Source organism: Semicossyphus pulcher, unplaced genomic scaffold (assembly GCF_022749685.1).
Source record: "Semicossyphus pulcher isolate SPU_LCO1_2020_fin unplaced genomic scaffold, fSemPul1.0.p SCAF_7, whole genome shotgun sequence".
NCBI classification, from domain to species: Eukaryota; Metazoa; Chordata; class Actinopteri; order Labriformes; family Labridae; genus Semicossyphus; species Semicossyphus pulcher.
In genome coordinates, this window is record NW_027211748.1 from 27,873,822 (window position 1) to 28,127,631 (window position 253,810).

At 42.3% G+C, this 253,810-nt stretch overlaps 5 protein-coding genes across 7 annotated transcripts; 4 read left to right on the forward strand and 1 right to left on the reverse strand.

The window, feature by feature from the left end:
• The first annotated feature begins 7,026 nt into the window (after nucleotides 1-7,026).
• LOC138611307 (neuropilin-1a-like) lies at nucleotides 7,027-105,366 on the forward strand. Of its 2 annotated transcripts, none has more exons than XM_069684332.1 (18): nucleotides 7,027-7,601; nucleotides 8,481-8,655; nucleotides 37,333-37,514; nucleotides 46,226-46,453; nucleotides 53,132-53,302; nucleotides 61,111-61,277; nucleotides 73,682-73,837; nucleotides 75,068-75,212; nucleotides 78,096-78,271; nucleotides 78,399-78,554; nucleotides 84,101-84,245; nucleotides 89,928-90,101; nucleotides 90,393-90,437; nucleotides 95,088-95,225; nucleotides 97,733-98,034; nucleotides 99,372-99,468; nucleotides 99,609-99,653; nucleotides 101,215-105,366. In XM_069684332.1, exons 1-18 carry the CDS (start codon nucleotides 7,511-7,513, stop codon nucleotides 101,487-101,489), a joined length of 2,868 nt encoding a protein of 955 aa, XP_069540433.1. In that variant the 5' UTR covers nucleotides 7,027-7,510; the 3' UTR covers nucleotides 101,490-105,366. The 2 variants fall into 2 exon arrangements, with proteins under 2 accessions (XP_069540433.1, XP_069540434.1); XM_069684333.1 differs by having other exon boundaries at nucleotides 90,396-90,437.
• A 5,938-nt stretch (nucleotides 105,367-111,304) lies between these two features.
• LOC138611219 (integrin beta-1-like) lies at nucleotides 111,305-133,426 on the forward strand. The gene is made up of 16 exons (XM_069684196.1): nucleotides 111,305-111,639; nucleotides 122,375-122,441; nucleotides 122,936-123,021; nucleotides 125,317-125,539; nucleotides 126,004-126,174; nucleotides 126,277-126,515; nucleotides 126,612-126,767; nucleotides 126,933-127,028; nucleotides 127,165-127,254; nucleotides 127,368-127,508; nucleotides 128,583-128,785; nucleotides 129,127-129,365; nucleotides 129,457-129,679; nucleotides 129,950-130,182; nucleotides 130,692-130,858; nucleotides 133,314-133,426. Exons 2-16 carry the CDS (start codon nucleotides 122,375-122,377, stop codon nucleotides 133,377-133,379), a joined length of 2,400 nt encoding a protein of 799 aa, XP_069540297.1. The 5' UTR covers nucleotides 111,305-111,639; the 3' UTR covers nucleotides 133,380-133,426.
• Nucleotides 133,427-141,590: 8,164 nt separating this feature from the next.
• Nucleotides 141,591-168,285, forward strand: LOC138611416 (enhancer of polycomb homolog 1-like). Its single transcript, XM_069684508.1, has 14 exons — nucleotides 141,591-142,019; nucleotides 150,576-150,735; nucleotides 155,612-155,757; nucleotides 155,932-156,135; nucleotides 157,796-157,944; nucleotides 158,132-158,279; nucleotides 158,444-158,608; nucleotides 159,383-159,472; nucleotides 159,885-160,033; nucleotides 160,409-160,845; nucleotides 163,491-163,612; nucleotides 163,698-163,836; nucleotides 164,827-165,208; nucleotides 166,612-168,285. Exons 1-14 carry the CDS (start codon nucleotides 141,867-141,869, stop codon nucleotides 166,682-166,684), a joined length of 2,517 nt encoding a protein of 838 aa, XP_069540609.1. The 5' UTR covers nucleotides 141,591-141,866; the 3' UTR covers nucleotides 166,685-168,285.
• Nucleotides 168,286-181,409: 13,124 nt separating this feature from the next.
• LOC138611477 (arylsulfatase I-like) lies at nucleotides 181,410-190,979 on the reverse strand. Its single transcript, XM_069684620.1, has 11 exons — nucleotides 190,805-190,979; nucleotides 188,792-188,999; nucleotides 188,294-188,433; nucleotides 187,798-187,947; nucleotides 187,107-187,181; nucleotides 186,857-187,031; nucleotides 185,956-186,192; nucleotides 185,381-185,527; nucleotides 184,323-184,470; nucleotides 183,371-183,993; nucleotides 181,410-183,283 (listed from the first exon to the last, which is right to left on the reverse strand). The coding sequence occupies exons 2-11, from the start codon at nucleotides 188,981-188,983 to the stop codon at nucleotides 182,864-182,866; spliced, it is 2,307 nt and encodes a 768-aa protein (XP_069540721.1). The 5' UTR covers nucleotides 188,984-188,999; nucleotides 190,805-190,979; the 3' UTR covers nucleotides 181,410-182,863.
• Nucleotides 190,980-193,857: 2,878 nt separating this feature from the next.
• Nucleotides 193,858-213,292, forward strand: LOC138611055 (neurofilament heavy polypeptide-like). Of its 2 annotated transcripts, none has more exons than XM_069683943.1 (15): nucleotides 193,858-194,012; nucleotides 195,302-195,357; nucleotides 197,312-197,478; nucleotides 197,612-197,757; nucleotides 201,890-202,108; nucleotides 204,000-204,134; nucleotides 204,518-204,608; nucleotides 208,219-208,253; nucleotides 208,430-208,493; nucleotides 208,762-209,460; nucleotides 209,574-209,763; nucleotides 210,985-211,346; nucleotides 211,583-211,647; nucleotides 211,900-211,944; nucleotides 212,946-213,292. In XM_069683943.1, the coding sequence occupies exons 1-14, from the start codon at nucleotides 193,908-193,910 to the stop codon at nucleotides 211,936-211,938; spliced, it is 2,373 nt and encodes a 790-aa protein (XP_069540044.1). In that variant the 5' UTR covers nucleotides 193,858-193,907; the 3' UTR covers nucleotides 211,939-211,944; nucleotides 212,946-213,292. The 2 variants fall into 2 exon arrangements, with proteins under 2 accessions (XP_069540044.1, XP_069540045.1); XM_069683944.1 differs by having other exon boundaries at nucleotides 208,433-208,493.
• The last annotated feature ends 40,518 nt before the right edge of the window (nucleotides 213,293-253,810 follow it).

The following is a 253,810-nucleotide window of genomic DNA, read 5'->3' on the forward strand; positions in this document are numbered from 1 at the left end:
CACTCACTTTACATTTTTGCCCTGGAAAATGTAAACAAAGGCAGCGTGCAGTTAATCGCTTTGGCATATAGCGAGGCACAACAGGCTGTTTGAAAGGAGTGTCGTCACTACTTGTCAACACTGTAGACTGGACCGCATAACCTCTCCCTAAGCTTTCACGAGGCTTTGACACTGTACCTCAGATTTATAGTGGAGGAATGTGTTAATGCACCATTTTATAAAATATTACTCAACATTAAAAAAATAAGACGAGGTCAAAACCTATGTGGCTGACCGCATCAGGTCAATGAGCGCTTTTGTGGGCAATGCGTTACAAGGACTGACAAGGCCGATGACAACATGTTTGAAAGCAGGTACGCGCTGTGGACGTAGGTGAGGACAGCGGACGAGCAGTGGAGGAGCAGCTCCACCTGCTCTCTGAACAAAGTATCCAGAGCCGTATAGACAGAGAGTCGCGTCAGTGGAGGTCCAATGTGAGCCATGATCCACCATTGTGATGTCACAACTCTCTCTCTCTCTACGGCTGTGAAAGTACCTTCACTCACTCAGTCACACACAGCCCCATGTGTAGGGCTGACCCCTGCAGTCAGCCATAAAAACATGTTTGTTTTATGGCCATTAGTTTAAATATCTTAACTTCGTATCTGAAAAAAATTTGATTTTGTCCATCTTGGTGGTTTTGCAGATCAATCCTAATAATTTGACACCTACATGTCTGTGTCAGGAGATGCTTGTTGCTACAATTAAGAATAAAAAAAATGTGACCCATGATTGTAATCATGACTTTTTATTCATTATAAGTAGAAGAATCATTTCTAGTCCAAAGATTTAAGTGCTTCTTGTCGTCATAGTGACGTCTCTCCTGGCATATTTATTCAGACAGGAACATTTTACCTTGAATTGATATTTTTAACACAGTTTCTCAACTTTTGTACAAATGACTCAGCCGGGAGACTTTGTCTCCATCCGAGCTTTGGCAGCACTTCAGGCACCTCAAAGTGTGGGAACATGAGCAGGAAGTGAACTTCTGGAACACTTGACATGCAAAATGACTCCTTTTAAAGTCATGCTTAAAATATGACAGCTGTTAGAATAAAGAAAGGCAGATGCGGATAAGAAAAAGTCTTTACATATTAAGAACATGTAAAAAAAATATCATATCTTTCATTTACAGCCCCTCTTATCTCCACACAAGCCGACTCCACACTCTCTATCTCTCCGCCGTCCTCTCACACTCTCTCGCACGCTGAAGTTCGCCCTAACACAAACACTCTCCCTGTAATTAATGAACATGAGCGAGCATTAAAGTGATTTATTGAGCTGTTATTGGCCTTTTATTAAATCCTGATTAATGGCTCGGAGTACTTGGAAACACTTTGCATAAAAGTGGAAAAATATCAAGATGTGGAACGTTTGCATTAAATCGCAGCTATTAACAGGAGAACAGTGCTGCCATCAGACTTCAGAGCTCTAATCTGTTATCACAACACAAACACACACTGAGATCTGTTCTCGCCTTAGAACGTGCGTCACGAACATGTAACCGAGGCTATTTCCGTCATCCTTGGCAGCGCGATGAGGGTATTTGGAGCCAAAGACTTTTAATTGTCTCCGCTGTGACTCGTGCGAGTGGTGTAAATATAACTTAACACCAAATCTGGAGTATTAATCACAATCCTGTTAGAACTGTGGCCGGAAAGTCTGCCGTGATCTTTATGACACAAAGTGTTTCTGAGAAGCGAGTCGAGTGTCGCCAGATCCACGCTGATGCTCATTTGCTGATCTCTCATTCTGTATTTATGTCACTCATCACTGCTCACTCTGGCTTTCATGTAACTCACTCCATCATCTTCTCTGTTTACAGTCATATTCTCGCACTCAAGCATGGCAGGCGTTTCTCTTTGAGGTCCTTTTATTCGTTTGATTCCATCTGCAGGAAATACATCAGAAGCTTTTCCGATATGTTTTAAATAAGCCGTTTTTCAGAAGGGAAACACAGTCTGACAAAAGAGTCAAATAACTGTAAGTATTGTGGGAGTTTCAGTCATTTCTTGTTGATGTGTGCTGTATTAACTTTTAGAGACCAGCTGCCGGCCTGTCAGCTAGCAAACGCTCCTGTTGCTTTTGTAAACCTTTTGTTCGCTTGTTGGATTTTCACTCAGTTGTCAACAAATCCCTGAAAAAGTACAGTAAGTTATTTCACAACATGGCCTTTATTTGGTTGTGCATGAACAATGACAGACAGACTTTTAGCTGGTTTATACTCTCATAGAAGTTCTGTCAGCAACATGGCAGCCTGGGGTCCCTGAAGAAGTAGAAGGAGAAGACCACAAAGACGAAGAAGACGAAGATGACAAAGACGTAGAAAAGAACAAAGGAGACAATGACATGGGAGAAGACGTAGAAGAAGACGATGAAGAAAAAGACTCAGAAGACATAGAAAATGTAGAAGAAGATAAAGAAGACATAGAAGTGGAAGAAGATGAAGATGACAAATAAGACAAGGAAGAAAAGAAGACGACAAAGACGTAAAAAAGAACAAAGTAGACGACAACATAGAAGAAGATGAAAATTAAGACGTAGAAGTTGTAGAAGACGAAGATGACAAAGACGACGAAGAAGAAATGAAGATGACAAAGACATAGAAAAGAACAAAGAAGATGACGAGGTAGAAGATGACGAAGAAGACATAGAAGTGGAAGAAGTCAAAGATGACAAAGAAGAAGACAAAGACGTAGAAAAGAACAAAGAAGATGACGACATAGAAGAAGACAAAAAAAGAAGATGAAGATGACAAAGAAGACGAAGAACAAGAAGAATAAGACCACAAAGAAGAAGAAGAAGGCGAAGACTAAGGAGAAGACGTAGTTGAAGACAACATACTTTATTAATCCCTGAGGGCAAATTCATTTGTTGCACTCATCCAAACGTACCTCCAGGCCTCTTCCTGTATGTTCAAAGGGTATAAACAAGCGAACCACCGCAATAAGAACCGTTTTCATATGTAGTTGTGCAGTAGCTAAGATAGGTGACATGGCAGCCCTGAGATGCTGCTTGTCAAAGTAACATAAACTTCCTGGCCCAAGAGTTTTCCAGCAGCACAGATTTGTCTTTATAAAACTCAAACAAATAGTGATGTATCTGAGACGGCCTCACGGGACAGGAAGGGTTCACTGAGGTCTCAGAAACATTTGGAAGATTTACACTGTTAAGATTTTTATATTTTCCTTAACTTCTTAAACCAACAGTTGTCATCTTGTATCCAAAGGACTGAGCTCCACACAGGGATTCAGTATCTCGCTTTGGCAGATCACAAGGAGACGGACATCTGTGTGTGTGTCTGCTCTCTGCACCGTCCTTACACTGCTCAAATCCCCCAATTAATACCAAAAAGCCTCCAAATGAATAAAACCTGACGATCAGTTTAATTAGTCTTGTTGCAGTCAGTTTTCTGGGGTAAAAAAAGTCATGGAAACTGGTCGATTTCTGCTTTGTGCTTGCAATGTTTAAATAAAGTACTGGGAAAGTGAGGCGTGCGTCCTCTGCAGAGCTTTGCATGTGCACACTCTGCTGCCCTGTAATGTTCCTGTACCACAGAAACCATATCATATCTCCAAAACATTAGCTTAGCATAAGTTAGCGAGTGAGTGTTGCGTGTAATGGGACACTTTATTTTCCAGATAATCCTGTGAGTTTATTCTAAAAGATTACAATCAGTACATTTGTAGATTTGTGGTTTTCATTGGACAACATTGCCATGCATATTTCTGCCTGTATTTGGCCTCATGTGAAAAACAATTTCCCACTTTATTGTTAAGTTGATGTTTAAATCCTCTCGTGAGACAGCTGCCTTAATCTGAGCATCACGCTGAAGTTAGCAGCAGATCCTCAGTGAGGATACAGACTCCGACATTCAGGGATCTAAACACAACAGCTCTCTTAAAGCTCGAAGCGACACCGAACAACACTTTATAATTACAGAAGCAGCAGGCGGCGGCGGCGGCGGCTCTTATAAGTGTTTAATAATCACATTTTTATCTTTATATAGCCAGGAAAGGTTTGCTGAACATGCAGGCGCTAACTAATTACACAGTTTCACCCGGGAGAGACGGGATTTCACAAATGCTGAGGTCATGGGCCCAACTTCCACCGCTGCATCTTCACTGTCCTGAGACGTTTCTGACAAACAAACACACGGGCCGGTCTGGAGTCGTGGTGAGAGCAGGGCTGAGGGATGGCAGGCTGGAAAAGCACCGAACAGACTGAGCACACGGGATGTTGCACCTGAAGCACAGGTAAAAAAAAAAAACAGGAACAAGCAAAAATACAAGACCAAAATACGCGTATCAGGATTAGTAGGCCGTAGCGCTGGTACCACGTAGGTGACGGAACGATCTGGCGATGAGTGGAAGGAGAGCCGGAGTTCATATACTGCAGTGTTGATGAGATGATGATAAACAGGTGTGCCAGCCAGGTGGAGCAGGAGGGGAGAGTAGCCACGCCCACAGACACACACAGCACAGAGAGAGACAGACAGGGAATCACAGGAGACAAAAAGGAGGGGAAGAACAGGAAAAGAGACAGGTACCGCCTAAACCATGACAATTTCTTTATCGTTGATTAATTCTTTTATTTTTTATAACTTTATTTATGGAATTTTGCATTTACATAACAAATACACATAGACACACATGTACAAACATAATGAAGGCGTACAAACAATAGCCCACATTATACCCTCCTATTATACCCTGAAACCAAGAGTGCACTCTAAAGGAAGACCGATAAATTAGGCTGATTAGAAAAATAGAAAAATAAAAGGAGATAAGCCAAAAAAAAAGGATCATTTACTCATTTTAACCACAAAACTGGGATAATAAATAAATAAAGATCAAAACCTAAAGGCATCATGTGTGCACAATTACAGGATGTAAACTCTTTTACTGGCTCTTTACACTCCCAGCCTGGAGCCAAACCTGAGCACATAAATGTTGCGTTCGAGGACATCTGGTCAAGAGTCGTTTACCGTCCTGAACCAGACCGTCTCGAGGTTTTAACCCAGAAGCATTTGGTGCTTTATGAATTCATGCGATGTTACTTAAAGAATGAGTATCTATAAGTATAATTAAAACCCCAGCGGCTTCAATAAAGACTGACAGGAAATGATTCAGCAACTATTCTCTTGTCGCTGCAACAGTTTTACAGCGAAGCCAGCGATCATAAAATCCATCACAGAGGATCCAATAACTCTTTTTTTCTCTCCACATCCGTTAGTCCCAACGGACCACAATGCATTGCTGTAAACAAACATGTTGTTTCGTGCAACTGTTGCACTTTCATCTCTATCAATATTGCTGTCAAAAAAAAGCTGCACACTAGTGCTGTTCACAGGAAGCCCGGGAGCTCCGTCTTCGTTTGAAAAGTTTGCCTAGTTTTTTATCTCGTTTCTAAATCGCATTCTACGCTGCACCTCTAAATCCTGGCAGTTTGTATCTGCATGTTTCACCTAGTGTAATTGTTTTAGCGATCACGCTCTCCGATCTTTAAACACTGAAGTTCGCCGGTCCGGACAGCCTTCCGAGGCTAGCACTACCGGCTTGTTTTTAGCCGCTTTTAGCTTACACGGTAACAGGGACTACTGACTCACCTGCAAGACGGAACCAACTGTCAACCGCAGACTGAACCGGGAGAAACTCACGGCCACATAACCTGCTTACCGCAGCAGGCCCAGTCTTTGGGCCTGTGCCGGTAAGTCTCGTCTCTGCTAGGACCTCCTGTGTATTACGTTACAAGCCTACTTTCCGCCGTGGGCTCCCGTTGTGGAGCGACTGCGTGTAAGTTTTCGTCTTATGTCACTGCCTTCTACACCAAAAAAGAAAAGCATTTACCCCTGTCACGACTCCTCTACTGGCCATAGCTGTTTCTCTTTCAGGTGTGTTCTCTGGGGCTGCTGGAAAGCTGTCTGGGAGATGTTGGTACAACCTGATTGCACATGACTGTATGAGCGTTAAATGCTTTACATTATAAGTTCTATTCAATGGTTTTTTTTGTCTGTAATGTTTCATAAAAACAATTTTCAAAAGCATCAATCACACGTTCAAGGAAAAAATACAGAATATAAGAATCAAGGGGCCTTCTCATGCAAACAGTAAAAGTGGAATAAGAGAGCACTCAGTTGATTGTCATGTGATCTTTCTTGCTCTGCAGTCAGCTGTTATTTCTGTTCATGTTCAGCTATTGTCAATATAAATACAATCCTATGACCTGAATCTGAAAATAACCCAGTGCTGTACTATCACACATCATCAATATGACGAACAGCTTGTTGATGCTTTGAGTTTAACGCTGATGGAAAACATCAACAGTAACTTAAAATACTATAAATTATGTTTTAATGACACTTCATATTAGTTTTGGAGTAAATCAGCTTTCAGTATCTCTAAAATAAAAGTCTGAATAATTGAATGACTCCCGTTAAAGATGCACTTTGTTGGGTTTTCAGTTTTAATAAATTAATTCAGTGTTTAATTGGTTAAAAAAAAAGTGCTATTTCATGTGTGATCAAACAGGATCCAGCATTTTCCTCCAAACCTGAATGTTTTTGGCCGAGTCTCCGCTGTTGCATCACCAAAACAACCAGAAGCGATGCGTGTGATCAGGCTGATGAACATACTCGGTCAGTGGGACAATCAGATGTAGGTCATCAAAGAAAGAGCGAATACATCTGTCTTAAATCCTCTGCTCCTCTGTGTAACAAAGATCAGATGTGGACGCGCCTCTGCCGGGTGGACACTGCCCACACCTCGCACACACACTCACTCACTCACTCTCTCACTCACATGCCAGCGGGAGTTTGCGTGCGCAGTTTCCCTGCTCGCATGCGTCGGGAGCGCACAGAGGGCGCACCGGTGTCAGTTTGCTCCAGCCCCTTGTAGCGGTCGGTCGCTCAGTCACTGCCGGTTGCGCGCACACTGCCTTCTAGCAGCAGCAGGAATTTGGGGAGTGGAAATTCCGCTGTTACTTTCACGGCTCGCCTCGTATTTCTGACATTTCTGCTGTGACGGTCAGTCAGACGCTGCGAACAGAGAGAGGAGGAGAGAGACAGAGAGCTGGACTGAAATACGGATCTGGAGAGCAGCGCTCCGATGTTCCTCCGGGTTGGTTTTCACTGAAATCTGGTTTTCTCTTTTTGAAATTATCCACTTGGAAGTACGTGTTTCGCTCCTGTTAGCGAGGTTTGACAGAGAATCGAGGCGCGCAGCTGCCCACTTCTGACGGATTTCCCCTTTTTGATTCTTATTTCGAGCATTTGGATTATTATTTTTTGTTTCCAGGAGATGGCAAGTTGTTGCCTGACAGACGCGGGGATCTGGTGTTGAAGCTCGCAGGATGCTGGGGACCCTACAGCAACCAGATCTCCGACTTTGAGACAGATTCTCCGTTATTTTTTTCCCTCTTTTGGACGTAACATCCTCCTGGACGTTTTCTTGTCTTTAATTTCTTCTACAGAATGTCTGTGTTGTACAATCTAAGGATGCGCTGTGGATTGCTATTGTTCCTTTTCACCCAAGTCATCTCGGTTGCTTCGTTGACTCAGACTGGTAGGTGTTGACTGCTTGTATGAATGAATACATGTGGCTCGCCAACAGGCAGTTTGGTTGAATATTGATCCATTTTGCATCATTTTGCAGTTGTTGCGTCTCACCTGTTATGCCTCTGCTTTCCCTGTGAGAGCACGTCCGCAGGGTCCAAGTTAAGCCCCTGTTTTTACAGTATTTACCTCAACAGATGAAAATATTCCGCAACATACCTGTTGTTGAAATGTTCAACAAATATTATGGATACCAAAACATGCATAAAGTGCCCTACAATCACTATATCAGGACAATGTATTATCACATACTTATAATAAGTCATATATATACATTTCCCTTAATAATAATAATATTGAACATTTTCGTTACGGCTTTCTTTGCGCTTCAACGATTCAAATACGCATTTCGGAGATTTTACGCGCGTGCCACGGAAGCTTAATGTAGGCTACAAGCAATTTAATAAATCATTCATTGAGAAAATTTAATTCAATCATGCTGCCTGTTCGCAGGAGCAGCAGCTGCAGCCAGCCCACCTCACCTACATGGGCGTAATCACACCTTATGGCAGGGCTGCAGAGGAAACACTTTACACCACACCTTGCCTCACGTAGTTTGATTTGTGAGACTTATTACCTCCTGACATTGATAGAAACTCCTGTGATATACATGTATGTGGTGGAAATACGTGTTTTTATCTCAACATAAATGTTCCTCTAATGGTGGATTCATGATGATTCCCTGCTGGAGGTCTTTGTATCAACACTCCCACCCTTCATGTTGCACTTTAATCTTTTATTATCAGTCAACACTGAGTGCAGCTAAAGTGCAGGAAAGTCCATTTCTCTCCTCTAACTTAACAACTTTCTGTCTTCTCTTGCGGCGCAGACCAATGCGGGGGGAACATAGAGATCCACACCGCGGACTACCTGACCTCCCCGGGCTACCCCGGCGCCTACTCGCCCTCCCAGCAGTGCGTGTGGGTGATCACGGCCCCCGAGCCCGGTCAGAAGATCCTCATCAACTTCAACCCGCATTTTGATCTTGAGGACAGAGACTGCAAGTAAGAGTTCACTCCTCTCCCTCTCTCTCTCTCTCTCTCTCTCTCTGCTCCTCTCCCACCCCTCCTCTGCTCCTCTCTCCTCCTCAATCCTGCCTGGATACAGTGTGAAACTCTGCCACCTATTGGTCAAGGTGCAGGAGGAAGATATGGCACAGAGGCTACTGGCAGTTACCTCAGAAGAAATTGGGGTGTGATGAGTTTTGTAATTCATACTTGCTAAAGAGGGAGGGTCTCTTATGGCTTGTGCATCTGATGTGTTTTTTGGCAGCGATTTAGAGGAGGGGAAACCCAGTGAAACTCACTGTGCAGCAGGTTTTTATTAATGGAGTTCAGTTTGCTCAGTGGAGAACTGGAGAAATGGTGTGTGCTTTTCATTTGGAGATGGCTAACATGTTTGTCCGGCTCTGCAGGAATAAAAAGTTAAGAAAGTTATTTAACTTCACATAATGTTGGAAGGGATTCTGAAAGGTTTTAAAGGTTAAAGGATGCTGAAAACGACCCCAGAATGAGCTGATTGTCTTCTCCTGAGCCATTTCTGTCTGCAGTTTTGAGCTTGCAGTTACAAGGATAAGCCAATTAATTGATTAGTCATTCACCAAAAATATTAGATGCACAGTTTCGGTCATTCAGGGGGCGTCAAAGCTAACATGTCACATGTTCCAGCTTGTTAAATTCTGCCTTTCGTAAAGTTACTCTCTGCGGTTAGTCAAACAAAACAAGGCTGATTTGATAAGATCATCTGGAGCTCTTAAAACATTTTATTCACATTTTTGTCTTTTATGGACAAAGGATTAATTGACTGAAAGACTTCCCTGCTTCCTGTTGCCGCCCCTGGCCTGCGTTGCTCTGCACAGGCCAGACAAAGGGTCAAAACACACTCAAACGCGCATCGTTCCTGCACACGTCTGATTGTGTTTTTCCTGGCATCACCCAACCAGACCTGTAAACAAACACCCATGCATGTAGACAAACACACACACACACACAACCCCTGCGCCCCCTTCTCTGTAACCCAGAGACACACACTCGATTGTGCGCGTCCGCACAACAGCCCCATGTGTTGCCGCTCTCTTCCATAAATAAGCCTGTTTTTATGTCGGCTCCTCTGTCTCTTTTAAAAGCTCCATAAACGGCTCCTGTGTAAATCACCACTGGCTGTCTCACAGATGGGCTTCCTCCAATACTATTGGATCATGTTGCACCACCAAGGGACTAATAAACCATTAGCTTTCTGGACAGATAGTGGCTATTGTGTGCCTTTCAGTGGATTACACACCTTCTTCAGTGTTTTAAGGCAGCGCCGAGGACGGCTTTCTCAGTCTGCAGTGACCTTATGTTGTGGGATAACCCAGGGAGCAGTATAAGCATGCAATAATGCTGCTTTAGTAATGAAATGTCATAAATCGTGGTGATAAAATTTCAGTAGGTGGTTGGGACTGTGTAGCGCGCCGCCAACAGAGGGTTATTGTCTGTTTTAAATCACTTTCCCACAGGTTAATGTGCTGGAATAAGGCGGTTGTAAAGTATATTATTACGGTTTAATTAGGGGGTAACGTGCTAAATATTTAAGTAATATGTTCTTATCCAATGAGAGCGCAGATAGGCTTCGATAAAGGACAAGAGGAGGGTTTGCGAGAAAGAAATCTGGTTCCATATCAGGCTCTCTTTCTGTGAGATTCTGGCTGCACGTTCCTCTTCTCGGGAAGCCGTCAGTCAGGAGAGCAAACATTTCCACATTCAGATCGACACGCCTCCACAGCCGAAGGATTCAAACCTGCGACCGCCCTGCAGCCGCCGCGACGTGTCGTTTGGCTGTTTTCTTGGGGCCCCTCCGATTTGCTCGATCGGTTTCATTATTTGTTGTGTGAGTTTATGTTGGATGATGATGGGGTGTGTAGCTCGTAGCTCTCTGACTTGGCAGGAGGCGGTGTTGTTTTTGGGAACGATTCAGATGTTCGAAATATGCCCATTGAGCCGGGCCTTAAGCCTTTGGCGAGACCGCGGTCCCACTTAAAAATTTCCTGAGATGAAATTTAAGAGTTTAATTTCACTGTTTGATGCCACCCAGCTCGCCGTCGGCTCCCAAATGTTGCACTTGTTGTAGTGACTCCCTGATTGGAAACAGTCACCGAACATAATGTTTGACTGAATTCTTAAAGTTAATGCTTGAATTTCAGAATATAAAGTCTTCCAATCCAAAGCCATGGATGACAGCAAGCATGAGCAAGAGGCTGAATTCCTATCAGTTCCAGATCTGACCTTTGACCTCTGATGTCTCTTTAGAGAGCAGGAGCAACAGAACTGGGCATTTGTTCCTCAGGATATCCAACGTATACGTTGAGTAGAGCTGAAACAACAGGCCAATTAATCGACTTGTCAGTCAGTAGAAATGGATCTTCAACAGTTTTGACAATCAATTTATTGTTTGTGTGTTATCTAAAGAAGATTGTCATTTAAATAAATGTCTGTCTAGTCACAAGCGGCGCCCAGTTAGTGACGCGTTTTCCATCAGCCAGCAGTGGTTGGTCTGCCAGAGAGGGTAGGCGGAGCTAAGCGGCTGCTTTTCCGCTCTCTGCAAGTGTTGCGAGTAAACAGTAATCTACTATGGCTGAACAAACAAAGAAAAGATGGATGACTACAGATACAACTTCAACAAGAAGTGAAAATCCAAAGAAGAAGAAACAAACTCGACGCTCAGATGAAGCAAACTGTCTGAAAAGGAAAGCGACCGTCAGCCAGGAAAATCAAGAGTTACAACCGGAGCCGACCGTGGACGTCACACATGCAGCACTGTCTGGATATCTTGGAGTTATGCGCCATTAAGTGCTGCCTGAGATCTTTGAGATTATATCTTTAATCTAACATCATTATAGTGTCATTATAGCGTCTGCAGTGTGAGGTTTCTCTGCATTTTAACTGTTACATATAACTGTAAATGAACGATCTTCAGGGTTTGACCTGTTCGGTCGACAGAACCAGACTTGCATTTGTCATTTGTGCATTTTGTGATTATTTACTGATGTGTTCTTCGACACGAGCCAAATGATAAATCAAATAATTGAGAAGGTTTATCTGCTCTTTAATCAAAAAGAAAAGCGAATTGATTGCAGCCTCTTATGGATGTTGTGACGGAAAGTAAGTTTAGCGAACGCAAAAAAACGTTTGTTTGTTAAAAGGGATAGCATCGAGGATTATTAATCAGCTATTGTTTCACTAATACATTTTTTCATCCAAAGAAGCAAATGTTTAACAACCAAAACTCTATAAATCATTCAATTTACAACTAGAAGGAAAGCAGCAAAGCAGGGAAAGCTTGTTAATGTCCTCTTGTTTTCTAGAAGACATGACATGATAAACTGATTGTCCATTAATTAAATTCAAACAACTCTATACATCCCTTTGGGGCAATTGGAGTTTGGAGGCAATTGTTTGGGGCAGCTTGTATATAAAATAAGAAAACACAGCGACGTACAGACTTCAATAAACTATACATAAGACCTAAAATCTGAATATGTCTTCCCCAGACGGACTTTGAGTTCTCTGCAGGGAAATCCAGCCGGTGGTATTTATGTTTCTTATAGGACGCTTTCAAAAACACTCTCCTACCTCACTTCAAATTCCCCCCTCTTACTCAAATGTATTGTTGGCGCGACTCCCCTCCCCCTCCATCATCAGATAGCCAGTCACAGCTTGCCCATCTCTCCCAGTCCCATAATTAAATTACTGGACCAAAATGGAACAAACATGTTCCAGTGCTGCGAGAAACATGTCTGCAGTTAACTAGCCAAACAAAGCAGCCATAGCACCGGAGAGCCAAAAGCAAACGTCGGCTACATTTTCCGACATCTGTGTTACAAAATATCTTCCACCATGCACACACATGACGCAGGGTTTGTAATTATGATCCCTAATTACAGTGTTTTAAAATCGTATTCGATGCTGGGAAATGTTTTCTGCTGGTGTGATTCACGAAGGAGGAAACGTTGGGGGAGTTTTGACTAAAATTAGATGATCCAGCTTGAAACATTTACCACAAATATTATCCCAAATATGCTGGAAGGATCAAATGTAGCATCTTTTAGGATGTCCAAGGTTAAACAGATGAATTTGCAGTTCACAAGAACTTCATGAGCTTCTGTGAAACAGTCCGGCTGGGTGATAATTCCAACAACAACCTTTTACTTCCACAAACTCTCAAGTGACACAATCTGCGCTCAGTGAACAGACGTTGGTTTAGACGAGAACCAGCAACACTTTTGTCCAGACACTCTGAGATCCGCCGGCTCTGCCTCCGTAGCCAATCTGGAGCGGCACCAGAACAAGTCTTGTCTCACGTCCACGTCTGAAATAGCGAGGCCGACAAAGAGGATCCCTGCGGAGCGCGGTAAAATAGAGCAGAGGCATGGATAAGGAACATGCGTCGGTGGCGGGATAATTTGGGACATCTTTTGAGGAGTTGGCTGAACTGCTTCCTCCTACATGCGGCTGCACTGGCACAGTCTGCCCCTCACACATACAGAACACACACACACACACACACACACATACACACACACACACACACACACACACACACACACACACACACACAGGCAACTAAACTTTCTGTCACTTACAGTATGCTTCATGTGCACTCGGAGGTGCAAACACAGCTACAGTATGCATGCTCTGCAAATTCTTTAACACACATTCTTGTGTGGTTATGTGCACACAGGGACACAAAGAGACTGACCCTGACACAGTGAACTCTGAACGGAGGATCTCTTTATCCTGTGTCCTGGATTTAGAGGTTCATACTGGTCAGGAGGGTTCACTCAAACAAGAACAGGTCAAAACCTAGTGAGTGGCTGACCGCATAAGGTCAATGTGCGCTTTTGTGGGCAATGTGTTACAAGGACTGTCCTTATGAGGCCGATGGCGACGTGTTCGAAAGCAGGTGCGCGCTGCGGACGTAGGTGAGGACAGCGGACGGGCAGCGGAGCAGCAGCCCCACCTACTTATCGAACAAAGTATCCAGAGCCGTATAGACAGAGAGTCGCGTCAGTGGAGGTCCAATATGCTCCACGATCCGCCTTTGCGATGTCGCGACTCTCGCTCTCTACAGCTCTGAAAGAACCTTCACTCACTCAGTCAGTCACATACAGACGCATGTGTAGGCGGTCAGCCAAGCATGGCCTTCGAAATCACCAAACTGTAACCCAACTGATCAAGTATGGGAGATTTTGAAGGATGTCTAAGATGTGCTGTCTTTATTGATTGTATATTTACAGTGGGTGTAGCAAACATGACGTCACCCATTGGTTTGAGGAGTGCGGTTTTAGGACTTTTGCCATCTTGTTTTTTGGAGCCAGTTGTTGCCATTTTCGCCCCTTAACAGTCATGAATGGGGAAATGAGTCATAGAGACCAAAACCGTTTTATGTACCAAGCGCTATACATGTTCATTTTTTGTGTACAGTTTCATATGTGGCCTAAAGGATTGTCTGACTTTTAGAGCCTGCCTCAAGTGGCCGCTCAAGGAACGGCAGTTTCCGACACATTTCAGGACTCCGGAGGTCGCCACTTGGCTCTACACCACAACCGAAACAGCAAATTAGCAAATATGCTCTGAAATAACTTCCCATATGAACCACAATCTACAATTTCAAAAAAGGTAATGATGAAAGCAGGGCTTATGACACGGCTGCTTTTCAGAGAGTGGATACAGCTTGGACAGGGGTTCTTACACTTCATCACAGGGCAGCAGATTATCTTGATCATCCCATGATGGAGTATCTAAAACACACTTTATATCTGCTGTATCCTGGCCGAGACTCTAACGAAGGGGGCCTCGTGGGGGGAGAGACGGAACAAGAAAGAGAAAGAAAGAGCGGGAGATGCTATAAATTCCTCTACAGTGTAATGGAAGGACCAGTTGTTCCTTATTGTATGTCCCGAGGCAAAGTGCGCCGCGATGAGTCAAAACATATTTTCCTCAGACAGAGACGGTCACAGGACCGACGTCCCACCGCCTGGAGTTGTCACATGATTGAAAACATTAGTTGGAAAGTCTTCGGTTTGTCTGGTGTATCTGTGTGTGCGGGGGGGGGTTAATCAAGGTTTAGTTTTTTATTCACTACATGTCTTTGAAGTTGATCTTACTTACCCATGATGCCTTTAAGGAACAAATGAAGCATTTAATGAGTATGTGAAATGTACAGTATTTCAGTTGAGGCATGGATGGAAGAAGGGATGAATACACTGTTGGATGGATGTAAGGACTGATGGACGATGGATTAATGGTGTCTATAGGGGGATGGAAGAATGGATGGATGATTCTGATGGATGGATTGACATTGGCTGATTGATTGTTATTTGGATTGATGGCAGGATGGCAGGCTGCAGCGATGGATCAGCTTGTAGATAGATGTTGGATGGATGAATCCATGTATGGACTGCTGGACAATGGATGAAGGTTTACTTTATAAGAAAGGGGTGGAAGGGTGAGTCTGATGGATGGATTATTGGAGGATAATGGATGGATAGATCCATGGATGGATTTATAGGTTGATGGAAGGATGGCTGTCTGCTCTGATGGATCAACTGATGTATTGTGGAGTAACGTTAGATGTTGATGTATACGGACTGCTGTACAGGTTTTTTAGATTATAGGTGACTGGCTTGTGGAGCCTGCCTCAAGTGGCTGCTCAATGAACTGCAGCTTTCGGCACCTTTTTAAAGCTGAGGTGAAATGATCAGATCACATCCCCGGTAATATTGTGCATCTATTTGACAATATAGGACCAAAAAAAATACAGAAAATCAATTTCTTCGTATTCTTATATCAAAATCCGATCATTTTTTCTTCCGGTAAAACTAAATTTCACACGTGCTTACGTAAGTTAGCACCAAACAATTTCAACCAATCAATCTGCAACATTTAGCCGCAGAGCACCAAGAACGCTCGGTCAGTTAGCTAGCTACTGCGCTGTTGAGAACGTCTGTCTACGCCCACTTCTCAACGATCAAATCAAATCCCTCTAATGATATGTCCCGCCTGCACGTCCTGTTTCACTCGGAAATACGTCACGATACGGAAGCTAGGTACTCTCGAGATGCCGCTTCAGCTCGACTTTAAGGCTCTGGCGGTTGTTGCTTGGCTCTACACCACAACCCAAACTACCAAATGCTCAGAAATCTTGTGCTAATCCCTTATACCATCTAAGTATACGGACTGCTGGACAACAGGTCTTTTAGATTATATTTGGATAAACGAATGGATGAATGAGTTTGAAGGACGGATTGTTGGATCACACTGGAAGGATGGCAGGATGGATCAGTAAAACGGGTGGCTTCATGAGTGGATGGTAAGCAGAATGGACGGATGACTCAAAGAGATGAATCCGTGGGTGACCGAATGGAACAATGGATGTGTTGTGTGATGAGAGATTGCTGGACGGATGTATAAATCTTGAGATGGCTGTAAGGATTGTGGGATGGACTGCTGAATGGATGGATATACAGTTGGGTAAACTTTAGTTCCCAGCGCATTCTTTCTGACCTTTTCTCGTAAAAGTGCAAAACAACATCGTCAGTTGTTTAGTCTTGTGTTTTCCAGACAAAAAAAGTGTGCCACAGCGCATATATTCTGTTGATTCTCAGCCTTTTTCATGTGGCTTTTCGACCGAGGCGTTGCTTCACCAGCGGCCCTGTGCCCAGCATTTGCTAGTTTTAAAGAAAATAAAAGCCTCCCCTCCAGATGGTTGTATTTTTCAGTTCCACAGCAGCCGCACAAAACAGGAAGACTTAATGTACTGCTGTCACAGAATGGTTAGCCAGTGGCTCGCTTCCAGGGAAATGTGAGGCGTGAGCCTCCAAAAATTATTTGGTTGTTTGTTCTGTGTTTTGCAGCAATCAGTTCCTTGTATTTGTTACTTGGAAGTACAAAGCAGCCGGGAGAATTAGGTCAATGAGCGATGGATATTGGTGTTGTTTTCCTGCTTGTAGTCTGAATGAGTAATTGTCCTTTTTGTGTGATATGACTTGGTTTTTGTCTCCTGCACTAGACTGACAAGTTTGTCATTTCTCCAGTATATTTAGAGAAACAATTTTAGGTTTGAATTGTGACTGAAAAGTTGGATTATTTCCCATTCCAGTTCCAAAGTGATTTAGACAAACGAGAGGCATTATTAAATATATTCAAATATGCACGGGGCTTTAAAGGCTGAAAGCAAAGAACAACAGATCTAAAGTTTAATGTACCTCTCCCTTTTCACATGCAATCTCCGCTTTATAAAATTACTACATTTCCCACAGTGCAGCGGTGTCTCGGTCCGGGATTGCCTCCCCGCTGAGCCGAAAATTACTCATACAAATAACATTAGTTTCATCATTAAATGCCTCCCAGTCTGTCAGTATGATCTTTACAGAACATAAAATATTAAAGGAAAGGAAGAACCAAAAAAAAAATCAGGATGAAAAAGAAGAGAGGAAAGCCGTCGATGATCAAAACGTTTGTGAAATCTGTTGAGTTAAAAAGAGACTCTGAGATGAAGAGAGGAGAAGACGAGGAGAAGAAGAGAGCGGTAAACAAAGAGAGCCAAGGGTACAGACAGACTCAAAGAGACAGAGGGCTGCAGGCTGGTTGGCATGGTCAGTGTAATACTGACCTCTGTGACAGACCTCTCACTGTTTCTCCTCCTCCACCCTCAGGCTCGTCTGTCGCTTTTTTTCCTCCCATCACTTTCTCTCTCTGTCTGTCTCTCCTCAGACTCCCTGAACTCTGAGTGCACTCTTCATGTCTTCAGCCCATTTCGTCCTTGGCTGTATGCTTCCTCTGTCTCGCAGGGTGTGTTCAGACCGTTAGTAAAGGCTGTCCACTCGTGATCCGATCATGAAAACCACATGCTAATACCAGGTCTGAACGCGCTCATAGATTTGGATAGCTACTGAATGCTCCACTACGCTCATTAGCTAGCTGTGATTTTATCTATCGGTGCTTTTCCACCAAAAGTACCAGAAACGTTTAGTTCCAGGAACTTCTCTTCAAGGAACTAAATGGTTCCTGTGGCCCGTTGTTGTCTGCATGTCCACAGCGGCCTAAAGTCCTGGGAAGATTATGCAAACCAGGCCAATGACGTATGGAGAAGCAATAAAAGTAACTGCACTACACCACCTGTCCATTAGGGGGCAGTAAGAAGAAGATGAAGGCCATACAACAAAGATGATGCCATAAAACAAAACGAACGGGCCGGTATCATCGTTTGTGCGACGCTGCAGTTAGCCTGTTAGCATGGAGGAGATTCAACTTGTGCTGTTTTTGATTGTGCTTTATTGCAAATGGATTCATTGAATCAACACGTGAAAGGCGACGAGCGCTCGTAGCAAAGCGGATTCAAAATGTGCTCGACTTAACACAAGACGACAGATTTTAAAGGCCATTACATTTCTCTTACGCGGTGATAACAGTGAGCTTGCAGCTGCAGCCTTTTAAACATGGCAAGGAACTAAATTTAGACCCTAGAGAGTTCCTCAAAAGGTTCCTGGTTCCTGGAGAAAGTTCCTGCGGTCAAAAAGCACCATATAGCATTTGGACACGTGCTCAGCACAACGTTTTTATTGAAGTTAACTGCAGCTTTGTCTGGAAACGTCGTCAGTAAGAGTGTGAACCGAAAATGTGAAAGTCTGAATTAAAACAGTTTTCTGAACAGAAAGCGTCTGAACCTTCCTGGCCCGAAATACAGCAATCGTTTAGCTGTTAGCCACGAAGCTAGCCAGCAAAGATAAGATGGTCAACAACCAATCTCTATAGCTCTATAGTTTTATTTAGTAAATTCATTTTAGTATTTACTTTAAATTTCCCTTTATGAGGTTGAACATGTTTGATAGAAACATTTTTTATTTAAAGCTTGGGGGAGCCTTATAAAATGTCATCATAAGACACACGTCAGTCAAAATAAACGTACAGCCTTGTGTTAATGCTGATTTAAATAAGGTTGTAGTCGTGGTTTACGGTTTTAAACGCTTATAAAGTTGACATTGTTGCCAGAGATCTTTGTCCCAAAGTTTAGAATGTGTCCATCAATAACTAATTCATGGTTTCCATCATTTATAGATCAGAGTACGAGACGATCATGGCTGGGTTTCAGCAGCCGACTCTCGTCTCTCAGCAGCAAATATTTATCCAGCAGAAGGAAGGATGAACTTTGAATCCTGCTATTGTTTCTCTTACGCAACTGCTCATTGTTTGGATATGACTTTCTAAACAACATGACACATGCACACGTGGAAAATGTATGTGTATGAAAGTGCAACAAAAGTGCACATTGAGCGTAGACACGTAGATAATAATAAAAATAACAAATTGCTTTCTACTTAATCAGACTTGTTGTGGATTCCCTGCTCATCAGTGAGTCACATATAAACAAACACACACACGCACACACACACACACACACACACACACACACACACACACACACACACACACACACACAAACACTGTCACACTTTCGCACACAAATGAAAACACATGTCAGATTAGATCTTTAACGAGCAGATTAACGAGGAGAGAATTTGGCAGGGGGAGAGAGAAGGGGGGATACCCAGTTAGCGACGTCACGCACACACACACACACACACACACACACACACACACGCACAGCTGCAATCCCAGGATTTATAGGACGCACTCAGTGATGCACTCCAGATGTCTCAGCAGCAAAATACACACTTTTAAGCAGGAGAGAGCGGCATTTATCAGAGTAAACAGTCGGATTTCGCCGTGACGATAAAGCTTGTTTTGAACTATTTTTACGCAAAGCTTCCTTTGGTTGTTATCTTCCTTTAAGCTCTGCAAACTTAAACCCTTGGAAAGCTGGATGTACAGTAAGCATGAAAATAATGTCAGTAAACAGCAGGTTTGGTGGACTGCAGAATCGGTTGGCTAAATAAGTTTGAGGGTTTATCTTAAGAGGCGTACGCATCTCGTTTCAGAGGACAGTCAGCGTGGTGATGTTTGGACACGGCTACTTTTAAATCCTCCAGTCCTCGAGCGCTTTCAAGCTCAGGCCTCATCATCTACCGCGAGTCTGTTTTTCATTTATGAGAAGCCTGCCGAGATGTGAATCACAGCACCGTCAGCCATCATCACATCCTTGAAAAATGCTGATTTTTCGCTGAACACAGGCAGGTTCTTTTTTCCCCCCTTAATGTTGCTTTTGTTCTGATGCCACATAAAAGTAAGGGGAATCAGTCATGGCTTAGTGCATGGCCTGTCATACTGCAGCAGCACCTCAAAGGAGAAGGGCATAACAACGCAGCCATTTAGCAGATGTGTATTTTCAATGTGAAGCTTGTTCTTAGAATCAGGGGTGTAATCCTCGAGTTTTGTCAGTCGAATCAGATTTGGTTCGGTTTTCATTCCCTATTTAAGTTCAGCAGCACACCTAACTCTGATAATAACCTTATTTATCATTTAAACAGACTCCTAAGTTCTTTATTTATCAGAGAAACAAGCTAGGCTTAAGTTAGCGCCAGCTGGGCTCATAGCCCCCAAAGCTCCACGAGATTCTGAGAGAAACGTTCACATTAAACTGCTTTATTCAGAGATTGTATCTGTTTTGATCAACAGGTCAGTTTGTTTTGGAGAGAAGGACGACTCTGTGGATAATTTTGCTCTCTGTAAAAACTTGCTAACTGAGAAGACTGAAGGATAACCTAAAAACAAGTGTAGCAGTTAGAAATAAGCTAGCTGCAACTTGGCCCGCAGCCCTTCCAGAGGTCATGTATTTGCCAAGAGCATTGGAGAAACCATGACCATGAGTCTGCTTTATTCAGTGTTTTAATACATTTTTAACCTTTTATGCGTTTATTAAGAGAGCGGACAGTGGATCGTGTCGGAAACAGGGCAAGAGATTGTGGGAATGAAATGCAGCAAGGGGCCGAGGGTGGGAGTCGAGCCCGGGGCCGACGCATCGAGGACTATCAGCCACTGTATGGGACGTGCGATTTAACCGCTGCGTAAACCGGCGCCCCAACTTTATTCAGTGTTTTAACCAGATTTGAGTCTGAGTCCGTCTCTTTTACGAGGAAACCTCTGCAGACAAAAAGTAGATTTGAAGACTCGCCTGTCGTGCTGTTCTCTCAGCATTGCTTTCTTTACAGTGATGTAATTAAAGTGCTTATATATGCTGTGTTTTTTTAATGTACCGAATGATAAACGACCCTGATGTGACACCAATAATGTTATTCAACCTCAATCCTGTGAAGCACTTGGCTCTCACATTTGGTTGGGCTCCATGGGAGTCTGCTTTAGACAGTTTTTTTTTTGGACTGCCGTCCAGCTACAGCAGCTTTCACACCTCAGCACAGCTCTCAGGAAAAACAGCTTCAGGTCCAGAAAAACCTGTCCAATTGGCATAAGTGTGAAAATGGCCTTCCATGAACTTTAATGTGATTAAAATATCTCCAAATGATAGGAATTAGACATGTCTGTACTTGGTTTCAGTTTAAAATGGATAGATAGATTAACAGACTCGCCTTGACCCAGTTTCTCTGTGAAGTTAAAGTTTCTGAAGGTCCCAAAAGTCACAAGACACTATTAAAAAATCTCGTAAACCACCAAACATAAACGGCTGACCCAACTTCAAACCTTCGTGTGAACTTCAAAGGCACGTGAAAACTCAATGTCCCATTTGGGACAGCGTCGGGATATGAGAGTCAGAGGTCAGTTAGAGGGTCAAACTGTGCTTTGACCTTCTCCGGGGACGACGAGCGCCCTGGGAGGCTTTGTCCCTTTTTTAATATGTGCGACGGGACAGCTGCCCCCAATGGAGACTTAGTGGCGGTTCACTAGAAGCACGGACAATAAGGTCTTTTTTCTTCATCAGCCGTTACAGGAATGTGTTGTATCTGTCTGCGTAGAAACGCCCCAGGGTGACCTCCCATTGAGACATGGAGGTGGAAGATCCGCACACAGAAGCATGTTGTGGGCAGAGGATAAACAGATTGAAGTGTGTGGGAGGAACACCCACCCACACACACACACACACACACACACACACACACACACACACACAGAGACACACAGATATGCATACACAAAAAAATACATGAATAAAATGCATACAGACATGAATGTATTCAGTCTGGTGACCCAAATCTTTCAGGTCAGCTCTACTCTAACCTGGGGCTTTTATTTTGGTACTCTGTGTGAGTCTGTGGCTTACTGGTTTTAAGGCCTTGTGTGTACGTCTCTCTTGTGTTTGATTTTATTAACTTTCAGGAACTTTAAGGAATAGAGTGAACACTGGAGTGAACACTGGAGTGACTCAGTGTTCGTCTGTGTCACGAGTTCGGAGTTATTTTTAATCAGAGCTGAAGGAAACTGGGTTTTAAGGCGACGAGCGTGTACGTGAAATCAGCGTGTCACAAAGCTACACTTTGTTCTAGTGCACTCTTAGATAAGTGAGAGTAGTATCCTTAAACCAGTAGTAGATATAGAATTAGTAGTAGTGGTGATGTTAGGTAGAAGTTGACCCAAGTACAAATAGCACATTGTTGCACTTCTCCATTAAAGGGAAACCGCTTTATAAAAGCTCCATATTAACAGCTAAAAGAGGTAAAATCAAGTCTTTAATCTGAGAAAGGGTCCCTGTATGGTGTTTATGCACATTGTAATGTAGTTAAGCAGCATTAACAACATTACATGCATGATGGGTGGTAGACAATATATCACACCTTTGAATTTAGTGTATGAAAGTTATTAATCAATACAGTAAATATTATCTAAGTAGGTGAGTTAATTTTAGACAACTTTCAGCTCTACAAAATTAATGTTCTGTTTTCATTATTTTGCCCCTACATCTACTCATGTTTAAAGTGCAATATTAGCTTAAATAGGCCTATTAGCATAGTTGTGTTTAGCTAGGCTATGTCCTAACTCAGGAACTGTGTCTAAAAAGTTGTTATTATTGACACCTTTATGGACATTTACAAGTTAGTTAGCTAAAAAGAATATGTGTAATATTTAATTTTACATTAAATTGCTAGCTTCCTTATATCACTCATGATGCTAAAGTGTTAGCCTGGTAGCTCTCGTTCTTAGAGTTCTATCCAGCTACAGCACCTTTTATCTAAACAAATACAGGCTAGTTAGCCAAAAAGGAGTGTTATTTTGTGTCATATTTAATTTATTTAAATTGGACATGACACTTAAATGCTAGCTGCCTTATATCGCTCATGTTGCTAAAGTGTTAGCCTGCTTGTTAAAGTAGTGCTCAACAAAGAACACAAGGGTCAGTTTAATGTTTAACGACTTACAAGCTAATTTTGCAAATGTGCTAAAATCTCTCTTAATATTTGATTTATTACATTACGATTTTAAAACCAGCCGGCATTTCTGCTGAATACAATTCTCTGAAATGGAGGCTGTGCAGCTCTTTATCTTTTTATCTGCCTCTCCGTCTGTCTGTCAACCAGACTCCGTCATTGCCAAATCTCAGCAGTCCCTGCTGGGCTTTCTATGTGTGCCTGAATACAGCTAGCTAATTAATGTCACATGTCGTTGGAAACAGGAGAGGCGAATGCGTAGTCAGCCCGGCCTCTCTGTTAATGCAGATGAACTTGTCGAAGGCTAACACATGTCAAAGTGCAGTGGAAGTGACACAGTGTTTATTGCTTTGCCCCTAACTCACTTTAGAGAGGTGTGGATTGAGTGTCGGTTGACAAAGGGCCTTTTTCCTCACAAATCTCTCAGGTACGGACCGAGATGTTTGGCTTTTTTCTCTGAATTCAGGTGCTGAAAGGCCCTTCTGTGTTGTTTAAGTCTTAAAGGGCCAGTTTGCCGATTTTTAACCTCGGTCCTCTCACGCTATTATGGGGCGCTAATGCCGTTATGGTAGGAAAAAAAGAGGCCAGGGAGCTTGCTAAACTACACTTCCTCAATCTAGGACGTCTGCCTCCGATGTCATGTATCGTTCATAATCGTCAGGTTTGAAATGTAGACTGCAGACCTGAACATTTTTTAGACGATCCACCGGTATATTCTTGCCGTATTTTGGATTCTCTACTGCCCTGAGCCATTGCCTGCATAGAAAAGGTAGCATTTCACTCCAGCGTCTCTCGGTGGGCCTTTCAGAGGGAGGGGCGCAATGCATGCTGGGTGTTGTAGGAATGTAGAATGGGCGAACCACGAGCTGTTTGTACGACTTTCTCCACAGCTATGGTGCCGATTTCAAATATAATTGCTTCTATCGATTACAAAGAACACCAGCTTTGACTGTTTTTTTCCAGGGGCGAACTGCTCCTTTAAATTACCCAAACAGACTCAGGATGTAGCGACTAGCTCGCTTTGTTTTCCGTAAAACTCGCACACTTTAACCCTGAGTGAAACTCCTCTTCTCCCCCAAAATGTCGACTTTGACTTTCGTTCTTTTCAACTTTTTCCCATTAAACCCCACTGAGTTTTCACCAAATCTCATTTCATCCTTCAGGGTCCCCAAACAGTCTGTCTAGGAGAGAGTGGGGAAAAAGCGGCGTTCTCCTTCCCCCCCTCTGTCAGATTAAGGCTTCCTAAATGAGAACAAATTCCACCTCCTCCTTCGTCTCCGTTTTTAATTTCCCAGCAGGATTGTGCTGCCGTGGCTTTGTATCTGCACGGCAGAGGTGAAGGATGAGGATATTCATACTTTGGCTGCTTGGCCCAATTTATTTTTTGGGGAAGGGGAGGGGGTCTTTGTGGCTGTGTGTGTGTGTGTATGTGATCTTACTGCTTTTAATAAGATTTGCTCGAGTACATTTCCTCCGTTTTTGGAAGTGTTCTTCTTCATCGTACTGTAAGCACGGGCTTTACTACATAATTCACCATCTAATCAAAGGTTGGACGTTTTGTTTGTTTTGAGTGGTGTGTTTATTAGTTTGGATGAACAGTCGTGGCCATAAAAGGAATCGTGTTTGGGTGGTAGGTGGCACGAGTTGAAGTCATTATTTTTGAGTATGAGCGAGTGGTGCAATGAGGGGTCGTAGCTCTGAGACGGTCTGCTAACATTCATGAGTGTGTTTGTGTTTGCTCTCTTATTTTTGTGAGGACCAATATTTTAATGTTGAGAGTTAGGGTCACTTCAAGCTGGAGATGTACTTGCTTTTAACTACGCATGATGGCTGCCCCGCACTCCCTTCGTCTGTTTGGAGCGTCAGCAGTGCGTGTCCTTAAAAAGTAATGCTACTTGTACGAAAGATGCAGTATGCACACGAACAGTAGGGGCGCTGTTGAGGCAGAGGGGATGTGACCGGGTCGACACAGCAGCAGGGACAACAAGAAAGTTCTGAAAACAAGCTGATAGACCAAGATTATCCACATCTGTACGAGGTGTCATTGCCACTGCACAGAGACAAACATGGCGGTCAGTGTAACCTGTGACAGATGAGTTCCATTTTAGAAGTCGGCGTGGAAACTAAAGCTGAATGGAACGAGTTACGTGGCCGTTACGTGCATGTTGGAGAAACGTAGTGGGGACGGTGCAGACGGTGTGTTCTGTCCACCGAACACACAAAAGCTGTCGTGATCTCAGAATTTGACCCTTTGCAAAGCCCCTCCCACTGTCCAATCCTACGTTAGCAACCGTAACTATGCGCAGGAGGCCTTCAGAACAAGGAGAAATGCTAATGTGCATATGGAATCTGCAAATGTCGCCATGTCTGTTGTTTACATCCCACACATACGTTAGTCACATATGGCCTGAGCTCTCTGGTGTGCCCTCTAGCGGTTGTGTAAGCGAAAGCAAGGTTAAAGAGCGAGTACGTCTCCGGCCTTAAGGTTAGACTAGGTTTAGCAATTACAGTTACTTTCTGGTCTGATTGGGAGCCGCATCACTCTCAGCCCTCGCCCTTTGAATTTAAGTTTATGTCTTAAGTATTTAAGAGCTTTTGCTTGGGAACATAATCACCACCATCAATCATCAATAACAATATACTTCAGGAGACAAATTAAGTGTTAGATAATCCTTATGTGGAGGTGAAATTGTGCTAATTGGCAAATAAGAAACCTGCCAACCTTCCTCGAATGTGTGCGACTTTACCAAGCAGGAGGAGGAGGTAAGCGTCACACCACAGACAAACACTTTCAGTAAATCTCTACAGACCTACTGTTTAATTTCACCTTCATTTCCAAGTGTTAAATATTGCCAACCTTTGACACCCTCCCTTTTCTAAGCATGAGAGCTCAATCCAACACCTCCTGCCTGCTGTCCCATGATGCCCAGAGGAGCAGCTCACTTGTGTCTCAATGAAAATGAGTATCTAACACTGTGAGCGTCGTAGTTCCTCACAAGTGTATGAGTACAAACTTTGCACATGTTTGTTGGCTATGAAAACAAGTGAGTATTTCTACAAATATGCGTGTGAGTGTGTGAGAACAGGAAACTGACTAAGAGTAATATTCGTGGGGAGATGACAGTAGCTGTGAGTACTCCAGTGTGCGCGAGAGAGTGAGTAAGAGAGAGGGAGATGATGTAGATTTTTTGGTGAACACGGAGGAGGTGAGAAATGGGGATGGATGGACTGGTGTGTGTGTGCGTGTGTGATGGCAGGTGGCGTCGTAGTGTGTCTCCTGCTCACACACACACATGTGCCATCTGTAGCCTCCCAGCAGAGCCCGGAACGACTGGTCAGACGCAGTTTGTCGGCACTAAAACGCATTAACCACTCATGTATTACACAATCTGAGCATGGTAGCTCCTCCTGTGTGTGCGTGTCAGTGTGTTGGCACTTGTTTTGCTCACATTGTGGGGACATTGTTTTGCTCGCTGAGTCACAAATCCACTACCTACCTGCCAACTGGAGACAAAAAAACCTGCCACTGATGATTTAAAATTTTAGGGTTCAAACTTTTTAACCATTTAAAACAAAGTAAGCCCTCTAAATAATCTGTCCCTATATGAAGCTTAGGTAGCACCTGTACATGAAAGATTAAGCTACTTCGTGTTATGTGACATCCTGAAAACAATGACTACTGTAACTGTAGGTACCCCTTTAGCATCATTTCTGGAGGCACATCTTAAAGAGCGAGAAAAATCCACTTAGGGAGGAGGTCACATGGCTTTCACAAGGAGACCAGGTTATGTTTCCACTGTGAAACCAGCAGGCAGCACGGACTACTTTTTGACAAAGGTATGTTAAAGTTGTAAGATCTCGTACTCTTTGGCGACACCTGTGGCGATAAGCGGTAATTGCAGGAGCACACTTCCCAGATATCCAGACAGTGCTGCATGTGTGACGTCCAAGGTCGGCTCCGGTTGTAACTCTTGATTTTCCTGGCTGACGGTCGCTTTCCTTTTCAGACTGTTTGCTTCATCTGAGCGTCGAGTTTGTTTCTTTTGTAGTCATCCATCTTTTCTTTGTTTGTTCAGCCATAGTAGATTACTGTTTACTTGCAACGCTCGCAGAGAGCGGAAAAGCAGCCGCTTAGCTCCGCCTACCCTCTCTGGCAGACCAACCACTGCTGAGTGATGGAAAACACGTCATTAACTGGGCGCCGCCAAATCACCACCGTTATCTCAAGACGCAAAAAGAGCAGGTCTAGACCGTGCTCAGATTCGTCTGAGCGAGTGCTTGGCAACATTTGGGAACAGTGGTGAGGAAAACCTTCCTTCTCGAGCAGAACCAGACTCATGGTGAACCATCTGCCTCGACTGGAAGGGCAGAAAGAGACATGGATAGAGAGCATCACAACAAAGGTCACCTGACTTTGTTACCAAGTTACCAAGCTTTATTTTTAAAGTCTTACAAGACGTTGCATATATGTATATTACTGTGGAGCTCTGCACGTGCAGAACTGACGCTATAGGGGCACATTGTGCTTTATAGTTTGAAGCGTAGAGCCACTGATTAGCTGTCGTATAAGACGAGGTGTGAGTGAGATCATAGGCGCTGTCTTTTTAGGTGTGAAACCACTTTCAGGTAACATCATAAATAACAGGAAACAGGAAGTACCAGTAGAGGGGCTGCCTCTGAAACCACAGTTGGCAACGTTTGCTGCATTTTTAATGTAGAGTTGTTTTTCTTTCCATCAATAAGAGATAAACATTTTAAAGTATGTCAGGTTTATGTGTCAGACTCTCAGATTTAATAAGCTCCTTTTTTGAGCCACAGATCGTCCTGACATTCATGATCACGCAGGTCGAAGCACCGGCAGTATCCTGAACTACCTGTTGCACTTTGATAAAGTGGAACGACTCCCGTCTTCTCAACTGGAACAACGCACGCTCTCTGGATGTTATTGGTTCAATCGCTCTCTCTGTCAGCGGCTGAGTGCAACAAGTCGCCACCTCTTTCCTCGGGTTGCTGAAAGCCATTCTGGGTAATGAAGGAAATCACTACATGAGGCAGAGGCAGATGAGGTCTGCTGGGTAAAAAGTGGGCATGCCAAAAAGTTTAATGCAGCACTTGATCAAACTTTAACACCTGAATAGTTTAGTTTGGGTGTATCACAAGTCGAATGGTTCCTTTATAGCCACGCTCGTTTTATGTCTGCAGAGGAGCTGAAGGTGTTTGCGCAAAAAAGATCCAGATGAAGGGAAAGAGAGGCGGATGGAATAAGTGAACGGCGGAGGGAAAAGCTGTGACTCCACTCTGCAGAAACACTGAGTCACTCCCAGCTTCAGCTTTGCAGGAGGTTCATGTAACAACAGCTCAGACGTCGCCCCGTTAATGCTCCCGCGGTACCTTCCAGATGTGCGGTAAGAAGTCGGCCTCGAAGGGCAACACAACGCCACGAGCATGTTAATGAGCTGTAGTGTTCGAGTGTCTGCTTTTAGCTCGGAACTCCGGGAGTTTGGGAAGAAGGCGGGAAGGAATGCAGGGCTGTGTGAAAATTCCCCTCCTGCGTCTGCATCTGGTTTATTTAAAGAGGTTTTCCGCCTCATCCGGGGTTTTATATTTAGCTCCCAGTGTTGCTGCTCAGCGGTCGCTGCTGTGGTCAGTTTGCTTCGTACGATATCACTTATCTTTTCACCTATCAAACTAAGCGAGACATCTTAATAATCAGAGGCTTTCTTGGATTTTCCCTCTCATTAAGTTGATTTATTTTTATCTGTGAGTTTGTGTGGGCGTCCTTTGCGTAGTAGCTGCTGGTGCTACAACCCACTTCTTCTTATCCTAAATAAAGCATCAATAAAGTCACATGAGCAGAACTGAAACTATGAATCAGCTGAACAATATCGACCCAAGCTGCACAAACTCTTAAAGTTTTGAGTGGTCATACTTTTATAAGCTGTGTGAGCTGGTGTGAAAGATATAGCCTGCGACAACGAGGGTGCTTTCAGACAATCTGGTTCGTCTGGACAGGTGAGAACACGCACTCGAACTCAGGTGCAGGCCAAATTGGGACAGGACTCTGATCCGGTTTGATTCAGGTGAGAACATATTGGACTTAAAGTAGGACCTAATATAGGGAGCAAACCAAAACACTGTGCATTGTTGGTTGTTAACGGACACTTGCAGAGACAGACACGCAGCCGGGCAGCAAGATAAGTAGAGGTCAGAGATCAATCACAGAGCAGTTTCCTCGCGCATCAAAACTTCTCGTCCGCTGGTAAAAGCTGCCGTGTGAACACAAACCAAACTCGAGGCAACTTTTTGATTTCGATTCGGACCAAACAAATGGACTTTAAGTGTGAAACCACCCACAAGAACAGAAATATTACCTTTCATAATAATAGTGCAACGATTCTGCATTCAGAATGGTGATGAACCCTGAGCGATCGGCCCTGAGGACCGTCTGCGGAGACTCTGCAGCTTTAACAAGCCCCAATCAGATGGTTATGACATGTAGCCTGCGAGGCAGGACTCGGGGCATAATAAGAAAACGTTGTAACAATTGGGGGCGACCTTGATGAGCGTCTGTATCATCGTGGATGGAGAGACAAAACTGAGCTTGAGAACTGAGCAGCTCATAGTGGAAATCGCAGCCTCGGGTGAAGACCTTCATTAGATTCAATGTTACAAAGGTACAAATGTTACAACATTTAAAAGCTTTCATGGGAAACATCCACCGATTTAGGTGTTTTTGTTCATCAGTTCTTAAATCCACACGTCTCCCAGCTGCAGCAATAATATTCCACACTTCTTGACCTCTCTTTGCTCTTCCTGCTACTGGTCGCTTATTAAGTCTGACACTCCTGTTGTGTGCACCACAGTGTGTTCAGAGGACCAGTTAACAGCATCCAATGTTAATTTTAAACCTCTGCTGTCGGGGCCCCCAGATGGAATGGCCGTTGTTTTGCCCTTGAGCAAGGCATTTGTTCCGGCCAGCTGCGTTTGGAGGGCGTTTGGAGTGGCCGGTGTGGTTAATGAGTGATGTGAGGGGATGGAGAGGAGGCTGCAGGGCTGCCGACTGAGAGCCTCTCTAACTAGAGTGTGAAGAGACAGACCCACTTCATTAAACGGCCCGTCTCGGTAAACACCGCCTGCCTCCAGGACTGGCTGCACTGAGTGAGTGAATGAGTGAGTGTAGCCATCTGCATTTAGACACACACACACACACACACACACACACACACACACACACACACACACACACACGCACTGTTTGTCTCCCTATGGCTCTTTTTTTATGAGCCTCTGTAAGACATGGAGGGAGGAGAGGGAGGGGGAAGTTTGATGCTATGAATAAAAATGCCATCACCTAAATATCACCGTCGGCTCTAAGACTTTACAAGTGCGCACTTAAGTCCTTTTCTCAGCGGGCATGTAAAGCTTTCTGCGAACACATGGAGAGTAAGACGGGGAAACAAAGTCAGAGATGGAGAGAACAGATTTCTGAACACCTACGGCTGAAAAACCTCGATTCAAACACGGAAAACATTGTTTATGCCCTCAGCTGTCAGCACTGCTGCTACATAATGTGTGCAAACAGACTTGTCTGAGAATGACTGGATGTTTGACAGAGTGGAAACTTAACAAATGCTTCTGTACGTGTTAATGTTGGATAATAATCTAGCTGGATATTCATGTTGTAGCTGCAGCAGATCTATGAGGCTGTAGCGTGTTAGTTTAGGACATGGTAAAGTCTGCGCTAAAGCACGTATGGAAATAAGCCGTAATTGCAGGTCAAGTTTCATCGTCTGTATTTGTTTGTTTGGTGGTGGGAACCGTTTACTCACAGCTCAGCGAGGCTCAGATAAAACCAAGTCCACCACTTCTCTCTCTGGAGCTCTAACCGCTGCTGGGTCACGACGGCCGCTTGTAATTCTTTCCAGAACTGTTGACTTACCACCCAACACGAAACAATACTGCAAACGCTCAGGGCTTGCATCCCGCACCAGTGTCAACTCATCTGGGGAAAGAAAGTGGTTTAACAGGCATTTATGTATGAATTTAATGTGTTTCTAAATGTTTATGCTCTCATGCTGCAGCTTTTAAGTTTTGTATTTCAGAATCAGATTTATTGGCCAAGCATGTTTACACATACAAGGAATTATACTCCGGTTTACAAGGCTCCCTGTGCAGACACAAATACACAATAAAACAATGTGTGTGTTCGCTTCCTGCATCTTCTACCCTGTGATAATGCTACTCTCTGTGATGTGAATGGTCTCGTATAAAAGGAAACATGTTTAGTATCAGTGCTGCTGGTTTGATTCAGGCAGGAGACCCCAGGAAGACCCGCTTACAGATGCCGCTAGTCTCTTTTCCCATTGCCAGTGAAGTATCCTCCTGTCGGTCTCTTTTCTGCTGCGTCACCGTCTGACGCCACAAACACGCCGGAGACAGGGTTAGCAAACAGTGAAGACGGTGGTTAGGTCTTTATTGTCTCTATTACTCATTCAGTCTGTTTATCAAACTTGGCGCCGACAAATTTGGAACGATGTTCGGGCGCTGCTCGGACGGAGACGGGGGATCTTGTAGCTGAGATGACAGAAAGGGGGCGGAGTTAACGCGTCAACAAGGGTTTTGTGTTCCCATAAATGCCGATCGGAGCCGAGGCGATAATTACCCGGGTCGACTGCAGAGCCATTTGACCCGGGTCTGAAGCCTTTCCCATTAACCTGGTGTCAGCGGGTGCTAGCGCGTTTTTTGACCAGTGGGCTTGAGCCTCTCTGCCATGGTTCATATCTGCAGGGTAATAGTGTCAAAAGAGAGAAATTAAATTATAGTTTTGAGCTTTAAACCTTTTCAGAAATCTAGTTTTTGAAGTAGATTATTTTAAAAAAATCTTAGACGCATATTTGTGCCTTGTGATAAACCATTGCGGTGTTCGTCTACAGGTTCACCCTGTTTACATAGAGAGACCTAAACCTTTAAATCGAGATGTCTGTGAGAGATCAGAGGGAGAAAAACACATTTCCCATGTCAAACTCATGAAGAGACTCCTTTCAAAGCCGCCACCTAACAAGCTGTCTGTCTGCACGCTAACGCTGTTAGCTGTGAGGAAAATCAGCAGTCAACAGCTGAATTCCTCGAGTCTGAGACGAGCCGACTGTCCGAGCCTCGGTCCAAACATGCTGATGAAGTTTCTCTCCGTGTGGGAACACTGTGGGTCTTCTGCTAGACTCTCCTGCAGATGGTTATTTATCCGGCTCGGTCAGGAGGCCTGTTTCTGCATCTGTATATCTGTCGGCTCTCATTGGACATGCATTCCTGTGATTCCACACATTCTTACCTGAGAGCTTTTTTACTGCTGATCAGCAAGCGGCCAAGCTGAGGGACTATTTTGATACTCTACCCAGAAAGCCCACCTTAGGAAAACTGTGTTCTCTTGTCAGAGAGGTCAGAGGTCAGGCCCCAATTCAAAACAGAGACCCCAGAGCTGGTATGGATTTTCTGTCTTGCTGAAGGACACAGCAGCCGATACGGGCGTTCAGGTCCAGGTTCCTGTTGCACTACTTTTACCCTCCCCGGCTTCAGACTCTCACCATGCAGGCGGAGTTGTTTCCACAGCTGGCTGCAGGAGGAAGAGGCTTGTTATATCACATAACAAGTTCTGCATAATGTGCTTTATTTGTGTAGCACTTATCAAAACAGCCACAAAGTGCTTTCAGAGAGTGCAGCATTACTAAAAGACAAATGTCCAAACTTGAGAATATCAGATGTGGAAGTCACGCTAAAAGAATGTTAACAACACATTAAACGCCAGCTCTGTGACCACTACGAAAATAGATATCACATGTGATGTAAATGTTGATGTATGTTTTCCATGTATGTTCCAGAGGATTAATGCCCGAGGCATCGCAGAGCTACATCCAGTTGATTTCCAGTGGGGGGTTTTTCTTTCCATGTCAGAGGGGAAATCTGAGGCCGGGTCAGATGTGATGGTCAGCACAGATTATCTGTGAGGAATCTTTTCCTGATAGAATCAAACATTTCTGATAAGTGTGACCTGGTATGCAAAGTCCTGAACAAGCTGTAAAGCAAACAGACAGCCGGTGAGTTTACAGAGACGCTTTTGATAACAGCAATGTTACAGAAGTCAGCGTGCCGTCACAGAGACAGGGGAAGTCTGTGTCCCGATGGGCTGAGTGTGTGAGGGCTGACTGTGCACGAAACTTCTTTATCAGTCTGTGAATTACTGAGCGATAAAAGGTTAAAATTAACTTTGTATTTCCTTATGTTGGAGATGACCCGCGGATCTTTATTATTCATGTGTTTCTAGCCTCTCATCCTGCCGTGTCAGCTGCTACTGCAGAGTCATTTTACCACATTTTCCAGAATGATCCTCAGGAAACTATACAACATGTTTCTACTCGAGAAAGTATGTGTTTTAGCTGCATTGCATTGTGGTCTTTTTAGGCCAATGTCCGAGCAGGGGACAGACATTTACTTTGATAACATTTAACAAACTGATGCTGCTAGAAATAACTACTTTAGGCCTTCTGTTGGTTTAAATAGCAGCTCCAGTCATGTTTTAAGACGTATAAAATGCTTTGCTTGAAATAATAAATTGTGTCTGAAATGTTTTTTTCTGCAAAATACGTTTAATTACCTTGTAAAAATCCTCCCAAGGCATCACCTCCTTTTCCCTCATTGAAAATTCCAACTCTACATAGGCCCCGCCCTCTGTGCAAATGTCCAACGGCCCCCTCCGTCGCGAAAACAAAACACGTCTCTGCCATCGTTTAGTGGCAACTTGTTTAAACTTAGCGAGCTTGAAATGTAGTCATTAGCAGTAGTAACGTTAACGTTAGCAGTCAGCAGTGAGTTGGCAAAAATTACGATGACGGTTGCAGCTGGCTCGCACATCGCTGAAGTGGTTGCCATAGGTTACACATAATGGTACACATAGCGTCACCCCTTAACAGGATTGGCTCCTTAGGTTTGTGACGTCACAAACCTCCCAATCTGAAAGCGTGTTGTTCAGCCTGTCCTTGGTACACTGCAGTTTAAAAGCAGACAGGCCCAGCCATGGAGATGACTGCTCATGTTGTCCCTGATATGTCTTGTAGCACATGAAGAACACCACATGGAGATGCTTACAAGGTTAAACACTGGATCTTCACTGGACAGGGTGTCTAAGACAACGATGTAACGCACTTAGAGATTTCAAATCTGTGATAGTTTTCTAAGTTTTTTCAGTGACTGATCACATTTTTGGTCTGGTGCAGAGGTTCAACATCCCACAGATAAATCTGAAGGATTGTAACCTGATTAAAAAGACAGCGAACAACATGAGCTCCTGAGGCTCTAAAGCTCTGCTGCTGTTTCTCAGACCAAAAAAGGGCATTAAATCTTATCAGATGTTTGCTTTATTTTTTGTTGAGTGTTTTTCTTTCCAGGCCCAACAAAGTATTAAAATTAAACAATCTGAAAAAGGGGCCATCACTCTGTGCTTGAACTGTACACAGCCATTGCTGAGCTATGAAGGGTCGCAAGCCAAAAGTGATGGAAAACACGACACTGCGCCAGACTTCAGTGTCCTTTTTGTTTGCCAAGACTGCATTCAGGACTTGACGTATCCCAGCATGCTTTTAAATGCACATGTGAGATGTGAATCCTCTGCAGGCTCGGTGATTCAATCAGCTACAGTGCAGCACAGAGAGGAAGAGGAGGAGGGGAGGTGTTTAGTCCCACACACACATACAAACATGCTCATGTAGACACAAACACACTTAGACTTATTTGAATGCTTTGCAGAACATAGAGGAGCACACACACCGCACAAACACACCGAGTTTGCCTGCAGATGCTGTCTCAGAGTCCAGACTTGAGATGTTGTGCAGCGGGCAGAGGGTGGACAGAGAGGGTGTCAGCTGGCTGGTAAAGGATGAGGTGCAGCAGCGGTGGTGGGAGGTCCGCACAGACAGCAGAGACTGATGAAGTCTCTGAGCGCGCTCAGTGGGATCCTCACAGCCTCCCTGTGCTTCATCCTGCCTGCTGTTCATATTTCTATCGCTGCCTTTCTTTCTCTTTTCTCCCTCGTATCCGCTCTCAGAGGTTCCCAGACTCCGCTCACGCTGCACGTTTTCATTGCCCACATATACAAGAGACAAAGCTGTTGTTTTCTTATCACTGCGGTAAGAAAAACATGCACACAAGGTTATTTTTCACTTCAGATGCAGCTCGGTGGATATGTGGAGCAGAATGTGCGGTCACATATCTTCTTTGTGGGAGAAGATATGATTTTCTCTGAACATGCACACAATCTGGAGACTCACAAATGTTCCTTACACTCTGAGCTACATCTCTTTGAGATTAAACGTGCCTTCCAAACTATCTGTGACATACTTAGGCATGCTGAGATAATATAACGATAAATATTGATCTTCTTACTATGCAAAGGAAGGCAGATGTTCCCCTCCTCCAACAAACATTGAATAATTCACTGTACAGCTGCTGTGTCTGAGATTTGTGCTGCAGAGTGAAAATCTTCCGTCGTTCTTTATAGACAGCTGTCAGGATTTATAGTGTCCCACAGCAGCTCAAGACAAGAAGACAAAACACGCCAAACAAAGCAGATCAGCTTTCAACAGCGGCGTTTTGGGGAAACGCCTCAATTCAGTACAAAATCAGGAAGCATTCAGCGTCAGCAAAACATGTTTGAGAAAATGACATTCATTGTTGTGGTTTCACAGAGTGGGTGTGTCTGTTTAGCTTCACTACAAGTTTGTAACAGAGTGAATAGAGGGTACAGTGGAGAGGAGTTATTTAAAGATCCGTCTCCTTATGGGGAACATTTCAGCTGAAACGTTGTGCTGCCTTTTGCTTTCCGCGTTGGTGTCAAACGATGAATGTTTTCTCTTGCTCACCTCTTTCACCCATTCAGCAGCTACGTACGGAAGCCCTAAGCGGACATGCATCCATACAGTTGTTTTCTTGCGATCTATCTCGAGATAACAACGCCGCACCACAGCAACGTCAGATGATCGTAACTCCACAGAGCTGCAAAAGCACAAAACAAACAGGCTTAACTGACCTCATTAGTGTGTGCAATGTCCTGGTCTGTAACATCACAGTGACCAGCCTGTTGATTTGTTTTCTAGAGCGCCGGAGAATTATCCCGTTATCACGAGAAATCCAGCTTTTACCTCGAGATCACGAGATAAATCAGTCAAGAACTCGAGAAACGGGGGGAAACAGATCAAATGTATGAATGCATGTCTGCTTAGGGCCTCCGTAGCTTCGTGTGTGGTTGTGTAACACAGTACACACAGCAGGTTGTTCAGATCAATAATCACTTCTGTTTAAATTAACGTTTTACAGCATTTTGTCCGGCTGTCACAGAAAGAAAAACACCCAGAAAAAGTTCTCCAGCGAGATAACGTTGGAGGGACTTCCAACGAAAGGAGCAGCGACGTCACACAAGTGGGAGAGATGTTGTTCTGAACATCGTCACGGCTGTGACATGATATTCAGTACAACACCACGACCTCGAGTGTGATGCTGCTTTTATGCAACAGTTTATAGAAGCGGCAGATAGTAGTTAAAAGTAACAATCAACAACTGATTATTTTTTAGTTCCACCAACTTCACTGAAACTGGTCTGTTGTTGCCAGGCAACCCAAACATCCTCCTTTTTATCATGTACATTTATCTGTTTTAATTTATCATCAGCCAATTAAATAAGAGTCTGCTGTGTGATTCAGAGGTACCAGCCTATAGACACACACGGTCTGCTGTAACAGTATTCAGAACACCTGGCTGAGGCGGAGTGATACACAGAGAGTGAAAAGTCCCAGTGATGTTGTCCTCTTTATCAGCACTCATGGAAGGCCTCTTATCCAATCAGACTTGGTCGGAACTAATTGTTGTATAAAGTACGATACTATCTACCTACTTTACAATAAAGTCATTACTATTATTACTTTTAATACTCAAAGTTTAAATCCTACACTTCCCATAATGCAACTTCTTAGAACTTCACTAGAAACTGCATGAAGTCAGTTTACACCTCTGACTTCCTGACTTTCTCATGTCGAATAAGTCTCTTCAAAGTGCATCCTCACTAATCACAAACTCTCACAGCCTAGAAGAGTTCTTCACCAATAACTGAAGCTCTGACGCAGCGATTATTCATACATGTGTTCGGCAGCTGTGTGCGTTCAAGCAAAGACGCATAAAACACTGTGGAAGACACAAACACGGGGCCTGATAATCCGCAGGGACAGATAAACATAAAAATCAATCATGAGCTCATATTCACCCAAGGATCACACCATCTGTTTTCTGCATCGTTTTAAAACCTTTTCTCTCCTCCCTCCTCCTGCAGGTACGACTACGTGGAGGTTTACAACGGCGGGGACGACTTCGCGCCCATGCTGGGGAAGTTTTGCGGGAAGATCGCTCCGTCTCCGATCATCTCCAGCGGCAGCCAGCTCCTCATCAAGTTCGTCTCCGACTACGAGACACACGGGGCGGGATTCTCTGTTCGCTACGAGGTCTTCAAGACAGGTGCGTCCCTTTTACATGTGTATCAGCTTAACCTCCAAATTCATCTGAATGCTTAACTCTTCCACTGCTGGACTCTGCTGGGTTGTGTTTCCAGATCTAAACATTTTTCTTCAGATAAACCGATAAATATGAAGGACAAAACGCAGACAATAAGATCCAAACATCGTAGAAATATATTGATGCACCAGGATTTTCTCACACAGCAACAGCATCTGTTTTCTGTCATGTTAGATAAACCCAAAATAACCTTTCACAGAAGTTCAAAGCTTTCCAAACCTCTGGTACACTGACCTCAAAGCTGCAAGTTAAATAAACTCAAACACCCAGAATTCCATTGGAGGAGCAGTCAGTCCCAGCTGGGGCAGGATGCTAGCAGGATAGACCCACGCAAACACGGCCTGTCGAGGAAGGAACCTCGCTCCCGTGTCCTACATTTGTATTTGCTCTTCTCTCTTGGGTCCACTTGAGACGCCGCCAAACAGCGAGTCTCCTGTGGCCGCGTCAGTTTCCACCAATGGAGACCGGAGATAAATCAGATGAAAAAGGGGACATGCGTTTACGTGACATCCCTCCTCTTTTCTTTCCTTTTTTTTTTTTGTTGTTTGCACCCCAGAGAGCAATAACCATTCACAGAATCACAGGATCCAAGAATAGCAATCCCCAGGTGGGCTGATGATGATAAGTGCTGTGTTGTAACGTGAAAAATGGAAAGTGGAGGGCTTTTTTTTTTTTTGCTCTTAAATGAGGAGTAATACGAGCGGGGTGAGAGCTCCTCCAGGCTCTGCGCTGACGTCTGTTCTCTCCAAACTACAAAGTACGGCCCTACTTCTGATACACCTTTCAAATCTAACTTTATCGACTGTAATTTCAGGGTGCAGAGTGGCTCGGTGACTGACGAATGACAGGATGTTATTAAAGTCGGGGTAATAAATCTTTCAAAGTAGGTCGGCTCAGGAGGAACGCCGGTGCTTTTCCTGGTGGGATTTTATAACATGATGTGGTGTAATGATCGAATTGGGACTTAGGGAACATTTATGGTAACATTTCCTCTCGTACAAAGTCCAACTTTAACCCATTTTATGAAGTAGACACCTGCTATGGTGGTCAGGTTTTTGGCAGCTATTAGAACAAGAATAAATCATCAATTTAAAGACATAAACAGAATGTCAGTTGTCAGTTTTTCCAGTAACAGTCAAATATATATCCAACAACCCAACGTGATCTCATGGGAAAGCATTTAAATAGTAAATAAATAATAAAACTATTTGGTAAGGTTTCAAAAAATACTGTGGTTGGGGTCAAATTATGTAAAAGTTGTAACAAACAGATATTTTTCAGTCCCTCCAGGAAGTTGCAAAGTTGCGCCAATTCATCCTGATTCTACCTCACAATTTTTGCCAGTTGCAGCAACTTTTCCCCAAATTTGACCAATCATACTTTTCCCCTCAAGCGTGAAGTTATTTACCAAAGTCACGTCTTTGATCTACAGATCCCCTGAGCTCTGCATTGTTGTTTAAACGTCTGAGGGCGTCTTTTACGTTATGAATAACTTGTTACAGGTGTTTGTGTCAGCGCTGATTCCAAAGAGTCATTGTGTAGTCAGATAGTAACCCCCCTGTCTCTTATCAGTTGTTTTATGCTGCTGCAGAAGCTGAAGGGAAGAGTAGAGAGTTTTTTTTGATCAATTCTTTATTGGCATTTACAAACATGACACAGCGATGTGGATACAGATCGCATTACATTGCAGCAGTCCTGAGAGATACAACAGAGCAGAACGATGATTGCATTCTCATGCTGTCTCAGGTCAACACAATCAGAGCATAAACAAATAAACAACAATAATAGACATGATGGATAAGTAGTGTCAAAAATCTTCCTCCCCCTCGCGGAGGGAAATGAGCGTTTCATGGCGACTGACTTTAGTGTCGTTCAATATTTACACATTTTATTCAGGGTCCTGTCACTGAAGGGGCAGGAAGTGATGTCAGAATACAAACAGCTTGCTCAGTCTTCAGATGGCTTTATCAGTTGTGTTACACCAAAAAAAAACTGCTGCTAAATCAGGCAATCACAGAAAATGTCCACGCAATCCTGGAGGGACTGGAACAAACGTATCGGCCTGTTATTCCCACAACAATTTGAAGGGAGGCTGAACATGTTTAAAAATAAAGCATCAGTTGGAGTGAGTTGACCTTTAAGCAGAAGCCACAGGATCGACTGTTTATGATTGCTTTGTTAAGAAGAAGAAGAACAAATATTTTGGACCTTTTTGTGGGCAAACTCCATCAGCTGAGGATCATGTGACAATAAGCTGCACAACGGCTTCACCGCTGACCTTTCAGTGAGACCGTGTGAGAGCAGAGCTTTTTCATTTAGGAAATACAGTTGATCCCCGCTCTGACTCAGTTAGTGGATGAATGAAACGAGCGTGTTTGATTTGTTTATGCTGTCAGGTCTGCTGGTGTGAACCTGCAGGGTGTGAACGAGGCGTACACGTGTCCCTGCACGCTGTCCCTCCTCGTGTTTGTCAGAGAAACAGAGCGACCGTTCTCCTGTTGAGCGAGACGGGCTCCTCTCTCCCGGCTACTCCAGCCGCTGGACGAACACTTGGCTGGGATTTTTCCCTGAGTGTGTGGATGAAAGACCATTGTGTCTTTTTCATGTTTCTGTTCGTCTTGTGTTGCTGTGTCTGCAACTGTCTGTCTTTGCATTTCAGTGTTTATATGTGACTGCATTTGCTCCACACACACCCACACACACACAAATACACACACACGCTGACAGGTGCACGGGACCCCAGGCTCATTTAGCTAATGGGCTGTTTGTCCTTGGTGGCAACAGGGGTGACCTGCAGATGAGATGGATGCTCTGGCGTAGAAGAGGGGCGTCGAAACTAGGCCAGCGTGTGTGTGCGTGTGTGTGTGTGTGTTGGCCTCAATATGGGTCCTCTACCCTCTAACAAGTTAAAAACAGCACTTGTACTCACTCAGGTAATCCCCCTGCCACGTTGCTGCCGTCCTCCTCTCCACATTTAAAATCCATTACAGTCAGAGCGGCAGATTGAAGCTGTTGCTAAATGCAGCTGCTGCTCTGCTTACAGACCGACTGCTCGCTCTGCAGAGACCCCCCCCTCTATGTCTCTGTGGTACTATTTATCTCTCTCTGTGATATCTGGACATTATTTCTAACTCAGACCTTTTTTTGTATGTGTTTATTGTAAGTTTGCACATTTAAACAAACAGTAAAAAGATATAACTAAGTAGATTCCTGTGACTCCCCAAATTTGTCATATATCCGCGTTAAACATGGTTGTCCTGATGCAAAACTAGCATGTTTTATGAAAGGGGGATATTGTGTTAATTTCAAGCTTCCTATTTCACCCTGTGGAGCTTAGCATAATTTACAGTTAAAAAAAACTCACACTGGCGCTCTGTGCAGGCCCTCATACAGCCAGTCGGCTCTTTCCCTTTAAGAAACCCCGCCCCTACAAGCCCACTTTCTTCTGATTGGCCCGCTCTCTGAAGCCTGCTGAGGCTGCACTTTGTGACGTCACAAATCGCAGCGTGTAGAAAAAAACAGTGTGAAACCTGCCGTTCAAGGCAGACTGAGCTGAGAAACCTGGGGATTACTCCGACATACTTACCTACTGATCTGAAACTTCACCCACCTTTAGTCTGAACATCCAACATTGTAACATTATATATATGTCTTAAAATGTGAAACAGCTTAATACCCCCTCTTTAACGTAAAATAAAATGACAAAGTAATCAGGGTTTCTTCAAACATTTATACACTGTCTTTCTGTATCTTTCTGTATTAGTTTGTCTCCTCTTTCTTTACCTCTCCTCCTTTCTGTCCGTCTCTCTCCTCCTCGTCTGTCATTACGATGTGAAAACCCCAGAAAGCAGAAACCCTCGTCCCAATGACAAGCTCTGTTGGGCCTTAAAGATAGTGCTCGGCAGCGGCGGGTAAATCTCTGTCTAATGATTGGTGGGCTGTAAAGCTCCGGCACATCCGCCTCTCATAACCATAAAAATATACCCGTAACTCCACCCTCTGCTGACCGCAGACCACATATCAGTTATAACCGACAGCCGAGCGAGTCCTCTGCAGCGTCCTGGAACTATATTTGCCCAAACTCTCGGCTTTTATTGCAGGTTTACAAACCAGGAACACATGTCTGAGCGGGCAGCTCGATTGAAGGCTCGTTGATACAAAGATGAAAGAGAGAGAGATGGATAGACGGATAGAACGAACCAATGAGAGATGAGAGCAATGTACCATGTGTTCTGAGGAAAGTGCAGACAGCTGTCAGTGATTTTAAGAGAACAACAGATGTACTTGAACACACAATTTACCTTATCAGCCTGGCTTATCTTTTTAGGAGCAATTTAGTCTCTTTGAGACATCTCAGATGAGAGGAGGAAACATATTTACACGTTAATTTTACAAGTTTTCTTTGCAGAATAAGTTAAGATAGTTTTTTGTAGACGTAAAAGATATTTTTTAAACCTTTTTTGACGTTTTTTCCTTCTTTTTTCACGATTCTAACTTTTATGATCAAAGTCGTTCCTGTTTGAAGGCATGCAAGTAAATGCTTTCCAGTTTTATCTTCTTTTGATGCAGCGCTTTGCAGGACATCAGCTACTTAAGCCTCTGTCAGTCAAAGCTGGTGTTCTCTGTAATCGATGGAAGCAATAATATTTGAAATGGGCGACATAGCTGTGGAGAAAGTTGTACAAACAGCTCGTGGTTTCACCCATTCTACCTTCCTACAACACCCAGCATGCATTGTGCCCCTCTCTCTTAAGAAACGACCCAGCGAGAGATGCTAAAATGAAATATGACCGTTTTTCGCTTGCGGTACAGAATCCGAAATACAATGAGAATGTGGATCGTCTAAAAAAATCAGGTCTGCAGTCTACATTTCAAACCTGACGATTTTGAACGAGACATGACATCGGAGGCGGCGTCCTAGATTGAGGAAGTGTAGTTCAGTGAGCTTCCTGGCCTCCGCCAGATGACGTGTTAACGTAGTCTATTGGAGGTTTTCCAGGACCCATTGGCGAAGCGGATAGCGTCCTCCAAAGGCACCATAATGGCATTAGCTCCCCGTAACAGCGTGATAGGGCTGAGGTTGAAAATGGTCAAACTTTGTAGAAGTTAAACTTGCTTGTGTTCAGGTTATGAGGAAATCTGTTGCTCTTATCCACACCGTTAAGAAAAGAAACAGCTGGTGACAGCTGTAGAAGTTGACCTACAGTGGCCCATGAGGTTCAGTTCTTAGATTAAAGAATGAAAAAAAATGTGTGAATTATAATTTTTTATAACACGTTTCCAGGTCGTTTGAGCTCTCAAGTATATTTTTGCGCTGAAATCACTTCATTTCTGACCTTGATGGACATAAAGCAGCTAAAAATGCTAATGATCAGATTTACCCAACCCATCTGCACATCTGACACACACACACACACACACACACACACACACACACGATGGCAAGTGTGCCAGCTGAGCAGGATCGAGGCCTGCCTCATCTCCTCCACATCATTCATCATGTCGCCCTTTTAATGACACCACCTGTGTCAACAGCAAGGAGTGTGTGTGTGTGTGTGTGTGTGTGTGTGTGTGTGTGTGTGTGTGTGTGTGTGTGTATGCATTCATGTTTAGAGGCATGCTCACATAACATACAGGTCACATCTGGCCTGGCAACATAAGAGCCCCCTCCCCGGACACACCCACTCACACACACACACACACACACTCTCCAATAATGCCTCTGAGGGATGGTTGACCCTTGTCCGCGCCTCGTGTCGTCTTCCTCCTGCAGAGATCGGTCACTGTCTTGTAAACTCGCTAATGTCACTTTTTGACAGTAGAGGTGTGAGCTGCCAGACGCCGCTTGACTGATGCGAGCGGACGAGGAGATTTTTCTCTAGCAGTATCGACGGTGTTTGTGTGTGTGTGTGTGTGTGTGTGTGTGTGTGTGTGTGTGTGAGACTGTGGAGAAAACAGCTTGTGTACAAGAAGGGACAGTGACATAACAGCTGCAGTGTTCGCCCGCCGCTCTGTTTGAACTTTGATCAGGCGACATTTCTGCGACATGTTGCTCCTGATTAAGTGAACTATTTGTTGATTGTCAGAGGCTTTATTTCTTTATCCTACGTTATCGTATGGTCCTCCCCTCAGCTGCCCTCCTGCTGAACTCTGCAACATCATTAGCAATGCCCCAAAATGCTAACATGGCCTCAACCATGTTATTATCCAAAGGTGCATGGTCAGATGGCACGTACACGCTTTACAAACTGTCCACTGAGGTTGCAGGTTAATGCATGGAAATAAAACCAAATGTCGCTCTGAAAAATAACAATGAATAAATCTATATGCATATCTTAATGTCACATACAGAATATTACAAACAGGGACAATCCAGAGCCGAGAGACAAAGGCAGCAAACAAGTAACATTAGCTGTGAAGGCGATCAAACTAGTTCTTAATCCCAACTTGTCAAATACATCAGCACGGTTGGTTCCCCCGCACTTCAAAATATGACTATCTTGGTTCCCCTCTAGGTTTGCACTTGCACGGCTCTGTGGTCAACCTAGCTAGAATAAATAAACAACTTTGGCTCAATTTAGGGTTAATTATCAAGAGTTTTGGACATGCAACAGTAATTCACTAACAGTAAATGTTCCATACGTTAGATGGTAACTTACCTACGTACGATAAGTAACATATATGTAATGTTGAGTTTCATGTAAATAAATGTCTGTTAAGTCACTATCTATCGCCGAATGAGGTAACACAAGCGGCGCCCAGTTAGTGACACGTTTCCCAGCAGCCAGCAGTGGTTGGTCTGCCAGAGAGGGTAGGCGGAGCTAAGCGGCTGCTTTTCCGCTCTCTGCAAGTGTTGCGAGTAAACAGTAATCTACTATGGCTGAACAAACAAAGAAAAGATGGATGACTACAGATACAACTTCAACAAGAAGTGAAAATCCAAAGAAGAAGAAACAAACTCGACGCTCAGATGAAGCAAACAGTCTGAAAAGGAAAGCGACCGTCAGCCAGGAAAATCAAGAGTTACAACCGGAGCCAACCGTGGACGTCACACATGCAGCACTGTCTGGATATCTGGGAAGTGTGCTCCTGCAGTTACCGTTTATCGAAACTGAGATCTTTGAGATTACAACTTCAAAAACTTTAATTTAACTGTTCTTACGTGGGAATTGAACCCGTGTTTCCTGAATTAAAGAATCATGTTTGTTTGACCCATGCATCACCCCCAACTGCCCCCCTAAGAGGACTCTCCCCCTTCGCATACTGCGTCACCTCATTCATCACCATAGCAAAACAACAAGCTGGAGTAAAGCGTCCTGATATGACACCAGATGGGAACCTACAGCACCATATTTTAAAACGTTTTTTTTCTCATGACCGAGCTGTTGGGACTGCATCAAATCCTTCATGACAACATACCACATTTTAAGTCTCTTCTCATTCAGCGCTGGATTTTAGAGACTGCCTGGCTCACGATCCGACACATCAGCATCACACTACTACAGCACAATGGTGAGATGAATATGAAGAAGGGAGATATGTAAACACAACACAGCTGACGGGTTTATCACCAGAAAGGTGCTACGTGCAAATGCATGAATGAAAGTGTGAGAAATGAAACACCGTCGTCGGAGGGTGCAAAAAAAACAGCAGATGATGTTTGTGGGAGATTTTCTTTTGTGTAAGAAAGAAAGTCAAAGTTAATTATGAGGGGTTTTTTTATTCCCTGTTCCCCACCAAAGAGCACCTTCATCTTCACAGACAGGCAAAGTAAATTCAATATATCACTGATATTAGACTTCAGATCATGAGGTCGTGGTTGGGTGGTCATGTAGGGTAGCATGTGTGTGTCTAATGAGCTAATAGGGTTGTATTTGTCCGTCTCTGAGTGCATCTGTGTGCTGTTGTTGTTTGTTGACCACGATCAGTCAGTAAGCGTTCCCGCCCTCCAGTCACAACACAGACGCAGACGGCTCCGGCAGGGGAGGGGACCAATCGGCCTGATTGGAAGGCGATGACGTGCGTTTTGACAATAAGCTCAACAACAGATTGAATCTTAAAGATTTTTGACGATTTGGTCGTTAAATGTGGATCCAGTGAAGTGGTTTTTCCTTTCCATGCTGCGGTCATGTGCTTCTTCTCAGACAAAAGTGGTGGGATGATGTTGGTTAAAGAAAAAACAGAGGAATTTCCTGTCTTGTGATTTTGCCCTGAATATCCCCGTTGTTTCTGAGAACATTTAGATTTAAGACTCAAGTCAGTCAAAGTAAAACTTTAGTCCAAAGAAGTCACAGCTGCCAAAGTGTTTGGCATCCAGGATGGTCAACAACTGAAGGAATTTCAGTTTCTAAAATGTCTTTTTGCTGCAGGACAGACAAAAATGTCAAACCAAACAGGCAACATTTCAAGGATATTGTTCTGGCCGTTTCAACTTCTTGTTTGCAGGAAACACCATTATTTCTGTTTGAAATTACCAGCCCATTTTGTACCAAGCACAGTGTGCAAAAAACACTGTGATACTCAAAGTGAAAATAACGTGTTGTGACCTCTGACCCCTGAGAGTTCACAGCTCAGTCTGAGCGAGAATCCCTCACTCTGTCCAAACACGTCCTGACACTTTAAGAACTCATCAGTATCTTCTTCTCTCCTCGCAGGTCCAGAATGTTCCAGGAACTTTACAGCTCCCAGAGGCGTCATCAAGACCCCCGGCTTCCCCGAGAAGTACCCCAACAACCTGGACTGCACCTTCATGATCTTCGCCCCAAAGATGTCCGAGATCGTGGTGGAGTTCGACAGCTTCGACATGGAGCCCGACACCACGCCGCCGCCGGGCGCCCTCTGCCGATACGACTGGCTGGAGATCTGGGACGGGTTCCCTGCAGGTGAGGACGGGGTTAGAGAGGGTAACACAAGAGCTCTTCTCTTGATCTGTCACAGTTTGGTATACATTGTGAATAAATGCCTGTAGTTGTTTCTGAAGTTATCTGAGTTTCAGGCTGCAGCAGCAAAATCTGTTGGTGTTTTTGACACTGTTAAAGAAAACATTTAACAGTGGTTTGATTGACTTGAATAGTCAGCTCTTCATATTCCAGCAGATGTAGAAATGCAGCGTAGGGAGGCTAAGGCTGTGGCTGCTTGCGTGCAATGCATCCTGGTACATGTAGGCGCTGCAGGTACGACTCTCCAAGCAGTTGGACTGTTTAGATCAGGAATGTATTGCTTTACCAACAACACTGATCGGATATCCACACCAAGTTCCCTCTTACTGACTGAAATATCCACATGCAAGACTGTGATTAAAGAGAACATATTTCCTTACTAGCTTCCTAAAGAGACTCCAGCTGTGTCCCAACCCAGGGGGCTGTAGCCTTCGAAGGAGGCGGTCCACGGAGGATGTGTAATTCGTAGCCTGCGTAGACCGTTAAAGCCTTACCCTTGCGTCACCAACAGCCGCTCCCGTCGCCTAGCAACAGGTAGCTAGCAGGATAAGTAGCTAGCATAACTAACATCGAGTAAGTTAACCTATTATATTAAAGGTAATTTGTTTCAAGGGCTCTTTCGGCCAGCTATTCGATTGCCTTGACGCCAAAAACGTTAACATTTAAAGTGTATTTCTCGGCCGCGTAAGAGTCTTGGGATACGTTGGGCTGCGAAGGATGCACTCGATGGGTCCTTTGTGGTCCGGGAAAAGGAGGACGCATCTGTCGGCCGCATCTGAAGGAGCCTTGGAAGTGGGACAGCCTTCGACGCACTTCTGTGACACAATCGGCCTTCAAGTACGGCCTTTGAAGGATGCAGCCCCTGGATAAGGACACAGCTTCTTTCACTATTGCCTGCTAACGTTGATTTTATAAGCATGTTATCAACTTTTTACCACTTGGGACCCTGTCTAAGAAAGTAATTCTAATGGCTAAGGTAAACGACATTTAAAAAAGTGAAAAACCGGTGTTTCCTACCACTAAATTCTAAGTTCTATAGCATTGTCTGAGCTCTTCAGTCCTTTCCTACACTTTGAGCCCCTGTCTCTCACAAACAGTGTTAGAAAAATCCCAAATAAGCTATAACAACGGATGCATTACCATGATGGAGCAATGAGAATAAAAAAAAGAGGACGGAGCAATGTCGCACAAACAAAAACATGAAGGTGAAAGAGAAGCTTCTCCACAGGTGCAGGGTAAGAGCAGGGAAAACGGGAGGCAGACGCAGAGGATAAATATGCAGAAGCTCCTGAAGCAGCAGAGACAGAAGAATAAAAGAAACGCTGGAGACGGCCTCCCCCCGCAGAGGCTGACAGAGAACAGACAGAGACACGCAGAGGTGAGGCAGAGGAGGAGAGCGAAGGATGGAGGGTTTCCCTGCAGGTGGGACCGGCTCTGATGGAGGCGATGGAGAGGCGAGAAATAGATGGATAAAGACAAGAGGAAGATGTGGGCTGACGGGAGTGGGAAGAGCAGGAAGGGATATTTTCAATTGTTTTGTTGTGGAGGGACAGCTTTAAACTTTTTGTGCATCTACAGTGGATGTGTTTTACACTTTCATAAGAGTCAGTTTTGAAGCACTCGTCCTTTAAATAATGTTTCGTGAATTTGACACAGTAGGACAATACTTTGCCTCGCTGTACTGATTGGCTTAATATACAATAGGGTCCACTTTAACCAACTGTGGCGCCTAACAAAACACAGCTTATTTAAATGGTTGTGGGTTTTACATTGTTGTGCATGTTGTGTTATGCAAGCACACACAGATAAAAACATGCACTCACCAAAGGAGTAGAAAACGTACCTGAAAGCCCAATGCAGACCCTTTTTAGGAAACATATCGATCTTCATCTTGTCTCTGGAAGTATATTAGCAGAAGATTTGGGGGATTTCCCAGTTTTCAGACGCTTTTAAACATTTAGAAAAGGTTCTTCCAGTCCTTAAAGAATGTTATGGACGGCAATAGTGCATTAAAGATGAATAAAAATGCAAGAACTTGATTTCAAACTAAAATCAAAACCAAATAGTCAATAAGTCAGTGTAGTCTGAAAGAGGAGATTTCTAATGCTTTTCATGGCTTGACTCGGCACACGAGAACAAAATGAAGCCGGTATAATATAATGTCCAGCAAACGTGCAGATCTTCTCTACTTCCACTTAACAAGACTTTACTTCACAAAAACCTGTCAGTCAAAGCTGGTGTTCTCTGTAATCGATAGAAGCAATGATATTTGAAACTGGCGCCATAGCTGTGGAGAATGTTGTGCAAACAGCTCGTGGTTTCGCCCATTCTACATTCCTACAACACCCAGCATGCATTGCGCCCCTCCCTCTGAAAGGAACAGCCCAGATGCTGGAGGGAAATACTACTGTTTTCGCAGCAGGCACCGGCTCAGAGCGGGACAGAATCCCAAATATGACGAGAATATATACCAGTGGATCGGCTAAAAACTCTTCAGGTCTGCAGTCTACATTTCAAACCTGACGATTTTGAACGAGACATGACATCGGAGGCGGGCGTCCTAGATTGAGAAAGTGTAGTTTAGCAAGCTCCCTCCGTCCTCCAAAGGCACAGAGAGAAATAACAATTTTTTCCTACCATAACAACATTAGCTCCCCATAATAGTATGACTGCACTGAGGTTGACAATCAGAAAACCGGCCCTTTAACGCTCCAGGAAAGAGGAAAGCATAACTCCCAGAAACTCCTTTACCTCTGAAATATTAGTATCCCACAGAAGCTTACAGAAGTTAATCATCATTAATGCCTCAGCTCCATTAATTTCTTCTTAAAACTCATCCTCCTGTGCACACATGGAGGCTGGATGTACTGAAAGAGACTCCTCCACAGCTCGCTCATTGTTCCTCCACAAAACCACTTTTGGAATAAACCATCTCTCCGCGTGACGCATGATGGAGACACATCCTGCTCCCCCCTCCGCTCACGCTCCGTCCCCTCGTTTGGACGGCGTTTCCTCAGCTCCCATTGTTGTCTAATTAGCCGTACAGCGTGCAGATAATGGTGGGAGCGACATACCTCGGACAGGCCTGAGCGGTGCTGCCAGGATGCCCACAATACTCGCTGCTGTTGCCCAAAGCTTCGCCTGCTTATTGCCAGGGAGGAGACTGGCATGGGAACACGAGGGACACAAAGACTGGCACAGGTATACAGACAGTGACACACACTTTAAAGACGTGCCAGCATACATAACATGCCAGAGCTCCTCCTGTCAAATGATCTGTGTGTGTGTGTGTGTGTGTGTGTGAAATATGTGAGTGTGTGGTGCCATAAAGCTGTGTTTGCAGACTGAACATGTGTGTCAGTGCAGATAACAAAGCATCTCTGCAGCAGGGTGAAGACCAGGATGTAGTTTTTCATCCCATCAAACGCGCTCGCAGTGTTAGCACAGAGAGACCAAACATTCCCATCATGCACTGCTGCTGTTGCCTTTTCTTTGAAAGCTCTTAATCTGTTCTTCAAAGGAAATAATTTAATATTTATTATGAGCTCCTTTTTTATTTATTCTTCACAAAGAATCCCTTTTTTCTTCCAGATTTGTTCACTAAATAAATAGAAACAAGGATAATAATGAGCCTTATGAATGTCCGATTTCAGAACTTTCAGCCACATTTAATGCCTCAAACAGCAGCTAATAGTTTACTCTCTTACCCTGTACCTGACAGAGGTTACAAGTTGTGGTTTTAAGCTTCAAAAAAGACAAACAAGTGGGTCTAATGATGAGATTTCTTTTGTCTAAAAGCTGTTTTCAAGGTTCAGAAAGAAGCTTGAGGGAACACGTCGCCGTTTATTTCCGATCTGACCATTTCCTAAATAAATGTAAATGCAGTCGTATTGCTTGAAGGCTTTTCCCATTTTTCCAGCAGATAGCATCGACAGCAGACAGCCTCACAGGGAAACCATTTCACACCAACTCTGATAACGCTGAAATAATTCAAAATGTAATCCGTCACAGATTAGCGACCACCTGCTTTAAACTGTAACTGATAAACATAATCCAGCAGATTACCAAAGATCTGCACACCAATGCGACCGCCTCGAGGGAGAAGTCAGATTTTTGTGACGTGCATGTCTTCACTCCGGGCCGCGTGGTTCTTCTGCGAGTCCTCGAGAGGCTGCGGATACAGTATCGCTCTGAAACAGGAGGCAGCACAAGCCTGGCATTGTTTCTCTCAGATAAGAACAGGATGAAACGGCCAGAAAACTGTGGGCAGGCTGCGACGTCAGCGTAGCAGTGCTGAGACATGAGACAGTCTGTTGCTGCGTGTGAGAAAATCATGTAGTTACAGTAGATGTTAGCAGCACTCTGGGTCTCGTGTTTGAGTGTTGCATTAGAGCTCAGGAAGATGAAGACACAGCAGCCTCAAGCCGCTTTCCCACTGGTCAAAAAACCTGCAAACGCGCGCTAACATCTGGCTTTTTTGCTAAGTGGGAAAGGTTACAGTCGGCTTTCAGACCCGGGTCAAATGACTCTGCTGTAGACCCTGTGCCCGTCTTCATCCGAGCAGCGCTCAAACATTGTTCCAAATCTGTCGGCAAGTTTGATAAACAGACTGATGAGAAATAGATACAATAAAGACCTAACCACCGTAATATCCTCCATGCTGCTTACCAAAAAGTTTAATGTAAGTTCTTTGTGCTTCCTTTCTGAAAAACCCGCGTCAACGCACTAATTTTGTTGGGAAAGGTGTTTCAGAAACATCTAGAAGCCTGGTTCTTCCACACTCATCCTCAGAGTTATCTTTCCACTGCACAGCTCACAATTAGCTCAATGTATGTGCCATAAATTAACGTTTCAAATGATCATTACTGGCTGTATAATTATCCATCCATCCATCATCTGTGCCGCTTATCCTGTTGACGGTCGCGGGGGTCTGGAGCCTATCCCAGCTGTCGTAGGGCGAGAGGCGGGGTTACAGCCTGGACTGATCGGCAGCCAATAACACAGAGAGACAGACGACCTTTCACACTCCCATTCACACCTACGAGCAAATCAGAGTCACCATTAAGCATGTTTTTGGACTGTGGGAGGAAGCCGGAGTACCAAGAGGGGACATATGCATGCTTAGGGAGCAACAAGCACACAGAACAGCTCATGTGCATAAAGACAGAAATGCCACTTCTGGCTCAAATCTCTTAAGGATTGTTAAACAGGGTTTGGTTTGGAGAAAAGTTTCCTCATTATGCAGCTTATTTTTGGTAACACTTAAAGTTTTTAGATCAATAATTTGAAAATACAGACAGTTACAATTAGTGTGCTTTTAGTTAATTAATGATGCTGAATGATCATCGCCATCAGTCAGTGCAAGCACCAAACTGTGCGTTCAAAAATGTGAAGTTTGTCTGCAGGCGAACATTTAACAAATGGGGGAAAATACAGGTTACTATTATAAATGAGCAATAAAGGAATATAGATTTTGGTTAAATGAAGGCTTTCTTTAGAAAAAGTGTATTTATTCCCTATAATAAGGACATTATACAGTCCTTTCAGGTCATTTTCTTTAAAGGAGTGTGAAATGTCAGCCTCAAAGCTCAAAGTTTCCTCGTTTCGTCTCCCCGCTGGGCAGAAAAGTTTTGTGGATTCTGACACACCTGCAAAACTGCGGTAAGAGTTGTAAACCACCTTTGGGGGTTTTTCACAGACTGCAGGGATTTATCTCTCTGAAAAATGGAGGCTTAGCTCTGTGACTCGAATGTAATGTTGTGTCGAATGTGTGAGAGGCAGAAACTGGGAGGAAATGTTTGAAGGTCTTGTTGCTGCAGCCTCGAGTGAACTCAGAATAAACAGAAGTTATACAGGTTGTTCTTCGTATGGAAGTAGTCACATTTTAATCTCTGTATTTCCTGTACCTTCTGAGGTACGGAATATGTTTCAGTATCTATCAACACTGCATCTAATAATCTGCGTTCTTGATGAATCTTTATTTAACCTGGACTCACAGGTGTGAGTGTGAGCGCTGACAGGAACATACAGTTTTAACACATTGTCTTGAACTTAACTTCTTTGCTTTGACTTTATACATGCAGTTTTTAAACAGTGTTTATGTAACGCAATATGTCGTTGAAATAAGTGTTTTTGCCACCTGCATTCTCGCCTTTATTCCCGTCTTAAAGAAGCGGCATCACTCCTTAGAAGCGAGAGATTGATGCTGACAGGAGATCATCATCTCATTGTGTTCGTCTGAAGACTCTGAACACAGCAGATAAAAAAAGAAAAGATTTAAATTTCGGGGGCTAGCAACACAAATCTGACATTTCTCGTCTCCAGTTCTGAGAAACGAGTCTCTCGCCTGTGAGTTTTTTCGCTCGAAAGTCACGAAACAATTCCCCGGACGGAGAGGGCAGAAAAGGACACAGTGAATAATAAAAAGCACTCTGCTGTTGATGAGTGATGAAGCTGACGTTTTCTTTTTTCTTCACCTCCCCTGCTCCATCTCTCACTCCCTTTGTCTCTCTGCTGTTTTCTCCCTTTTCTCACACTTTCTCCTTTTATCTCTTCTTCTGTTCCTGACCTCCTTTCTCCTCTCCATCCCCCCCCTCCCCCCCGCTCCTCTTCCTCCCTCAGTGGGTCCCCACATTGGCCGCTATTGTGGCCAGACGTCCCCGGGCCGCGTGATCTCCTACACCGGCATCCTGTCCATGACCATCACCACAGACAACGCCATCGCCAGGGAGGGATTCTCCGCCAACTACACCATCCGCGAGAGGAGCCTCCCCCTGGGACACGAGGATGAGGGTGAGCAGCTGGATTAGTGATGAGGGAGGAGGAGGGGTTGGTGCAGAGGGGAGACATGTCATCTGGCATCAGGAAGGAGCATTTCCATGATGTTTCTGTGTCTCACTGAAAATCTACCGTATGAAAACTACACATTTTAAGTATTGCTCCCTACTGTTGGTAACCCCTCACGGTTAAAGTGTGAATAAATGATTTGTCAGTTTAGCTTCATCCTTTATCCTCTAGCAACACAGTATCTTTCTGCTCTGTAGAAGCTGGTCTGTTTGTGATCTTTGACCTCTGACCTCAATTTTTAAAAGGAAGGCAGCAGTAGAACTTCAGACCTCAGGGTGATATCTGCAAATTGTTGGTTTCTCCAAACAGCGAGGAAAAGAAGAAAAGTCCGCACAATGCCACAAAAAGTTTAATAGGGTGATCACAACGTTTCGACACAGTGGTGATACTTCCATCTCTTTGTGGTGTTGAGCAAGTGTGCGGCCTTTTCCTCTTTGCCTTGCTGCTGATTTTTGATTGCCCTGCACCTACGTGATGTGCGTGTAACAACCCTTCTTCAATTGTCCGAACAACAATCCAAAACCCACAGACGTCAAATTCCCAATCGTATACAACAGAGAAAAATCCCTCACATTTGGGAATCTGTAAACAGTTAAGCATTTTAGTTTGCTTGAAGACTGAAATAAGTAGCAAAACTCTAAGAATTGTGATGGTTAATGGATTTGTTCTGGTTAAATTTAAACATGGAATCAAAACCACTATATCACAAAATTTCTGGCTTGTTACCATTTTAGCCAATTTATAATCGCCACCCTTTGTCACGGTTAAATTTATGCTTTTTTGACGAAATTCAAAATATTTGAGCAATTTAACAAAAACAAACTTCTTTCAGTCCTTATCATCACATAACCTCATGTTGGGAACCCCTTCACCCCTTCACTGCGGTTCCACCACAGCGCCGTAACGAAGCTCCGCCGTCGTGCAGCCTTTGCCATTTTACATTTGGACCAAGCAACACCAGCGTGAAGACGCCCCAGTGTGTGTTTTTACGTAGCGTTCTGGCATGCAGAAGCAAAACGTGCGCGAGGTGTAAACAAACTTGTGCTTCACTCAGCCCTGCCTGCACCGCTGTTTACACAGACGCTGTTTTCCCTCCCATGCCGGCTCAGAGGTGGAACGACTTCCCCACCGTTCCGCCTTAATCCCGTCCTGAACTGGGAGTGTTAAAGAGGCTTATGATGATTGTTTGCTGACTGACAATTATTGCACGAAAACAAAACATCAATAGACTAAAGTTAATCAATCATGTTCATCATATAGTAATATTTTCCCTGTATTGATCCCTGAATGACTTGATCCAGAAAAGTTAAGAGCCCACCCCGTGTTTTTCTGCAGGATAAAAACATCTTTTTTCTGCTGCTGTTTGATTCAAGTATCACAATCTCAATCTGACTTCAAAACAGTATAAAAGCAGTTTTATCTCAGAGGCTCATATTTCCATCAGTTTGGCCCACTTTTAACTCTTTATCTCTTGTTCATCAATACGTTTGGCTGAGTTCAAACATCAGGATAATATCACGAGATGAGAACATGCCTGGTTATAGATAGGGATTTTATTCACGTCCGTGTCCGCATTTTAAAAGCGCCGTCGGTCTGAATCCGTTGACTGTGTGACCTAGTTGGAATGCCTGTAGAGATTTAAGTTATGTTGGCCCGTATGGTTTTTGCACTCTCGTAACCTCCACCCCGGTCCCCCCTGTTTAGGAATGTGAGTGTGTGTACAGAGGTGAGTTTACATAAGGTCCCACAGTAGCTAACATGGGAACATAAAAGTCTACATTTAACTCTCCTAAATTGATATTTAAAGACTTGAAATCAATTGACTGTGAATGGATCCTGTTTTTTGGGTTGGGGTGCAGTTGGCAAATTGAAATTGGCAAAAATCGTATTGGTTTACAACAAATATATATTAAAGACAAGGTAAACAGCACCGGTTTAAACAAACTTAATTTATAAACAATCTCACCTCAGGAAAAAGTTTTTGGAGCTTCCAAACTTCTCCAATAATCTTCATCGGCTGATGGACTTTGCCAGTTGTCATTGGATTTTAACGTTAAAAATCCCTGTCCTTTTATATTTGAGAACTTAAATGTCTTCTCATCCATGTAGGCTGACAAATTTGGTTCAGATATCCAGTTTACACATTGTCAGAACTCACCTAGTGAATTAGAAAAGAAAACACTGACAAATTCTCTCTGTAATTTTTTTTTTAACCCTGTATTTTGTGAAATAGGACGTAGGCTAATTTGCATATTGTATTTGATGCCACATCAAAGCATGCGCTGGACTGGAAAAGATTCCGGAATAACAGGGGGGGGTCATAGTAATTATCTTCTTTTTTCATTGTTTGTTAAAGCCGTGGGCAGAACATATATGGGGGTTGTAGCGCCGCATGTGTGTGTGTGTGCTCTGTGTTGTTGATCGTGAGTGTTCATGACAAGGTGATAAAACATGGATGTCGTCTGCATGTATCGAATATGTCTGCTCCGTATGTAAGTGTGTGTACGAGAGATGAATCAGACTCTCTAGTCTTAACTGGGATGGCTGGGAGCTGCACTGGTGTTAGACAAAGCTCTAATTATGTTAGATTAAGTAGCGCACACACACGTACACACACACTCACAATTACTTTGCCTTCAGACCCTCGTCTAAGCTCAGCAGATTGAATTAAAGCCTCTCGCCAACCAAATCACATTATCTTCTTCTCAAATTTGACAACATCTGATGGCTATAAGCCGGTAATTCACAGCCAAGGGTACTCGTAGGCGACTGTAGCAGTTGCCAGGGGGACTATGGATAAGATTCTAGCTCAACTAATTAGAAAAAGTAGAAACAACGTTTGGGTTAGGAACAATGTCCACAAATGGAGTCTGCTGTAACACCTGAACGCCACTTTGTTGCTACTGACAGTGTATTAATAGTAAGAATACTATATTAGTTTAGTTTAATAGCATAGTTAATAAGTTAGCAGAGAGGTTTATTTAGGTGAAAGTATAGCATACATTAGTTAGGCTAAATGATTAGCTGTCGGTTAAAATAGATACTAAAAATTAAAAAAATAGTTGAAATAATAAGCAAAAAGAAAGGATTAAATGGTTGGTATACAGCTAAAGGTAGCTGTTATGGAAAAGATTTGAGATAGTTATAACATACTTTAGCTAAAACATAGCTAACATGTTAGAATCGTTAGCTAAAAGTAATGGATAAACAATTGGAAAAAAATGCTAGCTTAATGGATGACAAACAGTTAAACAAGTTAATTAAAAGTAATTGATAAAGAGTGGAAATAGAAAGCTAATAGTATGCTAATGGTAATAAGTTGATTTCACAAGCTTAAAGTAATAAATAAAAGGTTGGTAAACGAGGCTAGCTAAATTAGTGCTAAGCAGTCGAAATAGTTAGCTAGTAGTTATGGATAAATGATTGAAATCTTAAGCTTAAAGTCATGCATACATGGTTGGAGTATAAAGCTAGCTAAATGAATGCTAAACAGCTGAAATAGTTAGCTAGTAGTTATGGATAAATTATTGAAATCTTTAGCTTAAAGTAATGGATACATGGTTGGAGTATAAAGCTAGCTAAATGAATGCTTAACAGTTGAAATAGCTGGCTAATAAGGGATGTATGGTTGAAAAGAAATATAACGCTAGCTAAATGATGGCTGAAATAACTAACTTAAAGTAATGGATAAATAGTTGAATTATAAGGCTAGTTAAGTCAGTGCTAACGAATCAATTGAAAAAGTTAGCTAAATGTAATGGATAAACGGTTGTAAGTGTAAGCTAAAAGTTTCAGATAAATGGTTGTAGTAGGAATCTAATCTTATTGCCAAGTAGGTTCACACACACAAGGAATTTGTTTTGTTGTGAAAAACATATTTACACACAAAACAAGACAAAACAATACGCACCAACACACCAAGGGAGGCATCCGTGTCGCCATCTTGGACCTGTCTAAATACGCTATATATGCTATAAAATGCTAAATTTGTGCGAAACAGTTGCAACATTTACCTAAAAGAAATTGATTATATTTACGAAAAGCTAAATTGGATAAACCGCTTAAAATATCAATGTATTGCAGTAGGAAGCTAAAAGACAACTGGTTGCAATTTTGGGGCAAAACTTTGTTCAACTTTAAGAGAAAAGTAGTAGATGTATCATCTCGTTTTCAAGGGGGTCCTAAGAAAAAACTAGTTTAAAATCTATTTAAATTTGGGACCTCAGATGGTGTTGATGAAGGGGCACATGAGTTTATCCGACAGGCCTCGGAGGTTGCATCTGAAAAAAAGAACGGGCTGGAAACCGCTGCTATAAACAACCTTTTATCTACAAGCAGAATCTTTGCTAACAGCCTCTGAGGCATCAACTGTTCGTCTGCAGTGAATTTACAGTTTTCTCTCTTTTTGTCCCAGTCATCACCACTAGAAATGGCCTCCAGCTGAGCCTTTGATCATCTGAATGATCGGTGGGGGCGTAAGCTTACATCCTCTGCTCTCTTCTTGGATGGCGAGGCAGAGGGACAGGGTTGAAGTTTGTCCCTCGTGCCTGCTGTGAGGGAGACACGGAGGTCGTCTCATGAAAAGAAATAAGAATAAGAGAAGTTTTTCAACAGTAGGCTGAGGAGACAGAAAATAGAGGGAATTGAGGAATAAACTGATGTATCAGCTGGCTCAGCTCTAGTGGTGTCTTACAATCTTATTGTCAAGCTGAAGTTTTAAAGCATTTTCTGGAGATACCCTTTTGGGAAATCTCTGAATTGGAAGATTTTGGCCTGAAAACTGTCAAAGAAACAACACTGATGATGAGTGCAATAAAGCAAGTTTTCTGCAGTCCTTTTGGGACGTTGCAAGCAAACTTTCTCCCTAATTTATTTGTGGAACTTGGAATGATGTAAGTGTGTTTGTGTCAGTCTGGCAGACCTTGTGTCTCCAGACAGCCCTCCCACACGCACACAAACACTCAAGTTTCCTTTAGTCCCCCCACTCCCTCTTCCTTCCCCATGCTCCCCTGCTGTGACAGAGTGGACACTGCTGTCTTAGAGATACAGACGTGTACTTTCAGCTTGTTCAAGTGCTGTTTTGAAACGGTTTCGTAAACCCAACAGAGTGCAGAATTCTCCTTATCCACAGAGGAGAGCCTTTTCCTATAGTTACAGTTTTAAATCCACTAAATTGAAGCTGAATCTACTCATGACACCAGCGAACAACCTGTTGAAAAAAGTGAACCCATCCAACATGAAGTCACACATTTCTTTATGGACAAACATTTAATGCCGTTTGGCCGTCACCATCTTGTTTTTCAGCTTGTTGAAGAAGGTTAAAGCCCCCTCCCCCTCCAGTGAAAATCCAGTGTTTAGCCTTGTAAACATCTCCATGTGGTGTTCTTCATGTGCTACAAGACATATCAGGGACAACACCAGCAGTCATCTCCATGGCTGGGCCTGTCTGCTTTTAAACTGCAGCGTACCAAGGACAGGCTGAACAACACGTTTTCAGATTGGCAGGTTTGAGACGTCACAAACCTAAGGAGCCAATCCTGTTAATGGACGGAGTGACGCTATGCATATCATTATGTGTAACCTATGGTAATCAGTAGTAGACAATTGTCAATCACAAGGTGGCCACGCCCTTAAAATAAAGCCTGATTTATCCTCAATTTTACTCTAAATGGGACCATAATGTAATAAATGAACACCATGCTGTACTGAAGAAGACTTTAAACTAACTACTGAGACCTTAAGCCCATTAGGGAAATGATTACTGAGGTTATAAATCAAGCAAGGAGTAGGGTCAATGTCTCAAATAATTCTATACAATCAGACTTCTATTTGCTGCCAGTAGAGTCGCCCCCTGCTGGCCAATATTAAGAATGCACGTTAAAGGCACTTTGACATTCGCTTCACTTTTTAGACCCTTTTCCAGGCATCTTTCCTAAACTTTACTCCAGCCTTAAAGGGTGTTAGAGGGTGTTAACATCCATATTAATATAATAATATTATCATACAAGCCAGCCGGGGCCCTCCCTGAAACAAAACAGCATGTTGTTTTGGAAATTCAAATGTACATCAGTGATGAATGTGCAGCCTTCAGTGGCTTTCAGCTGTAAATGTCTGCACGTAAAAGCGTGTGAATGTATGAATACTGTACAAAAGCCAGTGTCACCAAACAGCCTCTAAAGTGCGTCCACAGGAGCCGTTTGAAACGACTCCTTTACTACTGTGACTGAGCGCCCAGCAGGGAGCAGGGACAGACACTTTACAACGTCTGGGTGACACTTTAATCACAAAGCTCACTTGTTTTCCTGCCTGAGTCAGAGACTTAATGAGCCTTTTCTCCAACACAGACTTATGACTTTTTTCTTTTGAGCCTTTGAGTTTAATGATAAATTCAGCCATTAGTAATGGCGACACAGAGACCAAAATTCAGCTCATTCAGCTAATGATGTGTGTAATAAACCTTTTAGACTCATATTACAGGGGCAGACAGTGTGATTTTGACAACAAACATTTCTCATTCATTATTTTTTGATAAGTTAGACTTAGAAACTTTATTGCGAACCTGTTTAAAGACACGCAGGGATCAGCAATTTCGTTTAGTATAAGTATAAAGAAGATCATGTTTAGATTTAATATCATTTTTTATTGCCAATGTGTGAAGGGATAGTAGAGGAACTGATAAATTGAGACATTCCCCAACTTCCTCCATTACCTCTAACAGCCTGTGAGCTGATTTACATGTAAGCACTCGGGACGGTGTCAAGAGGATGTGACGTATCTGCACGTTCGCAAGTACCTCTGCCGAGAGCTTATTGTTCGCCCCTACAGTCAACAGTGTGCAACGCGAGACAACGCTAGCTGCTAAATGGAGATGTGGATAATGCCAACACAAACTACACACAAGAATTAAAACAAGTTCGTCTGGCCAAACAAGAATGTGATCGACTTCAGGGGGAAAACTAGAGTCATAGAACATCGGCAGGGCATGCGGATCAGACCTTTGATTCATTTTGGGGATCAAAACAGACCCACGACTTATTGTTTCCATAGAAACAAAACCCGCCTGCAGCGTTCTCTCACCGGGTGCAGCGTTTTTTTCTCTCACAGCACAAATGCTTCATCCCAGCTCTCTCCAGTCGCCCTGCCCCGCCTGGCTAATGTTCGCTAATGCTTGTGATGATTTGCTGGCTGGAGTCATGCAGTGTATTTATGTTAGAGTTGGCTAACCTTAGCATGCTCGCTAACATTATGATTACTATCCGAGTGTGAATTTCAGTTGTATAGCTTGACAAATAACTTTGCCAGCTAACATGACAAACGGTGTTGATTTTGGCCAACAGTAAATTATGTAGCAGAAAAAAGCTAATGTGTATAAGTACCGATTGTTTTCTATTTGCCAATATCGTTTATATCTGCCTAGCCGATGAGTTCCGAGATTGAGCATGCTCAGTGTGTCTTCGGCAAAAAACCCAGATGCTCGTTCATGCGTGCGAGTGTCCGCGCGACCGTGTACAAGAAGGTTGACTGCAGTTCAACTGCCGACCGTGTCGCTAGGAATGAGGATTTTCTGAAAGTTACATAAAGCACCTTTTAAAACAAATAAAAAAGATTTTAAAAATACTGTAACACCTTTTTATTCCATCTTCTTTTCAACCACTACATCAGCTGTTGGTCTGCAAAGCTTCATCGAAACAATTACTTCAAATCTGAATGTTTTACTGTAACTTTTGTTAATGCAGTTTTTCTGTCTTTTGCAGAATTCACTTGTATGGAGCCGCTGGGTATGGAGTCGGGGGAAATTTCCTCAGAGCAGATCACCGCCTCCTCCCAGTATAACTCCAACTGGTCCCCCGAACGCTCGCGTCTCAACTACCAGGAGAACGGCTGGACACCTTCAGACGACACCATCAGGGAGTGGATACAGGTCAGTGATGTTTAGAAATCAAGGTTTTTGTTATGAGCATTCAAAACAGAGCAGAAATTATGTCACACTGCACCTAATTTTAGAGACTGACCTCATAGTGCACGTATGCTGACGGTGTTCCTCCGGTTGAACCTGACTGCACCGCTGAGATCTTGCTCACATCTGGTGTGAATATTGTTCACTCATTTGTACCTCTTCTGCACGTTATAGGGACCCAAAAAGCAACAAGAACTAAGCCAGCATGCATTATTTATTGAAATCTGCCTCTCTAGCACAGTTGACATTTCTTATATTCACTGTGAAACCTAACAGCAGCCTGCAATCACTGAATGTGGAAACAGAGCAGCACTGTGTTGAATTTCTTTAAACATATTCAACATCTGTTTGCAGCTTGACGATTTAGTTTGTTCAAATAACTGCTGAACAGCTTTGAGAGGGAAGAATTGTCCTGTTTGGCTTCATAAACAAATCACGGACCCAACAAACTGTGTCTGTTTCAGCCTGCTTTTAAATAATGCAGTTATTTCAGCCCAGGTGTGTTTTCTAATTTGTGCAGGAGGTTGGAAAACAATGTGATTTGTAACTGAAGTGAGAAGCCAACATTGTTTGTTTCTGTCATCTACCGTAACGTGTATGATTAAGTTGTATAGTAGGCGATATTGTTTGCACATTTTGTCTTGTCCTTTAACAAGATTATAGTTTGTAAATCAAAATTATTTATCATTTCAAAAGGTTCGGTAAAACATTCCTCTTTATTTGGTAGATGATAATGTAGTGCTAAAGCAGCCTGTACAAGTCAGAAGCTGTGTCCCAATTCAGGCGCTGCCTCCTTCTAAGGATGTATGAATGCTGACTGCGTCACAGCGGCGTGTTGAGTTGAGCTGTCCAATTTCGAAGGCTCCTTCAGATGCGTCGGACAAATGTGATGCGATGCAAATGTTAAAAAACCAAAGGGGCCTTGAAAGATATTACCTTTAATTTAATAGGTTAAGTTACGTGACGTTACTTATGCTAGCTCTTTAGCCCGCTAGCTATCTGTTGCTAGGGAACAGGAGCAGTGTTTGGTGACGGAAGGATAAGGGTGGGAACAGCTGGTAACGCAAACAGGAAATCCTCCGTAGACCAGACTGTCTCATTTCAGTTCGGCCTTAGCGTCTACACTGGCTATTAATGACCGCGTCCTTTGAAGGATGCAGCCCCCAATTGAGACATAGCTAGAGCCTGAGACAGCAGCTAGCTACACTGTTAAGCTAGGCTAATCACCATTTAACCAAATTAGCTTTGTAAATAGATGTAGCATCTGCTAATGTAGTTGTGTTTGTTAAGAAACTGAAAAACAAATGTCTCTTCATCTAAATGTAAAATTAACTGAGAGAAAGTTAGTTTAGCTTAGCTAAGGCTAGCCGGTGGCTTTCCCTCCAGCGAGTTTTAGCTCTCTTGTATTGGCTGCTAGTTGAAGACATCGCAATGAGGTGTCAGTATGCAATTTGGTCTATTTTTTTTTCTTTTTGTTACTTACCAAAGAAACATAAACTGATGGAAAACGTGGTCCTCAAGATGTGAACACAGTCAAACCAGATACTGACTGAAGCTCATATTTATCAGGTTTTTTCCCTGTTTTTCTTGAACAACCTTGAAGAAGACTACAGCCCATGTTTTGCTAGATTAACAGGAAATGAAACTTCTACTGCTGCAATTTTAGAGACCTGACAGGATGACAAGTCACCACAACTTTAGGTATTTATGAGTCAGTGCTTAAAACAAGCGTGAGCTTTTGCTAATACGTTTTAGAACAAAGAAAATTGAGGCTAACTCTTAGGCAGACGTATAAGTTGCGGCTGGAGTCGTGGGCTGTCCCATTGTCCAGAACAGGAACTCATAGAGGAAGACTCACAATGCCCCTCGAACTAAGAACAGACCCTCACTTCCTTCCTGTGGGGGTTACAACAGGAAGTACACAGGAAGACGACCCCAGTGCCAAATTAGTAGCAGAGGCTCTCTATTGTCTGTCTGGGGACTTGTTTTAGCTACTGGGCCACAGCTGAGCCCTTTGAGATGTAATGAAATGTAGGACAGTATTATGATAGGGGTTAATAGGTTCGTATGTCGAGTGAGCGGTTGTCCAGTTGGCTTAAAATACGGTGGAGTTTGCTGAGAATGGACGGCCCTTCTCTGCTACACTGCATAGTGCTCCAGTGTCTCCCACAACGACACACTGACAGTAGGAGGTGACAACAGTCCTCGTTCTGCTCACCAGTCATGAGATTCGCGACTCCTCACTTGCCCGCGGCGTGAAAGTAGCCAGTGCGTCTGGTTCGTGTGGACAGATTTCTATATGTGAAGCTTTGTTGGCAGCTCTTCCTGAAGAAACAGCCGACCGTCCCCGTGCCACCGTGATTTATAGCCTCAGAACCAGAACCCCAGACTCTGTGTGGCGTTGAATTATGACTGGTTGTTTTTGTGAGAAGAATTTTCCATTTTATTTGATTAAGTGTGGTGCGTGGCTCGCTCCGCACAGCGTGGTTTGCCTTCTGGCTCAACATTCATCTTACTTGAGAAGAAAATTATGACTTAGTTAATTCTTGCACGCCTGCCTCTTCCACTGCAAACACCTCTATTATTCATATAAAGGCATTTATATTAATACTATATACCACTATTGATAGGGTTTCCAGGTTGGTCTTTATAATGTTGTCAGGGAGATATTACCCTGTAGCAATTTGGACGGCAGCACTGTGAGCTCATTATCTAGCGTTATGATAAATCTGTAATCTTATTTCCCACTGTAGTGACTCACTTCATTAGCATGCTTGATTTTAGCAATGAAATGGAAATCTTCTATGTCTGTAAACCAGAATTAACCCAAGCATAGACTAGCAGAGTAATTAACTGTAAAAAAATAACATTTACTTGTGCAGCAATACAATTACCAAAGGTGAAAGTTGTAACAAGTAAAATGAGCTTTTTATGTGAGTTTTAATGGGGGAATTATAGATTAATTAATACTTCAGAGTCGTTTTTTTAAAGAATTTATTCAACAAATTAAGCAGCACAAACAGCAGAAAGTAAAAATCAAAGCTTAAAGCAACCAAATCTCCATCTTTAACAAACACAAGTCAAAATGCAGTCTCTAAAAATGCTCAAAAATCTGATCAGATACACAAACTAGAGCCTTTTGTCTCAGAGGGCCCGTTCGAAGCATTCTTACAGATTGTAGAAAATTGACTTGTTATTGAATCCCATGATGTAAGCCCAGGAAAGGCTTCCTTCCCCTCCTGACTTCAGGTATTTATAGACCCCAAAGCCGTTTGTCTTGAGGATCTGTTTGACGCCACCAGGAAGACCTCAGCGACGCGCATCTGGAGAACACATTTGGGGCCTTGTGTTGTTGAAGCCGGGGCAGGGGGAAACCAAAAGACAAAAGGTCCTCCAGAGAGCGTTAAAGGGTCTCGCTATCCAGAGCAGACCTCTGGAGGAAAGAAATATTGGACTCCCAATTCCCGGAGACGTCAATAACTGAGAGAAAACCTGAACACAAATCAGACTTATAAACATGGAGACGAATGTGTGAGGCCAAGGCTGCTGTGATGAAAGAAGTCCAGTGTTTTTCTGCTTATCGTTAATCTAATTTCTTATGCAATGCGAGCAGAGGGACAAAAAAGTGATGAAATCAGAGTTATATCATTCATCAAAGAACATAAAGCCCCAAAACTAAGTACATCTAATTAGTCTGATGTTCATTTTGCATGGAAACCTCGAGGCTCCTCGAAGAAAGAATGAGAACTAAATTCCTTCTTTTTCATGAATGCCAAGAAGACATTTAGAAAGCAATGAGGTTTTATTGTTGGTTATTAGAGTCACACAGCAGATACACGATTATGTAATCGTCCCAAATAAAAAAACATGTGATCCAGTCTAAATTTAGAGGCCTTACCAAAGTTTGTGCAAGGTTTAGCATTTTAATTAGCTGTGTAGCTGTGTAATTTGTAGGAGATAGGGTTGTCTTATTAGAGTGCGGCATTTTTTAGTGGGATGAAAACCTCAAGGCTGCTCGGAGTTAGAGAAAAAGAAGTTTAACTTTCTTGTTAATGTAAATGTGTCATTGGAGAATTAAGCAATGAGGTCAAGCAGTTTAAAGGTTGGGATTATCCTGCTGGGTTACCAGGGGCGGAGCCAGTCATTTTTGACTGGGGTGGCGAACTGGGGCACTTACTTATGCAGGGGTGGCATGAAGTATGTCGCTTTAATTGGTAATCTTGACGATCTCAGTTTCGTTCTCTTTGGCGCCACCTATGGTAATAAGCGGTAATTGCAGGAGCACACTTCCCAGATATCCAGACAGTGTTACATGTGTGACGTCCACGGTTGGCTCCGGTTGTAACTCTTGATTTTCCTGGCTGATGGTCGCTTTCCTTTTCAGACTGTTTGCCTTCATCGGCTCAATCACCATTGTGTTGCCTCATTCGGCGATAGATAGAGACATAACAGACATTTACATCCATGATATCACTTTAATTAATTCTTCAAGGAAATAAGGAGTAACAATTTAAAGGAAATGTACCACATTGAAATGCAAAGAAAGCTACAAGCAGCCTGTTGCAACACAGCTCAAATTGTTTTAACATAAGTCCCGCCTCTGACTAGGCAAATAGCCAATCATAGTTGGGGTGGCCAATCAGATTTCAATCAGGCCACTCTGGATCCGCCCCTGTTGGTTACTCTAGCTAGCTGCCCTTGCTGGGTGGAGGAAAGGCAGTAATAGAAAAATGGTGGCACATATGAGTAAAGAGCATTTGAATGCACCAGTTACTGTGAGTCAACTAGATTAGACTAATTGTCTAACACGAACACACTTCTGATTATTAGCCTAAAACAATCCTAAATCTGACATGTCTTTATGGTTACTCCTTTGTGAGCCCATAGCAGTTTATAAGTAACAGCATTTTGTAATTCTTTCTTTCCCTATGTGAGCAGCTGCCTCCCCAGAGAATCAGCACTTTCTTAAGCAAACACAAAACCAGATGAGAACTGAGTAACTGAGGCTCTTTCTTTTACTATCAGTGCTAAAGCAGTATCCTGTTTTTGGCAGGAAGTAGCAGTGTTTTTCTGTTCAATCTCATTTAGCCACACTTGACTGAATTATGTCCCCTTCCTGCAGTTTGTTTCCTTCATTAAAAAGCTCTAAGTGTGACTGTTTTCTGTGGCGTAAGTGTAGGCACTGCCAAGTGTTGAGTAATTAGACGATGGTGAAGCAATTAGCCTTCGTCATTTGATGGAGGAAGTCTGGAGAATGGAGCTTTGACCGGCCGCTAAACATGTAACGACTGTAACGGCTGCTCCGTGGTATAAATGCTGAGGCGCTTCCTGTTTAAACCGAGGGAACTACACTGACTCGGTTTGATTCACACTCTTTCATCTTTCAGATTTCCACAATGATTAGCCTACATGTTGGTCGAGTGACATTTAGCTGTTTCCTGTATCCGCACAATTAAAAAAACTGCAGAAAATTGGCTTTTGAAGGCTTTTAAATGTATTTACTTAAATGAATTTGAGCCTTTTCTGTTATTTTCTGAGCTAAACCAGCATTTAAGTAATTTGTAGAAGGAAATAATTAATAATCCAGTCAGGAAATATAATCACCCTGGATCCTGTTAGAGCTGCAACTAACTAGCTATTATTTTCATTAACAATTTAAATGCAACCTCTTTTCTCAATTGATTTTTTTGCACTATAAATGTAAAACACCCTTTTAAATGCCTCTTAAAGTCTCCTCACGCCCAGGGTTATGTCCTCAAAACTGACTGTTTTGTTTCACCAGCACTCAAGGACCAAAAAATAGAGATAACAGATCAGTTTACTGTTGCATAAAATGAAGTGTTTCGCATTTTAACTTGTACCTGTATGATCTTTAAAGACCAACTCCAGTTATGTTTTAAGACAAAATGCTCTGCTTAAAATGATAAATTGTGTCTGTGTTTTATTCTGCAAAATTCGTTTAATTACCTTGTAAAAATCCTCCCAATGCATCTCCTCCTTCTCCCTCATTAAAAAATCCTGAATCTGCATAGGCCCCGCCCACTCTGCAAATTCCCCACCGCCCCCTCTGTCGTGAAAACAAAAACCGTCTCTATCGTTTAGTGGCAACTTGTTGGAACTTAGCTAGCTTGAAATGTAGCAATTAGTAGTAGCGGTAATGTTAGTAGTCAGTAGTGAGTTTGCAAAAATTACGATGAAGTGGTTGCCATAGGTTACACATAATGATATGCATAGCGTCACCCCGTCCATTGACAGGATTGGCTCCTCCCAATCTGAAAGCGTGTTGTTCAGCCTGTCCTTGGTACACTGCAGTTTAAAAGCAGACAGGCCCAGCCATGGAGATGATGCTGATGTTTTCTCTGATATGTCTTGTAGCACATGAAGAACACCACATGGAGATGTTTACAAGGTCAAACACTTGATTTTCACCGGAGGGGGGCTTTAAATTTCTCTTCAACATTGCAGCTCTGAAAAGAAATCCTGTGCCTTTGGATTCTCAGACACTGACATTAAAACGTGTTTCCCAAAGAGAAATGTTGCCCAACAAGAAAGAATCAGGGGTCAAGCAAGACAGAATAATATTAGTGTTACGCTTCATAATGTCTGACTTTTTTATTGTTAAATACTAAATACTTTAACCGAGCGCAAAAGGGCCAGATATGCAGAGCTTGTATCAGGATGCTGGAGCAAAGGCTGGAGAGTGGTTGGGGCTTCGCTGGTCGCTCACTCCAGCGTACACTTAAAATCCCAGGAGTGAAAGGACTGCAGTGCAGAGGAGCCACAAAAATCATCCTGGAGGCCACAGAAAAGGCCTCGCGGTGGCTGTGGATCCCGAGGGGGGGATCCGTGGATAAGTGCGCCACGGGCTGGGTCACGCGGGTGAGAGTATCTGATGATCTAAGACCCGAAACACCCAATGACCCCGGGACTCATCACTGTGTCCAAGTAGCAGCAGTAAATGTAGAACTACCTGTTAAAGCCTCTGAAAACTCTAACCACTTATGTCCACATCACAACCTGTGATAAGGCCTCACACTGCTTTGTTGTCCGTATAGCTGAAACCTCTGGAAGCCACTTTAGTTTTTCTCTCATAAAATAATGAATAGAAATCATCTCGTAGGTTGTTTATCTGATTTTCCCACACATATGTGTAGGTCTTTGTCACTGACATTTATGTGGGATACATCTCGTGGGAATTTCGATCAGAGCGCAGCTGGGAACGCCGGCGAGCGATCCCACCAAACACGGTTTCCCAGTGGTCTCCCTGTCAGTCACATGAGCCCACACAGCCCCAGCCGGAGCTATTTTCTTCCCTTGTCCTGAAAAAGCAACAGTGGGAGAAGTTAAATAATGGCCTCTGGTCCCTTCCCATGTACAATATCACAGAGGCAACGTCTGTATGGCAACATAATTACACACCACACAGTATATTACAGGCATCCCACATACTGCAGCGCTGTGTATTTTGGTATGCAGCTGATAATTCCCAAACTCAACAAACAAGTGATTCTGTTCGTTTTAAGAGGGAAGTCAAATGGAGTGTCACTTCATTTAATACACTGTTATGGAAATGAAACGCTTCCACTTTGTGCTTTAATGCAGTTCAGAGGCAGTTGGAGCTATTTTTAATATTATATCGAAGTATCTTTGGACAGTACACGCATATGTGAATCTAAAAGGACCACTGTAAGGCGTTCTGTTATCACTCTCTTTGATGATAGCTATCTTTTTTTATTAATCTTTTTTCTTATCTTTTTGTCTTTCAAGTGTTTTTTTAACTGCCATGTTTCTGGACGCTTCTTTTCTACAGTGAGATAAAATGCCTCGACCGTCTGAAGGGGCCTTCTTTATCTGTGATGTAGCCCTTAGATCATGATTTCTTTAGAAAACGGGGGAAAAAGTACAGCCAAGAGATGTGATAATGTCACCGTGTAATCTCACTTGGAGTTACTCGTTTTAAGAATTGCTTTGAACAAGTTAAACTGGAGTGAAGAACGGCTGATGAAACTGATTTACTCCTGTGTCCGATTCTGTTTGAAACCAAAAACTGAGTTCAAACACTTGACAGATGTTTCACACGGCTGACTCTACTTTTAGTATTTGGTGAGTTTGTCCTGAGACTTGTTTCTCTGTTAGTCAGTTTATAAAGTAGGAATTCTAACTCAATCAGGAACAAAACAATACGTTGAGTCAGCTGAGTAATGCAATCAGTCTGGGAAATTCCCTTCAGCCACCAGAGCAGAGAAATGTTGGCTATTTAAAGCTGTGACAGCTAATTGCCTTGTTTTCAGCACTGCTTGGAATTGAGGAGCTTGTGTAAAATTGTTATTAGATTATCTCCATCCTTTGAATTTTATACTTGCAGATGTTGTTCTGTTGGAACAGCTTATGTGCACATGTTCACAGACTCCTTAAGGCAGCCATACAGGTCCAGCTAACGGCTAGGAGTAGGCTAACTGATGTGTCCACACGTCTGACAAGGAAACCTTTACATAGTTAGCTTGTTCTGGTTAATTTGTGCGTTTTTATTGTGTTTGTGTTTTTGCCTGAGAGTGTATTCATCTAATTTTGTGTTTTTACAATAATTTTGACTGATTTATAAGCAAAATCATAAGCACGAATCCTTGCTAGTTCTGTGTCGACATTAGCCTGCTAGCAGGTTATAGTAGCTAGCAAAGAGTTTGTATAACCCTGACATTTTGGCCCTAACCTCTGACAAATTGTTTGTTATCCTGCTCAAAGTCAAATGAAGTGGCGTAGATTACAGTTTCATCTCTATTTGACAGAATTTATAAAGATCCAGGATTAAAACTAGCTTAGCACAAAACCTGGAAGCAGGAAGAAACTGCTATCCTTGTTATGTCGTACGCAAATGTTTTGCCAACATGATTTCTTTAGGGTTTGATGTTTTATCGAGTTAGTGAGGTAGCCACTATTACTTCTAAGAATCTCTGTGGATGTAGCTTTAAGTAGTAACCTAGCAACTCAGCTAAAGCTATCAGGACAAGGCTGCAAAGATCCTGCGTGCTGCACATTGTTGCTCATAAAACCACAATGTCTTTTTATGAACATTTTACAGTGAAATAAACATTTAACCTTTTACAGAGTTAAACTCGCAGCTTCCCCCTACTTGCTAAGCTAAGCTAACGTAGACCTCTCTGTACTGCAGAAAAATATGACACATTTTTTTCTTAGTAAAACTAGCATATTTCCTAAAACGTTGGCATGCACTTTGGGAGTAGAAATCAGGGCTAAAGACTGTGCTTGTATCAGTCAGCTACTTTTTTAAGCCCAGTTGTTAAATGTTTAATCCGTATTTACTCTCAGCCTCTCTCATAAAATCTGCTGTCGGCCAAACTCAACCTCTAAATCCAGAAGGTTACAAACACACACACAGACAGGTCACACACTAGTCATTAGTGATGCGTCTGGACAACCGTAAAATTGATCCTCAGCTGGTTACCACACACACACACACACACACACACACACACACACACACACACACTTCCTTGTATGCTTTAAATGAGCCTGATGTCACACACACTCCTCAGTATCTCAGAAAACAGACTCTTCTGGACATTGATCAGCAGCGCGGGGCTCAAACCTCGCATGTATCCCTGACACAACAGGCCTAAATTAAACACATGACCTCAATCCCATGTCACGTTTCGTCACGTTCCAGGAAGAGATTGCTTTGTTGAATATGAGGGAACACAGTTTTCTGATACACAGGATGTTATGTGATAATCCAGAGTGCTGCCTCTTATATTTCGGTGCTCTCCGTGGTGATAAAAGGTTTAAGCAGACCTAAACTCGCCCCAGTGTTTGGGAGGTGATGGGTGCTGGGCAGACACATTATCAGGGCTGTTAAGTGGGCTTTTAAATGTATCCCAAAACCACAGCCCTCTGCATCTACTGAGTCGGCTCACTTTGGAGACAATAATCTCTCTCCGGCCAAAGCTACTGCTTACTCCGATCTGCCCCTTTCGATGCGGCCTTCACGGCCTGGCGTAAGGCTTGTCCGTTTATCTCAAGGGGCCGGTTTCACAACTATGTCTCAGGTCAAACTAATAGTCAGGTTCCAGAAAGACAATGAAATTCTTCTGTTGCTCAATGCTGTCCAGTAAAAAATGATGCATGAGGATTCAACTCTTATGGGAAATTCTGAGGAATAACTGAGCTAGGAAGTGCTTTCGTAATCTTACAGGGCTCATTAATTTTGCTAACATCCCAGTTAGCCTCTAAGGACGTTTTTCCTTATTATTACTTTCTTTCACATTTCGATATATATTCACACGGTGGCCATTTTCCTCTGACATCACCCTCAGAGTGGATGGATCGAATGCTGTTATAATGTCCTAACTGCTGTGTTCAAAGTTGTAAGTTGCATAAAAGTAGGGCATCTGACAATCTGAATCATTTCACCACTTCATGAGTGTTTAGCAACTGAAAACCCTGATAGTTAAAATCTAGAGAGACATATTTCAAGTTAAAAGAACATCAGAAGACAACAGCTAATTCTAGTGTCAAAGGTAGGGCTGGGTGATATGGCAAAATTCCTATATCACGATATAGGAATTTTAATATCTCGATAACGATTTATATCACAATATCATTTTTTTCTGGTAATTTAACAAATAGTTAGTCTGTTTGAAATAACCACATGGTAAAGCCTATTTTTGGATCATCCTGTGTGAATTAAATACTTGGCAAATATATATTGTCATATTACCCAGCCCTAGTTACAGCATAGTTAAGGCGTAAATATACCGTAATGTTTGCTAGGAGTTGGCTGAATGCTATCATTAGCTGGTGTTGCTAATGAGTTATCAAATATGTTGTTTTACCTTAAAATATGGCTCGATGCCCTTCAAAGTGTTCGCTATCCATTGTCTTCTCAGCTGCTGATCAATCAGGAAGCAGTTAACTATTGACGATTTTCAGATTCCCTGTGTTTATACTACTTACAGCTTTGAACACAATAGTGCGACATTATAACAGCATTAGAGCTTTCCAATAATGGCCGTTTTTTTCCATGGATATATTTTAGTTCTGAGTTAGCTTGGAGCTAATTTGGCTAACTTTTTAGGCTTGAAATTTGTCTATGTATGTTTAGGACTTGCATTAGACTACTTTAAGAGCTGATTTAAAACTAGCCTAATGCTACGGACCGATCCGAACTCTCTTTGTAAAACAGGCTTCTTGTTTTCTGCAGACTTTCAGTAGACGTTTTAAAGTCCAGACATTTAACCTCCACTGGGCAGACACTGTCTCCTCAGCCCTGCTGCTCTCTGCTGCACGGTTCGGTCCAGGCAGCATCACCTCAAGTCAACAAAAAGGAAACACCTCAGAAATATATTTGAAAAGTCACCTTTTTATACAATTTTCTCCTTTTTACTGCAACTTTTATATCAGACAAACACTTCAGGGTTTCCACAATGGAAACGATCCAGAGGATTTTGACGCTGTCAGCACCTCATCTCAGCAGGTTTAAGTGGACATGTGAAGAGAAAACGATTAAGGAGGGTACTCATGACTTTCAACGCTTGTCAGCAGTTTAGTAGAGGAGTATATCCTGACTGCATAATGTTCCTGTAAAGGTCTTGTGGTAGGGAGGCGGTTGTCTTAACAGATAGGGCTGCCTGTCTCTTCAGCGTCCTGCTCTGATTTTTCACTGTCTCCTTATGGACGGATCGCAGTATAATTAATGAGATCCGAGCCTCTCGTTTCCCATATGCTTTAAGGGAATAATGGTGCAAGACAGTGTTGAATTTGCAGGATGACACTTTGTGGCTCTTAATGTCTAATCGACACTAAGTAACTTTCTCATTATATTCTGTTTGTAACATCCAAGTTGGAACTCAAGATAATGCTCCTTTTTGCAGAAAATGTGCTTCACACTTTGGCATTTAAACATCTGCCCCGCACAAACAGCCTTTTGCTTGAGCACACTGGGGTTAAATCAGGCTTTAAAAACGTTTGTATCTTCAGGCTTTCATTTTACGTCTAAAGTGCTTTGTGACAAGAGGAGAATGCTTTTCTCATCTGCTGTCTCAATCTGGATCTTCAAGTTCCCATAAACAGCTGGTAGATTGATAATTGATGGTGCATATTTAAGTGTTTCCTTTGAAAACAGGAAGCTAGGGAGGCTTATTGTTGATATGGATTGGTGTTTAGAGTTAGACACAAGTGCTAGCTAGCTTGCAGATGCTGTGCTTCATGGGGGAGGGACATAAAAGTACAAGAAGGCGTCTCATTGGACACAAATTGGTTTACGTCAATCTCTTGCCAGGGGAATCATGCCTGTAATCCTGTTTGATCTTTTCCCCATTAACCTCTCTTTACTGTATTTACTATGTTTCCAGGTGGATTTGGGATTCCTCCGGTTCGTCACAGCCATCGGGACGCAGGGAGCGATCTCCAAAGAGACCAAGAAGCACTACTACGTCCGCTCGTACAAAGTGGACCTGAGCTCCACCGGAGAGGACTGGGTGACCGTGAAGGAGGGCTCGAAGCAGAAGGTAATGACGAGCGTTTTATGCTGAAACAACCCGGAGCTATCTAATATTGATGAGAAAGGAAAGACACTGAATTCTAATCAATGGTAGAGAAGTGTGGGAGGCTGCATCCATGGTTTTCAAGGCTGACAGCATTTGGAAGAATCCTTGAGCCTTGACTGAAATGAGGGCTTTGGATCCAGCTGCTCTCATATAAATAAGGATCACTTTCCCTGGAGGGGACACTGGTCTGAAAGTGACACCAGTCAAGAGATTGATTGAAAGTTTCCAGTAAGAGTTTCTTTTAACCAACTTATTGATAGACGTGGTACAAGTACATACGCTAGCACCAAATCAAATCACTGACAGGTTTTTCCAGCGTGCTAAATTTGGCTTGATTGCCTCATATTGAACAGCCAGTTGCAATCTATCTCACTGTATGTTGGATTCTGCAATAACAAAAAAAGCATAGATTTGTGCCCGAGGAGTTTACTACTTTAATATAACGCAGGCTTTTGTCAGACAGAATGAAAGAAGTCTGTGACACACTTCTGAACAGTGCTGCTTCTATGCATCTATTACTGTAGTCATACAAACTCAATGTCAAGATCAAAGTAGAAAATTTGCCACATAAAATTCTGAGAATCTGACTAGAAAAATGTTTGACTTTTAATTGTAATCTCATAACTTTGCAAAAACTGAAAGAGGAACAAATGTATGTGCATAAAATCCTCTCTGGACACCCACCCAAACGTGTAACACACTAAATATAGCAGTCAGCCACAACCTGGGGGTCTTTGTTTGTTGTTCAAGCCTCCATCCAAGTAGTTTTGTATATTTTTGTCCGTGATGCAGGTTTGTTTAATTACGTCATGAGTGCATAGGCTAACTTTCATGTGTGATGGTAACCCCTGGGGCAAACAGGGAGCATCAATCTTTCTCTGCTATGAAGTCTGCTTCTTATGCGCAGAGAAAATAATAATAATGGACCTAATATGCTGTTGTAAGAAGCATTGACAGTAGTAACGCTCTGTTGATAATGGCAGTGTTAGTTAAAGCGCCGGTAGAAGTCGTTTCAGTGGAGATGTGTTCATAAAAGCAGCAGAAGTAGTAGTAGTAGTTTTAGGTAGTAACATTGTAAAAGTATAGTAAACAGCAGCTCTTAGCAGTTCCAGTAACAGTAACATATCTGTAAACACCAACAGAATAAATTAGTAATACAATTCTTAATTGTTGGTGTTGTCTCATCTTCAGATCTTCGAGGGGAACCGCAACCCGACGGACGAGGTTCACGCCTTCCTCCCCAAACAGACTCTGGCTCGTTACATCCGCATCCGCCCCATGACCTGGGAGCAAGGCATCTGTATGCGCTTTGAGATCTACGGCTGCAGAACCTCAGGTAACGTCAGCGACACTGCACTACAACACGACACAGCAGTTAGATTGTCCTCCAGTTCTGATTTACAAAATATTACTAAGAATGTAAAAAACAGAGACTGAGGAGCGTTTTATCTTCACCCTGCATATTAACGTTTTCTAACAATCAGGGAACTTTCTCAAACACTAACTACTTCTTTGTTAAACTTCTGACTTACTTTCCCAAATGCAAAATCGACTGTCTTCAGCTGATCAATATGTTTTACTTGCGGTGCAAAATCACCCTGCTGCGTGGTCCCAATACACTTTACAATTTAAGAAAACACACAGGACAAAGTCTACTGCAAGGACAAAATAAAAGCAACTACACACATTAAGAAAATCAATGTTAAAGTGGTGTTTGAATATGATAAATAATAAACTTTAAAACAAAAATAATTTAAGAGAAAAGGATCCTGTTTCAGCGATTACATGCACATCTTTAAACCTGGGATGCACTTTTACAAACACTAAGGGTATAAATCTTATTAATCTCAACATTTAAATGTTGTATTTTTGTAACTTTTAAAATGTTTTTATTGCTTTGCTTTGGTTCTTTTCTTTAAAAGAGCACTTTGTGAAATGTCTCTTTTAAAGGTGCTTTACTGAGTCAACTTTTGAAACGGCTCGCACTCGGGAGGAAATAAGTGACAGTCAAAACACTTCTTTAAAAGTTTTACCTGCTCTTGGCTCTGCCCGACTGTTCTTTTTCGTAACATAAACTTTCCCCTTTTAACGACATTTTCTCGCTTTTGCACATCGTGAATCAAACTAACATCTTTTTGGCTGCGGGACGAGAACCTCCTGCTGCTCTCTGTTGATTTAAAATAATCACCGCTTCCAAGGCGAGCCCAAACTCCCACAGAAGGACGCCGTTATTCATTACAGAGCAGGGAAGGGAAATCATGCTGCCTCATTACTCATCCTCTAACATTATATAAACCTCAGTCCTTGATGTGCTACAAGCAACTCTCAGTAGGAGAGCTCCATAAAGTAGATATTAGGCTCTTACTCATAGGAGAACAGGCTGTGGAGTGCTAGACAGGTGATTCAGGTGATATAACGACACAGGCGGGAAACCGGGAAAGTGTGTGTTTGTATGTGTCTGGTGAGCAAGTATTAAGCATGACACTGTACCTTGGATTTTATCCTCATTTCACCTGAATCTCATCCAATTTCTATATTCAAACCTAAACCAAACTCCATTTCAAGAACATGCAATTTAAGGAAGTGAAAGACGAGCTCACTTGCCAATATATCCAATTTTTTCAACCGCTGTGAGGACATTTGGTACTCTTAAGCACAGAAACACAGGAACATACATTACGGTAAGAAGTTTCTCTACGACTGAGTCGCTCCTATAACCTGTGACACTGAATCTGATCCTCATTTTTAACGTGATCTAATCAAATTTCTTTGTTTAATCTCAAACCAAACTCCTGATACAAAACAGGCAATTTAAGAAAGTGATAAAGAACTTGAAAGACAAGCAAACTTTTGCCCGTCAACCATTTTTTTTATGTCACTGAGAGGACACAAGAACACACACAGACGTTACTGTAGGGGGTTTCCATAAACGACGCACAACATATGGCATCAGGAACCTTTACTGGGCGGCTGTGGCTCAGTGGTAGAGTCGGTCGTCTCTCAATCGGAAGGTTGGGGGTTCGACTGCTACAGTCACATGTCGAAGTCACATGTCGAATTGTCCTTGGGCAAGACACTGAACCCCAAATTGCTCCCGAAGGCACAGTTATCGGGTATGAATGTGCATAGATGCTGATTGGAGAATGGCACTTTGCCATCAGTGTGTGAATGAGTGGATGTGACATGTTGTGTAAAAGCAGCTTTGAGTGGCCGGAAGACTAGAAAAGCACTTTGTAAGCAAAGTCCATTTAGGACTTCATTTTAACCTTTAACCTTTTTAACCATTTTAACCTTTAAACCTCGAATTGATCCTCATGTTGACTTTAATTTAAACGCCAACCAAACTCTATATTGAAAGCATTCAATTTAAAGAACCGCTAAAACACATGAAAGACAACCTCAAAGTTGCCCATTTAACCCATTTTTTTCTACCCGCGGTAATCCATTTAACACTCTTAAGCACAGAACACAAGAACACACACAGACATTACTGTAGGGGGTTTCCACGAAGAACACTGAGTTGTTGTAAATTCACATTATGGAGGAATTGACATCCTCGGGAGCTGTGGTAAAGAGCGAGAAATAACTCTGGAAGCATCTGTGTAATACAGACATCACACTGAGACAGGGACTGTCCGAGCCTGGGTATTACATCTAGCTTGTTCTGGATAAGGGATTTAACACCGACCATTGTGTCCACATATTTCAGACTCTCATTCAGTTTTCTTAATCAGAGAAAACCGCACATTAATCCAGTATATTCTCAAGTATATGTCCTAACTGAGCAACATCAGAGGGAGCAGACCGGTCCGCTTGTTCAACAGATTGTCTTCTGACCTCACGTCCCCATGTAGCCTCCCCTCCACCAGGCGAGTCTGTCAGTGTCAAACACCCATGAGACCAGACTTTGAACGTTTTCCAAAGATTCTGCTACCAGCTGCTACTCAACGTGCGACTCTCAGATGGACATGCAAAAAGTACACATTTGAGATTTTAGTGGTATATGTAGATTTAACAGAAGGAATAGCTGAATAGCTCTGCATCATGTTTGTGTAAATGTGAATAAATGACATTAAAGTCACGTCTTTTTAAACACACACAACTGTAACAAATGAGTATCAAGATAAGGATGGCAGTAGCCTTTCTTATCAGACTGTTCACTGCCTTTCAAAAGTTTACTTATCCACCACTGTGTCTCTCTCTCTCTTTCTCCGTACAGACTATCCATGTTCAGGGATGCTGGGGATGGTTTCAGGGCTGATCTCAGATGCTCAGATCAGCGCCTCGTCGTTCGCCGACCGGGGTTGGGTGGCTGAAAACTCTCGACTGTTGACGGGGAGATCAGGCTGGACCGGGCAGCAAACCAAGCAGCCCTTCAGAAACGAGTGGCTACAGGTGGGTTTAATGCTGAATTGTTTAGTGATGACTTGTTACCGTGTTTTTTTTTCAGCCAGATACTGAATTGGGGTTTTGTTTTGTAATCAAACCATCCATTTCCCCCTGTTCTCGTCCTCCCTGGTAGGTTGATCTGGGCCAGGACAAGATGGTGAGCGGCGTGGTGATCCAGGGAGGGAGACACCGGGACAGGAACGTCTTTATGAAGAGGTTCAGGGTGGGTCACAGCCTGGACGGAGAGGACTGGGCTATTGTCAAGGAGGACAACACCACCAGGCCCAAGGTTGGTTCAACATGTGTAGGCATGCTGTCACAGGTAGTTCAAAACATATCTAATGCAAGAATGACACAAAATCACATTTTAAGATAAAAAAAATCTAATTATCATCATTATCAGTTTGTCAGACTTTCTGATTGTGTATTAAGAGTAAATCATTCTGTAGAACTTTTAGACTTACAAAACGTACAAAATCAAGTTACCATCAAAAAGTAAAAAAAAAGCTTCTTAATGTGCAGATTTATTTAAAACGCAAACAGAGATTAAAGCCAATTTGATACGACACGACATGATATGACACGATACGACACGATGCAACACGATACGACACGACACGATACGACACGATGCGATACAATACCACACGATACGGTACGGTATGGTACGGTATGATAGAGTACGGTGCGATACAGTGCAATATGGTACGATATGTTACAGTGCAATACTGTACGATACGGCACTATATGGTACGATATGTTACGGTACAATACGATATTCGATACGGTATGATACAGCATGGTACGATACGGTACGATAAGGTACGGTATGACACGATACGATACGATACGGCATGATACGGTACGATACGGTATGATACAGTACGGTGCGATACAGTGCAATACGGTACGATATACGATACGATATGAAACGATATATGATACGGTATGATACAGCATGGTTAGATAAGGTACGGTATGACACGATACGATACAATACGATACGGTATGATGCGATACTGTACAATACGGCACTATATGGTACGATACGATATAATACGATACGGTACGACAGACTTTTAATATAAACTGTGGGGAAACTTGTCTCGACATAAATGCTGCACACATTTAGTTGTCTCTACAGTTGTATTTATAATTTAAAAACAACATGTAAACAGATAAGCACATACCAATCACACCACAAACTTATGGCCCATTATCATCTTGCACATTTGGTAAATGAGCCATGATGTGAAAGGTCTCATGTGGACTCCACCACTGTTGTTGTTCTACTTTTCCTCCACTTTTAGCCCCCCTCCCGTCCTCTCTTTCTTTCTTTATCATACCGTATCCCTGCTCTCTGTGTCAATCAGCGTCACTGTGGCGATGAAAGCCAACACAGATTAGCAGAAAGTAAATTGCACAGGAGAGGGATAAAATGTTGTTGACATGAAATAAACCTCCTCGTGCTGTAATGTGTAATTCCTGGAAGCCATCAGGCAGGCGCTCGCCCGGCCGCAGCGCCGCTCCTGGAATGAAATGTTTGCCACCCAAATTATAGACTTTGATTCAAACGAGCTGCGACTGTTTGCTGGATGCTTTTGTTTGACGCACTCAACAACACTTCATATGAGAAGCTTTCAAAGGGAAGCGTGGATGTAGGGCACAAACAGAAACGCAGGCTACAAATGAAAACATAAAGGTTTTAGAGGTTTGTTCACATATAGAGTTACTAAACGTCTGTACTGGACGTGATGATGATTCCTTTATAAAACACCTTCTGGTATACAATTGTTTGCCCTTATTACTCATGAAAAAGTACCACAAATATTATAGTATGTAAAATCACAATGTGTTACGATTTAAAGTAAGATTTGTGTGTTAATAACATAACAATTTGCAAAGAAGAACCTGGCCCAGGTGCTAAACCAGCACACAGGAATGTGAAGCACAAACTGTGCTCTCAAACCCCGACAGTCGCTGTGCAGGGGCTGCATCCTTCGAAGGACGTATTTGAAAGCTGATTGCGTCACGGCGGCGCGTCGAAGGCTGTCACATCTCGAGGGCTCCTTCAGATGCGGCCGACAAATGCGTCCTCCTTTTCAGTGATTAAGAGATTCATTCTGAGATTCATTGCGTGCCAGATCAAAGGAGATGGTGGACTCTTAAAGCGCAGAGGAATACACTTTTAAATGTAAAAGTTTTTGGTTTCAGCTCAGTGGAATAGATAGCGATACAAAACGAAAGGTGCCTTGGCAACAGGAGCCACGTTTGGTGACGACGCAAAGGTAAAAGGGGGAACAGCTGGTGACGCACAGGAACAGGAAATCCCGTAGACCAGACCGTCTCATTTCAAGTTCGGCCTTAGCGTCCTACGCAGGCCACAAATGACTCATCCTCTGACAAGGTCCTTCAAAGGATGCAGCCCCCGAATTGAGACACAGCTAGTGTGTTCGTTAGCCGTCTTCACAAGATGCTAGCAACAGCGTTGCAGGCTACCCGAGTCGCAGATTATTTACCCCTTGCCATCAGGGATGAGATATAGAGCCATCAAAGCCCGATCAAACAGACCGAGGAACAGCTTCTCCCCCAGAGTCAACCTCAATCACCTCCCGTAGCTGTAGAGGACCAAGATAGCCTCTCCATCCATCATCTCATTACCATCTCTGTTTGCCCTGTCACTGTTAACCTTGCTCAAGTGCTATATATAGAGGACGCTGTACCTTATCATATTTATTGTATTTTTTAGCTAATACATGAATATTTTCAGTAAGACATCCATTATAATATAGATAACAACCCTTTTAAGAGCCTCCAACACCATTTTAATAAACGCTGAATGCATTATAGTCACTTTAGCCATTAGTGTCACTAAACTGATTATGATCATCCAACTGAAAGCATTTTCACTTCCTGTGTATACAAAATAAATATGCCTTTCTCAGAGCTTGTGTGGTTAAATGACTTTAAAATGGCCACAATGACTAAACAGATGAGGAAATTAGCGCCACCTAAAGATCATAAAACTTCTCCAGAAATGTACAGAAAGCATCGCAGCTCTGCTCTTCTCTGTTTAAAGTTAAAGACAAGATAGAAGAATGTAAAACATCCCAGATTACCCGCAAAGATTTAAAAAAAAAAATCAAATCCCACCCGTCTCAGTCACGCTCTGCATCCCTTCTTGGAGGTTTTAGTGACTTTGTGTCTGATCCTCGAGAGGAAATTCATGTCATTGCTTTCAAGACTCCACTTCCTCCCCTCGGCTCTCGGCCCCGTTGGTGCGACATCCTCCTCTATGCGTTCCAGATGGCGGGGCGGAGGACGGGGTTAGCCGTCAGACTCCTGCTGATTTAGTGCAGACGGAGATCTAGATGCTCCTCTGTCCCCTCGCTCTGCGTCTCTGCTCTGTTTCCTGTGTCTTTTTATAAAACCGCTTCAAAAGACGAGGCAGGAAAGGCTCAGGGAGGCCCCGGCTGGTACATGCATTAATACACGGCTCGGCTTACACATTTACACACTCTACTTACTGTATGTGCTCATGCATTAGAGCATCTTACCTTACACTTGTGTTTCATGTAACAGTTGAACATGCACTGCACAAAACATGCTTCCAGGAAAAGAAAAGATAAGCGTTGGAAAACAATCAGGTTCTTTGATTGAAAGTCGAAGGTACAAAAACTTCCTGGCAACTCCCAGGATGCATTTCAGCAGGCAACATCCAAACACTGAGCTTACACTTTTGTGATGTTTAACGCTAGAGTGGAAGGTTAAAAAAAGCTTAATCCTAAAAAGAAATACAACAGAATATTGTATGAAGTTAGCATGTTAAAAGGAGCATTCAAAAGACAGTACACACAAAACATGTGTTTGGACCATGTTTAATTTCCCAGGGTCCTTAGTTCCCCACCTGAACGTCCTCAATTCAGGTGGGGAACAATTATGACACAATTCGGAGATGTTTCAAATGGTTTTACGTTTTTCACAATGTTTTACTTAATTCATACATTTAAAGCTCCTGTGAGGACCATTCGGTTTGTGTTGATTTTGGCGCCCCCTGTGGACAAAGCCGTACTTCTTATCTCTTTGCTAATTTGTCCCATACATGCGGAAGTGGTGTTTTTAAAAAAAAAAATCTTATCCTGCTTTCACTCACTTTACATGTTTGCCCTGCAAAATGTAAACACAGGCAGCGTGCAGTTAATCACTTCGTCTGACACCTACCCCCCCCCCCCCCCCCCCCCCCCCCACCAGCAGCTTCAGGCATTAAAAATAACTATGTAGAAATAATCAATCTTGTCGCTGATGTTCTGGTTTGCTTTTGTAGCTCATATAGAGTCATCAGAATTAATTTCAGTCTGTTTCGTGACCATCAAAAAACTCCTCACAGTAGCTTTAATGTACATTATGTTCCTTACGGCCTCGTATTTGCAGGAAAGACAGTTTCGTACACCTCCACAGCAGCTGATCTGATCTTACCATTTAAACTGTATTTGAAACTTCCATCTAAATTTGTACTTTGTGAACATGCAAACCAGTGTTAATTTCGTTAACGAAAATTATGACAATAAATGTTCGTCAACGACCATTTTTCTGTGACAAAAACGAGACTAAAGCGAGCTAAAAGTATATCGTTGATAATAAAAACTCTGACAAGATAAGATAATTCTTTATTGATCCGGGAAGATGTTTGTTTTGTTTTCGTTAACGAGACGAGACGGGACTAAAATGTTAGTGGTGGGCTGTCAGACATTCAAGTTCCATGACATTTTAAAGCCTCATGCACCAGTTGGAGATAACAAGTATCTTGAAGGTGGTTGTGAACTCTGCTTCAGACTCGCGCTCACAGAAAAAGGGCGATTTTACGCGTCATTTGACGCTTCGTCTGCACACAAAGGAGCGATCACCGGCTGTCTGCTTCAGTCAGACTGTTTAATTGAGAAGAGATGAAAAGTTAGGATCAAGCATAAAACGTAAACCAGTGTCTTTAGATGATCTGCTGATAATTTAAAGTGATGATTTTACCTGAAGCAAACAGGTAAAAAAGAGAAGAGGGAGACTGCAGGGGGGGTCATATTCTCAAGAGAGAAAACGTGGTGTGTTAAATGAGGCGGATCAAACCTCAGCAGTCCAGACAGCCAGGAGTGCTTTTGGTGTTCCTGTCCCGCCGCTCTGCTCCCAGTGTGACGGAAACCATTTTCATGTGTGGACTCTGAAAGGATGGACTCTGGTTCTGATTTCCTGGCTTCCTTTGTTTCCTGCGTTCGTTTAGTTTCAGCTTCTTATCGAAGTGACAGACGCTTGATCAGAAGCAGGCTTACGGCATTGTTGGTCTTGTTCTTGTCCGGCGACGTGGCTTTACAGAGCAGTCAGACCGGTCCACGTGTCTGTGATTTACAACCTTATCATTGATCTGATTCATCTTGAAGTAGAAAGATTTCAAGGCCGCAGAATTCCTCTTAAAATTACACTGTGGTGTTTTGCTCGTCTCTCTTGAGTTGTTTTTATAGTTTCATGTTCGTTAAATGAATCAAACTCAAATTCCATTCAAAAGGTCTTTGAACATTTTTAGCTTTGATGGAATGTGCAGGCGTCCTGTTTCTCTGATACTCTGAGCAACAGCACTGACTATTTGCAGTTAGAAATTGCACCGACTTGAATCAGAGTTTGCCCACTTTGTTTTAAAGCTCCAGCCATTCATCCTTAAAACCTCCCAAATAACTCAGTTAATGTCGGGTTTATATAAGACACATATTTGGCTCTTGACTTATTCCCTCTCTTTAGTCAAGTTAAATACCATCAGGCCCTGACGTGTCTCTCCCCCGTCTTCCACTTCAGATATTCACCGGGAACCAGAACCAGGACACCCCAGAGCTGAGGTCGGTGGGTCCCCTCCTGACCCGCTTCGTCAGGATCTACCCAGAGAGGGCCACCACGGAGGGCCTGGGCCTCCGCCTGGAGCTGCTGGGCTGCGAACTGGACGGTGAGTGTCGGCCTATAAAACTTGAAGCAAACACGTTTTCTTCCTAGCTGAAAAGATTTATTAATGATCGTGTCTTTAAAAACACTAGGTGAGATTAGAACTCTTGATTTTGTTTATTTGCATGAAGATTGTCTGTTTGATCTAATTTAATCCAGTAGTATAAACTTAGAGTGAACACACAGTTCTACTTTAGGTTTTATTATTACACACGCACACAATCACAAGAAGGGAACGTGCAAACCACCCCCAGGGCACTTTGTCTCATCATATTACATTTTAATATCATAGTATAACAAGGAGGCTGATATTAAAGCAGAACACTCCTGTGGTTTCTGGCTTTGGCAGAGCTCTTCTTGGTTCTTGCTCGGCTCAAGGATTCAGTTACGGCAACAGCATATTCATTTTTAGTTTATCACTGCAGACGTCGAGATGACATCTAATCTAATCCTAGAAGTTTAACCTAATCCAGCAGCTCGGACGCTGCAGGCCATGTCCACACATACATGGGTATTTTTCAAAATGTAGCTTTTTTCTCTGCGTTTTGTCCTTTCGTCCACACAGTTTTAGGTCACTGAAAACTGATCTTCTGTAAACTAGTAGAAGACTTGTAGAAACTCCCTTTCCACGGAGACGTGTAGACGGGGTAAACGGCGTTTTTGGCTCGTGACGTCAGGCTGTGCGCCGTTATCTCCTTTGTGAGACGTCACAAAGGAGGCGACATTCCTTGCAAAATGACGGACGTGACAGAAACAGTGATGCTTGACAGGAGTGTTTACACACAGATGTACAGTTACTCGTCTATTACGATGAGGAACAGAGGCGTCAGGATTGATTTTTTGAGACTTTTGACTGGTCGCGATTCTATGACCGGGTTATATCGCCGCCTGTTGGTGTGGCGTTCTCGTGACAGCGTTTCTGTTGTGTTTTTGCGTTTTTGTTTGGACGAGGATTTTTCTTAATCGTGCTTTGGTGGACGGGATTTTTTTTGGAAACAAAGGATTCTTTGTCTCCTTTTTCTCTTGTGCGCGCTCTTCTGAACCGGTAAAAACTGGCCACTCTGCGTCGGAGCAGCCCTCGGGTGGGGTTTAAAAATGCTGTGATCTCAATTTACACTAAATAAGTTAACTAACTGTAATCAATTACTGCAACTCAAAGTGTTCCAAAAGTTAGCATCACTCAAATTGAATGAGTAAGAACCGCTATAATCATTTCTGAGTTACTGCTAATTCATTGGGACGAGTTACGTCAAATTTCTTTGAGGATTGAGTTCAGTTACTTCTTGTATTAAAATAGCACACTACTACTGTCTTAAAAACATGTTCCCATTGTGAGCTGTAGCTCAAAAACTACGGTGGCCCTTAAGGCTGAAGAACCCTTTTCGTGTATTTTATGTCGAAGCCAAAACATTTCAGGAGAGCGGACCTACACTCCAGTGCAGAAGGAAAACATTCAACATGTAAACAGCACTTTAAGATGCATTTGCATTAATGTGTTGTTGGCCTCAGTCAGCCAACCGATCAGTCATTAACAGTGAACTGCTTACACTTCAAGCTGCTTATCTGCACTTTAATGAGAGGAAGAGAGGGAGGGGAGGGCGAGCTCATGAAGGGCTGACGATGCCATGCAGGCTACTATCTCTACTGCTGCAGTGGTCAGAGCTGGATGGTGTGTGTGTGTGAGAGAGAGAGAGAGAGAGAGCAGGGCTCGACCTCACACAGTAGGTGAGGGAGGAACAGATGAAGGGAAGAGGGAGGCTCTCTGGAGTATCTGGTTGCCCTGTAAGGAGAAGGAGAAAGATCAGCCAAAGCAGGCGAGAGTGCAGAGGAGAAGAGGAGGGAGAGAGGATGGAATGAGGGCAAAGGGACAAGAAGATCAGAGAGTAGAGAAGGAGTGAGGCAGGGGGGAGATAAACTTTAACTCTGTGAGATACAGGAGGCACCTGGAGGTCTTAATTAACTTCAAAGAACCCCTGAAAAGTCTGAAAATCAGGATTTGGGGGTTTCAAAAACTCCAAATCTCTCAGCAGCTAATTATCTCCCCATTCGTCTTTACTGTAAAGTTTATGAGAAATGTTGACAGATGAGAAGCAGCACAGAGAATCTGCAGCTAATGTTCTGCACAGCTGCTGACATGCTGCGTCTGTGCGAGCTTTAAATTAGAGATGTGTATTCAAAATACATATCATGATACGGGGGTTCTGATTCAGTGTATATACGTCAGTACTGTGAGCAAGGTGGTGAACTGTCTGCCTGTTACAGAGACCTGTGCTCTTTGTGTGCTTCTTTCTGAGTGAATTAAGGGTGAAGAGCGATTTTAATACTGCGCGCTGCTGAAACACAACAGAAAGCTGAACCACTGCCATAAAACTTTTCACGTTAAGCATTTATTAAAGATCAACATTGTGTTTTTGATAACCAATACAGACCAGAAGGCATGATATCAGGATACTCAAGTGTCAATCAAAACATCTTACACCCCTACGTTAAACACATTATTAAAATGAACCAGTATCCTCCTCTTAATTAAAAAAAAGTTAACTAATCCATATGCAAAAAAACAAACAAATAAACACTCTTGATAACTCAATGTTAAGGACCTTCTAATTTTAAACATGTTTCATTTTTTAGAATTGTTTTATAATTCTAAGATGAGGCGACTAATGGGCGTGCTGAATCACAGACGGCGCTGCAGTCGCCTGATTATTTTATTGTATTTACTACAGTGAGTTTGAGAAACATTAAAGTGACAATCTCAAACTTTTTAATTGAAGTAAATGTCTGTTAAGTCTCTGTCTATCACCGAATGAGGTAGCCCAGTTAGTGACACGTTTTCCATCAGCCAGCAGTGGTTGGTCTGCCAGAGAGGGTAGGCGGAGCTAAGCGGCTGCTTTTCCGCTCTCTGCAAGTGTTGCGAGTAAACAGTAATCTACTATGGCTGAACAAACAAAGAAAAGATGGATGACTACAGATACAACTTCAACAAGAAGTGAAAATCCAAAGAAAAAGAAACAAACTCGACGCTCAGATGAAGCAAACAGTCTGAAAAGGAAAGCAACCGTGTGCTCCCGTAATTACTGATTATCGCCAGTGGGTGGCGCTTGAGAGCACGAAGCTGAAATATTCGAGATTGTGTCTTTAAGAGTGTGCATGTGTGTCTTTGTATGTGTACATATGGAAGCAGATGAAAGCCAAAGAAATGTGTTGTTTGAAGAAGCGTGTTTGTCCCTGATGAAGCTGATGACACTTTAATCAGACTTCTACGAGCACGTAAACACGTGTGCACTTAAAGACTAACAGATGCATTCTGCACACAGAGACAGACTCTTAAAGATACAGGCAAACCCTCAATAGCAATTAAGTACCAATTATCCAAATCATAGTCTCCTTATATGCGCTGTATATGCTCACTACCAGCAGTCTGAAGTTAATATTAAAAGCCTTTTTGTGTAAGATTCTTCATTTAAGTGACTTAATTAGACTTTTCATTTGGATTAATTGAACAACTCCTAAAAAGTGTTTCTGAGGGCGATGTTGCGAGACAAATCTCCTCCACACAAACATCGAGATGCCAACTGAAGCTGACAAAAACTAACAAGCTTCACGATCTGTTTATCACTTTCAACAGTTTGTTTGTGAGTTTGCTGATGACAGAACTGCTGATACAGCTTCCGGCTACGAGCGAAACCATCTCCTGACATCCACGCTGTCAGAGCAAACCTCCATCCCACTCAAGCATGTTTCCTTCCTACAGAGTTTAATTACATGCAGGCCATCTGTGATTTCCACACAGTCTACATATGCTAATTCAACTTCAATTTGCTGCATTTCCATAAAAGCACATCATCAGACATCAGGTGCATGCTGGAGTTTAACAAGATACAAGAGTTTCTGTCATTATTACTTTGGTCCTTGATGGGGAACAAGAGGCCCCGCTCTTCTTTAGTCCACCGAAAAATGGAGACACTTGAGTTTTTGCAGCAGGATTGTGAATGAGTGTCGAGTTTCATTCTAATATCTCTTTCCCCGAGTGAGTCACAATTCACCTGCAGGGATGATACAAAACCAACGATGTTATAAAGCTTCAGATGTCGTTAAAATGCAGAGATGCCCTTTAAATGTTCTAACTGTCTTTGCTTTTATACGCGTCATGCTTCGTCACAGGCCCCTCTCCTTTTAGTTTCACTGCTACTGCCAATGGATCTTGCCCAACTTCCTCCCTTTCTGCAAATCTTAAGCGTGCTAAACATAGGCACATTTAGATTTACCAGCAAGGAGGATCAAAAATCCCTTTTGCACAGTCCTACATGCATTTCCAGCACATATAAGGAGCTGTGGAGATTCATTTGAGTAAAAGCAACAGCTGTTTTTCTGACATGTTAAGTCTGTTATGGCGTGAAACAAGCAAGAACTGTGTCCATCTGAGCTGCAATGGTTCCCTCATCCCTGTCAAACTGTTTCTTTTATGCATTCCCTCTAAAACTAAGGACCCGTAAATATCAGGTTAATTAGACTGATAACAACTAATAATGAGCAGGTTTAAAGTGCTAATCTTGAAGATTTCAGTTTCGTTCTCCTTGGCGCCACCTGTGGTGATAAGCGGTAATTGCGGGAGCACACTTCCCAGATATCCAGACAGTGCTGCATGTGTGACGTCCACGGTTGGCTCCGGTTGTAACTCTTGATTTTCCTGGCTGACGGTCGCTTTCCTTTTCCGACTGTTTGCTTCATCTGAGCGTCGAGTTTGTTTCTTCTTCTTTGGATTTTCACTTCTTGTTGAAGTTGTATCTGTAGTCATCCATCTTTTCTTTGTTTGTTCAGCCATAGTAGATTACTGTTTACTCGCAACACTTGCAGAGAGCGGAAAAGCAGCCGCTTAGCTCCGCCTACCCTCTCTGGCAGACCAACCACTGCTGGCTGATGGAAAACGCGTCACTAACTGGGCAAAAGTCGCCACAGACAACCAGTCTGTAATACTGCAAATGCAAAGGCTTTCATCAGTGGGCCATAGGCTCAGTCACCATTGTGTTACCTAATTCAGTGATAGATAGAGACTTAACAGACATTTATTCACATGAAAGTCGAGATTATCACTTTAAGACAGTTAAGCAAGCACTGAAAACCCCTGATTTCATGCAGCTTGTTTTTTCCCTTCTGCAGCATTGAGCTGCATTTTTCTGGTTACTATGTGACAGCAAACAGTTGGAAAATAAAGTCAAGTTTTCTTGTTGCACACTCATCGCTGCAAACGCTCTCATATTGCTTATGTCATCAGAAAACACTTCCCCGTTAGCGAGGAATCTGTGGGTGTACCCGCTAAATCCTGGTTCCTCTTTTGGAAGAGGAAGTTCCTGATGTTCTTAAAAGGTTCTGGAAAATCCTTGCAAAAAATCCTTACAGTAGTGGCGACTAAAAATACCTCATAGCTGCAATACTTCACAGACTTCTGATCCAGTTCTCTACTCTGAAGAAAGCCACTCACTTTAACACACACATTGTAAACCGATAGCTTCATGTCTAGTATGTAATGAATGATTGTCCTCTTGCTTACACTGTGTAGTTTAATGTCCTTCTAATACTCTTTGTTGACCTTTCTGTCTGTTTAACTGACTGAAGCATCATGCAGGAAATTCACTGTTTATTCCTTCAAATAACAAACTGTCTTTTAACCGTCTCCCATATTCAGACATCACGACTACAGCCCCTCCCACCACTCCCATCGCCTCCACGCTGCCCATGACCACGTTCGGAGCGACCACCACGGCGCCCATCACCATCCCCGGTACGACCCCGGGTACGAAGTGTGAGGAGGGACAACAGGACTGTGCTGCGGAGACCGACGACTACGACGCAGTGACGGGTAAACCCTTTACTATGTTCCTACCTTTCTTCATGCCTGTATTTATGATTTTATTCATGTAACAGACACATCATCAAACACATGATCTATTTTCTGAAGGATTTACTAAAGATAAAAAGCTGCATCCTTTAGCCTTGTTAGCTTTTGTAATATCTCCCGGACTGCAGTGTAACCCGACACGAAAGCTTGCTATTAATTTCTCATGAACTGAGGTGTTTTATTTATGTGTTGGCATCTGTGACCGAACCACCTGACCTTTGACCTCCCTCTCACTGTCCCATCTGTCTGTAGCAGAAGGCACCACAGTGCCCAACCCCATCTTGGACTTCATACCAGGTGAGGACGTCTTTCGCAATCTGCTTCCATGTTTACTCTCCGTTGATTTATTCCTCTCTTGTCTCCTTTTTTATTCTCTGTCGCCCTTGTTTCCTCTCTCTCTCTCTGCCTTTGTAACATCGTCTCTTCACTGCTGAGCAACTTTAAAGTGGAGCTGAACCATTTTACAGGCAGACATACAAATAATTGTGCCAGTTCTGGGCTGCCAGATCAGGGCATTAATTCAGCCAATGGCCTCATCATTCAGTGTCGCCATCAGTACTGACCGCAGTCACAAAGAACAATGAGGCTGACTTCCATGGGAGCAAATGGCTTTTTCATCGCCCCAGTTCACAAATGAGACTTTAGCTCAGTGCTGCTCGGTCCTGACACTCTGACGGCCGGACTGAAAAGAGAAATGTTGATAGATTTACCCCAAAATGCAGCTGCATTGTTTTTGTTCTCCTCTCATCGGTCACGCCAGTAAATCCAGTTAAAATGAAATTGCAACGGGACGACAGACGGAAAAGAGAGATAAAAACGAAGAGAGAGAAAGAATGAAAGCTTTTTACAGGCAGATGTTCAAACAAATATAACAGAACAAATAAATCTCATGTTTTACAGTTAAAGTAATAAAGCTCAGTGATTTGAAATAATTGGTTATTTCAGTTCCCTCATGTTCCTCTCTGCGATGGCTTGAAGTGCAGCGGCAATGGTCTGGATTAGTTTAAGATTCTCATGTGAGACTTGGATTGAACTTCAGCAGTGGTTACAGATCGTTTCGGCTCGTGACACGTCAGACTAACAGAAGAGCTTCTTCTGTCTCAGATGTTTAAGGCCTAAACAAGTGAGAAGCTCTCATATTTAACAAGAAGAAAGAAAGACACTGGGAGAAAACTGCTTTGCTGTGGCCCCCCTGTGGTGTCACAAAGTACACAAGTGCATATCGTAGTAGGTGTTTTAAAGAGAGAGTGTAGGCTGTTTCACATTTTAAGACATATTTATGCACAACCTTACAATGTTGGATGTTCAGACTAAACATGGGTGAAGTTTCAAATCTGTAGGTAAAAGTATGTTGGAGTAATCCCCTGCTAAAACAGTCTGCAGGCTGCTGTGAATGCTTGCTTTCAGACAGACTTCTCCAGCGGTTCCCTTTGTGATGTCACAAAGTGGAGACAGAGCAGAACTTCCTGCCCCCGGCACAGTTCAAGGACACGCCCACCCAGCAGCTCAGTCTGCATCGGAAATCTTTTCCACTCCGCCACTCTGCTCAACGGCTCTGCTCGCCACGTTTGCCAATCAGAAGCAAGCGTGCTTGTAGGGGCGGGGTTTCTTAAAGGGACAGAGCCGACTGAGTCGCTTCAGGCGGAGGCTGTATGAGGGCCTGCACAGAGCACCAGTGTGAGAAACATGAGGAGCTTTTTAAAACTGTTAATTATGGTATCACAGAGTGAAATATGAAGCTTTAAATTAGCATAACCTTTGACTTTATGACCTTGTGCAAAACTTTCACTGCACTACATGCAGGTGGGTACAGCAGCAGCTGAAGGAAAGGGCGAGATATTAGACACACGTTTCCAAAAACCACCCATAAAAACTGCACAGTTTTGACCAGTTGCTTAAAAACAATAGTTTACGTGGCACTTTTCTTGAAAAAATAAAAAGTGCTGTACGAAACGTTCAAAAATAAGATATAAAAAAACCTTAAATGCACATCATTGTCCCTGCAAAAGCGTACATACTCCTTCAATTAGTCACAGACAGGAGTGTAGGAGGACATATCCAACGAAGCGAGGAGGGAACTCTTTTATTTGCAATAAACTTTATTAGAAATACAATGTTTTGTCCTTAAACCTTCATCATGTAGCGCTCACAAAGAAGAGCTTGCCAGACAGATATAACTTGAAGTCTGTTGCAGATTAAAGAGCCGTGTGCAGGAGTCCTCTCTTCAGCTGTTTGTGTATTGAAAGACATTGTGGTTCGTGTCCCTGCATACTCTCCACACTTAAAGCCAAATGCAGCTCTGTTACCTTATTTTCCTCATGAATATCTCAGCGCCGTGTCACAGTTTATCTTCCCTCGTGAATACGCTGAATTTAATTCATTGCCAACTCAAGGAGGAGAGCGATGAATAGGCGGAAAGGTAGAAAAATAGAAGCGGTGACAGAGACACAAAGAGGGAAAGAGAGCGAGCCAGCAAGGAGGACTGAATAGAGATGAGACGGAAAGGACGGAGGCTGAGGAGGATGAAGAGGCACAAAGAGAAAAGGAGAGTGAAGGTAAAGAGAGGAGCGAGCGAGGTGTATAGTGAGAGAATAAAGGCCTCTTGGGTCTCAATTAGCCGAGAGGAGGCATCGCGTGAAGACAGCTTGGGGTTGCAGGGGGGTTAGCGGCTCCACGGTCATCTCTGCATCCTATTAGCCTCTCAGAAACAACATGTCCAGTGTTCATGGGCTTCTACGTTCGTTTGGATGCTGCGGTGAACCGCTGCCGCCAGCCGCCTGCTGGCACCGGCAGAAAGAAAGAACGCAGGGAGGGAAATGTTGCTTTTTTTTTCTCTGTTTGGGGTTTTTTCAGGAGGCCACATCCGCATGTTGGTGGCACCACGCCTCTCTGTGTGGAAGGCTCCGTCTCTCTCTTGATGTCCTGATCCCAAACATATGTACGTGCTGGCGCTGGTTTCTATCAGCGCTGACGTCTTAGATCCTGTGTTGCACTCTGTGGAGGAAAGAAGTGCCCTGCAGCGAGCGCTGCACGGCCGCTACAATTACAACTGTCTCTCTGTCTCTTTCACCCCGGCCCATCTGCGCGGGGCTTTTGTGCGGTGCGACATGTTCTCCACAAGCTCTACAATTTATACTGTGTGTTCAATCCAGCAGGAACAGCTTTCTAATATTGATGTTACAAGACTTGCAGTTTTTTTTCCTGCAGGCTGCCTGCTCTCCCGCTCTAAGCTGAAGTCAATTTAGTCTGTGAACACGGTGTGGTCATAGATTTTAGCCTGAAAAACAGAGAACTGGTTGCCTTTATAGACTGAGTCCAGCAGCTAATACTTGTTGGAACATTTGATTGGCTTTTTTTTGATGGTTTTAAAGGAATAGAGAAGCTCTGATTAAGGGTTCAGTGTGCTCGAAGCAAACTCCCAAGGTTTTCTAATATTGATGCAATGAATAAAACAAATTGTCGGTCTCACCGCAAAGGCCTTCATGGTTTTTGTGTTCATTTGTTCACAGTAAAAGTAAACATTTTGTGAAGTATGGAAAAAGACAACATAAAAAACGGCCTCCTGATTTAAGGTCAGACAAAGGATCTAGACGAGAGACCGTCTTGTAGTGAAGCCTTTACTGTGACAACTGGTAATAAGATTACAGGCTTCATTGATTAAAGTTATTGGGAATGTGATTCAGTTTGAAGGACACTCGTTCTTCCATAGTTGGTTTTGAAACCTTTGAACTGAATTCAATGCTACAGCTTTATGTCTAAAAAGAAAAAGAACTATTTTTTAAATACATTCTGTACTATAATTCAAACCAATGACTGTATATATAGATGGACGACACGTCTTCATCTGCTCCCATTGTACGAAAGTGATGCCAAAATAGCCCCTGTGATAGGCGCTGCCATCTTGCGATGGTGGCATCATTTGGAGCCAGAGACTGCGCAGTAGAGATCGGCGGGTGGCGCCGCCGTAGCCACTTCTGCTAACCAAAACACACATTTAGCTTAGCAAAAAAACAGCAAGGATCCCGCACACCGGCGTGTTTAACAGCAGAACAGCTTCTTTGTGTTGGTCTGAGGTTAACGTTCACAGGTATGGAAACTGCTACTCGGGAGCACAGGAGCCGTATTTGTTAACAGAGCTGTCAATCATCCTATAATCATCCCATAATTAAAAGTAAACTTGTCAGAAAAATGAACACTTGGACATAAATCAGCATGATAAGAAATAACTATAATGACAGAAACCATGTTTGAGAAAAATGTATTTGACGTGTATTTTGACATTTCATGTCCCATCTGTTAACATGGAGGAGGCGGGCTTTATGAGCTATACTGCAGCCAGTCAGCAGGGGGCGCTAGAGAGGGTTTGGCTTCACTTGTAGGGAGCTGTCATGTCGTCCATCTTTTTATACAGTCTACAGTTTGAACCCAAATGAATCTGTTACTTTTTCAAGGTAACAGTGCGTTAAAACCAGATCCATGCTACTTCACAACGTCAAACTGCGTCTTTTGTTATTGTTTGGTTTTAGAGAGAATTACAAGACGTGTCACTTGTGATGCACAGACCCTTCAACAACTAAAGTTCAAAGGTGGCTGCAGCAGCTTCTGGCCTACAGATAGCACTTAAACAGGGAGTGATGCTGTTCGTACGGCTGCACAGGCTGTGTCCAGGAGAGAAGAAGATCCTGGGTAGATGGCTTGAACCTCCACTAGCTTATGTCTTCATGCTTAAGCTTGTTTATAATAAATGTTTAAATGAAGGAAGGCCAGAACCCCAAGTTGCAAACATTAGTACATAAGCGTTAAGGATATGGTCAGCTGAATCTGCATCTGTTGCTATAAACCTCACAGCTTTGGTTCTCCTAAACGCTCAGCTTACGTAACACAAACATGAAACCTCCGTTAACAAACTCACCTCACACTGCTCCTCTTCTCTCTCTCTGTGTGCAGCGTACCTGTGGTTCGCCTGCAGCTTTGACTACTCGTCGTTCTGCGGCTGGACCAAAGAGACGGGGATGGGGGCCGAGTGGCTCATCCAGACCGACGAGGCTCCTGCCGTCCACAGAGGACCGACCCTGGACCACACAGGTAGGCAGGCGTGCGCTCACCGTTGTGTTGTAGGGCTGTTTTTTGTTTTTAACCTGCACTACTCGGCAGGACAGATGCTTTTGGAGAGCACTCAGTGGCTCTTCATGTAACTATGCAACTGTTGAAAACCTGTCTGAACCTCTTATGATAGAAGCTGGAATATTTTTAACTGCTGTAAGCTTTAAATAACACACTGCAGTCTGTGCTGCCGGGAATCACAACAGTGCTCATAGCCTGAGGCAGGTCCTCCTCCAGGCCGAAGAGTTATACATGATATACATGTGCTATCTACTGTATCTACACTGGGCTAGTTACCTGTGTAGGTAAGGAGGATTATTACACGGCTGTGTTAAGTTCTTGATTCTGATTGGTTAATGATAGCATTCGTTGCTATGAAGAACAGACCGTTGCTAGGGATTCCGATATCATATCTGTCTGCCGAAAGAAGTACGGTAAATTTGACGTCCGTTTGTTTACAGAGGGAACAAGAGAAAAGAGATGAAAACAGCGGAGAGAAAGTAATAAAGGTTAAGAGATACTGTGGCCACGACACGATCTGCAAGAGTAAAGACGGCACATGAAGTAAACATTAAATAGAACACAGAACGGGATACGGCAGAGTTTAAAGAAGGCGATTCCTGCTGTCCTGTTCACCGTGTCTTACTTCACCATCAGTGGAAATGTCTCATTTAATGTGAGTAAAAACAGCTAGGCTAGCTCATTTTAAAGTTAATCAGTAGCTACTGTAATTGCGGGAGCACACTTCCCAGATATCCAGACAGTGCTGCATGTGTGACGTCCACGGTTGGCTCCGGTTGTAACTCTTGATTTTCCTGGCTGACGGTCGCTTTCCTTTTCAGACTGTTTGCTTCATCTGAGCGTCGAGTTTGTTTCTGTTTCTTTGGATTTTCACTTCTTGTTGAAGTTGTATCTGTAGTCATCCATCTTTTCTTTGTTTGTTCAGCCATAGTAGATTACTGTTTACTCGCAACACTTGCAGAGAGCGGAAAAGCAGCCGCTTAGCTCCGCCTACCCCCTCTGGCAGACCAACCACTGCTGGCTGATGGAAAACGCGTCACTAACTGGGCGCCGCTTGTGACGCTCAGTCTGTAATACTGCAAATGCAAAGGCTTTCATCAGTGGGCCACAGGCTGAGTCACCATTGTGTTACCTCATTCAGAGATAGATAGAGACTTAACAGACATTTATTTAGATGAAAATCTTCGAGATTATCACTTTAAGAAGGCTACAGAGTTAACCGTTGCCATGGCCACAGCCATCGCTGTGAGTGTAATGGACTATTTTTAAATGGAAGTATAATCATTTTCAAATTAATAAAATAATCAAATTAATATAATCAAACCAAATCAATATTTTGTGTCAGATTATTGATTGGCCGTGTAATAAGCGGGAGGAACCCCCGTCAGGGTGACTGGGTTTTATGTATGAATGAATCAAAACTCGATCTGAATCTCATGACAACGTCTCGGCACTAAGAAGAAAGGACAGCAATAATTTGAATGTCTTTAAATGTATTTATTGAACTACAGAAACCTCCAGAGTGTCCTGGCACAAACAGACAGACTACAATAATTAAGAGTTACAGACAAACAACACATGAGGGACTTCACAGAATATGCATATAAATCAAAAATGAGCAGAAACATAACAAAAAATAGTGTCATAAAATGTGAAAAACAGTCATTAAAATACCTTTAATGACATCAAGAGCTGCCTAAATATATTAAGATCATAGAATAATACTATAAAAGTAACTTAAAACATCAAGATTACATAACTACGTTTAACCATCAGCAGCAAGAAATGCTGCAACAGAAATCAATACGTGCTGTTTATCTGCATTGAATAGATGAGAGCTGAACTTTTACATGCTTTGATCCCATCAACACTGAACGGAATAAATGGACAGCCTTGAAAAACTTGACTTTTGAAAGGATACGGCGCTCACATTCATCAGCACGCCTCGGCTCTCCGGCCTTCTCTCTCCATTCAAACCTCCCGTGATGGATGTTTCCGTGGAGACGACAGCAGCGCTGAAATGAATGGCTTCACCTTGATTTCTTGACTTAACCAGATCTCAAGTAAAAAATGAGCGCTTTTCGGGATGTCACGTCGAATCTCCTCTTGAAGCAACGCTGATAGAGTCCTTTGAAACCTTGTGAAGTCCTTGAATTTGAGTGTTTGAAGCCTGAGACTAGACGACTGTGCAGATATTATGAAACATACTGAAACGCTTGCAGCATAACAGACAGGTGTTTGTATTAGGCGATCAATTGAATGCAATAGAGTGGATGTATTATGAATGCTTGAGAGTTTTGGAAACATTTTAGTGTCAAAAGAGAGCTCGATATCAATCATTGTGACGCCTATTTTCATAAAAAAATGTGTGTGTTTGGTCAAATTCAAGAGCTAACACATCTGCATACAGGAGCCCTTAAAAGCAGCACACGGCTAATTCTTACCTTGTCTTCTGCTGCCCTCTGCAGGCGGACCAGGGAACTTCATCTACATGCAGCTGGGCGACACAGACATGCCGAGTAAAACCGGCGAGGACGATGATGAAGAGGAGAAGGTGGCGAGCTTGGCCAGCCTGTCCATCACCGCCATGGACACCGACCTGTGCATGTCCTTCTGGTATCACATGTTCGGGGAACACGCCGGAGCGCTGCACATCAAGCAGAGGAGGGAGGCGGAGGCGGGGTACATCCTGTGGACGGTCAGCGGGCACCAGGGCAGCCGGTGGAGGGAGGGGAGAGTGTTGCTGCCACACTCCAGTGTCTCATATCAGGTAATACACATGGTACCTTATCATGCAACTCCTTTATAAGATGCTTTAATCTTAGGAGTTATGTATTTTCTATTTTTAGGCAAAAAAAATGACTTAAAGGTTCTTAAATGTGTAAATGTATTTAACCTAAAACAGACACAAACAACATCTATAAATCCTCTACAAACAGGCATTAAAGAAAGATTGTAATTTGTGTTGAGAATAGACAAAGCACTGATAAGCACAGTGAGGTGAGAGCCACCCTAAGTTTTATATTTGAATAACCATTTTCAGCTGCAGAACAGGAAACTCAAAAATCCCTCTGATGGACGACATCATCTCCTGCCCTGAACAGGATTAGCTTGTATAGAGACTGAAGATTAAGATGAAGATGTACTTTATTAATCCCCAAGGGGAGATTCCATTTTTCACTCTATTATAAGAAACATGCTAGACACATAGGCCCAAAATACACCAAACAGGACCCTATGGAGATGCATTAATGGAGAGATGTCATCGTGAGGGGGCTGCACGCAGACGAGCGCCCCGAGGAGTTGCCCAGTGAATGAACAGAAATAGATACAGTGGTTTATATAGCCCCAAATCATAACCAATCAAGGTATCTCAAAACAAAAAGAGCAGGTCTACAACGTTCTCTTTGTTATATCATTTAGAGAGAGGCCCAACGTGAATCCACCATGAGCAGTGTTGAGCAACATTTGGCACAGTGGCAAGAAAAAATTCCTTTAAAGTCGAGGTGAAATGAAAAATGTCATTTTAATCCTTTTAGATCACATCCCCGGTAATATTGTGCATCTATTTGACAATATAGGCCAAAAAAAATACAGAAAATCAATTTCTTCATATTCTTATATCAAAATCCGATCATTTTTTCTTGCGGTAAAACTAAATTTCACGCGTGCTTACGTAAGTTAGCACCAAACAATTTCAACCATTCAATCTGCAACATTTAGCCGCAGAGCACCAAGAACGCTCGGTCAGTTAGCTAGCTACTGCACTGTGGAGAACGTCTGTCTACGCCCACTTCTCAACGATCAAATCAAATCCCTCTAATGATATGTCCCGCCTGCACGTCCTGTTTCACTCGGAAATACGTCACGATACGGAAGCTAGATACTCTCGAGATGCCGTTTCAGCTCGACTTTAAGAGGCAGAAACCTGGAGCAGAACCAGACCCATGTTGTGGCAGCTGTAACCTCTAGAATACTTCATCATGTTCCTTTATTAGAGGTAATGGTAGAGATGAAATAAAGGAGAGAGAGATAACATCTTAGCTATCAGAGTGACTCTTTCTCGCTTTGCTTTAGTCATGTGATTAAACGTGTTATTGTTTGCAGGTGGTTGTGGAAGGCGTGGCAGACAGACGCAGTGCAGGTCACATAGCCGTGGACGACATCCAGATCCTGGATGGACTCAGTCCTGAGGAGTGCACTGGTCAGTATTGTTTTAACATCACTATTATTATATTAACTTCATACCCATTATACAGTTAATGAACAAATGAGCCGTACCCGTGCTTTTAATGGTGTTCAGGGTATTTCTGTGTTGTATTAACAGTCACTTTTTCCCTCCAGATCCAGAAGCTCCAACGTCTCCACCAACTGAGATCTTCATCCTACGTAAGTACCTGTCAGACTCCAGTTGTGTGGTTAAACTGTCAGTGTGTTGTGTTCAGCTTGTGGTCAAAGTGGTCAGACACATAGTCCTTCTGATGACAGAACACCTTCACAAAAGTATGAATAAAGGTGCATCCTATTAGCTACAGAGGCTACCGTCCCCGGTGTGGCGGCTTCGGCCTCGACTTCCACCCTTGGCACCTTGCCGCGTACCATCCCCCATTCTCCCGTCCCCTGTTTCCAACACTAGCCACTGTCCTCTCTATGAATAAAGGCATAAAGGGCCCAAAAAAGTATGAATAAAGCGTCTTCAGAAGAGGACAGCTCTCTCTGTGCAGCAAACAGCAGTAACAGATCATCAATATCCTTTCTTAGCTGCAGACACAGCTGGAGCACGAAGCACAAAATTGGTGTCTCTGTCTACAAGACATTTAATAAGTGCGGATGCCCACATTGTTATTGTTGTTATCCGCATGATTGTTATTTTTCTTAGTGTGGGCGCCCTTAACTTGTTTTGTTTTCCTTTAAAAGTAATATTAAAGCAGTTAGGAGGGTCTTTGTTGAAGCCTCTCTCCTTGTGGTGCATTCACAGAAGATCTGACATCTAATATTAAAGGGCCAGTTCGCCGATTTTCAACCTCAGCGCTATCATGCTATTATGGGGAGCTAATGCCATTATGGTAGGAAAAAAATGCAGTTTCGCTCTTTGCCTTTGGAGGACGCTATCGGCTTCTCCAATGGGCCCTGGAAAACCTCTGGCAGACTACAGCCTTTTTTACACTGTGGTTCCGCCTCTGCAGTTTACACAGACGCCGTTTTGCCTCTGTTACGCCTCTGTTCCTACCTCCGATGCCGGTTCAGAGGCGGAACAACTTCGCCCCACCATCACACCTCTGTGCGTAGAAGACGAAACGTAACAGAGGCGTTGTGATCCCGCCTTGAACTGGCAGTGTAAAAAGCATAAAACGCGTCATCTGGCGGAGGCCAGGGAGCTTGATAAAAACTACACTTCCTCAATCCAGGAAGCCCGCCTCTGATGTCATGTCTCGTTCAAGATCGTCAGGTTTGAATTGTAGACTGCAGACCTGAAGATTCTTTAGACATTGCCTGCAGCGATCAATGTCCTTGACTGGAAAACGGTAGTATTTCACTCCAGCGTCTCTCGATGGGACGTTCCTTTCAGAGGGAGGGGCGCAATGCACGCTGGGTGTTGTAGGAATGTAGAATGGGCGAGCTGTTTGTACAACTTTCTCCACAGCTATGGCGCCAATTTCAAATATTATTGCTTCTATCGATTACAGAGAACACCAGCTGTGACTGACAGTGGCTTTTTCCAGGAGTGCATTGCTCCTTTAAGAGTCTGCTGACAGACAACACAACGTTCTGAATCTATAATGTGGGGAAATCAAACCAAGCAATAAAGAAACATGGATGTTGTGAAAGTAAAAAGTTTGGTCATGTTGTGAAAAGGCTGCGTTTTGTAGTTTATGATCCAGAACATGTTAAACCACCAGCCTGGTCCTTTCAGCCTGTAATCACACATTACTTTCTCTCTCTCTCGCAGCGATGGACTCCCTCTCGCAGGATAACAACGAGCTCGGCGGCCCGGGTAACATGCTGAAGACCCTGGACCCCATCCTCATCACCATCATCGCCATGTCCGCATTGGGCGTCTTCCTGGGCGCCATCTGCGGCGTGGTGCTGTACTGCGCCTGCTCGCAGGGCAGCATGACGGACAGGAACTTATCCGCCCTGGAGAACTATAACTTTGAGCTGGTGGACGGCGTGAAGCTAAAGAAGGACAAGATGAACGGACAGACTAACTACTCAGAGGCGTGAGGGGAGGGGCGACACGGAGCTGCGCTGGCTCCGCATGGACACGTGATGCAGCCAATCAAGCGGGAGGAACACAGGGCTGAAGCCACCGATGGGACGGACGGCAGGGTGGGCTGAAAGTGAGCCAATGTCATTTTATTTCTCAGGAGCGGCAGTGGAAAGGACTGACCTGCAGGGGGCACTGTGTATAAAGAATCTGTACAGCAAAAAAAGAAGAAGAAAAATAAGGATTCTATTTGTTTTTCGGCGTGTTTTGTTGATTTCATGTAATCACATGCTGGTGTTGAGACCAATTCAGATGAAAGTATCGTTTGTGAACTTTACGGAAAGATAACATTTGTTTGTTTTTGTTGTCTTTTTACGGATGTCATAGTTTCATAGGGGTGAGGAGTTTCTGATATCTGGCTCTTTAGCTGGCCACATGTCCCTGTGAGTGTGTTTTTGTGTGAAAGTGTGTGTGAACGTGTGTGTGTAGATGTGTCACATTCATATACATCTGCATTTAAGGTGTGTATGTGTCTTTAAGTCAAGCTGTATGTGTTTGTATCTCTACAGGAAGTGCAAGCATATTTCTTTGTGTGTGTGTGTGCGTGCGTGTGTGAAGGCGGGTACCATCGTGACCTGTGTCTAGTTCCGACAGTGCCTTTTCTTTTCTCAGATTTTTCTGTTGCCTTGTTTTCTGCTGGTTGTTTTCTCATCGGCTGGCGTTCCGTCCAGGGTTCCTACACAAACACAAACACACGGAAAAGTCCGGAAATTCAAATCTATACTTTTCTAGAACTACAAACGTGTAGTTCTTAGTGTGTACTATCAAATATCAGATGTGTTGGTGTGAATCTGAAGAGCTTGCTTTTATGACAGTTGTACTGACGCAGATTTAAAATGATAAAATCCATGTTACATTGAGGTTTTGGATGTGTAGGAGCCCTGAATGCCTCGTTTTCATGGCACATGACACATCCAACATATTGTACATAGGTTTTAATATATTTGAGCGCCCTTTTCTATATAGTAAAAGACACCAGTGCCGCAGTATCCTTTCTATGTTTGAATCAGAAGTTGTACAGTAAACATTAGTTTTAACAAACGCACACACAAACCTGTCGTGTGTGCTGTTTTATGTGTAATCTGGTCGCCATTTTGTGAGTTTTGTTGTTGTTTGGTTTCCGTTTGTGCTCTGGGAACAGGAAGGTTTTTACAGCGATGGAAACGACTGAGATTATGGAGAGTTGCCTCATGGGAAGTGAAGTTTTTGTACAGGGTAAAACAGACAACCTCAGCACCGCTTAGAAGTTGCATCAAAGGATGGATCGTCAGGAAATCGTTTTCACTGCTAACAGCTAACGGCTAACGTTCCTCACTGGCACACAGAATGACTGTGAAACCCTAAAGTGTGTCCAGCAGTGAGGGAGCTTTCAAAGAGACTTCACGTGTCCCTTTTTTTGGTCCATGATGGAGCTGACAGGAAGTGGAAGCTCTGATTAAAGACTTAATGTTTGCCAGGACAATGCTGTACTCTCTGTCAGTGCATTTTCAGTTGTTTGTATGTTTTTTTTTGCTGCAGCTCAATTTGCATATCATCCCTTAAACATCACTATATTTGGTTAGGAGTTTTCTCACCCTCCGATTTTGTAAAAGGGCCATATTTCCTGTAAGTGATGATGAACAGTGTCCATTTAAAGCTCCTGTGACTTCAGTTTGTGTTGATTTTGGCGCCCCCTGTGGACAAAACCGTACCTCGTATCTCTTTGCTGACTTTGTCTTGTACAAGCTTAAGGTGGTTTTTAACAAAACATCTCATCCTGCTTTCTCTAACAGTCATATGTATCACTTTCAATTTTGCCGTTGATTATGTAAACGAAGGCAGCGTGCAGTTAATCGCCTCGTCTGACACCCCCCCCCACCCCCCCCCCCCCCGCGAGCAGTGTGAGGCTTTTAAAATAACTATATCGAAATAATCAATCTTGTCGCTGATGGTCTGGTTTGCTTTTGTAGCTCATATAGAGACATCTGTATTAATTTCAGTCTGTTTCATAACCAGTGAAAAACTCCTCACAGGAGCTTTAAAGCTGGAATTTTAACCTCTGAGGACATAAAATGCTGGATAAACATCAGTTAAACCTTAATAGTATTTTTGGGCTTAAAATTGGTTTAAAAATTGACAACAATGAGCCTTAATGAATTCTGCAGTCAGCTTACTGCTTTATCTGTATTTTAGCTTTTGAGCTACATGTGTTGTGATACTGGTTACTTGCTCATAGCACTGAATAGGAGGGAGGATTGACTCTAAAAGGGCAACTAGGTATCAATGAACAATACTTTCAACTTCCAAACAGACACTTTATGTTCCCTCTGTGATAAACAGAACAATTCTCATTGAATATTCTTCTATGGTGGGCAAACAGACAGACATTTTACCTAGCTAAGAAAAGAAACATTAAGCAGGTATGAACACATTAGGCATTATTTGGACCAAAAAGTTTTGGAGGTGCTCTGAGAGGAACCGCCCACCAAGGGAGCTTCCACGAGAGCTACACATCTTAAAATGAACTTTGAATTGACGTAAAGCGACCTGCCCTTGGTACAGCAACACAAGATACAAAAACAGCAACGTGAAGGAAGATGCCATGTTTGTTGTGGGTCCCGTGATAATAACACAGTCCATTTGTTTTTGTTCTTTCGGGCTACTGTTACAAGCTTACAGCATTTGCTGAATTGTTCAATCAACATACACTTACACCTCTCAATTCCTCTAGTAGTGGGAGATCACCTACTCTGACGTGAGCTAAAAATGCCACTCTCTTCCGAGTTCTTGCAGGTCGAACATAAAAGTTGTGGGGTACTCTTCCTGTTTTTAGAACACTTAAAAAGTTCCTCTGGTCTGATGTCGCATCATGTTTGCCCCCATGTGGTTCCTGTTGCCCTGCACTGAGGAAGTTAAACCTGCCCATTTTGTATGTAGCATTATGTGAGCTCAAAATGTGAAGTGAGACCGTTTGTCAATATAGCATCAATCAATTCACCTCCTCTCATCACCTCTTTCATTTCACATTTTTCAGTAACTTCCAGGAGAACATTGAAGCGCTCAGATTGTTGAGATGTTTGTTATTAACTCTGAAATATCACACTGGTTCAATCGTCCATGTTTTCTCAGCAAAATATCAGCTACTCTATATGTTTACAGAAACAGAAGCAGACAGGATTATGGGTATCAAGATGTAACTCGAGTCAGACAGAATGCGTTTCTAATGTTTCAGCCTGACAGAAATGAAGCTCCGCCCCCTTTAAACATGAAAGGATGCTGCAGCACTAGCTGTGAAAACAAATGTTGCACTGATATATTTAAAAAAAATCTGTGTTTATGATGTTGATTTATAAAAAGAGAGAGAGAAGGAAGGAGAGGACAGTGTTATTGTTGCTTCTTTTTAACAAAGTACAATTTACAGAGATGTTTTTCATTCTCGAGAAAGCTTATATGCGTCTCTTTGAAGCGTAACAGTTTTATTTACTTGGTATAATATCACCTTGTGTTTTTTGTCACTGATGTATGTGCCATTGTTTTGTTTTTTCTTTGTATGACAAGAAAAACTGTTTTATTTTCAATACTGCTTCTGTAATTTTTGCTGTCTCAGATCCAGAAAAAAAATGACAAAGGAAACAAGGAAGTAAAAAAATGGAAAAGCAGTGAGGCCTTAAGTGACTACAAGTATTGTTTGTACTTTGACTTTCTGGTCAGCACCCAGACTCATCCGTCTCTGTTGTCTCAGACTCTGATCATTGACTATTACATTCCAAAGAATTGGATCAAATAAATGTTTTAAGTAAAAGCTGCTCGCCTGTTTGTTTCCTGACTTTGTCAGAGAGAGGAGTTTGTTTTTAAAGGGACAGTCCGCACAAAAAACAAAGCTCTACTGATGAGTTTATTTGGAACTAAAGACTTTTGTAGAAATGGTCCCTTTCAAATGGCTTGTTCTTGAAATAACCCTCAGAAAATGGGCCTTTTGTCCCTAAAATAGATGCTGCTTTTAAAAATTTTAAGTAATTTTTCAATAAAATGAGCTTCACACCATTTTTTTTCTTTTTTCGGGGTGTTATCTCATGATACAGATGCCTGACAACTGCCTGCATGACTGGATACCTCAAAGAGGTCAATGAGCAGACATGGTGCTTTGCAATTGGGTTTATCAAAGGCACAGGCAAATACATGAGGGGTAACAGTGTAGCACCGTACAGTATTTGCAGTTATTTTAGAAATTAAAGGGCAATTCTGCCATTTTTAAACCTTATCTCTTTCTATTGAGTTAGGATGCAAATCTGTTGTTTTTGCAGCGCTGTCATTTGACAGAGTTAGTGGCCAGGAAACGATACAGTCTATTCCAGCTTGGGTTTCTAGTCTCTGTCTTACCTTGTATTGCAAAGTAGATTCAAAATACACAGCAAACCGCAAAAATGGCCTCCTAAGATGTGAATGCAGAGGTAAGTATGGATAAAGACACTTCTTTGCTTTGGTTGCTCTCATGCACAATGTTTTCATTTATACGAAGGCACTGCAGCACGGCTCACTGAGCTTTATTCTCACGCTCTAAGGTAATTTTGCCTTAAATGACTGCATATATCAATACTGATTGGACATCATGATCAAATCAGGCAAATATAATCTTTAAAGATCACAAAGAGAAGCTAAATGTTGAGATTTAAAGTTCATCCTTGACCTTTCAAACATCAGATGGCTAAACAATCTCACCAAAGGGTCCATTATTATCTGTGCGGATGCTTTTCCATCATAGGATCTGTTCAAACTTCAGAGCAGTTTGAGGGTGAGACACAATTAAAAGCATTAACAGCTACTAATCCTTTTATAAGCAGCCATCTTTTATTGCTTCATTGTTTTCAAATGTCCCAGTGAGCCAGCAGGAACACCACCATGACCCTGAAACGGAAGAGGCTAAATGGAAGTCATTTAGAGATGAAATATCTCTATGGACCTCGTAGAGACTGTTGTTTCAGAGGTCAAGAGTACGGTGGCCAACAAGGACAATCGCGCCACAACGGAAGTCCTCCCGGCCTGTAGGGGCGCACAGGAGTCAACTTTAAAGACCAGCTCCAGTCATGTTTTAAGACAAATTAAATGCTCTGCAAAATATGTTTAATTACCTTGTAAAAATCCTCCTCCATCTCCTCCTTGTCCCTCATTAAAAATTCTACTATCCCACTACGCAACTTCAAACCGGTTCTGGAATGTTCAGCTTCTCCTTTTGTAAAATTTCAGCCGAAAACAAAACACGCCTCGTCCATTGTTTAGTGGCAACTCGTTGAAACTTAGCTAGCTTGAAATGTAGTAATTAGTAGTAGTAACGTTAACGTTAGTAGTGAGTCAAAATTGCAAAAATGACGATGACGGTTACAGCTGGCTCACATATCGCAGAAGTGGTTGCCATAGGTTACACATAATGATATGCATAGCGTCACCCCATCCATTAACGGGATTGGCTCCTTAGGTTTGTGACGTCAAAAACCTGCCAATCTGAAAACGTGTTGTTCAGCCTGTTCTTTAAAAGCAGACAGGCCCAGCCATGGAGATGACTGCTGATGTTGTCCCTGATATGTCTTGTAGCACCTCATGGAGATGTTTACAGGGCATCTCACTCACATGGATGTAGCCTGCACACAGTATACTAAGATTGGTCTATTTTCCAGTGTGAGCTCTACACATTGAACCTGGTTAGAGTGGGACTGGGTGACAGATAAGGATAACTAGGTTACAATCTGCTTATAAATAAAAACAAAACCTAAAAACAGTCATTACATTCATATAAGGTGTGGTAGTGTCTCCTGGTCTTGAACAGTGCAAGCTTCACTGTCTGCATGCCATATCATGCTTTGACCACAGGGTGGCAGCGTGGCCTCTTGAAACATCCACACATAATCGCAGCATGTGTCCAGGAAAAACCCCAACATGCATTACGTTCACCATGAAAAAGTCTGCCTGAGCTGAGTGAAAAAGTTTGGTGATACACACTTAACAGCAACATTCACTCATGTTCACTCATGTGAACTTCAGTGTGTGGCTTTGGTTCAGCTGAGGTTTCCTGTTGCCACTGCACCACTTTCACATACCCTGCTGGTCTCAGAGACTGCAGTTCTGCTTAAAGGCCGTCTTGGTTCTGTCTCACCCTTCTAGCAGGAAAGTGTGTGTGCTGAAGGAGGAAGTAAAACTGCAAACAAACTTTACTGTTCCGTAGCATGTCTCTCTGGGGGTTCTTTAAGAAAAGCAGCCGTCTTCATCAGAGGCCTGGTTGTTTTCCTCTGGTTATGGCTGTGTGTGAAACTGATACTAAAAAAGGTCAGTCAGCAAACTCTCCCTGAGACTATCAGAGTTATGTGGCAGGATGGTTGTGCGGTGATATAAAGATGTGCAATGGAGAGGGTGAATCTGTGAGTCATTTGGCCCGCTGGCAGCACCAGCTGCTGCACACTCACACATTTTAAACAGGCTAAAAGTGGCTACAGGGTTACAAGCTATTTTTTTCGTATGATCACATCTATGCTAATTTATTTTTTGGGCCTTTGATGTCTTTTTTTAAAGAGAGAGGACAGTGGATAGTGTTGGATACAGAGGAAGATAGGGAGGGGATGACACACAGCAAAGGGCCGAGGGTGGGAGTCAAATCCAGCCTCTATAGCCTGAAGCCTCTATATATGGGACGTGTGATATAACCACTGAGCCACACCGATGGGGTAGCCCGATCCTCACACAGCTGGTTCCTTTAATATGCTTTATGATTTATATAGACTTCAGTGAGGATAAAGTCTATTTCTGTCTTACTTAAAGTGTAGATTTATCCTTGTATTCCCCTTAAATACCATCAAGGTTGTTGAAATGATCTTATTCCACACAGAATCGTCCATCCATCCATCACCTGCACCGCTGATCCTGGTCTGGGTCGCGGGAAGGCTAGAGCACTATCCCAGCTGTCATTGGGGCGAGAGGGCGGATTATCACAGGGCTGACACACATAGACGGACAACCTTTCACGCACACATTCACACCGACGGGCAATTTTAGAGCCACCGATGAACTTAATGAGCATGTCTTTGGACTGTAGGAGGAAGCCGGAGTACCCGAAGGGAACTCACGCATGCATGGGAAGAACATGCCCCCTACGTCCGAATCTGGATTCGAACCAGGAACCAGGAGCCTTCTAGCTATGAGGCGACAGCGCCCGCTAACCACTGCGTCACCATGCAGCCTGTGCCAGATTCACTTATACAATATTCAGAATCAGCTTTTTCCAGCTCTTTATTGAAGCTTTATGATATTAACACTGACTGAAAGATGAAAACCCAAAACTCCATGTAGTTACCATTCCATCAAATGGTCATATTCTAGAGGGTTTGTGCATCATTTTATATAAATTTACCTCCAAATCAATACTGACATATTAGTTTTCCTTGTAAATTTCGGGTCCTCGATGTCTGTACACAGTTTGATCGGTTCCAGCGGTTGGTGTTTTGTTGTTGTTGCAGAGGAAAAATTGACACCCCAACTAACTGAAACTGAAGTTAGCATCAGAGATGGTATTCTCAGTTCACAAAGGAAGTGGAGGAGATGGGTATCTGCCCGCAGCCCTGCTGAAAAAGCACCACAGATAGAATTGATCTTTATACTCAAATTATGTTTTCATTCATAATGTTGAGAAAGGTTGCTTAAGGACAACCTTTACTAACTTATACCCCACTACATCTGAGAGGAAAACATTGAACTTTGTTCTTCCTCTACATTTATCTGAAATTATGCAAAGGAAATAAATGTAAAACACTGTAGATAAACACATGACAGCTCACCTAACACAGTTCCATTATAACTGGGGGAATGAAATATCCATATCCTTTACTTACAGAAAAGTAGCAATACCACATGTAACAATACGCTTACTCTAAACAGTGAAAGATCTGCATTCAAATTTTACTCAGCAAAAACAGCAAAAGTTTTATGACGTTATGGTTTATGTGTTCAGTAAGATACATCAGTTTTGGATAAATAAAATGGAATTTAAAGTACAATATTAACCTTTATAGTTTAAATGACTATTTGTGTGCCACTGTGACCATATTTTGATGGAAGGGTGGAACTGGAGAGGAGCAGGGGGTTAGGGAATACTTGTTTATCAGCTAATGCTAGTCCTAGCTTGGATAACAAGGTGCATCATTTTTAATTATAATTCATTATATTAATTGAGATGCTGGTTTGAACAGAGAAAAACATGCATAAAACTAAATGCACCTACTGCAAAAATGAGTAGTTGACTCTTTGAAAAGGGCTTTTAGTAGAACTGGACACGGAACAAGAAATGTACTTCATCGACAAAGGTATGGCTGCAGCCTCTTTATTTTGGATATTGGGCAAGGTCATATTGCAATTAATATTTGCAATTTGATAATGAAAATGAAATAAATTGTTGAGCCTTGGCAGAAAATAGTAAAGATGGACCCCATGTGCAGGGGCATGGCAAAAATTCTGGGCCTTGTGCATTGCTGTCATACTATCTTTGGGCCTCTACCAGCAACGATGGCTATAGTGGGCTCTCTCACGAGGGCCCTGTATACTCAGTTCCCAATTCAGTCAAACACCCCTGCCGCAACTTCCCCCAAAGTTACTTTGCACAGTTGGTACTCTAACTCTATTCTTTATTTCAGAGCCTGGGGGATCAATATCACAAAACACAAAAAACAAACACACACACAAAATGAAAATAAAAATACGAAGCCTTCCACAATGTTCAATCTCTAACATACAGACATGTTCGCCAATGGTTCCACAGCCTGGAAGAAAATCTGAAAGAACTGCGTACAGGGTTAGCCAGAACATGCGATTAAGTCGTTTTCTGGCTCAGATGCCCTACACACAAATCTATACATCAGGTTACGTAAAACAGCAGAGCAGGTAGGTACCCCGACACTGACAAACATATGGCTTGCACTGGAGCTTCTTGAAGCTCTCAGCAGCAGCCTCATGCTGTCATTATAAGCCACTACGAGTTTTCTAATGCTGCCTTGTTTATAACGACACCACAGGTAGGCAGTATACAAAGGTGTACAATACGCTCTAAAGAGTGAGATCTTCACAGATACAGAGCACATGCTAAACTTACGACACGGCATGTTCGCTTGAGCATACAGCTTCCGACGCTGCCTATAGATATCCTTGTCATCAGACAGGTCATTTGCGATAATATGGCCCAAATATGTAATCTCACTGCACACACTGAGTGCAGTGCCAGACAGAAGTCAGGGGAGGTTGACTGTTTGTCGTGTCTACTTCTGACAATCATGATCTTACTCTTTTTAGCGTTGTATTTTATATCAAAATCAGCACCATACTGTGTGCATATTCTCAGAAGCTGTTGGAGACCAGCACTATATGGGTTAAAAATGACCAAATCATCTGCGTACATGAGGTGATTAATTAGTGAGTCACCAACCCTACAACCTGTACCACATGCATTTGAAATCAAAGACATTCATATATATATTAAAAAGAAAAGGAGACAATTCAGCCTTTCTCTTGTAAAGTAAAAGTGCATTTACATTTCTTGCGAGAAGGTATCAAAATCCAATAACTTGTTTATTTACCATTTGTTGTTTATTGGGACCTATACTGTCACATATACGTGGGCAAGGCGTAAGCTTGAGTGTGAATTGCGATTATTCACCGGATCCGAGGTCACGACGGGTTCATTGTTTCCCGGTGTGTTTGTTCCTCTGCCCTCTATGTGCCGCTCCTTCCTGTGTGGGCGGGATCTAAGTAAGAAGAAGAGGTTTGTGGAACTGGGGCACAAAAAAACCGACTCCGCAGCAGCATCAGAGCCGTGGCCATAACGTGTTCGGGCGAGCCGGAGACTTCTCGCGACTTATATAGTTTTAACTTCAGCGTAGGTGAATAAACGTTGGTTTTAAAAGGCTAACGGTTAACGTCTCGAGACAGTGAACGTTGGTCGGAGTCGTGCGGTCTATTAGCTAAAACAAAGCGGACCCTCATAACAGTTTTAGCTAGTCTTCGCCTCAGTAACCGTCGCTGTTTCTTTCAAGCGGACTTTTTGGTGGACAAATGTTACTCTAAGAAACAGAAACGTCAGTTTAGCATCAGATTAAGGTAAGTTTTTGTTATATTGAACTACATTTGTCATATTTTACCATTCTGCCACGTTAAAAGGCGACTAAAAACACTGTTAACGACAATAGAGGGTAGAAGGAATGCTTGTCTTCAGGGGTAAAACTTTGGGTGTGGATTAACGATATCTGAAGACAGTTTTAATGTCTTCCTCAAAGTTCATAGAAAGTCTGAATGTTCTAAAAACAAATTACATTTGAAATGTAGTCACACTTTTACCAATGCATCAAGCCTGTCCCTTAATTAATCTTACTTTGGGCTTGGTACAGAAAGTAGGCCAATGAGTCGCATTGTATGAGCAAACAGGGCAGTATGGATGGTTAAAGCATGAGAAAATGGAGTGATTTATCTCTTCTAACATCATATTTAACACCATCTTCAAGCCTAAACTATCTTAGAGACTTTTACAGATCTTATACTTTTTTTAAGACTTAGTTATAGGCCTATAGGTTATCTGTCTTAAAAATATCTGTGGCTCTCAATAAAAACGTATATTTAACTGCTTTGGCATCGTTGTCATACTGCTATGGTACTCTTAAAGGACTACATATTGTCCTTAAAAGTTGGGCTGTACGATTAATCGATTGGTTGTGAACTACAAAAGTTATTGCGATATAGTGACATAATCGATTAATCACTTTGAGTATTTTTTGAGAAAACAAAAGACCTCATATTTAATCTTCTTAAACGTTACTATTATTTCTGGTTTCTTTTCTCCTTCATGACAGTACATGCAATAACTTTAACTACTTTTTTAGAGAGAAAAAATGGAGAAAAAAGCACTTTGTGTATTCCTCTTTGTTTGAAACAATGACTTATTCTATCAAAATTGTCAATATGTTTTTTTCTTTTCTTTTCCTTGAAAGTATAGATTGTATTTCAAAGCCATCTGTTCTTTAGGAATGCTGTTAAAGCACTTTGGCCCATTTGTCCAACCAGACATTTCTCAATTTGTCAAAAGCATTCTTTAACATCGGGAGATGTAAGGCTTTACATCTACCGAACTTTTAAGTCTTGAGTTACTTCAAGGTTTTCATTCCCTTGAGCAAAACATCCATGAGGAACAAAAGAAAACAACATCCCTTTATGAGCCAAACTTGTTAACATTTGAGTGAAGTTGGACTTGTAAGGAACAAACCACAGCTGGACCCCAGTCTGGTCAAACTTCTTTGTGGACTGTATAAACTGTGGTTGAGGATACAGTAAGACCAAGACGTGTTAAAGCCGCCCAGATTGGTTAACCAGAATCTCTTGTTAGGCCTTCCCCTCAGCTGTGATTCAGGATTGTTGACTGTGCAGTATGTAAGCTGGACAAGATCGGCCTTGTCTGCCTCTTTTACTTCCTGTTAAGGAATTACACCCTGAGGAGGTGTATTTTTCCTCCTGCGTTGAACCACTGGTCTGTGCTCACCAAGCTTTTCTGTAAGGCCCAATTTAGTGAGATGGGAATAAAATGCCATGGGTTAATTACTAGCCTGTCTTGGCTTACAGACAGCATCATAATGACATAGCAACAGCATGGTATCGAGGTGCTAAAACACATATGTCTTTGATCTGGTAAAGTGTATACAGATCACATGGATGCAGATAATATACACCAGGCCTGGTAATTGTAGACATGAGGGGAGACGTGTCTGTGGACCAGAGCTGGCTCCCTGCAGCTCACTGAGTCACTTCCCTTAGTTACATTGTTGTGATATTTAAACACAGTGAGCAGTGCTCGGCTAGCAGCTAGGAGTGTCCGGGGCAGTTTGAAGGGTCATTCAGCATTACTCGACATCAGGCTTTTACTCCGACTTGTCAGATATGAGTCATGGATGATGGGCCTTCCGGTGATGGCCAGATGAGGCATGTGGGAAGAGTATGTTAGAGGAAATATGATCACGGTTCAAACGTTATCCCTTTATGGTTTCATTCCTTGTTCTGAGGTCTGTCAGTGGTGAAACAAGGAAGTTCTAGCAGCGACATGAAAAGTGTGAACCTCTTGAGAGGACCTGGAAGGAAACATACAAAGTTGACAGATTTAAGCACATATGGAGAAGTAAAGAATATTACTGGTATGGGAAACTTAAATTATATAATTAGACTTATTTTTGTCAATATAGACTTCCTCTGACCAGAGTAGGGTTGCACAGTTAATAAATATATTATCGAAGTTGCAATATAACAAAGTGCATTTAAATCCCATAAGCTGCAATTTTTCGATAAATTAATTGGTGTCATAACAGCATATTATCAATGTATTGTAGACCTCTAGAGATTCCCTGGTCTTTAATCTTGTTCTATAGATGTTTGGTACAGACCCCAACAATGTCCCATCCATCGGATGGCTAAAACATTTAGTACATTTATTATTTATTAATTTAGTAATTTAATAACAATTGACAACAATTTTTGATCATCAAGTAGGCTAATCATACAAGTCATTTATCAGAGAAATATACAGATCATTATCTAGCCTATTTCCTTACTCCCGGATAAAAGTACCAATGCTCAAAAACGGCACTCAGGGTGACTCGGGGGTGTTGTTGAGGTTGAAAAACAGCAACAAAACGCATCTATCTGTTTTTCTAAATGTATTACATCATTGTGACAATGCAGGCATAGGGTAGATATTTAGGAAAAGTCAGGGCAGGAGGGAAACGTATCACACATAATTACAGAATAATTTACATTTTGTTACCATAACGCCAAATGATGGTTCTAGTGGTAACGTGTGGATTTGCTGCCTTCTCAGAGGTATATCAAGAAAGGTAAATCTTGCATATAAATCTTCAAAATAATTGTTCACATAATTAATAATGAATTGTTACAACTGTTCAAGTAACCTGGAGAGAGAGACTATGAGAGACAGAATACATTTCTCCGTTAAACCTCCAAATTTGAAAGGGTTTTTTGACCCATCATTATCAGTTACACTGATGAAAATCCCTTGTGGAACAAGATTTTCCAAATTATTTTTAATGTATTGGAAACGGGGTCCTGCCTCAGTAAGTTGTTAATGCACATTTTATTCAGGAAAAACTTTCCTGGTTGTGAAAGAAGCTGTGAAGAAGCCCAGGCATAATTCTAAAACTCAGCTGTCGTGCTTCCAACACGTGTTTGGATCCAAAATTGTATCATACTCACTCTACATCAAACTGACATACTGAACTCCGCCTTGAGGTAAGAAGGAGGTGGAAAAAGCTCTGCATATTTAAGTTATGCAGTTTTTCCACGACACAGTATGGAATGAGTTAAGAAGGAATGCGTTATCTCATCTCTCCTGGGAGGGTTGGGAGATCGGGATCTCCACCATGTCATAGACAAACCCCAAACAGGTCCTGCAGAGCATTCTTTAAAAATATACAGCAAGTTGATTTTAACACTCCAGAATCAGTTTTCTCAATCTAAATAGTTACCTTGTATAAGCATTTTGTTGGTCAAAAGTCCATATGGCTTGTACATGTTACAGCATAAAACAAGTTAACACAAAATTGTCACCTTATTCTTTAACTTTTTCCCACAAAAATCTTAAACTTAGTGTCACTTTTTTTTGGGATGCTGGAGATGTAGGAGTCCAGGATGGTAATAATTAGTACACAATTGATTAATAACCTCAAATATCTACATCAAGAAAAATAACAATCGACAAAACACAAACAGTAATTTTCAGTAATCAGTTAATAAACGTGATCGGTAATTCTGAAAAACTCGTTCAATATTACATCTTGGTATCTTATTGACAGACACCAGCCAAACACATGCATTGTTGTAGGAAAAGGACAAACATTTCTAATCATCCCTTTCAGCTACTTTTAGTCAGCTTGATGTCAGCTGGTCAAAATGTGTACGTCATATAAAAGCCATTCCTTCTCTGTTTCTTTGTCTGAAGAAACAGATGCCACCTGTTGATACTCATCTAGTTTGACAGCACTTTAAAGTTCTGTGTCAAGCTTCATGGCAGATGTTGGCTCGATAAAGGGGATATCCCTGTATGTAGGTTTGGTTTCCTTCACACATGCTGTGTTTGCACTCAGAAGCTCAGGGTTCTTCCTGATCCTTCAACAGCCTGTTAAGTAGAAAAGTGGTGCCTGGGTGTGGTTTGATTAAGGAAATGGCTGCAGAGTCATGCTGAGTTGTTTGGGGACCTAATGGACTCAAAGTGGACTGTGACTTTCTGCAGCAGGTGGGGGCTGTCTGGCTGACCGGGTGGCAAACAGACCTGGGGGGGGGATGGGCACCCAGCTCATTTTGTTGACTACCAGATGACCCACCCAACTTGAACAATGCTGACTTGTGTTGAACGCCACCTTTCACTTTGAGTATGTCTCCCAAGAGTTCTTAGGGCTTTAGTGCAACATTTGCAATTTGATTACACCAGGTTGCTTTATGTTGCAAGACACACAAATTTATGTTTTGCTTATTTAAGGTGCAGAAAACTAGATATGTAAGCAGTTGGGTGTGTATTGCGTGTTGAGACATTTGGACAGAGTGCAGTAACAACAGTGCAGATATGTGGAGCGAATTTCTCAAAATTCAGTTTCTAGAGTCCCTTCATAGAGATAAGACATGATGTTAAAATGTTAAATGAAACAAATTGGGAAGGTGACCACACATTGGTCACAATCTTTAACAATCCAGCCCTGAATCTGTTTCATCTTTATTTATAGAACAGGTAATACCTGAGAATTGTTATAGAATCATTTTTCAATACATAGAGAGTTACTGAGCATTTCTTGATGAGTAGCCTATATCGTTTTTAACATTGGCTTTTGCAGGTAAAAGTTTTTAGGTCACCTGCCACCATGCCGTGGATTTAATGAGCGTTTAGGAATAATGTCCAGTATGTACCTCGTGTTTCTAAAAGGCAGTTCTTCGGTTGAGAAAAGTCAGTTTACCTGATATAATCCATCCTGCTTTAGTCAGGCAGCACTGACTCAGTGTTTCAGTGAGCTGCTACAGTGGAAGGCAAGATTTAACTTGATGTCAGATCCTGGTGTCAGATGTACAAACCTCAAGCCTAGATGCCAAATATTCCTCTTCAATTGAAAGGTTTTTCTGCTTACCACTGGCAATCTGATAGAAGTATATCTTTCTGTTTTGGACTGTTGGTGGTACAAAATAACCAACTTGAAGGCCTAACGGAAATTGTTATCACATTTTACAGGCCAAAGAATCCGGTAAATATCAGTGGATTTAGTCATAGTTCAAAGTAATCATTAGTTGCAGCCCTAATTTGAGTCTACTTCGTTTTGCATGGGTCTTAAAAAGGATGATAGAAAGATGCTTGTGTGGATTATTAATCACGTGTGTTGAAGAAGTTGTGCAGGACTACTCTTTGTTACATGTGCCTAGAATTTGGCAACACAGAATACGAGCAAATATGAAATACAGAAATCATGTAAAAAAAAACAAGGACAAACACATCTGAATATTTTTGCGACACCCAGCAGGGTTAGCAAAGCAGACTGTGGTTAACCTCTGATCGCATGAAAAAAGGAACCACTGTGTTGAGTGAGTTGTGGTAGCGTTTGCAATGACTTCCAGTTAAATTTGTCCGATGCATGCACAAAGAGGAACCAAGGACATTAGCCGTTTACTTTTTTGTGCTGCTTGTTTCATTTGTTTTAGCATCGATGTGTTTTGACTCCTCTGTCAGCAGGAGGACCTATGCATCAGCAAGAGGGTTTTAAGAATGTATATTTTAAATATTTGCCATCATAGAATTTTAAGAAATTGGACCATGCATTCATACTGAGGTCAGTTCTTTTGTGACAATAGTACATATACCATAAACAAAACCATATGTCGAAGCAGAATGAGGCCTATTTGTTGAACTGTGGTCATCCACAGTCTAAACCTGGACTTTGTTACGAATTACTAAACATTCACAGATGTGTCTTGCTCCACCTTTAGACAACACAAGGCTTGTCCTTTCAAAGCCATATGAGCTGCAGCAACAACAAGTCAAAGAGGGGAAGACAGTTTTTTTCCTGGCTGCTTAATCTAAGTTTAAATGACCTCAAAACCTAATAGAGCTAATAGTTCTTTAAATCAGAACATCAGTGAGTGGCACTATCAAGAGGAAGTGTTCTGTCACAGACTTTGCTTAATGTGTTTCCCTAGTTAATAACAGACAATGTCCCCATCAATATTGTTAGGGAAGGGTAAACAAAGAAGCAGTGGTGACACATCAAGTCTGCACAGCCTGAGACAAAGCCCTAAAGTTCAACTTCTGTTTTTAAGTGTGACTGAATCTGACCCTGAGGGTGGGGGAAATCTCAGCTCGGTTTTAAGCGAAGGCATTATCTTTTTACTTGTTCTGCGCACACACAGGACTTCATGAAGGTGAAGACTTTTATACTTTTTACCTTCATTGATAAAAAAAATGTGGGCACATTATTAGAAACTCATCTTGGAAAATGCTATACAAGAATTTTCATCTGGAAATCGGTTCACGTCAGTGGTCTGTGCTGACCAATATCTCTCTGATCATAGTCAATGGTGCGGACATTTAATCTGAAACATTTAGGATTATGACACCAACTTCAGCTTGCTGTCTGGTCAGCTATTTATTTTTACTTTTAAAAAGCATTCAAGCAAAGGATTTCTTTCAGGGCTGCCGATTGAAATACAATAATTGTAGCTATGTCAACATAATTACCAAATTAGCCTTTCCCATTGACATGCATGCATTGGATTTGGATGTATCATGTTTGTTATATTGCCTAGCCCTTATTGTGAGTAATTAATGTTGTTTACATTCTGAATTAGCTGAGTGATTGCCACTGAAATTGCAGCTTATTGATAATATTGTTGGAAGTTTTACTCTCTCGAACAACATCCCTTCCAGAAACTGTCCATCAGAAATTATGTTGTTTAGTCAAGTCAGTTTTATTTGATGGGCTTTACAATTTGTCCTGTGAAAGACGGCCTCTATTTTTTCACTCTGTCGTCCACTCAGCGCTACCACAGAAACGTTGCCAAAGGAATGCCATTGTCAAATAGGCCGAGAATTCACACAGGGAGTCGATTATTTGTGACACAGCTACATGTGTTAGCAGAGGAATGCTCTGTGTGAATTTACATCAGAGACAGTGAGCCTGTGGTCCCTGAGGCGTACTTTCAGGCTGCAGATTGAATCAAAACGCCTCTGACCCGTCTGGTGGCAGCTAGCGGACCATAGCAAGGAGCGCGACGAAGGATTGAGTTTCAGTCTGTTCATCTCAGCAGCTGTTGGAAGAAATTCTTGATAAAGCATTTGTCTGGGTCTGTGAATGACACCCTCTGCTTGTTGTCTGGGAGTATTTTAACCCTCATCCAGCAAGTCCATGCCTTGTATCTGTATTTGAGAAATCTTAAAGCAAAAAAACCATACGCTCAGTTACTGTTCTAGTACTGGAAAGAGCTGGCCAGCTGTGGCTATTAACAAAAGTAGAATTTGAAATTAAAAATTATGACACTGACGTTTAGCATCACAAACACAAAGCATGTGCCGTCTCTGTCTTCTCTAGCCTGACCATACAAAGTCATGACTACACTGGATACAGTGTGCTTCTCTTACTCCAAATATTAGGCTTTCAGGTCCGTCATCAAGACTACTCATAGCCCAGAGTTTCTGCTCGATGATGGATGGAGAGAGAGGGGGGGAGGTGTTCAAAAAGGAGGATGAGCAAAGCCTTTGTAAAGAAGCGAGAGCTCGTGTGACTTCATAAAACATCTCAATCGACTTTCTGTTGTTTTCTTCTTTCTATCAGTATTTACCCTGACTGAGAGCAAGGATATGGCCTTGCCTCACATGGGCAGTCAACTGATTTTTTTTCAGCTGTGGGACTGCTAAAGAACATTAGCTTAGCTTTAGCTGGTAGATGTTGCTGATCTTTTCTGTTCAGGAGTTAGAATGATTAAGAAGATTATTCCCACTGTAGCACATTGCAAAAGATAACCTTTCACTGTATTTCAATGGAGGAAATGTGTAGTGGCAAAAAGTGGTTGAGCAACAAACCCAGACACAGTTTTTTCTGTAGGTTTACATTCAGGATTCTCTTAACCAAGTTATGAAAGGAGCTATTGATTAGAAATGTAACACTAAGTGGTTAACACAAACGTGTACTTGTTGACAGACGGAGACGCTTCTTGACCTCTTTCTCTCTGCTGAATTCACAACAAACAAATCATGTTTCACAGTTATGCACAGAAGTTTTACCACAGTCTGTTATGGATTAGACATCACCAGTCTGTCTGCCTGAAGTTGATATCAGCTCTTATCAGTTGGGACGTCCGCTGGGCGGAAGCAGCACAGACTGTAATATCCCGCTATTTCTGTAGAGGCGGAGAAGTCTCTTCCTTCAACAGTCACACAATGAGTAATTCTGCTGTCCCTGTGTGTAAAAGAGCTAAGCTTCCTTTACAAGATTTTCTAAATCAAGTGAAAATACTACAGAAGGAAAAGATTTAAGAATCTTTCCTAAAAGAAAATACGTATTTTCTCACTTTGTATGAAAATGTGCTGAGATTTAGCAAATGCTCATGCCAGCATCTCGTAATGAGGCTAAAAGTTAAGGGAATATATCACTTATCTGGTAAGCTACACTCAAGTACATAAAAACAAAAAAACTGTCTGCTAAGAAGAAATACAGTGTCGGAACCAAAGAAGTGCTTTCAGCCGCTCTTAGTGCACTGAAAATGTTTTCTGATTCTTGCTGAAAATCAATTCATTTCCATTACAGCTGCAGCAGTAACAAAGAAGTAGATGTAAATAAAAGATTATGTAGGCCACACCCCCCAGATACATTCAGCACTTTCAGTCACAATACATGTTGGATGTATTATGGCTATTTTCCAGAGTTATCATGTCCCACTATCAATTGCCAGAATGCCAGACAGTGCCTTCCTATAACCATTATGTACCACATAGGAATTGGGTGACACTGAATGCCTCCCAATCTGTCAGCTCTCTGCAATTTGCAGTTCTGAGCAGGACAGGCCCCAGAGCGGTAAACAAAGCTGGTCCTCAGGAATGTTGGGGAGGAGCCCTAATAGTGTAGAAAGTCTGTGCAGTTGATGTTTACTTGAAATTAATGAAGCATATAGCTGGGTATGTCTGTCCATCCTGCCCCAATTCCTTCTTTCTGTTGTTGTTTAGCTGTTGTTGCTGAAAAATGCCAGATAGCCTACATACTCATAAAATTCAAATAAGATAACACAAGCTTTATTAATCCCCCACAGGGGAAATGTACTCCTAACTCTATATCTATAAATGTCGCCTCAAATTATGTTTTTTTAAATCTGATATGATTTTCTTTCGCCGTTTCCTACAGCAGTATGATACCTATCACTAAAGCTCTTATGGGAAACTCACACTTCAGTCATTACGCCACATTTAACAGGATGTGGTTGTTTTACAGATGCCTGTACCCTCTGACCTAGAGCACGGCAGCATACAGATAGGCCTAACACTTTCTTACTGGGCATCCACTGAAGAATGTACCAGCATCAGTGCGCCTAACTGTGAAATGTAATATCCCTTTGTCATACAGTGTAAATATAACAGACATAAAAACCATAATATTTTCAACGGTCAGGGGTAGCCTATTTTGGGCCTCAGTTGTTGATTTAGCTACTGTCAACACTGCCTGTATATCTTACAGGGTCAAATAGACAGAGAAAGTTGGTCTGAGTTTCTAAGCCTGAGGATTGGGCCGACAGTCAAGGAAGTGTGTCAGTGGAGTTGTGGGAATGGCAGAGGTTCAGGAGGAGGCATGAAATAGCCAGACCAAATATGGGAACACAAACATACACACACACACACACACACACACACACACACACACACACACACACAGGAACACAATTCCCTCTTCTCTCCTCTTCTCTGCTCTACAGTTGTTGCCTTTTTCTTCTGTCCACAAAATGTTGACCTACCTCCCAAACTATGTACCACAGTCACTTTGGAGACTTCAGTCTTTGTTTGGATTTGTTTTTGGTGTTGTGGCTTGCTGGTTAATGCCTAGCTGGTCAGCTCATTGTGGTTCATAAAGCAGTCCTATCATGCCTCTACCACAGTTATTCTTCATCAGCTTACACTGTGAGGCAGCTTCAAATGTCCATCATCTTAAAGCTCTCGCTGCTCTGCTAAAGTCATTACAACTCTTCTGTTCGACTCATTATGAGTCGCTTTGGATCATCAGACTAAACAGTGCAAATGTGACTATTTTCTTCTTTTATGCAACATTTATTATTCTCCCTTTGCCTCTCTCTGTCTCGCTCTTGTCAAGTCTTATCTGACATGCCCTGCTCAGATAACAAACTACCTTGTGTAGGCCAGTTCCAGCACGAATGTTTCACAACCACAAATATGTAGTATGGAGGTTTTTGGACGTGCTGATGAACTGAGTGTGGGCAAATCAATTCTCCATATTTGGAACATGTTGACAATAAGTGGGGCATTCATCTCAACCTTAGGATAGAGGTAGTTAGAAGGTAGTTAGTTAGGATATTTTACCTAGGTAAAATACATACTCTGACTAAGACTAAGAATAAGATTATTTTTAAGAGTCACAAGGTCATGGGAAACATAAATAAAACATTCTTTTTGTCCATGTGGCTTTAAGTCATACTAGTGAAAAAGAACTCTGATTGACTTTGGAAAAATGTGTCTAGAATCAAATGTTTGTCTCTTTCTTTGCTGTCAAAGTTTCTCCACCACTAAATCCTTTTATTTTTCTTGTTACAGATGGATCTGCGGTTACTTTTGATAGCAACGCTATCAGTGGTCCTTGGTAGCAGCTGGGCACAGCAAGGTAAGAGCAAGGACATGCTGTAATGTTTTCAAATTTGCTCTGTTTGTCTCATCTTGGCTGTTAAACATTAGCTGAACCATCTTTTTCAGCTCTGTTAACAAACACTCAAGTCCAACACAGTTAATGTAGTATTCACTGTTGTAGTTCAAGTGTATGTGGATTATCTGTGGATATCTATTTGACTTGTTAGTGTTAAAAAGAAGTTTTTGCAGCACAATGCAGTACATCAGTGCTTTTACCCTTTAAATCGTGTATTTCTTCATTCATGGTTTAAAGACTGCGTGGGTCCTGTTGGCTAGTGGTGGGAGGCGTTTTTTACAAGCTGAAGTCACCACTTGGTGAGCTGCCTCGAGCTTTTCTCAGCATGACTCAGTTGTCTGAGCTGGAAAGGGGTGTTTTTTCCAGCCAAAAACCAAAGCTGCTTTAAATTAGTGAACTAATGGAAAATCTATTTTGTCATGTTGGCTAAAAGGATCTTGTTTTGTCTCTTTCAGAGGGAAGCACATGCATCAAGGCAAACGCACAGTCATGTGGGGAATGTATCCAGGTGGCAGAGACGTGTGGATGGTGCACGGATGAAGTGAGTTGAATCAGTAAAGCTGCCACTGAAATATTTTATCAGATGAATGAAAAAGTATCTAGAAGATTTTTATAAAGTGTGGGTGTGGCGTAATCGCTGCGCCCTCTGTGGTTTGTGTGGCAGCGTTGCTCAATGGTTGAACTGCATAAACACAGTTAACAAACACAGCTGGTAGTCATCATCCAGTGCATGATGTGATGCAATGTTTAATAAATCAAAGAACAGATCTGAACAAAAAGCATGCGTGCTACAGACCAGAGTCATGTTACATCTTTAAAAAATAATCAAATACAGGGTTTGTACAGTGAACTGAAAGATTGGAAGATACTTATTTTAACTGTTGCCTTTTTAATGTTAAGAAAAATCTTTAATTCAGGTCCATCAGTGGCTGGAACACAATCATTTAATGTGTTTCTCTATTGGGAAACAGTGCTCACCTGAAAAATGTAACATTAAAGATAAAGACTGAAGAAATAGAGGAAGTTAAGAATTTTAAGTTCTTAGGAATAATTTTAGATCCGCAGCTTAAATTTGTAAACAAAATCTCAAAAACAGTAAAAACTAACAAATTGTTTTAAACTAATTAGGCGCTATATACCAACTCAGGCAGCACAGGTATTCATGCATTCTGTGATTTTCTCCCATTTTTCATATTGTATGACAGTTTGGACCCAAGCTTCACCCAATACAACCAGAAACTTTATACAATCAGGCCCTGAAAGTAATGGACAAAAAACCCATCCGGTGGCATCATATTAAAAAAATACAAGAGCTCTATGCATTTATGTTTTTCTCAAAGTTAACCAATGTATTAACAATCTGGCCCCTGAACCTCTTACCAGATATATCCAAAGACAGGACAGTAAGAGAGGAACCAGGAGCATGAATGAGGGTAACTGTAAAGAACAACATCGCAGATCTAAATTTGGACAATCAGCCGTCTCCGTAAAGGGCTGTCAGCTCTGGAACACATGACCAACAGACATCAAGTAATCCCTGATATAAAATCTTTCACAACAAAGGTTAAATGCTGGCTCAAAGCAAACCAGAGCTGTCGTCATTTTTAGATTATTGTACTTTAGATTACATATTTATTTATTGTATAGTATTTGTGTGTTATATTATGGCCTATATTTTTAACTGTACTTTCAAACCTGTAGTTCTATGTTTATTTATGATACGGTCTGCTTTATGTTGTATTATATTATATACATAAAGGCCCAACTAGGGACAAGAGTTTAAAATGATGTACTGGAACTACGTTTAATTGCATCGTCCCTATTCAAGTAAAATAAATTCAAATACATTGTTTGAGAAATGCTCAATTTTAAACATAGTCTGGTGTTTCATCACATTACCCCTTCTCTTACAACATTTGCAACAACCCCCCTTTTTTTCTCAAACTGATTTAAACTGAATCTGTACTGTAAATATAAATAAACTTTTCTATAGATATACATAATCATGAACTGTATTTACCCTGTACGTGCATGAACAAAAAATGCAGGGTTGTTTAAGAGACTTCCTCTTTTTTTTTTCCTTTCAACCGAAGTCAAATAAAACCACAGCAACACCAGAGATTGTAAACATGAGTGCTGCTGCTTTTTGCCTCACAGTGGAAACTTTGGCTGAATAATAACTTTTAATTAGATCTTCTATGTACCAAAGGCAAGTATTACTGCTGTGGAAGCAGTATACTAATGATTGAACAGACCACTTGCAGAGAAATATGACGACATGTTGTGTGTGCCACCCACTGAGAAAACATGATTTGCAACATTTCTGTGTGATTGAGATTAACTACAATGATCTACTAGTTGTAACACCGTGTGTTTGGAACATTGTTTCCTGTATTCACCGCACAAACTCGGTGTTCAATAGGTGTCTTATATGGTGTGTGGTTTTTATACTATCCAAACTGCTCTTATCTGATTTGTACAGATGTATGCAGGGGAAAAAAGGCTTCTGTGATTTTGAAAGAACTGGGTCAAAGCACTTTTTTTGTTTTGACTGAGCTCATTGTCTCAAGATGTCCTCCACTTTGCCTTGTGGGATATCATGTGCATCCAATCGAAATTCTTAGCCAGGCTTCCCAGTCATGTATTCTCGTCGTCTCCCACAACCGAAGAACAATGGCCTTAAATACAGAACAGACATTTAAAGTACAATGGATGTATTCCAGATGCCTCATTGGTTTAAATGCTTTTTGGCTTTCTGTGAGAGATCCTAGAAAACTGTGTTTACAGCATTCATACCTCAGATATAAGTGAGCAAACCTTTTGTGCAATTTCCCAGAACTTCCTCACTGTGGGTGAGTCCAAGTCGGCTCGCTGTGATGATCTGGAGTCCCTAAAGAAGAGAAACTGTGCTGAGGCCAAAATTGAGAACCCGCGTGGAAGCATCACCATCGACAAGAACAAGCCCGTCACCAACCGCAAGAAGGACGTGGCTGAGAAACTGAAGCCTGAGCAGATCACTCAGATCCAGCCCCAGAAACTCACCCTGACACTCAGATCTGGTAAATATATTAGTATCACCTAGTGCAAGGCTCCAAGCAACTGAGCCAGTTAAAACACCGCAGACCACTGAATCGTTTTTTAGTTTTTGAAGTTACTCTAGCCAGATTTTTATACATTTTTGGTCATTTGAATAACTGCAAATGTTCCGATGCTAGGTAAATGATAAAACATTTAGCGAGTCGTGCTAAAGATGATGTTTCAGTTCTGTAATTTACTCAAGCATCTCTAAGACAATTTGCTTAGAATGCCTCTTATACTGATCCGCAATGGTTAATGAAAAGAGTACGTGGTTCCAACAGCAAGCCACAGCATTCATCCAGCTCTAGAGCAAAATTAAAAGTCACTATTTCTGTGTGAAATGTGACAGACACAATGTTCTCTGTCAATAGCAGTAAATGGTGAGGTACATGGTTTTGCTCTTGTCACAAACTGACACTAAAATTGGTACTTTTATTCCCTTAAGGTGAGCCCCAGACCTTTGAGCTGAAATTCAAACGTGCTGAGGATTACCCCATCGACCTGTACTACCTTATGGACCTCTCATTCTCCATGAAGGATGATTTGGAAAACGTGAAGAACCTCGGCACTCACCTCATGAGGGAAATGCAAGATATCACCTCAGATTTCAGGATCGGTAAGGGAAATGTAACCCCAGGAAAACGGATAATAGTCAACTGAAAGATCCATTGTGTTCTTAGTATTTTACAACACTGAGTAAAATATGATCTCCTTTTAGGTTTTGGCTCATTTGTGGAGAAGACAGTCATGCCTTACATCAGCACCACGCCAGCCAGGCTCATCAACCCCTGCACAGGGAACCAGAACTGCACCAGCCCCTTTAGCTACAAGAACGTCCTGAAGCTGACAGACCAGGGACAAGAGTTCAACCGTTTGGTCAGCGAGCAGCAGATCTCCGGAAACCTGGACTCTCCAGAGGGGGGCTTCGACGCCATCATGCAGGTGGCCGTCTGTGAGGTAAGAGGCACATTTAGAGTTCTTCCTTCTTCCTGTTATAGCACTGCAAGAAAGAAACAACATCCTCATGTGCTATTCTTTGTCTTGGTCTTCCAGGAGCAAATCGGCTGGAGGAACGTGACTCGTCTGCTGGTGTTTTCCACGGATGCCGGTTTCCACTTTGCTGGCGATGGCAAGCTCGGTGGCATTGTCCTGCCCAACGATGGGAAGTGTCACCTTGAGAACAACATGTACACCATGAGCCACTACTATGTATGTATTCATACATAATGTATCCTTGGCTTTCTCTTTGTCTCCATTTCTTATATATTTGTAGAGTTGTCTTTTTCTAGCCAACATGTGTCCACATAGTCCAGAAATTGAAATGGTAGCTCTATTTAATAACGGTGTGTGCTTGTTTCTGCCTGTGTTTGATAGGACTACCCCTCCATCGCCCATCTGGTTCAGAAGCTGAGTGACCACAACATCCAGACCATCTTTGCCGTCACTGAAGAATTCCAGCCTGTTTACAAGGTAAACTTTGCAGAGTTTTATTTTCATTTTGTTTCATGAATATCGTTATTAACTTTAACTTCAATCATAGAATTTTAAAGTAAGTTTAACTTCTGTTCATTCTTTTCTTACCTTTGACTGTTGTGTCTCTTTTCAGGAGTTGAAAAATCTTATTCCTAAATCAGCTGTTGGCACGCTCTCCTCCAACTCCAGCAACGTCATCAAACTCATTATTGATGCTTACAATGTGAGTCAAGAGATAACTTATTTTGTCGGTAAAATATTTGGATCTTGTCTGCGCAAGTTGATAAACAAACAACTAGAGCCTATGTAATTGTCTTTTATTCCTGTTTTGGACAGTCTTTGTCCTCTGAGGTCATTCTGGAAAACGGCAGGCTTCCAGAGGGAGTTTCCATCACCTATAAATCCATCTGCAAGAACGGTGTGGAGGGAACAGGGGAGAACGGCAGGAAGTGCTCCAACATCTCCATTGGAGACGAGGTAGATAAAGATCCTTTTTGTTTTGCATCTGTGCATCTTTATTTTCTTTGCAGGCATCTCAGCTCATGAGTAATCCAGATAGCAGAAGTCTTACTTTAGATCCTGGGATGTCCAGTTTTGGGCTGTGAAGCTGAAAAACAACCCCCTTGCTACATTTGTGTGTTGGATTGGTTTACTTTTCCAATCTAAGAGAATAAAACATAAATTAAGATTATATAATATGAGTCATTTCTTAAAAAATGGAACAATAAGTGTGAAAGCAGGGGTCTCAAACTCGAGGCCCAAGGGCCACATCCAGCCTGCGGTATAATTATATCCGGCCCACGAGATGCCTATGTCTATCATAACTGGCTTGCGGGTATACAGCACGCACACCGCTGATACTACAAATCCCAGAATGCATTGCAACAGCGTGCGCGCCAATCAAGACCTGCGAGCACCAGCTGTGTGAGATGGCCTTTCTGTGCGACGTAACGAAGCCTTTCACTCCGCTAAACCCCGAGGTTCAGGGACTGACCTCCCTGTGGGAGACTCGGATGCAGCAAGGAAAGTTCGGTCACTTTTTATGTTGCCAGAGAAACCAGGTCAGCACAGCTGTGTTCCCAACTGTGCATTGTGCTGATAAACTGAGCGGACCTGGCAGAGTTCACACGGTGATTTGCTGCTCAGAAATTTAAATTTGAACTGCTCAGTAATCCGTTTGTAGTTGGCGTGGAAAGAGCGCCTGTAAACATCCAAATGGAGCTGATAGAACTCCGAAACGATGCCTCAACTCCGCCTACAAGCTGCTTGGTTGCTCTGCATGTTTGGAAGCACATACCCGTGTAAGCAACTGATGCATACCTTCACTCCATCCTGAAAGTGTCCACAGCACAGAACCAAACCCCAAACATGAATGAACCTGCAAGAAAAGATGCCAAGCATCTGGCTCAGGCAAATAAGAACAGAGTGCACTTAAATATATTTTTTCTTTTTTCACTTTTTCCTGTAATCACAGTCTACTGCTTATGGCTGAAATATTTGCGTCCTCTTTAATACGTTTGTTGACCTTATAAATTCTGCTTTTGTTTTCAGGTGTCTTTCAAGATTTCCATTGAATCCCAGAAGTGTCCAGAGCAGGTCAAGACTGAGACCATAAAAATTAAACCACTGGGCTTCACAGAGGAGGTGGAGATAGTCCTGAACTTCATCTGTGACTGTCAGTGTGCCACAAAAGGGGAGCCCGACAGTGAAAAGTGCCACGAGGGCAACGGGACCTTCGAGTGTGGAGCCTGCAAGTAAGTAGTCAGCCAAAATGATCATCACCAGTTAGTGCTACAGAACCCTGTACCCAGGAGCCTTAAAGGTCTGTGGGTTTCCATTTGCAGTTGTCCCTCTTTAGCCAGAAAAATGAAGTAGTGTAGTAAAAATGTTGTAGTGCATAGTTGTAAATGTCTAACGATGTGAAAATGTCATTTTTACTTTCCCCACCCACATAATCTCGCCCATTTGTTCAAACAACTATTCAAAGACATTTAGCACACCTTTTAGTCTTATTGAATTATAGTTGGCATGTAATGTCTCACCTTGATGATGCGCATTATTACTGAGATGGTTAACCTCTTATTTTCTGTGTCAGGTGCAACGATGGACGCATCGGGCGTATTTGTGAGTGCAGCAAAGACGAAGTGCGGACAGAGGACCTGGACGCCAACTGCAGAAAAGACAACGGTACGGATATCTGCAGCAACAATGGCGACTGTGTCTGCGGCACCTGCGAATGCAAGAAGCGAGACAATCCTGCAGAGATCTACAGCGGCAAGTACTGCGAGTGCGACAACTTCAACTGTGATCGCTCCAGCAACAAGCTCTGCGGAGGTGAGGGTTGAAAAAATCAAATGATCTAAAAGACCCTGTTATGATATAGAAAGTCTGTGGGTAACCCTTCCCATTGTCTTTGCTTTACCAGGACATGGACGCTGCGAATGCAGAAAATGCATCTGTGATGCCAACTACACAGGCAGTGCCTGTGACTGCTCCCTGGAGACCTCCACCTGCCTCGCCAAGAACGGGCAGATCTGTAACGGCCGCGGTACTTGTGAATGTGGAACCTGCAAATGTACAAACCTCAAATTCCAGGGTCCGACCTGCGAGATCTGTCCCACCTGCCCCGGCGTCTGCGCAGAGCACAAGTGAGTCTGAAGCTGGCATCTCAGCTGAGCTCAACTTTTGGTTACTGATCTTTTACAATTATCAATCAGCAGTTTTTTACAGGCTTAGTCTGTTAAAACTTTTTCTAACTTCATGGCCAACAAAAAAAAGGGTTTAGTATGTTGGGAAATGAAAGTAATTGTAATTTACCGTTGACTTTTCATAATGTGTTGTATTACATTAACAGCTGTAGAGACTTTACTTTGGAGTGAAGTGTAGAGTGAATTAACCCTGCGTCTACATTGTAACAGAGATTGCGTGCAGTGCCGAGCGTTCGAGGCCGGTGAGAAGAAGGACACATGTGAGAGGGACTGCAGCTCCTTCCAGCTGGTGAAGGTGAAGGATCGCGAAAAGCTGCCACAGCCCACAGACCAGAGCTTCCCCCTGACGCACTGCAAAGAGCGAGACGCCAACGACTGCTGGTTCTACTACACCTACGCCGTCAGGAACGACACCAAGGAGGTCTACGTGGTGGAGACGCTGGGTAGGACTGGACCTTCTGTTAAATGAATTGTGATTTTACTCTTAATCTCTTCAATATCATAACTTAAAGGAACATGACGAGTCGAGTTTTTTTCAACATAGGTCCCCCTTCTGTGTCACGCACATGCACAAACACGAGCGATACAATACACAGCCCTACCATACACAGCTTTGCACCAGCAAAAGACAAGGAGAAAGAGGACGGCTAGCAAAACAACTGGGTTGTGAAACATTTGGGTTGAAAATGCATCTAATGTCAGGCCACAAGTACAAACACAATCTAAGTTGTTCTTACAGATTGCCTTTTTAAAGTTCACTGGCCTTAATATATGAAATTAATTAGTCGCAGCAGTATTTAGAATTGTGAAAGTCTCTTGAGTTTTTCGCAAGATGCACAATTAACATTTAAGCCAGCCATTCTGCTTCTTCTTCATACCTCCTTATCTTTAATATTTGCTCCATGAACTCCGGGTGATTTCATTCTGTTTCCTTGCATTCTCTCGGTTTCAGAGTGCCCGGCAGGACCTGACATCATCCCCATCGTGGCAGGTGTGGTAGCGGGCATCGTGCTCATCGGCCTCGCACTGCTGCTCATCTGGAAACTGCTCATGATCATCCACGACCGCCGAGAGTTCGCCAAGTTTGAGAAGGAGAAGATGAACGCCAAGTGGGACACGGTGAGTCAGTCACACCCCGGAGCAGCTGGAGCAAGAAGTCCGGGGAACTTTGTTTAGAGAGCAGGATTTACTCTGGCCTACGGTTCACTGTTTAGTGTTGAGTTATATTTAGCTGTGAAATTACTGAGTTAGAATATTTTTAGACCAGCTCAGTTTCTAGCTCTAAACTTCCTCCAGATGGAGTGAGAAAGTTTCAGTTTAGTAGTCAAAGGTGAAGTAAGAGAGAGAGAGTAAGAGAGATTTAAACCAGTGTGAGGTAGATTTGATCGGTCCTTTTAGGAGCAAACCTGCAGCTCTTTGGCCCCTCACTCTGTCCTTGATCAACCTCAGCTCTGTGTAGGTTTGTTTAGTCTGTGTTCGCCGAGGGAGCGGCCTTCCCCTCAGCTGACAGTGCTGCCTCTCACTGTCCACATGGAACAACTGCACGACCATATAAGGCAATGAAGCAGAGGGAGAGGAGGGCTGCTGGAAAGCTCCACTGCTGCTGCTCACTGTGTGGAAGTCACACCAGCAGTGTTTATGGCCTGATGGCAGGAAACAAACATTCATTACAGGCCGTGTTTGTGGGACATAAACTGTAGAAAGTGTGTTACTCTATTACTTAAGATGAAGAAAGTACACTTGTTCTTTTTGTATTCTATCTTATGGTAAGCTAGTCTTGCTTATAGTTTAGTTAAGACATATTTTCCCTTGAGATGTGGTGTCGTTTTTTGTGTTTACTGCTCACAAAACTGGAAGGAAAATAGAAGTATAGCTGCCCTACTGAGACGTTATAAATCAGGAAATAAATAATTTAACTACGACAACAGAAACATTAGTTCTCCTGGAACTGAGACTTACACGAGGACTCCTTTTCTGACCTTTTTTGCTCCTTGCTGAACACTTTCCTCCACATTTCAGTCTCTGTTCTTTACTGCTTTTTCCTGCATCTCTTCATTTATGTTCCTTCTGTTTTTTTCCTGTTTTCCATCTTCCCCCTCTTCCTTCTGTATATTAGCAAGGGAACCCCATTTACAAGAGTCCTATAAACCAGTTCCAGAATCCCAGCTATGGGAACAAAGGCGCTGCTCTTTAGGTCAAAGTTTGTATCATCTGTTGGCTGTGTGTACTGCATGTGCTTCTCTCTGTGCAGAGTGCAGTGTTACAGCTACCTGAATATAAGTTAAATGAAAGGTTTGGTGACTGCATGTTGTGAAATGAGCATGTTTACCTTCAGATGGTGATTGCTTTTAAGGTTGGTGTAACATGCCAGGATTTTAACTTGATATAAGTGACAGTTTAAGTTGGCAAGTTTCGTCTTTATCTGAGCCTCTCTAATTTAGGTCCTACTCACTGTGTTCATTCAGTATTGCTGTCAGGTGAAAACCATAAATATCAACATTATGTTAAACCTGGTTTTTCTGATAAAATGAAGGATTAAATGTTCCACCTTTTGTTGCGAAATTCTTATACTTCTTAAGCGAGATGCTCCTAATATACATATTAGAAATTAGTATTACTTTAGTTATTGAAAGGAAAATCAATCTATTCTCTAAACTCTATTTCAAAACGAGATTCTGGCTTGTCAAAGTTTAAAGATCCTATTGTTTCATCGTAGTTATACTTTTGTGAGGATCACGTTACAGCATTCTCAGACAAGACCACAGCTTAAGCAACAACATGTAACAAAAAACCCCCAAAACACCTCACTACAGTTTATAAAGGTGCTTTAGACAGCAGCCATATTGGAAAATCTTAATGTGGAAATGCTGTGACATGTCAGAAATCCAACTGATTTGAACAGCCAGCTTTATCATTGTTCAGGCTGTTAACCAGGAGTCATAAACCCCCTCGATTCAGTACAGTTTGCCCGTCTTTACCAGATGTGTTCCACACACAAGCTCCACTTAAGTGTCATCCCAGGATGCAAGTACACTTGCAGAGGGGGGATCGCTGAAATGTGATGTGCTGATTGTAACGTAATAGTAATAATAAGAAGCCGGGGTGGTAAAAACAATATGGCCTCAGGCTTTTCACTCTTACTTTTATACAGCAGAACTTAATCTTAACATTTGCTCGCTCCCCACACACCCCTGCACATCACTGACACACCTCCGCTCGCGAACAGGACTGCATTTATTTAATGTTCCCAAAATGGAAGACGCCGTGGGCCAAGATGTCCACATAAACGGACGTTGAACAGGCGTACCTCTCAGTTGTTCTACGCTGACATCTTGACCCACGGCGTCTTCTATTTAAGAAACATTGAATTAATGAAATTCTGTTCACAAATGGAGGTGTGTCAGTGACGTGCAGGGGTGTGTGGGGAGTGAACAAATGTTACAACTGTTGAGCTAAGCATCAAAATTTTGACACCACATTGTTGAAAGTTTGACGTGCTGTGATTTGTTGTTTGATTACTGGGTTTGCTTCACATCTGTTGTACTCACTCTCGCTGTTCTTCTCTATTCCTCAGGGTGAGAATCCGATCTACAAAAGTGCCGTAACCACCGTCGTCAATCCAAAGTACGAGGGCAAATGATGGAGCTCTGCCTTCCTTGTGACAACACTGTATGGAAAATATGGGCCGGGGTGCAGGGAGGGAGGGAGGGGCGGGTTTTTTAATGCTCTCACTGTTTGTTTGTTTTTTGTTGTAGTCACCAAATGATAGCAAAGCATTTTGCCACTATTTCAGTCTGTTTTTACTAACTTGTTCTTATTTTCTATGCATCATCTGAAATATGTACAGTCTGTATAAATGTGGGGTTTTATTTTATTGTGTTTTCTTGTTTTTTTTTTGCCTCTGCGGAGCTTAAGAGACTTTGATTTGTAGTTTTTCTGCCACAGGACTGGCAAGGTAACGAAAGCCTAGCTGTGCCTTTTTTATAGAACCATCAAGCCATCAGTGTTTTGTTAGGGGGTGAATTGGATGTTGATAATGGAGATAAGAGTTCCTTTCCGAATAACCATGTATACAATGTCAAGTGGGTGGTAACATAACAGTCAGTGTTTCCAAAACACAGAGAGCTCAAAGAGTCTTAAGATTGTTTGCTGTGAGAGCAGAGGTCTCACTGTGTGTCTGTAATCTGTTGACTCGTACTTGTCACTCTGTTTAAATGTTTCTTTGGACTGAAACTCTTGAAATGTAGCGCCAGTCGAGCGGTAGCATTGAAATGTGTACAGTATGTTTTGGTTTCTGTGTTAAGCCATATATGTATTCACAGAGCAGGATTTAAGGCGTAAGTATGTTGTTTTTTTTCTGAGTGACTTTTAATCCTTCTGAACAATCAATTTAAATGTGTCTTGTGCTAGAAAAGATGTCTTGGGCTGCCTTTCTAAAGTAAAGGACATCAGCGTACAGTAGTGATACTGTCTGGCTCCAGGGTTTACTCGCTTAATTTAAAGCCAACTCAGGTCCTTAATTCTTCACAGCAATGCCAAATACACGCAAACCTGCCTTATTTGCTAACTAAATTAGCTTCTATTGAAATGCCTTGTTTTTGTAGGATATCAACTGGAGAAGAGTCCCACTTCTTTCCTATATGTCAGTAATTCCACCCAACTCTCTTGTGGTGCCTCGATCAAACGTTTTATAAAAAAAGAAATCGTCATGGTGTTAACGTAACTTAGATTTTAACATCAGTGGTAAGGGGTGATCTCTAGATCTCTTGAATTTCGGGGTTTTGTAAAGAAAAAAAAAGGTTACACCTGTCACCATTGTTTTAAAGTGCCTTTTTTTATTTCAACACATTCACATTTGCAATTCTGTATTTCTGAAATTATTTATTGAATAAACCTTGAAAACAATTTACCCCGATTTGCTAAGAAAAATGTGCAGTAACTCTTTTTTTTTTTTGGATGTTTTATTCTACTCACCGGTGTGTAAAGTGCGTCCCCATAGCTTACCTACAAAGTTTCTGTTTTCAGGGGTGAATGTGCATGAACCTGACGGGGAAATTCAACAAATTATATCAACAAATCCCCGGGAAAGGTTATCGATTCATGCCTTTCTCATCCTGAACAACTGAAGCGGTGGAACTTCTGAGCTTGTTTAAATGAGTCAACCAAAAGTGTTGTTTGCTCATGTCTTGTACTTAATGTCCTAAAAAGATCACCATTCATATCTGTCAATGATGTTTTACATCTTGTGCTATGGTGCTACTATTATTTCTTTAAAGGGAATTACAGTTACTATTCATTCAACATCATCACCAAGTGGACTTCAAGTTATTAATGCCAATTTTCCCCATTTATGCGACATGAGTAATATTACACAAATTAGACTAAAATAGATAATGCTACTGAATCAAAAAGTTTACTATATAGCAATGGTTTTATGTCTGCTAGGATAGGGAAGCAATGAAAAACATGACATGTGCTTAAGAAAGGTTGGACTGTTGTAACTTATGAAGCCTGAGCTGAACTGCTATGTGCTTTGAGTTACACCAAACTGTTGAAAAACATGCCTATTGGTCCGTGTTTGTGTCTTCCACGCCCGTTTTCCTTGGGGGGTTTTTTAACTAAAGAGACAGCAGTTGATAAGCAAGTGAGTTAAATAAAATGAGGACCTCCTCAGTTCTCCCTTCACGCATTCAAACTGCTCTATTGATGGGCATGGTATTAGCAAAATAACTTATCAATGAGTGGAAGACTGCAACTCCACCATGCTTCAGAAATTGGCTGCTCAAACTGGTTATGGTTATTCACATGAAGAAATTGTTAAGTAATCATTTAATATGTCAACATAAATGGGAACAATCTCGGGGCCCCTTTTTGCAACACACAGTATTTATACATTTATTGTCCCCCTTCTCTGTTTTCATTTAGCATATTCCCATTTTGGACAGCTAGCATTTAACATTTACATGTATCTGATATGTCCTGGTATCATTACTGGTAGATATATGTATACCTTTGTGTCCTTGACTCATGGTTTAGACAAATGTCTCTTGTACCCTTCCTCTCTTTGTGTGTGTGTGTGTGTGTGTGTGTGTGCGCGCGCGAGAGAGAGAGAGGTGTGTATATCTTTACGTTGAGTTATGGATTATGATTTTTGTTTGGTTTATATGTCATCGAAAAAATCTAAATAAAATGATATACAAAAAAACAAACGAAAAAGAAATTAACAAAATGACGAGCTAGTTTGAATTCAAGTCCGGACTATAATCAATAAACACATTGGTCTAACAGTATGACTTTAACGGCACATAAATCGGCTAAAGACTACATCGTGACATTATCAGCCAATCACGTTCCGTTCCATCCCTGTGGAACGTGACGCCGCGAGCCGAGTCTCCCCACATGTGATTGGTGGCTTCCGCTGTCCAATCAGAGACCATGTTTTACAGCAAAGTTGTTAACCCCCAACAGTAGCACTTTGGTGTCCACCTCTCTAGTTTCAGCCTGCTTTACATCGACAGGAAAACACAGACTTTTCATCGACCGTTGAACGCTGTTTTAACGAGGTGGATTTACAGCGGACAGCAGCTCTTTTTAACAGGAAACCGGTAAAGTGTGTTATTATAAAAAACCAACTAGAAGAACTAGCTGTGGCTAACGTTTATGTTAGTTGGCTCCCTCTCTGGCTAGCTGCGTCGTGTTGACTGGCGTTTTTTTTAACTTCTGACTTGCAGAAATGTTCCCCATCTGTGTGAAAACCCCGGACATGGGCTGTATGATCGACCTGGTGAGTATTTTCTTGTAATGTTATTAACTTGAATCGACGGTCGCTAAAAAGGCCCACCGTGAACAGTGTTTCTGGCATCAGATGATTTCATACACGCAATCAAATTCCTGGCTGGTCAGCTGGATGCAATTCAGCACTAAAAGACACAAGTTCCTCCTCACTGTGCCAGCTCTCGAAGTATGAAGGCACTGATGTCGATCGATATAATCAAAAGGAATGTTTTTAAATCTATATAACAAATATCTAGTTCACTGGTTGTTACATTAAAGAAAAATCACAATATCTGAAACCTGATCCAGCTATCAGGGAGAGGAAACACCAGCAGAGTCCGTGGGGGCTCTAAAGACTCTCTTGCTATGATATCATATGATGATTTTGCATCATCTTGTTTGGAAATGTAACATTGTTGGATCATAGGGCTTAGGGTGTGTGGCTAAACAGTGCCAGGCCGTTCCTGTGGTCTGTTAGGGAACTGCTTGGCCCAGGCCTGCCTGGGTCTGGATCCTTCATCATATTCCCTGTATTATCTTCCATATCTTCCACAGTAGCTCCCCTCTCCCTACATGGACTCAAAAATGGGGTTAGTAACTGATTCGGCCTGGCTTTGAAATATTAATTTTTGAAGATGTGCACCCAGCCTGGCATAGAGCTGGCTCATGGTGACTTGCAGATATAGTACTCTCATAAGTTAATAATTCTCCATAAAAGCTTGCTTAGAATAACAGATGTGTACAGTTTACTACACCAGATCCACCAGGTAAGCTGTAAGAGACAGGCGCATAATGTGTCCTGTGCTCTCCTGGGATTGTGTAAACTCTTGTGGCATTTTGGGACAAACCCCACCCTCATGGGACATTTGTAGGCGAGCACAAACTATGTGAGATATGAGAGTGCTGTTTGTGAGGTAGAGGTGGCCTATTAGTAAGCTTACATTTCATATTATAAAAGTTTTGACGGTAAGGTCACAAATAATAACTTGAAGGCCAGAAATATTTCACCCAAGCTCTTCACATTTTTCCATAATCATAGGATGTAAAGGCCCTGACTGCACACCTAATACTTGCCTTTTTTGTAACATAGTTAGGCTATTCATCCACAATACAGCTTAATGTGTTGTTGAAGGGGAAACCAAACCTCTTAAATTGGGAGATTGTTTTTCAAAAAGGCTTGACTATAATAATCACTGCATTATATAGTTCTTATTGGACTTTTAAAATGCAGCAACATGCACGTATATTACTACCTAATGGCCAAAAGCTAAACTGTCAGACAGAACAGGTAAGATGTTGAAAGAAAGTATAGGCTACATGTTGAGATAGGAGGATAGGACATTTTGAGGTCACAATAAATATGAACAAAAATGTTCATAAACTGCAATAATTTTGTCTGGGAAAAGAAAAAGCTTAGCGTTATGTCTAACATATTAATATTGAAATACAAATTCTTATCTCAGGGAGGTTTTTATTTCCCCCATTGCTCATGGTCACAAAGCTGCTTTGCATAATTGAACTCCTTCCTGTGAAGTTGGGCTAAGCTCCGTAAGAGTCGCTATACAACAAGACCGGTTTCTGCATAGACAAGACAGGAGAAATATAACCTGCGTTTGCATAGAATATCAGCTGCATTGTGACAGGAATTGTTTACACACTTGCGTATTTACTTTGCCTGCTCCGGGAGGATTCCACTGCAGGACACACCAGAGAACTCGGATCTTGTAGAACTTCGACATTCGCGTGATGTAAACAATTGACATGGATACACTCGAGACGGTTCCATTTTTGTCTGTTCAGCCACAGTGACGCATGGTACATAGGTGGGTAATTGTAAACGTGATCTAAAAGCCTCTTTTCCAAACAATCTGCCATTGTTGTTGCTACTAACAAGCCAACTCTGTCACATCCCCATACTGCCTCCACTCTTCATGTGTGTGTGACACTTTGGGACCTTAGGATGTGGCAAACCACCGTTCAAACATTTCAGTACACACAAAGCAGGATCATGAATGTACTTCAAAGAGAATATAACACTGGCCATACTGTTGAGTTCTTCAAAACACATGTCTGCAGTGTTTCAATTTAACAGAAACCTTCAATACAGATACATCTAGTGGCACACAGGTCAGGTCTTTGTAACACACAGCAAGCGTATGAACGAACGACAGTGGTGGGGAGTGAAAACAAAAAACAAGATGTCACAGCAAAATGCTAGTGCACAAAACTTCAAAAAAGTCGAACCAATGCGTACCGTACTGTACGCCAAAATGCTAAAGTCAGCATTCTAACATGCTCTGGCTCCATCAACAACTCGCTTTAAAACGTGTCTTTGGTCATCCAATCACAATGTGGCAGCTATTAGTAAAATGTAGATCTGATTGCTCAGCCTACGAGGCAATCTGGGCCATATGTGACCATTTTCTTTTAGCAAGGTGTTTGTATAAGGTGGCAACCAGCAAGAAGAAGCCACAATGGGTTCCCGTTGATGGCGTACACTCGAAACACCCTGTCGGAGACAAATATTGTTTATTTGCATATAGAGTGGGGAACTGAGAACAGTTTACAATGCCAATGGACAATTGCCATGGATATTAATGCCAGGTGTGAACAGGGCCACAGTGTCATGCTAACAGCCTGAACTGTAGCACTGCTAATGGTCACCATGTTCAACCGCTTCGTTCAGTTTGAGAGCATGTTGACGTTTACTTATTAGCATTAAACGCACACAGCTGCTCCAAAGACACCTGGTGGGAATGTTATTTGGTCATTGACCCTAAGTATTGGACTATTCTGATTTTGGTTCTTGGTGAGAAATAAGGGGGTCACCAAAGTTATTACAGTTCAACCTGGAAGTATACAAACATTTTAAGGCGACCCGTTCTACTATTCACCTGAAAATGTTGGAGTATAACATCAGCCTTGGGGTTAAAAGGTGAACGCTTAGCCACAATGTCCTGTTCCAAATACAGCCAAGGCCATTTCCTGCATTCACTTTTCTCTCCAAATCTGCCTTTTTGTATATATATTATCAGTCTTACTGTCATTAAGAACTGGTTTCGTAATTGGCAATACCATTTAGCACAGCCGGGTGTGATTGTTGGAGGCCAAGCCAACAGCACTGCTGACAATTATGATCAGGTGCTGGACAAATGTTTTGTCTTTGCTCCGCCCAGACAAACCGTTTGCGAAAGCTCGAGTTGACCAGTGAAGAATCTGACTTGCGAGCCATATTGTTTTATTTTCTACGTTAACTAAGTTTCTTGTTAAAGTTTTGTGTTCCTGTTGTCCAGGGTTATATCTAAATGTTGTTGCTCTTGTGGATTGGATTTCAGGTCGTTAAGATGCTGTTGGTGGATCTATTGATGGAAAGAATACCTCGGTTCCCCTGGATGGACCCTGGCTAAACACAATGTCATCAGCAGGTAAGGTGTTTTAATGATTGTTTAATACAATTCTGACCTTGGTAAACATTTTAATTACACTCTAGATGTCTTTGGCTGTTGTTGTTTGGCATTCTAAGCATCATCCCGTCGGTTCCCAGCTCCCCAATTCCATGGGGTCAGAGGAAAAGCTAATCTCAAAACCCCCCTTGACGCACTGCAGCTAAACTGAATCATTCATAGTGCTGTGTTTTATGCAGCAAATGTTGTGTCTACTACATTCAAACATACGTGTTGGTGCTCTGAATGTCAGACCCTTTACCTGTAAGACCAGAAGAGGGAGACATTGTTCAGGTGGTGAGCATGTTGATGCGCTTCACCTGGAAGAAACATTTTTGTATCTGGGCTGTTGAAGGCTCAGCAGTGATAGATAAGGTTCAGTGGACCTGAGAAGTTCAGTTAGCAGGAATAGTTACTTCTGTGGTATTTGAGGCATTGGCCTGCAGTGAATACTGTTGAACTTGTAAGACTTGCTTCTCCGTTTATGGGTTTTGTTGCTCTATTTTTGCACTTAAGCAGAAAACGAACTAAAGAAATATTTTGTGTAAAGTAGCATTTGACAAAAACTGGGATTAGTTTTTGTATAAAAATATAAAATTTAGAATTAGAAATATAAATTAAAAAAATTAGCAGCAAAAAAAAACAACATTATTATTATTATTATTACTGTTAATCAGTCTAATTAAACCAGGAAACAGCCATTGTAAGAATCCCTATTTTAATAGAACTGATAGTAACACTATACTTAATTTCTGTAGCACCTTTCATACAAAAAATGCAGCTTTAAAATAAGGAAAATTAAAGGCATATAAGGCCTCCCATGGAAAGAAACAGTACCAACAAAAAGCTAAGATAAATAGACAGAAATAGGTTTGAAAGCAAAACCCAATTTACAGTTAAAGTAAAGACTAAAATACAACGCATAACATAAGATGGAAAATGCAACCCACTTGATAAAGCAAAGGAAGAAAATAAAGATTGTAATAACTTAAACGGAATGCTTATCATAAAGAAAATAAACCTACTAAATAATAACTAAATTTATAATACGGCTCACAGAATGCATTTAAAAAGAAGTTCAAAGCCTGTATCATGAAAGTCTATTTAAAGGTTTTAATGAAAAGGTACATTTTTAGATATTGTCAGGCTAAATGCTAAAAAGTTATTCAACAAAATAATCTTGGACAGAAATGCTTTAAATTTTAATTATTTTAGAGGTCTGCAAAAATACATGGACTGAACAGTCAATATTAATTCTGACTTCTGCAATAGATAACTGCTGCACATTTTTGTAATTTTTTATTATTTGTAACTTTATTTTAATACACATGTGAAACTATTTTCTTTTTATTTACCTATTGAGGCTTAAATGTATGAATTTATTTGTCTCCTTAGTGTATTTATTTAGTATGTTAAGATATTATATCAATTTTGTCATCCCTTATTTTATTTATTTTTGCAACATATATTTCGTTTATGTATGTATGATGTTTATGTCAATAATTTATGTGTATGTGTTGAGAGGAGTTAGTTTGCAAGAAATGCCCCCTTCCCCCCACCCCCGCAACGCGCAAGCGCTCGGGATCGTGTGGGAATGGTCGGTCCGCGAACTGGGGGTTGGACCGCTCCGAGCGAAACAGAGCAAAAGAGTTTTAAATGTCCGCCATGTTGTCCATGGCGCACTGAACCAACGGTAGGGAGCGGAGCGTTGGAAAAAAACAGTCCGAGAGAGAGCGACCAAGATCCGGGCCTTCCCCCGGCTCCGTTGGCGACGCCCTAAATACAAGCTACAACCATTCGAACGTTAGAACAGAGATAACCGCACAGAAACATCCATGAAAGCTCCACTCGGTACCGTTGTGAATATTAGGAGATCCGATAGATTTATATTGCATCTCGACTTGTGAAAAATGAGTAAATTGTCGTTTCGGGCACGGGCGCTGGACGCTACCAAGCCACTACCCGTCTTCCGTTGTGAGGATTTACCCGACCTACACGAATATGCATCCATTAACCGGGCCGTGCCGCAGATGCCTACGGGGATGGAGAAAGAAGAGGAATCGGTATGATTTAACCGTGTCAAAATGTGAAAATATATGCTTTGGTTTATTTTTTATTTTTGAATCATCTCGGGCGTCCCTCTTTTTTTTCTGCGCAAGCTTTCACAAAATGGCCGCCAATTTTCTCAGGAGAAACACGACGGATTTCAGTTGTAAACGGCTTCAATGTGGGTCATAGTGGACTGTTTGGGTAACGTGGGCATACGTTGTGTCATTATAGGATAAAATTATCGGGTTTGGTCGGCTTATTTTTGTGTGAGGTGATTTTCTGAGTACAAAGGAGTCATGTGACTTCAGCAGTTCCGACATTTTGTCTCGTCTGTCAGGATGGGGCCTTGTGTTGGCGTAATTGCGAAGCACCAGGGCAAGGGGGAGCTAGTGATTTCAGATTATATGTGGCATCTGTGCTAGTAGCAGACAGAAATGTCAACACTGCTGCCATGCATTGATGAAAAACAGCCTCTGTCGTTGTGAAAAGGATATAGTGTTTGTTTTTGTTTGTATTTGCCAACGTCTATGTGTCTGTTTACTTAATTCTGACATGAACTGCTTTAATGCAGCTTCAGTTAGCTGTTAGCACTCTGTCATGTCATGGAATTGTCTACATCTGATACAGCCCTTCATGTTTATTTGTATGGAGGTTGTTGTTATTCACTGTGTGTTTATATATTGCAGCTGCTGTCCTTAAGTTATTCTAACAGGAATAACCATTGTATATACAGTAAATGCACTGGGTTAGCCGCCCTGCTTGTGTAGCTGTCAAGAGATGCATGTTATTTAATCTCCACGCCTAACCTAGAGAGATTTCTCCTTATATATTGACCTCACTTTGGGGACATGGTGGTTTTTCAGGATAGCGGCTGACACTTTAATTATCGTCTGTCTGGTTTCCTAGTGTTGACATTTTGATTTCCCAGATAAGAAATCTCATCCATGAACCAAATTATCTAGTGTGTGTAAATTTAAAAGCATTTTTTGGCAGATCATTTTCATAATCCAAAACCCATTGGAATATATTTTCAGGCAAGTTAGCCTTTGAGTACGGTAGATAAATAGTCTGCTTCTTGCTTTCGGTGCCTCTGACAGGGTGGTTGTTGTCTGTTGGATATAGTGTATTGTTTATAGCCTAGATTATCCCAATTTTTCTTTTAATTTATTAGGAAACAGATGTTATTTTTGGTCCCCAAAGCAAGAAATATGCTCATGTTTTGTAGCTTACCCAGCAGCCTTGACTGATAGTTTAACATAAAGGCAAGTAAACAGGGAATATCACAACTGTAGTTATTATTTGGAAGTGATTTTGCAGCCAGTCTGCCTCCCGGCTCCTGTGAACGCTTGGTGTCAGGGGTTCAGTGTGTCAGATGGCACAGCAGGCTGGCAGACCAGCAGCACGTGGCGCTCAGGAGGAGATCAGGGCAGCGGGAGGAAGTGGAGGAGAGGGAGGAGGATGGGGCTGCTGTCACTTCAAAGTCTGTGCTGTGCTCAGCTGGAGTGCTTGGGTTATGTAAGAATCATATTATCATAAGAGGTAGGCCAAGGTCTGCTGCATGCCAACCACTCATCGTTTGGAGCTGTCTGTTTTTCAATTTCTACCTTATGTGCTGGGTGGAAATACACTTTGAGTCACTGTTGGTGGGTTAAAGTATTGTAACCCACGCTCGTTCTACATTACTGTAGACATGGGGCTGTTGTTTTTATTGTACTGAGTGTATTCTTTTTGTTTTGCGGGCCTCCATTGGGAATTGCATCCCCGATTCCTCACTTACTTATCAACACAGGGAACAGCTTTTGTATTTCTAGAGATATACTTGACCTACAAAGCTTGCCACTGCCTCAACCACACACAAACACTCAATGTTCAGTGGTTAGCAGGGCGAGCGTGTGGTGTCCCAGTGCTTAGCTTATCGAGGGCTTTTAACTGAGCTGTTGAACTTGCACCACAAAGCAACTTGTAGATGCAGGCCTTTCTGCATGCTACTTTTAGCAATCCTTGTTTGAACTGTTGTTGTTGTTGAGCTAAAGTAGCATATCCAGCCCAGCATATGGTTTTGTAATTTACAGGCGGTGTGTTTGTGTGTGTGCAGCGTGGCTTCATTCACCGAAGTGCCGTCATCGCTGAAAACTCCCTGAGCACGTGCAGCTTGTTTGTTTTGGGCCAGCCACTTTGTCTTGTGTGTACGTTTGGGTGAAAGTGAGGTCAGTGTCTGCGGCCCTGGTGGGAACCCACATGCATCTGTTGTGTTTGCCTCTTTGCCAGACACAGTTCTTGTACTCACAAACACACAGACGGACGGACAGACGCGCACATTCTGGCAGGCCCCCAGTTTCTCACTGTGTGACCTTGCTGGCTGTGAATGTGGAACATTTCACCTGTCCAAAGTCTCTGCAGCCTGCATGCTGTGAAATCGAAAGTTGCGTTTGTCAGCTCTTTACCCTCCTGCTTTTTCTTTCACTGTTGACAGTTCTGTGTTGATGTGTATGTGGGCAGCGTGGGAAATTAACATCAGCCTGCAGGCAGGTTTTTGAATCCAACTACACTGCAGGTCTGCCAGCGAGGAAAGCCTCAGCTGGATTTAGGAATTTGGAAGACGACAAACATCCTGTTATTGATTTCTTTGTTTCGCTCAATTAGTCCGACTGATATGGTTCGTTTGACACGACCAATTTTAGAGGGGACAATTCTCCAGTTACTAATGTTGCGACCAATATAGTTTCTTTTTTGACGGAGGGACTGTCTGTATAATTTTTTTTCAGCAGTATGACATGAAAAGGTACTCAGAAGTCTCATTTCTTAAACACACAACTTAAAGAATATGTCTGCTTAGCTGTGATGCTCTGCTCCTATGTGCTGCAGACAGTCCTGAGAGTAGTGTATTTCGATATCATTGTTTTCTGCATAATGTTCATTAAAATGGTTAAATCTGTGTACATCAGAAAACGCTTGCATATATATCTGTGGTCTGCCAATATCTAGCGATGAATCGGCTGGACTGTAATTGTGATGTAGAGCTGTATGAATCTGGCAATACTGTGGTTACTGTTCAATATATTGTAATACTGTAAGCCTGTTTAACAAGGAAAACTGTCATAGTACATCCCACCATTTCCATAAAATCTGACCGGAAAAGGAGTTCAGTTAACATTTTTTTTATTTAAAAAAAAAATTGCAATCAGAACAGTGGGATCTGCATTTGTATAGGCCTATATCAAAGTCCGTTTTCAGAGCACTACTTTTTGTGCGATCTCTGCAAAGAATTTACCTTTTCCTAAAAGAAAAGAAAATCTTTGCACCTAAAATATCACAAAGCACAATATGCATAGAGCCGGTTAAGAGTAACTGACACAAGTAGTTGGTAAGGCAAAAAGTAAAGTTTGAAAAGCTTATTTTACCACGTAGACAATCCTTCTACTTTACACTACATGCATTATTAATGAGCAGAATGGAAAGTTTCTTAATTTATGGTCGGTTATACTTTAGGCAGAGTTTGAATCAGCCACAGCCAAAAGTGTATTCTGGTGGTTGCCATTAAATTCCCATCGGACTTGTGCTGGGTGTTTAAAAAAACCTACGAAGCGCATAAAAACTGCTTTTGCACTGCAGCTATGCATCCCTCGACAGCCCTACCGAGCATCCCCTGCGGCTGTCCATCATGTTAAGTGGCATTTACAGTGTCTGGGACAGTAGCCGTCAGAGGCGAGACTGGCGGTGGTGGAGGAGGCTCTGGCAGCCTCAGCAGACTTGACAGTGATCGATGTGGTCATTTTAGAAAGGCTATTTCTGGACTCCTGTGTGTATGTGTGAGACAGCAAGAACGAGAATGAAACTGTGTGTGCGTACGTGTTAGGGCACAAGCTAATGCTCTGTATTCTGACCGTTCACCTCAATCTTGCTCTATTTATTCTCAGGCAAACGGCCACGGCTGGGAAAGTAAACAAACACATTGCTTGATTAGGTTTGGCAGCCGACGTGTTTCTGCTCAGGGCCGTTTTGATTTTATGAGTTTTCCCCTCATTGTGGAGAGGCCCGAGGAAGTTAATGCGGGGGTTTGGGCGAATGCTAGGGGGATGATTCAGTGGGAAAAGAACACGAAGGTTACGCAAGCGTACATGCACAGAGGAGGTCAAGATAAATGCTACAAATAGGTTAAATATGTTAGACTTTTGTACCAGGGAATGCATCCGAAGTGCTCGTCAACAGCAACTTCTCCAGCTGAGGGAGCAGCTATAACCACAGAACAGCTCGACAGAGCACATGGCGCTATAAATGTAAAATAAAACCATTTGCCTTGGGTGTAGACGATGGTTATCCCCAAAAGTCCAAATGGTGTTAATGAACACGGTGCTCTGGGACACAATAAAAATGATTTAATGTAATAGACTGAAACGCCACAGATAACTAAACACATAATAGTTTACTGGAGGTTACACATTCAAAAGTTAACTTCTTTGTTTTTGGGGGGTAAAATACTACGTACCCGCCTGTCTGATTAGAAAAATATCTCTTTGTTATATTGTTTCGTTATTGTGCATGCATCTCCTGTGCAAGGAAATTGATGCAATGTTTTTACTGTGGCCCTGCGCCTAGTCCATCTAAGAGATGTTGTCATGCGAGATCATGTTTTCTGTATGGATTGCTGGATGTACCATGTCCGATATCGAACAAATACAACAATACACTACGCTTTTTAGCCATAACCTTTTAGTAATAGAAAGTGTAACTGTTTCTCTCATGTTTGTAATGGTGCAGGTAATGTGACTTGTGTTGTCTAAATCAAGGCTGAATTAAAACGAAAGATGCATCGTATTTCAAGCTGAAAATCCGTCCATGGCTCGTCAACATTGAGTCTTGGCTTGTAGATGGATGAGCTGCTTTTCTAGTCTGCATGCAGTGTGTTGTATGAAATAATGCATGACTATGGATTATATGTAGCATTAAAGCCTGCGTTGAATGAATACTGATTAGTGTCTGCAAAGTCCAGGTGAAAGTGTCATAAAGCATTGAAAAGCCTGCCTGCTTGTCCTGTTACAAAGACATCGATCTGTTTTCTGCAGCAATCAGCTGCAAAGCTGTACACTAACCTGACGTAACCCAGTGAAAACAGTTTGTCGTCCTTGTTGCTTCTGGCTTCGTGTGGTGCCAGAGGAAGCTCACATTAAAACAAAATCCAACTGACATTAAGCACTAAGCTGTGACGACCTATAAAACCAGCTTATATAAATGTTACAGTAGCAAACTCCATATTGCTGTATTGGGGCTGCCAAGTCGAGTCAAAGCACGACCGGGCTACCAAATGATACTGATAAAAGCGTTTGGATACTGTCTGTTGTGCTGTTGATCTTTTGATTATATTGATTGTATAAGGGCTTGGAGTGGCTTTAGCAACCAACAATAAATGCAAGAAATGTGTGCATTTCAAAATAAGAGTTATTGTTGGGCGAGTGGAAGTTCTTGTTGATGCAAAGCCTTCTATAAAGTAGGGGTGGGAATCGCAGGGTTACTCACGATACGTGGCCCAGGATGACAATAATATCACAATACAGTGATTCTGTGATATATGATATATTGCAAGACAATCCTATAATGATACATCACAATATCTGATTATCGTCTTCTTCAGCCAATCCTTCAGATAGCAGGGAAATCTGCTTGGAGTGCAATATATCCGCCAGTCTAACAATCATTTCATTGCCCGAATCAGGACGATGCATTGCATCAGTGTCATGTTTAAAACATCCAGCAGTTACTGGGGTGATGAATCCAAATACTTTCCTCTTTCAAACACCTGCATGGAAATGCAGCTGTGAGGAGAGATTGATCTGGGTGATGATATGCATGCTTGTGAATAGGACTGATTTATATGTGAGCCGCAGAATCATTTACAGATGCCTTAGCACATTCGCATTCAATCCCAATTGTATTAGATTTGAAGGATGATTTGCATCGATGTGATGAGCCATTGCCATAAAGGGCATTTCATTCATTGGGTTTCCTGTGTGGGTATTTTACCTGGATATGGTTTGTTAAAGGTAATTCCACAGCATCTTTTATCATGCATCTATTGTGATCTAAAATCAAACTGCACATACTGGGAAAGATTTTATTGATATTGCTTATTCCATTTTTGTAAATTCAGAGTTAAATTTTAGTGCTTCATGCAGCCAGGCAACCATCACAAATTCATCCTATAAGTCCTTGTGGAGGTAATCTGAAAAGCTGGCCAGTATTGAGGCAGGACAGATGCTTGTATACGAGGTAATGCAAGATAGTTGATGCAGTATAGCCTGTGTATAAATGGTCACAGTTGATGTGAATCAGAAGCAATGACTTAGGCTATTTTCACTCCGCTTCGTCTCATTACTTTTGCTACGTTTGAGTTTAGTATCCACACACCTCCAGGGTTTTAGGGGCCATGAAGCCCTTAAAAAACACTGCTAACCCCGATGCTGTTTGAGAAACAGACAAAAATAAATGATGACATTGATTTGATGTTTATTGCTAACGATCCCTTTTCCTGAAGTAAACAAATGTCTTCCTTTGCTAGATGCGTTTAACTCAAAATGAATAGCTTATCAAAGGTTCTGCTGAACGTGTTGTCTGTCTATGCTAGCTGCTGTTGTGTACCCAGTAATGCTATTACTGCCTTCATGCACAGAATGCGAGCTATACTTCGAGCACTTACCGTGTGCAGCGGTGTTGTCAGCCCTCCATGGAGCACTGCTGTTTCGAGTTAGAGAACCAGTACCTGTTTTGTTTACCAAAGCCTGACATGCCCAGTGTACATGAATAGTCATGCCATGTGTTTTTAAAGTTAATATGGATGGTGTTTACTTTTGAAACTTTGCTCATGTGCTCGTTTGGACGGCAATCATTTCAGTTTTAAATACTCTTGTGGATGTAGAATTGAGTTTACTGCAGGAGAAGCATTAGGCCACATGCAGTTGACATTCTCAGAGATACAGCAGTCTGAATTTAATGAGGTCTGCTTTGTTGCCTAACTCTGAATGAAGCCCTCCGATACCTGTTGATGTTGGATATCCTCCTCGAAGTTTGCACATGTCTTACACAACAGTGACCGTGTCATGACAGGCTCATAATGGTTGTTTTGGCAGGAGGGGAAGTCAGTTGAGCTCACACATTGTCACACTTCTTTATTTCAGCGCACATACATACTCATTTCTTTTTTGACTCATCCATTTGCACGGTCTACCTTCCTGAGGCACAGACATCTCCCCCCTCCCTAGCTACTCTACTGTCTCTGACAGCCGCAGGGAAAACAATAAACACACACCTTCTCCTGAGAGAGTTGCTGTACGAGGCCGGGAGCACGCTGCCTTGTTGACAGACTGCCTGCCAGTGGCTCAGCGCCCGGCTCTGAGGCCAAAGGCTCTACTACTACGACTGACTGGGACTGTGCAGACGAGCAGCCCGCCAGCAAACCAGTTAGTCAGCCATCCAGCCTGTCTGCCTTCCCTCCTTCGGGGACATTAGCCCTCAGCAGGCTTGGCAGCAGCGCCTCTCATCACACTTGTAGCGGGTAGATAAGGCCAACTGACAGAGCGTTGGTGACAAACGATGTCCCTCAGTATTTGTACTGTAAAGGTGACTGAGATCAGATTATGGGTTCACTTTTGTCTGTACATGTCAGTTTAGGCCTCATATGTAATCACTTATGACAATGAAAATCTCAGTTAAATGCAAATACATACAGATTGAATATTCAAAGGTCCTTCTGGCTGTGCGTCTTACGCATGAACTTTGATATAACATTCATGTTTTTCTTCCACATGATGTTTTTATTGTCTTATTGTCTGGATGCCAGATGTTGCCTAATGTGTAACTGGATAACTTGAGTTTCCTCCCACAATTCAGTTTGCAGGTGTATGTTTGGCTTGTATCGACATGAGTCAGTTCGTAATCCCCCCCCAGCATACAAAGTTTAACAGGCTTGCTATTACATTTCTGTTTGGGAATGTTTTGATTTGTCACGATAGCCTCGTAAATTGGACTTTGAAGTTGTGAACTGTTTTCTGCTGAAGCCATGTTTGGATATTCGACCTCTTCTTTTTGAAGGACCAAATCTGTTCTGCATTATTGTCGATATTGTGACTGCGAAATTAAATGCAATGTTTGCTTGATTGCAGTTGAAATAAGTAGTTTATGATGCTGGAGAAAATGGTCACACGCAAAAGTTGGAACCTGTCTGTGGGCTTTTGAACTTCTTTAGCACATGGATAAACAGGTTCAATCAAGCTTTCATTCACTGATTGGCTTCAGCTTTGAAATCACTAGCTCACACACAGCTTCTGGGGGTTGGTGAGTCCCTGTTGTATCTATGCAGGCTAAACAGCCCAATGCTTACTATTCATGGCAGAGCTGTCGTATTGGATAATCTTGTACCTAATGAAGTGGTCGTTCTTTTCACTTTTATGGCATCATCTTTCTTTAATCCAGTGTTCATTGTAATGAATTCTGTTTGAGCTGTATTTAACCGCACAGTTAGTACATGACCTCCGGTCCTCAGCATTCCAGGTGTCTCACCTCCCTCTGTCTCCCTGCAGGAACACCATCTCCAGCGGGCCATCTCTGCACAGCAGGTGTATGGCGAGAAGCGGGACAACATGGTCATCCCGGTCCCCGAGGCAGAGAGCAACATCACCTACTACGAATCCCTCTACCCTGGGGAGTACAAGATGCCAAAGCAGCTAATTCACATACAGCGTGAGTGGGCTTCTCTAATGGCACATGTGTGATGCAGAATGCAGAGGAAATGAGTTGGATGAAACGGTTTAGGGACCTCAGTTGATCCATTAGGTTGAAATGGCTTTTCCCTCATTATTTTGAAGGCAGTAAATGATACTCAAGGGCTGTTGATCGAAATCATAAGTGGCAACTAGTAGAATTTTCCACATTAGTGTACTTATTTTCATGCTTTCCTATTTGTAAACATCAGTTTAGACCTGTATTATTGATTAGATTAACTTTTGGACTATAAAGGAAAGACTTTCTGACTTCAGACTGAAATTACTTTTATCTGATGTGGCGTTAAAGTGAAACAGTTAACAAAGATTGCACTCCACCAGTTTGCCTGTAGGACGCTCAGCTCAGAATTTTGTCAGTCCAGCTGAATTTGGCAGGTAAATACAAGGCTTTGACTATTACCGTAAAATCAGGAATATAAGACGATTAATAAAAATGTGCATACAAGTTATTTCAACGCTATTTTAATTTATTTTAATTTAAAACGCATTCAAAACACACATAAATTACAGCTGTTTTCGCCACATCGAGTTTGCAATCCTGCTAGTGGTAGCTGAGCTACGGTAACGTTGATTGTTGTGAGGGTGGCGGCTGCAATGGCGATCGTGACCGTGACGAGGCATTAGAAACAATCAAGTTAGTTTTCCTCGCTTAAAACAGCGGAGAAAACAGCACTGCGGCTTATTGTAAATAGGAGACATTGTAGCGGCTTGGACCCAGAAACAGTTTAATGAGAAGGTGTGACCACTTAACAACCGGATAGTGCCATTGTTTGGGTCAAATACCATAACACAATAACATACCTCTCTGCATTTTCTGCTGGTACACTGGTCACACCAGGACACAGCATTAAAAGTGCTTCTTGTACACCAAATTTTACAGTAGTTGTCCTACATCAGCTTACATGAGTCTCATACCTTGAAGGCACACGGTCACAAGTGCCAGCTGTCCACTAGACGTTAAAACATTTCCAACCAACTACTTTTTAAACTTGTTTTTAACTATAGTTTTATCCAAATGAGGCCAACTTGTTAGATAGGTTAGTAGCAGTAGCTCAGTTCACAGCCCCTGACGATTAAGGGACATGGCACTGCTATATCATTGCTGAAATCACAGACCTCTGTTGATAATACCAAAGAATCCTTACTTAAAAACAAGCTGATCACCACCATAAGCTAGTTGTTCCTCTGCCAGTGGCCCCTCTGATGTCTGCCAAAGAAGAGCGTCTGAAACGCACTGATTTTATATGGAAGAAGCTTTATTCAGTTTTAAAACGGGTTTGTTGTGGAGAGGAGGAGACTTCTGAATACGTTTACAGCCTGCCATGCGGTTGCTCCTGCATTCCTTTGTGTACTATGACGCCACAAAAGTTTTTAGTTTGGTTTTCTTGACTGATAAATTAAAATGCGACTTTTTGGGGGGCAGCCGTCATTGGCTGCTGAAAGGGTAATAAAATGTTTTTAGTCCGATCACATCACCGGCCATTGGTAGTAAAGGAGGTCTGTTGTTTCTGATGGCTATTCATCCTTTTAATGGCATCAGGCATGTGTTTTTATGAGCTTTTTCTGGCTTGTCATATGTTTGTCAGAATAAATGAGTTTGTGAGATTGCCTCGTTCAGTAATGATATCAAAGGAAAATGAGTTCGCCAGATTGCTCGGTTCAGTAACCGCGTCTGTCACAAGTGGTTGCCGTGATTGTTTCTCAAAGGGAAGCAATTAGCTGAACTCTAAACAGAGACACTGTTATCAGCTGAAATGTTTGGTCCTGTCGAAATGCGTTTGAACTAATTTCAGGGTTTCCTGTGAGGCCCGGACAGTTTGAAGCGTTTAGAAATTCAGTATTGGTCATTTCAAGGTCTGAAAAGTTTCGTGTTCGTACCGAAAAATGAAACCTGTGGCCTATTTGTCTGTTGCTTGATTGTGAGTGTGCAGTACATTGACATTTTACAAGGTGACAGTTGATCAAACAGGAATATGTAACTTTTTAAACTGCAGAACTCGTCGATATCACCTATAACTGCACTTGGGTGATCAATCGTGCCGCTAAGAGTCTGATCAATAACAATATGTCCCGTCTGTCTTGAAGGCGGCTCAATATGAAAGCCAATTTTGCTTTAATTAAATCTTGTCTGAGGTTATTATTTTAAAGATGAAGCGGCACATACTTGGTCTGTACATAGTCTTAATTGTACTTACAGTTGAAGCCAGATTAATTTGGTTCCTGCAGCGATGTTGCTGTGAGACGCTGCAGAGTTAGGACACAGACATTCAGAGAGTTTTGAGGCCGTTGTTGGGAACCAGAAAGATGGAGTAACTTTAAATTAGCCTGGTGTGGGTTGACATGACCGTCTCACCCGTCAATGAGGCTCCAGAAAACTAAAAAATGTAAGTGGATAGCTGCATTTTTTTTGTCCTCCGTCCATAATTTGCTCCCACTAGACCATTAGGAACGGGCAGAGCGTCACATTTTATGCCTCATCTAAAATGATGCAGACAAATCTTTGACCTGCAGAAGAATTCAGTGTGCATTATTTAGCTTTTAAATACAGGCTCCATTAACTTCTCCTTTTTAAAGTTTCAAGTCAGCGTGTGATTTCAAACTCGACACAACAAAAAAAAACTGTTATTCAACAGTAATGTCTGTTAGTTCCCTTAGTTCCTTATGCTTTCAGATGTCTGAAAGGTCAAATCTTGTGTAATTATGCCTGATAATCATCGAGTGTGTCCCTAACCTAAGGACCCAACAGATGCTGGCTGTGCTGTACTCTTTAAGCACTTATTTATTCCAGTCGACTGTGGACCATTAGCCTTTTGTAGTTTAATGATCCTCTGCAGAAAAACAACTGAATCATGGTTGTGTAAAAAAAAAATTGTTTTGACTTGGGAAGAATTTGTTTTTACGTGTTCTATAACCAAATGAATGGTCATGGCTTTGAAAAGAATTCCTCCACTGTTTCATTTCATAGTTTACGTCTGTTGCTTTTTTCCTTGGTTGTCGTCGTGTGTCTGCAGACAGTTAAACCTCTGTTTTTATTCTTAAAGCAGACAATTTGTCCGATTTATAGTTTGTGCAAAAATGTAAAATGACTGGAAACAAGCTTCTGCTGAGCTTCACAGAAGTCCAATGGGACATGCACTGTTCTTAAAGTTTGTCTGAGTTTCATAGAAGGACAGTTTAGTTAGTTGTTTGCAAAATAGTCCAAGCAAAAAGTTCCCACATTCACTGTTCGACTTACAAAGGAGCATAGGGCTGTTGCATCTCCATCAGAGTTTTGCATTAATGCCGGCTGTTAGCGGGACAATAACACCTTTCTCGCCTGCTACTTTGTTAGTATTTCAAGTCATGTCACCATAGGTTTAACCGTCTTACTTAAAGCTGCTGTTAAGTGGTGGTTTTTAACACAAAAAATCTCACCTTGCTTTCTTTAACAGTCACATGTATCACTCACTTACGATGTTTGCCCTGGGAAATGTAAACAAAGGCAGCGTGCAGTTAATCCCTTCGTCTGACACCTACCCCTCCCACCAATGGTTTCAGGCATTAGATAACTATATAACAATAATCAATCTTGTCGCTGACGATCTGGTTTGCTTTTGTAGGTCATATCAAGGCATCAGAATTGATTTCAAAACTCATCACAAGAGTTTTATACAGACAGAGACACTGTTTGTAATGTGAAAGTGCTTCATTCTTAGTTTTTAATGATTTAATCACTGGGTCCATCTTGTTTTGGAGAGGAGACCTCTGCACATAATTCAGCTCCCAAGAAAAACCTTTTGAATGATGAACGCTGAAGAGTCATTTTGAGACTCAAAGATTCAGCCGACACGATGCGAGTCGACTTGGAGTCTTCTCGACAGATGATTGAAATCCACTACTTCTAGGTGGCAGCTTTACTGTAGGACAATGTTCGTTTCATGCGTCAGCTTGCATTTCAATATTCAATGTGTATCAGTGCTGATAGCCTTTTAATCAAAACACTTTATCATAAAATGAATTCCAAGCATTATCTGCTGTGTAGGAGGAAACCATGTCTCTGTGTGGGCACAGTGTCACTGAGTAGAGAATGTACTGTACACATCTCTGTGCATTGGTTATGTGACGGTGAACACGCTGACTAGAAGTCTGTAAAAAACACTCAGGAAGTAGAGTGCCCTTGAAAATCTTATTTCTGAGCAGCCACCTGTGTATGTGGGGCACAGAACCTGCCAATACAGTTCATTTAGAGTTCCATGGTATTCATTAGCATCTGTAGCCTGAAATGATACTTTGATGTCTCTCTGTAATTCAAAGTTTAAAAATGAGTTCTGGTGCGCCTTCCTGCAGCTTCAACAATCACTAAAAGTTAAGCTCTGTAGAAAGTCTGCACTTTTCAAAGAGGTTTTCGAGCAGTGACGTTAAGTGAACCTGGCTGGAAGCCAACTAGATACTGTTAAATAATGCTGCATGCGGTGCCTTCACTCATTACCAGACCAATTAAGCTGAATTCTGACCTTCAGTGGTCAGTCTGCTGTGGAGCCGGAGTAGGGAGGTCATGTTCACCTGATACCTTTTGAAGTTCTGTGTCAAATTAATTCATAAATGTCCTATTTTTATCTTTTATTAAAACACACTAACAGACAACCTAGACACCGTAATGGTCACCTTTTTAAAAGTTAAAACTTTATTGGCAGTACCAAAGTCTTATCTGAATATGGACATTACAAAAGAAGTTATCAACACTTGAACAAGGGAATTTATTTAGTCTTTTCATGGATCTCAAATCTGTAATGTTCTATTATACCATGGACCTGTCAGTGTTTAAAGTCTGTTTCCTTTCCCCGGCTTCCTCACAGCTTTCAGCTTGGATGCCGAGCAGCCAGACTACGACCTGGACTTGGACGACGAGGCGTTTGTCATCAAGCTGAAAAAGAAGATGGAGATCAGCTTCCTGCAGTTTGAGGAGATGATTGACCGTCTGGAGAAAGGCAGTGGACAGCAGGTCTGTACTGTTCCTCTCCAGCTATAAAGACAGGCCCATTCAATACATTACAGACCAATGAGCTTTGAAAAGATACATGTAAACCTTATAAATGCCTTCAGTAGCAGATTTGTCACCCTTACCAGTGTGGAAATGCATCTTATTCATAAAAATGTAAATGTCTGTATTTTGCAGCTCGTAAGCCTTCCGGAGGCCAAACTGCTGCTGAAGGAGGACGACGAGCTCATCAAGGAGGTCTTTGACTACTGGAGCCGCAAGAGGAAAAGCAAAGCCAACGCTCTCATACACAATGTGAAGCAGGAGAAACGGGACGGCTCCAGCACCAGTGACCCCTACGTGGCCTTCCGACGGCGCACTGAGAAGATGCAAACCAGGAAGGTCGGTTGTCTTTACCCTCTGGTGTTTGTATTTGGCTGTTGTTGACTTCATACCTTCTATCTCTGTTATTTTGAGGTAAAATGCTGACAAATATAAAAATCCTGTGACTCACCGTAAAATCTGGAATATAAGACGCCGTCTGTTTTCGGGGGTAACGAGGGAAAAAGGTTTTCTGTAGCTATTTATTAATAAAGACATGTATGCAAGTTATTTTAACACCATTTAAAATTATTTTTATATAAAACACATTCAAAAAACACACAAATTACAGCCTAGCATCTGTTGTCGCAATGTCGAGTTGGCAATCCTGCTAGCTACCAGTGCTGTAGCTAGCGGTAGCGTGGTAACGTTGATTGTTGGGAGGGTGGCGGCTGCACAGGCGATCATGACGGTGCGTGTCCGCGACAGAGCTTAGCGACAATCTAATTAGCTTTCCTCGCTTTAAACAACGAGGAAAACACAAAACGGCACAGAATGGTTTTATTTTCAGGTCTGAAGCAGACAGTTGTAAGTTACATATTTAACACTCGGCTACATTTCAGAGAATTTCAAATCTTGTTATTGAGCCTTTTTAATGTATACCTTTTAAAGGGCCGCGCATGACGTTAGCTGCCTATTGACAGCTAAAGCTATAATGAGTCTGAACGTGTCCAATCAACAAGCAAGGAGCTGAACATTTTGGTTATTTATTTCAAAACATCACACAACTGTGCTAGTAAAATACTTACTAAATCCAAAGGGCAGAGACCAGCCACGTCGTCCTCCTCTGTCCTTCAGCCACTTCCTGTGTCCGCTATTTCAAACATTCTTGTGCCATATACAGTCAGTTAATAATTAATGACCTGAATTTGACCTCCCAAAACTCCCAAACCCTTAGAGGCCAACGTAAACTTGGTCAGTTAATACTTTTCTTATTGATTAACATTTGTTCAACTATTAAGAGCAGTCCTAATCAGTAGAAATATGGCTACACTTGTGGACAAAGAAGTCGTGCATTCTCATATCTCTTTGCTGGAAGTATTTTCTCATATTAGACAGAGATGGTTCTTTCATGCAACAATTCTAACACAGTTGCATTTCATTTCGTCACCATCTCTTGTGAAGTCTGGAGATGTAGACATAATAGATTTTCAATGCCTGACCCTAACGGGCACCTTAGCCGTGATCAATGAACAGCATCGCATCGGCACATCTTTTACTGATGCGGCTTGTTCCAACAGAATAAATCGGAGGGCAAAGAGGGAGATTTAATGATCTTTTAAATTGGCCTGTATTTGTCTGCTCAGTAAGCTGAGCTTCTCTGAGATGGTGATTAATGAAGGTGAAATGTTTAATGAGCTTATGGTTCATTTGGGACGAATCTAAAGATCACAGTTTCTTAAATACAAACAGAACTATAGAGCATGATCCTTCTGCTAAACATAGTGCAAACAGCCCTTTGTAAAGGATATATATGACACCAAGTGGTCATCCGAAGAATTAACTTTGATCTTTCAACTTCCATGTTTGATCCACATTAAAAAACATCTAAACAAGTTAGTATAAATACAGATTTAAGTTTAGAATTACTTTGTTTCTAAGTGACTGAATAAGGTTCTGTTCAGCTTACGTTACAGGTTGCTTTTAGTAAGTTGTTTGTACTTCTTCCTTCAACCCTCAGAACCGTAAGAATGACGAGGCGTCCTACGAGAAGATGCTGAAGCTACGCAGGGACCTGAGCCGGGCGGTCACCATCCTGGAAATGATCAAGAGGAGGGAGAAGAGCAAGAGAGAGCTGCTGCACCTCACACTGGAGATCTTTGAGAAGAGGTGAGTCTCCCTGCGGTTCTGCACACACATGATGACTGTACAGAATGAGACAGAAAGCAGTCAGACAGCAGGCCGGCAGGATGGAAAAAACGGAGCGGTCATCCAACTTGTTCCTTTGAAACTGAGATGAAAGAACATTACATAATTTGAAATACTTTCTCTGATGATTTTTCCCTCTCTTTATCAGAAACGTCATGTCAGACTACGGTGGTGAGGTAATGGCAGAGGTGTTGGCTGAGCGGGCGCTGGTGAGGCCGCAGATCATTCCCCTGGTCCCCCTCACCAACCAGTACCGACACCAGGACCACATAGACCTCAAGGACTACAAGTCCAAGGTGAGGCTCATCATTAAGAACACGATTCAGACTGGATTATTTGGAGAACGTGTGAGAAGTTTCTCTTTAAATATCTGATAACAGATTTAATGGAAGGAATATTTTAAGAGCTCTGTGCGAGATAAGTTCGGTGCTCATGAGTTACCACTTCTTTCCACCTTCAGCCCGAGAAGACGGAAGTTCCCCGGCAGAAGAGGAAGTATGAGAAGAAGCAGAAGGTGTTGCCTCTGTCCTCGGGCGCCGCCCACCATCAAGGTCCTGTTGTCTTCAACGCCAAGGACCTAAACCAGTACGACTTCCCCAGCTCGGACGACGAGCCCTTCTCCCAGGTACAAACACAACTCTTGCAACACAGGCAATGATTCATGCCAAACCAAGCATGCTGTTTACACCAACCATGACAGCCTGTGTCACAAAATGAATCATAGATCACTTATTTTATCGATAAACCATTGTCGTTGTTTCTAGTAAACATAACTCAAAAGTTAACAAAGTAGAGAAGCTATGATGTTGTGATAAGATTAGTCGGCTTCCAAGCTACATGAAGCTCATCTAGCTTGAACAGGTGAGGTATTTTAAACAATGTGGGCGCAGCAGACTACAACTTTTCCGCATACTTTAGACGATCAGTTGATAGAATTCTGAGAAACGAATGCAAGAATAACAGCGAGTAAGTTGAACTTGTGCAGTTAAATGCCATATAATCTTAGCGTACAAAGATGAGAATGACACTGACGATGTGATAGAGATATTAGGAGTAAATATATGTCCATGGTTGCAAACACCCCGGCACTAGAACACCTTTAGCTAGGGATTTAGTGTTTTGTCAAGTTTAAAATGCAACACACACTTGAAAAAACAAACTTAATTGTCTCTGTAACAACTTGTCGTTCTCACGAAGCTGCTACCTACAAAACTCTTCCCATACCTTCACTGTGAAGGTAGCGAGCTGCGCCTCTGTCTTTGCACTCTGCCCTTTGTCCCGATAAATTCGCTCAGACTTGCAGGTGGGATTCGTATTTAAACCAGAACGTCTGGCTTCGGTGTAATAAATTCTGCTCCTCCACTGGCCCTAGACTGACCTCTGACCTCTGTGTCCACAGCTGCACTCAGGCTCATCAGAAGCAGAGGAGGAGAACGACCCAGATGGTGCCTATGCCTTTCGCAGGAAGGCAGGCTGCCAGTACTACGCTGTAAGTCCTGTAGGCATCATGTGCATGTTTATAATAAAGCAAACCAGAGCTTTACTTTTACATGAAGGTGCATAAATGTCTCAGCAGTGGTGCCGTGATGATGTAGTTTTAATGGATCTTTGAAAGCAAGACAGGAACAATTATCCACATAGCGTTGTATTATAATGTGCTGCAAAAGACTTTTTGGTGTATGTCATGTAAAGATGCTGAGATAAAGACTTGGTTTCAAAGTCGATGATGTTCCAGAGCTTCGTCTTCATAGCATTTAGCTTACAATTAACATTTTCACAGTTGCCTTAGACCTCTTCACTCTGCTACCAATGCCACCTCTCAGAGATTTCGTTGATCAAAGATATCATAGCCCTACAGTAACAATGCATTGGATGACATCGAGCCTTTCCTCTGTACGCAGGCTCATCAGGACCGTGTGGGGAGCTGGCCCTGGTGTGGACCCTGGGAGGACGGTTTGGCAGAAGCTCGCTTTCGCTACAGTCTCACCACGCTCACTGTGCCGCGACGCTGCCTGGGCATGGCCCGACGACGTGTGGGACGAGGCGGCAGGTCAGTTCAGCTCCCGTTTTTCCCATTTGCAGTTCTTTCTTCCCTCTGATCACATTCACGGGTTAAATGCACCCTGTGACGGGCTTTTGCACTGCTGTGTTGGTTTTGTAGCATGTTATTGTAAGGTTTTAAGTCTCACATGTACAGGCTAGCTGCTAGCTGTTTAACGACATACTTATGTGTTCTTATCCAACTACCTTATTGAATAGTTGGTAAAGTTATTGATGTATAAAAATAAGTTCCAGCACTTTTAAGAGGGAGAGAAGAAGAACAAATGAGGGTAGTAATCTTAACTGACGTGTCCCACCCTCTAAGCACACCTCTAACCTCCTCCTCCTCCTCCTCCTCCTCCTCCTCCTCCTCCTCCTCTCGCAGGGTGTTGCTGGACCGGGCGTACACGGACTATGACAACATTTTCCATGGACTGGATCAAGAAATGCTCAACCTGCCTCTCCACCCCTCTCCTTCTACTCCTCCTCCTCCTCCACCTACAACTACTTCACGCTCGCCGGCCACCAACAAGTTTGCCAGTACCTCAGAAACAAATACCTCAGACAGAAGTTCCTCCCCTCTTTCCTCTTCCTCCCCCTCTTCCACGGACCTCAGTCAGATACTGTTGAATATAAAGTCGTGCCGATGGAGGCACTTCAGACCACGGACACTACCACTACACGAGCTGGACAATGCCCACCCGCTATTCAGGAAGTTGAGTCGAGGTCTGAAGCGCTCGGTCTTGGCCTCCGCAGCCGGGGGACAGCCCTACGGCTCTCAGCGCCCGGCGAGGGTCGTCCCTGCACCTACACCCACTGCTGGTAAGAGGACTGGAAGACAGACACGATACACTTCCCTCATTGTAGCTTTTGGTTGAAGACCAGCATCAAAAAACGTTGGATATCTTTGCCCTGGTTGTATTCAGCCATGCCAAGATGTTGGGCTTAATTTTGCTCAGCTCCAGAGGTTTCTGCTCCCAATTCTTAGGGATGATTCCTGTGCAAATAATCCCAATGTAAACAGTTTGCCAGGTCCATGGATATGAGACGACTAGTTACTGTTTTTAAATATATTTACTGAATCGTGCAGCTCGGGCTGCACAGTAAGTCCTAAAAATACAATCTCAGATATTTACACAACACTTTTAATTGATTTTCTGCTGCTAGCGTTACCTGCTTTTTTCAGCAGGTGTTTTTGGGCTGCTATTGTCTTGTGAAACCCAGCGCCACAAACTTCTGCATGTGTGCTGTGTGCCTCTGTTTGAGGTGCTGGAATATATGAGTCCTGCTGCTGCTTTTGTTTGCCACAGGCTTTAGACAAACTTTACAGCAGACAGTGGTGTGTCCTCGCTTTTATTAGCGCATGATGCCATGTTGACATTTGACTTGTTCTGAGGTCGAAGGGAAGCGGAGACGCCTCTGTAGCTTACTTGCTCAAATGTATTGATTAAAATCATCCAGCTCGTCTTGATTGTTTTGGAGAGGGGACGCAAAAGACTGGATACATAAAACTCTGACCCGTATGCATCTTGAATAATTTCCTGGCTGGATCGTGGCTGATTGCTTCCTTCTGACCTGCTGTGTCTGGTTCATTGTTAATTTGTTGACTGGGAGTCTTACAGTTGGAGGCCCAGTGTCCGCCCTGTCCTCCGGCTGCAATGTGAAAGTTTTGTTGTGCATCATGTTCCTGGCTGCTACTTGGCATTCAGATTGCTTTTCCTCCTCCCACCCCGCCCAGTCCACCAGGTGTCAATTAAAACGGAGGTGGATAAATAAATTCATGAGATGCACAGGATTTGTTTCGGGTGTGTGGAGACGGAGGCAGGGAGTGCTGAATACAAAGTAAAAGCCACAGGTTCCCGGCGGTGTTGCTGCGAGAGCAGCAGGGCGGCTGGTGTCTTGATGTTGCTACAAGCAGTTTACACGAGTTTTGCATGTTTAGATGCACATGAAAAAAAACTGCTGAAACTGGAGGCTGCAGAAATAATGGACAATGGATCATGCCGCAAACTAATTTCTGTGTTGACTTCAGTAGCGGTTAAGTCGGCAGAGAGCAGCTGTATAGGAAGTTGTAATTATAAGGTGCGGTTTTTTGATTAAACGAGACGGTGTCAGATTGCATGTAATGAGCATAGAGCGTGTTCCAGATGGAGGCGGTGCACAGAGTACGAGGCGTGACTTTCAAACACTCGGAGTGATGAGGAGCTCTGGATCCTGTGAAGTAGAGAAGTGAAAGGCTCTCAGGGAATAAGAGGATCAATATTGCACTGAGGCACAAGGCCACGTAATACCTTGAAATGTGGGAATAGAAGTTCGTAATCAATAGAAAACCTATAAAGAAAGACTGTTCTGCACAGGAGAAATAACAAGGACGTGAGTTAGACTGTGGGTGAACTCTTTCACACTAGTAACCAGGTGTCTGACAAGGTTTCTTATGCAATCTCTGTTTTCACAAAGTTGTTTAGTGCAGCCTAGCAACAATTTCTTTACTACCCAGTTTGATATCAAAGCTGAAATATTTATGGCTATCATAAACTTATATTACATGGTTACTAAAGTGCTTCTAAAGTTCACTGATTGGCCGAACTGGGCAGTAACACAATATTAATACTTACTCCAGTAAGGACTAGTGTCAGGGGCCTTCTTATAAGTTTAATCCAAAAGGGAACTGGACTCATCCAAGAGGCTTCTTCAGTAAGGGACTCACAGTTCAGTAGTAATACAAGTATTGATCGAGTGACGCTGCGTTACTGTGTTGGCAGTACGTCCTCGGTATGCTTCCTTTACGGCCGTGTTTGTATTGTTAAAATGTTTCCGTCATGACATTTGTGAGTGAAATTAAACGTCCCAGAGTTTCACGTGGAGGTGGTGTCACTGCCACACTGCCAGAGGCTGCAGCAGGTGCGGCCGAGCAATCAAACAATAAAAGCAAAAATATATCTGTGCACACATTTACGGCCACATCCTTTCACTCTTGCACAACTTTTTGCCACGCGTACGTGTCCACAACCATTATGATTGGTCCATCTGAATGGCTGAAGACGTGTTACTACCCTTGTAGAAAGGAATTTGTCTTTACGTATCTTCCTGAAGCAGTGTTATTAACTAGGGCTGCAACTTGTTTTCATTGCAGATAATCTTTGCTTGATTAATCGATGAGTTGTTTGGACTTTAAATTGTAAAATAGTAGAAGAAGCTGAGCTGAGTGGTGTTTTCCAAAGCCTAAGAATATGTCCTGCTATGTTTTGTTTTGTTGCAACCATAGAAAAGTAAAGAAATCAGAAGAAAAATGACTTTAAAGAAGCTGCAGTCAGAGAATTTGACTTAATACTTCATCACAAACTGTTTTGATAACTGATTAGTGTGATTTAATATCTGAGAACTTGTCAGTTCATGGTTGCTACCGCGTATATGATGATTTGAATCTGCTTCCAGATGAGTAACAAACTCTTGTCTCTGTCTCGCAGCTTTCACAGCCGAACAGTACCAGCAGCATCAGGAGCAGCTGGCCCTGATGCAGAAACAGCAGCTGGAGCAGATCCAGCTGCAACAGCAAGCCAACAGCACCGCCACTGCAAACAGCACACACGTCAGTATCCCACAGTCACACACACTGACCTCTGTCAGACTTGTTCTGTCATCAGTGACTGTAACCGTGTCTTTCCCACCGACAGGGTCTGGCGAATACGTTGGACCAGGCCAGCGCACAGTTCGCCGCCACGGCCCTCGTCACCGCCGACCAACTGCTGGCTCTGAAAACCAAGGAGGAGCTGGCCCTGGGAGGCGGAGTCAATGGCGTCCTCTCCCCCTCAGGTACGATAACCCCTCACACAAGCGATGTTAGGACCGGTCAGGGCTTGAGATTTGAAAGAGGTGGTTGATGGCAGAGGAGGGTATCACTCTGTTTTTGTCTTCTTTAAATGAAGCGTCTTCTTGTAATTACGTGTGACCCTCCTCTGAACACACCGAGCGCTTGCTTAATTATCCTCGTTATTTTATTTCATGGTAATTGGTCCTTTTTATTAGCTGCATTTTCCCTGTTTAATGACCATCTTTATTATTTACACCCACTTGAAACATTGGGAATGATTATTTGTTCCCCCAAAAAATATATATATAAATAAATCAACCACAAAGTTTAAAAACTAAAAGCACTTTAAATTTAAAGTGCACTTTAACCAAGTGTTGCAATCGAGTGACACTGAACAGACAAAGCAAACAATGAGGCGAAAGTAATTACAGTCCTAAAAACCCATAATGGAGTGCAGCGAAAGAGCAGATAACGGCACAAAGCAGTCCGAACAAAAACCTGCAGCAGTAAACCGCCAACAACCAGAGCCATTTCAGGCGGCAGGATTCAGGAGATAACTGAGGAAAGGACAAAATATATGGACATTTCCATTTGAGATTATTCTGCAGATGTCACACGGTGCACCAAGGATCTGTCCTTTACTGATAAAACTACTGAAAACTGTCACAACAGAAACTCTTTCACAACATTTATATTACTTAAGTCTTTGTGAGTCTTGAGAAAAGAAATGAATCAGCTCTTGCGTTAATATTTAATGACGAAGTGCATCCTTTAAACTGTGCACACATGCTTAACAACGTATTCTGCTTGATTATAAAGGATTACTATTCAGACTTGCAGCAACGTTTTCTGCACTTAGAGTTGTACTGAAGTGCAGGATCGTTCGTCAGAAAACAGTTGATAATTGAAACCTTCCATCTCCAAATCCCCCCTCCTCCACCCATCCCCTCGTCCCCTCCCCCACCACCACCCGGCCTCTTTTCACCCCTCAGGTGTCTACAAGGGCTTGCACCTCTCGAGCACAGCGTCCCCTTCTCCCGCCGCCCCGGCTCCTCCCAACATCACCCCGACACCCGCCCTGCTCCACCCCTGCACCACCACCAGCTCCACCTCCACCGCCAGTAACAACAACGGCACCGCCCACCCTGCCAACACCAATACCACTACCACCACCACTCAGGTCCTGCTGGGAAACAACAACAGCCTCCGTCTGGGCGTTCCCACCGGAAAGCGCGTCCACGCCCCCCGGACGCTGAGCGCCACCATGCCGACATCCGCCTTAAAGCTCGCCCATGCAGCCGCCACCGCCACCGCCAACTGTCAGAAACCCAAGGTCACTACGGCCGCAGCCTCGCCGCTGGACATAGTGCCCAGGTGAGAGAAACAGACACAATCAGTGCAATGATTCTCATGAACAGAAAATGTTACACAGACAGACATAGAAAAGATGAGCAAAGGGAAACTGATGAGCGTTTAGCAGATAAACGGCTGCTGGAGTTATTAAATCGATTGATTTTTACTACTTTCACACATCTGAACAGAAAGTCTGCCTTCTTAGTGTTAGAGAAATGGCTTCTCAATGGTAAAGCATTTTGTGTTCAGTGTGCAAACAGTCCAAAAACAGACAGGCTGTTTAAATTAGATTTGCAGTATAAGATGATTTAAGAAGCCGCTCACGTGTTGTGTTTTTTCTGTATCGATGTTTTTATTTGTGGGAGAGAAAAAAGGCTTCAGTTAACTGCAGCCACTCGAGCATTGATTTTTACAGGCCCCATTATACGTTTTTTACTACGTCCATATTATAAAGCAATATAAAATGCAATGCCTTTTTCCTCTGCAGGAAAAAATGGAAATTTAAAGCAGATCATTGGTTCTACTTTTTGCGATTCAGCCTGCTGTAGGGACAATTTCTCGGAAATACATTTAGGCACTGAAAAAATGCAGATGCAGGCTGCTTCCAGGGTCTGCTGGCAGGAAGTGTGGGCTATTACTCACAGCAACACAGTCAAGGGAAAAATGTATAAGAAGATTATAGCATGGACGATTACCAAAACATTTATAGGTCAACACACCTTTTTGCTCTTTTGGACAGCACTTTCAGTTTTTGTTTATCTACCGTAAAGTCTTTAATATACGAAGACAGTCTGTTTTTGTTTGTATCTCAGAGGGAATAAAGGTCATCTATAGCTATTTATTAATAAAAACTTGTATAAAAGTTATTTCAACACTATTTCAATGTATTTTCATTTAAAACACCTTCAAACACACACAAATTACAGCCTACCATCAGCGTTCATCATGTCGACTTTCCAATCCTGCTAGCTACCGGTGCTGTAGCTCAGCCTACAGTTGCGTTGATTGTTATGAGAATGGCGGCTGCACTGGCGATCATGACTGTGCATGTCCGTGGCGAAGCTTTAGCTAGATTATAGCGCCATCGTCTGGGTAAAATACCGTAACACAAAATTTAAACTTCAGCCCACTTTTTAGATGGGGAAAAAGTGTGTCTCATACACCCTATTTTACGGTAACAGCTTATTCTAAGTTGCACAAAAGGTTCGCCCCACAGCTGCTTTTTTACTACAGTAAATTACAGCTGAAACATGAGCAAGGATTGTTGTAAAGCAAGAAAAAAAGGTGAAAGTTCAGGTTATGATCAGCCATAAATCAGGTTTAAGTTTCTGCAGTGGAAAAAGGCTAATTGTACGTTATGAAACTGCTGTAACTGCTAACCTTTCCCTGCTAACTGTCTGTTTTTCTTCTTCTTTTGTCCTCAGGGAGAATCACGAACAAGACAAGCCAGCACTGAACAGTCTATCAGAGAACACAATGGCCATGGAGGTTACGTAGCCTCCCGCTCGCAGCGCGGGGGAAGCGTAACTCCTTTGTCGTCATTTTTTTTTTAGGTGCTATGCATCGTTCGTTAGTCGTGAAAGCGAGTGGTGGCGGAATGAGCACGGCAAGGCTGGGTTTCCATGCTAACTGTTTTGGGACTTAATTGCAATGCTCGTCTCGTACAAATTTTTTTTCTCTCCCCCCCATTTCCCTATTTGTTACTGTTAATAAGAGATCGTCTGTAAATTCTTAATATGGCAATTATATGTACAGTACTGCATATTTGTAATACCCCCCTCCCCGACCCCCCTGTTCTTGTATATAACATTACTTGAATACAGAATTGTTCATTTGTGATGTTTTGCACTCGAGATATTAAAAAAAGAAAATCAAAATTAAAAAGAGAAAACGACAAACTGCAACTGGTGCGAGTATGAGGTGTGAGAGTTGTACCACAGAAAAATGTATGTCATCACATGCATGGTGCGGAACCTGCTGTTTGATCTATTTATTGTGCCGTGTTTACAAAGGTTTTTTTTTTTCCCGTTCATGTTTTTTTAAAACCTCTTTTTTTTTTTATACACTGTACCCCTCACCGGTTCCCCGTGCTGTAGTCAGTGTTTAGCTAGATTAAAAAAAAGCTCTGTATTTTTTTGGATGTTGTGAACATGGCCGGGAGCTCGCCTGTTTTTGTCGGGCGTTCTTCCATGACGTTCCCATGTGTCATTTTGAATCCATGGAGATGTGCGTTCATACAGAATCAGGCGCAGGACAGTAGAAGAAGACGACAGGTGTGAATTTGTTTGTTGTAGGCATCAGTTTGTCAGTGGGTTAATCAGTTTCCACAAAGCTCTTCCATACATATATTATTCCTGAGACAAGTAACAAAACAATGGGGATGAAGACTCTCTTTCCCAGAAGGCTTTGCTGCTTCTGACTTATCTAAGCACTATATAATTTGTTTTTTTAATTGATTGATGCTGCTTTTGTATGATTTTGGTCTCTGGTTAGCACCAGACGGCTTTATTTCCTTTTTGTTTTCTCTAAAAGATAACCCCCCACCTCTCATTGTCATTTTTTAAAAGGAATATTTTTGTATCGCCCACTTTTTATTTTAAATTTTGTCACTAAAGACTTCATTCTTTTGTTACTTGTTGATCTGAAGAAGAAAAAAAAAACTAAGGGAGTAAAAAAAAATGCAGTAACTGACATTTATTATCATTCCAGCTTCTACATAATAAGGAAGAAAACATGTATGTATTAAAAAAAAAAAAAGACAGTTTTCTCTACTTTTAAAAACTCTCCAGAAGGCTGCAAGGCCATGAACCACAAGTTATCGGGTGCCTTCATTTGGGAAAAAAAGAAAAAACCTAAAAAAAAAATCGCTCTCTTCTGTGAAGAGTTTGGTACTGAACAAGGCTACTTGTAGTTTTTCTTTGTCTGTACCACAATCCCAATGCCCATTCCAATGGCCCAGTTGATTCATGAGTTTTTGTTTTGTTTTTGTAGACCCTTCCACCACACACACACACACACACACGCATACACAAACACGAGAAAATACTAAGGATCCTCTTGAATTGTCACAAAATGAAATAAAAATCCAGGGCATTATGTGTTTCGACCATCACGTGTCGTTTTTTGTCGTCTTTGTCTTAAATGTATTTTTTACATTGAATGCAGAACAGTCACATTTCCACACAAAGCAGCGAGCACATTTAGGGTCCGATCAGATGGAGCGCGTTTTGCAGGCTGTGTAACGCGAGGTGCCTTTTTCGTTGAAGCCTAGGGTGAAAAAAATGGAGCAGCTTCCTGCGCTTTCTTTAAAACTGTTCTTAAGGCAACCACCGAATAATTAGCTGTCATCAACCTAACCGTTATGTTGTAAATTGACAGAAGGCCCGCCCCTCCTTTCTTCCAATTGGATACAGTTTTTTTCAACTCAAGGCGCTCCTAGCGTTGCCTCAAGAACACGAGGCGCTCTGCAAAAACTGTCCCTCATTGTAAACAACTACAAAAAAAGCTGCTGAGACACGTTCTGTCTGATCCCTTGGGCTGCATTCATACTGCAGCTAAAAGTGTCCCAATTCCCCATATGGCACAGATCTGATTTTTGTCAAATTGGTGTGAACAACAAAAAGTTGCATGATGCATTTTATTTTAAATTCGGAGCTGTGCTTCTTGAATATGTGGTACTAAATCGGAATCCTAAACGTGCAACCTGAATGTGACAAATGTTCCACGTTCCCTTGGTAATGTGCAGATTCTAAAGAACAAGACTTCCTTTTTCTGCTTGACCGAGGAGGACAACTACACGCAGCAGTGGCTGATTTAATTGCTATGTGGGGAAAAGCCTCTATTCAAAACTAGAAGGGTCATAACACCACTGAAGTTTGTTCGGAAATATTTCAAGAGAAATTTGCCGCTCTCGTCTGTTTCACCCGTGTCTGATGGAGATGTATCAGAAGTTTATACCCATCCAAAGTCCCATCGCCTGAGAGCCAATCATGTTTTACAGAAAACGAATGTCCGCAGAGGTGATGTTTTTTGTTATAGTTTGCGCACGTGTCTTTTTAAAATCATTTTCTGTTCATATTGATATCTTACCTGGGTCTCATTCAAAAATAGATGGAACAGTGACCCCAAAAAATCTGATACGAGCCTCAAATCAGAAAGGAGCATGAAGCTTGCAGGATGAATGCAGCCTTCGTCACAGGAACTAAAAGGTTCCTTCACAGTGGAAAGTCAGAAGGCATTAAGGTGATCTAAAGACGAGGAATATTTGACTGCTGACATAAATGAAAGTGTTGTTTTTGCATGACTTTAAACAGTGATGTAAAAAGTGACTGTCTTCTGATTCCTTCCTGTATCTCCATTGATGTGTCCTAACACGATGAACAGCTGCAGATTTAAAAAAGTAATGGCTGAAATTAAACAAGTACTCAACCGATCAAATGATCAGCCCTAACGTCCCTGCATCTTAATTCAGTCCCTGGTTTACAGGTTCCTTGTTCTATGGGCAAATTCTCGCAGGGAAATGACCGACAACCAGACGCCAAAAGCTGTCAAAACTTTGCCTGTGAATAATAAGTCCATCGGCCCCGTTGGCTTGTGGCCAACTGCCTACAAAGCTGTGATCTATTCTGGGGTTGTGTTGTTTCATGTGTGTCTATATTCAGCTGAGGACATGAATGAGTGAGCAGAAGACTGTCTGCCAGCCTCTTGGCAGCAAACCAACATACAGTGTTATATCGTTTTAAAGTGCTGATTGGGAAGGCGTGTAAGATCCCGTGACTGGTGTCAAAGACGTTCACAGGATTTAGTGCAGAAGCTTTGACTCTTATTTTAGGTCTCTGAGGTTTTTGAGTCGTATTTAGAAAGGACGTACACACGAGATGTAATTGTGTGTTTACTAATAAGGTAAATAATCGTTCTTGGAGACCCTGCAGAACGTTATGTTCCCAGCTTTTACCTTCATGTGGACGTGACTCATGTTTGTTTCATGTTGTATCATCTGCACTGGAAGCATGTCGTGTTTGCAAAGTGATCTCAATACAACAAAATTCAACAGTGATAAAAGAAAATAAATTAAAACAGATAAAAACAGTTGTTAGCTAAAATATGACATAAGATCAGAGTAAAGGAACCTAAAAGATGATTTACATAAAAGCCTGTTTATAAAAGAGTGAGAAGAAAAGATGAAAGAGATGACTGATTGTGCTGCAGGCTGCTCCACAGTACAGGCGCCCTCACAGAGAAGGCACAGAGCCTGCACTGAGGGACAATTTAAAGGGCCTCGCCAGAAGTGCTAATCTTAAAGATCTCAATTTCGTTCTATTTGGCACACCTGTGGTGATAAACGGTAATTGCAGGAGCACACTTCCCAGATATCCAGACAGTGCTGCATGTGTGACGTCCACGGTCGGCTCCGGTTGTAACTCTTGATTTTCCTGGCTGACGGTCGCTTTCCTTTTCAGACTGTTTGCTTCATCTGAGCGTCGAGTTTGTTTCTTTTTCTTTGGATTTTCACTTCTTGTTGAAGTTGTATCTGTAGTCATCCATCTTTTCTTTGTTTGTTCAGCCATAGTAGATTACTGTTTACTCGCAACACTTGCAGAGAGCGGAAAAGCAGCCGCTTAGCTCCGCCTACCCTCTCTGGCAGACCAACCACTGCTGGCTGATGGAAAACGCGTCACTAACTGGATTTTTTCGCCACAGACAGCCAGTCTGTAATACTGCAATAGACATTTATTTACATGAAGATTTTCGAGATTATATCTTTGTTTTATATAAACTTTAAGATGCGAGTCGGCTCATAAAAACAAGGTCAGGAATATAGCCGGGAGTCAGACCTTTCTGTGCCTTACAGTCACCAGAACAATCTTAAAATCAGTTCTAAAATGTTCTGGCAGCAGGTGCAGGTGAGCCAAAACAGGTTTGATGTGATCTCTACGTTTAGTAACAGTTAAAATTCTTGCTGCTGCATTTTGGACGAGCTGAAGACGTTGTGAAGAGGTGTGAAGGCTGCAGCCTAAACGAGATGATATAAAAGCATGAGTAACTTTCTCCAAATCAGTGTTACTGAAAAATGTGCTGAGCTGATAAAAAGAAGATTGAACTCTCCTCACCTGCTCATCAAAGGTCAGCTGACAAAAATCACACCTGCATTTCTGGCAGCTGGCACTACATTACACGATATCTCACCAAAGTCCTTGTGGCTCTTGGAGCTCATGCTAAATGTCAGTACTCCCACAATGCTTTTGTTTTGTATGAATAGTTTTAATTAACAGATGTGGCTTTCTTTTAAAATGACGGCGCCTCAGATCATTCAATAAGTTTTGGACTGAGGGTGATAAAACTTCTGTTGTATCTGAACCTTGTAAAGGAAGAAGAAACTGCACGTCCTGAACTATCGCCCCTGCAGAGACAGACAGGGGGGCAGCTTTTAGTAACACGGCTACAGAAACGAGATTCTGTCCAGAGTTTGAGGAGCCTAATGTTTGGACTGTAACCTTTTGATATTCACAGTGCTTCAGAGAGAACAGAGAGGCATAACCTGTTTGTGTTTAAATACTCAACATGTATGAATAAAGAAGTGTGTGTAGGTGTATGAATGTTGGCCATGAGATCAATTCAATGTGTTTTTCACAGGTTTTCCTGCAGCACTGCACATTTTGCAGAACTAAAGGAAGGCAACCAAAGTACAGCTTTCATCACTCTGCTGCACTGCAGTCTAACCTTTAGTTTATTAAATAAACGTTTAGAAAAACATAAATGTGTTCTGGCTTCTGAAAACGTCCAGTCAGGGCGACTGCAGCTGTTTGCCTGTGGCTCTTTAAAGAGAACACATATTGGGTCGGATAAGGGCTGACATTTAAATGTAAATTCTTCTCCTAAGTGGAGGAAAAGAGGAAAGTCGATAAGAGCAGGAAACTAAATAAGCAGAGCGGAGCCTGACTCCCAGAGAGAGCCTGCGCCGGCTCTGCGTCTGACTTGATCATATTTGGATCTTTGCCTGTAATTGCTTGTTTCACAAAGAGAGAGTGAAACTGTAAATGCAAACAGTTTTCAGGAGATGTAGGAAAAGCCTTTCATTCCTCAGAGAGTTTGCATTTCAGTGTAGTAAGCTAGAGCAAGGCCTGGGTTAAAGGTGGAAAGCAATACATTTGACCCAGTTTGAATGCTGCAGTACAGCAAGAGCAGAATGTACATCACGTCTGTGCACTTTAAAGAGCATTTGTGTGTCTGACGGGGCGGCCAGAAGATTGTAAGTTAGCTGAACTAGTATTGAAGAGGTTCTGTAAGTCTCATTATTCTTAGAGTTAGTTAAATTAGTTACCTAGTGAGTCCTAAATTGGTGCACCAAGCATTATCTGGACAAAGAAGTGGACACCTGGCCCCAGTTTGGTTCAGTTTATGCACCAAAGTTACTGCAAACTAAGACAAAAAACGTACATTAGTTACATCATGTTCGTGGGCTGTTACGTAATTGACTTACTTAAAGAATAATAATAATTATATAGCACCTTTAAAAACAAAGTGCTGTGACAGACAAAGCAAAGGCTGGGACGCAGGAAGATAACAGACTTACAACACAAGGCAAGGACAAGATGCAAACGCAAAAGGTCAGCAAGAATAAATGTAAATAATGGTGAGAGAACGGAGCAGGAAGTTAAAGCAATGCAAATAAAGAGAAGAATCAAAGCAGTAAAGACGACACATCAGAAATGAAATCAGATAAAAAGGTTTGAGGCAGTAAGACGGATAAAACATAAGTGAATAAATAAATAGATTGAGAGCATTTTTAAATCACATAACAGCAAGTCTGTCGACGTTTTCAGAAGTGATTTAAACCAAGTCGCTGACTCTGCACAACCTTTATTTACATCTCCAGGAATCATTGAGGGCATGCCCTCGCTGTCAGTGACGTCGAAATTACAACAAAACAAAATCCATATGCACAAATAGAAACGTATACAAAAAGATTAAACACACAATTAAAAACAATCACACACAAAGGCAGAGCCGTTCGTTAGCGTTTCTTTAAAATGACCCACAGGTGCAACAAGTAAGAGTGTTCCAGGTGGCTGCAGCAGAGAAGCTATCAGCAGTTTTTCCTGTGGGACTTCAAGCAGCGGAACGTCAGTCTCCCCAAATTAATGTTCCCGATCCCAATCGCACTCTGTCGTTTTATTCCTACGTCATCCGACTCCCACCTTTTCTGATGTCATAATAACTCCAACCCAAGAGGTCTCCTTCTAAACACACACGTAAATATGAGTCAAAATAAGATGTTGAACGAACATATTCTCAGTGAGGACAGTTTATAATCAAATACCAGCAAACTCATCATCATATTCCCACCTGTCTTTTCTCTACTGTTTGTTCTGATCTGTGTGTTTTAGCATGCTAACATGCTGAGCTAAGAAGGCTCTGCTGGATGCTGCAAACAAATAACTGAGCGTTCGTAACTTCAACAATCTGTTTCGCATTTGTCCGGACCTTCCTCCACCTGCTGCTGACCCGGTCTCCATTTAAACTGTTCAGCTGAGCAAGTGGACATGTTTTTGTTTAAAGGCACCTTGACCTGAGTGAAGTTATTGTGCTCAGGGAAAAAGGTTTATTATTCACCACCCGCGGCCATATTTCCCCAGATGCTCTGTGCGTCTGAGTATTTGTATAAACTCGATTTAAAGAGGTCGTGATGCATTTGACCTCCAGACCTCAGGTGGTTTCACAGCACCTGAGCCGCTGAGGAGAGGCAGGATTAGCTATCACTGCTTTCCTCCTCTCTGAAATAAGTGATATGACATTGTTCAGATTTATAAATATGTAAGCTGTATAACGTTTTTCTATGTGCTTTCTAAAAAATATATATAGATCACATCAGTGAGTGGGCAAAGGTGTATTAATGCACCTCTGAAAAAGGCCTCAACAGTTCCTCCTGTTTGAGACTTCCATTTTCTTCTCCATTTCCTGATTTGAATGATCTGCTCGTTATCAACCAAGTGAAGCGTCTCAGGGGATTGGTAACGAGCGAAACATTCGAACCAGGCGTGTTAGAGTGCGGAGAATGCGGGGATAGAGGCCCCTGGGTTACGAGAACATTTTCACAAAGCGTTTAGGGAAGTCAGAAGCATTGAGAGACACACAAAAGGATTCTTTTACAGTCGCTGAACCTGCACAAATACAACGATAGATGATTTTATTCCCAAAGCACCCCACAGGATGAAATGTCCCCCCAGCTCCCAGGGGGCGGATCCAGACTCTTTTGACTGGGGTGGCCCAGCTGGGGCACTGACTTATGCAGGGGTGGCATGAAGTATGTGTCCACACACACACACACACACACACATAGATGAATAGCATTTAATGAACTCTTCCTTCTCAGCTTCATTCTTTAAGGACTCAAACAGAAGACGCGGTCAGAGGAACAATTTAAAGCACTGAAGGAAATGTGTCGCATTGAAAAGAAAGCTACTCGCAGCCTGTTGGAACACAGCCCAATTAGTCCCGCCTCTGACAAGAAAATGGCCAATCCTAGTTAAGGATTTTGGGGTGGCACTTGGGGTGGCCAATCAGATTTCAAGGGGGGGCCCAGGCCACCCCTCTGGATCCGCTCCTGCCAGCTCCACTGACATGCAACTACTGTCCCTGTATGTGGCTGCTTGTTGCAAGCATTTGAATGAGCTACACTGGCCCGTTTCCATGCACATTACTGACTGTAAAATTCAGTGCGCTAAAAGACCGACAGAGTGTTGGTGGTAAATGAAGCGCTTTAAAAGGGCTCACAAATCCAAACTTGTCATGGCAGATATCAGAGGTGATATTTCAAAGGTGAACAGCACTTTTTTACTTTGTGTCCTGCCGACTGTTTTCTTGTGTTCTTGACACATGGAGAATTCAGAAGGCAGGATTTTTGCTCACCTGTAGGTCGACATGTGCTGAGGAGAAGGCCAGCTCAGAAGTCTAACCTGATTAAGGTCTCTGTACTAAAACATACTTCAGTGGCAAGTGTACGAGACCTGTCAGGGGTTCTTTGTTTCCACACACAGAATTTCAATCAGACATACAACAGCTGTAAAACTTAACGGGCTTCTTTGCTGTGTAATTTATATTTGGTGCAATGTCCTTTGTGGATGGGACTTTGAGACGGGGCAGAAGCTGCTGCACGTCACGCTCAGTTCTTGGTGCTATAACAGCTGCAATTCGTTGGTTCTGAATTCCTCCCTCGTCTTGTTTTGTCTTTTCATGGGATTTTATTGAGAAAGAGAAAAATATACAACAACCAGCAACGGTTTTTTTTGTGGTAAACCTGCAAAAAATCCTTAAGAATAAAGGTTGTTGAGCGACTTCTGTGACGTTTCTGTTGCTGTTGTAAATGAGCGTTTGATAACTCGTAGCTTTGAGGGAGCGAGGCACAAAGAGGCTTTCACACCACAGCCTCATTATCTGAGCTCCTGGCTTCATGTATACTGACTTTATCTCTCCCGGCCACCTTCATATCTTCATCTACAATGGCGTCTTTCAATTACCAGGAGTCCTAATGAAGAGCGGGCGCACTCCGAGGAGACTGTGGACCGGCAGGATCATTAAGGCTGATGAGTCAGGGGGTGAGGAGGGATGAGGGAGGTTTTCTGCAAAGGCCTGATCAAACTGTCCTAATAACTGTCTGCTATCTGAGCCTCTCGACGTGTGACTCCTCCACGTCTTTGTTCTTCGCATGTCCATCCCGTCTGTGCCTCTCGTGCTGCAGAGGATTCAGACACAGGCTCACATGCTTTAGATTGTGCACTTGTGCGTTTTTCTTGGTCTTTGAGGTTTTATAATTTAATCAGAAAACCAAAGAAGCATTAACAATATGTCGTAACTCCACCGTCAATAACTACGCCCTGATTAATCCCAATCTGTTTGAGCTGCAGGGTTTTTTTAATACGCTGTTAAAAGTTTGCAGAGAGGAAGTTTGTGAACCGGTTCTGTTTGTCATCTTCTGTCAGCTGTAATGACCTGTCGTGATTTACGTTTCAGTGGTTAGCTCTGTCGCCTCACAGCTTGAAGGTTCCTAGTTTGAATCCCGGGCGGGCGTAGTATTTTTCTGTGCAGAGTTTGCATGTTCTTCCCGTGCACGCGCGGGTTCCCTCCAGTACTCTGGCTTCCTCCCACTGTCCAGAGACAGGTTCATTGGTGACTATAAATTGCCTGCAGCTGTGAGCATGAAAAGTGGTCTGTCTCTGTGAGTCAGCCTGTGATTGAGTGGCGATCACTCCAGGGTGTAACCCCGCCTCTCGCCCAATGACAGCTGGGATAGGCTCCAGCCCCCCCGCAACCCTGAACAGGATAAGCCGTATAGATGATGGATGAAAAGACGTTAGATAATGGCCTTTCTTACCTTCTTACGGCCTATATATTTGTTGTATAAGATAACAATTGGCTAATTATTGATGAATATGCTCTCGTGATATCACGCATTGATTACTCCCTCCTGGCAGGCCTTCCTGCATGCACATTCAAACCTCTGCAGATGATCCAGAACGCAGCAGTGGACTGGTCTTCAATCAACCCAAAACGGCTCATATCCCTCCACTGGTTCCCAGTCGCCGCTCGCATCAAATTCAAACCCTGTCGCTCGCTTACAAAACAGCAACAAAAATGTCTCCTGCCTACCTGAACGCCCTCATCCAGGTGTACACTCCGTCCCGCCCACTACGCTCTGCTAATGAAAGGCGCCTGGTACTCCCCTCACAACAGGGCTCTAAGTCTCTAACTAGACTCTTCTCCTCAGTCGTCCCCCGGTGGTGGAACGAGCTACCAAACTCCATTCGGTCCGCAGAGTCCCTTTGACCTTTAAGAAGAAGCTACAGACCCAGCTCTTTATGACCTCTGACCTTAATGATATTGATGCTATTGATGATGATGACATCGAGGATGTAGTTTATGCTGACTAGGACTTTCATAATGAGGATGATGACTATACTGATCTTGTTGACGTTGCTGATGATGATTGTTACACTGCCTGTCAGCACCAGTGTCCGATCACTCTTGAAGCTGTTTGTTGGCTCTCACTGACTCCGCCCCCTCCTGTCTCCATCGTTGCTTGTGTTGTTTTAACTCTCAGATGTACGTTGCTTTGGATGAAAGCGTCTGCTGAATGAAATTGTAACATTGTAACTTTGTAATAGATAATATATTAATGCTTGGGCAGCACGGTGGTGCAGTAGTTAGCGCTGTTGCCTCATAGCTAGAAGCTTCCTTCACAGGTAAATGCGCCGCCTTGGAGCAGAATGAAATGAAAAAACAAAGGAAAATGTCATTGAAATGATATTAGATTTAAACATCTCACTATTTGTTTTTTGCTGTTTTCAAATTTAAAAAATAAAATGTTCAGAGCATCAAAGCAGCAGCCTGAATGTCTCTGCTTCTCAGAGAGTGATGTAAACAGCTGTAACTCTTAACAAATCGATGGGAGCGAAGAGGAGAAAGATGAGCGAAGGGCTCGATGAAAAGATACCAGAGGTAAAAAAAATTATTTAGTTTAGCCTCGGGGCCGGGCGGTGAGGCGGGGAGGCATGAGCGTTATGTTTAAGCAGCCTGTAGTCGTCTGTGTCGGACGGGTCTGAGTAGGAAACACCTGAGCACGTGTCAAAGACTCACAGAGGAGTCAGAAAGTTGCTCTGAAGCATCATAACTGAGCATGTGAGCGCTCAGAGGGGACATGATGTCATTTATCCTCTTTTTTTTTAATCAGGCAAAAGAGAACAAACCGCAGCTCCTGGTAATGCGACCACAGCACAGAGCTCAGTATGATCGTGTCAGCAGAAGGAAGGGAATCCTGATGTCACAGCCGCCCACGTGCTCCGGTCTGAGCTCATATTCCCCTGATTCCCTGGAGGGGGGCAGGATGAAGGCAGGATTATTGGTTACAGGATTGCATTATGTTCCTCTGAGTGTGTGTGTGTGTGTGTGTGTGTGTGTGTGTGTGTGACATAGAGGGAGATATTTCTATGCAGACTTGTTAATTGAAGGTATGAGGGATGAGAGGAAGCATGACTGTGAGTGAAATTAGAGCATTATTTATTCATGAGCTTGCTTATTCGTGCTGTGAGTGTGTGTGTGTGTGTGTGTGTGTGTGTGTGTGTGTGTGTGTGTGTTATTGCCTTTAACTTTCTGCTACAGAGGGATTATGGTAGGTCCTCACAGGTCAGGTTGTCCTCACTTAATCTGCATTTTTTCCTTTTTTGTGCTCGTACACACACATCCCGTCTTTGTCCCAAAAAAGGTCCACCGCTGTCCGAACCAGGAAATAATCACAATGACCGTTTATTAATCTCTGATTGTTTGGGTAAATCTTCCACAATGAGTTTAGATCAATATAAGCTGTATTTTAATATTGTACAAATATATATCACTGATTAAAGCCTTTTTAAAGGACATGTCTCATGACGATGATACAAATCCCTTTTAAAGGCCGAAACCAGCAATGTATAATGTGTGTGTGTGATCAAAGCTTTGTACATCTTCTTCCTGTGAGCCACAGACATCGATTGTTGCAAAATGATATGAAAAACTAAATGAATGAGTCACACTGCTGTCGTGTATTCGGACTCACTGATACACTTTCCTTCTGCAGCAAACACAAACTAAAGCACCAAATGTGGATTCATGGGCAGGTGAAAATAGTCCCCGACAGATGCATCCACTCCTCCAGTACAGAACTGTTTAAGGACGAACTTGAATTAAAACTGTATTTGTCTTCTTTAAAGATTTACATCTTCAGTGGGAACCAATGAGACTGAAGCTGGAACAACAGACTAAGAAGGGAACGAAAGAAGGAAATCTTCTGCAGTAACAAAATACTGATGAAACCTTTGGTGCTTTTGGTATGCAGTTTTAAAAAGATGGACTGCACCAGTTTTTATGCAGATGTTTTTCACAGGTAAGGCTCACATGTGATCCTGGATCCAGCGTCTAACCATATATTTATATATGTCATTATATCAGTAGAAAAAGGCTTTAGCTACGTTGTTAACTCCGGTGTTGGGCGTCAGACTGGGCGGTGTTAGACTCAAACTGTTTCCCCAACAGTGTAGTCACATTTGTTTGGGGATAAAAGGAACCACCAATTAAATTATTTCAAAGCAAAGCACAAGTGCACGTATTTGTTTGTGTGAGTGTGTGTTCGTGTGCCGGAGTGCGGCAGCCGAGGTTATCAAATGCAGACAAACTCTGTGGACTGTTAATCTGCAGGGATTGTTGATATCTAGCACCACCTAGTGGTCATTTTGTGCACGGAGTTTCTAGTCTAAAACACTATGCGATGAGGTCTTCTGAGCCTAATAAACTTTTATCATCAACAATTAGAATTAAGTTTTTGCCTTTATAAAAATCAGAGCTGCAGACTTCAACTTCAGATTCGGTTACAAAATAAGGAGCTGAGAGTAGATTTCTTTTTACTTTGCAGCTTGAAACGTGACTCAGTTTGACGTTTGAAAGTGCAAACAAAGTACACCGTTCTGAAATGGTAAAATCCCAATGCAATTAAAACAACAACAACAACAACAACAACAACACAGTAACAGGCAGGCTTAGAACAGACTTACACACATGTAACCGCTGTAACACAACCACTGTGGGAATCAAGCTTCTAACTGCTGTATGATTTTAATGGTCATCTTTCAGAGGCGTGAAAGTTTGCTATTAACTTGACCAGAACTCGCCCGCAAAATACACATTTCACGCAAACATACACACCCATGACCAATTAACTCAGGTAATGTAATTCACCTTTATTTGCTCAGGGTGGAGAAATCAAGCGTCCATTCAAATGGCTTCTCAGCGCTCTCTGCTGCGCGCTCACACGGCCGTGCGCAGCGGCCACAGTCACGGTTTGTTACACGTTGAGCAAACAAACTGAAATATTTAGAGGTGAGGTGTCTCTCTCACCAACATCTCACTTCAAAGAGGTTTTCTCATGCTGCTAAAACACTTTTTACTTCCTCTTCTCTGTTTTGTGAACATTTTATTGACGATATAAACTTATAATAACTTTTACATCCTGTGACGTGTTTGTGATGTCAGAGGGGAAAGACGGCTGCTCTGTGTTCAGCTCCATCACTCTGGATGCGTTTAAATCTCGAGCAATATAAACTCATCTTTGTGCTTTCTGGTGTCATTGCTTCTTCAAACTAATGGACACATGAGTCAGTTGTTTTAAATAACTAAACCTTCCTCCTGAACCTGATTTAATATCAAACTAAATGTCAGAAATACAAATGCAACACAGGTATGATACTGTCCTCCTCTTACATCTTTAAATATAACTATTGTGTCTAATACAGGGTTAAATAAGTCGTGAAATTACAAACTGTTTCTGCTGCTCACAGTTGCATGTTGTGGTCTGAAAACACAAACTGTTAGTTCATGGTCAAATTGTGCTTACCGCTGACGATACATTCAAACAGCTGCAGTATGCAAAGGCCTGTTTCAGACAGTAACACATAATGAGACACATGTATTTGAGACATTACATAAAATGTGAACATATAAAAACAGGCACTAAAACAAACAAGAAGTTATACAATAAACAATAATTATCACGTTCATGCACTGTCACTGTAAAAAGTAAACGTCTGCTTCAGAAGCCCGACGTGGGACGTGTACGTTTGAGCTGCTGTAAACATACGTTAAACCTGCGTGCATCGCTTCACACACACACACTCAAAGTAAAAGACAAAATAATTTACAGTGTCTACAAACATCTTACTGCCACACACGGTCAGTCCTTATATGAACTTTGTCGTTAACATGAATAATAATAGTCAACAATGAGGAAACAATGGACGCACAATTTGTTATATCACATAATAAATCATATCATGGTGCTGAAATCTGTAACAGCCGTCACAACAGTGAAGAGTTAGTGTATATTAACCTGTATAGTAACTTCTGTCATGCAGATAGATTCACATTCTTACTGTATGAGTGATATTTCTTACACCTTTCTGAAAGAGGGGGTATTATGCTCATTTCAAGCTTCATATTTCACACCTGTGGAGTAAGCGCTATTTACAGATTCTACATAGTACAATAATCTACATAGTAGAATCTGTACGCAGGGACGTTGATGTCAAACCAAGTGTTCTTGTTTCCGTTTGAACTACGCTTGTAGTGCCAGTAATATTGACCAATCACGTATCAGCAGGCTGCGGCGTATGCAGGAAAAACAGTCTGTGAGGAGAGCAGGCAGAACGTAATGATTAGCTTCTTATTAATCTCTATAAACAGACGTCTGCATGCTAACAGCTAACAATCTGCTCTAGATCTAAAGTTTAACTTGAGATGAATTCCCTTGACGCTGTGTCACTAAAGCCGCTCAGCGTTCAGATTTCCTGACTTCCTCGAATGCATCAGATCGATCCGACCTCCGTTCAACAAATCAAAGTTAATTAAAGTAAATCACAAGAACACGGTTTCTCTTTCTGTAACGATGCAGCCCACGAGCGTCCCCAGAGGCTCGTCTCAGACTATAGCCGATGGGATCCGAGGTTGCCTGTGAGGTAGCTTAGCATAAGTTCCTCATGTTTCTCACACTGGTGCTCTGTGCAGGCCCTCATACAGCCTCTGCCTGTAATGACTCTGTCAGCTCTGTCCCTTTTAAGAAACCCCGCCCCTACAAGCCCACTTGCTTCTGATTGGCCAGCTCTCCGAAGCCTGCTAAGGCTGCACTTTGTGATGTCACAGTCTGAAACCTGGCGTTCACTGCAGCCTGCAGACTGAGCCGAGAAGCCTGGAGGTTACTCCAACATACTTTTACCTGCAGATCTGAAACTTCACCCACGTTTAGTCTGAACATCCAACATTGTAACATTATATATATGACTTAAAATGTGACACAGCAAAATACCCCCTCTTTAACAGCAAGGTCTCTATAAAGAAACAGTGTCTAACACCTGCATGACCAGATATTTATCATATATGAGACTGTGGTTTATGTGAACTGGCCCTTTAAAAGTCAACAAAAAGCCTGATTAATTGATTGCAAATCACTTATCAAAGAGAGAGACACATTATTTACTGCACGTTTGACATTAGGAACAGTTCTGGGGACTTCCTGAGAGGAACTGCACACTGGGGAGCTCCCGTGAGAGATACCGACCTTCAAGAGCGTTTGTTCTGTTCGCACTGCAGGAGGAACGTTAGTAATGTAAGCGGCACGCTGGCAGATACAGCAATGTCACTTCTGCATGAGATGCAACAACACCAACAGAAAGATGGAGGGCACCGTGGTCCGAGCTGTGTGTTTGCTGTTGGCTTTATGATGTTAACAGAGTTTGAAAAGAATTATGAAGTATTTGTTTGTCCATGTTTTGGTCCGTTTTTTAAGGCTGTTAAAGATGGCCTGTGCTGCATTGCTCATCGTGTTCCAACATAAACTTGCAGCGCTCAAGATTTCTCTTGAGAGTATGTACTCACAAAAGTCCTCCGCTGGGTCCAACTGTTCTTAGCACTATGAAAAAATACGTATTATTGAAAAGGACGTGACATGAAACACAGAGTTAAGTTACCTGAATGAAACCAAACTATTACAACTTGATGTTTTGAGAGGAACAAATAGAAAAGTGAGGCCAGTGAAAGGACATGTTTGTCACCCGGTTCCCCCCTTTTTCACTGGTTATAGAAAACATAGATTAGACAGCATCAGATCCGATTGGACATCATCCTAGTGTTCAGTTTCAGAAAGAACGACTGCAGCTTGCACAGCTGGTTCTTCTTCTTCTTTTTCTTCTTAGCGCTCCTCCCTTTCTTGTACACTCCCTGATATTTCCCCTCCTCGTCCTCCTCTTCGTGCACCCAGGGTACCCAGGCTCCCTCGTGCTCGTCCGGGTTGGCTCGAGGGTCGTCGGGCGGGAAATAAACCGGCACGGCCGTTTGGTTATAGTAGACGAGTCTGGCCAGCAGCCGTTGGACCACGTCTGGTCTCTGGTCTGCCAGGTCCCGCCGCTCACACGGGTCGGCTGTGATGTTGAACAGCCAGATGTTTTTGAGGGTGGAGACTTTGTAGGACGTTGTTTGGGCGCGTTCAAGGTTCCACCAGGGACCAGGGAGAGAGGCAAGGACCTGAGGATTACAAATTGAAATATTTATGTCACTTTGAAACACAGGAGTGAAAATCGGACTAAAATGGGTCTAAATGTTTTGCGGTACCTGTGGGGGGACCCAGTCTCCATGACCGGGGTCTCCTGTTAGCAGCTTCCAGTCTCCGACTCTGATGGCCGCCTGGACGGACGTGTCCCACACTGGCTGGAGCTTTACCTGGGGCGTTGGGCGGGATTTGGGCAGCAGCGTCGCTTGCTGGGACATGTTCTGGTACTGGGATAACGTCCTCCTGGACTTGGACTTTAAATGTAACTTGAGTTTACTCTTGGATTTTGGTGGAGGTGGTCTTGGCCATGACAGGTTCTGGGATATGTTCCGCCTGGTTTTTGACTTGGAACGAGGTTTGATCTGAGACACAGGGAGAGATGTTCCCGACACTGGGGGAGCACCACTGGAGTGGATCTTGAGATGTGGTTTGTAATATGAGAGTTTCTGCGTCTGAGGGAGCGCGGTCTTGGTCTTTGGTTTGGGTTTGAGTTTAAGTTTAGTTTTTGGGAGGGTCTTAGGTTTTGGTTTGGGAAGGGGCTTGGCTTTAGGCTTAGCAACATGATAGGAAAGCGTCCGCGGTTTCTTGATGTTCTTTAATTTGAACGCTGACTTCTGGTTGGGTTTCTGCCTCAGGATCTTCCTCTTCTTTGGCTTCTGAAAGGCCGGATCTTTTGGTTTGCTCTCTGACAAACCAAAGAAAAAACTACATGAATGACCACTTTAACCTTTGCTTTCAGCTACAGTTTAAAGTCTCCTAACAGATATATACACAGATCTGAAAGTCAGGAATACGGTTGATCAACAACGCCATCATCTATCTCTGACAGCTTATCAACCACAGAGCCCTCTACCGTCGTAACTTCAGGCTTTACTATTGTTTCATTCATTTGGTAATAAGTAGACATCACCCAGCTCTAAGCAGGAACACTTGTCAGGAACAATACTGTAATATTCAGAGACATTAGCATTAGCTGACAACCTCTTGCCATGTGTGCAGTTTTATAACATTTACCCGGGGCTTCCTCCGTGCTGCTGTCCCACTTCCTGTTTTGAACAGGAGGTTTGTGCAGAGGGTCGATGTTGTGAAGGATCTCCTGCCGAGGCGACTCCTTTCCTTCACTGATGGTGGGCCAGACATCAAAACCATCCAGGCCCTGGCTCTGAGCAGGAAACAAATACACATCTATCACTGAGAATATGGAGAGAAGGTTATAGGTAGAGGCCCCTCTGATGTCTCAACTTCTTTCCTGCATTGTCCACAGTAGAAATACGTCTTTTACCACACAGGAATAAATAAGAATAAACTTCCTCTGGTATAAGAGGCTATCAGGTTTCTGCATTAGTCAGATATTGTCTTGATTGTAGCCAAGATGTCTTATCTGCTTTGGCAGTGAAAAACGACTTGCATGCTGAGCCAACAAAGCTCTTTGGGAGCTGAACGTGGACGTTACTGACACGCCAGTAAAATGAATTTATGTCTGAACTAAAACACAAAATCTCCGCGTGGCTACTGGTAAGACATCGTGCACTTAACATAATAGGTCAACGGTTAATTTATCCACATGAGAGTGAATAAAGACAGGTTTACGGTAGCGCTGCAGCCCGACCTTTAACAAAGTCTGAGGCCAAAATAAGGATCGAAGCAGACGGAGCTCCGCGCTCCGCTCTAACCGTGACGCATAATAAACTCATTTAAAATATGAAAACAGAGGGAATCAAATTACCACAAAGTCAACTCTAGCTGAGTGAATTTCTTGGCGGGACAACAAGGAAAACATACAGAACCTACGTCCACAGAACGGTTAAGTGGTCGCTTATATCGGGAGCTTGGGTGGCCCTGTCGAGAAACGCATCCCTACATCTGGTCTGTTTTACAGCACTTTAACTCTCAGAAAGAGTGCCTCTCTACGGTATTCACCCTTTACTGAACTGTGTTCACTGTGAGACTAAAAAGAGAGGCGCACGAGCTCGAAGCTAAAACAAAACAATAAACACATTAAAAACTGCCAGAAAAGTGGTACGATTAGTACAGATGTCCCTTCTTATTGTGTTCTAAAGAGTTCCACTGACCTGGCTGATGTTCCCCCCGGCCAGTCCCACCAGTGTGGGGAACCAGTCCGTGATGTGCAGCAGAGCTTTAGAGACCCGTCTCCTGCGTCTCAACAGCGGGCTGTGAACGAACGCCACTCCACGGACTCCACCTTCCCAATACGTTCCCTGAAAACACAGCCGGGAAGTTTAGTCACACTTTTCTCATCCCCAATAGTTAGCAGCAACCCCCAGGTGTACCATTAATAGTCACAACAATTTCTTGGGAAACAAGCACCATAAATGTTACGTTAAAAGTCTGTAAGATCTTTACCATTTGTGGTGCATCAGAAGGCCAAGTTGTTACCAAAATAAGATGTTTTTAAGATCCTCTTTGGCTGCGTAATAAAACCCTTATTGTAGATTCTTGAGATATAAAGCGTACTGATCCAGTGACTGTTCTTTTTCATAGCATTAGTCTTTGGGTTGATACTGACTAGTGGACAACAACCAGCTGAAATCCTTTGGTAATATAGGTGATGCCAAACCTTCATCAGCCTATAAAATAAGAATGACACCTGAAGCCTGACTGAAATGAGTAGACTTGTTGTACCTACCTTGCGGCCTCGTAGCGGCCAGTTGCTCCCTCCTGTGAACGGCTGCGCTCCGTTGTCGGTGGAAAAGACGATAACGCTGTTCCGGTAGTATCCGTACTTTCTCAGGGCGTAGGTGACGTTGCGGACGGCCTCGTCCACTGTGGACACCATGGCTGCAAACTTCCTCCTGGCGACGTTGGCCATGTCGCGGTACGGGTAGATGTAGGACTTGGGAGTCAGTAGAGGAGTGTGAACTGCCTGCAGGAACACATAAACACAGTGTGAGTACATGTGTTTGATTTTACGTTCATTATCAACTTCTATGATTAACTTCTTGTTGGAGCCAGCTGATCAGTGTTAATATTATTGTATGATTTATGAGCTCGCTGGAATAAAAGGCTCTAGTGTCACTGCATAATTGCATAATCTTTTTTTCTCCCAGAATGCACCACAACACTTTGTGCATTAGCCTGAACTCGGTGTTCCCTTCTCCCTACCAAAGATAAATTAAATTAAACGTCCCTTTGTTTGGTTGTTTGTTTTGCAGTCGTCAGGGCCTCCGATGATTTTTCATAAACCCCTCAGCCCCAAATCAAATGAACATGGCCGCCCACAAACGTCAACAACAAACAATTGTAATAATAGAAGTTTGCGGTTAAACTTCTAATTTACGTTTCTGTGTGGCCTGCTTTTAATTAAAGGGCTCTTCAATCTATGATGCTCATAGACAAACACTTTAAAGTGGTCTCAGTGTTATTGCAATGTTTCTGACTCCAACATCGTCCCATAAACAACACGTCAGGCGGTGATATATCTGACCCATTTCCTACAACAGTTTTCTTCCCGTACGTTTCTCGAACGCTGCAACACCCTGATTCTTTTTCCTTTAGAGGGTCCTAAACTTCAAGATGTTTTATCAAACCTGGAGGGAGAGCAGCAGGAAGAGCGGACGGTCTGTGGGGTCGTGGGTCTCCAGGATCTTGCGAGCCCTCTGTGTGAACAGCGTGGTGGAGTACTTCCCTTCCTGGCCCCACGCCACGCCCTCGTCATCGTGGAGATCGTACCCACACAACCCGGGGCCATCACAGGACCCGTAACTGGAGACAGATGGAGAAATGTGAGTTGTAGAAAACATCCAAATTCTCATCAGAATAATGTTTATTCACGTTTACCTGTAGTAATCCACACTTCCGGTTAAAGAGCCGAAGAAACTGTCGAAGCCCTTTCTCGTGGGGAGGCAGGCCCTCCTGGAGGAAAGACAGAGAGCGGTGTTTTATGTCCACGCAGCTCGCCTGGTGTCGTCTTTTTCCTTTCTATTTTTTTGGCTTTTTATGCCTTTATTTTAGAGAGACAGTGGATAGTGGTGGAGATGGGGGAAGAGAGAGTGGGGATGACGCGCGGCAAAGGGCCGAGGGCGGGAGTTGAACCCAGAGCCGCCGCATTGAGGACAATGGGTGCCAATTTTACCGCTGAACTAAACCGGCGCCCACGTCTTTTCCCTGTCTTTCTTTCTTTGTGTATCACAATCTGCAATCAGTTGAAAAGTTTGTGCAAAAAATAGGGACAGCTCGGTCAGCGTGGAATTTGATTCAATTACTATACTGTGATTTAACAGAAGAAGACATACTTTATTAATCCCAAGAGGGGAAATTCAATTTTTTCACTGTTTTTACAACCTGCACAAAGACCCAAAATACACACATGCACAAACAGGACTCAGATGACCTCGACAGTTCCCCGGAAAGGAACTGGCACCTTTCCAGCTACCAGCCCCGACTCCATGCTCGGTCTGTGCCGGGACTTGAACCACACCCTCCACGGTGACATTCCTCCATAGTACCACCTGTTCAGTTTCCATCTCACCTGTAGAAGCCCAGGTGCCACTTGCCGACCATGTGCGTGGTGTAGCCGGCCTCTCGGAGCCTCTCGGGCAGAGTGTCCATGTGTGAGGGCAGACAGCTCGGCTGTCTCGGCCTGATGATGGAGTGTTGCAGTCCTGTGTGGATCTGATATCTGGAAGAGGAAAGAGTTGTAGAACCAGTGACTCATTTCTCCTCACGGCAGTTCGGTTGCCCGATCAATAATCAGATAATCAGAGCTGCTTTGTTTTTGAACCTCAGCCTCATCAACTCTTCTGCTCTCTGGTCAGTTTTGACACAACTGAAGTTTTTGTGGTTGGTTTTAATTATCCGTCTTCATTTCAAATGCTTATTAATCTTAACTTGTGCTACTGTAACATGTGAATTTATCAACTGAGGATCATGTAAGTCCTATCTCATCTTTAAATCATAATTAAAACATGCTGTAAGAATACTTTTAACACTTGACAATTAAACACAAAGTACAGAGGTGTGAGAACCTGCCGGTGATGAGCTGGCTGCGTGACGGCGTGCAGATGGGCTGCACGTAGTAGTTCTCCAGCCTCACGCCCTCCGCCGCCAGTTTGTCCAGAGTCGGAGTCTTGATGGTCGGGTTGTGGTAGCCGATGTCGTTGAAGCCCTGGTTCAGAGACATGGACGCATGAAAGACAAAGGTGACAAAATCAACTTAAAGATGGAAATTTAAATGACCTCAAGTTAGTTGTTTTTTCTAAAGGATACTAACTCTGATCCTCTGACGGAGGCAGGAGCCATTTTCAGCTCGATATTCTGTTCCTATTTAAGGCTATACCTCTGACCAGCACGCAAAGCTTCCTTCTTCTGAGATAACTAATCAGATTCAGCCTTTCTTTATGCCCAGTTTTTGTTAGTTCCCTTAAAGGAAGATTGTTTTTTTCCATGTGAAAGGAACACAAATGGACAATATTGCGACAGCAGCTGATGCTGTAAATAAACTGTTTTAGACTTTAGACACACACCTGGTCGTCTGTGAGGATGAACAAGATGTGCGGCTGGTTCTTCTTCCTCGGCTCTGTCCCTGCATCCTTCTGAGCGTTTCTCACACTCTGGTCCCGGATCTGGTTCGGCTTGGACCGCTGAGCGGACAGGCAGTCCAGACTGAAGAAAACACTCAGCACAGTCAGAGCCGCCGCAGCAGCCGCAGTCTGCATCTTCACTGCAGCAGCCCTGAAGGAAACAACAAAGAAGAAACACAACAATACAGCGAGGACTTTATGGACAGAAACATCGGGGAAGGAGAATTTTAAAATGCCCGAGTCAGCACAAACTCACACAAGCATGCTATCAGTGGTGGACTCACTGTAGATCATAAAACCACATTGCAGATGGATTCGCCAACTTGGCTGTAACTGTGATCTGAAACACATCCATCTGGATCAGAGCGAGCTGAAACTCTGAGGAGGTCTTTTTTTACTTAACCATTCACAATCTTTGGAGCTGAATAATAACCAATAAAAAGTGATGAAATTATGAGCGGTGCCTGAGAGAGCAGGCGCAGACTCTTTTCATTTGGGGTGTATTACCATCAGGGACATCGTGAACAGCTCAACAGCTTCTTTAAAACTAACCCAGCTTTCTGAGGTAATGCACAGTATGTTAGTACTGCTGCAAAGGGTCTCCCATTCGAAACATGAACTGAAGATGTAGTGGCATCATGTGGTTAAGTTGTCTTCATTGTGCCAATGAAAATGTGACTCATGCAGGTATCATGTTTACAGACAAGGTATTAAACTTTTACTCAAGTCACGTAATGTTATTGCATTGTAATGAAATAGTGCGTCCTGACTTCTTTACTTTCTAACATCATTTAGTGGCCTGAGTTCACTCAGAAGACCATTAACGTGACTATAATTACTCATTAGTCTGGATGTAAACGCTGAGAAGAAACATTTGACTTCAAAATATATAACTCACGTCCAGGTGTTTTTAAATGTTCCACATGATACCTCGAAATATTTTACCTTCAAAATAAAGCTTAATATGTGATGAAGCTGAAAATGTTCCCGTCAGCTGAGTTTGTAATGTTGTTACAATGCATTATAGAGCTTAAACGAATGCTTAGGATGACCTGTCAATTATTTATTGAATAAATCAATTGATTAATTAATCAGTGCATGGGGAAAAATGACCGTGACAATTTGTGACATCCTCAAAAGTGCTTGTTTTGTCTTAAGAAGAATCTAAAACACATAAATTCATTCAAAAATGATGTAAAACATACTGCAAAATACAAAAGTTTTAATGTAATTCAATGCAACACCACAAGATACTCTGGTTTAAGAGGTACCATAGAGTTAAAACAACTTGCCTGCATTAGATCACACAGGTATTTTTACAGTCTTTAACCTTTTATTTTCACACAGAAGCTTCAGTTTGAGATACGGTGTTGTAATCTATGAGCGTAATGGAAAAAAGGGAGCGTGTGTAAATCTGTATAATCTAAGACACGTTTACACATGAAACACCGAGAGGTTTTCAAACTGAGCACGCGATGTTGATCTTGTCTGTAAACTCTGTTTGAATGTTTGTGAGTGGTCACAAAGCTAAAGGCCATCACTCCTGGATGCCTGAAGTGGTTTCCAGTTAGGTTAGATACTGGTGTCCATGGCAATAGCAGAGGACACACACTCACGCACCTTTCCCTCTACTTGTGTGTGTGCTGGACACAAACTCCATTCCTGTGACAGCATTGTTATTGGCTAAGTTTAGACTATGCAAGAACAGACTGGTCCTCCTGTATGAAATTTGATGGGTTTTTTTAGATCAAGTTGAAACCTGGCTGAATTCTGTTATTAATATAATATTTATAAATATCAGTTTTCATTGAGTCAAGTCTGACATCACAGCTTCATCCAGGAGCAACCAATCCAAACAGCTCCATGACATGCTTAACATCATCACATTTCTAATTGAATTCACATCTATTCCTCACAACCCTCTGTGTCATTTCAAAGCCAGGCCTGAATCAATACCTCGATAATGGATCAATGGGAGTGAACGGCTCTTCTCCTCCCTCCTCTCCTCTCCTCTTCAGTTCATTCCTCTCTTTTCGGTTCTTTCTTCAGCTCGCAGAAAGTTTGGTTTGAGCGAAGTTTGCATGAGACGCCGCATGTCCTCAAGTTTCCACAAAATCTTCCTTCCTCCAGGCTGAGCGTCCGCACTCCCAATGAAATACGACCAGAGTCAATGCAGACACAGTACCACGCTCACACTACCGGTCTGACCTGTCAAAATAAAACACACAGTAGCTACACTTGTTACCGTTTTTGGCAAATGAGGAAGAAAACGTGCAGTGAGAAATATATATATATATATAGATATATATAAAACAGCTTCTTTACCCGTCAGTGACCCACAACCAAGAGGAACCGTGAACAACCGTTAAATCATCAATCATAAGAGACCGGTATTTCTGACTGGTATAAAAGAAAGGAGGTGCCAAATGGCAGCGTATGTGACTGATAATCCGAAAAAGAGCAAGCAAGTGGCAAGCATTAATTAAATTTAAAAAATATTGCCATTACCCCTGTAATTATCACATTATTCGCGTCTCAAGATAAGCAAGCTGTTTACTTCCTTAGTCACCTAGCTAGTCCTGCACATGCTAGCCCCAGTTTCTTCCCCCTCATGCATTCAGCATCTTTTTCATAATACTTTATCGGTAAAATATAGTTAAGTCTCAAAAATAGAAAAGATTGTGTTTCATGAAATGCATACATTAGTGGCTTTGTTCAAGTTATTGGCTAAAATTAGCTTGTCACCTTGTTTGCTAGGATGCGAACATTGGAAATATTGAAGCTAAGCTAACTAGCTTAGAAACCAGAGATTTAGCGTTTTCCCTCCTCAGTTAATTATCTTTTATGATATATATATCCCTTGTTACTTTGCCCTGTGATTACAATATTATGGTAACTGGTTTGTTAAGAGAAAACAAATCTTTGATGATCACTGCCTCCAGAGCAACTTTTACCATAAGTCATTTTTTTGCGCATTTACAGCAAAACTAATCAATTCAAATTATACAAAATTGTACATTTTCTGTTTACAAAACTGAACTCGTTTTCCGTTGCAGTTTTATTTTGAAGGAGACATTGCTAAACATCCACTGTGCTTATTTTATTTTGTGTCACTTGACTAAGAGAAAATGGTAATAAAGCTCCCCTTTTTTCAACATTAATCGTTGAATGGTTATTTTGATATGTCTCTTGAAAGTTATGGTTATTATCCTCATAACAGAGTCCCCTGCTAATGGTAGTGAGATCCCGGACAGAACATCACCCGAGGCGGCGTGACTGCAGGCTGGACTGTTAAGCAGGCAGAGGAGCCAGCTGGCACTCCACGGAAAACCAGGAATTTCTCTCTTTACGCAACGAACTGTGCAGCTGCAAAACTGCATCAAGTCAACAAGAGACAAACCAGTGTGAAACCGGAAACAGGTCAGATAAATCAAGTAATAAAAGCTGTGATGGATTATTTAATGTGACATGGAGTGTGCTGCAGCACTCGTGAATAGAGTAAGAATAGAAATCAATAAACTTCAAGACATGAAGAACATGGTAATTAGTAATGTTAAAATAAAAGACACTGTCTGCATCATTTTAAGGAGAAGCCACAGTTAAAAAAAAAAAAGAATATTAATAAGATAAGACCATAGAAAGTCACATTTTATGACAGGAAGTGTCTCTGCAGATGTGTATGAACATAAGATGTATCGTTTTGGAACTGGTACCATTGGTATTGTATCGTAAAAACACATATTTAAAGAAAAGGCAACATTAAATATCGTAAATACAAATCTGTTTTTATCAGTTGGCTCGAGCTGCACAAAATCGTTTACATGTTGCAACCGGTGTAATCTCTGCTTTTATTTTGGAAGTCACGAACGAGATCCGGTTGTGCCTAATTGTGTCTCTCTTAACAGTAAATGATACATGAAAGGAAGATTGACAGGTCTTCCTATAACACCTAAACGTTAATTAGGCAGAAACGATGAAGGAAAACTGTTTTTGTCTTGGATGAAGGACTTCTTAACACCTTCGGGGTCTTTCTACGTATCCTGACTTGTGGTATTTATTCAAACAATTTGTCTCTATTTGAAAAGGAGTGTGGACTGCAGTGGGACCCTTTGCTTGTCTTGGTGAGCGTCCACAGCTGGTGACGCTCCAAGTTTCCAACGAAAAACGCAGCGGTGGAGGTGGTGTGTGATTTATTAAAGCCTGACTCACTGCCAGTGAGCAATACATGAAGGAACGTTGCCAGACATTGTTGTGGCCCCGTCAGATAAAAAACGTCTGTTACTTATAACACACTTTTTTGTAGCCCTATTGCAAAATATCTCCTTTAAACCAATATTATTTCTTAATTTTAATGTCAAGGCTTTAAGAAGTCATGCGTATAATAATACACATTGAAGGTATTTTTTTATGTAGTTTAAGGAAGACAAAGTCTGCCAGAAAAAAAGGGAAAAGAACAGGGAACAGTTTGTATAACATTTATGACATATAAAGCCACATTTATGAGACATTTCTTACGATTTGAACTTATTTAGACTTACTGGTACTATATGAAGAGATTTGTATTAATAGCTTTGTAATGCCAATGTGTCAACAAGTTGTATCCGAACTAAAAAACAAGTGATGGTTTGTTATTGTCAAATATCCTTTTAAATGTCACCAAAGTCCATTAATTCAATCAGCTGATTGATACTTTTACATTCTTAATTCTACACATAATGTTTGTACTTTGGTTTTTAATGAGAACTTAATTGTAAAGTAAATTATAAAAAATAAATATAAATAAATACTCTTTACATGGTTTAGTTCTAAAAGGCATAATTTCTTCCAAAATGTGCCTTTGGTCCGTTTAACTTCCTGCTGTCAGAGGCTTTTGAGATCGTTGTCCGCCCTGCCCTAACAAAAACAAAAACTCCACTTCCCATGCTGCACTTCGAGGGGGGCGTCGTCGTCAGCGCTCATGGATGCATGCTGAATAGCTAGCATGAGATGAACTGTTAATAACTGGTCAATAATATTCCAGTTTTGATCGTCCCAGTGCGAGTCGGTCCAGCCGGACAGCATGGCCTCAGAGGAGGACGACGCTCTGCTGTTTCTAATCTACCAGCACCTGAAGGTGAGCGGCTACAGAAAAGCTGCCAAAGTGCTGGAAAAACACGTTCCTCAGGTAAGAAGTCTGGTCGAAATCTTTAACATTTGCAGCCCTGTCCAATGTAAAACAGAGCAGAATAGATTATTTTACATTTTAATCTGATCATATTGATGATTGCATGCCATATACGAGAGGACATGCGCGTTTTGCACGTTATATAAGAGCCAGGATTATATATTTATGTGATTTTAGTGTGTGTTGTTGCCCCAGTGCTGCAGGTCAGCCTTCGTGCGTGTGTGTTAAAGCACATGGCTCCTTGCTCGGGCCTCCTGCAGGAAAAGAACATAATGTTACAGGAGCTGCATGGCTGTTAGAAAAGCCCTGCTGATTCACACTTACAGCCCATTCAGAACCTCCTTACGTTTTTACTGTATTTAGTGATAAAAGTTCTTATTTTTAAATTGAATGTCCAAAAGCTGCAATGATTACATTATTTATTAATCACTTAATTGATAGATAATGAATCGGCAATTGTTTTGGTTACTAATTTTTCAAGCAGAAATGGTTCCAGTATTTTGGGATTTTTGTCTGTTTTATAGAGAAAATTAGACATTTGATGACGCAACATTGAGCTAAAGGAGTTTTCTGATGGATCGAACCATTAACTGATTAATCAAAAACAGAACTGGAAGATAAAGTGATGATGATAACAGTTGATAGTTGCAGCCATAAGTGAACACATATAGTCATGATGCAACCACACACACACTTCAAGACTTTAAAAATGGCTCAAAACTTAATTTACGTCGGAAATTCTTTTGATGTTCAAACTTATAAAGGAGTCATTGCGTTTCTTTTAGCTACAAAAAAATGCTGTTTTAATACATTGATTGCATTAGTGTGCTGTTCCTTGTGTTTGCTTTAGTGTAACATGAGCTCTGGTCAGTCAGAAGTTTCAGGCCCTCAGGCTAAAAGTACCAGTGTCCAAAGTTGCTGACAGAGTTTAAAAAACACCATGAATGAGAAAAATGGTCCAAACTGTCTGTTTTTTTTAACACGCTCAGATGTTCCAAAAGATGTTCAAAACATAAAGCGAGTGTTGCTCTTTATCCCAGCTCTGACAGTGGTAGTTACATAGTTATGCAGTTGCATGGATTCATTTCCTGGAGCCTGTGGCATCAAAGTGGAGGCATTCCTCAACCACAGGAAATTTGCTTTTTCCATTTAGAGTCTTCTTTTTTTCCTGTCTGTCTCTGTGATCATAGTTGGGTCCACTTCATTGTAGATTTTGGAGTTTTGGGTGGAGAAAGTTGATTTACATTTCTTTATATTGAATGGCTATAATGTGTTTTGTGTTTGTGAAGGTGGAGACGCAAGAGGAGAGCTCCAACCTCCATGATATCTACACCGGCTGGATGAAGTAAGTCTGTCGGGGCAAGACGTCTTTCATCATCATTTTAAGACATTAATAATGGTTTTAAATATTTTCCTTCTGTGACGCCAAAGATAGAATAACAGATTGTAAGAGAATAGATCATTAGAACAGGTGAGTGAGAAACACAACACAAGAAAACATGGATTATAAGAATAGAGACCGAAGTCTCTGGGGACACTTTTGCACTGCAACATGCTCTGTACAGTAATGTTAACCAGACATAAACTGTTCATTTGAAGTGCATGTAGATAACATTGTTGAGGTGCTAGATTGAGCAGGCCCAGGTTATATGATCTTATACTTGTGATGACGGATTTAAAGGTAAGTGTTATGGTTTAAACCACAGACTGTATAAAAAGATGGCCGACATGACAGCTCCCTAAAAGTGAGTCCAAACCCTCTCTGTCGCCCCCTGCTGACTGGCTGCAGTATAGGTCATAAAGCCCGCCTCCTACATGTTAACAGATGGGACATGAGTCAAACTATGAAATCAAAATACACGTCAAATAAATGTTTCTCAAACATGGTTTCTGTCATTATAGTTAGTTCTTATCATGCTGATTTATGTCCAAGTGTTCATTTTTCTGACAAGTTTACTTTTAATTAGTTATTTGATGCTATAAAAAGGATGATTGACAGCTCTGTTGACCAATACGGCTCCTGCAGCTGATCTGTTCTGGAACGGCGAGAGGAGAGGTAACTAAAAGTTTCCATACCTGTGAACGTTAACCTCAGACCAACACAGAGAAGCTGTTCTGCTGTTAAACACGCCGGCATGCGGGATCTTTGCTGTTTTTTTGGTAAGTTAAGTGTGTGTTTGGGTTAGCGGAAGTGGCTATGGCGGCTCCACCCGCCGATCTCTACTGCGCAGGCTCTGGCTCCAAATGACATCACCATCGCAGGATGGCAGCGCCTATCAGGGGGGCTATTTTGGCATCACTTTCATACAATGAGAGCAGATGGAGACGCGTCGTCCATCTGTATATACAGTCATTGGTTTAAACAGCCAAATAAACCCAATAAAAGTGTCTTGTATAAACTAGTACTAATTCTATTAGACCTGAGAGGTTATGATTTCATGCACAATGATACGCTCATCATCATCATCATTATCGTTGGTCTTTATGACTTGACTTTTTGTGATCATGGAAGCTCAGCCGTCCAGTGAGACACAGCTCAGGTGGCCTGCAGCCTCCGCACTGTGTCTATGAACAGGATGTGAGTATTGGTGTGTGTGTGCGTGTGTGTGCTTGTGTCTCCCTGTGAATGGCTGTCTGGCTTTCTGCCCGGTGCATCCTGGGATTGGCTTCAAATCCCTTCCGCCGTGAGAAGGATTAAATGTGCAGCAGATGAATGAATGAATGAATGAATGACCTCAGCTCACATCTGTGATTTCCCGACTTTGAATCAAACACTAAACTATTACAAATCAATGGAAGTCAGAGACATCTGTATTGGCAGCCCAGAATACATCACTAAACACTTCTTTTCCCACAGCCCAGTTTGGAAAAATACTTGGACCCAGACTTTCCCTGAGATGCTCTTAATACTTGGATGTTATATTGCTCATTTCTGGAGCCTCTTTCTTTGAAACACGTGTAAATCTCACTTTTCTGTCGAGCTCGTCCAGGTGTGTTTTCAAGCTAAGCAGATTCCTCCTCCTGCTCGACAGTCAAATACCAACACATTCCTCTGTCGCAATGATTTTTTCTGGTTGTTAACTTCTTCAGACTCATGTTGAGTTCCTCATCCAGACACTCGCAGACATCTGTAATGCTCGGTTTGCTCGGAAAACACTTCTGACTTGTTTTCATTCGTCAAGAAGTTATTGTTCCACAGCTTCACCAAACACAGGAGGCTGCAGCTGTTATTTCAATGCGTCAGATGCTTTTTTTAATACACATTTAAGTTAATTTAATTAATTTAATCTGTGTTTTAGGTTGTGCTCTCTCGCTCAGCATGCCAAAGAGGAGACGGAGGACTCCACTGCTTTGAAGAAGAAGAGCATCAAACCTGAACCCGCCACCAGCGAAGAAGAAGAGGGTGCAGAAGCCAAACTCTCCGACATCACAGAGGAGAATCATGTGGATGCCAAACCTGCACCAGGTAAGTGTTTGTTTTTGTTTGGGTGTTCTGCTTCCCGTATTAATATGTATGTTTAACAAGTAACAAGTAGTTATCGTCCGTGTTTTCTTCTATACGTTTTTCCAATGACCCCTAAACTATTATATGTATCTAGTGGCCACTTCGGAGTCCGTAACAGAAGCTGAGACCGTCTCAGAGCAGCTGCAGCTTCCTGAAGTTGATACTAAAACAACAAACTCTGCAAGTGAAGCAGAAAAGAAAGATGAGGAGAACGAGGAGGAACCCAGAGCAGAGGAAGAGGTGAGCAGATGTGATGCATGCTCACAGCAGCAGTAGCATAGAAATGAGGGAGCGCTCTGGTTGGAAGGTGACCAGTTAGAATCCCTCAACTGTTGGAGAAATCAAGGATGGGAAAAGGATTCTAAAACCTAAGCCACTTAATGAAGAAAGTACAATGTTCAAACACAGTCTGATGGCTTCCCCCTCTCCATTATCTGGCCTGCCTTCACACTTTTTATTGTCGTTACGGTGCCTGTGCAGCTTTCATAGTCATTCCGTCAACAAAGTGCAGCTGTTGACCGGCGTTGCCAGGAGAGGAGGCTGGCACTCTTACTGACGTCTGCAGGAAAAATTGAGAACAATGAACAGGCAGTTTGCTGATGTCAAACACTTAAGCACTTTTCAATTCGACCTTTTCAAGAAACAAATGTGTGGCATCAAGTCAAACATCTCAAAAAGACAACTATTACTGTTGTTTACTTACTTACAGTAAAAATATGCAGTCATATATGTTACAACAAGATGTATACATGAATTAACTATCAGTGCATGTTGTGTTGCCTCCCATCCTGGCATGTTTAAAGACCCCCTCCAGGTAAAATCCAGTGTTTAACCTTGTAAACATCTTCATGTGTTGTTCTTCATGTGCTACAAGACATATCAGGGACATCATCTCCATGGCTGGGCCTGTCTGCTTTTAAACTGCAGTGTACCAAGGACAGGCTGAACAACATGTTTTCAGATTGGCAAGGTTTGTGATGTCACAAACCTAAGGAGCCAATCCTGTTAATGGACGGGGTGACGCTATGCGTATCATTATGTGTAACCTATGGCAACCACTTCGGCGATGCGCGAGCCAGCTGTAACCGTCATCGTAATTTTTTCCAGCTCACTACTGCATTTCAAGCTCGCTAAGTTTCAATAAGTTGCAACTAAACGACGGCAGAGGCGTGTTTTGTTTTTCGCTATGGGCCAACTGGAAATGTGCACAGTGGGCGGGGCCTGTGCAGATTCAGGAATTTTTAATGAGAGAGAAGGAGGAGATGCTTGGGAGGATTTTTACAAGGTGGTTAAACGTATTTTGCGGAAAAAAACACATCAGACTCAATTTATTATTTCAAGCAGAGCATTTTATACGTCTTAAAACACGGAGCTGCTCTTCAAAGGTCTGATAAACTCCAATCCTTTCTGCACCAGGAAGACATCTTTTAATAAATTATTTACAGGTGTCCCAGACAGTATAGAGGCATTGTCTTATCACAGCAATATCTGTTAAAGAGTCAAAAACCTTTCCATGGAAGGATCCTAAAGTTTGGGAACGTCACTTTCTTAATTTAGGATAACGGATCAGTTTTCACAATAAAGCAAACGTGATCAAAAGTAGCTTTTAAAAAAAGGTAGAGCAAGAAAGATCTCATGACTGAGAGGAGTTAGATCTCGTTTGGCAGCAGCAGGAAACCACCACCCTCACAGACACACACACACACACACACACACACACACACACACACACATAGCTGTTGTCCAGTCACTGTAATAATGTGCAGATAGATGGACAGTAGCTGCAGTGTTATTATTTGCCCTTTGAAACACACACACATTTCTTGTCTGCTCGTCTGCCCTGTTTCTGTTCGTTGTTATTTCAGAAGTGTGAGAGTGTGTGTGTGTGAGAGTGAGAGTGTGTGTGAGTCTCCACGTCCTTGTCTCTGTTCTTTCTGTCGGCCCAGTGATGCAGCAGATAAAGCTGTTTGGACAGAAACTGTGTGTGTGACAGAACGATAATCTTCTGAGACAAATTGTGTGTGTGTTTTCGTGCGTGTGTGTGTGTTAATGTCTCCCTGCGATTCTGTCTACAAACTCTGATTACTCTGATTTGTGTCTGAAGGCCGAGGAGTTGTGTATCTTTCTCTCTCAGCACCAAACTACTGCACAGATTTTTAACAGAACAAAGATGTTTCTTCTGAACGTAATGAGAAACAGGCAGAGTTTTTGTTTGACGATCTTTTGTTCTCCTGCGTTTATCTGATCACATGAAACCTGGCTCGCACGCAGGGCACTCGAGAAATCCAATCTGCCAAACATATTTGACGCCTTGAGTCTAAAAAGATTCATTTTATACTTACAGAAATATTTGATATAGTAGTTTCACAATGTTCAGCTGGGAATGATTTATTTGATCCTGAGTTTCAAAGCGCGATACGTCGTATTTCTCTGTGCCAGAGAGATACGTCTCATCACCACTGAGGCTCGCTGTGTCAAAGGGAATTACTATGAAACAAAGAAGGTGTAGAAATACCTTTCACACTGTCCTGCTGCTGCGAATAAGGCACTGACAATAGTCACTAACAAATACAACCGTAAACGTAAACAGGGGTGGGTTTAAGCACCTTGAGGCATTTTTGTTAAAAACCAAGATGGCTGCCGCCGATGTGGACGGTAGTTCAGCATGTTTAAATGCTAAGTGTTGACGTGTCAATCACAGGGGTGGACAGTAACAACGTTAATTTACTTATGTAGATTTTTTGAGTCTCTGTACTTGAGTATTATTTTTGGGGAAACTTGTTGAAAGACAAATATCGTACCGTTGATTCAACCACATTTCTGTGACTGTTCTCGTCACCTTCGCTCTGAAGTCAGCCGATTAATTTTCCTTTCTTTTCTAAAATCTGAAAGACGATAAACTGTGTTCGTGTAGTTCTGCTTGTGGTTTGTCTAAGTGGTGTTGCCGTACCTGTATCAGGCGGTTGATTTGGTGGTGGTAATGATGGCTCCAGCTGACATTCTCCCTAGTCAACAGGTATTTTTGGTTGTTCCTGTCATTGCTCCTATTATTTTAAAGCTGCAGATCAGGAAATCTGTAGCATGTGAGTTTAAAAATGTAAACAAAAGGTAGCAGAATGTACACCCATGTATTCTTGACTGCACTCATGTGTTGTGAAAATACAACGTTCTGAGATTTTTTTAAAAAGTAGTTTGAATGCTTAAAGGAGAAAATCTCCCCTGGTAAAAAGCCTCTGTCAGTCAAAGCTGCTGTTCTCTGTAATCGATAGAAGCAATAACATTTTAAATTGGCGCCATAGCTGTGAGAAAGTTGTACAAACAGCTCGTGGTTTCGCCCACTCTACATTCCTACAACACCCAGTGTGCATTGCGCCCCTCCCTCTGAAAGGCCCAGCGAGAGAGTGAAATACTACAGTTTCGCTGCAGGCAACGGCTCAGAGCGGGACAGAATCTGAAACACGACGAGAACATACCGGTGGATCGTCTAAAAAATCTTCAGGTCTGCAGTCTACATTTCAAACCTGACGATTCTGAAGGAGACATGACATCAGAGGCGGCGTCCTAGATTGAGGAAGTGTAGTTTAGGTTTAGGTTTTCCAGGGCCCAATGGAGAAGCAGATAGCGCCCTCCAAAGGCACAGAGCCAAACTGCATTATTTCCTACCATAGTGGCATTAGCTCCCCATAACAGCATGATCGGACTGAGGTTGAAAATCAGCAAACTGTATTTTTAAAAGCAAGAACTCAATAATTTGACTGAAAAACTTCCACTTTGTATCAGAGTAATATTTGATCTATGCTTTGACTCAAGTCATGAAGTTGTGTGCTTTGTCCTCCACTGCTCAATCATGTTGTTATGCCATCTGTGCATTATGTAGAAGTAGACGCCATTTGAATTGGATGTTGGGACTGGCTGTAGCCAAGCAGCTTGTTGAGCTGATTATATCGGGCTGCATCAGCTAATAAGGCCCCTCGGGGGGGAAAACAATGAAATGAGAGGTTCAGGACTATTTTACAATTGGGCTGAGCGTCTGATGATACGAGGCTTAAAGTTCCCAATTCGTCAGCCCTTCTTTACCAGAGGTTTGAATCTTCAGCAGCCGCAGATGATGCAGGAAACACTCAAAGCACTGAAAGGCCCATTGTTGGTTTTTCATTGGGATTTTTACAATGAGGGAAACAAAGAGTTTCTTCAGCTTTGGCCATTTAAATGTATTTCAGGGAACAGTAAGGAGATGACGAAATGTCTCAAACTTATATACCCTACAAAATACCCTAAATTCTCCGACCCAGGAGAGAGAAGGAAATGTAGTTAGGACACGTCATTAAGCCTCGTTAGCTGTTCTAATTGCCTACTTGTCCATACTCTACAGTCGGCTGCTGCTGAAGTGTCAGCTGAGGCGTCCAACAAGGCAGAAAACTCCGGCTCTGACTCCTCGGACTCAGAGGAAATGGATAAAGCCGGCAGCCAGGTCGACCCCAGACGTGCTGCCTCTGATCACGCTGAGGATCAGCTCACAGCTCCTGAAGCAGCCAGTTTAGACAGCGAGACGCGTGAGGAGCAGAAAGAGGATGGTGATGAGCCAAAGCAGGTCAGTGACCCGAGGCTGAATCCAAAGTATGCGGTTGTGTCAGGTCTTTCCTTTAACAAACAATAAAAACTTCAACTCGACTTTCTGTACTTTAAAGTGCTGCCAAGGTTTTCATATCTTGTGGCGGTTTGTAATTTTCACTTAGATCTGTCCAAGGAGTTTAACCGTTTGATCAGATTGTCTGCTCTCAGTGCTAGTTTTTCTTTCTCCTTGGAGAGGATATCACTCCAGCTTCCCCGTGAAGATGTGACAGTTTAATGTTGTTTTACTTCTCAGGAAGGACCTGTCCGTCATTCCTAACTTCTCTGAACTGTTGACGTCCAGATCTGAGACACCAAACTCGTCTCTAACTGCTCCCTGTGCTGTTAATCCCGTCCTGCTCCACCAAAATGAGCGAAATGTAATTCAACCACATCTCGTAAAAAAAAACGGAGTGTTGGTTGATTCCTGGCACTGCCACCAGTCCAGCAGCGCTCCCTCTGCACATCTGAAAGTTATTTTGCAGAGGATTTTCACTGGCTGGTTTGCATTGTTTGTGCTGTTAAGCTTCCAGAAAGAAACACTGCAAGCTGTTCTCCTTTACCGAGGAATATTCAGGCATGTGGAGGTTTGGGACTGAATGTCACCGTAGCTCTCGTTGGTAGACGAGAAACGGTGAATCTTCTGTTAAAAATAAGTGATCAGAAACAGAGACTCAACTTCATTTTAACCCCGACACATTTACATTGTCTAATTTTCATGCTTTTTGTCTCAGGGGGGAAAGTCACTGCAAAACTGACGAGACAAAAAGTCGGTATTTTTATTAGAGGGTCTAAACGCTCTGCTGTCGCGTCTCATGATGTTAATGATCCAACAGAAGTTCTGTTTTTTGTGCAGAAAGTTATCTTAACTTTATCCACGCTTAAGATTATTCCGGTTTATTATAGGGCTGTCAACGAATATTCTAAATTCAAATATATAACCGAACTGTTGTAAAAAATGGATATTCGGTTGTTAAAATGACGTGAAAAAGGTCAAAACCTAGTGTGTGGCTGACCGCATCAGGTCAACGTGCGCTTGTGTGAGCAATGTGTTACAAGGACTGTCCTTATGAGGCAGGTGTGCGCTGCGGACGTAGGTGAGGACAGCGGACGAGCAGCGGAGCAGCAGCCCCGCCTACTCCCCGAACAAAGTATCCAGAGCCGTATAGACAGAGAGTCGCGTCAGTGGAGGTCCAATGTGCTCCACGATCCGCCATTGCGATGTCGCAACTCTTTCTCTCTATGGCTCTGAAAGTACCGTCAGTCAGTCAGTCAGTCAAAAATCGGACGCCCATGTTGATCTTTTATAAGGCAAGTTTATGTTTAAATACATACATCTTTAATAAGTTTGTCTCTCGTTGTGTTGGTGTGCCCTCTTGTGGACATATTGTGCAAAAACAGATATTTGAATAGTTCGAACTTTTGTGTTTTTTTAGTAAGAATAATCAAACGTCATTTTTGAATGCCAATTTTGACAGCACCAGTTTCTTACAACACAGGCCTCATCTTGTCGTTGTGGCCTTCCTCAGTGCTTATTACAATGCTCACACACGTGTTCATTACTCTGATCTGGGAAAGCAACAACACCTCGTTACGTCATCTCACAGAAAACGAGACTGGCTCTAACAAAACCACAGAGAGAAACAACGAAGATGTACAGTCAAAAACTTCTGAACTTTGACCTTCCATACGAGCTTTCACTGACTAACATTTTTCTTGTGCATAAAAACAGAGGATTATTAGCTACCTTTCAGATGTGCTCAGACTCCTTCGTCTTCATCCTCTTAGTTGTCTGACATTGTCCTTAAATCCTTTCTGTTGTTTCCGAATCAGCCTGCATAAACTTTGTCTCTTCTGTGTTCCTTCATCAGGAGACAGAAGCAGCCGCAGACGCCTCTGAGGTCACAGCTGAAACTTCTGCATGTGAACTGACAGCTGTCAATCAAATGGATGCTGCACCTTCATCCACTCAGGAGGCCGAGGATGAGGAAGGCAGCACAGCCGAGGTGAAATACTGGGTCATATTTCTGTTTTGATATTTAGAGAACAGAACGAGCGTATCCTCCGTGTTCCCATAAAACTTTACAGGGAGTGACTTAAGATTGAATCATCATCAAAGCAAGTTCTGATTTTAAAGTGTCGGAGAGGCATGCTGGTCAAATGTCTCTGGTTCTCATTTACTCTAATGTGTGTAAGTGCAGCTTTTTGTTGTTTACACCAGAAGGAACCAATCTGGCTCATGAATTAGGATCAAATATGCAAAGAACAAAAACTGGAAGGAAACTTAATAAAAGCTGAAAATAGAAGAATTTGTGGAAAGAAAATCATCAGAGGAACTCTTCCTGTCTGCTGCATGAGACCGTTGTTGACCTGTTGCTTCCTTCTGCAGAAGCTGAGCCAGGCCGAACCCACCGCATCAGACCTGACAGCTCAGGAGACCAATGAGCTGCCAGCAGAGAGCGAAGACCCGCCCCCTGCAGGTATGAATAACCAATAGACTGTTTAAAAGCCGGGTTGTTCTTTACATGTTATGTATGGCATCTTCTCTGTCTCGTCCTCACTGCGACGACAAGAATCACGAGCTGCTGTGAAGAAGCTGCTCAGAGGTTTTTCCTTTTTACAGCCTCTGCAGCCGATCGTGAAGCTGCTGCTGAACGAGCACATGATGGTGTTTATTTATTAAGAAAATGTGAACATAAAGGATGTGTGACAGTCAGACGGAATCAGGTATCCAGGTTGGTTTCCCCAGTTATGATTTTAAAAGTTTAACTTGTTGTTGCAGAGATATAAAAGACTGCACGGTTGTGGAGTTAAGAAAAAGAATTAACATCTAGAATATATATTTTCATTTTTAATAGGGCTAAACGACTGACAACTATTTTGTCAATTAATCTGCAGAGTATTGTCCTGACTGATTGTTTTGGAAGATAAAATGTCCAAAAAAACAGTGAAAAAATGCTATAAGAAGTTCCTAAAGACCTTTTAAACATCATAAAACAGCTTATATTGTCCACCCAAACCTTAAATATCCATTTGACCACCACACAAGACAAAGAAAAGCATCAAATCCTCACAATCATCAAGCTGGAACTCGGTACTGTCATCTCAAATCACCCACATGCCCACAAACTAATTTGATTGGTCGTCTATCAGCCAATCACATCGTGCTACATCATCTAAAATGGACAGCCTTAGAGCCACACCCCCTTCTTCAACAAGCATGGCAGTTCTTAAAGCAAGGAGGAAATGTAAGGCACTTTTTAATCTGTTAATCTTGTTATTAAACTACTTAACTGGGTGTTTAGATTTAACACGGCATGTTGTGTTGCTTACACAGTGTGAAGAATCGTTTAAAAAGGTTTAAAGTTTTATCTGTAAGTGTAAGAGTCCTTTGTAAACATGTGACCAGTGGGTTAGCAGGCAGACAATGAATCAGGGAAACTGTTTTGTGATTTTCTTCAGTAAAATCAGCTTTGATGCTTCCTGTTGGTTATGTGCACTAAATACTCGACTCAGGAGACTTTGAACATCCTGTTTTCTGCAGATGTTTCAGGTTTCAGTAGAAAAAAAGGTTAAAATGATTTAAAATATACACAATATGTTTTAAAGCCTCTGTTTATTCAGTGTTAGGATTTAAGCCTTCACAAAAGTTATTAAACTTCTTGTTTTTGGCTGAAAAAAGCATCTTAAGACTATTGACATTTTCAGTTTGTGTCTCATGCTCAGATTCTCTGTTCATCAGAGTGACAGAAAAAGTAACACAAAGTATTTTTTTACTGCTTATGATCGATGATTACATTCAGAAAAACATCCACAATTATAATACTTTCTTGATGATCTGCTGAAGACTTCAGCTCCTGTAAGTGTGTCAGTATGTCCTGTATTTGAATTAATTTTACCTGACGTAGCAGCTACTTTTATTAATATGTTGTAGCTCTGTGTGACGGTGGGTGGACACTTCACACTTAGATTTGCTGTTTGTTTCCAAGTGGTTTTGTTGGTGCTTTTACTAGATCGCTTTCTGTTTTATTTCAAGACTAGCAACTCCAAACACAGAAACACCAGCACTGCGAACCCTGATCACAGCGCTATGATACCGCTAAGTGAAACACCTGGACGTATCAGTCAGTAGGCAGGGTTTGGGAGCAGAGAGAATGCTAACTGAATGTGGAGTCCCAGAGCTTCAATTCCCGTCTGAGGTTCGCTTTTATTTTAGAATTTGAGTTTATGAACTTCCCAGAATCACCCAGGTTTGTTATATGTATTTCATGTGTGCTTACCAAAGCATTTAAAACATTTAAATGTGCAGTATCTTCCTATAAACAGTTTCCCAGTTACTCAGGAAATCTTTTTATTTGGTTGAGCAGACCTGTAAAAACTCTCCATCATTGCTGAGATGTCCTTGTGAAGGTGAATCACAAACGAAGAAGTTCCTCGGCACACGGCCTTGTGCTGCGTTTTATTTCACACTGGACATATTTTTTCCATTTTATTTTGGAGAGAAAGAAACATCTAGTATTTCCTTTCATTGGCAGCGCTTCTTTCTCACTGTATGGGCCACGAAGAAAGTAAGACATAAAGTTTTTACCTTGAGTAACTCCGACTCAAGGCCAGAACTTGTAAAGAGTTTGAAGGATTGCTGCCAAAGCCAGAGAAACAGACCTGGCAGCTCTGTTCAGAGCAGTTTTCCACTCCGTCAGTCACTTGTTTAACTTCTCAGAGGGGTTTGTTAAGCTTGTCAGAGCTTGTTAAGAGAACTGGAGCGATAGCTGATCTGAGAATTACAGTCCTCTGGAACGCAGTCACCTCATTTGCTCTGTGCTGCTCCCTCTGCTTTGAATCAGCGGAAAGATTATCTGAACCTTCGAGAGCCAGTCTCGCTGGACGCAAGCACATCTGGCTGCTGATGTTTTGATTTTTGATACCTTAAGATTCTGCAGCGCCATCATTAATTAGTTCCTCCTGTGCTTTTGTTTCTATCATATAAGTCAAAATGACTGCTCTGAAAGAGGCTCGAGTTGGATTAATATAAAGAAATGAGAGTGCTCTGAAGCCACAAAGAGATTTATTAAGAAAGTTTAATTTAACTTAAACTGATATTTAACAACTGTTGGATGATTGCATTGAAAACATTATAGTCACTCATGTCCTATTCTTTGTTGATGAATAAAAAAATACATTTCCTTTAGTCTTAGCATGCTAACACACTTAACAAACATGAGCATTATACCTTTTAAACATCAGCATGTTGGCTATGTCGTCGAGGGGCACGTTAGCTGCTTGCATGGCAAGTCTCATTCTGGTTTGTTCAAACACCAATGAGAAACATTCGTTATAAAAACATGCACTACATGTTCTCAGTTATATTTTCATAAAATTAAACTTAGTTCATTTAGTAGCTCACTATCCACTAATGTGTCTAGAAGATTATTTTTTGTTTTGTGCCTTTTATTGAGGACAGTGGACGGTGTTTGAAATGGGGGATGAGGGAGGGACTGAGTCGGATCCGGGTCTGCCAGATCGACGACTGTAGCCTCTGTAGGTGGGTCGCCTGTTTAACCACTGAGCTAAACAGGCGCCCTACTATCCCATGATGTTACTGCACTGTGGAAGTTAAACGTTATGCTGTTTGAAATGCCATACTGTACTAGTAGTACGTACTGATTTGGCCAAGATGTTTGTCTGTAGTATGCAAAATTCAAATTATGCCAAATTGTCTTACTGATTACGAAAAAATCTCCAGTATGCATCAGACCCATCGGACCAGTCCGCCTCGCCTACTGTATCCCACAATGCAAAGCGCTGGAACGTCGCAGCGGCAGTTGAAATGACGGACAGCAGCAGCATTCCGGCTGAAGGGGGCGCTATAGCTAAAGAAGCAGCTGTTACTGTTTACTTCCGCCCGGCGTAGCATACTGCAAAATGAATTTGAAAAGCTCCTCCATATTACAGACTACCGCCGAACGTAGTATGCAGTATATAGTACATAGTATATAGTACGGCATTTTGAACACAGCCTTAAACTGTAACAATTCACTAAATAAACTGGACCCAGACTTAATAATTGCAACTGTCTTTTTATCTTTTCAGACTCTGAAAATCCAAAGGAGAAGGAGAACTCCAAGGTACCCAAAACATTTTTGTCAAGGGACTTTTGTGTTGTCAGGCTTTTTCTAAGAGCATAACAGAATAGCAGCCTACATAATATAAGAACATGTACAAAATCAATTAGTAATTATAGTAAAATACAGACTGTAGTAATTAATATTACTTTATTACTCTCCTATCTGTGTTGTCTCAGAAGACGGAGAGCAGTGAGCCAGAGGAGCAAACTGTTACGACTGACCTCCTGATCGCTGACACTGGTAAGTTTATTTTCCAACTAAGAAACTCAACACATGACAGCAATGTTCTGTTCTTAAGTCAAGGAAAATTAATTAGCAACAAAGGAATCTAAATCTTTGTAAACCTGGTATCAGTGTAAGTCACATGACATATACCTGAAGATGCCCCGGGGCCGACTCCCTTCATCTCCCTTGAAAGAAGTCTCTTTCTTTACATGCATACTCGCTAGGAGTTCTCAAAAGACATGGAACAAAAATATATATTTGTGGTGTCTCTGTTCTGTTGCAGAAATGGCCACTGAGGCGGCTGCAGAAGAGCAGGTGGACCCAGACATCTCCATCGTCCTCAACATCGCAGTCGAAGAGGGTGAAGCAGCTGAGGGAGAAACCAGCCAGCTGCTCCCAGAGGAGGCCAAAACTCCCAAGAAGAAGAAGAAAAAGAAGAGCACACAGGAGGTAGAGACGCCATCTGCAGATACAACAAGCACAGAAACGGCCACCGTAGAAGCACCCAGTGATGCTCCTCCAACCCCCAAGACTGCCAAGAAGAAAAAAAGGGACAAAAAGGAGCCAGAGGAGGTGACAGGAGCAGAGGAGGATCAGAAGAAAGACGGGGAAGAGGAGAAGCAGGAGGAGGACACTTCTCCGGCCACTTCATCAGAGAAGAAGAAAAAGGCTAAGAAAAGGAAAAGGGAGAAAGATGAAGTGGAAGAACAAGATGAGGAAACAGCCATCACACCTTCCGTAAATATAATTAAAAAGAAAAAGAATAAAGTAAAAGATGTTGAAGACGAGGAGAGCACGGAGGCAGCAGTGGGGGAGGAGACGAAGGTGGAGGACCCTGTGAGTCTGGCTGAAACAACAGAGGAGAAGAAAAAGAAGAAGAAAAAGAGGAAAAAGGTGGATGGAAAGGAGAAAGAGGAGGAGCAGTCTGATGAGAGACCAGCAGGGGGCGATGACGTTACAGGAACGACGATGGAGGCTACAGGTTAAAAACCAACTTCTCTCTGCTCTTGTTTCTTCACTTTCAAGTTTTCGCCAATTTCTCAAAGCAAATTGATTTTGATAATGAATCATAATTTGTTCTTTTGCTCCTTTCAGAAGAAAACTCCTCTCAGCCCTCCTCGGCCAAAAAGAAACACCGTCTGAGGAAGAAGCTCAGCCGGAAGAAGAGACTGCACATCAGGAAGAAAGAGGAGAAGATGAAAAAGAAGAAGAAGAAGGGCGGCGTTGTTGCTTCAGGACAGACGGAGAGCTCAGCAGAGAGCAAGAAGCTCACAGGAAAGAAGAAGTTAGTAGAGTTACATTTCTGTCTTTGGCACCTTGATGCAGAGAAATTCAAATCGTGCACACTTTCATTACCACTTTTTTGTCAGAGTGTGATTTGATGCAACGTAAGTGTTTTCTTTAAAAACAGACCAAAGGAGGACTTGACTTGGATATTGATTGTTTCTTAGAGAAGCCAGTAGCGCTATAGTGGAGAGGATAACAGCAGGGAGAGGGGCAGTACGCTAACCAAGCAGCTAGCTCGCAAGTCCTGCACTTTATAGTCAGGGTGGAAGAAGGTAAAGTTTCAAGAAAGCGTTGGACAGAGGTTATTGTACGGCCCAAAGAAGCAGGATGAGTCGGCACATATTTTTTAATGTTTTCTTGGAAATGACCTCTAACCTCTAACATACCATTAAGAGGAAACATCCAGATATACAGATGTTCTACCGCTGAAAAGATAATATAAGATAATGCACTTTTTTTAAGTGTGTAGTCTTGGCAAACTGTTATATATTTATTTATACATAAAAAAGCTCAAACTTTATGGTCATGCATTGATAAACAAACATAATTCAAGATATTTGCACTTTGGAAAGAAGCCCCAGTTTACAGTATTAAAATGCATAAATATATTTAACTCAGCAGAGACTTCATTATGAGTTTGAAAAGGTGAGAAAAGTGCAGTCTTTAGCGATTGGACCCCATCGTGATGCCTTCATGTACTTGAAGGGGTAGAGAGGCCGAGAGCGGGATAGGATACTCCGATGGAGTCTAGACTCTGGTGGTGGTGAAGGAAGGATGCAGGATGAGCGGAGGAGCTGGACTTGGACATTGATGAGGTGCCGGGGTCGCAATGATCAAGCTGAAACGACAAACTGACAGCGGAGAGAGGAGAACAGATTTAAAATAAGACAGCAGCAGGATGATTGGTCGAGGCTAAATCTGGTTGGTTTAGTACTTACAGTAGTAAACGCCCATAATCAGCTGATCACCAGAGCAGGAAGGACAGAGAGGGGGGGGGAGAGAGAACGTGACAAGAATGAATGAAAGAGCAGGAACCAGTCTTCCTGCTTGAACTTACGCTGAGATACATTTCTACAGTTTAACACATTAAATGTTTAGTTCTGTCTGCATTTTGTCACATCATTCATACAGTCTAATATTTACCATTTGAGTAATATGCATCCCATAGAAAGACCGTTACTGTTGGGCAAAATGTTTACAAACATTTATCATTTTTCAGACAAAAACAGAGCCAAGAATCAGCAGCAGAGACACCTCAACCAAAACCAGCCAAAAGACCTCCACCTGATCCTGCCCAGGAGGGTGAAACACCAAAGAAGAAGAAAAAGATTAAAATAAACACAGAGCAAGAAGAGAGTTCCTCCAAGGAAAACAACCCGCCAAAGACGAAGAAGGAGAAGAAGAAAAAGAAGGCGGCAGCGGTGAAGCAGGAGGATGTGAGCGCTGCAGCGGAGCTTCCTGACGTTGATTCGACTCCACTTTCAAAAGAAGGGAAGAAGAAGAAAAAGAAGATGGTGATGAAGGCTGGGAACAAGGAAACTGCCATCACAGCGAGCCAAGATGTACCTGCGAAGAAAAAGAGTAAGAGTTTCTTATTGTTATGAATTTATTTTCTATTTATCTGCAGCCAACGATCATCTCTCTATTCTGACTTTACTCTTTAAAGTATAACATCTGTTTAGTCCGTGAAAGTGTAATTACACATGAACAAGTACCAAACTAAGCTGCACTTAAACTCCCTGATTAAATTAACTTGCCTGAATGACACGTAATTAAAACTTAGATGTGCTGATTGTTGTTCTGACTGATGTTTGCAGAGAAGAACAGTCTAAAGGAGAAAGTGGAGGAGACAGAAGCTGCTGCAGACACACCAACTCCTCCGGTAAGAAACACAAACACACCTGAAATAAAACAAACACACGCGACCTTCAATCAAATAATTAGATTAGAAGTTTGATTCTTGTGACTTTAACTGGATGTTATTCTTGTTTTTGAATTGGACCACGAAACCATCGAGACTTTCATGGCCAAATGTTCAGATGTTTCTTTGTGTAAGAACTTGTAGAGGACTGCAGAGTAAACACACGTTTCATTAATTTGTGAATTAAAGTGTGGAAATCCTTTTTTTTTGCAGAAAAAGAAATCCTCCAAAAAGACGACCACCTCTGCTTAAATCTGGGTAAGCTTCAACTGTGTTATACAAACGACAGTAAGCACAACAGAGCTTTGACAGTATTTTCTGTGTGGAATGAAAAGTCAAGATCATCTCACCTGTTGATACATTTTCAGCTCAAACTGAAGACAGTTTAATTGTTTACAAGAAAGAAAAATGAATAAACACATTTCTGATAGTGCCAGAAGTCACAGTTTAAACACAGATCTATTCATTCAATTTGATTTAAAACTTCAATACCAATGACTCGTATAATGGGAGCAGATGGAGATGCGTCGTCCATCTATATATACGAAGTGGCCAAAATAGCCCCTGTGATAGTCTCTGCCATCTAGCTATGGTGACGTCATATGTAGCCAGAGTCTGCGCAGTAGAGATCGGTGGGTGAAGCGGTCGTGGCCACTTCCGCTAACCCAAACACACACTTAACTTACTGAACTCTCTGTGTTGGTCTGAGGTTAACGTTCACAGGTATGGAAACTTCAATGACTGTAGTGATTGTTTTAGCTACGTTACTCTCGCCGTTCCTCCTCTACTCTGCTAATCCGGAACAGACTGGCTGCAGGAGCCCGATTTGCCAACAGAGCTGTCAATCATCCTTTTAACAGCATCAAATAACTAATTAAAAGTAAACTTGTCAGAAAAATGAACACTTGGACATAAATCAGCATGATAAGAACTAACTATAATGACAGAAACCATGTTTGAGAAACATTTATTTGACGTGTATTTTGATTTTATAGTTTGACTCATGTCCCATCTGTTAACATGGAGGAGGCGGGCTTTATGACCTATACTGCAGACAGTCAGCAGGGGGCCATAGAGAGGGGTTGGCTTCACATTTAGGGAGCTGTCGCGACGTCCATCTTTTTATACAGTCTGTGTTCAATACAGACTCGAGGTCCACATAAAAGACAAGACAAAACAAGTCGTACTAAAGCACAATAAAAGTTCATGGTCTATTTTGCTCTTGTGATGATTAATGATTCTTTTCATGATTTTTGCAGTGTTTTCTCCGATCAGACGTCAGTGGAGAACGTTTGTGTCTTGGACCTGACAGCTGAAAAACACCTGGACAATCTGCTAAACGTTTCGTGCCTTTACTCCTGAACTGTCTGCGTTCACGTCAGAGACGACATCAGTGTTGTCAGTCATCTTTCTCTGTCTTTTGCTGTAAAACTGTGAAAACATTGTTCCTAACACGCTCCTGCAGTTTGAACATGATTACAACTTTAAACCTCTTCAGCTGATTGGAGGATTTTTTACAGTTAGTTTTCAGAGGCTGAGCTGAGTTTTATTTGTAATTCCATCGATTTAACAGCTTTTTCTTTTAATTTGAACCAAAATTCAATCAACACAACATTTTGTCAAACCTTGTTTTGATTATTCAACTTTAGAAGCCAAATTTCAGTCGTTTTTATATTAATCCAAGAATAACAGGGTATAAAGTAGTTAACTTCATTGGTACTAAATTGTTCTATATAAAAAAAACAATTATTGTTATTGCCCAGGTCAAAGTTTTCAAATGTCCCAAACCAAAATATATTCAGTGTACGGTGATGTAAAAGAGAAAAGCAACGAATCCTCACATTTGGAGAAGCTGAAACAAACAGTTGAGCCATGAACATATTTTGGTCTATATCAAAATAAAAAGTCTCCATGTTTGATGTGCAGCCTTATATTGCTGCTACTCGGCCTCTGATAAATATCTGTATCATCAAACCTGCATCACATGAGGAACTTTAACGGATAGACTCATTTGTTGTTCTAGAAATACAATTCAACAACGCCAATTCTACTGTTACCGTTCAGGCTGTTCTCTGACAATAACATGATCTCTGTTGGTTGTTTTACAACAGACGAGCTCTGCGCTGCTGGTACGAAGTGTTAACTCCACATTAAGTTTCAAACTCCAGTTTCTTTAAAGTGAACAGACTGTGAAACAAACATTTCAAACAGGTCATATTAAAGCAATACATTTTTTTTTACAGTGTTATGAACTCATCTTTAATGTGTTTGAGGTTAAAAAGTTAGTTTTGTTTCTCTGTAGAAACTCATGTTCTGTGCTGTTTTACTTTTTCAGTCATAAAGCTGTGAAATGTTTATTTGGGACGGTTTTTGTTTACAGAGTTCTGTTGTTTACACTGTTTTCCTTTATGATCCCAGGAGCTATAAACTATGCATCTGTTTAAATCCACTACTTTGATATTCTTTTGTTGTTCCCGAGGACCAACGTGTGTGAGAGGGAATAAAAGTCGAACAGCTTTGATTTTGTCGCGGCAGTCGCTTCTTTCATTTCACTTTTATAATGCTGCACTGCGTTGGAGAAAACTTTATGCATCAATTTTAAACAAATTTAAAGATGTGGAAACAGACTTTTTGATTGACCCCTGTATAACCTACAGAAAGCCTAACAGGTGTAAATAAGGTGATTTGTCCTACATTTATATTTAAAGTTGTTTTATCTCTGCACAACATTTTTAACACTTTACTTTAGGTCAGTAATCATGTAATGTCTTGAGTTAATGTGAGTGTAGAGTACATTACACAGCGTTTCACACACATGCCAGAGTAAATCTGCTCCTCTTTTATATATGCATTAAAATTCAAGGATCAGGGTTTTTAAAAAGTTACTTTCTTATTTAAATTATAACGACATTTGCTGGTTGATCTGAGTGATCTGGATTCTGTGTTTTGTGCCATATAACAGGACATTTAAATTACAACCAGATGACACTTACTCTACAAACTACAGTAGATAAATAGAGCAAAATGTGGCTAGATATACATAAAACTTTGAATCTTTTATGATCGAATGTGAGAAATACATTTGATTGATAGTTAATCATTACTTATGCACAGCTCTAAAACTAAAGATTAAATACAGATTGTTCATCCTATCATTGACACATTGGGTTGTTGACTGACTTCATATCAACACAAACACTGGTGAACTAAAGAGTAAATCAATATCAGAATAAGGAAATCCTCAGCACTAAGAACAGAAGAAAGTAGCGTCTGTTGACTCACCAGAGGGTTTTTTTGTCTCTCACAAACGTGGACCTGAAAAAGGAAACAGAAAACTGAGTTAAGCAAAGTTTGAACCATTTAGGAGTTTAAACTTCAGACACCAGAAAACACAAAAGTTTGAAATGACAAACTATAAAGTTCACACAAGAGCAGAGTGTTTCTGTTTACTAATTTTAGAAGATTTTTCTGTTTCAAAGCTCATTTTAACTTTTACTGATTTAGTGAAGTTAATGATGTGTTAGCTTCCCTGACTCCTTCCTGTACTTTATAAATGACTGAAACCCAAACGTGTTCTGTGTCTAAATCACAAACTAACTTTGATCTCACTTTAACTTTCTGCATTGAAAAGCTCAAAACTTGAACTTTGGTATTAAAGTGATGTTGAATGATGTTCCCTCCACGGTGTCCCTGTATCACAGGATGGACACAGAGTGCAGACACTCAGTCTGCTCTGGATCTGATGCGGGAATGGAAACAGCAGACAGGATGTTCTTCAGTGTAATTAAATGTAATTACAGCGCCGATGCCGCCGGCATTAAGTGCTCATAATGACACCTGTGGCATTTTTTATGTTATATTCCTTCACTGTGTGGAGACGTTTTCACAGCATCATTCTGACATGAGAACAAGACAGGAGAAAAAATGAGCACAGAAAACTAAATGTTTTAAACTTCGATAGATTTTTCTTAAATTTATTAGTGACATTATTAGAATTCAGCTGTTAATTATTACGTCTATTAATCAAGAGATAGAAAAATAATCTGCAACTGTGCAACATTAAAAATAAGTCAAAAACTTTAAAGGTTTAAGCCTCTCGATTCTGAAAATCGTCGTGGTTTCGTAGTCGATTGTAAAATTGATCAAAATAATTTTGGACGCAGAAAGACGTTTGAATGTGTCACTTTGGGATCTGGGAACTTTTAACCAAAAAAACATTTTACATTTTGGATTTTTTTTAAAGAAAGAAGCACAAAACTCAGTGATTCACACGCAGGCAACATACAACTGCATGAAAGTAAATATTAGTTTGTATAATTTAAAATAAATTGCATGGCTTCTCTCAATATATTTGAGAGGAGTTTTATCCTCTAAACAGAAATGATAGTTGGTTTAGGTTTGATCACAGATTTAACAGATTTAAAAACAACTACAAGTCGGGCAATATAAACCTGGAGCTTTTTTGTGCAACTAAAGTATTCTTTATGTTATGTTCTCTGATTTATGTGAATATCAGTCGTTTTGAATCATCTGAAAACAGCAGCCTGAATGCAGCACATATGTTCTGTGAAATACACAAAGGTCCTTTAAAGTGCACATCTGTGAAATCTAACATTCATTTTTCTCCCTGAGACAAATGAGAGATTTTCTGCATGAATTATTTTTTGTTCAGAGAAGCAATAACACGTAATTACAGGGGGGGAAATGGCGATGGGAGAGAAGCAGCCTGCAGAGATAAGAGCTAACCGAGCCAGGAGAGCTTTGCTGCTCAGCAGTCTGAACACTTTGAGCTTAAATCAGCGGTAAAGGACTGAAGGTGTGCTCCGATCATCTGTGTAACTTCTCCCTCAGGTTACTGAAGGAGCACTGGGAGGCTTTAGAAAGCCAGTTCTCCTTCTGTAACGTCCATGTAATGAAAATGTGAGCTCATAATGGACCTTTTTACTGCTGCTTCACCCAAAGCAAACTACAGCAGGATAAAGGCAAAGATATGCAGCGTGGGTGGAAATCTACAGTTATTATGAATATTCATAAAGCACCATTCGCTTCATCTGCAGAAATAAAAAAAGAACACATCATGTGCATTCAAGCCTGGAAACCTGAAGACATTCACTGTTTCCTTATGAGGATTTTAATAAAGAAGCTCCAGGCTGGGACGCCGACTGAGCTGTTACTGCAGGTTTGGTGATTTGTGTATTTGGTCAAAGTGTTAAAAACTGATATTAGGGCCATTAATCACTCAAATGAAATGTTGAACTAGCAGCTAGCTGGCATAACTGGGCTGAAGGTTTGAACAGGGGTGTGTGTTGGATCGTCAAACCACCTTAAACTCTCCAAAACACCTTTCCATCATCTGAACTTTCCTGACAGACGATCATAACAAAAAAATAAAACAGTTTGAACTTCATTCACAGCATTTCTTATTCATCCTGTCGCACAGCTTCATCTGTCACTATTCATGTGCACATCCAATAACATTTACTTCCATCCATCTAGCCACGTATCGATCTACCCATCTATTCATGTATCCATCTCTCCACGTATCCATGTATCCAACTGTCATCCATCATCTTTCTATGTCTCCACGTATCCATCTATCCACGTTACCATCTATCCATCTGTCCATCTATCCACGTATCCATCCATCTATCCACGTATCCATCTATCCACGTATCCAACTGTCATCCATCATCTTGCCATGTATCCACGTATCCATTTGTTCCTGTATCCATCTATCCATCTATCCAAGTATCCTACCATGTATCCATTTAGCCATCCATCTATCCATGTATCCATTCATGTATCCATGTTTCCATCTATGAATGCCTTTCAGGTAAGACGGCCAAAAAACTACACATTATTCCCATATTTCTGTGGTTACCCGGTCTCAATAATGCCCGGCTTTTTAACAATTGATTGGAAGGACTGAAAACTATCCTTACTTATCAGCCAACACACAGGACAATAAAGTTATCAGCACTAAACTCTTAGTTAAAAAAACTAAAGAAATATTGTTCGAGATCTGAATACAAAAAGTTGTATTTTATTTTGACCTATCTGGATTTAGTGTAAATGCAGACACACTGACAAATGGCGATAGTCAATCTAAAGACTGAGACTGTTCTGTCCTGATAAAGATATTGATAACATCCCTATGGCTCCCCGATACCTTCTGTTACACCTGATTAAACTAAATATTGAAGATTACTTTGATGTTGTATTCAGTGTGCTTCAGGACAAAATACTCACTGAGCAAACAGAGACAGACTGTCGATCAGTCAACAGCAGGTTTAAGCAGATATGTTTCAATATGGCAGAGGTATTATAGGTTTATGTTTGTACTGTTCAGCCGAGCAGCATGACATCATTACTTTTACAGTGAGTTGAATGGCTTTTGTGCACCGCCAAGATTTGTGTTGTATTTAAGAACATGTGGGTGTTGATGAGAAAATAAGCATCATCTTCTGAATTCATGTTGGAAACTGAAATATTGTATTTGTGGAGTGACTACTTTAGCTTTTAGAAAGTGTTGCTCATGTTTGGATCAGAGGTGCTCATGGCTGACTAAATTGCAAGAAAGGATTACTCCCAAAACAATACTTCACAGCAAAAACACCCACGAAAGAGCTCCAGACTCACACATTAGACATCTGAAACTTCAATTTCAGAGCGCTTCTCGTCGGCGCTTACTGTTGCTAGGTTACGAAAGTTGTCCGGCGGCACTTCCGCATCCCGTTAAGTCTATTTTAAATTGCTCTGTTTGCTTAATATTTGTTTTTATCCTCGGACATTTTAAAAAGAAAACACAAAAACAAAGCAAAGCATTCGTGTCCTGGCATTAGCAGCAACTCTAAACCTGGAAATTGTACCCTCGAAAAAAACGAAAGGATTAGCTTCTCCTCCACCGCTGTTGTTGACAAAGTTGATATCAGAAGTCCCGCCCCTTCATGATTTTGATTGGTCGGTGAGGCAGAAGCGACATTGGCTAGTGGACACTATTGTTTGAGTCTGAAATTACGTTGAACTCAAAAATTAAAAGGCAGGGAAATCTTGTGTGTCATTTACACCTCCCCCTTTTTTTTACACAGTTGTTTAGAGATGTTAACCTTCAGCAACAACAACATATTCATCTCATCTACCAACCAAACATGTCTGCTGGAGGGAAACGAAGCACAGACCCTGTCGGAGCTGTAATAACCGGCAGTAATTAAAGCTCATTTCACGCCACTGCGGTTTGTGATGCTGCACACACGCAGCTATTTGTCAGAATTAGTGCGGATGCTTCAGCAGCACATCTCGGCTGTCAATCAAAGCACAACCTTAATGGTCACAGATCAGCAGCTGACGGAGGCTGTGTGGACAAAACAAGCTGTTTGAGGCTTTGTTTACACAAAATTATTTGCATTACATTTTTGTGTAATAAGCTACATAAGCAAGCTTTTGATTGATCTTAATATTAAAGGTTTTCACTCACTTTTCACAGTTTAAATAAGAAAATATTGATTAACCACATGAATGGATGTTTTTCCATTTTTGTAAGGTGAAACAACCTCGTATTTTTTACCGTATTAAAGAAGTAGTGTCCATCTGTCCATCTGTCCATCGTCACTCTCACTCACCATCATCATCATCATCAAGCCTTGAATCTGAAGTTGACGTCACTTTGTTTTCGTTCTTTTTTGCTTCCTTCTACCTGAAAGTTATAAAACAGAAATAAGAGAACAGTTATCGTATATCTGCTACAGCCTACCTCAGGAAACTATTAACACATATAAATGACATGTGGGTGTCATGTAAATACTTGAGAATAATCAACATCTATGCAATGGTGTTCATTATATTTATTCAAGTAGTGCACTGAAGTAAAACTTTAAGTACTTATACTTTTAGTATTTCCATTTTTTGTTACTGTGTACATTTGTGTCACTATATTATAGAGGGGAACATGATACTTTTTCCCACCTTTGCTATGTGACAGTTAAAATACAGTACATCATTATAGATCAAAGAAAACAGTGTTAACACTTGTCATATTCCCGGTATCTTTAATTTGAGGGAACGAACAAAGAAGTCAAAAAAACTAATTTGCATCGAATAATTTTAATAATTTAAAATCTATTTTATTTCTATTTCTTCTTAACCATCTTATATCCTTTCAGATGTCCATGAGAATCTTGGGAAGGGCCTGACCACAAGTTGGGAACCACTGGATCAAAAGTAAATTATTGTAATAACATTTAGTAGAGAAGATGCAACAGTAAATACCTGCTGCTTAGAACTGATGCATATTAACAGTATAATGATGTCATGATATGTCAATGTCCTTTATTCCTCCTACACTTTAGGTCCCAGCCTAATTGTCCTTGTCAATGAAATCAAGAACAGGACACTCAGAAGGCCACACAACAGAAACCCACACATGGCCACACACAGCAAGATAATACGAAGGTGCGGTGAAACTGAAGTTAAAGCAAGAGGAGGAGAAGAGATGTAAAACGATGTTACTGTTTGAACTGTTTCAAAAACATTAAAAACGTCACGGAGCTTAAAATGAGTGAGTCAGATTTATATTCTCTAACTTCAGACATGTTACCAAACTAAAAGTCCATGTAACACTACATTAACCATTTTTGCGTTATGATTTCTCACCTTACATCTCTAATAAAACACAGTCATTAGCGAATAACAATAATGATAATAAACCTTCTTTATATTGCACCCAGGTTTCAAAGTGCTTTACAACAACAACCAGATAAACAACCAGCTAAGACAGCCTTCAGAGATCATGAGTAGCTGCTGCTGCTGTCCGTCTCCATCATTCCTGCTGCGTGGTTTCATTTTGATCTGTGCTGGTGAAAACTTGCAGCCCAATAAAACACGAAAGCTGAGTTTTATCCCCGAGGGAGAAACCTGAACGCCGTATCGACTGGATGGACACTAAAGAGGGAGGAAAAATGAGCTACCTTTGTTTTTTATCCCCTCAGAGTGAGAGTGAGCTTCTCATTTTCGGTCTATTCTTTTATCCTGAATCACTGACGTCCCAGCAGAAGCAGAGAGACGGAGAACAAACCCTTCAGTTTTTACACATGTGCAGTTTGAAGACCCCAGCAGAGGTGTAGATTTTCCAGCAGGGAGCAGTGTGTGTGTGTGTGTGTGTGTGTGTGTGTGTGTGTGTGATGACAGATGCCTGCTGAGGTTTGTCTCTGATTTGTTTGTCCTGCACAATGAGTTTGCTGCCTGTCATTAAAGCAGCCGAGCAGGGAGAGGCAGTCAGCCTGTCACGAGCCCCTCTGTGGCTGCTCTGAGTTCAGCCTTCCTCCCGTCTCGCTCTCTCTCTGTCTGTGTTTGTCTGCGCCTGTCTCCCTGCAGCTGCCTCATCCATCACGACGCAGACAGGATCTCTCCGTCTACATTTCAGGCGTTTAGCTGATGCTGTCATCCAGAGCTGCTCATAATATTTGAAACACTGGAATAAGTGCTGGAGTTGTGCAAACTTTTACATATAACACAATAAGTGGATATACGAGTTTGACTATTCTGCAGAAAAACAGAGTAACAAATGATCAGTTTGAGGTTGCCGGTGTGGTCGATCCGTACCACTGACTTTGATTTACCTTTTGCAGAATGAGAAAAACACAACTAAGTAGAGAAATTCTGCAAGTCGGACGAACAAAACTGCGACCCGGGGGACTCAAAAACATGATGATAGACGTGCTCAGACATTTTTTCATCCGTATGGTTTGACTCAAAGTTGTTAAAGTCAGCGTTCTGTAAGCGGCGTGGGAAATAAGATTAAATATTCATGTTTTGTTTGGACAACAAGGATGTTCATCATTTTTGTGTTGGTAACGTTCTGCTTAGTTTCTTGTCTGTGCTTTTTGCAGCATTTCATGGTGAAGACTTTTGCTTAAGCTGCAGAGTGTGCAGCCTCTCACAGTATTACATTTCTTTGTTTCTCACTTTAGAGCACGTATGTTTCATCCCGGCTCACTTTAAAAGTTGTATCTTTTAAACTTTATTGAAAAACACCTTTCCTCACAAAGCATTTTTCAATAATGTCTGACATGTTACATCCTGGACAATTACCTGACCTAATTTATTAAGAATCAGATTATTTGATTTATTGTTGCTGCCATGAATCCAGAAGGGCTGCAACAAAAGATTAACGTCAGAGTTGATTTATCTGATTGTCTCTGGAATTATGTGATATGTTTTTGGGCTGCACGATGGTGCAGTGGTTAGCGCTGTCGCCTCACAGCGAGAAGGTTCCTGATTTAAATCCCACGTCAGACGTAGGAGGCCTTTCTGTGTGGAGTCTGCATGTTCTCCCTGTGCATGCGTGGGTTCCCTTCGGGTACTCCAGCTTCCTCCCACAGTCCAAAGACATGCTCGTTAGGTTCATTGGTGACTCTAAATTGCCAGTAGATGTGAGTGTGAGCGTGAAAGGTTCAGCCCTGTGATTGACTGGCGATCAATCAAGGTGTAAACCCTCCTTTCGCCCAATAACAGCTGGGAGAGGCTCCAGCCCCCCGCCACCCTGAACAGGATAAGCAGTGTAGCTGATGGCTGGATGGATGATACGTTTTTAGTGGTATATAAAATGTTTAAAAAACAAAAAAAGCTAAAAGGCGGTGGCTTAAATGTCCCGTTTGATCAACAGCCAAACGAAAGTAATTTAACGGTCAAAGATGAGACACCCGAGCCTTTTCTGTAAAAACTTAGCAAAAAGAAAAATCCATCATGAAAATGTCGCCTATGATGTTATAGGCGACATGGAATTAATCATTGCAGCTGTTAACATCATTTTACTTTCTCAATCACTTCAGCAGCAGAGGACTACAAATATGAATCATCATTCCCCGTCAAGGGGAGCCGAGACACAACATGAAAGGCCAAGGTCAGGGTGAATCAAGGCCGACACGACAAACAAAACAATTCTAATGGTGCGTTCCATTTGTACTCGGAAGTCGGAATATCCGAGTTCCCGGAAATTTCATCTGGAACGCCGCCTGAGGTCGGATATCTGACTCGGAAAGTCGGAGGAACCTCACCAACCCTGACGTAATATCTCCGTGCATCACAGTAAATGAAAGCTGTAGTATGAACCGTTCATTATCACGTCATCTCAAGTGTGTCTCATTAAACCAGCCGTACTCACAGTACTGTCCAGCTTCCATCTGTGGACCTCATATGTGTTCTGTAGTTGACTTGGTGTACTGGACCCATAGACTGGACTGGAACGCGGTCAACTCGGGTGTGACGTCATTCCTATTTGCGAATTCCGACTTCCGAGGTAAATGGAAGGCACCATAACTGAGAGGTCATTAAACTAACATGAGAAAGGAAAGAAACATAAAACACACCGACCTCCATAACTAACAAAAACAGGAGAAAGGGAGGTGAAACTAACAGAAGACTGCACATGCTCGAAAACAAAGGACTGTGTGGCCAGCTGAGGAGGAGGGAGATGGTTCTTTGTCTGCATAAAGGAACTGAATCCACCTCCTTGGACGGGCAAAAGAAACAGGACACACATTAACATTTATTAATAAGTATTTATCTTCAAGACATTAAACAATGGTTAGTGAAACATCTCCTTTCTCCTGACTTTAGGTGGAGATCGTTTGCAGACACAAACATCATGAATCCCTCTGAAGCTCACACAAACAGGACTCGTAACAAATCTCTGCAGCCTGAAACAATCCTGAATCCTGAATCATTCTGGCATTTGTGGACGGAGACGGGCTGTATCGTATTGTGCTGTATAAATATGGTATTGTGTGTGTATTCTCAGCACAGTCTGTATTTAAATGGGCAGATAGGAGAGTAGCCGTATCAACACACAGCGCTCCCCTGAGCCTGTGATAGATTACTCCAGCTGCTTTGGGAATATGTCTGTGCATTTTATGAATGTGTGAATGTGACTATATATGTATGTTTTACTCTTTATCAGAAGCCCTCCAGACATTTCATTTACTGTATATATGGATCATTGTCTGACAGCGCAGTCTATATTAAACCTGTTTATTTCCCACCAGCTCTCAGGATGATCCCCGAGCTGCAGCAGACTCACTGCGTCTCCTCTCCTTTACATTTCAGTGTAATGTTCTTTTCTATTATGGACCAGATGAGATCTGGGAGCCTGTCTGCCTTTGTGGGGAGCTAATCAACCTGTCTGCCTGCCTGCCTTTGCATTGTTGTTCAGCAGGGACTCAAATCAATTCTGCAACAGTTGCAGCAGGACAGTAAAAGCAGCAGCAGATTGTCTCGTACCCGACATCACAAAGGGAAAAGAGAACATATCCAGTGTCACAGCCACAGAGGTGTTCTTATGACTGGAAGAAAAGGTGCTTGAATATTGTGCAAAGATCTCTACATGCCTTACAATAGACCCACACGTTTGTCTTCTTTTACCAGGTGCTGCTCTATAAATATGCAGAAGTGCATCATCACCGTCAGCGACAGTTCCTCTCTGTCCTTGCCAAGGTCCTATAAAACTACTTTTACATACTACATTTGCAGAGGTTTATCTGTCGGCCGCAGTCGTAGGACTGTCCTTGACGAGCTGTCTTAAAATACCCTTGAATGTAGACGGCGTGAAGCGGAGGGTGTGGAAGGTTTCATGCTTTAAGATGATTTGAAGCATCTTTAAATGTGAATCCTGCGAGTACGCGTGGCAGAAAACTGCGTATTTCCCAGTAAATGTTATCAAAGGCAGACACAAGGGTAGAAAATTGAGCTTAAGAGTAAAAAAAGGAGAATGTCACTTTTATTTTGCAGGAGGATTAAACATGGGAAGAGAGACTAACCTGTAATAAAACTGGAGGAATCAAAGGGTTTTTTTCAGAGCTTCTGGGGAGGAACTTAATGAATATTTACTGCGGGCTATCAGGCCGACCTTCTGTACAGTTTAACACTTAAATTAAAGAACCAAGGAGAGTCAAAGGCCTCTCATGCAGAGAGGAGATAAAAACCTACAAATATGAAGGTAGAGGAAGTGGAGGAACGGCAGACAACAAAGGAATATAAACGAACATGGGTGCACTTTACATCAGGCGAGAAGTAGAGACATGAATCTATCATTAAGCAGACCAACCAGGAAGGTGCAAAGTCACCAAACTCACGTCGTGGATATTCAAAATATTGATTCTGCAATGTTGTATAAACACCAGAGGGCATCTTTTACTGCATTAATTACTTGTTACAGATGTTGGTGTCAGCGCTGATTTCAAATAGCCAATCTGTGCATTAACTGATCGCTTATCCTGCTCAGGGTCGCGGGGGCTGGAGCCTATCCCAGCAGTTGTTGGGCGAGAGGCAGGTACACCCTGGACTGGTCGCCAGTCAATCACAGGGCTGATACACAGAGACAGACAACCTTTCACACTCACACCTACGGGCAATTTAGAGTCACCAATTAACCTTACAAGCATGTCTTTAGACTGTGGGAGGAAGCCGGAGACCCCGGAGAGAACCCACACATGCACAAGGAGAACATGCAAACAGAAAGGCCAACTTTCCCAAACCGGGGTTTGAACCAGAGACCCTCTAGCTGTGAGGCAACTGCGCTAACTGCTCCACTGTCCCATATCAATTGTTTAATACTGCCATAGCAGCTGAAATGACGAGTAGAGCAGCGTGTGATAAATAACGTGCAGATTCTCCTTTGCACATATATATAGCATTGAATGTGCACGTGCAGTGAGAAATGAGCATTTCATGGCTGTTTACTTTAGTTTCATTCAGTTTTTACACATTTTATTTTACGTCTTCTCAAAGAAATTGACCAGAAGTGATGTCAGAAGACAAACAGCTCGCTCACAGTGGAGAAAAAAAGCCTCAAAACATTTTTAAAAGCTGCTGTGAAATCAGGCATTTGTGGATGAACAATCCCACGAAATCCTGGAGGGACTGATCAATGATGGATAAATGAACGACAACAGATTTGTAAAGCAGCTGTAGTTATTTAAGTCTCCTAGAGTAAAAGCCCAGCTGATTTTCTGAATGCTAGTTGAAGCATGTTTGAACGCTTGGACGGGCAGGAAACACGTTTAAAAGAGGCAAAGTCACACAGTGTTGTAGGATCTGAAGAACAACACATGGACGTGTTAACAAGGTTAAAACCTCGCTTTCACTGCGCGGGGTCTTTAAACATCAAGTTGTAAATAGAAACACTAATGGCAATAACATTAACATGCAGTATTATGATGCTGAGGAACATTCTCAGTGTCATTACAGAAACTTTTACATGAATTTACTGTTGTTTCTGTAGTTGTGGGAGCTGCAGGTCGTCTCAGCTCACAGCTCTGATGGGAGTATCACACCGGCCGTAACACAGGAGGTAAATCAGAAAGAGCTAATTAAAAAGGGGTTTATTTCTGCAGGTCGAGCTTCGGCCCATTAGTGCGGTGACTATGGGAGTGTTTTAATATCTCAGGTGAGCACTGCTGCTGTCACCACGGGGAGGCTTTCAATCACCAACGTCTTATTCACCTGGGAGGAAAGGTGATGGTGACCCGACTGTGAAGAGCATAATGACAGCGACATCATGAGCCGTTTGGACTTTATGAAGCTGATTTCTTTCTTACTGTAGTTGGACCACAAACACCAACAAGGAAGGAAGCGATTCACCTCACACTGAACACTTTTGATGCTGTAAGAAAACGTTGCTGTTTATATGATTCACTTAAAAAAGGTTTTAAATGTTTACATGACCACTTGTAGTTCAGAAAAGGATCAACGCACAAGGTCAGCAGCAAAGTCTCTAAAGAGATGCGACCCAGCTTGTCATCGCTGCAGCCAAAAATGCTGCATTCAAGAGCAGCAGGTTAAACAGTCCCACTGTCTGGGGCTTGTTGGACAGGTCTACAAGGGAATAAACAAATGTACAGGTTTTCCAACTAAACTCTGGTCACCAGCGAGCAAATTACACAAACATTAAACAACTGCATTTAACTTAAAAGATTGGACTTTTGTCAATTTGGTATTACAGAAGCAAATCCCAACTAACAGGTTAAAAAATCTTGAATGATCAATCAAATATCCCTCCCTACTTTTTATCTCTCCGAGCTAAACAACCTTGTAAACTTAAATTTTTCCTACTGAAAAATATTAAACCTAAAAGATTCTTGCAAAAACAGGTTCTTAACTTAGTCTTGATAACAAATAGTCGGCCACAGGCCGCTCAAAAAAAAAAGAAAGATTCCACCTGTTGACATTTTGTTTGCTGTGTAAAAAGCGATAAAAGAGGAGGCGTACAGATTAAACAAGTTGGACCTTTACCTGGTGTAAAAGTTAATGTCAGGGCGGCGACGATTAATTCAGAAAATAATCAACAGATTAATCGACTATGGAAATAAGTCTTAGTTTCAGCCTTATTATACAGTTTTAGCCATTTATTTTTTTTACATTTCATGTCTTTTTTATGTACCCGGAATTCCCTGAGAAGCAGTATTCATAATAAGTAGATTAGCCTGGTAAAATAACGCAAAGGACTTTAATGTAGATCAGAGTAGATTTGACGTCATACAACCGGCTGATTTGATATTTAAAGTGGTTTCCTATCTTGCTTCAGTCAGTAAATTGAGGCCCAAACATATTTTGCCACAGTCTATGAAATGTTTGTTGAGCTCTACTCTCCTTCCCTCATCTCCTCCTGCCTCCCTCCTAACGTGTCGACGTTAGGAGGGCTCGATCTCGTTGTTTCAGTCCTGCAGTCGCCTCTGATTAATTAAATACTGCTACATATTACACGTCTGCTGTCATAGTTAGTCGTCTAACTCCAGGGGAGTTTTAATGTTTTCCAAGACAGTTGAAAAGGTCATTTTGAATTAAATACGATAAACTGTTTAAACTTGTAGTGACCGGCTGGAGTACTGAATTATTGAAGAAGTCACTGTGTTATTCTGTCATGTGACCAGGGGTGAAGTCTGGATTTCGTACAGTGAGCTAAATATTAAAACAGCCTGAAGTGGGAGAAGATGAGAGAGGAACAAAAACAGGCTGATGCAGTTGTGGAGTTAAAGTAATATCTGGCTCAGTAAGCAGCACGGACACTCCTGCTCTCCAACAGAACAATGATTTTAGCTTTAAAGTTTCAACAAACATACTGCAACGTTCCATAATAAGAAGTTACTAGACGTTCTGCAGCTTTACCTGGATTTTATTACCTTCACTCACACAGTAGCCAACACAACAATACAACAAAACCCTGAGCGGAAACTAACACAGTCATGACACCTTCACTGACCTCAGGAAAACTCATTGACTATCCTTTACAGTCCCTTTCCTAAACAAAATAAAAAGCACCATGACAGACCCAGAGAAGGACAAAACACCAGCAGTTCCTCTGCAGGCCAAACATGATGAAGAATGACCTCAGACCAGCTACATAACATCTACGGTCACCAGATGAATCATGGTAGCTAATGAGCTCTCTTTCAAACTTCCAAATAAAGATGAACCACTAAGATGTTTCTAAAAGCCCAAATTCTCGGGTTAAACTCTCCGAGAGGAGGCACAGAGAAATGCTCTTTGGATGTCAGGCCTTTAAAATTTGGAGTGACAGAAACATAAGCTCGTAAATAAGTCTCTTGACTCTCTTAGTAAGAATAATCGAACGTGGGTTTGGTGGAACAATGAAGTTACAACTTTTCTTTCTAACAGAGGCTCCTTTTGGATTTCTCTCTGATCTTTACAAACCTGTGCACATTCTCTCTCATACAACTGAAAATAAAACATCCCTATAAAAGCCACCCTGGATTCAATACACACATAAACCTTTCAATGGTTTCAGAGAAACAGAGAACATTTCAAGGAAAGAAAACCTACCTGAGCAGCAGATTCATTTGTAGCTTCTGATTGTGGTGCTGCGAGACAGGTGTGCTTCTTCTTTGTTAGTCTTGATTTCAGGCTACAAAACAATGCAAAGTTGCGCGCTGCCACCTGCTGTACCTGAGTGTGAAGCACCATGACTTCACGTTGAGTTCACATCTAAATAAACTTTGTTTGACCCATTGTTTGTCCCTGTCAGTACCCGATCCGTCCCAGCCGCCCTACCCGTTCTGCACATGCGCATACTTATTCTTGCCCGATTTGTACCACGCGCGTGTGAACATTTGATTTTAACTTTATTAACAACACAATATTAGACAAATACGCTACAGTACAATACAATTAAGTACGTGGCCGCTATAGCCAACATAAAAGCACAGAGAGGTTACACGGCTGCTCTTGTTTTAGTAAAATTGATTGTTAAAAGATGTTTAACAAAAATTACGTGGTGATCAAAACATTTGACATTTGTGATAGACTTTACTGCATGCGCTGACTTTTGCGCATGTGCAGAACGGATTGGGTACTAACAGTCCCTTTATAGCCCAATGTCAGCACTTCTTGAGTTAACGTCCTCATACTGGTCAGGTAATGATGATCCTGGGAAATGTAGTATATATATAGTTTTAATTGCAACTTGCTGGCTCTGGCCGCCAAAAGCAGTGAATCTGGGCAAATTAAAGAAGAACTATCTGCATGTCTGGATTCTTCCTTTAAGACAAAGTTATTAAGTTACTTTTATATATAAATTATTTTTCTTTTGACATTCAGCCCTTGCCAAACTATTTCAACAGTGCTGATAAACCCTTTTTAGCTCCAGGAAAATGTCTTATATTCGTAGTGCACTGGAGTTTTTAAATCTGGTTTCTGTGGCTAAATTGCCGTTCTTTTACCCAGGAAGTGATGTGTTTTATGTCAACCAGCAATTTTTGATTTGCCAGAGATGAAGGAGGAGCAGTATTCAGTTACAGCAACTACTAGTAAGGCATAAAAACCTGAGAAGCATCAGGAGGAAAGTTTCAGATATAAAATAAAGCATTCAGTGGACGTCGGCATACTTATTCCTCAACAGACCAGTGTTTAGCATCGTTATAATTATTATCAGAGCTTTGAAATAACATGTACAGGACACATCAACTTTCCATATGTACTGCATGTTTTCCTCTGGGAAGAGTCGTCTCTGCAGAGTTTGCTGACAGACTGAAATCTCACTGAGCTCCTCATATTGACCCGTTCCTCTCTGGGTCAGACCTCTGGCTCAGTTCCAGCCCCGATCCCAACCTTCCCTTCAACCTGCACCCCCTGGCCTCAGACCCCTGCACCGAGCTGACCTGCAAACAAACCCTTCCACCTGTCAGCCCCCTGAACCGCCTCCTGCCTCGGTCTGAGCTCCGTCTTTCACCCTTCAACTGTCAATCACCTGCAGCTGCAGCGGACCTGTCGCTCTGTTTTCCACCTCAGGCAGCAAATCCAATTAGCGTCTCTGACAGTCGGCCACAGAGCTCCAACTCAAGTTTCCCAACACGGTTTTTATTCTCCTCTCCCCGTGACCACAAACAATCTCGTCCGTTGACCCATGTTAGTGCGGGTCAGGCTGAGAGGAGACGCTGCAGGATACGTCAGTGTTGCTAAGATTCATTTGTCCACCGACTGTCCAAACCAGATCCGGTTTGTCGTTGTTTCCAGAGTGGATGTTTTCAGTCTGAATTAGAAGCCTTTTTTTTGCGTTTACTGACTTAATTTCCACACAGCAGAAATCCTTCAGAGGATGAAACAATCACAGCAAAATCACCAGCAGAGTTTGTGTAAGCTTCCTAAATCGAGGTGACCCTGGTGAAACTGTTAATTTCCTCCAGCAGCATGTGTCTGCTTTATTTGCATATGAAATCTGTTTTATTGTCCTCTGATGACACATTTGGCTCTGTGGCATGGCAAACAAGCGTTTCCACTTTTGATTCCATCCGGCGAACACAACAGGAGCAGTTAGTGTGATTGTTTCAACGGGAGAAGGCAGCATGACTTAAGTGTTTGTCTCACTCTAATAAAGACGATCTGGGGAGAAACAATAAGATGTCACAGCCTCCTTTGTCTTTTCTTTGAACCATCTCATCAGTGGAGGAAAACTGGAAACTCTTTGTTGTTGTGAAAGCCAGCGAGTACGTTTATTATGTGACTTTCTGAAGCGTTCCACCAACAGAGAAAGTTCCTGAAGGGATCAGTCAAATGTATTTGTTCTGAAAGAAGTGATTGACAGGTAGGGAGCAGAATCAAACACAGCAGCAGCATATTATGACATAAAGAGCAACATTGGCATTCATTTTATTTCGGGCACCTTACAAATATCAATCTTATATAGCTTGATTTTGATCTCAACAGAAAAACAAAGGTCTGACTTAAAGCTCTTGTGAGGAACTTTTGGTTTGTGTTGTTTTTGGCGCCCCCTGTGGACAAAGTGCAACGTCTTCTCTCTTTGCTGATTTTGTACTGTACATGTGTAACGAAAAATCTCCTCCTGCTTTCTTTTGACATTCAACGTCTTAGTTTGGCTTTACATAGCTAAATGCTAACGACAGCATGCTAACACGGTCACAATTACAACACCTACATGCTTATTTATAGCAGGAATAAAAAAAAAACATGTTCATGAAATTTTGCCCTGAAGGTGGCAACAGGAGGAACAGTTAACTGACTGCCATCCCTAGAGACATGCAGACGTCATGGTTGAAAGCTAAAAGGCATGTGACCAAGTCATCTTTGCTCAAGTCTCAAGCAAGTCTCGAGTCAAGTCACTTTTTTTCCACCCTAGATCCAGCACTCTTACCTGTAGTATCCGGTCTTTATAGAGAGAAAAGACAAGGTGTTAGCAGCCCGTCTAATAATGATATTATTGGCCAATTTATATAACCTGTTCAAAAAGTATGCCAATGAATTGTATCTGTATTATCTTGGCACAGACGCAGCCATGATGATGGTCTGCTCTGAGACCGCGTTGAGTAGTAACGACTACGACTGATGAGGGGGCTTTGATGTTGCGTGTTGCCATAGCGAGTTTGACTGACCGTCAGTCAACCAATCATGAGAATCACATACAGGGAGCTTTTTGAGTCTTGATAGTTAGACAGAAACTTCTATCATTTTATATTTAACAGCTAACATTCAAACTTATGAACACACGCAAGTCAGTTGAGTTAACATGCTTCAAGTCAAGTCAAATCTCAAGTCATTAACTTCTACTCTCTACTCTCAAGTCATTTATTTTTTTGTCAAGTCGAGTCGCAAGTCATCAAAACAGTGACTCGAGTGGACTTGAGTCCAAGTCACCAAGTCCACATCTCTGCATAAAGGTATGCGAACATTATCTACACGTGTTTAGATGTTTGCATGTCATTCCCAAACTGTGGCCATCAGCCTGCTGTTGTTAAAGCCTTTACTCCCACTACTAAAATCCTGCCCCGGCAAGGATGCAGTCGTTGTTCCAGCTCATCCCAAAGATGTTTGATGTGGTTGAGGTTTGGATTCTGTGCAGGTCAGTCAAGTTCTTCCACACCAAACTGGGACGCCCATTTCTTTATGGTGCGTGGAGGCTGTCGTGTTGAAACACACAAAACAAACATTGATGACACAATGCAAAAGTACAATTATGTCTAAAATATTGTGATTATGCTAAAGCATCAGGATTTGTCCTAATGATTTTGTACTTATAACAGGTGTTAAAAGGTGAGAAGCTCATGTTTCCGGAGCTTGAAGGCTTTTTTTGTTCCGTCATGATGGACAGGTGAGTCAAAACGCCGGAGGACAATCTGTCTCGGACTCCTTCTCCTCAAAATAGAGAGAGAGAGAGAGATGCCTCCAGCTGGGCTCTTACTGCTGCAAAAGTTTGCAGATTGCTCTCCGTAATTGGAGAGAAGATGGTGACAAAAAGAAAAAAGAGCCAGAAAAGCTCAAAGGGGATGAAAAGTGGAGGAGGTGAAAGAGATAATGACAGGAAGTACAAGCGGAGAGGGCTCCACGGGCGCCACATCCAACCTCAGCTCAGGGTAAAGGGAACATTGTAGGTTTTCCAACATCTCCTCAGGCTTTAAATAAATGCCAAATGACTTGGAGAGAAGCAGGAGGTGGAAACATCACCAGGGAATCTCTTTTTGATGCTGGGGGAAAGAAGCGAGAGAGAGCGAGATAAATGGAGATCCTCTGGGGAGCTGCACAAAGGGGAGAGTAAAACTGTTCCTCACCTTGACAGTTTTTCTCCAGCTTCCTCCTCCCCTCTAAGTCTTCTCTGTCTGCCTTCATCTTAAACATCAGCTCACACACTTTCTATTCTCCACATCCTCCTCGGTGCTTTTATGCCTGTGTTAAAATCTGTTCCAGAACAAGCTCTTTCTTAAATTGAGGCTTGTGTTGCTGCATCAGAAACAAGACTCACAGAACAAAAACACAGTGTTAGGTGCCAAATTCTGTTTGTAAATGTGCATATTTACACGTGTGCATAAAAGTTTTTGATTTATGTACATTTTAAAAGGCTCGTGGGTTGGCTGTTCTCCCAGTAGAGTTTCCACTTTGCTTTATTTGTAAAGCTTTCATCAGATTTACATTTCAAATTCTTTAAAACGCTTGCAAATTAAAGGGTCAGCAAGTTTAATCCCTGCTCGTCTGCATCAAAAGCTTCTGTTGAAACAGCATAAACAAGTCAGATCGACACAGCTCACAGAAGCTATCTTCATGATTCAATCTTCCCACACACATCATATCAAACTGTGATCACCTTTTCATCTGTTCTGGAGTTAAATCTAAAGACTTATGGCAAAGTATTTGCATCTTGTTTTGAGAATCAACAAAAGAATGAGCTTTAAATCCAGTTCTTTGAGCAGTTTGTGAGTGTGTACTGTTAACTTACAAGCTAATGATCAGACAAACATCTCCAGGCTGTTCTCCACTTCAACAGAAGCTTCTGGATGAACTCCAACAATCTGAAAGGACCACACAAACCAAACACCACCAGCATCAGTGCAACCTGGAAACACTGATATCTGAACCGGCTGATCAGTTGAATGATTAATGGGACTGTAATAAGAAGCAAGTTCATCATAGCCAGGGTGTCTTTTCCTGACACCCTGTCCCTGTCTTTTCCTGATCTGGCTTCACACAACCTGACAACCTGGTCTCACAGCGCTGGTTATCAACTCCATTAGTCAACATTAAAGGGGCGGAGTCTGCAGCGTATGACCAACAATATTAGAAAGATATGAAGCTGTAATCAAGACTGAAATCCACTGCAGGAAGGACAACTGATGAAATCACAGACTGTGTAAATCTGTGTATCTCAAAGATCTCAGTTCCGCTCTCTTTGGCGCCACCTGTGGCGATAAACGGTAACTGCGGGAGCACACTTCCCAGATATCCAGACAGTGCTGCATGTGTGACGTCCACGGTTGGCTCCGGTTGTAACTCTTGATTTTCCTGGCTGACGGTCGCTTTCCTTTTCAGACTGTTTGCTTCATCTGAGCGTCGAGTTTGTTTCTTTTTCTTTGGATTTTCCCGGTACTAATCGACCTACGGCCCAGAGTTTTGGACGTGCTGAAAAGAAGCAGTCAGGTGACTTTTGTCATCTGTCTGGGTAACAATAATAGAACATGTTTAACATCATGAAACAGTTGTTGTTTAGTTATGTTTTGGCACAAAAAAGACTTGGCTGGTTCAGGTCACCATCCACATTTGGGTTTAAGTAACTTAAATAATGTTACATTTACGGACAGAAGCAGCAGTCTCCTGTGTGAAAGCCTTGTGTTTGACTACAAAGAACGTGGAGACAAGAGTGATAAGAGAAGACAAAATGCAACAAAGAGAAGAAGGGAGGTGAGAGGGCGGAGTGGTGAGGAGGAAGAGGAGCAGGAGGAGGGATGATGTGGCTTCAGAGACACAGCTGGAAGTCTTTCATCCGTCCGTCTGCTGATAGAAACATCACAGCTCCGTCCTCTCTGACTGAAGGCCCGCTATCAGCCGGCTGCAGCCCGTCGCAGGAGGACGGGGGAGGAAAAGTGAAGCAGAGGGAAACTTCAGCAGCTTAAAGTTCATTATGTAGATTGCAGCGTTAAAATGTCTTCATTCTGCGGGTCTAATTTCTCTTTCATGGCCTTTAGGAGGGAGAAATGATCCATTACAGGTTAGCGAAGACCAGCGGGGTCAGAACAATCGGATTAGTAGCAGATCTGCGTTCACATTTCCTCGCTCTGTGAGAGGAAGAAAAGGCAGCATGAAAGCTTATAACGAAGATTTCTGTCAGATTTTAAACTAATAAACACAGGTCGAGGTCGGACACACACTCCCACTCAGACACAAACATTAAGCCCTTTATCTTCTCGTTTTCTGCTGCGCAAACTGTAACCTGAATCACTAATTAGAATCAGTGTTTGCTTAAACAAAGCAGCGCCGCACTGTATGTGTACTGTACATTATGCTAATATAACCTTAAGACTGCTTATTATGAAAGTATGTAGATGAGCTGCGTGGGAAGGGAAATAAGTGAAACTGTGACAAAGGTCAGGGGGAGATTGGGAAACTTTTTTTGAACGTATTAATCAGATTACAGTGATGCATGTGTTTTAAACATTAAGCATGATTTACAATTCTAATTTTAATCTCTGCTGCATCCATCTACAGATGATTAGCATACAATGTAATTATTAGCACAAAACATGTAAATGAAAAAGCATGTTCTTTATGATAATGCATGTTAAGCCCCTTTCCTACGGTGGCCCTGGAGTGCAAATCACAACGACAAAACAGAGAACATGAAGGCAAATCAGAAAACACAACGACATTAACCAAACCGGAAAAGGTAGGTACCCTCAGGCGACATGAAACGTCGCTGATTGGTCCGTCCTTTGCACCGGAAGGACATGGTTTATATGTTGTAAAATATGAGCGCTGCCAGTGACAACGTACTCTATTGCTGCTATTAAAGTTTACTTTGATGCAGGTAAGTGTCGTCACCGTCTTCTTGCAGCCTTTTCCCACAATCACTGCAGAAGTTCGGTTTGTCCTCGAACTCTTTGCCACAATTGGCAACACATCGCGGCGTGTTCCTTTCTTTCCGTTTGACTGGCGGTGTTGTCCTTCCGGTTCAAAGGACGGACCAGTCCAATCAGCGACGATTCATGTCGCTCGAGGGTACCTCCTTTTTCGTTTGGTTAATGCCGTTGTGATTTCTGTTTTGCCGTTGTGATTTGCACTTCAGGGCCACCGTACTTTCCGAATGGTCAAAAAAACCACAGCATGACCGCGACCCGCAGACTCAGCACTGAAAGGACATAATCAGATTACGTTTGAACAACTGGGCCCAGAATTAAGAATGAATTCAATTTAAAAATCCATCTTTTCAAATCACTGAGCATTTCAGCAACATGACAAACACACAGTAGTTGGTTTAAATCCTCGAAGACAGCCTCTTAAAGATCGATTTTAACACCTTCTTTGACTAATAATGTGTCTGGCACATTAATATTTACAGTCTGGGTGATTATCCCTTTTATTTCCCTCTTGAGTCCTGGCAGCTTCATGCCTGAAGACAAATAATCATATCAGTAATATTTGTTCTCTGTGTTTGTGAACAGAGTGGGAGTGGATTTGGGGTCTTGGCTCGTTAGTCTGAATTATCAAACGATGGATTAAGAGACTCGTTTTTATTCACAGACAGTGGATAAAGGATTACCCATGAGCCTCTGGGGCCAGGCCAAGGCATGTAGACGGAATCGTGGGTGTCCAGCGTGTTGACACAGTAACAAGCTGCGAGCCAGCGGCCTCCTGGGAAGCGGCGGCCATGATGGACTGCAGGCTGAATGAGAAACAGACTCTCTGAGCGTTCGGATGATAAACGGCTGTGTAGGTAGTTTTTACAGCCATGAGGAATATAAAAGTGAATGATATTATAGGAGAAGCAGAAAAGTAGCGGGTATTAGAGCAGAAAAATAGCAGGTATTATAGGCGTATTGTTGGAGACAAATAAATGGAGCTGCGGAGTCATTTGTTGATCCGTATGTTGTGGGATCGGGCCGCAGAGAGAGTGAGCAGAAATGACCCAACAAAGGGGTCGTTCTGAGGAGATGTGAGGCTCCTGGGAAATCAACATAATGAAATCTTCTCACCTGAAAACACACCGCCGGCCCCGCAGTGATTGCCTTTCATGTGGTCGTGTGGATCAGATGGAAAAATGAGCCGGCGACGGCGTGGACAAACACAGAGGCCTGTGAGCGAGGAGGGTTTAGGTGGCCTGTAAAGAGGTGTGTGTGAGACTGTAAATGTCTGAGACTGGCTGGTCCCTATAAAAAGCTCACGTCTGTCGTACACGTGAAGAATTTGAAACGATTTCTAAAGACTGGAGATAACTCTGAAAACAAAGTGTCATCAGCAAACAAGTTTACTCTCAGACTGTAAGACTTTCCAAAGACTGGGGATTTTCTTGCGTCACTTACAAGGCTACAACTAGACCCTGTTAAGATTCCCATCCTGCTCCTGGTGAAAACATTCAGGATGATAAGACGCGTTCCATGAGGGGACAGACAGTATATCCAAGGAAGATGTTTTATGACACACTAGGATATGGTTTACCTTAGCAACTTCAAAATCCTGTCACTGCTGCACCGAGAGGTCAAAGAAACATTTGCTTAGACATAACGTGCGTAGGTGTCCTGACAGAGGTCAAACTGTACGAGTTTGGCAATCAATATAATGAAACAACTGTCCTGGCAGGATGAGGACAGCCAACAGCACACAAACTGGTCAATAAAAATTTGAAAACAAGGAGGTTTGCAGGACTGTGTGTCCGAGGTAAGTGTCTGTTATAAACAGCAGGATGTGATATATGTAACGGGAGCGGGAATAAACAAGCACGTGACGTTGAAATGAATATGGATCAGATCTCACCGTGACTGCAGGTGTTTTCTTTCAGCCACGAGTTAATTTATTTCTTCCAATTAGCCGTGTGTGTGTGTGTGTGTGTGTGTGAGATTACAGCGAGGTGTTAAGCACATGACACGTTTCGTCTGGGCACAGGAAGTAGTTTTGTGTTACTGCTGAATGTGATTATGAACTAATGTACGTCCTGATCCGTGCCATCTGCTCCGGTGGGTTCACTGGTTTCTGCGGATCAGAGGAGGCAGAAAAATACTGCTCTAACACAGGGTGATGTGACTGCAGCTGATCTGAGCATGTATGTGAATTTTAATCGCCAGGAAATCAATTTCTTCCCCAAAAGGCAGATTAGAAGATGTAGGAAGAAGTGTAAACATGTGCATCTTGGGATGTTAAAAAGCCAGGAGAAGAGGAGTTGTGGTGCCTGTTGTGCAGCTTCCTGGTATCACATGTGAAAATGTGTGAGTGACTGTTGGTAGAGAAGATTCAACGTGTCTGCAACGTGCTGCTCTTGTTTTAGTTTTGTATTTGTGCCTTGTTTTTCTCGTGTTCTTTCATTGCAAAGTTTAATGTCATAAGCTGCTATTACAATCCAATTTCACCTGGCAGTTTGATAAACCACTCCATCTATCCATCCATCCGTCCTAAAGCCACTCGAGTGGGCAAACACAGGCTCTTTGCACGAAGACGGTTCAGTGTCTTTTTGCCCTGGAGTGTGTCAGCTGAAAAACCTTAAAACAAGACCAGGTCAAAACCTAGCATGTGGCTGACCGCAGCAGGTCAATGTGCGCTTTTGTGGGCAATGTGGCCGATGACAACATGTTTGAAAGCAGGTGCACACTGCGGACGTGGGTGAGGACAGCGGAGGAGCAGCCCCGCCTACTCCCCAAACAAAGTATCCAGAGCCGTATAGACAGAGAGTCGCGTCAGTGGAGGTCCAATATGCTCCATGATCCATGATGTCGCATCTCTCTCTTTGCGGCTGTGAAAGTACCGTCACTCAGTCAGTCAGTCAGCATGTTACTCAGTCAGTCACATACAGACCCGTGTGTAGGGCTGACTCGGTGGTGCGAGCACAAGCTGCTGTCTGACTGCTGCAGCTAGGGGGCAGTATAGCAGCACACACATCAGCTGCTGGGTTCACTTACACCAGTCTGTATAAAAGAAGTGGGCGTAGCCAGCATGACCCCTTTTGAAGGCAGTTTAGACGTCACCATATTGTTTTTTGGGAGCCAGAATTGAAACTAAATGTACGATGATGGGTTAGCGACTTGTCAAGCCGCAGTTTAAATAGACACAAAGTGTATACTGGAGCTGACGACAAAAGAGAAGCTGGTTTATAAGGTGGAGGGAGGATGAGGTACTAAAACACAGCAGCTTGAAGAAGCCGAGAACAAGTGGAGTCAGAATAATCAGATAAACAATCTGCACCAACATCTGTGCAGAAGTGCTGGTTGCTGGTTGCTGCCATGTTTAATTAAAGATCCAACTATTACATGACTTCTTATTTTATCCTGTGAACACACAGGAGCTGAAACAGGAGATGCTGACAGATCTTACTGTCTGTGAGTCAGTGGATTCTTCAGCAGCAGGTTTGGCCCCAAACAGCTGCTTAATGTATCAGACCGTCTTTGAAGCTCGTGCAAATCTCCACAGATTAATAAAAGGAAAGAAAACAGCTGACTGACTTTTGCTGCATCGTCTTCCCGGATTGAGCTTCAAGACAAACTCAGACAACCACAGAAACCCAGCAGGAATCTACGGAAGCCCGGAGAGTCAAGTGAAAAAACATAATCTGAATTAAACGTACATTTTTATTTAATTGTTTTTCATTTGTGAATCAGGTCGGGGGAAAAGTTTCGCCAAGTAAAAAAAAAAGAAAACATGATAGATGTTTTTGCACGTGAAAAAAAAGGACACATTTCAAGTGTATTTTAATAGTGGTGTAATATTCATTTCAGCCACAAGGGGAAGAAGTGCAGTACTAAACAGGACCAAAAGCATTAAAGTTTATTAAAGATATCTCAAAGGTTTCAGTTTCGTTCTCTTCGTTCTCACCTTTGGCGATAAACTGTAATTGCAATCTAACCAGACGTCCACGGTCGGCTCTGGTTGTAACTCTTGATTTTCCTGGCTGACGGTCGCTTTCCTTTTCAGACTGTTTGCTTCATCTGAGCGTCGAGTTTGTTTCTTCTTCTTTGGATTTTCACTTATTTTTGAAGTTGTATCTGTAGTCATCCATCTTTTCTTTGTTTGTTCAGCCATAGTAGATTACTGTTTACTCACAACACTTGCAGAGAGCCAACCACTGCTCGCTGTTGGAAAACGCATCACTAACTGGGCGCCGCTTGTGATTTCTTCTGCAAAAGTCGCCTCAGACACCCAGTCTGTAATACTGCAAATACAAAGGCTTTCATCAGTGGGCCATAGGCTCAATCACCATTGTGTTACCTCATTCGGTGATAGATTAAGAGAGACTTAACAGACATTTATTTAAATGAAAATCTTTGCACATGCACTCGTAACACCAGGTTACATTCTATATTTTGTGTTAGACACATAAACGGTTTGTGTTTTTCTCTCCGATCAAAACATTTTTCCTGTATTTTTTAAGTAACTTTAAAAAGTTGTTTTTTTCAGCTTTTGTCACAAATAAAATAAAAAAAAAATAAAAATGAGCGTCGATTATCCTGGCAAAACATTTTCTTACATGTTTTGAAGCCATAAACCGAGATCAGACAGGACTTTACATCAGACTTTACAAAACGGATCACCAGATTTGTCGTCTCTCAACTCCTCTCGGGGCTCCTGCGGGTTTCTGTGTCTGATGAGGATTGTGTTTTGTTACACCTGAGGGGATGTTGTAGTTTTTGTAGCATCCCTGTGGATGTTTCTGATTCTTCTGTTGTTTCTAGAAACCCAATCTTTCTCAATGCTGATCATTTTTCTGTTCATATCAAACAGTTTTTCGAGCTGTGGACGCCCTGAGGAGCGCTGAATCCTGCAAACTCTCATCAGAACCCCCGAGACCGAAGCTGAAAACAGTCCAGCTGCAGCGGGCCTGTTCAACGCGCTGAGAGAGCAGAGAGTGACACGAACAAGAATCAAAACATTTCCAGGCAGAGCGAGGCTGAATTTGTAATTATTAAACAGGTTAATTACAGCTCCTAACAGCCAATAACGGGATTTACTACTGACTGAAAGCCGTTAACAATCTCCAAGCGATGTCAGCAGAAGACAAATAAGTTCACATGATGGTCAAAGCGATCGTGCTTCATCGTCCCACTCAGGAGGACACGGAGGTCATCCATCACCCGGGCCTCTCGGATGTTTCAGCGTGTAAACAGCCTCTCTGATTTACTGGAGTCTGTCTCTGTCTCGTGCTGTTCGGAGCCCTGTAAACTAATAATCCATCACTGTGCTCTGACCTTGGGGCATTACCAGCATCACTGATGTGTTACACAGATACAAAGTGAGTAATGAGGCGGAGCGACGGACGACCTTTAACACCCGGTCTGACCGGCTCGCTGCCTGCTGTCGATACAGACGAGTGGAAATATGGATCCACCAGGTGCGATCTGAATATGGATGTGATGAGAGAGAGAACACGAAGAGATGAGAGGAGATTCACTGACGTGTACAAAGAGGGTTTAAGACGGTGGAACATCCTGCTGAATGCGGTTAATATCGTGATTAATCTGATCAGATGTAAAAGCAGCGTGGGTGGTTTCAGTCACAGATGCGACTGGTTTTATGTTGCTTTGATGCCACAAAGATAATTCTATTTTCCTGTGAGCGGTTAATCAATCATTGTGACTCTCCGTCAGCAAACGATGCAGCATAAATTACACGGATATCATTTTAAATTAAGATAAGAACAGAGTGTCGGTGGTGATAACAGCAGAGGAGGCACAGTAAAGCAGAAAACTGCAAACATCATGAAGAGGAGATAATATGATGATTATTCTATTCTAAGATATTAATGTAACTAAAGTGGAGTTGATTAGTTAGCAGAGTTTCCCAGCCTGGGAATCAGGGAAACCCTGCAGGTAGAATTAATATAAAAATCTGACTTCATGGGAATGTCGGCTTTTGCACCAACTTGCAGGAAGGTAACTGAAATATTTATATACGACCTAATTTTAGAGATCTTATGTTCCTAATTGTTTACCTTACATACATGATTTAAGTGTTTTTACTTTGCTTATGTCATGAAAAGTAAATCATCGTCGACTTTCAGTCTCACACAGGACTGGAACTGGTAAAAGTCACGTGTTGGTGAGGCCCGTTCATCTGTCCAGGCTTGGGTGCTAAACACAAAGAGAGATGAGCCAGTAGCAGACGATGGGATGAATTATGGCAACACAAAAAAACAAAAATCAAAAAGCTTACTGTTACGAATGAGTCCACGTGGAGCAGGTAAGAAATAAACATCCAACAAGAAAGGTTACATGGTGCAGAAAATATGGCGAGCCACGAGGAACACGTCCACAAAAGGAGCAAAGGAGTTAAAGGTTTGACAAACAGGAAGTGGTCCACGAAAAGGAGAAGACAAAAGCTTCAGGGGCTGCATCCTTTGAAGGACTCGGTCCACGAAGGATGAGTCATTCGTAGTCTGCATAGACGCTAAAGCCGAACTGAAATGAGACGGTCTGGTCTACAAAGGGTTTCCTGTTTGTGTCACCAGCTGTATCCTTGCGTCGGAAAACGCTGCTCCTGTCGCCTAGCAACAGATTGATAGCTGGCTAACTTGCTAACATAGCTAACGTCCTGTAACTTATTGATTTAAAGAGAAGTTTTTAACATTTGTGTCGCCATCTATTCAAGTGAGTTGAACCCAAAAACTTGTACATTTAAAGTGTATTCCTTAGCTGCTTGAGAGTCTGCCATCTTGTTTGAATTGGCGCGCAATGAATCTCAGGGTACGTTTGAAGGATGTTCTCGATGGATCCCTCGTGGTCCGGGAAAAAGAGGACTAATTTGTCAGCTGAAGGAGCCTTCGAAATGGGACAGCCTTTGACGTGCCGCTGTGACACAATCAGCCTTCAAACACGGCCTTCGAAGGATGCAGCCCCTAAATTGAGACGCAGTTAAAGACTTAAAACACTGTGATGGTGAGGGAGATCAGGCACAGGTGAAAAAACAATAAGGGCGGGGCTCACAAAGACAGGAAGTAGAGCTTAATACGCAAGAATGATGGGCGAATGACAAAGTAAAACAGGATAAGATAACCGAACCCTGAAAAATAGCAGGGATGAAACATGACACCATCACCCCAAGTAGGTTTTATTGCTCTTTACACGACTTTAAAGATGATTTTTATGGCCTTTTATGACTTAATTTGAGAGAAAGGACAGTGGAGTGTCAGAAGCAGGGGAGGAGAGAGTGGGGGCGACATGCGATGGAGAGCCGAGGGTGGGAGCCGAACCTGAGGACTGTAGCCTCTGTACATTGGAACCGCAGTTTAACCGCTGAACTAAACCTGCGCCCCTCTTTACAATGCTTTAGAAAGGCTTCTGGAGGATTTGTGTGTTAAACACAAAGAAGAGATCTTCACTTTGACATTGTTTCCGAGCCATGAGATGTAGTATGAATCACACTGTGTCCAACACCACATCATGCAGTGTTAGGAAGTCACTGTCATTTCATGTATTTCTGTGAGACAACACTGAGCGAAAGTAACTGACATATTTATATAATTCACCTTAACGTGCTGTTGCACCACTCTCTGCTGTTAACAAACTGTCTGTGAAACTTTACAGGGAGAAGAAGATGAATTCTCTGATTCCAGCTTTCAGTGGACGGAGCGTTCAATCACAGCTGTTTGCTTTTCTCTCTTAAAGGGCCAGTTCGCTGATTTTCAGCCTCAGTCCGATCATGCTATTATGGAGAGCTGATGTCATTATGGTAGAAAAATAATGCAATTTAGCTCTATGCCTTTGGAGGGCGCTATCCGCTTCTCCAATGGAGAAAACCTCCACCAGACTACGTAGAACGCGTCATCTGGTGGAGGCCAGGTAGCTCGCTAAACTACACTTCCTCAATCCAGGACGCCGCCTCAGATGTCATGTCTCGTTCAGAATCATCAGGTTTGAAATGTAGACTGCAGACCTGAAGACTTTTTAGACGATCCACCGGTATGTTCTCGTCGTATTTCTGATTCTGTCCCGCTCTGAGCCGCTGCCTGCAGCGAAACGGTAGTATTTCACTCTGGCGTCTCTCACTGGGCCATTCCTTTCAGAGGGAGGGGCGCAATGCATGCTGGGTGTTGTAGGAATGTAGAATGGGCGATACCACGAGCTGTTTGTACAACTTCCTCCACAGCTATGGCGTCAATTTCAAATATTGTTGCTTCAATCGATTACAGAGAACACCAGCTTTGATTGACAGTGGCTTTTTCCAGGGGAGAACTGCTCCTGTTTCAATCTGTCACTCGGTATGTGGAGACGATTTCTCACCAATATTCACAACCCGACTCCTGAATTTCAATGAGGCGTTCAGGGTCACATTGAGGTCTCTGTTAGAGGTTATTGAACACTTCTTATTGCTGCAGCCAAACAGAGACACAGGCAGTTTTCTGGTGTTTCTACTTACTGATAAATCAATTTACCAGCTGGCCTGCTGCAGTAATAAACATGCTCTATGTTTTTAAGTCAAGCCATTTTCATTTGCATCTCCTTTAATCAGGGCTGCGGTCTCTCGGGGCTTTACGAAGCCTACATCCTGAAACAATAAATGAAAAGAAGGATGGCAATGCTTTCTCAAACCAAAATCTGCCCGGTGGGGAAATTTAACTGCAGCTGTCAGCTGTAACGACGCTCCGCTGCTCACCGTGTGAACAAATACATAAATACAGAGAAGCTGTGTTATGTTAAATAGATGCATTTGTAAAATACATTATTCATGTTCCTTTTAGTCGACATTAAATTGGTTTATATTATGGTAAGAAAACCTGTCTCTGGTTGCTTTCAGGGGAATACATTCCCCTGAAAAGTGTCTGCACGGCTGGAAGACACTAATGAGTCCACTCTGCTCGGGAACAGATCAGCTGCTGGAGCCGGTTTGTCAACAGAGCTGTCAATCATCATCTTTACAGCATCAAATAACTAATTAAAAGTAAACTTGTCAGAAAAATAAACAGCATGATAAGAACTAACTATAATGACAGAAACCATGTTTAAAAAAAATGTATTTGACGTGTATTTTGATTTTATAGTTTGACTCATGTCCCATCTGTTAACATGGAGGAGGCGGGCTTTATGAGCTATACTGCAGCCAGTCAGCAGGGGGCGATAGAGAGGGTTTGGCCTCACTTTTAGGGAGCTGTCATGTCGGCCATCTTTTTATACAGTCTGTGGTCACAACAGTGATATAATATGTGTGCCTGAGAGATTTGTGCTCATGTTTTTACAGTTTATTTCCTGTATATATTAGTTTAATTAAACTGTTTTCTGAGCGACACACGCTCCACTATGCTACTGTCAGAGCTGCTTTGTCCCACCACCTGCCACCTGCTAAAAGGTGAACTGAAGCCAAATTGATCAATATACACACTCTCACTGCTGCCGGTGTTGGTGCCATTTCACGCCGACTTGTTAAAACCTTTTTAATCTGATGTAAATGTGAGAAAAACAAATTAAAGGAAAGGTTGACAAAACTGAAGATGAAAAAAGAGCGAGGAGGAAAGAAAAAACAGAGAGTAATTTGTGAGGGAATGAGACGAAGCCCCCGCTGAGCAGAAAATAGCTTTACCGTCTCCGTGTGAGAGATGTCAACAAATAGGAGGCGTCTGTAAATGTCAGCCTGTAGCCGGGTGTAATGGGAGGAGTGTCACAGGCTAAATGAGCCTTAAGCCGAAGGAAGCCTCGTGTTATCGACTGTAATGGGACTGCTTAGGTGCTACCTGGAGGAAAATGGAGGCTGCCCACTGGGATAATTATATATGATTTAATAACGCAGGCAATTTCCAAAAGCATCTTAAAAACTTGATGCTAAGTTGGGCACTTTGTGCATCACCTCAGCAGAGTCCAAGTCATTTAGAGCGAACATGAGGAAATTGGCTTTTAGGCATCTGGCAGCGTCTTTTCTAAATCACATCACATTATAACAGAGCTGAGGGAGCTGATGCTTTAAATGAACTGAGGCTGCAAACAGGAAAGTGCTGCTTCAGAGCAGAAAGTCTGAGCTTCAGGCTCCTTCATTTGTCAGTTCAAAATACTGAACAACTTCTCCTCCTGAAAAAGGTAAGAACGGCGTTTTGTTTGTAAAGTTCTTTAAAAAATAAAACCAAACATATTTTATATAAAGCAAAACTAATACAGATTCAAGCTTTATTGTCCAACAACTACAGTTTTGTAATAATTCAGTTACTTATCTTAGCTTTTCATAACTTTTATTTTTATAGCATTTTCAATATAAGAAACACACATCAGATACACACACTGTGAATAAGTTAAAGTAAAAATCGAAGATTTTCATGTAAATAAATGTCTAAATAAAAGTCACTATCTCTGAATGAGGTAACAATAGTGATTGAGCCTATGGCCTACTGATGAAAGGCTTTGCATTTGCAGTATTACAGACTGGGTGTCTGTGGCGAAAAAATCTCAAGCAGCGCCCAGTTAGTGACGTGTTTTCCATCAGCCAGCAGTGGTTGGTCTGCCAGAGAGGGTAGGCGGAGCTAAGCGGCTGCTCTTCTGGTCTCTGCAAGTGTTGCGAGTAAACAGTAATCTACTATGGCTGAACAAACAAAGAAAAGATGGATGACTACAGATACAACTTCAACAAGAAGTGAAAATCCAAAGAAGAAGAAACAAACTCGACGCTCAGATGAAGCAAACAGTCTAAAAGGAAAGCGACCGTCAGCCAGGGAAATAAAGAGTTACAACCGGAGCCAACCGTGGACGTCTGGTTAAAGTGGGAAGTGCGCTCCCATAATTACGATTATCACCAGTGGGCGCTCAAGAGCACGAAACTGAAATCTTTGAGACTGTAACTTTAAGTTCCATTCCGTGTGTTGAACTTATAATGAGTATTTTGAACTCATCACTGAAGTAAGATGAACTTAGTTCAGTAGTTTATCTCAACTTCAAACTCTCCTGTGTCGACTCATTTCAGTCGAGGAAATCGATTACCTTAAACCTTTTAAGTTGCATTAACACAAAACAAATACCGTAAAATTCGGTGTATAAGACGAACTTTTAATACATTTTTTAAATCTATTTATAGAAACATTTTTAGTTTTTTTTCAATAGCTTCCATGTCATGTGACCCAGTGTCCTCAAATCAATGTCAGATGTTTACACTCACTTAGACAAATAAGACACACTTTGGATTATATTGCTTTTTTATGTTTTATATTAATATTTGTAGATCCAATTTTGATGTTTTTTTTGTTATGTTTATGTTGCCTTTATGAGATAGGAGAGCTGAAGAGAAGAGAGTGGGGGGGTGACATGCAGCAAAGGGCCGAGGTCAGGAGTCGGGCCTGCAGCCGCTGCGTCGAGGACTGTAGCCTCTGCATATGGGACGCCTGCTCGGCCTGCTGAGCGAAACCAGCGCCCCAGAGACAGCTTTTGGAACTCTGCCCTCCAACAACTTGTGGTCTTTTTATAACTTGTAAAGATGTGAGAGAGGAAGGATTGAACGTCTCTCTAAAGCTCCTTTTTCATACATTCATCAGACAAAAACATACATTTCTTTTTGTGCGTGCAATAAATCTTTTAGGGGAAGTTGTGCAGCTTTCTTTCATCACTTGTGAGTTGTTTTTGTCTTCTGAGTGCAGGTTCTTTGACTTTGCGGTGTGGCTTTTATAAGGTCCTTAGCTGATAACTGTTCACGTTAACTGACTCTGACACCTGCAACAACTACAACTGCTCCTGAACGACTGGTTCAAAGTGTATACTCATTTTTAATGAACCATTGTTTCCATTCATCAAATCTTTTCTTGCAGCTCTGACAGCACCAGATGTGGCTTTACAGACGTTTTTTTCACACAGTCAATCAGAACCGGCTCTACGTCTGTCACACTTTCTCAGAAATGTCTGCCTGAAAGATGGAGATGGTGGATTTGTCCTGCTTATCTTCCACACGGTGACACATTGATGGCTCTCACATGTCTCTGATTGACTGAATCTTCTAACAAGAACAAATTGAAGAGTTGTTGACGGTCGATGAAGGAAAGAAGAAAGGCAAAAAGTTAGAGACAGATAGCTTCAAATTCTCTAGATCTGCAAAGAATATTTAGCGGATTTCGGTGTCGCAGCCTCGGTTTAGGAGCACCTTGACTCTTTCCACATTTCTTACCTAACAGGAGATAACACTGGCCTAATCTCTAATGGAAAAATAACAGTCCCCGGAGACACAGAGCTAATCTGTGCGGGAGAAATAACAGCAGCAGAGGAAGAGGACAACTTTTTAAACATGCTTCCCCGCAGACAACACGTTCTTTTAAAGGATTATCCATTTCCTGCTTCTCCTCTCCGCCTGCCTCCACACAGAGGAGTCAGCGCTCCTCCTGATTCATATCAGCCATCACATCGCGTTGCCTTACAGCCTCGCTATCCAATAGTAAATAGATTTTCCAGTTTCACCCCTGCACGCTCTTATCAGGGAGCTGGGGGGAGAGGGTGCAGCCCTTCGACGCGGGAGAGCCAAGACTATTAATTAAGATCTTTTGTCTGCGGCTTTAAATCCCTCTGATAAGCCGGCAGAGACTTAATCTGATAGAGAGTAAAGACACCGATCATTTGAAGGTGATTAAATCTTTAGCATTATACAGACGAGGCTCCATAAATAGATTCTAAACATGCCTAATGTTTACCGATGTTACAAACAATTTTTCTTTCTTATCATCGCCTCCTGCACATTTATTTCCCCCTAACAAGCTGCTACTTTCCTCTATTGTAACAAAGTGCTGCAGTATTGTTGTTGCATGTTTGCATTTCCCTGAGCAACACATTTCAACACTCAAAACTGAATCTATCATCATGCAGAAAATTCATTGTGCACCTTATGAAATTGGCCACTCAGCACAGAACAGCCTGGACTTGGGGAAGCACTCAGATTTCTGTTGCAGGTGAATAAAGTCAGACAGAGAAATGCAGAGTTAATGGTGTATCACTCATTATTGCCTTGTTTGAAGTCAATGCAAAACAGTCCATCATCTATACCGCTTATCCTGTTCAGGGTCACGGGGGGCTGGAGCCTATCCCAGCTGGCGGGGTTATCGCCAGTCAATCACAGGTCTGACACACAGAGACCGACCTTTCAAGCTCACACTCACACAATTAAGTGTACGGGCAATTTAGAGTCACCAATTAACCTAACGAGCATGTCTTTGGACTGTGGGAGGGAACCCACGCATGCACGGGGAGGACATGCAAACTCCACACAGAAAGGCCCACGTCGTCGTAAAGCCAGTCTTTTTTCCAACGGCCAGCAGAGGGAGATTCAACCTGCTGCACGAACCAAGAACAGACTGTCAGACTGTATACAAATCTGTGAGAAAATGAGCCTACTTCTCAGTTGATTTTTTACCTGAGTAAACATTCTCCTGATAAGTTTGTAAGTTTAAAGTCGTCTTTTTACAACATGCTATCCACCCATCCAGTTTCTAAAAAGCTTATCCTGTTCAGGGTCGCGGGGGGCTGGAGCCGGTCCCAGCTGCCATTGGGCGAGAGGTACACCTGGACTGATCATCAGTCAATCACAGGGCTGACACATAGAGACAGACAACCTTTCACACTCACACTCACACTCACACCTACGGGCAATTTAGAGTCACCAATGAACCTAACGAGCATGTCTTTGGACTGTGGGAGGAAGCCGGAGTAACCCATACATGCACGGGGAGAACATGCAAACTCCACACAAAACCTGGGTTCGAGCTACGAACCTTCTGGCTGTGAGGCGACAGCTCTAACCACTGCACCACCTTGCCGCCCCAGCATGATGTTACTTTTGTAAATTAAAGTCCCATGTAGACCAAAACGGATGACTAACCAAAGCATGCTTAAAGGCGTGGCTATCTGTTATCAACACGTTCCTACCTTGGCGGCCTGTCAACCAGGATAGAGATGTTATCATGCGAATCCATCACGTTGACCAAATATGGTCACTTCTGGTTCCAAAGAAACAAGATGCCAACAGCCAAAGTGCTACAAAGATACTATACAGCCTAAAGTTTTGAACTCCTTGTCGCTTCAAATGGATGAAAGATGGTTCTAATAAAATATAACATGCATGTAACTTAGTATAAACGAGATTTGGGGAAGTCTTTCTTCCACGTCTCACAGCACAGTTAAAACTGATTCCTGGGCCTGTAAGACGAGTCCTCTCCTCCGCTCACTTTCAGGAATAAAGGGAGCACGTTCCTGAATGTTAACTGATTTTAATGAGCTGTTCAGTCGAATGTGCGTCAAATGTCTGATCTTCTCAATTAACAAGCCCACATGGATGAAAACAGGCGCGCTCATTAGATCCTCATCAGATGAATGAAAGAGAGGAGGAGGGGAGTGAAAGTGGACTCTCTGTAGGTGGGCTGATAATTAGCCGGACTAACTCTGCCGTCCAATTACTCATCTGTTTGAATCCAACCTCCACTGTGAGAAACATCTCCGCAGCCACAGCTCAGATTATAAACTGTAGGTGGGCTCGATAATTACCAGCAGAGCTTTTCCCTTCAGTCGTGACAAAACCGAGGGCTTTGAGTCGAAACAGAGAGGAGCTCCGCTGTTACTGCACTGCTGTGTAATGAGAGCATCCTCTAATGTCTTCACATCTCCCCAGACAGAAGCCACGGGAGGTTTTCATGAACTCAAATCAGCTCCACAAAGTGTTCTCTGTGAGCTTTTTGTCCCTTCGCATCGTGCCACTGATGAGAGGAGGTGGGAAGAGATTGATGCCTGCACAGCAAACAGAAGGAGCGAAGGGAAATGATCGGCTAAATGTCACATGAAACTTCCAACCAGCCCAAGAGGTGACATGGAAATCAACAACGTCAACACAGACGTGTCTATTGTCACGAACACTTAAAAGTTTTCTACCAACTCACAGAGTTAAAGGTATGATAAGTAAGACTTTTACAAATATAATATAAATCATCACTTGTGGGCCTCTGTACATGTGTGTTGGTGAGTGTGTGTGCAGACCCTTGTGAGACCCTTCCCTCTGCATCTATTCTGTTGTTTTGCTTTGCACGGGACGTTTCCAGGAGGGGCGCTTTTGTGGTTCCCTGAGCCAATCACAGCGTACAGGTGAGTGTGGGAGTGGTTAAAAATTAGCAACTGGGCCCCATTCAGACTGGGGAACATGGGGAAAGAGCGATGCAGAGTTGGCCTTCTTTCTGTTGGACAGGTAGGTGCCTCAAACCGGGTAGGACAAGCTAAACGGCGGTTAGCATGCTAGCGCAAAGGTAACCGTGATGCTGTTGGTGTTAGTTCGGCGAGGGGGGCGTGTTCTCGCACGAGAGAGTGCGAGTGAGCTTCTGGTGATGAAGAGCCCAGAAGGAGGGGCCCAGTTTGAATGTGATCCCACTTATTATACCTTTAAAGTTAGCTCGCTAGCTTGTACAGCTAATCAAATCAGCCAGAGGTTTTTATTCGTGATACCAAAAAGAACTGGCCGCTGGCTCGAAATGAAGAGCCTGCTTCCCTTCACTTTGGTCTGAGGTTTCCACAGATTATGAGTAACTTTAAGGTTTGGGGCGAATAGTCAATAGAGTTGAGAAGTACTAGAGACTCTCCAGGATAATCCTTTTATCTTATGTTTATGTTATGGCAACCAATTTGGTGACCTCAACAACTTATCTCACTCAATAACTTACTTAACTTACTACAATACCCATGAGCCTTGCATGCTTTTGCCATGGTGAAAAGGTCATTAGTATCTGAATTCATCAGTCCCTCGAGGATTTCACCGGCATTTTCTGTGATTGTTGCGGAGAAAAAGTTCTGATTTCGCGAGAGATTTAAAAAAAATTGCAACGCAGGTTGAGGTGTTTAGAGGCTTCATGTCTGTGTAACACAGAACACATCCACTGTGTGTTTAGGAAAAATGCTGAGAGATCTGTCTGTCTTCTGACATCACGGCCGGTCAATTGTGACAAAATGCCAAAGAAAGTGTAAAAACTGAATGATTCAAATCAATAGATAGTTTGTCACTGCACGAGCACAGTCGATCTCATCCACATGTGCAAAGGAGAAGCTACACATTATTTAATACAGTCATGCTGCTCTTTATGGACGGCTAACAGTTGTTCTGCACAGAAACATGGATACATGATCACAAGAAGACATCGAGTATTGGATGTATTATTATGGAATCACTGTACAGAGTCTCCTTAAAGACGCTGTAGTTAGGTAGCTTAATAAAGCCTTAGCCTCGTTAGAACAGCAGCTTTCTGCTTTACAGCAAAAACAGAAGTACGTCTCCAGCATGCAGGATGATTGGTCAAATCTGCAGAAAAAGTTGCGGCAATTATCCAAAATTCAAGGTTGAGAAAAAGTTGCAGAAGTGGTTGAATTCGCGGGACCTGGAGGGACTGATTCATCTTAAATTGGTCAAATATTCAAGTAGGACTTGAGATAGTGGAACAAGGACCTAGAAGGTCCTAAAGATAAAGTTTGAAGCACCGGCCAATCACAGCAAAAACGCTGCTTGATTAGGCCTAAAAGAAAAAATAATAATGCAACATAATTCTCAGATCAGCGGAGTGGTGCATCCTGGAAGTCGTACCTCTCTTCTAACCTAAAATTTTTATAGAGTGAGGCTTGTCTTTTACTATTTCAAGTAGAACAAGCAGAGAAACCTCACAATCTTCATCACTGATGATTCATCCTGCAGAGCTCCGACTGTACGTCACATTACTTTGTCACGGGGGAAGGTGAACAGGACTTTCTACTTCTGGAAACAAGACGTGCCTGAATTAGTTCACCCCACTTCCCAACTCAATACACAGACGTGCTTCCAGAAGTTAGACTTTTTCCTCTCAGTGGTTCAGTCAGTTTGTCTACCCACAGGCAATTATTCAGCCCACCTACACTGAGAGGAACCTCAGAGTCATTTGATTAAATCAGCCGGAGACTTTAAAGAAGAAGCACATTGACTGTGACTGCTATTAGACCTTTAAGAACTCACTGTTATAGAGGAGAGGATCATTTTCAACAGTAATATCACTGCAACAGGGACGATAAAGTGGGCTGTAAGATGGACTGAATACATGGAGGTCTGTCTGCTGGATATCTGGGGATATGTGAAATAAAACAACCATGTCTTTTGTCATTACTTCACCTCACTTCCTGCCCTCATGTGCCTCCCTGTCCTTTGATTATCAGCACCTGTAGTCATTACACACCTGCCCCTTGTTGTGTCATTAGTCCATCCCGGTCCTACAAGCTGCGTCTCAATTCAGGGGCTGCATCCTTCGGAGGATGCGTTCTACGAAGAAGAACTTCCTGTGGAGAATTTCCTGTTTGCGTGCCATGTACAAAACGCAGCTTTTTCTCTGCGTTTTGTCCTCTCGTCCACACAAACGCCGTTTTAGGTCACTGAAAACGGATCTTTTGTAAAACTCCGCCCAGGGTGAAGACTTTTAGAAATCCGTTTCCATGGAGACGTGTAGACGGGATGAAGGGCGTTTTGGCTTGTCACGTCATGCTGTGCTGTGAGGCGACATTCCTTGCAAAATGACGGACGTGACATAAACAGTGATGCTTAACAGCCTTTTTACATGTTAACACACATATGTACAGTTACTCGTCCACTATGTCGAGGAACAAAGGCGTCAGGATAGATTTTTTTCAGACTTTTGATTGGCTGCGATTCTTCTTCTTCTTCTTTGCATGACCGGGTTATAACGTCGCCTGTGTTTTTTGTTAGTTTTTTCGTTTGGACGGGGATTTTTATAACCGTGCTTGTGTGGACGGGTTTTTTTTGGGGAACGAAGGAGGCAAAAACTCAGTTTTTAATAATACGCGTGTAAATGTAGACATAGCCTTAATGTCAGGATATGTTGTGTCGCGTAGGATGAACCAGATGGATCCTTTGTGGAGCCTTCAATGCGGCGCTGTGACGTGATCGGCCTTCAAACACGTCCTTCGAAGGCCGCAGCCCCTGAATCGGGACACAGCTATAGTACAGTCCTTTGTTTTCCCTCCTTATTTGCCAGATTGTCTTTGTTCTCCCCTCGAGTCCATCGCTTTCCAGCTTCTTCACAGTTTTGTAGGCTTGTGTTTTGACTGGCTGGTTTCTGAATTTGGGTCTTTGCCTATTCCCTCACTGGATTTGTGAGCTTTTCAGACAGATTTTATGTGTATGACTTCCTTTTTGCCAGTAAAGAGCAAGCCCTTTTTGAACTGCACTTTGCGTCATATACATTATACTA

Coding starts and splice junctions, on each gene's coding strand:
- LOC138611219 (XM_069684196.1), top strand. CDS start 122,375: ATGGATCTGCGGTTACTTTTGATAGCAACGCTATCAGTGGTCCTTGGT. Junction 126,768..126,932: donor ACACCATGAGCCACTACTAT/GTATGTATTCAT, acceptor TGTGTTTGATAG/GACTACCCCTCCATCGCCCA. Junction 129,366..129,456: donor CAGCAACAAGCTCTGCGGAG/GTGAGGGTTGAA, acceptor TTGCTTTACCAG/GACATGGACGCTGCGAATGC.
- LOC138611416 (XM_069684508.1), top strand. CDS start 141,867: ATGAGTAAATTGTCGTTTCGGGCACGGGCGCTGGACGCTACCAAGCCA. Junction 158,609..159,382: donor ACGACGAGCCCTTCTCCCAG/GTACAAACACAA, acceptor CTGTGTCCACAG/CTGCACTCAGGCTCATCAGA. Junction 160,034..160,408: donor CGTGTGGGACGAGGCGGCAG/GTCAGTTCAGCT, acceptor CTCCTCTCGCAG/GGTGTTGCTGGACCGGGCGT.
- LOC138611307 (XM_069684332.1), top strand. CDS start 7,511: ATGTCTGTGTTGTACAATCTAAGGATGCGCTGTGGATTGCTATTGTTC. Junction 78,272..78,398: donor TCAGAAACGAGTGGCTACAG/GTGGGTTTAATG, acceptor CCTCCCTGGTAG/GTTGATCTGGGCCAGGACAA. Junction 99,469..99,608: donor CAGTCCTGAGGAGTGCACTG/GTCAGTATTGTT, acceptor TTTTCCCTCCAG/ATCCAGAAGCTCCAACGTCT.
- LOC138611055 (XM_069683943.1), top strand. CDS start 193,908: ATGGCCTCAGAGGAGGACGACGCTCTGCTGTTTCTAATCTACCAGCAC. Junction 197,758..201,889: donor AACCCAGAGCAGAGGAAGAG/GTGAGCAGATGT, acceptor CATACTCTACAG/TCGGCTGCTGCTGAAGTGTC. Junction 202,109..203,999: donor ATGGTGATGAGCCAAAGCAG/GTCAGTGACCCG, acceptor TTCCTTCATCAG/GAGACAGAAGCAGCCGCAGA.
- LOC138611477 (XM_069684620.1), bottom strand. CDS start 188,983: ATGCAGACTGCGGCTGCTGCGGCGGCTCTGACTGTGCTGAGTGTTTTC. Junction 187,948..188,293: donor AGCCAGCTCATCACCGGCAG/GTTCTCACACCT, acceptor TTCCTCTTCCAG/ATATCAGATCCACACAGGAC. Junction 187,182..187,797: donor TGGCACCTGGGCTTCTACAG/GTGAGATGGAAA, acceptor TCTTTCCTCCAG/GAGGGCCTGCCTCCCCACGA.